Source organism: Pseudorasbora parva, chromosome 5, assembly GCF_024679245.1.
Source record: "Pseudorasbora parva isolate DD20220531a chromosome 5, ASM2467924v1, whole genome shotgun sequence".
Classification (NCBI taxonomy): domain Eukaryota; kingdom Metazoa; phylum Chordata; class Actinopteri; order Cypriniformes; family Gobionidae; genus Pseudorasbora; species Pseudorasbora parva.
Genome location: NC_090176.1, coordinates 43586517 through 43832428, shown reverse-complemented (window position 1 = coordinate 43832428; position 245912 = coordinate 43586517). Strand labels below are relative to the sequence as shown.

The 245912-nt window shown below is 37.8% G+C and overlaps 4 protein-coding genes and 1 long non-coding RNA gene across 7 annotated transcripts; 3 read left to right on the top strand and 2 right to left on the bottom strand.

Moving 5' to 3' along the window:
• Positions 1 to 8100: 8100 nt before the first annotated feature.
• On the bottom strand, positions 8101 to 72880 carry itprid2 (ITPR interacting domain containing 2). Of its 3 annotated transcripts, none has more exons than XM_067444440.1 (19): positions 72761 to 72880; positions 46815 to 47013; positions 45119 to 45161; positions 41289 to 41338; positions 40713 to 40766; positions 38466 to 38508; positions 38288 to 38386; positions 34357 to 34565; positions 22700 to 23379; positions 20621 to 20681; positions 19820 to 19908; positions 17224 to 18774; positions 16630 to 16704; positions 16360 to 16475; positions 14107 to 14254; positions 13267 to 13332; positions 12759 to 13154; positions 10702 to 10830; positions 8101 to 8977 (listed from the first exon to the last, which is right to left on the bottom strand). In XM_067444440.1, exons 2-18 carry the CDS (start codon positions 46969 to 46971, stop codon positions 10723 to 10725), a joined length of 3945 nt encoding a protein of 1314 aa, XP_067300541.1. In that variant the 5' UTR covers positions 46972 to 47013; positions 72761 to 72880; the 3' UTR covers positions 8101 to 8977; positions 10702 to 10722. The 3 variants fall into 3 exon arrangements, with proteins under 3 accessions (XP_067300541.1, XP_067300542.1, XP_067300543.1); XM_067444441.1 differs by having other exon boundaries at positions 10727 to 10830; XM_067444442.1 differs by lacking the exons at positions 45119 to 45161; positions 46815 to 47013; positions 72761 to 72880 and adding an exon at positions 41507 to 41635.
• On the top strand, positions 65480 to 66467 carry LOC137076165 (uncharacterized). The gene is made up of 2 exons (XR_010905218.1): positions 65480 to 65876; positions 66089 to 66467. It is a non-coding gene; the product is annotated as an uncharacterized lncRNA (long non-coding RNA).
• A 4894-nt stretch (positions 72881 to 77774) lies between the features above and the next one.
• Positions 77775 to 80799, top strand: neurod1 (neuronal differentiation 1). The gene is made up of 2 exons (XM_067444439.1): positions 77775 to 77934; positions 78755 to 80799. Exon 2 carries the CDS (start codon positions 78764 to 78766, stop codon positions 79817 to 79819), a length of 1056 nt encoding a protein of 351 aa, XP_067300540.1. The 5' UTR covers positions 77775 to 77934; positions 78755 to 78763; the 3' UTR covers positions 79820 to 80799.
• A 1810-nt stretch (positions 80800 to 82609) lies between these two features.
• cerkl (ceramide kinase-like) lies at positions 82610 to 169379 on the top strand. The gene is made up of 13 exons (XM_067445107.1): positions 82610 to 83010; positions 99092 to 99325; positions 122474 to 122605; positions 127128 to 127191; positions 136791 to 136933; positions 147401 to 147475; positions 160305 to 160482; positions 160710 to 160766; positions 161034 to 161065; positions 163098 to 163206; positions 165474 to 165570; positions 167379 to 167578; positions 169156 to 169379. Exons 1-13 carry the CDS (start codon positions 82674 to 82676, stop codon positions 169235 to 169237), a joined length of 1740 nt encoding a protein of 579 aa, XP_067301208.1. The 5' UTR covers positions 82610 to 82673; the 3' UTR covers positions 169238 to 169379.
• Positions 169380 to 171890: 2511 nt separating this feature from the next.
• On the bottom strand, positions 171891 to 210311 carry itga4 (integrin alpha 4). Its single transcript, XM_067444438.1, has 28 exons — positions 209957 to 210311; positions 209151 to 209263; positions 206216 to 206313; positions 203902 to 204031; positions 203752 to 203819; positions 203542 to 203671; positions 201767 to 201852; positions 201149 to 201211; positions 200927 to 201064; positions 196466 to 196574; positions 195703 to 195797; positions 192290 to 192380; positions 190667 to 190712; positions 188980 to 189134; positions 187600 to 187754; positions 179123 to 179275; positions 178951 to 179027; positions 176482 to 176629; positions 176246 to 176344; positions 176088 to 176164; positions 175481 to 175570; positions 175291 to 175378; positions 175088 to 175195; positions 174489 to 174614; positions 174286 to 174411; positions 173646 to 173744; positions 173426 to 173545; positions 171891 to 172390 (listed from the first exon to the last, which is right to left on the bottom strand). Exons 1-28 carry the CDS (start codon positions 210139 to 210141, stop codon positions 172304 to 172306), a joined length of 3060 nt encoding a protein of 1019 aa, XP_067300539.1. The 5' UTR covers positions 210142 to 210311; the 3' UTR covers positions 171891 to 172303.
• Positions 210312 to 245912: the final 35601 nt, after the last annotated feature.

The following is a 245912-nucleotide window of genomic DNA, read 5'->3' as shown; positions in this document are numbered from 1 at the left end:
AAGTAATGTTTTAAAATACAAAATTAAGATTCCCAAAACTTTCGATCCAAAGGATTTCCGTGCATTTTCAATGCACCTGTGACAAGTATAAGGATTTTAAAAATGAATTAAGAAGAAAAGAGCAATTTCTAGCTGATATATACTATATTTTGTCTTTAGATCTTATGTAATAAAATAGAGAGCTTTGTGACATTAGTTTTGCACATGAAAAAAAAAAATAAAAAAAAAAAAATAAGAAAATGTTGAAATGTAATCATATATTAATATTTTAAAGTTGAGCATAATTAGAAAATGCCTTGACATTAAACCACGGGAACCATCTAAAATTGTTGTTATTGTAAACCAAAACTAAATAGTTTTTGTTAATTTAAGTGAATATGAAAAAATAAATAAATAAACAAACAAATAAATAAATAAATATAGAAAATTGCCATGGAAACTCACTGAAATAACAGTAAGTATAAAGAAAAGTATAATTAAAAAAACGAATTACTCAAATAAGTTCAGTAACTTAATTTACTAAAATGACTAACTAAAATAAATATTTAAAAAAAAATACATTTTAAAATAGATTTTTAAAGAGTAATATAAGCAAAAGCACATGCATGGAAATGGAAAATATACAAATAAAAGATAAAAAATAATGAAATAGAACAATGCTGCCCTGTAAACTTTACACATACACACTTAAAAAAAACACACAATCTTAGTTTTCTCATATTCCTTAAAAAGAAGCAATGGCATTGTTTTTTGAATAATGAAAGTAAAGGCTGCCACATCATTAGTTGTAATGGTTCAAAGTTTGACCATGTATCGATCCTGACCCTAGCGCAGGACAGACACCACCTGTGCTGTTTGTTCGGGCCGCTGGACATCTGCCAATGAGATAACTGCTATTGATCCACCTGCTTTGAAATAGGTCATTAGTCTGCTCTACGGCCTGTCCAAAACACAACCTGAAGTGGCAAAATGGAGATATTTCTGCTAACTATAACTAATAGTCTAAAAATAGTCTAACTTATTTAGCTGCAGTGTGTATTCAGCCATGCAATTAAAAATGCACTGTAAAAGTTTAATTTAATAATAATTAACAATGTATTAGTGTATTGTTAAATTTAAATACAAAGTTCTGTCATTAAACTCTAGATGGCAAAGGCTGATTAGATCCTTTACTCAATCTGATTGCATTCAAATAATTTTCTATAGGGCACAGCTGATTGGCTCCTGCTGTATCAGTAGCCAATGAGCTAGCTGCTCAACCTTCAAATACTTTTTTTTTTTTTCAAAATACTTTTTTACAGCTCACTTTCAGAAACCCTTGCCCATCCCCAGCTCCACCTGTGTAGCTACCGCAATTCCTTGCTCAGGCAGTTTGGCGCCTTACGAAACAAAAATTTATTGCATTATATTAAACAATATCATGTTTGTAATACATTAGGCAATATATTTACATATATGAGATACAATATTTAGATTCGAGAAATTACATCAAAAAAATTAGTTGAATCTTGTAAAACTTATTTTAAAAAGTTAAAAATTGATTAGCTTATTTTCTTAGAAAAAGCTATGTAAAAACATGTCATACATTACTGATTATATTTTTTTTTCTTTACAGTGTACAGTATATTAAACAATGGAAAATCTATCTTCAAATTGAATAAAAATGTTGAAGTATTATTAATCAAATAAATGCAGCCTTGGTGAGCATAAGAGACTTCTTTCAAAACTTTTGTTTATGTCAAAATTATTTATAACTGCATTTTAAAACATGAATAATAAATAATAATATAAATAATTATTTTATTTATTTATTTGCGAATGAATGAATGTATTAATTAATTAATATTTTTCATATATATCATTTATTCTTTCATTTTTAACTGGTACTCAACTCTTCCATAAAAACACCAGAGCCCAAGCTTTTTCCAAAACAAGCTGTTTTCTATTTTTTCCGCTCGTTAGACAAGATTCAACAGACAGAATATTATATTCAGGAGTCAGCTAGTGTAACCTAAGGTAAGTCTGCAGAAAAAAAGAGGGAGTGTAGGAACCCTGAAGAAACAAACTCACACCAGGTCACCGCGTTCGCCTCAGAAACAAACCACACCACCCGACCTGACTCATGTTTACACCCGGTCATCACTGCTGCCCATTTACAGGTTGAGGCCTGACCTTATGACCCTCATGATCGCGGGTGAGGAGCAGGCAATATCAGGGAGGAAATTACTAGAGCTTAATGAACGTCAAAGGGTGGAGAAGGCACAAAACAGGCACTGTGTATTACCCACGTCCCAGTGTGTCTGACATTTCATTGCATAAGCTTTAACAGATATGCTTTTATTTACAGCGAGTGCAATTGATCTAAACAGAATTCTCACAGGCTGTCAAAATCATTGTGCACTGAGGTTTGATGAAAAATAAGATGTCAGGTGATGTCATCGGACCAGGTTGTCCTGTCCAGGAGCCCATTTGTGGACACAAGGACAAAAGTACAACCATGTCCTTGTGCTCACTGATGTTTTTCCTTAAGTTAGAGGCAGTGTGAGGAAGAAAAGTGAGATTGAGTGGTTGGGAAACATTCTGTACCCTCTATTAGACGTGACGGCAACTGGAATCTAATAGCAGCTGCATTTAAGAAAGTAAATTTTCCCAAACTATTTAGTCTGTCTCCTCTGTAGACAAACACAAAACACCTTTATGCTGTTTACCAGACACAGCTGAGCTGCTCAAACAGTTCAAAATGAAAATCCTACTCGTTCGTTGAGTTATTCAACCCATTTCAGTTATATCAGTATCCCGCAGGTCTAATGTAGCCTTTTTATGTTAATGGCCGCCCTCTGAATCTATTCAAGCGTGCCCACAGTATCAAACTCACTCTCACGGCAACCTACTATCTCAGAGACATGTTTCCATGGTAACAGTGGGCCAGATTGAGTTATGTATATAAAAAAAAAACATTCTGACCCACAGGTATTTTCATCGTCATACTTGGCTAAACACAGCAGTGGGAGTCTGCTATTAACACTGTTGCCCGCTTTAAAAGGGACAAACATTTTCAGGAACAAAATAACTTTTCAGTTCAGCTGAAATTATAAGGCCTGTATCAAATCAAGTACAAATAAAATATAGTGCTTAATCATTTAGTGTTTAATATAGTGTTTCATTAAGTGCTTAATATTTGGAAGTGGAATACTTAAAAATGTTTCATATTCAACCAGAGGTGGACCGTAACCAAGTAGATTTTTTGAGTATCTGTACTTTACTTAAGTATTATTATTTTTTGCTGGAAAATTGAGACTTTACCTTCATTTTGAAATAAAAATATCATACTTTTTACTCCACTGCACTTCTAGTAAGGTCTTCAGATGATTTTTTCTTCTTTAAAAGGTGTTTGGGTTTTTGCAGAAAGCCTATCAGGAATCACTCTTGCAGGGTCATGTGAAGTTCAATGATTTCCCAGCATGTTTTGAAAACTGATCTTTAGTTTGCAGCAAAATGGAAGAAGACGGATGTCAAAATGTTCATTTGGTGAGCACACAGAGTTGATTATGTCTTAAAGGGGGGGGGGGGGGGGGGTGAGGGGTTAAACACTCAGTTTCAGTCAATCTCATGTCAATCTTGAGTACCTATAGAGTAGTATTGCATCCTTCATATCTCCGAAAAGTCTTTAGTTTTATTATATTTATAAAAGAAATATGGGCTGTACCGAGTCTTTCCGGAAAAAAAAAACGAGCGGCTGGAGGCGTATCGAGTGGGCGGAGTTAAAGAATGACGAGCGCACACAAAGCGGTGACGTCCTCAAGTGTGGAGAAGAAAACGCTTCCCTAAATAACCCATTGCTTTCAATCAGATTCAACTATTACATATATGATCCAGAATCAGATCCGGAGGCTGAAATAAATTGAACAAGAGAAGCAACAAAAGCAGGACGTTCGTCTCTGTGGTATGTACTGTATTTAGTGGCCTGTCAACATTTGTGTGTGTTTACTCGTGGTTTATGATGACATGATTCGGTTTATGGACTATTGTATGCGACTAAACCTTAGCAGTAGCAAGCAAAACGGTTTTGCACGTCAGACTAGTGTAACGTTATACATAGAACAGCAATGGAGTAACCGTTAGCGCATTTGAATGACGAAGCACGCTTTGTGAGAACGCTAGGTTTATGTTTGGGTGGTTTTACAATAAATAAACTGACCTATAGTGGATCGCATGCTCCATTGATAAATTAACTAACGTTAAACACCATCGTGTTGCTTACTGATGTTTACTTATGCGACGATAGCCAACAGCACAGACATTTGAAGCAGTTTTACTCACCACGCACGACCGTGAACCTTTATCGCTGGGACCACTCCGTCAAAAACACACTTCTTTGGTAACTGTTGATTTCGTGAAGTCCTGTGACAGCAGAGACCATGGAGATCCACTTTTGTGAAACGACTGAAGCGTGATGTGAAGCTTCCCGTCATTTCTGCGTTCAAATCGGTTCAAATGCAGCGCTGCCTTCCCGGAATGCTGTGCTGAAGCGTTGAAGTTGCTTGATGTCACCCATAGGAATAAAGTGGAGCGCGGCGTGACCATAGGGCGCGTCAGAAGTGTTCACGGATGAGTGATCTGCACCTGAGAGAGTGTTTATGGCCGTGCATTTCCTCTCTCGCCTCTGGTCGCGCGCGCACCCTTCTGGGAGAAGAGCCCGTACGGCCCATACAAGGACCTTCCGCTCTATCCCATACTCGAAAAAAACTCTCCGAAACTTGTGAGAAACCGGAAGGAGTATTTTTAACACAGAAATACTCCATCAAACGTCCAACATTAGTTTTTGAAAGTTTGTCTATGTTTAGGATGGGAATCCAAGTCTTAGTGTAAAAAGCTCAGTATACATGAAACAGCATTTCACCCCCCCTTTAAAGGGTTAGTTCACCCAAAAATGAAATTGATGTCATTAATGACTTACCCTAATGTCAGTCCACCCTTAAGACCTCCGTTTATCTTCAGAACACAGTTTAAGATATTTTATATTTAGTCAGAGAGATTCGGTCTCTCCATTGAAAACGTATGCACAGTATACTGTCCCTTTCCAGAAGGACCAGAAAGGAAATAAAAACATCATCAAAGTAGTCCAAATGTTACATCTGTGGGTTAATGGAGATGCAGAATCTTTCGGACTAAATATAAATATCTTAAACTGTGTTCGGAAGATGAACGGAGGTCTTACGGGTGTGGAACGACATTAGGGTGAGTCATTAATTACATACATTTTATTTTTGGGTGAACTAACCCTTTGAGTGAACGTAAACAGTTGGGAGAATATCAGATGTGTATAAATGTTCAGAATTCAGCCTTAAAGTGACAGCAGCTTTGATAAGGGCTTTGCAACTTTTATACTATTGTCTTCTCTCCACCAATCAGCTGGTGTGCGGTGGTCGTTCTGGCGCAAAATGGCTGCCATCACATCATCCAGGTGGATGCTGCACATTGGTGGTGGCTGAGGAGATTCCCCCCTTCTATATGTAAAGCGCTTTGGGTGTCTAGAAAAGCGCTATATAAATGTAATGAATTATTATTATTATTATTATTATTATTATTATCATGCAAGTATTCAAATTACTGTAAGTTAGTCGTATACTAGTATGTCGGATGGAGCATCACTGACTGGGTTAAACCATGATAGTATAGTGTGCATTTATACAACAATAATAAAATAATGCGTTGACATAAAAAGGGAAATTTACTTTTGATTCTTAAGCTCTTTTGAAAACAAACACTTCTGTACTTTTAATTAAGTAAAAATCAGTTTAAAAGTTGTGTACTTTATCCACCTCTGCATTCAACCCCTTTCAAGCTCTCCTAGAGAAAAATGGTTTTCAAATCATGTGACACTGAGTGACACTGAAGACTGGATACATTATGACATATTTGACATCACATGAATAAATTACCACTATTATCTGATATATTAAAACAAAGCTCAAGGGTTACTACATCCTTCTAAAGGAACTACTAAATGGATCAGTATTCTAAAGTGTAGATCATGGTAACCCACTAGTAATGACTCAAGTGTTAAAGGTCAAAGTATTATTTATTGTCTCCCTTAGAGAAATTTGTTTTAGATGAAAGAACTGCTCCAACGTCAACACAACACAACACATATACATACAACATAAACAGCCTTTCTAATCATAACCCTATTATCATACAAAACAATACAAACTGTAAAACTAATTACGCAAAAAGGTAAATAAAATAAAAACAAACACAAAATATTTGAGCTCTCAGTTTAAATATTAAGCATCTGTAAGTGATGAATACTGATGAACTCTTGTGCACACACACTTGACACGTGTGCCATGTAAGCTCACTGTCAATGTGGACCTCCAAATTACCAAATCCATCACAAAGAAATACTTTCTAAAACCTTACAAATCCCTCAAAATCTGATTTCAGTCAGTACAAGAGTTATCATGCTTTACACTTTAGATTACTGATTGAAATGATTAGTAATTCCTTCAGAAGGATTTGGTAATACACTGTAAAAAAATATTTAGAAAAAAAGTCACCTGGTTGCCTTAAAATTGAGTTAAAATTAAAATTGAACAATGAACATGCAATGATCATTTTTTGAGATTCGACAACCTTTATTAAAATATTATCAAAAGATTTTGTAAGCATATTGGATAATTGTGTGTGTTTTATTTCTGATGACGCAGTTAAACATGCCACATTGTGCTATTTTCATAATTTATCAAATTTTGTATGTGGCTCAGATACAATAATATTTTGAGTTTCTATTTATTAAACAAATGTCCTTCATTGTATCAATTCAAATTTTTAATTTCAATAAACTAAAAATTAAGGCAACCAGGTTACTTAATTTTTTAAGTTAAACCAACAATATATTTTTTTACAGTGTACTTGTGTTAGTGAGCTACAGTGACCTTCACTTTAGAATTAATCATAAATTAGTCACATTAATTATGAATCTGAATATACTAGTTGTTAGTTAGCTAGTGAACTACCACATTTGACTAAACACTTACTTACTTATTTGTTAATCAGAGTTTCTTGTTGACTAATTGTAATTACTAGGGTGTTAATGATGCGTTACTAATTTGTTCCCGAGTAATTATTCATTAATGACGGAACAGTATTTTAAAGAGTCTTCATGAAAAAAAAAAAATCTTGCCAAATCCCAAAATTCTGAATGGTTACATATTTTAATGAATTTGTTTTATTGCCAGATTATATCATGGACATAATTTTCTTGGTTTAACAAATATACAGGAGAATAAAGAACACAATAAAACTGCCACTCTGTACTCCTTAATTTGATAAAGATCAAGAAAAGAAGTTTAACATGAGTGCAGATTTACTTTCAGAAAGGCAGTTTACCAGATTAAACTCTTGATCGATCAAACTCGATTTTGATTGGCTGGCTGGAAGGAAGGTGTGCAATAAAACCATTTAATGCACAGCTTGCCTTGGATTCTCTGCCTTGGCAAGATCTTCAGATCACAAATACGCTGCTTATAAAAATAATAAAAGATTAAAAACAACCAGTGAATAAATGCATTTAATTAGGAATACTGGATAACTATTGACAGCACAATAACAACAATAGTTAGTAAACACATTTCTAACTCATTAATTAACCAAACAGGAGAGCATAAAATAAAACGGTAGGCACTGTAAATCCAGCCTTCAGAAGTTTATGAGGCGAGGCATACTAGATGGTTTCAACGCAGAAATGTGCAGCACATACTTTTACTGAAATGCTTATATGAACTCTTCTGAGCGTTATTAGAGCTGTAAAAGTGTCTAAATCATCTGGACTACTTTTCAAGGTGGATGAGCGTATGCATTACTAACGTGGAGCTTGCTGCATGCACACAGTCCCTTTCCTGGCATCCTCGCACATCTCGTTCAGAAGGTTTAACGGTTGGGTGTAATTCTAACGAGACAATATTTATAAGCATTTAATTACGTGGTAACCAGGGACATTCAGTATTTTTGTACAGTAATTTGTTCAGTAAAAACCATACAAAAATACAAACACCATCTCCAACAACCCAAACTAAATGATGACTCTGCAAGCATACGTATAAAATAAATAAATCTTTATTAATGATTTGCATTAAAGATTATCCCTCATGCATCCCAGGCGGAAAGGGAACACATCCCCTTAGTTGCACTAAATCAATTAGTATTACAATTCATTTAATCTTAGATAACAACACACAACTCATTCACACTGAGGGAAACTGAAGTTGAACACTTTAAATCCAGAAGACAGCTGATCTGACAGACTATCCTCTGCTGTCTTTAAGAATAAATCAATATTTTAAGAGTGTGCTAGTGTATATATGTGTATAAAGAGAATTTAGTGCTTTTTCTTCTCACAGGACAAAATGTTTACGAACGTGCTCCGAAGGATTAAGTGTTTTATCTATACAGTATGTGATAGACTATCAACAGGGAATGAAGACAGCTGTGTGCATTTTGAGTAGAACAGTAGTTGTGATTGTTAAGTTCAAGTTTGAGAGAAAAAAGTGAAATGTATTGCACAGTTAGTTCCTCACAGAGGCTGAATTAGAAACAAGTCTGATTACAGTAGACATTTTTTGTCCTTGATAGACAAAGACACACTCGCACAGAAAACTTTAGTCACCCACAAGTCTTTTCAACTGCTGCATACATTCGACAAGACCTGCATCACATACTTAAATACATCCCAAAAGATTTATTACATTTCTGTAATATGTACCAGACGGATGCCCTTTGCGGATTCGGACAGTGGAAGATCTCAACCGCTGCAAATGTGGAATCTGGACTTAGCAGATTTGCTGCAACTCGACAGTCCAGAAGCATTAGAGTCTGGAAGGGCTTCACAGACAGAACCAGAAAGAGGTGCTGGGCCGTTCTCAGTGCAAAGCTTTAACCAGTGTTCGTTGCGACTATTTCACAGGATTTACTTCACCTGTAGAAGGAAACAAAACAGTGATGTTAACTGAGAAGACTGTAACCTGCCTACACTGTAAAAAAAATTGGTTGGTTTTTGTTGGTTTAACTTTAAAAAGTAAGTAACCTGGTTGCCTTAAAATTTTGAGTTTATTGAAAATAAAAATTTGAGTTGATACAATGAAGGAAATGTGTTTAATAAATAGAAACTCAAAATATTTTTGTATCTGAACCACATAAAAAATTTGATAAATCATGAAAATAGCACTATTTGGCATGTTTCACTGCATCATCACAAATAAAACACACAATTACCCAATATGCTTACAAAATCTTTTAATAATATTTTGATAAAGGTTGTCGAATCTCAAAAAACTGTCATTGTATTAACTCAAAATTTTAATTTCAATTAACTCAATTTTAAGGCAACCAGGTAACTTTTTTTCTAAATAATTTTTTACAGTGTACTGCCTTCTAACAGTCAAGTCAACTTTATTTATAAAGCACTTTTTACAATGGCGATTTCTTCCAAGCAGCTTCACCGTGTTAACAGGAAAATAATGCAACAGAATTTGATTCGGCTGTACAGTCGTTCTGGAGAAAACGGTGGTCATCCCACTCATTTCAGTTTTCATATAGTGACAATGTGGGCAGCAATTTAGTTGATTTAGTTAATTTAGTTTAGTAATTACATTTATTTTGATATTTTGTATAAAATGTATTAAATAAATGTAATATACCTTTTAAATTATATTAAACAATCTATCAATACATTTTGGTAGAGATTTAATTCTACATACATTTATAATCCACAATCTCTTGCTCATCACAATGCATGTGACGAATATATTTGCAATGGCAAAAACGTTTATCTTTGAAGACATCTAAAATTTTGGATTGATCGCATTATATATATATATATATATATATATATATAAAATGTGATATAATTTATGTGATCCATCATATTTATAGTCAGGTGTGACCTATTTACCAAAAAAAAAAAAAAGAAAACTAAAAAAAAGTTTATATATAGAAACCAGCCAAACTAATATTATACTTCTGAAAAATATGGTTCCGTTACAAATTTTAGTTACTAGAAAACAAGATAAAACAACCAGATTATTAACTGATTATGTTGTAGTCATTGTATGTTCTCCTGTCAGCTTTTGTTTTCAAATGCATTTTTTTTGCATGGTAAATTAAAACCTATGTAGCCCACCAATAAATAAATAAAAAGAAAAAAGTAATTGCGACTTTTTATCTCAGATTTCTGCCTTTTTTTCCTCACAATTGCGAGTTATAAAGTCAGAATAAATAAATATAAAGTCACGATTCTGAGATAAAAAGTTGCAATTACTCTTTAATTTTTTTTATTTAGTGGCGGAAACAGGCTTCCAAAAAACCTGTAGCTTTGCCAAATATTTTTGTCAGATAAATATCAGTAACATTGTGTTTTCTTCTTTCATGTTTAAAATCTAAAATATCTTTTCTTAAATCAAACTTGTATAGCCATTAAAAATTAAAACTGATTTATCCATTGTTGTAAAAAATATATATTTCAAATAAATGCTTAATCGAATGAATGCAGCTTTGCTGAGCACAAGAAACGTCTCTCAAAAACTTTAATAATCATTTAGCATTCGATTCATTTCTAGGAAACGGAAGTATATCTCTTCCTGTTACCAGTTTTCAAGCACTTAACATATCTGTATAGAGCATAATGTGATCCATCAAACAAACCTCCCTCCTCTGTTATGATGCTTACACAGGGGGCTTCCTGGCTGGAAGAGGAGATCTGTGTGGCGACACAGCAGCCAGAAGCTCGTTCACAATCTCCTGCCGGATTTCATCCGCGATGCTTTCTTTAATCTGCGGGACGATACAAAAGAAATGATGTCAGTCTGCATTAAAGGCAGGAAAATCAAACACTAACTATACAGTAAAAAGACCTAAAATGCTGCATCGAGACACAAATCAGTCAATCATTTGAATTATTTATTTGAATTATTTGATGACGCCAATAATATTTGGTGGGGAAAAAAAGATTTTCCAGAATATAAGTCAATTTTTTATTATCTGAATTGTGCTGCGAGTTATATTTCGAAGTTCAATTAACATCAAGTATGCAAAAATGCACAAATTTGTCCCGGATATGAGAGGCACGCAAGATTACGTTTATTTGTATAGCACATTTTCCACATGCCAGCAGTTTCAGTTTCGCTTTAAATACATTTGTTTAGGCCAGCCATTTATAATGAATGTAGTTTATAATAAATGGCACTATAATTTCTGCTTCACATTTTCAGTCCTGACTGCAGTTCAATTTAAAGGATTTATTGTGGGGTAAGAACTAAAATATGTTTAGTGTTAATAATGTTTGTTAATTTTTTGTTTTATTTAACAGTATTTTACATAATTTCTGAATGTAATAATAAAGTGTGACTTGTACACCAATATTTACCTATTTACTAAATATTTGACCTATTTACCAAAAAATACGGTAGTTTGTTACTAGAAAAGTTAAAAAATTGTATTCAGAAAACAGCCAAACTACTATAATACTGCTGAAAAATATAGTTCAGAGACAACTTTTAGTTACTATAACACGTGTAAATCTGTCATACAGCAAACTATGACAATGATATTAAACTATTTGAACAGTCCCCCCCCTTTCATTTTTCTCCATATATGAAATCCCAAGAACTGGCAGTACTGTGAAGTGTCAAATACACATTGACACGGCGATGAGGAACATCAGGTCTTGCCAGGCTGTTACATCACTCCACAGGCCTTGAATTTACTCAGGTGAATAACAAGGAACCAATTCGGTCCAAGTTTCCCTTAGAAGCCTCGGAATTGCTGGACCATCATGGCATTGGCAGACTTGTAAATCAGCCTAAACTGATGCATGATATTTTATGTGCAAATCTGTCAATCATCACACACACCACCAAAAACCATTACAACAACAAAGAACTCACTCAAACGGTGCCAAAGACAGTCAAATAAGCCTTTTACACTTTCTTTTGAGGTGGAGATGGAAACACATGCTGCTTTTTCTGTCAGATATTTATTCTTATTACACGGCTCTCTGAAATTCTTGATTAGTCAGTCGCAACATTTCAAAGTCAGTTAGCCGATTCCCTGTAAGCAACAGTGTATAGTGACCGCTGATACAGGTATCTGAGGCCAGCACTTGTCATGTCTTGTTATCTCTTGTTTCATTCAAATGCAGCTACTTTAAAGGACTGAGATAATAAACAGGAAAGATTTTCAAATCAATGAAAGAGAACTCAATTTAATACTCATAGGACACGCCGTCTGACAACCAGCTAACTGTGCACATGCTTCAGATGGGTGTGCTCAGAAAACCATACATCAGAAGTTAAACTGATATGGCTTTAAAATGCATGCAAATAAAAACTCTCATGATGATGAAGAACTGCAATGTCAAATGAGCGTGGCCGCAATAGAGATGATAATCAAAACCAAACAGATGTTTTGTTAGTCTTTGTTAGAGTATCCGGACCGAGGCACAAACTGTAAAGCTCCGCCATCTTCTGGAAAGTAAGGAGCTGCAACTCATTTGCATTTAAAGATACACACACAAAAACTGCATGCTTTTACTTCCACTCAAAAATGGGCATTTACAACATGGTATTATAAATGGTCCATGGAGCATGAGCTGAAACTTTAGAGACACATTTAGGGGACACCTGCGATATATTACATCTTATATATTATATTACATAAAAAGGGGCATAACAGGCCCCCTTAAAATATATAAGTTCTTTCACCTCCTGTATAAGATGTTGCAGGTCACCATTTACTCTACTTTTACTCCTCCACTCGGTGGGACTGCAGTCCTCCGTCATCCTGCTCTTGCGACCATCCAGTGACGACTCGTCCTCATCTCTGCTGAACTCCAAAGAAGTATTTGTCAGACTCGGCTCCATTTTTTCTGGTGATACAGGCCGAGGAACTTCCATTCCAGGTCGCGGAGGGACGGTGGGTGTGAGGTTGAGGGTGGCCCGGTAAACACTGCCTCTTTGCAGGGAAGGAGAGCAAGACTCGAGTGTTTGGTTGAATCTGCCAGGGCTGGATGCTCTCGATGAGCGGCCTGAACTGGGTGTGGCAGCCTCATATCCCAGCTCAGATTGAAGGTACAATTGCTCCTTCAGGAGGTCCGTCATCTTTACATTCACATGCAATAATATATACAGGGAAAGAGGAATCCGAGAGTAGAATAAGGCATGGAGATGATATCTGATACAGGACATTGAAACATGAGAATAATCCACTCACCGGCTCCATAGCCCGCAGTGCTGAAGAATTCGACAGGCTTTCCATGCTTTGACCTCTCTGCATGCCCTGTGAGACACACATATGTTACTGAAGGGTCAAAAAAATCAACATGCACTACCTTTCAACATTTTATGGTTGGCCATTTTTTAAATGCTTTTGGTCAACAAAGCTGCATTTATTTGATCACAAGTACATTGAAAATTGTAATATTGTGAACTTTTTACAATTAATTTTCTTAATGTATTCCTTTGATGGCAAAGCTGAATTTTCTGCAATTTTCTTTACTCCAGTTTTCAGTCACATGATTAAATTATTCTAATATGCAGAGTTGGTGCTCAGGAAACATTTCTTATTATGATCTATGTTCAAACAGTTGTGCTGTTTAATATTTTTTAAGGAAACTGGGATATATTTGGTGTTTAGGATTTTTTTGATGAACAGAAAGTAAAAAAAAAAAAAAGTTGATCAATTTAATGCATCCTTACTTAAGTAATAATTATTTAATAATAATTAATCTTACTGACCCCCAGAATTTTAACAGTAGTGTATATAAAACATTTCCACATTTTTGTCATTTTATATCATAATAATGGTATGTAATAGTTATTGAAATTCAACTCAGTGATGTTTTATATATTACATAATCACAATGTAATGTCTGTTTATGTTTATTCTAAATATATCAGGTTAGAATTCACATTTAGATTTCACATCCAATCCTAAGGGGTTATAAAATAAAATGAGAAATTTTATTTTATTACCTGCTAACAGAAACTTTAGGTAGAGAATTTAAAGCAGAATTAGGTCTAAGCTAAGGCAGTTGAGGGTGCATGCACTGACCATGTGGTGGCGGTAGAAGCCGCTGTGTTGGGAGCTGCTGCGCATCTCTTCATTCAGAGAGAGCAGGCGATCTTCCAGCTGCAGCTCCAGGTCCTGCAGCTCCTGCCTGACTGCGGTCCGCAGTGTTTGGAGTTGTTCTGCCTCCCGCCTGGAACAACACAGGGTTCAAGATTTTCACAGTTCAGTTTTTATCAGTTCTGCAGACAGTTTGTAAATGCTTGGTAAATTTCCAGTAGAGGTACAGCGGTTATAATTTATTTTTCATTAATGACAAATTATTAGTATGTATGATTTGTTTAAATATTTAGTTTGACGTTAAGTTTATTGCTACATCTACCCTTTCTCTCAATCAAATTGTACAGCTGTTCAGTGCTACGGGAAATTAACATAACTGTAAAAACAGAAATTTGAAATCATAAAGTTTAAAATAAAGGTGGAAAAATGTATTACATTTTATATTTATACAGGTCCTTCTAAAAAAATTTGCATATGTGATAAAAGTTCATTATTTTCCATAATGTAATGATAAAAATGTAACTTTCATATATTTTAGATTCATTGCACACCAACTGAAATATTTCAGGTATTTTATTGTTTTAATACGGATGATTTTGGCATACAGCTCATGAAAACCCAAAATTCCAAAATCATTCTCAAAAAAGTAACTCAAAGATTCTAAAACAATTAGCATATTTCATCCGACCAATAAAAGAAAAGTGTTTTTAATACAAAAAAAAGTCAACCTTCAAATAATTATGTTCAGTTATGCACTCAATACTTGGTCGGGAATCCTTTTGCAGAAATGACTGCTTCAATGCGGCGTGGCATGGAGGCGATCAGCCTGTGGCAATCCTGAGGTGTTATGGAGGCCCAGGATGCTTCGATAGCGGCCTTAAGCTCATCCAGAGTGTTGGGTCTTGCTTCTCTCAACTTTCTCTTCACAATATCCCACAGATTCTCTATGGGGTTCAGGTCAGGAGAGTTGGCAGGCCAATTGAGCACAGTAATACCATGGTCAGTAAACCATTTACCAGTGGTTTTGGCACTGTGAGCAGGTGCCAGGTCGTGCTGAAAAATGAAATCTTCATCTCCATAAAGCTTTTCAGCAGATGGAAGCATGAAGTGCTCCAAAATCTCCTGATAGCTAGCTGCATTGACCCTGCCCTTGATAAAACACAGTGGACCAACACCAGCAGCTGACATGGCACCCCAGACCATCACTGACTGTGGGTACTTGACACTGGACTTCAGGCATTTTGGCATTTCCTTCTCCCCAGTCTTCCTCCAGACTCTGGCACCTTGATTTCCGAATGACACGCAAAATTAGTAGCAAAAAAAGTACTTTGGACCGCTGAGCAACAGTCCAGTGCTGCTTCTCTGTAGCCCAAAAGTGTCTTGACTGGGTGAATTCGGCACCTGTAGCCCATTTCCTGCACACGCCTGTGCACGGTGGCTCTGGATGTTTCTACTCCAGACTCAGTCCACTGCTTCCGCAGGTCCCCCGAGGTCTGGAATCGGTCCTTCTCCACAATCTTCCTCAGGGTCCGGTCACCTCTTCTCATTGTGCAGCGTTTTTTGCCACACTTTTTCCTTCCCACATACTTCCCACTGAGGTGCCTTGATACAGCACTCTGGGAACAGCCTATTCGTTCAGAAATTTCTTTCTGTGTCTTACCCTCTAGCTTGAGGGTGTCAATGATGGCCTTCTGGACAGCAGTCAGGTCGGCAGACTTACCAATGATTGCGGTTTTGAGTAATGAACCAGGCTGGGAGTTTTTAAAAGCCTCAGGAATCTTTTGCAGGTGTTTAGAGTTAATTAGTTGATTCAGATGATTAGGTTAATAGCTAATTTAGAGAACCTTTTCATGATATGCTCATATTTTTAGATAGGAATTTTGGGTTTTCATGAGCTGTATGCCAAAATCATCAGTATTAAAACAATAAAAGACCTGAAATATTTCAGTTGGTGTGCAATGAATCTAAAATATATGAAAGTTAAATTTGTATCATTACATTATGGAAAATAATAAACTTTTATCACATATGCAAATTTTTTGAGAAGGACCTGTATATTTAAAAAAAAAAACAGACTCCCTTGGCCCCCTGGTGGCCCTCCGGCACAAAACTACTGATACAAAAAAGCAGTTTTTTGGCTTTCAAGACCAGAACATTTCACAGTGTGAGAGATTTGGGCAAAAGGAGCGTGGAGGGTGAAGATCTTTACCCTTTGTGGCTTGTGATTCTGTTTCTCACCTCTCATCTGGACTAAGATGCTGGTAGACCATCGACTGTTGTCTCATGAGAGCTAGTTCCAGATCCATCATTTGAGTCCGGAAGACGTTCAAACTCCTGCGCCGCATCTGGAGCTCCTATTAGGGACATGAATAATGGGTTAAAGACTACTCAAAAACGATTGCACAAGCTATAGGATCGTCTCAATTTCATAACAGGCTTCTACTGATGCAACTCATGTTATGAAAATGAACTATCATGTGACTGCTTCCTCTTTGGGAAATGATGTACCTCATAAAGCAATTGGACAGAGTGTGGTGTACTGATCCTGTCAATGGGTGTGTCCCCTCCATGCACAGATGAGCTCTGCCAACAAAACCACAGACCAGTTATAACTTATGAGTCACGCAGGAAATACATGTCTAAACTGAGCCCAGGATAATGCAGCATGCTGACTCGGCTGATTATTTGCATTTAGGGTGGGATTCATATGAAACCGGAACACACTTCCTTGTTCCACTTTATGTATATATAAAACTTTGGGTTAAACAAAACTCTTATTACAGGTCACAGGCTACATACATTCACACCACGCACGCACGCACGCACGCACGCACGCACGCACGCACGCACACACACAGGCTACCTCTTCACACAGGGGCCTTTAGATATTGATGTTCTTTCTTCTCTAGACTTGTTTGGGACATATCCCATTGTGTTTTTATTACTTGATATTTCCTAATCACTGTCAAGTCCAGCCCATGATAGTGTACACCATAAAACTGTGTATACCTCTGCCTTAGTCACAAACAATAAAAAAAAAAAAAATACATCATGGTAGGTCATGCAATATACAAGTATAAAAATAATTTTGGCTGTTTTCACCTGACCAAGGTTCTGCATTGTCCCACGGATATCATGGAGAACCCTCCTGAGCTGCATCTCTGTGCTGCCCATCACAGGGGTGGGTGCCGGAGGAGTCCCAAAGGAGAAAGGGTAGGGGGGAGAAGGATAATATGGATGACTGTAGGGGGCACCGTGGTGATGAGAGGAGTTTTCGTTGTATCCCAAAGTGTAGGGGGCACTGTGGGACTGCGCAAGAGGGACGTTAGTTTGGTATGGGTTGTTGTGGATGTTCATTGAGGGGCTGTAGGGAGCTCCCTGAGAAACGTTATAAAGTGAACTGAATGGGTTGTATGGTGTGCTGTGTGGATGCGCATAATGTATATTGTAATGGGGTGTAAAGGGCGCCCCATGTGGTGGAGTAAATGTATTGCTCTGAAGAGGCTGAGGACAAGGTGAGCTCTGCGGTTGTGGGAAGGGAGTATGGTGGGGAAGTCTGGTAGGGTATGAGAAGTTGTAGGCCACTCCATGTTGTGGAGAGTAAAAGGACCCATGAGGAGGAGGATGAGGAAGAGGGTGGGCCGGACCTGTATAATAAGAAAGGTTTGGGACACTACATGTGCTCCAGGTTGGACCTTCACCCAGGGGCCTTGGGGGCCAGTCGTTAGGGACGCTATAAAGCGAGCTGGAAGAGCGAGTCAGATGTTGAGGTATATTGAGATGGTGTGGTGGTGGTGTTCCCCTATCCATCTTTGATTTATCTGCTGGAGCAGAATTCTGGAGCATAGGCGCATTATCAACTTCATCTTCTTCCATGATGGAATCCACTTCTTCCCTGTCACTGCGATTCTCCTCGTCGTAGCGGTATGTGTACGAGGGTGGGGTACAGTGTTTGACCGAACCCTTTCCGAGTTGGATGCGCATGGAGGTGACCACTCGAGACGGGCTGAGCGAAGACGTTGGGAGGGAGCTGGATCTCCTTAAAGGATTCCTCTCCAAACTTTCCCTCAGCATGTCCTTGTCCCTTACCCATACTCGGCCAGGACGTTCCTCGTCCATTGAGGATGACATTTGATGGGCTGTGTGGAGGGCCTTCTGCCTCCTTTGAGCCGTGGGGTGGCATTGCTCAAGATCCAAAAACTCTGACCCAAAGGATGAATGTAGATCTTTAGGAGAGTCTGGACCCATGACCAAATCAGGCTGAGAGAGGCTACCTTCATGAGTTACATCCGAGATGGAATCTGTTGTAGCATCTGCAATCACACTTAAATCCACTTTTGGAGAGTCTGTGGTGGGTTCTTGCAGGGTGTTGAAACCAGACTCGACTATGGAAGCCCTATCAGAGTCAGGAGAAAGTAGTGGTCCATTAGTGCTAATATTGTCAGAGTTTGGATTGGGAATCTGGAGGCTGGGGATCTCAGGGATTTCTCGGTTGGCTTCACTCTGGCTACATGTGCCTCTGGGCAGAGAATGGGCTTCCTCGCCCAGCAATCTTTCAAAGTTGGGGTACTCCAACGCTACTGGCGTGCTGACTTCTCCTGCATGCGATGTCACTGTAGTTTCACTGTCACAGCTGTCTGAGCTGTCTTGCACCTAATAAAATAGAAAAGTTCCATTATTCAATGAAGGACTGGCTCTTCGGAGAATTGATGTTGAAATTTAGTCACTTTGTAGTTTTATAGCCTTTAAACACCATTTATGTTTTGTGAATTTCCCTGAGAATGCAAATTTCACAATTTTAAGTTCTGGTGCATCTAAAAGGGGACATTTTCAAGATTTAGAGGGCTTTTCAGTAGAAAGGCAGTGGTTGAAAAAGAAACCTGTTTGGAGCAAAAACTGTCTGGTTCCAATGGATGGCTGGATAGCCGGTACATCTCTACTAAAAAGCCCTTAACATTTTTTGTTAGTTTTATTTTGCCCAATTTCTGTTCCGGACTTGTACACAAAATGCAATCATTTCCCAAAATGTCATTATTTTTTTGTAGAAATATTACATCTATAAACAGGACATTGTCAATGGCTAGAGATAGACATAATGAACACTGATGCAAAGAGAACAGACACACTAGCAAAGGAAATACTGTACAGGCACAACAAACTCACTGCGATGCTTGAAATATTGGAAGCAACATATAAATATTGACTTGAGGGCAGGGGTTTATATGAATGGATCTCTGAAGGGAGCTGTCTTCAGCTGTCTTTTCTAGAGAGTAACAGTATTTATAAGCGGAGTGCTGATTTGTGTACAGCGGTAAACAGGTAAAAATGCTATATCACCAGTGTTTCATAAGCGCCACCTACTGTCACAGAGTGAATTTGCCTTTTATTTAGTACATCTCTGTTTGTTTTGTGAATGGTTGCATGTTTAATGTAGCGTCATTTCACAAAGTTAAAGTCAGACCATTCTGCTTTTGCTTTAAATCTTATTAAACAATCAAAAACTACTCATGCTACATGTGTGTAACACTCACTCACTCACTCACTCACTCACTCACTCACTCACTCACTCACTCACTCCCTCTCTCTCTCTCTCTGTGCAAACATAAACATAGGTCTGACAAACATGGGTCCGAGGAGGATTACACTTGATATTCATAGATTGTTGAGAGCCCAGATGGTTATGCCCACACTCGCGTACCTTCAGGTGATTACCCGAACCGTCTGCGGATGGGTCCTCTGCAAACCCACTGCTGTCAGACTGCTGGCTGACTGTCCTCAATAGCCGCTCTGTAGGAGACACAACATGATTGAGTCATTTCCCAGCAGTAGATTACACAAATTTAAAGCCAATTTATCAATCACACTTTTTTTTTTAGTTTTGAGGCTTAGATCTCATTATTTAAGTTCAGTGTGGTGAACTGTAAATTTGCCACATATTTTTATGTTTTCCTATCACTTTTTCAATAATACTAACAAGTTTGGGGATTCACAATTTTAAGGCATTCACTTAAAACTTGTTTCAATACAAGTTAAGTTTTGGTTGCACAATTTTGCTGAACTTTCCAGAACATTCTTCTGCATACACGAATAGTGCAAATTTATTAAATTCTACCACACGAGGGCAGACTTGCTCCATACTGTGACTAAAAGACATGCTCCTTAGGGCTGGAATATAGGACAGTATGATAACGCATAACAGTTGTGTTGAGTGTTTGAATTGTTTTTTTTTTTTTACTGTTTTCTTCCAGAGAAAGACAACTTGATATGATCACACAGTCGTTGCGTTTTTAGCCGGAATTAGTCTGACAGCATTTTTATGAATTAAATGTTTTGCCTAAGGCAGCAATCTAAATCTTATACATTGCATTGGCATGTTGCAAACAATACCATTGCAAAAGCAACTATTTTGAATGCTTCAAAATTGCATATAGCCTTTGACACGCATACAAATTCAGTTTCCTGGTAGCGTGACTGATAATCACAGCCAGTCCAAACTCACCGCTGCCATCTCGAGACATGCCGCCAGGACCAGGAAGAGCTTCATCCTCATTACTCTGCAACTGCAAAGAAATAGATTATTACCATTCTGGCAGATTACAACACAGCAGTACTCAAATGGTGCTGCTCATGAGCCACTGTTAGAAAATGTGCAATGACCAAGGGCCAGCGTAAAAGTACTGGGTGGTTTTTGACAGACAGATAGTCACACCCCAAACTCACACAATTGGTCAAGCCAGTGTCGCTATACCATACCGTGTCGGGATGCTCAAACAAACAGAGCTATAAGAGACTATTCTATCATCATTTACTCACCCTCATGTTGGTTCAAACCTGTAAGACTTACAACGCTAGCTTCCAAACAACATTGGACCTATTGACTTTCATTGTTTGGACAAACTACAGACATTTTTCAAACTACTATCTTTTGTGTTTCAAAGAAGAAAGAAAGTCATACAGGTTTGGAATGACATGAGTCAGTAAATGAAGACAGAATTTTCACTTTTAGGGGAACTATCCCTTTAAATTGGAAAACACTTCAACAATCTTTTCAAGCATGCAAAATAAAATGCATTTTTAGGTAATATTCAGGTACAGAAACTGCAATCAAATGTAAAATAACAGTGCACTTTATAAATAGAATATACATTACAAATATAGTTACAAAATGTATTCAGTCAAAAACAACAAGTGAATTTTCTCTTTGTCTTTCTTTTATGGATATGTCAGCAGGAAAATTAAGCTGCTGTCTCTTTATCCTGCTTGGATCTAATATACTGTTACACGTGTTTTCTTTGTCAAATGTTTACGTTCACTTAAGACATAACCGACTGTGTTTATGAGAATATTTGACATTTTTTTGTTCAAGTGTTAAAAGGACGCAGACGAGAACTCTAATGTATGAGAGGTGGATTTCTGTGCATGCGTTTTGGATGTGTGCGCAACACAGAAAACCATGCACGGGTCTTCATGCGCTTGAAAGTCATATTAAAACGCACAAAAAAGGACTCGATAAGAGGAATCAAAATCTTAATTTTATAACAAGTATCCGATTCCCGACCTTAAAGGGTTAATTCACCCGAAAATGAAGTTGATGTCATTAACGACTCACCCTAATGTCATTCCACACCCGTAAGACCTCCGTTCATCTTCAGAACACAGTTTAAGATATTTTATATTTAGTCTGAGAGCGTATGCAAGTGTATGCACACTATACTGTCCATGTCCAGAAAGGGAATAAAAACATCATCAAAGTAGTCCATATGTGACATCAGTTAGTTAGTTAGAATCTCTTGAAGCATCAAAAATACATTTTGGTCCAAAAATAACACAACTACTACTTTATTCAGCATTGTCTTCTCTTTCGTGTTTGTTTTCAAACCTCAAATAAAGATTCATACGGTCATGAATCAGCGGGTCAAACTGCTGAAATCATGTGACATGATTGAAAACAAACGCAGAAGAGAAGACAATTCTGAATAAAGTCTTAGTTTTTGCTATTTTTGGACCAAAATGTATTTTCGATGCTTCAAGAGATTCTAACTAACTAACTGATGTCACATATGGACTACTTTGATGATGTTTTTATTCCCTTTCTGGACATGGACAGTATAGTGTGCATACACTTTCGGACTAAATATAAAATATCTTAACCTGTGTTCTGAAGATGAACGGAGGTCTTACGGGTGTGGAACAACATTAGGTTGAGTCATTAATGACATCAATTTCATTTTTGGGTGAACTAACCCTTTAAGTTTTTGATTCCAGAATTGGAATCGATTTTCGATTCCCAACCCTAAGCATCACTGGTGAACATTTTCTGCTATTAGGAATCAGTATCGTGCTCCAACATAATTAAAGGCAAAACCATAATCCCCAGAACATCCTCCAAGCGCTTCATGTTCCCAACTTATTTTTGGCTTGAAGTGTCATGACCCTCTTCTGTTTTTACAACAAAACGCACACACACACACACACAAAAACTTTAGGAGAAGCTTGGAGATGATTGTCAGCGTGAGAACTGGACAAGGGAAAGCAGGGAGGATTGTTTTGGTAAAGTGGAAGCGAGAGGGAACTGTACCTCCTCCATTTCGAAGGAGTCTCTGGGCTGGCTGAGCAGGTGGGCTATGTGTGGGTTGGGCAGCAGGTTGGATGGTTCTTTATCGTGGGTGGAAGTGATGGTGTCCTGGCGTCCATGCTCCTTGAGCTCTGACTCTGTCATATGCTCATTCTCGTCAGACGCCCGAATGATGCTCACCAGGACCGGGGAAAGTGGTGTGTCTTTGTCCAGAGCTGGAGACGAAGTGGAGTGATCCCCATTTGTTAACGTCGAGTCCTTGGCCAGAGGTTCTGGGATGTCTCTGTTGAGTGAGGCCTCCGAGATATTTTGCTGGGCCTCCTCGGTCACTGTTGCCAGAGATGAATCTTTTTTCCTAAAGACTTTCTGCTGTGGCTTGTGCTCGGTATCAGTCAGCCCGTCCCGTCCTTCAGAGTTCACACTCTCTGCGTTGTCAGCATCAGTTGCTGAAGGCTGTTTGGCTGCTCCTTCCGGGCCCGGGGCCATCAGGTTCTGTCTCGTGATGTTCCGTTTTAGAATTTTGGCCGCATTCAGAGCGGAGTTATTCCTTTTTAACGGAGAAGGTGCTTTAACCTCTATGTCGCCGCTGCCGATTTTCTCCATGGGTCTTCCGGACACCTGGGAGTAGATCTCTGTGAAAACGTTTGCCACCGTAGCCAATACTTCTGTTTGACGGAATCGACCTACAGAAAAAGGATAGCAACATTTAAATGATTTACTCAAGAACAAAAGGGAGAAACTTCAGAAATGAAAACAATAGAAAACATTTCCTACACCTGCTATAGTCAAAAAAATAAAAGTTGTACATTAATATAATAATAAATTGTAGTGTATTTTTTAATAGTAAAGTGCAATTAAAAATTGATTGTAATTTATAATATAATAAATAAAATAAAATAAGTATAATAATACATGTAACTTAAGTATTGGATTGATGAAATTAAATTTCAATAATTAAATCAAAATTTAAAAAATGAATTAAAAATAAATGAATAGCTGACAAATTAAGTAATCTCTGAAACAGTCAAAATGCATCGTAAATTAGACTGAATTGACTACAGAAGTCAACATTCTGAATCATGAACAGATTATTGTGTCAGACTCAAAATAAGTAAAAAATTGTTTCCGTCTTAGACTGTTTTTTTATTGTAAGGTTTATTAAACTCAAAGCACTGTAATTACTTATTTGTTCATATGGAGTGTATATTTTCTGAAAAAAAACAAAAAACAAAAAAACAATACAATATAATAATAATAATAATAAAATTAAAAAAAAAGACAGGGCCTCCCAATGCAAAAACAAGATCCATTCAGCTTTTGTTCGACGGTTTTGTGTCTATGTTTTTTAATTTTTTATCAACATCATGCTTGTCATTATGGCTGACATAAAGGAAAAGGATTTGACAATACTGAAGGCATGTAATGGAATGATAACAAGTGATAACAAGCCAGTGATGCATGTTGCTCAGAAATCAATAGTCTTCATTTATCTCATGCGATGCAGCCAGGCAGGCTGAGTCAGCGCTCAGGAACGGCTCGCAGGACATGCGCCAGAAAAAGAAAAGAGGAACAGAGAGTGTGGTTTTCTGTGAAAGAGGGACCAGCACGTCCGATTCGAGATCACTGTCCCCATTGGAGGAGCATTTACAGAGGAAGAAGCAAGTTATGTAAGACATTGGAGAACAAGTCCACAAAACACCCCACAGTAATGTGTCTGCTTGAATAAACATTCATTTCCACTTATTGGTCAAAATGGCCACCGAATGAGGTATTATGAGCATAAACAGTTGATTAATCTAGGTGGCATTAAATAAGAGGAGCGTCACAATACAGAACAGGCCAAAAGTATGGACACAAGAAGAAGTTTCTTCTGCTCATCAAGCCTGCATTTATTTGATCAAAAATAAAAATATATATATTTTTAAATATTGTGATATATTATTACAATTTCAAATATTTGGTTCTTAATTTATTATACTTTAAATTATCATTTATTTCTGTGATGCAAAGCTGAAGTTTCAGGATCATTACTCCAGTCTTCAGTGTCACTTGATTGTTCAGAAATCATTCTAATATGAGGATTCATTATGAGTGTTGGAAACAGTTCTGCTGCCTAATATAGTTGATGAATAAAAAGTTCAAAAGAACTGCTTTTATTCAAAATAAAAACATATTTTCAAAGAATATAAATCTCCTTTACCATATTTTTTTTCAATTGAATACAATTATGGATTTATTTAAAAAAAAAGAAAGAACAAAAATGACTGACCCCAAATTACTGACCAGTAGTGTATACTGTTGTTACAAAAGATTTCTATTTTTAAAACATTTGCTTTTTCTTTATTTTATTTTTTTTTACTTTTCATTCATCAAAAGTATTATAAAAAAGTTTTCTCCAGGAAAAAAAATGGTGTTTGGGGTGTTAAATGTGTGTTATTTTGGCAAGGTTGCCTGCTAAAATTCCCACTCATGGGTCTATATCACATTATAATCGCTTCAACCCGCGAAACATAGAAAACAACCCATGGAAAAATTGTGAATAATAACTTATTATTAAGATAATAACTATGTTTAACAATTACTTATTCAAGTAATCTAAAAATAATAATAATCCAAATGTTTATTTAAAAGAATTTACACAAGTTAGATTCTTTGTTAATATTTATATTAATTTTTATTAGTTAATGTGATTCTTTTTTTTTATATTAGCACCATCAAATGGAATTGATATCTGTTTGAAAGCACATTAATAAATACAACTACCTTCTCAACAAAACAAAAAAACTTTTCAAAAATTATATTAAATATGAATAAAAATATAATATAAAATTAAAGCTGCGAGCAGCGATGACGGGCCCAAGCCGGTGGCACCGCCACCCCGGTGGCATCAGCTTAACTGTGCACAGCAGGCCAATAGGCATTTAATATGGGAAAAAATAAATAAAGGGACTATGTCAAAGTCATTTGAATTCACCTCATTAACTGCAGCAACTGGTGCTGCTATGACCAGGAACCACAACAGTCACATCTCTGAGATCAATTACATTTTATTCATTAATTTTATGTCAGATGATGTCAAATGTCAATTTCAAAATGAGTGCAGAATACTTTTCAAATGCTGAAGTTGTATTATCCTTACACTTCTCTTTATGTGTTTTTGACCTACCGTAAATTGTGATTGTTCACCAGTCTTATGCTACAAAAAGCATGCTTGTTTTTATTTCAATATGTGTGGCATTCAATATTTTTTTTTAAATATAAATAAATAAATTAATTAATTAAGCCAAATCACAGAGACCGCAACAATGATTTTAATATCAGTGTCAGGTAAGAGTAATATGCGTGCATATAATTTAAGGAAGTTTATTATAAACAGCCACTTTTATAAAATCATGTGAAATTTAATTTTTTAATCCATTTGAATTCTATCAATAAATAATTAGTTTAAAGAGGTGTTATACGTGATCTTTGCAAACACAGCACATGAACTTCTTTAAAGCCCATGTTACAGAAAACAATTAAAAGTATTAGGATATCACTTTCAATTATGTGCAAATGTATTTTTTGCAGCTCAAAATATTGTAAGTTCAGAAGACCAGTGTTATATATATATAATACATTTTTTTTTAACTTATTTTTCACAATAAAGTGATAGATATTGCTGATAGCAATTATGATATGAAAGGGTTAAATTATGAAAAAACAAGAGACAAGGTGACACAGACAGAGTGAGAGAGACCCCCTCCACACACACACACACACACACACACACACACACACACACACACACACACACACACAGAGAGTGATCCTGAGAGAGGGAGAGTGAGGGGGAGGGGGAATGACAGACACAAAATCTAAACAGTGAGAGAACATTGTTTTTATTTCACTGTCTGAAAACACTGTTTTAATATATCAACAATATAGTTTTATCTTCAAAACAGTGTTCTCTAGGACATATCCCACCTGGTTACTAAATAATGCTACACTCCAACCTTCTGGTTATTCTATATTTAGTTATTTTATATTTATATTTAAACAAAAGGCATTAATCTTCTCATTTTTTAAGTTACACACACTACTTTTTTTCTTTTTTTTAAAGACAATTAAATGTGTTTTTTTTTCTTTTGTTAGTAGTGTTTTTTTATATTTATATTTTTTTATTAATAATTATTTGTATTAACACAATTATTTAACTAATTATATAAAACAATATTGTCAATGCCCTACAAATAAACTGGTTTTATACATTATTTTTTTTATTCAAACCCAGAATAAAATGTTTTATGCTTTATTGCAGGCCAAAGCACAGCATTGAGAGGTAATCTTTTTAGACAGAAGAGTGGCTCACACACACACACACACACACACACACACACACACACACACACACACACACACACACACACACACACACACACACACACTGTAGAAATCAGTGACACGTGTCCCCATGAGTCTGTGTGCATTCAGGTTGAAGTCCCCACCAGGCTAGAAAAAAGAACACACACACACACACACACACACACACACACAGTAGTAATGCTGAAGTATGCTGCAGGCAACTCTTATCAGTTAAGCCCATCCACCATCCCCCATCCGCAACACACACACACCCACCCACAAACACACACACATACACACACACTCATGTCTGGTTCACTATCTTTCTGGGGACTCATAGACGTAATGGTTTTTATGCTGTACAAACCATATATTCTGTCATCCTACACTGCTCCTGCCCCTAAACCTACCCATCACACAAAACTTTCTTCAAAAGAACTCATTCTATATGATTTATTAGCTTTTGTACCCATTGGGAAGTCCCCATGAGTCTGTGTGCATTCAGGTTTAAGTCCCCACCAGGCTAGAAAACCATTCACACACACACACAGAGGCAAGGTTTTTTGCTTGAAAACTTATACAATATTGCCCTCTACTGGTCATTTAAGGGAGTGCATAAGTGTTGAAAAAACAGGGGGAAAAAAACAGAAAAACAGCCAGTGTGATATAGAGAATAACCAGCAGGTGGGAGTATAGCCTTATTTATGAACCAGGCACTTGTGTTCTTATTTTGTGTTTTTTAGGCTTTTGCTACGGGAACACCGTTTGAGATATCCAATAACCGTTCGCATTTTAGCATCTTCTGTATATTTACTTCATGTTGTCCGAGTTTGGAGAAGATTGAATGAATCGCTTTTGAGGAGAAGGTAAAAACTAAGAGCTCGCTTTCCACTTCTTGTTATCTTCCAACCAAATTATCTGACTTCCTGTTGGTCAGAGCTAATGACTGTAAATTAGAAAGTTGTCCGGCTCGAAATGTACAATATATATACCGAGTTTGGTGACTGCAGATAAAACTAACCCTCCTCTTTGGACAAAAGTGACACTTCCTGCTGCCAGTTGGTGGCGCTATAACTTTGACTCACAAAAGTCATATCCATGTGATCGGCCTCTTACAACGAACACACAGCTGAAGTTTCATCAAAATGAATTAATGAATGCAGAAGTTATAACACACTTCCTGTTTCCCTTTTCTCGCCATAAATTCGTCTCTTTGCCACGGCCAAACCGTTTGAGATATCAAAAATTCGCTTGCAATTTAGCATCTTCAGTGTCTTGACTTCATGCTGACTGAGATTGGTGCTGATCGGGTGAATCGTCTAGGAGGAGTATCGCAAATTCCACAGCATGCGTTTTCCGAACAACCCATAATAGCTCACTTCCTGTTGGGCTGACGCATAACTTAGAGCACGAAAGTTGTTCGGCCCGATGAGGTCTATATGTGTACCGAGTTTCATATATGTACGTGCAAGTGTGTTTGATTTATAGACCACGTTTTCAGAGCCCACTTTAGGGGGCGCTGTCGAGCCCCCCTGCCACGCCCGGGTCCCAGCCTCAGCCCGGCCCTGATGGCCGCGCATTCTGATGCGTGTGCAAAGTTTCAAGAGTTTTCGAGCATGGGAAGGGCCCCAAAAATGCCCAAATAGTCGGGTTAAAATAATAATAATAATAATAATAATAATAATAATAATAATAATAATAATAATAATAATCCTTAGAAGAACAATAGGGCTCTGCGCCCTTTCAGGGCTTGGGCCCTAAATATTATTAAGTGTATAGGCTCCTTCAGCAAATAAACTAATAAAAAAAATGTTTAGTTAAAGTAGGTTATAGATTCTGTGTTACCATCAAATACAATTGCAATCGGTTTGAAAACATACAATAATAAAAGAATAAAAATGGCACGACTTATGAATATAACGATAGATAGAACGACAGACAGAAACACACACACACATATCATTATTTCGTAGTACGGCTGGGTGATAAACAATATCATTTTGAGATTGCCATAAAATTTGCTTTGATAACGATAAACTCTGGATATTTGTACTCGATATGGATTAATTTAACAGCCTATCACACAGCAGAAATAAATGTGGCAACAGCCAGTTACTGCATGTCGCTAAAAAGTGATTTCTGCAGGTCTGAGTGAATAGCTGGGCGGTTTCATCTGACACACACATACGCACACGCAAACACACACACGCAAACACACACTGTTTTCAGCATCTGCTGTCTCGATATATACAGATATGACCACATGAACATCTCCAGAGCTGCTTTGAGAGTTACTTCACAAGCATTTTCAAATTTCCTTTCTAAAGAATTGTGCTCGGTTCTTTAGTGATTTTATATCACTATTTATATTGTGTTTTCCTGCAATAAAAAAGGGGGAAAAATATATGATATGCCGAACGAAAAAAAAACACCCATCCCTATATATTAGTATATAAGACTTAATTGTAAAGTCATATCAGAGCTTTTTGTGAGAAACTAAAAATGAAAGAATTCAATCATTTTAATCATGATTTACTAACCCTCAAGCCATCCTAGCTGTATATGACTTTCTTCTTTCACAATCAGAATTATATGGAAAAAAATACCACCAGACCGTCTTCTGTATATTTAACTTGCGATGAAAGGTGTCCAACGTCATCGTCGCACTAGTTGCACTTTATCCGTTGAATACGGAAGGTGGTCTGATGAATATTTTAATTTATAATGTTGTAAATATGGATATTTTTCTTACAAAACCCATCAATATTGGGTCAAACTTTATTAAGTCTTTCCAGCCACAGAATTTTCCATTATTTCTGAGAAAATGCTTCCTGGCCAAAAACTGAATTTTCCGTATTTCCGTGTTTTCACTGTTAGACGCTAGGGGGTGCTATTACGCATTTTCTGAAGGAGTACTGAATCTCCTGAGCAAAACACATGCATTATGGAAAATAACGTGATCATTAAGATTAAACAGACTATAAATCAAAACTGCCTAATGTTAGTGAATGAAATGTGGACATAGGACGAGCTACAGGACTGTGACATCATTAGGGCTGTTGATGGACTCGATCTACTCCATCTGTGTTTGATCATCGCTCCGAATCTGATCTGGACGTATTCGATCACAAAAACGGGATTTTCTCTGCTTTTTATTCACAATGTAACTTTTTTTTATGACACATACCCAATATTTAAGTGTTGATAAAAATAAAAAATGAAGAATGCATGAAGCTAGAATGGCGGGGAAAGAGTTAACCTCCTGGAGTGGAGGTATTTTTAGGGATGGATGGATGCACTTTTTTGAGCTTCAACTCAATGAGCCCGTCACTGCTATAATAAAGCATAAAAACATCAGGATATTTGTTAATATGACTTTGATTGGGATCATCAGAAAGAAGAAATGTATAATACATAGGATGTCTTGAGGTTGAGTTCATTTTAAAGTGAACTAATCCATCAGACATTATTCACTTTTTAATGCAGTTACCGGCTTTTATGGTTCTTTTCTTGGTTTGGAATGAGTGAGGAAATAACTGGTATTTAACTTTTTTGTTAACACTTTAGTATGTGTAACACATTCACTATTAACTATGACTTTTGCCTCAATAAACTCCTAATTTACTGCTTATTAATAGTTAGTAAGGTCTGTTTTTTTTAGCATTTAAGTTTAGGTATTGGGTAGGATTAAGGAATGCAGAATAAGGCATTAATATGTGCTTTATAAGTACTAATAAACAGCCAATATCCAAGTAATATGCATGCTAATAAGCAACTAGTAAATAGTTAATAACTGAACCTTAAAATAAAGTGTTACCACTTTTTTAAACTACATTTTACCCAAACAGTTCACAGCCAGACTAGCACTTACTAAAACTAAGCAACAAAACAAATCTGAAGCCAAATGCAGTGCACTCACGATCAACAAAACAGGCCTAATTTCAGACTTCACACATCCCTACCCTCACCAAGGTTCTTCCTGTTCCACTGCTTTGTCTTGGCTCAGTGAGAATTATGCAAATGTAGGCCAACACAAAAGCTGGCACAGAGCTGGCACACAGGCCGAATCCTGATGTGAGCGGATGGCAGAATCAGCTCTGCTGTGCCACAGCCTGCTTGTCACTTTCTCTCTCCGTTGCCGTCTGTCTCTGCCTCTCATTTCTGTGCCCACAGAGGACAATGGCTTTGTTGTGCTCTACTTCCACTGAGCGGAGCCTGAACAGCCCTCGTACACACAGTGTTGTTGATCAGCAAATGTTGGAGGGTTAGGAGCTCAGTGTTTGGTTGAAGATATGGAGTTATTGAGAAACACCATGGATTAAACGTTCCGCAATGTGGTCTGAAGTCAAAAGCACTTCTTTTCTAGGCACCACAACTTCCCACAACCCTTCCTTTGGTGTCTTTGTCTTTCTTCTTTGTATGGTTAAATACTTGTAAGTAGTTGTGTAAGCAGTGCTCTTTTTTTCTCAAAGGTGCAGTCTCTCGCATCAGGATCGATAATGCAATCAAGGATGCATTGATAATAAAATTCTGGCTGATAACGATGTCGACCGATATTTTCATCTTATGGTTGATGATTAACATTTAACAATGTTATTAAATTATCATTTTTTAGACTTTACATGAACATGCACAACTAAATAATTAATGCCAAGATTGATAAACAAAAAATTAAGCAAATATTGGTCAAACATGGTATATGATTCATCCTTAAAGGGTTAGTTCACCCAAAAACTAAACATAAAAATTAGTTCATTAATTACTCACCCTCATGTCGTTGGACACCCGTAACATCTTTGTTCATCTTCGGAACACAAATGAAGATATTTTTGTCGAAATCTGATGGCTGAGAAAGGCTTCAGATATTAGGCCTCCATTGGCATTCAGTACATTTCCACTCACAAGACCCATAAAGGCACTAAAGACTTCGTTACAAAGTCCATCTCACTACAGTGGCTGTACAATCATTTTACGAAGGGACAAGAATAGTTTTTGAGCGCAAAAAAATCTAAATAATGACTTTTTCCGCCAAGTTATTGTCTTCCGTGTAGGTCTCAGACTAGAGTGCGGATCGGGCTGCATTTTTCTGTCCGAGCCCGACCCGCGTCCGACAGAGCAGTAACCGAACCCGACCCGAGCCCGACAGGCATTAAAATATTTATGTCCGAGCCCGACCCGAGCCCGACAGTTAAAATAAATTTTTTCCCCTCATATACTAATGACACGCACGTTTGTTTGTGTGGAAATCCCGCTTTTATTAAGCAACTGTCGGAAGGCATTCTGAAATGTTTACAGACGAGCGCATCAGCGCGCACACGGGGCATCAAACGTTACACAGAGCCCAATCAAATAGCCAACTGAAATTAAATGAACAAAGGTCTGCTAAAAATGGCCCAAGCTAACAGAACAAAACATTAACGTAACACAATTGAAATGCTTATTGAAATGAAAGTCATCTTACCAATTTTCTCAAACTGTATGGTTCCTAAACTGCAACATGGGATCTATTTACATAATCTATCCATCAAAGTTTAGGCTAATCGAGGTTTTATGCAGAAAAAGGATTGCATCAACTGCGGATGGCTTCAAGGCTGTCCTGCCGCCAGCAGCGCTGAAGTTGCGCTCACTGGAATGACAAGGATGCCGCGGGCAATATGCAGGCACGTGTTGCGCGTTGTTGTCACGGCGACATAAACAAATTTCCGCGTGCAGGAAGACGGATGTTAGGGTAATATTTTACATTTATTTTAATCACAAAAACAAACCATTGCATCAAGTTAAACAGGCCCATTGGCTGCTTGCATAATAAGCAGTTTTAAATTTAAAAGGTTCAATGCCTTTTCGCGCTGACGTGACCGAGCCCGACCCGAACCCGAACGTCATTTCTAAATATCTGTCCGAACCCGGCCCGACCCGTCGGGTACCGTCGGAACCCGTCAGGCTCGGGTCGGGTATCCATCCTCTATCTCAGACGTGAACTCACGTGATAGCGGCGCTCCTCCTCTTCCGTGTCATGTATTCGAACGGTGGAGCTGCGTCATATTCTCGCGCATGCGTCGAGTTCACGTCAATAACTTGGTGGATAAAGTCGTTATTTAGATTTTTGTGCGCACAATTACTATTTTCGTTGCATTGTAACATTATTGTACAGCCACTGTAGTGAGATGGACTTTGTAACGAAGTCTTTAGTGCCTTTATGGGTCTTGTGAGTGGGAATGTACTGAATGCCAATGGAGGCCTAATATCTGAAGCCTTTCTCACCCATCAGCTTTCAACAAAAATATCTTCATCTGTGTTCCGAAGATGAACGAAGGTGTTACTGGTGTCCAACGACATGAGGGTGAGTAATTAATTAAATAAATTAAATTTTGGGGTGAACTAAACCTTTAAATTCAATTGCATGTCAGAAATATACATTTAATTAAACCGTGTTAATAGACTAAAACGATTTTTAAAATATTATTGAGATTAAGAAAAAAAAAAAGACTAAGAAATATGTAGACATTCTACATACAAAAAAAATATTGAAAGAACTTTTACAGTAGTTACACATTTCGCTTTCACTTAAGAGCAGGGAGTGAGCGAGGACTGGGAATTCAGGAAAACCTGGAGTAGAGTTGCTGGAGAATGCTTTGCATGCGAGCCAAAAAGGGAAGTCAAAATATTTCTAGGACAAACATTTAATAACATGCAATTGTGCAAAATAAGCCATAGAATATGCATTAAGAAGGTAAACAGTCTATTTAGACTTCAAGGGATAGTTCACCCAAAAATTCTGTCATCATTTATTTACCATCACGTTGTTCCAAACCTGTATGAGTTTCTTTGTTCTGCTGAACACAAAAGAAGATATTTGGAAGAATGTTTGTAACTAAGCAGAGAGAGCAACCATTGACTTCCATAGTATTTTTTCCCCTGCTATGGTAGTCAATGGTTGCTCTCTCTGCTTAGTTACAGACATTCTTCCAAAAATCTTCTCTTGTGTTCAGCAGAACAAATAAACTCATACAGGTTTGGAACAACGTGATGGTGAGCTCATTTTAGGGTGAACTATCCCTTTACGTGTTGTTTGGTTGCTAATCTACAATCATATTTCTACGCATCATGGCCCTGCGAAACGAAACAATGATGTAGTGATTTTTTCCCGAATTAAAAAAGAGGAGCGGACAAACGTAGGCATTTCTAAAAAGATCGCTACACTCTGCAGGTAACATTGAATATTTCCCTCCATTCATCTTTCAGATCCGTGTGAACCTCAGGGGCAGAAAGGCTACAGGGATACGTCAGGGATTGTGTAGACAGCTCGATTGACCTACTTGTTAGAGCATAGTTCGGGTTCTCCAACTCCATGCGCTGAATCTGGGCTCCCAGGTAAACTTTGATGTCGATGCCCTTGGCGCCAGAAGATGAGTTGAAGAAACGAGAAGGGATTTTTGAAGCGATGTCGGGCTCCTCCCGTCCAAAGCCGAGGTTGTACAAAATCTCCTCTGGATCCTCCTCATACAGGTCCAGAAGTTCCGAAACACTGCAGGAAAAACCACATCCGTGGAATATCTGCATCAGCCAACCGATATTTGCCAAAACAAAGCATTACGGACACTGCATATAAAGATTTTGGTAAAACTTTACAGTAAGGTGAACATGAGCTAACATGATATAACAATGAACAATAATTCTACAGCATTTATTAATCTTTGTCAAATCTCTGGCATTTACCAATAGATTTTTAATTTTGATAATAAAAAAAATGGTGTCTGTTAACATTAGTTAATGCACTGTGAACTAACATGAACATTAATATATATATATATATATATATATATATATATATATATATATATATATATATATATATATATATATATATATATATATATATATATATATATATATATATATATTAGGGGTGTAACGATACGCGTATTCGTATTGAACCGTTCGGTACGAGGCTTTCGGTTCGGTACGCGGTACGCATTATGTACCGAACGGTTCTTGGACTAATTAATTAGATTTGGAAAATAAAAAAGTTTGTGAAATATAATAATATGCGTTCAACAAGGTAGCCCAATAACCAAAACGACATAACAGGCAATGCCCCTGACACCGCAGAAGTGAAAGAAAAAAAAAAAACACCAAATATGTTTTAGGCTGCTCAGTCAGGTGCTCGCTTACTCAGTAGGCTACGCGCTGAATGCTCGTGGCAAAATGGCAATTGCGTTTAACAAACCAGAAATAGAAGATCCTCCAATAACCAACAGGTCTGGTGTTTGGGTGAACTTTGGATTCTTGGTAAGCTATGATGGTGTTGGCAAGATTGATGGATTAAAAAACAACGGTATGTCGCTGATGGTACAGCAGGAATAATTCATGTCATGTCAATCAAAGCCGACAACAAGACGATAAAAAGGAGAAACAGCCACAAACTATCCCACAAACTATCCCCGCAGCATTTAGACAGACATTTCCAACTTATTCAAATGGCAAAAGACATCACCGCGGCGAGTGGTCCATTTATAGCCGCGGATATGAGACCGTTTCACACATACTCCGTCTGCAGTGCGTGTGCGGTGCGTATTTTTTTCCGTACCCATGTTAACGGATGACAGCTTTCAAACTGCACGCGGGTGCTGTCCGTCAGTCTGTTCCAGGAGCGTTGCGTCTGCAGCAGTGCACGGATCGTTTTTGTACCGAGTCTATTTTTGCTGCGCTGCGTTGCTGCATTAAAGCGACAGAAGATCGTTCGCATTAAAATAAACATGCACTGACGCGAAAATCTAGTAATTTCACCACAGATGCATCTCATTTAAAATATACTCTTGTTTCAAAGTCAACACATGGCTTTTTTTTTTCTCAAGTAAAGCAACAAAACGACACCTTACCTGGCATTTAGGTTTAAAAAAATGTGCCATAATGGAGAGCACTCGTACTTTGGAGGTGAAAAGCAAAGTTCTTTTTGACCTGCAGGATTTCTTTTAAAAGGGTGTAAAAACGAAAGTAAAGACTAGAGTCGGCTGTTTTTGAATAGACTATTGTAAGTTTCTAATTTAAAATGTTTGTGATTTAAGGCTATAAACTATGTTTAAATGTTTTGCCACTTGTGTGAGCTAAATCTAAAGTATAAAAATATGAATAAATGAATTTAATAAAATGTTGTTTAAATGTAGTAGGCTAGGCTAAGTAACCTGACTTCTATTAAAGAGTAAACAAAGAGAATTGGAATTCTGACGAGGCATGTTCAGTAAAAACTTTTGGATTTTAAATAAAAAATAATGAATAAATGCTGTGTTTGTGATATGCAACAGCGGATCAGTTGCGGCCTGCAAACGCAGCATATGTAAAGCACTACAGGGTGTGGGGCTCCTGCAACGCATAGGCAACACAACACGCACCGCACACGCTAATTTAAAGAGCTAATGTCTTATTCCTGTAACTACATAGAAGATGGGTAAAATCATACAACAACAAAAAAATCATACTTTGTTAGTGTTAATAAAATAATAATAAAAAAGGTAATTTCTGCCAATTTTTTCTTTTTGCTGTATCTAAAACATACCGAACCGTACCGAACCGAACCGTGACACCAGTGTATCGTATCGAACCGAACCGAGAATTTTGTGAACCGTTACACCCCTAATATATATATATATATATATATATATATATATATATATATATATATATATATATATATATATATATATATATATATATTTATATATATATATATATATATATATATATATATATTTATATTAACTAACATTAACAAAGGTTAATTAATGCTGTAACAATATATTATTTATTACTATTACAATTATATTATATTATTAATGCATTAACTAACGTTAACAAACAAGAACTTGGCTTATTGTAAAGTGTTTGCAACACGGGTCATTTCAGAAATTTCACATGCAATTTTAAAATCTTAACATAACTTCACTTCAAATTGATTTGAGCAAAACTACAGTAAAAATTGTAATATTGTGAAATATTATTACAATTTAAAATAACAGTTTTCTATTTAAATATACTTTAAAATGTAACATTATTTCTGTGATGCAAAGCTGAATTTTCAGCATCATTCCTCCAGTCATCAGTGTCACATGATCTTTCAGAAATCATTCTAATATGAGGATTTAATTATCAGTTATTATCAATGTTGTCAACAGTTGTGCTGTTTAAATTTTTTTTTTGAACCGGTGATAATTTTTTTCAGGATCCATTGATGAATAAAAATAAATATTTTCTAACAAAATAAATCTTAGCTATCACTTTTTATTAATTGAACACGTCATTTCTGAATAAATAAATAAATAAATAAATAAATAAATAAATAAATAAATAAATAAATAAATAAATACTGACCCCAAACTTTTGAACAGTAGTTCAAAATATTTCTATTTCAAATAAAGGCTTTTTTGTTTTTTGTTTTTACGTTTTATTCATCAAAGAATCCTGAAAAAAATATTAAGCAATAGAATAGTTTCCAAAATTGAAAATAAATCAGCATATTAGTATGATTTCTAAAGGGTCATGTGACACTGAAGACAGGAGGAATGATGAAAAGTCAGCTTCGACAGCACAAAAATAAATATATTTTAAATTATATTAAAATACAAAAAAAAAAAATTGTAATAATATTACAATAATAATATCATTTTATAATAATATTCATATTTTTCTGTATTTTTGATTAAATAAATGAAGCCTCGGTGAGCCCCTTCCAAAAACATAAAACACACACGTTTGTTTTTGTGACATATGGGGACATTCCATAGGCGTAATGGTTTTTATACTGTACGAACCGTATTTTCTATCCCCCTACACTGCCCCTGCTCCTAAACCTACCCATCAGGAAAGGTTTCTGCATTTTTACTTTCTCAAAAAAACTCATCCTGTATGAAAGATGCATTTTGAAAAGTGGGGACATGGCCAATGTCGTCATATTTCACCCTCTCCTTGTAATACCAATGTCATACCTATGTCATTATACACTTTTGTGTCCTCATATGTCACAAAAACATGCCCGCACGCACACACATTTTTTTAATCAAATTTACATATGCATCATATACCTATCAAAAATATATATGGCCAGATTATCATTAACTACAGTAATGCCTACATTAAAATGATTATACATTTATCATATTTAAACTCCTTGCCCAATCACTGGTTGAGATACTTTCAGAAGCACACAGATTGTACGTGTGTTAATGACTTAAGTACGTCTTTGCTGTAAAGTACCTGGACACTGTGGTGCTGCTCTTCGCAGACCCTGTGGAGTTCATACTTCTGCCCTTCTGTTTGAACTGGCTCCTTTTGGCCTTGGCTGGCATCTCATAGCTGAGGAAAGAAGACAGTCACCCACCTGTGACTAGACCAAAACAGAAGGAGATGGGAACATTTTGGAAGTCCTGCTTACCCATTGGCCTCTGTTTTTGTGCTACTGTTCTGGAGGTGATTGGCTGTAGAGATGAGAGAGCAAGAAGAATATAGGCTTAGCTGTGCTGGATTCCTACCTAATTTGATACCAAATTCCTCTGAAACCACCTGTCAACCTTTGACACAAGTGAAATTAACGAAAGCCCTGGCTGCCATTTTAGCATTGTGGGAATTGTCCGAAATTCTTTACGAAGGAGCCTTATTTGATGCTGTGACAATGTTAATTTCCAAATGTGATTTATCCAGCTTAGAACATCCACTCCGGACGACAATCCACTTTGTGGAACATTTTCCTCAGCACTTAGAGCACAATGACAGAATTATATGCGCACACATCCTAAACCTGCCAAATGATTCGTGTTACAAATCACATTAGACACCAGGTTTTGGTTCACTAAGGAGGACAAGATTGAACACAGGGACGCAGAGGACATTAGCCAGAGATTTTCTGGCCTGAGGCATCCTGGTTTTCATGCACTCAAGTGAAAAGGCTCAACCTTAAATTTCCACAGAAATTCCCACAACTGGTGCAGCCTGATTCCTGTGCTTTTGTCAATACGAGCGGATAGGGGCCGAGTCATTCAGTGGAACGAGTCTGGACTCGTTCTTTCACATACAGACACAGTGAAGGGTGAAATCTGGTCGACTGCAGTTGCACAATGGCTTGCGAAGTGTCTGCAGAAAAGTTTCTCCTCAGCTTGTTGTGTTGTTTAAACTTGTCATTCAACAACTGTAAAAATACACCCACACATAAGATAGCAAATTAACCAAGAAAATACAGTACAGTTGAGGGAACATCCCACAAGCAAACAATGCAAGTGCTTTTCATACTATTAATGGCATTTTCAATGTTAATATGTCATAAATATTGTATTATGCTTTTTTCTAAAACATTGTTAAAGTTAAAGGGTTAGTTCACCCCCCAAAAAATGAAAATTTATGTCATTAATGACTCACCCTAATGTCGTTCTAAACCTGTAAGACGTCCGTTCATCTTCGGAACACAGTTTATTCAGCATTGTCTTCTCGTCCGCGTTTGTCGAATCATGAATCAATCCGCTGATTCATAAACGTTTGAATCTTTATTTGAGAATTGAATACAAACGCGGAAGAGAAGACAATGCTGAATAAAGTCGTAGTTTTTGTTATTTTTGGACCAAAATGTATTTTCGATGCTTCAAGAGATTCTAACTAACTAACTGATGTCACATATGGACTACTCTGATGATGTTTTTATTCCCTTTCTGGACATGGACAGTATAGTGTGTATACACTTGCGTACGCTCTCGGACTAAATATAAAATATCTTAAACTGTGTTCCGAAGATGAACGGAGGTCTTACGGGTGAGGAACGACATTAGGGTGAGACATTAATGACATAAATTTCATTTTTGGGCGAACTAACCCTTTAAGTAGCACACACAGGTTCCAAAGTTAACTCTCACCAAGTAGAGACATGTATGAGTCAAAACAAACAATAAAAACAGCCTTCACATTTTTTTTTTTTTTTTACCACAGTCATAAACAAATACCATAAGTTTATCCAGGATGCCTATAAAACTTTACAGATCAGCATAAAAAAATTCCTAGCTAACATAAGAGTTCTGCTACACTTTTGCTGCAGTCACTTTTATTATTTAAGCGTTCCTTTCCCGCTAACACGCGGGCCATCAGGTGCACCATGAAACCAGAGATAAGTTATCTGTTGTGCCAAGACCAATCTTTTAACCTGAATATCACATGCATGTGCCTGCATGTCACAGTGTGTGTTCCTAAAAGCAAATTACATTCAATTAGAGTGTAAACACTTAAAAACTCACAACAGACCCACTACATTGTAAGAAAAAAAAAAAAAAAAAAGTTTCCAATATAAAAAATTCTAATAACTGATCACATCTATATTTTTTCAGATGGCCAAATTAAAATTCTGTGAACTGATGCAATTTAACTCAAAGAAATTCAATTTGGCCAACTGAAAAATTTAGATGTGATCAGACACTAAAAAATGTTCAATTGCAGACCTGATTTTTTTAAAATATAGAGTAGGTTTAAAAAACGATCAACAGCAATGACACAAGGCAGCCAGCCGTCATTCTTGTTTGTCAATCGGTTCATTAACCTCTTAGAACCTACATGGAATTCTTGGAATTTTTCAGAACATTCCTCACAAAGGAGTGCACTTAAGAGCAATTACATCTGATTGAGGGAGAAAGTGGAGAGTACTTACCCTCAGCTCCCAGGGACAGGTCATCTTCAAAGCTACAGCCATTCTTTAATGGCCCTGAAAAGCAAAGAGAACAGCTTTCAGAGAGCAAACACTTTGCACTAACCTATCCTGACGAACAAGTGATCATTTCCCATTCTCTTCAACATAAAAACACTTAAATATATCCAAGTAGCACTTCAGTGCCCGAATGTGGCAATACAGCTTGCACGCACAGAGATAAAAGTAAATATTTACTCTTAAGAGCAACTGCCTTACCTACAAAGTTATCAGAAAGACTGCTGATGCAGTTTCGAATGACCTGATCCATAACACATTATCTGGCTCTTGGCTTCAGTCCCGTTTAGTAATAAACATTCATCTAATCAAGCATTACTTTGCTTGGAGTGTGTGGGGGTCTGCTATTGGCCCCAAATCAGCGTACGTGTGCGCGCTTGTGTGTGCCAATGAATGTGCATGCGCGGTGTAGTGCATTGTGAGGTCTTGCTCCAAAGTTCACAAGGAGTGGTGGAGAACAGAGTCATCCAGCAGTTGAGTAACCTTTTACAGTAAAACCTGGTCTGAAGAAGATGAACTCACCTCTGGACGGACTGGCGCTCTGTTCGTCCAAAGAGGCCCCGAGGGGAGTCCTGTTGAAAGATCAATAACACGTCATATCCTCTCATTCCACTCGCCAAATCTCCCCCTCAAAGTGTCACTCGAGCAGAAACGCACACAAAAACACCCTTCCCTCTTGTGTTAGTTTCTTCGTACACACAGAACTGCAAAACGCTGACACAGATTCTCTTGGCACTTACAAAACGCCGCCTTCGAAATCCCCTGCCACTTTCATCCAGACACCTGGAGATCCTAACGGCGTGAGAAAAAAACCACACCACGTTCAACGAGGCTAAGAATAGCTCACACTCTGCCGAGCGCTGGCCATGTTTCACAACACCAGCAGCACCACCACCAAAGTCTTTCTAGCTCCGGATATCCAGCAAACTCTCGGCGGTGGAGACACTTACATTTCCTGTCAGCCTGTAGGAGGATGTCTGTCTTGTGTGTGTTTAATGATAATGAGCAGGAATTGGGAATAGGACGAGCACGAGGTATTTTTATTGACCTAGTGTGTGGCACTGGGTTCAACGGGGAAATTTACACTAGTTCGGAGCATTTGATTAAATCAACTATGAAGGAACAGATCACCCAAAAATAAAATGCTGGCATCATTTCATCATTAAAGTCTCAATTAAACGCTGTTTTTTTAAACTTTACATTCGTCAACTTTGATAATAATGAGAAATGTTTCTTAAGAACCAAATCAGAATATTAGAATGATTTCTGAAGGATCATGTGTCACTGGAGTAATGATGCTGAAAATTCAGCTTTGATCACAGGACTAAATTTCATTTTTAAATATATTCAAACAGAGTCAAGTTATTTCGAATCATCATAATATTTCACAATATACACTGGAGCAAAAAAGTATTTAGTCATCCATCAATTGTGCAAGTTCTCCCACTTAAAAAGAGACGGAATGAGAGAAAAAATCCAGAAAATCACATTGTCAATTTATTTGCAAATTATAGTGGAAAATAAGTGTTTGGTCAATAACAAAAATTCATCTCAATACTTTGTTTTATACCCTTCGTTGGCAATGATAGGTCAAATGTTTTCTGTAAGTGGCAACAAGGTTTTTACACAATGTTGCTGGTAGTTTGGCCCGTTCCTCCATGCAGTGCTGCGTTCCACTCCACTTTAAGACATGCACTTGCAAACTTCCCTAAGCACTTCCCCTTGGGGGAATCCCCGCCGCCATTTTGAAGTGCGTTCCACTTCATGAAGTGAACAAGGGAAGTTTGTATGGACAGACCCTTGCTCACTCGATTTTGACCGAGTGAGCGAGTCTACTTCATATGTACACTTCAGGCAGCTTCATATACCACAATGCAACGCGATTGTGACGTCACCACATATCGCGTTTAATTTACCCCACCACAAACAACTATAACTATTTTTAAAAACATTTAAAACAACACAAACACATCCATATACATATAGAATGCTGCATTAAACAGTTTCGTAAAGGTAAAAAATAAATAATATATCAACTCCATAGTGGATTCTAAGTGATCAAGGGCTTAGGGCGTTCCAGTTCAGTCCATTTGCAAAGTTTCCGCCAGTAGTGGGCACTCATGCAACGTAGGCATGACGCACATCCGAGTGAACGAGACGGAGGGAAGTTTGCGAGTGAAGGGCATGATAAAAACGAACTGGAACGCAGCCCAGATCTCCTCTAAAGCAGTGTTGTTTTGGGGCTGTCGCTGGCCAACACAGATTTTCAAAGATTTTCTATAGGGTTGAGATCTGGAGGCCACTCTAGGACCTTGAAATGCTCCTTACGAAGCCACCCTTCATTGCCCGGGTGGTGTGTTTAGGATCATTGTCATTCTGAAAGACCCAGCCACGTTTCATCTTTAATGCTTTAAATACTCCTTGCTGATGGTTTTTACTTTAAAATGTTACCCTGATCCCTTTGCAAGAAATACAGCCCCAAAGCATGATGTTTCCACCCCCATGCTTCAAAGAAAGGTATGGTGCAACTCAGCATTCATTCTCCAAACATGTTGAGTTGATGTTTTTTTTTTTTTTTTTTTTAACCAAAAAGTTATATTTTGGTTTCATCTGACCATATAACATTCTGCCAATCCTCTTCTGGATCATCCAAAGGCTCTCTAGCAAACTTCAGACTTAAGCAGGATGACAAGTCTGGCACTGCAGGATTTGAGTCCCTGGTGGCGTAGCGTTATTGATGGTAGCCTTTGTTACTTTGGTCCCAGCTCTCTGCAGGTCATTCTCTAGGTCCCACCAGGTGGTTCTGGAATTTTTGCTCACCGTTCTTGTGATCATTTTTACCACACAGGGTAAGATCTTGCGTGGAGCCCCAGATCAAGGGAGATTATCAGTGGTGTTGTATGTCTTCCATGTTCTAATAATTGCTCCCACAGTTGATTTCTTTACACCAAGCTGCTAACCTGTTGCAGATTCAGTCTTCCCAGACTGGAGCAGGTCTACAATTTAGTTTCTGGTGTCCTTTGACAGCTCCTTGGTCTTGGCTAGACTGGAGTTTGGAGTATGACTACTTGAGGTTGTGGACAGGTGTCTTTTTACTGACAAGGAGTTTAAACAGGTGTCATTAATACAGGTAAAGAGTGGGAGACAGAGGAACCTCTTAAGGAAGAAGTTACAGGTCCGAGAGAGCCAGAAATCTGTTTTTTGTAGGTGACCAAATACTTATTTCCCACCATAATTTGCAAATAAATTATTTAAAAAACTGATTGTGATTTTCTGGATTTCTCATTCTGTCTCTCATAGTTGAAGTGTACCTATAATGAAAATTACAGAAAATTACTCTCATTTTTTTAAGTGGGAGAACTTGCACAATTGGTGGCTGACTAAATACTTTTTTGCCCCACTGTCACCGTTTGTACCATATATTTCATCAAATAAATGTAGAGCATAAGAGGCATTAAAAAAATATATCACTAACCCCAAATTGCATGCATGTCTTTATAATGGTGCATACCAGATTTTTTACTTTATTTTTATTTTTCACTTCGGGACAGCAGCATAACTTTATCAATATGAATAATTCCGAACATGTTGGTGACATCTTCATTGTACCAAAAATGCAAGCAAACAGAACTTTAATTCACTCCGGCTTTTAAACTCAAAGATTCAGAAAAAGACAGCAAATAAATGTTATTGCATCATTGACAACTAATGATTCTCAGATGTTCCACAAAAACAGTTGAGCAAATGGCATTCAGCCACATTTTCTTCAACATTCAAACAAACCTGCATTGCTTCCTTTTAGAGCACAAGATGAAACAGCAGAGAAGGACATGCACCAACAATTCCGGAATTTCTGTGTTTTGTTTTTCACAAGGAAGGTTTATGTTGGTCATGAGGGACGTATATCTACAAAGTAAATCAATGGCCCTTTCCTCCTGCGTTTTAGAGTTAAACAGTCGTACATCTTAAAAAAACAGCCTGGCAGTACAGCGAGAAAGACTTAAAACTCTCAGAGGACAACTTCAGCATTAATGAGCCCCCACATACCCAAACAGACCACCAAAAAAAAAACCTGCACAGCACAAAGGACAATAGTCAGTCCTCACAAGTAACAACTTTTCTGACTCTTGGAAGATCATGGTCTGAACCCACTGAACTATTCACATAATTCTCTTAAATTTACAGCTTGTCAAGCAACACCAGAGAGACAGGGGACAGAACGCTTTTCTCTGCCGGGAACGCATCGGAGCGATTTGTTTACTTACCAATTCACGTCACACTGTGGTGTGTACACATGTCTTTCTCACAGCATTTGCATTTGTATTTTATGAGTGTTTTTTTAGGTAACTCACCTGCAGGTCCTGAGCCAGTTCTCCACTTGATTTGGATTACGACCTGAAGGGAAAAAAAATACAAATAACTGTTCCGTGTAATAGCCAAATTAATTTCCTGAAAAACAACATCAAACAAACAAACAAACAGTAAACAAATATAACCATGATGACAAACACAGGGCATTCTCTGAAGTGTGGTCTGCGATTTCTATTTTTTCAGAATGTTTTCTTTGCTCTTAATTGCTTTATCGTGACTTGCATGGCGAATCAAATGCCAAGCCAAGCAGCCAAACCTCTGTAATCTCTCTCTGTTGTGTTCATAACAGCATTATGACTTCCAGTAAATCCTGCGGAGCTTCAAACCCCCAAAAGCCAATTTAAATGATAAAAACAACAATCGTATGGTTTGCCATATCCTTTGCCTCTGAACATCTACATATCAGCCTAAATTTGCACACATTTGGTGTCCATTTATACGAGTACTTACGGTATATTTGTGTATTGCTGTACGTACAGCCCAATAAATGCTAGCATTCCCCAAAAGCAGACTTATGTTGGCTTAATTCATGTAAAAGTGTGGTTAAAAAACAGCTATGTGATATTTAAAGAGGCAATAAAATCGTTTCAAGTAAACAATGTGTTATAATATTAGTTATCAGTATCAGTCTAAATTAAATTCTGTGTGTGCGCAATTAACACCCTTAAATAGTAATGATGAACTTTGGATGTCGAATATATTCACAGTATATTTGTAATGATTTTCCTGGCATTGTTTTTTTTCCCTCTCACCAGAAAATATGATTATTTTTTAAATTGCATTATAAACATCATATTTGTTGAGGAAGAAAAAACAATGTCAGGAAAAGCAGTTTCTACAGAATCAGAGCAACACCTCTGGCTGTTAGCAAAAATATTGTTAATGATAATTACATTTATTTTCATGAATCAGTCCAAACCGTCCATTTCAACCAAAAGATTTAAAATCAATAACTTATTTGCATAACAAAAAAATCTGCAGTATATGATTTTGTGTGGTATTTTTCACATATCAAAACATTTACACAACAATATAAAATGGTAAATATTGCTGAAATTATACATTTCAGAAAATTCAACCCTAATACTACATAATAATAATAATAATAATAATAATAATAATAATAATAATAATAATAATAATAATAATAATAATAATAATAATAATATTTTATAGGCACCTTACATGACACTGAAGGAGACCTTACAAACACAATAAAACAATCAACAATAAACAGAAATTAATCAATATTACAGCCTGAACAGACTGGATGCAAGCATAAAAGCAATCACATAAAGGCCTGCCTAAAAAGAGGGGTCTTAAGGTGAGATTTAAAAACAAGAAGACAGTTTCAGAGTTTCGCATATCCTGTGACAACAAGTTTCATGAGTAAAGAGCAGAATGACTAAAGGCTCGGGAGCCTATAGAAGTCGTGCAAGGTCAAGAGAGAACAAGAGCGAATGCAGAAGATGATCTTTAAGTACGAGCAGGAGTGTAGATATTAAGAAGGTCAGATAAGTATGAAGGTGAAAGATTATTGAGTGGCTTGTATTTTAAAATCAGTATGATATTTAACCAGGAGTAAATGCAAGCGTTGTAGTGTGCAGTAACTGTAACAACAGAACCGAAACAACCTGAAAAACTGGAACCGTTATACGATTAATAGAAACACTGTACCTGTTTCTGAGGCTGTGGAAGTCTTATCCTCCATAGGCTGGGCAGACAGCGTCTCCTCTGCGCCCTGGTCCTGAGACTCAGAAGCCTGCCAGGAGTCTCGGCTCTGAGCCCAAGCCCTCCTCTTGAAACTGGCAGGGGCGGACTCGCACTCCTCCATGTCCTTGGCTCGGACAGGATACTACAGTGGGGGACGGTTCACCTGCACGAAAGCAAAAAGGGACACACTCAGATCTGAATTGCACAAAAATATCCAGGCCCCCATCTCTCCAGAGGAAATGGTGGCAGGCCCAAAGAAGAGTACTGTGACTGTCTTGTGTCTTATGAAGCAGACTTTTAAGACTTTTCTTCCTCTACTGAACCCAGCCACATAAACCAGATTGTTGCACACATCATATGCTCGTCTGAGCAAGAACAGAAATGCATGAGCCGACATGTCTTTGATGCATTACTTGCACATGAAGTTGGTAAAGGGTGTTAACTGAAAACAGAATGTGTAATAGACCAGGTGTCAGCACATTAAGCAGCACTGTCTCCAATCACACAGACTCTCAAAGGCAAAATTGCATGGGCGGCAATCAAAAACAGACTGAAATGACATATATTATCTTAAATGGATGACTTCCCACTTTCAAGAATAAATACAGCAATTCTATGTAATCACTGCTGAACCCATGAACGCCAATAAATGCAAATCGTTAATCTACAGTTAGTATAATGCATGTGGAAAAAATGTCATAAAAGCGCCTCTTTAAAAAACATTTTTAAATGTTTGAATGAATTCTTCAATGACTCACTCATAAAGACATCCCCTTTTTAAATTACTGGGTGAATCACTTGTATTTTCTAATATTGTAATATATGTACACTGTAATATTTTGAATGAATGATTCAAATGACAAATACTTTTAGCTTGTCGCCACCAAATGGTGTAACAATAAGTTACTTTTAAAAAGGAAATTTACTTCATTTTGCTGCTAGCATAGGCATCAGTGTTTACATCTGAATTATAAACTTTCATCCCAGTACTTTGTGATAATTGGAAAATAATTTGAACTATTGTAACAGAAATAACTAGTAAGTAATGAAGAATAATAAAGAAATAATAAGTAATGTTTATGAAATGGTTTTATACATGACAAATGCTCTCTGTGGCTCAGTGGCAGATTTGACTGTTCGCTGTGATTGTACTTGTCAAAGGTTTATTACTAGGGCTGTAAATTGTTTAAAATATTTAATCGCGATTAATCGCATGATTGTCATGAGTTAACTCGCAGTTAATCGCACATTTTTATCAGTTGTTAATGCATCTTAAATGAATGTGTTGGGTACATGGATATGGGTATGGACAAATATGCATGCTTTATGCAAATGTCCGTTTATTATTAGTGAAACCATACGCAGAGCATGAAGACTAGACATGTATCAAAGGTCAACATTGTTCATATCTCTTAACCCTAAGCTTCAAAATCCAGAATAAGCAGTGATTTCTCTCATTTAAGAATATAAATAAAGGGAGTTTTTACACTGGCAGTTTAGTCCAGAACAGGGCACAGTTCGTATGAAAAATTGATAATGTGAAAGCTGTCATGCGGACCTGGGAGCGCAGCAGAATCACACCATACCCGGAGGAGGTCCATATTCCACGAGTAGTAATATAGTGTGGCCCCTTTAAGAGATGCGCGTTCCCTATTGAACTGCCAGTATTTTATGTGTGTGCCGAACTTCGGCACGATTCACGCGAACAGTGAGAGAAACACGGACTTGGGGGAGCTCTTGTTCAGAAAAATAATTGTTAATGTTAATGATTAATGATTTGTTAGTGTTAATGATTAACCGCTCGGATATGCGAGAGAGTGAGCTTGCATTGTATTCGCACATCACGCTCGGACTTCGAATGCAGACAATATGCTCAGTGTAAAAACACTTTTCTTTTGACTGGAGTCCAATAAAAGTTAAACAGAAAATATGGTAGCTTATAGGCAATAACTGCACTTTTTTCAGAATAGTAATGTTAATGTTAACCCTTTTCTTTCCCTATAAATGTTTGCTGCTGCATCCTTTACGTCTATGGCTGAACACGATTTCTCCAACTACGAGTTAAGCCACGGATCAAACAGAAAAAGCGCGCTGTTTTAATCACGCGTTAATAAAATGAGTGCCGTTAAAATAAATTTTTGTTAACGCGTTTATTTATTCATTTTGAATAAATTTCAGGCCTCTTTATTACATACAGGTGAATCATTGCCATTTAGGAATAAGATATGCGTGTTTGAATCGAGATTGCAATCTTTACAATTAATTGTGCAGCTCTAGTTATTATCGCTATGTTTTTGTCAAATAACAGATGCTAGTTGTGTTAAAAATGACACACTGCGCCTTTAAATGACACAGCCATCTTGAGTCCGTTTAAATATCCCCCCAAAAAATGTCATTTCCTTTTTTGTTACTTACAGTTTTTAATCCATTAGTTTGGCTCATTTCTTCAAAATTCTAAGATCATTTGGCAAAACAGTCTTACAGTTCAGCACAACCCTATAGCTCACTTGCAAAAGCTAATATCTCTCCCAAAACTGTTCACTTATGCTTCAAAACTAAATCCTTTTCCAATTTAAAGAGTCAGTGCCATTAAAATGGCATAGATCCTTCTCAATTGGTATGGCTCATTTCTTGAAACACTTTTGGTGCTTTTGCCAAAATAACGTGAATGGTTCGGCACAACATGGCTCACCTACAAAAGCTCATACCTGTCCCAAAACAGTTCACTCAAGTGACAAAAGTTAAATTTCCTTCTCATTTAAACAGTCAGTGCCCCCAAAATGCTTTGTCTCTTTGGCATTGAGTAAGCACTGCAAGTCAAAATGTTTAGATGTTTTGTCACTATGGCAGAGGACCATTGAAATATCCCTCATAATAGTTAACAGAATACAATGTATACAACTGAAAAAAAAAAAAGATATAGGATTTTAGAGTAAGAGTAGGCTCGAAGGTTTGACATCACACATTGCACTCATACTGCCAAGGGAATTCACACACATAGAATAACTTCCATACACCAGAACAAACAAACAAAAAACAATGAAAATGATATGCACCCTACAGTGCTGTAAATAAAGCTGGAGTTTCACAACTAACAGTTCTTCACTGGTCGCTGTCCTCACCCTCCCTCTCCTAGCCATCCACACACTGCTGTCACCTGACTGTCAATTGCTGTAATACATTTATCAAATGTTCATATCAGTAGGAATTCATATCAGTATTCATGGTATTATGTTCTTGACTCATTTTGACAACAGAACAGACTATTGTGCATGTGATGACTTATACAATGAAAAAACGCTGACATGTTTTGTGTCGAACAACCATTAGACCGAGAATCCACAATCAGTTTAGATCAAGAAGATCCAATCACATGGAAACTGTGCTAAAATTAGGCTACCTGTACTTAATAATTTGCAAAGATGTACTTAGACATTGAGACATGTACTTAGACATTTGCAATTTGATGAAATGAATGAGAAATTCAGTTCTGTCGTGAACAATTGCCAAGCGGTTTGGAGGTTTGTCCGTGTTGTTTAGAGAATGTAATTTCTGTTTGAGAAATGAGCCAAACCAATGGAGAACAACTGTAATGTATCAAAACGTCTTCAAAGAGGAGCTCTAGAAAATTTGATAATCTAAGAACTAAACTGTTACATGGGATGTTTCTGTTCAGGTGGCCCAAGGATCTGTCCAAATGCAACATTATTTGCTTGCCAAGAACAAAACATAGAGGGAACATTGCTTTCAGATATTACTGGAAAATCAAATAGGAGATGAAGGCCATGTGACGGCAGGGACAACACAACCAGCATGAGAAACTAATAACATCTACAGAGATTCTGTCCATACGATGCAAACTGAAGAAAGAGTGAGAGAAGGAGAGGAGAGAGAGAGAGAGGGGGGGGGTCCTTAGTTGTAATAGATGGTAGAAAAAGTCAAAAAACAAGTTGAGCAGGAAATGTCTGTTTAGTTGAAAGATTACAAGCTGGTGCGGAGTCATTTCCTGTTTTGGATCTGGCACTTTATGAAAGAACAGATGAGCCTGACCAAATGGGAAGGATTAATAATTTAGCGGTCTGATCTCTTACAATTCACACACTGCTATTAATAGCATTTGTCTATTTTCAGACCATAAGATCATAAAAACATTACTAAAATGAAATCTTGACCAGCACCACCTCATTTTATTACTAAAGTCTGGTGATTATAAGGACACACAAACAGATCAACATTGAGGAATAAACCTGCCTGAAAAAACCTTCAGAAAGGTTTATACAATCTACAACTAGGCTGCCTAATCAAATAATAGACAAAATAAATATTAAAATAAAGCTAAAAATCTCGGAAAACCTGGATATATGATGTAGTGATTTTTAAAAAAATATTTACTACATTTATGCATGTATGTATGTATGTATGCATGTATGCTTGTATGCATGTATGTATGTATGTATGCATGTATGTATGTATGTATGTATGTATGTATGCATGTATGTATGCATGTATGTATGTACAGGGTATTCTCACAAAAATGCGTATAAATAGTACGAGTGTGCAATGTCGTGCCAAAACTCATTTTGGCGTGTCTATGGCACGCTGTTTTTCACGTGCATATGATACGCATTTTATGGCGTATTATACATACGAACCCCCCACCCCACCACCCTAAACCTACCCAAGCGCGTGTCATATATACGCCCCACCACCCTAAACCTACCCAAACGCGTGTCATATATACGCCATAAAGTGCGTACCATATGCACGCCAAAATGAGTTTTGGCGTATACATTCCATGACATTGCACACTCGTACTATTTATACGCATTTATGTGTGATCGGGTTGGTATGCATGCATGCATGCATGTATGTATGTATGTATGTATGTATGTATGTATGTATGTATGTATGTATGTATGTATGTATGTATGTATGTATGTATGTATGTATGTATGTATGTATGTATGTATGTATGTATGTATATATATATATAAAATACATGTGATTCCTTATTACATAAATACATTACAAAAATAGATAGACATGGACATGAACTGCAGAGACAATATTAGAGGCTTGTCCTAATATTGTAGAATATGAACAAAGTTTTGATAAAATGGTCTAAAGCAAACACAGTCTCAGTTTTAGCTGCGTATCTGTTCAGTGTTCACAGTTTCAAATCTCAGAGGTTTCGTTATTTTTGGACTCCAGTGACAGAATGGATGTCAAGTCTACTTGAACAAAGTTAAAAGGAAGCAAATGGTGTACTCCAGTATGTAGACTCCCTAAAAAAACATGCCAAACACCCCTTTTTCTCATTAAAAACAAATTGTTCAATTGCAACACACAATGATTCATTACATTAGCACACGAATAGGCCCTCTCTAATGTCAGGTTCAACGTCATTTACAAATCACATCAGCAAATGTTGATTTGCCAGAGCGGTCCAAACTGGAACACTTTGAATGTTGTCCATTCGCATCTTTTACTAGTTCATGGGAAATATTCGTCCCGAACTTAAAATAGTACCAAAAAAGTTTGCAAATACTGCAAATATGAGTCCTAATAACAGTTTGTTACCTGGCCACTTTGACAAAAAAGTAGTATCGAAACAACATGCTGATAGATTTAATAAAGAGACGACACAAAAATCTGTGTCAATAACCCATGTAACATCAGCCACATGAGCAACATGGTCTATTCCCTTTCACAAACAGCGCAGTTGTTTAATACAACACAGTAGAACTCATGCTCTCTGCTACAATTTGGACTTGTGATTTGTAAACAGTGCAGATGGAGTTACATACTCTGCTTTAAATGGGTAGAGGCTAGGAGACGAAGGATGGGAAAAGCAGCAACCTAACATAAATAAGCGCTACTCAGCAACATCAAGCATGTCGCGTATCCACCAATCACATCAACTAGGGGGAAACATTTGTAGAAAACCCCACATGCATCAAAGTGTAAACATAACGTTCCAATATTCCCGGCAACCCAGCTGTGTTTTTCTTATGAACCTTGTGTTGTATAAGATATTTGCATTAATTTGGATGTTTACAGACGGCATGAAACAAAAGTTAACTCACCCTATGTTCTAAATGCATCCATGCATAATGGTTCTATTGACGTCACCGTTTGATACAATGTTAGGTTTCTTTTCATTTACTTTGAACAGACAGTACTGCAAATTGCAGTTTGTTCCACTTAGCGGTATTTAGTCCTCTGGTTGGTACAGTACAGCCTCCCTACTGAGCAGTAAACAGAATGCACTCTTGCATAAGCTGATGCGCAAAGGAAAGCCAAGCGATTCCAGACAGCGATTGATGCGTACCCATTTCCAGAACACACAGATTTCATCATTGGACTGTAATAGTGACCAAATGATTTTGTCTAACTATAACAATCGAAACCGCTTTAAATATTTTATTTTATGGCATAAACTATGGTCATACAGATTAAAGCAAGACATAATTCGGAAAAATGAAGTCTTTTTATTTGTGCATGATCTACACTTAAAATAAAAAAAAACATTGTGCTTTTGTAAAATAAAGAAAACAAACAGGATGCCGCGTTCTGCCATCCCGGTTTCCTTTCCGTGACGTTAATGGAGTGCGTCACAAAAATGAATTGAATATCAGTGTATATATTAGACTGGATAAACCCAGCCCGATCTCCCGGCGATTTGATTTTGCCCTACAGCTCAGGCTGGAAACCTGAAACCTATCCTGCTTCTGTTACAAATTTGCGGGGACCAATCACAAACCGGCGTATCCACCTGCCGCGCTATTGCTGGGTTTAACACGATGACGGATAGAGAAGCGATGGATTGTTGGTCTGATTGGTTGAATGACTATCCAGTTGCGTACAGACAGAGTCATTTGAACCATGCTTGTTGATCACAACTCTTGTGGTCTGATTGGTTGAAGGGCTATCCTATTTCATACAGACATACAGCCTGTTTATCACGCCTCTTGAGCTTAGTCTGGTGAAAGCTCAAGCTCTGAACTCTTGGGCTGCATTCAAATTCACCTACTTGTACTACGCCCTAAAAGTAGCCTACATACTGTTTTGTGAAGAAAAAAAAATACTCTATTGCTTAGTTACATGCATTCATCACAGTTTAAACTGCCGTCGATCATCTTGTCACAGTTAATATCCTCCACATTCAATTAAATGTTATTTCTCACCATTTCTGAGAGAAACGTAGTAAAAAGGTGATCTTGGGTCTTTCATGCAGATACTCTCCTCATGTGTTTGCAATTTGAATATTATGATGCATTTAAAAGTTAATGGCCAAACGTATCATTACAAAAGTTCTCAATGCTGTTGCTGGATAACATATAACAATAATTTTTAGTCAAGGTTAGATACTGATAATTAATCACTCAAACCCCTTTATCTAAACCTCTCTACTTAACCGTCAGACTCGCACATCTGCCAAGTTTGTAGTTTTTATAACACTTTTTATCCGTGTTTGTAGCTCCAATCAAATCCTTGTCCAACTCTCAATGGGTTGAGGGCAATATTAGCAATCAAAGCCTGCATGGATCTGGTTCTGATTCTAACCGGGAAAAGTAGACCATCTGGGTAGAAAAACTTTTGAATACTTATTTCAACATACAGTACCATGGTTATGCGAATTGTGACGCAGCATAGTTTTGACTCTGTGCATACTAGAGACCATAACATTTTTAAAAATATGTTCACACTTAACGGCCTTCCACCATAGAAAAGTGAAGCTGCCTATGTCTGAATATGCCGCTGACATCTTGACCAGATTTGGGACAGAGTCTGCAGTAGTGACCTCGGGAATGGAGTCCGCATAGTCGAGAGCAGGAAGTAGAGCCGCGATATCAAAAGCCAGCAGATGCAGAACAATTGCCTTTGCAGGATTTATATAGTTATTAGTGTACGTGATAAAAACCCATATCAAGACTAACCACTCCAAACCATGTAAACCAATAGCTGAATGTCAGAGCTCTGAGGAAAATCAATGACCATCCTCAATTCCACTGAATAAACACACCATCGCTATCATAATTTACTATTCTCAAACCTGTCAAAAAAAAAAGCTTTTCGATAGAAAATTCCTTGAAAAACGATGACTATTTTTAAAATGCTGCATGCACCCCACACATGCTCTCGCTATGACCCCCTTCTGTTGAACTGAGGACGTCCCAGTTCCCACATCTCATTCCAGATCTGACCGGTTGATTGTTGTGTCCGTCCCCATGTCCCAAAGGCCCCGCACAAAAATAGGCCCGGGGCTCCAAGTCAAACAGGCACAAACAACAGCACATCAAAGCGCATCCCAAGAAATATCCCATAATTAATGCATCATGCTTACACAGAGACCTAGTGATTAAGACCACATCCGGTCTAAACAGGCTGATTCTAAATAAGACTGGTTGATTTATTTAATATTCAAGATAACTTCAATGGAAATATAAAATGAAACATGAATATTTATTTTCATATATTATGTTTCCAAAGGACAGCGTCATCAGACTGGTTCCCCAATCCTTCCTTGTCTCACAATATGAAAGCATGTAGTGCTCCTGAAATAAACATGGAGGTGAATTATATAATGTATGCATTACTAACATTATTAAATGGAATTGCAAAAATAATTCATAATAAATTAATGCCATTGGATGGACAAACATGTAGTCACACTCCAAAATCACATTATTGATGGTTGTAGCTATAAAATCTTAAATATAGTGAGGGGGGAAAAATGGTGAAAAGATGGCTTGATTATTTTAAACAACATTTATAATGTATTTTACTTCTTGGATTAAACATTTGAAATCTACTTGGCAATGATATTTGTCTGGTTAAAATTATGGTTCCAGTGCTGCCTTAATATTGAAATATAAACTCACCTAAAAGATTATTAGGAACACCATACTAATACTGTGTTTGACCCCCTTTCGCCTTCAGAACTGCCTTAATTCTACGTGGCATTGATTCAACAAGGTGCTGAAAGCATTTTTTAGAAATGTTGGCCCATATTGATAGGATCGCATCTTGCAGTTGATGGAGATTTTTGGGATGCACATCCAGGGCACGAAGCTCCCGTTCCACCGAATCCCAAAAATGCTCTATTGGGTTGAGATCTGTGGTGACTGTGGGGCCATTTTAATACAGTGAACTCATTGTCATGTTCAAGAAACCAATTTGTAATGATTTAAGCTTTGTGACGTGGTGCATTATCCTGCTGGAAGTAGCCATCAGAGGATGGGTACATGGTGGTCATAAAGGGATGGACATGGTCAGAAACAATGCTCAGGTAGGCCGTGGCATTTAAATGATGCCCAATTGGCACTGAGGGCCCTAAAGTGTGCCAAGAAAACATCCCCCACACCATTACACCACCACCACCAGCCTGCACAGTGGTAACAAGGCATGATGGATCCATGTTCTCATTCTGTTTATGCCAAATTCTGACTCTACCATCTGAATGTCTCAACAGAAACCAAGACGCATCAGACCAGACAACATTTTTCCAGTTTTTCAAATGTCCAATTTTGGTGAGCATGTGCAAATTATAGCCTCTTTTTCCTATTTGGTGGAGATGAGTGGTTCCCGGTGGGGTCTTCTGCTGTTGTAGCCCATCCGCCTCAAGGTTGTGCGTGTTGTGGCTTCACAAATGCTTTGCTGCATACCTTGGTTGTAACGAGTGGTTATTTCAGTCAAAGTTGCTCTTCTATCAGCATGAATCAGTCGGCCCTTTCTCCTCTGACCTCTAGCATCAACAAGGCATTTTCACCCACAGGACTACCACATACTGGATGTTTTTCTCTGTAAACCCTAGAAATTGTTGTGCGTGAAAATCCCAGTAACTGAGCAGATTGTGAAATACTCAGACCGGCCCGTCTGGCACCAACAACCATGCCAAGCTCAAAATTGCTTAAATCCAATTTCTTTCTCATTCTGACATTCAGTTTGAAGTTCAGGAGATTGTCTTGACCAGGACCTTACCGCTAAATGCATTGAATCAACTGCCATGTGATTGGTTTATTAGATAATAGCATTAATGAGAAATTGAACAGGTGTTCCTAATAATCCTTCAGGTGAGTGAATATTAATCATGGTCAAAATGGCTGAACATTTTTGAGATGAGTTATTGTTTTATAGCTAGTTCACACAGGCATAATTCCCAGCTATTTTAACCTTTAAGAGGAGCTTAATCCTTTTTTATAGACATAGATGCTTGTGAGGAAAACACTACTGATTTTAAGAAAGAATGGCCAGTGACCTGAAAGTAAATGTTATCTTGCAACCATGCAGTGATGTCAAGAGCTTCAAAGCAGAACAAGATAAGCCTTACCCAGCAAGCTGCTCTTTTTGAACCACACCTGCAATGTTTTCTTCCCAAAATAGAAACACAATATCCAGTCTGCGCAAGTGCCTTAGGGAATTGCCACCCTCGATGACCTTTGGTATTGGCTCCAAACACAAGCCCAGGGCCTAGTATGTGATATAACATGGCACTCTGACGAAGTCCACCATTGTGATATTGTTTCAGAGACCATGGCATCTAAGAAAAGAAAAGGTTGTTCTGTGACCCTCCCATAAGTCCCTTAGGGGTGAAAAGTGCTGCTGTTGACAATTTTTAGGGCCAAATATAACACCCTACGGTACACTTAAAACAAAACAATTGTGTATTGTTCCAGCTCAGCATTTCCAAACTTGATAATGCTCTATTATCTCCGCAAAGATCACCAGTGAACCATCAGATTTCTCTCTGAGGAATGCAAACATGAACAATGGTCAGTCAAGAGCCACAATTTGAAGGCATGTTACGTGCAAATTGTATTAAAAATAGGGGATTTCATTAAACTGTTCTTTGAACATTTTGCAAATCTTTTTTTCTTATACAAAAATGCACCAATGCATCAGGATCCTTTTTAAATATTTGTATCTTTTATATTCAGTTATATAATTTGACATTTAATGGTGGTGGTCACCTTCAGTGCATCACAGTCGCTTCTATGAGATGCGGTATTGGACGAAAGTGAAGCCAACCGAGTGAGAAATACTGAAAGCGATATCTCTCTCTCCCACGCAGTTGGCACAGTGCCAATCACAATCCAATTATGTCACTGTGATATATCGCAAAACACTATACAATGACGCATGATGTGTATGAGGTAGTTGCTGATCCCCGGACTTAATTTCTAGGATTAGCACACTGCATTGCATTGATGTTTTAATAATTGCATAGACTGTTTCAAGTCTTCCATGTGAAGTGTAAATACCACAACATCCTAATATGGGCACTGCAGACAGGAAATGAAGCACAACCTAAAACTAACTCAATGCTTTTAGCTTCAAAAGAGATCAAGGGCGAAGAAGGGAGAACGATATCATGTATCTTTGTTCCTCAACCAGAAAAGTGTTCACCGGAGGGCTAAAATCTAAACATCAATCTCTTCTGAGAATGTGACGTTCCTTTGTTTTGAACATGTGACAGTGTGCTTATAGTAGTGGCACTTTGGGTAATTCTCCATCTCTGCATACACTCAAGTCTTTTTCCACTTGTCTTCTGACAGTGAGCGAGAAGACGGACTGAGAAAACACATTCAGGCACTATCAAACTCAATGTGTCCTCAAGAGGCACAGCAGCTGGAAGTTTCACTACCAAAAAAATCCACACGTCTTATTCAGCACGTTTGTCTTGTTTTTCAGTAAAAATATTTAAACATCTTTAACCCATTAAACGCATAGCTCGAATGTCATTCATACCTTCCACCTCATTCATTATTTTAAGCTAGGCATAAACCATCTAGTTTTACTCAATTATTTAATTATAAACAATATAACAAGAAAACAATATTTAAATTATAAAAGAAAGCCTGTTTTTCAATTAATTATTTGTAACAACTGTACAGGGTCGCTAATGACCCGAGGTGTGTAACGGTAAGTATATTTTTTTCTAAAAAACAATAAAGGTGAATTGCACTGGTTCAGTCATCAACGATTCAATTATTGAATCTTTGAATACAGTTTTGAGAATACGTTCGCGAATATGAGCCAGATGTTTAAAGGAAGTGTATGTAAGATTGTGGCCAAAACTGGTACTGCAATCACTATCCCCTCTCCCCCACCCCCTGACTCGAGGTTGCCAGATAGGCTGCAGTAGAGCCCTGCACAGGCCTCAAATCTAGGCCCTAGCCTGGACCTGGCCCGAGACGCTAAGGCCTTAGCCCGGCCCGTGTCCGACAGCTTATCAAAATTCTCGGCCCGAGTCCAACTAAAGCCTGTGTTTGTTTGTTTTTTACATTGTTGCAGCCATTAAAATAGTTCATTTTTTTTATTTATGTCAAAGTAGTTATATTTTGTTTCGTTTGTTTATCAAGTTAATTTAGAAAAATATTTAGAGCAATTTTTGTTTGTTAAGTCAAAGTAAAAAAATTTAAGTGATGAACAACCGGCCAACGGCCGACAGCGAGTTAACCGCATGTTTAATCAATTTAGCCTCTCAAATCAACTGGACTTGTCTTGCCTATAATACAATCCATAGATATATAACACCTTAAGCATTACAATGTTAGTTAATTTAGCTTACTATTACCACCACAGTAAAAGGCATTTTTGATGAGCTAAGACAGCAGATAGGCCCACTGCTCGCAATGGTGCTTATAACAAAACGGGCTAAACAATCTAAACAAATAAAAAAATAAAATAACATGCAGGTTGTGTTATACCTTACACCTCCGCAAAATAAATATAAATCCGATCAATCTTCAATTCCCGTGGTATATGCTCATTTAATGCAGTTCACAGTAGGGTTGTCAAAATTGCTCAAAAATGAATATTCGAATATTCCCTCTAAAATAAACACGAATATTCGAACATCTGGTTGCGCATTTTGTCAATGCATTACGTCATTAACAGGGCAAATAATTCGAAGAGACATAACTACTTGTATAGGTAGACTATTTAAGTTTAAACATATTTGACAACGTATTACTTACACCAAAACAAGTAAATCAACTAGATGACGCTGTTCTCTGCGGGTACATGAGCAATGAATGCCGCTGATGGTCTGGAGCTAACATCATAATGACCAAGACCGCAGACCTCACTCTCTCTCGTCCTCTCCCTCACGCTCTCTGTGCATAACGGTTTAAATGTACAAAATTTGAGTGCTGAGCAAGAGTTTTGTGCAAACAATTTAAAGGTCCCATTCTTCGCGTGTTTTCGAAGCTTTGATTATGTTTACAGTGTGCAATATAACACGAGTTCATGTTTCGCGTTTAAAAAAAACAGTATTTTTCACACAATTTACTTATCTGTACAGCGCTGTTTTCTCTGTCCTAAAAACGGCCTGATGATTTCCTTGTTCTATGAAGTCCCTCCTTCAGAAATACGTAACGAGTTCTGATTGGGCCAGCGCTTCCTGTGTTTTGATTGGACAGCAGCTTAGCGCACTTTGCCCGGAAAGGTCCCGCCTCTTACCATAACGGGGAGATGCAAGCGCTGAATGCACGCTCTTCTCCACGTGGGAGAGCAACAAGACCACGCCCCCTATTTTGCGTGTTCTTGTGGGCGGAGGGTTAGTCAACAAACGGTTCTAGTGACGTCATTACATCCCTGCACTTCCTGCTGTAGTCCAAACCGGCCGTTCACTGTAGGCTTTGAAAGGGAACTTCTGTTAAATAAAATATCTCGCTTGGCATTGAACTTTGAGTTTTATAATTTTACAGGTATTATTTATGCTCTAACAGCAACATTACACACTAACTAAAGTTTGAAATAAGGAATCGCGAAGAACGGGACCTTTAAGGTTGCGACTCTTTTCCCAAATAAAGCAGGCTTTATTCAGTGATTGAAAGAAATATTGTTAATATTAGTTTAAGTTTTACAGCATATTGAACGCTCTGAGCGAGCTGTGCTAAACATGGAGCTTCCCCTTGAGATGAAGCGGTGAATAATCATACAAGTGAAAGGAGTGCATTTATCCTTTATTCATGCAATATCTATTCAGTCAGTACAGTATCCTAAACTTTAGTAATGTTTCTGTTTAACGTTAAATAAAATGAGGCATGGTATGCTAACTGTATCTTACTGCATATTAACTTAATATGACTATCTCACGGCTCATCAATTTTACCTCCTACCGATCAAAATCCAAAGTACTTCCAGACATGGCTTTTTAGATTTTGGAGGGTTAAAATCTCTTTCTCTGCCACGGTCGAGTTGGGCTGTGTACTTTCTGCCATCTTCCATGCAAGACGCGCCAACTTCAGCAGTGACTCCTGTGACCTGTCCCTGAACCTTCAGGCGCGACAGCGCTCCCATGCGCGTGCCCACTCGCAAAGCAGACAGCCACACCTTTACTACCGTGGGCGTTTTTCCCCCAATTCATTTTATTTTTTTATAAATTCAAATATTCATTTTTACCTTCGAAATTTGCTTTTTAAAAACTATTTGAATTGATATTCGAATTTGGAATTTTCACACCGTTTGCCAGGAGTAAAATTTACACAACGTGATTTAAACAACCAGATACATTTACATTTGTCCAGTTTCGTCTGAAATGCTTTCATGGCCCTTCTGAATTGGTTTGTTTGAGTGATCGGAATTAAATACGTCTCGAAAAAAAGGCCTACTCCTGGTAATTTCGCAATCAGATAGATACCTGGTCAGAGAAAATGAATGAATGAACCAGTTGTAAGAAGGCCATAACTCTAGAAGGCTGTAGTAAAAAGGCTGCAGGATCAGCAGAAGCGTTTGTATCTGGAGCTGTGGTAACTAGAGCAGATCTGGCAACCCGGATGCAGAAACACTACTGACTTCATGATTGGTCAATAGGTGGAGGGAGGAGCTTCAGGCCAAAACACAACATGTCAACATCAACATCATTTGAGGACTGCAACAACAACTTTTAAATGACAATATCCTGGCCGGACTACTGTCGTCAGTGATAGAAGAATTTGAAATTAACATGATTTCTTAATTTCTAGTGACATATCAGGGCCATTTTATGATTAATTGAAATACATTTCTTACATACAGTTCCTTTAACGTATTGGGGAAATGAGTTCTGACGATGACAGTGACGATGGTATAAAACATCTGCTCAAACTGAGCCCTTCCAAAATCCAAAAGGTAAAATGCTTTATTTTATTCTTCTGTAATCGATACTCTAATATCAGGGGGGTTTTATATTATCGCGACAGGTAGAGATCCATCTGTGCTAGATATAGATCCGGGTCGATAAAGACCCAAATATTATTGGTGAAAATCATTAGTGCAAAGTAAAAAAAAAAAAAACAAAAAAAAAAAAAAACACCGAATTCAATTATTTTATGTTATTAGCCTATTTTTTTTTAATTAAATGCACACATTCATCACAGTTTACTTACAGTGCTAGTAGACAAAAGCAAAATCATATCATGCAGTTATTGCGTATGATAATGTAGCAATCTTTAAATGTTTTTGCTTCAAGATCCATATACTTTCAACATCAAATGGCGACCTAACCAATCACCATAACTGTTTGTGATACACAGCTAAACAAAATGAAAACTGTATAAATATTTATTTTACCTTGTACAGTTTTGTACATTTCCTGAGACAAGGTCAGGCACCTACCCAATTTGTCTAGTTTCTACCATATTAGCACATACAGTTTGATGTTTACATCAAAAGACTACTTCCAAAAAATGATTTTAAGATCATTATTATGCCTATTACCCTTAAATCAAGGCTGATTCCACCTGGACCTGCTCATTTTCTCTGTTAATTTAATGAAAATTGTTTCTAATAGCAAAAGGCAGAAAAAAAACCCTGTCTTTCTGCACACACAGATTAATTGTTTTTTTCCTTTTAAATCCAAGTGTCTGCTTTATGGCACAATTTGTATTCTAGACACTGCGTTTCCACAAGCTTGCAATAGAGCAAGGTACAATGAGAGAGAACAGGGTGCCAGGGTAACGCACAAGGTCAAACAAACAATTTGACGGATCTTGATACTTTATAAGTGGCAAAAGCAACAGGACATTCTGTCACAGTTACTCTACCACCCAAGAAGTGAAACGGGGAGGTGTGGGACGTGAGCAGCGTTTAGAGGGCTAATGATGTAACTTAATTACAGATTCAACACAGTGCATGTACAATACAGTGAAGTTAGTTAGATTATTTTACACCTAAACAATACCTCAGAGTGTGTAAACTAATGTCATCATGCCACTTATGTCAAGAAATAAGCAAAAAAAAACATTACCTGGTACCTTAATGAATTGTTGAGTACTTTAACAACTCTATTCAACTCTACACTATTCTAATGTGTGCAGTCACTAAGATCTTTTTCTCTCTTTATTGTTGAAGAAATTAATAATTTTACTCAGCAAGGATGCATTAAATCGATCAAACGTTACAGTAAAGATGTATAATAGGGCTGTAACGATATGCGATATGAAATCGAAATCGCAATACGCAGGTCCACGAACCTGTATCGCGATCTGAGAAGGCAGAATCGAGACACACCCCTTCCAACTCCCAGAATTATCCTTCCTGTCCAGGTCCAACTTTTAATTCAGAAGTATGGCAACATTTCAGCTACCCGGTGGAGAACAAGGATGGCTATCGTGTAGTTGACAAGACCCACACAATTTGCCGTAAATGTTTCAAGAAGCTTCCCCAAACGGCTGGCAAAGTGGTGTGAGCGTGGCGTTTCTGTTGCGTGTCATCCACGGGGCGGCTGCGTGGCGTTTTCTCTTTCTTTGCACACCAGAAGCGTGTCTGACGCGGCGCTTCTGTTGGTATTGATGTACAGGAGGCCCTATACTTCATGTTAAATATATATTGCCTATTGGTACCGCAAAGAAAACGTCGGCAGTAGCCTATTGACCATACAGATATATGGTATTGACGGCAAAATAGGCTACAGAATACTGTACAGAATAAAACTGTTTTGTCCCCCCCATATCGAGGTTTGTATCGTACCGTGGGTCAAAAATCGTGATACGAACCGAATCGTGGGTTTGGTGTATCGTTACAGCCCTAATGTATAAATATTTCTATTTAAATTGAATGCAATTTTAAACTTTCTATTCATCAAAGAACACTGCAAATCATCATATTAGAATGATTTCTGAAGAATCATGTGACACTGAAGATAATATTATGGTTTATAAAATAAACACAGCATTAAAGGGGTTACTTCAGCGATTAGCAAATGGCTTTCTGTCAGTAGAAACCCTGAAATATATTCGAATGATCGTGCTCCCCCCTCTCATATCTCCCTGAGACAAGAGATTTATGCATTTTGTTTCTGGAAAAATTACTCCGGTGGCGCAAATATCGTCATCGGTAAAATGCTTGGCCAGACGCTAAAGACTACAGCCAGCAGAGGGAGCTATTTCCACATGAGGGAGCTGTTTTCAACTCGCGCGTGGGGGATGGGTTCGCACTCAAAGCTCAGCTCGGCTCAGGCATTCATGGAAACTGTGTGGCCAACGGAGCAAAGTGAGTATTTTATCTTCTCAAGTTAATTCCTATGAAAGTTAATCTTCCAAAGGCATGAACTGAAACACAGGCCAGACTGAACACGCGCTGAGAACTACTGCCGCGAGTGTGGACGCGTTTACCTCAGCTCTCATCACGAGCTCATATTCAGCTCATCACTATGTGTGTAAAACTCCTGCTGCGTTTGTGCTAACACTTCCTCAGCGGCTAAATCACAATATATTGACTGTTCTTTAACTGAACAGATTTTATGAAGATGAACGCGGTGGTGGGAAAGTAAAAGGGATTCAGTAGAGGTGGCTTTGGAACTGGCCTCACAGGGGAGCAAAGCATTCTGGGAATTGTAGTCTTTCATCCCCATGAGACAAAAACACATTTTTTGTCTTTTCTCAGTCTAGAAAGCACCAAATAATTTCACATTTCTACTACATTTATGACCCAGTTTAAATACAGATCCATCTTCCCAGCGCTGAAGTACCCCTTTAATTGGTGAGCATGAAAGACATTTCTTTCCCTTTTTTAATCTTACCGAATCTAGACTATTGAAAGGTAGTGTATATAATGTATCTAACAAATAGGGCTGTGTATTGACAAAAAATTTACAGTTCGATTCGATTTCGATTCGATTCAATATCGATTATTTGGGATATATCAGGTACAATACAAAAAGTAGCAATATGCATTTTTAAGGTACCTATACACACTCTTAAAGTACTGATATGTACCCTTTAAGGCACTAATATGTACCATTTAGTGGTGAGTAAGGTACAAAGATATACTTCTTCACTTTTGTACCTTAGCTTAGGGTATCACCACAGTGATAGCACTATACCTTTTTGTTTCTGACAGTGTATTAATGATACAGTTACATCATTGCCAATTTGTTTCTTTTGTTTAATATTTAAATGGTGGCTGTTATAAAAACTTGCAAGATGTATTCAAATATGCATTAAATATTGAAAAACAAGTCAAGTCAAGTCAAGTCAAAAACCATTGGCTGACTCAGTGAGTCATTAGAGTGATTCATTAAAAAGAATCAGCTCATAAGAGTCAGTTGTTTAAGAGGCAGACTTCAAACAATGTCATTATATAGGATATCCCAATAGAAAGATGAGAAAAACTCACAACTCAAAATAGTGGTGGAGGAAAAAAGTCATGAAATGAATGTTCCAGAGTATTTTTTTTTCTTTCTGTTGTTGAAAAAAAATAGAACCGGATCTTGCTTCACAATCCTAATGGTTTCCTTATTTATGAGTTGCATCAGATCTGAACAACTAGAGGCAGAATAGAACAGCCACATAAACCTTTGAAAAAAGCTTTTTGAAAAAAAAAAAGCTTTGGCCTTCTCATCGGCTGCCTGTTTGTTAAAGATCCAGCCACAGAGACACACCATGTACCAGCATTATGATAAAACCGTTTAATCATTAGCCTGAGCAAGGTCAGCGGTTCCCAGGGTTTCAATTTGCGCAGTGTGAAACAAACATATGGAGCACCCAGGGTGTTACCGCGAGCATGCACCAGAAACTGGGATTCACTCAGGAACAGGTGAGGCTCCGATTTCAAACTCTCTAAATCAGCAGCACCATATAAAGTTTAAGTGAATAATAAAAATAATCTGCTTTATTTTTTTCATAACATTACAAACACACACACACACACACACACACACACACACACACACACACACACACACACACACACACACACACACACACACACACACACACACACACACACACACACACAGTGATAAACAGCACTGACATTGGAGGAGGGCTGGCTGGAATCCCAGGAACTAGGCCTCGGCAAAGGATCTGATTATGGAAGAAATATGGAAAGCAATAGGAAGGAGCTGATGAGACAAACCGATGGAAGATCCATCAGACCGCCATGCTTCCTCAGAGCAGTACTGTAAACATCTCAGCACATGTATTATAAAGTTCAGGAGATTGATTATGAGTGCACTGCTTTTCATTCCAACTACTCTTAGATGCCCTGCTTAATTCAGAGCGCGGAATTGCCTACAGCATTGCCAGAAGTAGTGAATATTTAATGACAGCACTTTCATAAGAATTTCAAGTGGGGATACAAAATGTCAAAAAGCTTAAAATGTAAATACAAAACTCTAAATTATGATTAGATGTGTCATTTTTAAAGTCAATGGAAAAAGTATATAAACTCACATCTGTGAACACTGTTCTTTATTAACATTCAACATTGTGTTATGGTGGGTTGTTTGATCTGCTGCAGAAGAAGCACATGAACTGATCTTTTCTTCGGCCTTAATACCCGTCACAGTACAAAACATACAAGAATAAGCATCAGAAAGTGTGTTAAAAAACAGTCTACAGTTAGGCTAATAAACTATATCTTGGCATTTTTATTATTAATATAGATAACTATTTATTTAACATTGGTGTTTCTTAGATCACATTAATGGGAAAGTTTACCCAAATGAAAATCACCTCATTGGATTTCATTGCATGGACAAAAACAAACACGACAACAACAAAAACAGATATTTTTCAAAACATCTTTCGTGTTTGACAGAAGAAGGAAAGTCATACAGGTTGAGTAAATGAGGACAGAGTTTTCATCTTTGGGTGAACTAGTTCTATAATGTAATCTCATTTTATTAGTAAAAGTAACAAGTTTTAAAGTAACTTGTCATAGTGTCATTATACTCTGATTTTCACACAATAAAGGGGGTATAACATACACCGTTTTGCTTTTTAGCAAGCACCAGCCTTAGGGCTAAATGCTTTTGAGATCAGGTAAACTAGTTCTCATTTTCCAATAATGTCTCATCTATCTGGCACATGCCAGCCTGACGTGGTCATACTCAATTCTAATCAGAATATGAGTCTGAAACTGCTCTATTGGGCTGTGATTATGGGGCGTGTTTCAACCGAACCAGGAAAGACATTAGTTGGATAGACCTACAACCAATCAGAGCGACGCATAACGTTAGTTGTCAAATGTCAAGAGAACTCAACTGCACTGTGTTGCCAAGTCTGCGTTTTTCCCGAGGGTTGTTTTCCATGTGCGAGGGTTGAAGCGATCTCAAATTATGTGATATATAGACCCGTGAGTGCGAATTTTAGCATAAAATAACACACATTTAAGCTCCCGAATGCCATTTTCCCCCCCGGCTGGCATCCAGGCTAGCTCACTGCTATCTAAAATATAAAACTGGAGTGATGAGGCTTTGAGGTCATGTACTACCAAAGACTTTATATATGGAAAGACGATGTACTCCAATTACTTATGGATGGGAGAAAGTGCAACGCTCAATATGACGAATAAGCGCCAACTTCAAAAAATAAATGAGCCAATCGTTGTAAAGTCCTTGCGTCACTGCAGCAAGCTCCAGTTGCTAAAGGAACAGTGTTCTGCTGTGCTTAAAGGCTCCCTGAAAACAAAACTTTAGTTTTTAGCTTTTACTATGTTAGCTTTAAGGTTTTGAATAAGCTGGTGTGTTCCAAAACAATGACGAAATTTGCATTTAGCAGATATAAGCAATCAAAACTTACAGTCTCTCACTTCCGTTCAAATGGATCACAGATTTTATCATCACAGACTTCAGCTTCTCATTACATCTTATATCCAATCAAATGCTCTGGAGTCTGGAGTGTCCCGCCCCATAAATAGACGCTTACAATGCGGCTGAAATTGGACAGTTTTTCACACATTTACTATTTTCTACATGGTGAATGGCATATAGTGCACCATATATGTGATAGGAAATTATCCAGAATGATCCGCAAAAAAAGTCTGGTTTCACGTTAGTTTCAAGCACAACGCCACAAAACACACACACACACACTAACGGCTCTGGTCTAGACTAGAGACACAAGAGCGCAGGAGATCATATGCGCAAGTCAGCGCAGACAACAAAACATATCGGACCCATTTAAATTCTGCACAGAATGCTATATTTCAAATCGATATGGAGGAGTTTATGATGATAAATAGTTAGAGATTAGGAGGACTGTGGCTTTACCGAACAGAAAGGCTCTAGTCAAAGTGTGATGTTAACGGAAACGCTATTGGCCGTTTTAAAAAAAAGGGGGGAGTCATTTCAGGAGAAATTACCCCAACACACTGAATAAAGCGTTTACGAGGCACTTCAATGGCCCTTCTGATTTTCATCAGCTTTGTCCAGGCTGAAAAATTCCGTTTTTTGTCATGATTTGACCATTTAGAAACAAAATTTATGAAACAGCTATTGTCATTGTTTTCATTTTGTAAGCTCTGCGAACAGTTTTGGAGAATTTGATGTTTCCCCATTCAAAGGGAGCTGCACGTGCATGCCCGAGAGGTGTTTCAAAGATGGCCGCCATGTGAAATAACTTGTCTCAAAAGGACTTTGGTAGTACTTAAAAGCTGACATTAACATTTGGCAGATACACTACAGTTCAAGTGTTTTGTGGTCAGTAAGATTTTTTTTGTTTTAAAATGTAATTTATTCCTGTGATGGAAATCTGATTTTTTTCAGCATATTTACAGTGTCACATGATCCTCTAGAAATCATTCTAATATGATGATTGAGTGCAAGAAACTTTCCTTATTAGTATCAATGTTGAAAATTAAAGGTAATATTTTTTTGAAACCATGAATTCCCACATAAAACAATACTATAGTCTATTATAGTAGTATTACAGTAAATTACCATACTATAGTAAAGACACTAAAGTAAATTGTAGTATATAATATTTACTACACTTTGCTACATTTATTATAGTATGGTTCAAAAACACTATAGTATTTACTAGAGTAATTTTACTATAATATACTACAACATTTTTTTGTTCAATAGAACAGCATTCATTTGAAATCTTTTGTAACATTATAAATGTCTTTACTGTCACTTTTGATCGAGTTAGTGCATACTTTGGAATGGTCAAAAATGGACAGCAAAATCGTCCAAAAAATAATGACTGAATACTCATAACCGTGTTAATTTTTTTGCTCAACAGAATATCTCTCTCTCCTCATCTGACTATAGCAATAGCAAATATCAACTCATAGTTCACGGCTATTGGCCATTTTAAAAAAAAAACCTGCAAAACGTCCTATTATTTTAAGAAAACTGCTTGTCACCATATCATTTTGTGGGGTTTATAAAGCATCTGCTAAACCTTATTTTACAATTATTAAAGAGTACTGTAGACTGTACAACATACAGTGTCATTTCCCTCAAGTCTCTTTGAAGCTTTTCTCGAGGTTTCACTAAGCCGTGTCTGTTTCAGGCCCCTAGCTGAATTCATTTCCTGTGGACAAAGCCTCCAATAGCCATTCACATTAGCCACAGAGGACCTTTTCTGGTTTGTTTTTATGCACAAGGAAAATAAAACAACCCATTTAGGACAAACTTCTCCTGTCGTTTATAAGATGCTTCTCATGAGGCAGAAGATTGCTAAAATGCTTCCGGAAACTTTTTGCTTTCGTGTGACAGACTTCCATCAGCAGTTGGCACGTAGCAACTGTTTTGCATGTCTAATATGGGATTATTGTTGCTGATGGCTTATAAAACTGTACTTTGGATCTGAAACAGCAGGCATTAAGCCAAACTAATCAGGATGGCATCTAGACCAGGGAAGGAAACATAATACGCAGTTCCAATGACTTTCAGTAGCATCGATTGAAATGGTTCTCTTTAATATAATCTAACTTCCTATTGTAAATAACTGTTCTTTGCTAAGAAAACAGAGCCACACCTTTTGTTTAGTTAGCGTGACACATTTTCCACGAAAAGCAACTCGAGACTTGTTAACACAAAAACTCGGCTTACTTTTCCAACCAGTACTGATTGATGCTGATTTCTCTTTTTAAAGAGATAGAGCTCCTACATGGAAATTCTACAGATTGCGATGCAGCAAGTTTGAATAAAACAACCGCAAATGAGATCTGAAAGCTCTTACAGTCTATTACAGCTTCAGTTTCAGACTATCCCTACCACAAATCCATCTACAGGTGTGAATAACCTATTTGGGGTGGACTTTTCCTTTAAGAACGTGTTTGCATGGTCTCTCCCTGTGGCAGGAATGCTGTAAATCATGCTACAGCACACGGATTCACCAGTGTTATCTCTGCAAATACACACCAGCGCTCTCATTCGCTCAAACACACTCTTTTACACACACGTCAGCTGTGTTTACACCCGATCAATGTTATCTGAAGACACCCAGAAGACAGTCCACATCCCTGACTTTTATGTTTGCATAGAACACAGCTGCCCTACTTGCAATAAAACTGTAGAAAAGTCATGAACATGAGAGAGTGGAATGAACTTAAGGAGACTTGAGAGCCACTAGACTAAACTAGGAACACTGACAATGGTTAAGAGCAAAAGCTTAAGATATGCGAATCTAAACCAGTGGTTCTCAAACTGATGTCAGTGAAGCACTCATGGTCGTTGAACGATCCCAAGTGGCCTGTGAGATGGGAAATTTAAAAATAATAAGAAAGAAACGGGTTAGTCGTTTTTTTAAATGTTTTTGAAAGAAGTATCTGCTCGCCGAGGTTATATTTGATCAACAGTACAGTAAAAATGTATTACGGTTTTATCCACCTGCTTTGTCTACACCCCTACCAGAAAAAAAATGCACTTTCACTTTCCTTTAATCCCTCCCTATTCTAGTTTATGCTACCCTTAGTAATGTCTAAAAAATTGTATTGAGCGCCTTTTGCATTTATTTGCTTCTTCATGACTTCAAATGATTGCAACCAAAGAGTTGATGGACCCCATTGATTTTTGGGTGAACTATCTCTTTAATATTTTGTGAAAATCGTGATACATTTAATTAAGGATTCTTTGCTGAATAGAAAGTAAAAAAAAACAGTATTTATAACATTAAAAATGTCTTTACTGTCATGTTTGGTTAATTGAATGTATATCCTTGCTGGAAAAAAAAAGTACAGACCCTAAACATTTTAATAGTGTACATTAATCGAATAAATGATAAGACACACCAATAGTTAATTAATCAAGTAATTAATTTAAAACAGAATAACTGATCTTTTAATCTGAATGATAAATTGCTTCATGCAGTTCTCACTTCGAACTGACAGTTACATGTCAGTGTGCGAAAACGTTTGATCCAAATTCCACATTATGGTAAAAGTAATGCCATTAAAAGGATTACTTCGCTTTAAAATGGAAACTACCCCATTATTTACTCACCCTCAAGACGTCCTAGGGGTATTTGGCTTTCTTCTTTCTGATGAACACAATCAGAGTTATATTAACCTGACGCTTCCAAGCTTTATAAAAAAGGCAGTGAATGGGGCTCGCTCAAAAAAGTGCATCCATCCACCCATCCATCCATCATAAACATACTCCACACGGCTCCGGGGGCAGTTAATAAAGGCCTTCTGAAGCATTGCATTTGTGATGCATTTGTGTAAAAACAATATCCATATTTAACACATTATAAAGTAAAAAATCTAGCTAAGATACTGCCTTCTGTATTCAATTAATGGAAAAAGCATCTCTGGCGCTATAATTTCTTAGTAGCCTAAGTTGAATACAGAAGGCGATATGCCGGCAACTAGATATTTTACTTTAGTTTTAAATATGGATATTTTCTTATGTAAAAACAAAATAAACAAAAACTCGATTCACTTCATAATGCCTTTATTAGCTTCCCGGATGGATCAACGTAACAAAACATCAAATCAAACATATTTTCCAGACAAAGTTTTGACGACTGTGTCATTTGGGATGATCGACATAACATAAACATAGGCCTAAATACAGCTGCCACTTTAGGTGAGAGCTTTGGGTGGCCCTAAATGACTTAATACTTTCTTCTATTCATCTGGCTTGATAAAAAAAAAATGCATCAAGAATGCAATGAAGGAGATATGATCAGCTATGAAGAACATTAGCTATCATTCCAATAAACACCACAAACGTTCAAGCAAATCAAGAGTTTCTAATGAGGCTGTAAAATTCACACTTGGACACAAACAGGAGGATGAAGCAGGTGACATGGACATGACATGACCTGACATGGGCATCATAAGCATGATCATCAGCGTCAACCAAAGAAGACATTCCCCTAAAAAATATATATATATAATTTTTTTAAAATGTCATCCAATCAGTCGCAAAACTAAATCTAGAAGCACGTTCATCACAGTGCAAAAGTTCCCTTTCTTTACTTTTCCAAATACGACTACTATACTGTTTCAATCACATGCGCATGCAAAACAACTCCACTAGAATCTGTAAAGAAAATAAGCGCAAGCGTGCTTAGCTACACGCCATATTACGCATTAAACTAGCACGAGCACTTTAAAGTTTGTATTTCAGTGAACATCTGCGCGTTAAACAACCTCAACCCCAGCATGACAGCGCGCAAGATTAAAAACAAACTTTAAAGAATATAACAGCCCTAAAAAAGTAGAAAAACTCATCTTACCATCTCTCAACAGGACGGGATGATGATCGCGCGCTGATAGTTAGAAAGTATCTGCACTGAATCATCTGCCAAAACTATTCCAAAACTTCAAGTAGGCTACAATGCTTCCGCTTCCGGAAAAAAAAGTGAAAAGTAACAACATGGGCGAGACGGAGCCCAAAAAATACGCCTGGCCTGAAACCTGCTGGAAGAAGATATGCAGTGCACCATCCCTACCTGATCCAAACCACATTACTGAATAACAGTTACACTTGACATTAGATAGATAGATAGATAGATAGATAGACAGATAGATAGATAGATAGATAGATAGATAGATAGATAGATAGATAGATAGATAGATAGATAGATAGATAGATAGATAGATAGATAGATAGATAGATAGATAGATAGATAGACAGATAGACAGATAGACAGATAGATAGATAGATAGATAGATAGATAGATAGATAGATAGATAGATAGTGTTGTCAACTCATAAAATACCTGTAAGGTTAAAACAAGTATTGCGAGTATGTAAACTATAAGCCTTTAGTGAGCTACATCTGACAGATGTCTGTAAATCTACAGATCAGCTAGAAAGGAAATTACATTACCGAACACGGCAAGGAAGTGGTTAACCTGCCCCGATCCGTCCAAGATGAAGCACCTGTGATAGACATCTAACCATGAGACCTTAAAACCGCAGTCTGTCCCTGCACAATGGTCAAATCTACTGCTGAAAATGAGGCAGCTGGATTGGTAAGAGCTGTATTTATCAACCAACATACAGTAAAACATCTGTAATGTAATTAATTCACTCTGTGTTAAGTGCTAAAGAATAATATTCACAAAGAATGATTAATAAAAAATAGTTGACTGCTGAAATATGCTTTTGTGACGCATGACTGTTTCAGCAAAATTGAAGTAATTGCTAATTCAATTCAATTGTATTGCCAACATTTCTCAGTGGAATCTTAATTACTGTTCTTTTGCCATAAAACAGATGGGAAGAGGTATTGTGTTCATGCTATTACCCAGTGGATGGTTACAACTTGATTTATGGACCACTGTCAGTATTTCTGAAGCAATTTATCTCAGATGAGCATAACAGTGGTTATCCCTTTGATATCACAAATCCTAAATGTTTCCAAAAATATGATATATAGTGGATATAAGTAGAACGTATATGATCTGCCCCTTAAAAAACACGATATACCAGCCTTATTTGATAAGCTGAATTTACAGTGCTATTTAGCAAGATGAAGTTTCACCATATATGCCAGATCATTTTTGGATTGCCCAAATAATGCCGATGACCTTTTTTTTATTGTGTGTTGTGCACACTATAGTATGTTTTAGCGTATATTTACAGTAAAACTGATGTTCAAGATTATTGAGGTAGGGGAGGACGGGGATAGTTTTGCAGATGCTTGTTTGCAATAGCAGTAGCACTATACCAACCCCTCTTAAATTACAGTAATTTAGTACATTATGCCCTTCAAACTAAATTACAATAATATAATATAATATAATATAATATAATATAATATAATATAATATAATATAATATAATATAATATAATATAATATAATATAATATAATATAATAATAAATTATATAAAAAAATGTTGCCCTACAAAAAAAAATTCAATATTAAGATAAAAATAAAATAAGCTATAGAGGTAGGTTGTAACAAAAAGGTTGAAGTGTGGTCTCAAGAAATGTATTTCATAAATATAATTATTTTTTAGGAAATAATAATAATAATAACAATCTGGTTACAATATATACAATATATATATATATATATATATATATATATATATATATATATATATATATATATATATATATATATATATATATATATATATATATATATATATATATATATATATATATATATATATATATAGTAATTCTATTCTATTCTATTCTATTCTATTCTATTCTATTCTATTCTATTCTATTCTATTCTATTCTATTCAAGCTGTGGACGTTGTGAAAGAGAGTGTAGTTTCTCCATTTGACCAGAAGATGGCGCACGTGACCATCATTAGACGCTTCAGAATTGCAGACCGAAGCTTCGGATCTCAGTCACAGAGTTCCAGTGAACTGAGGATTTAAGTGAATACCACAATTAAACGTAAAATGCCTTGACTATTACGTTTTTTAAACAATATAATATATTTGCAATACAGTAAAATATGATAAAGCGAAATCCAAGGTTATACTGTTGTTGTTGTTTTTTGTCAATAGGTTATATTTTAAGGCATCATAAATCAATTTTAAACATACATGCTTCCTAAATAAACACTTCTAATTCGTTTGTGTAAAAACATTTTTGTTAAAAAAAAATGTACTATATAACTATACTAGCTATATTTAAATATATATATTATAGCATACACAGGCACTTTTTTACAATTAATGACATTAACAGCCACATTTTATTAGATTGCTGAACGTATCATTAGTTAAAATAGATAGATATATGCATATGCTATTAAAGTAGGCCTATATGATCTGTTGCATTTTATTAGCGTACTCTATATAATTTTAACGACTTGGTAATGGAAATCATTTACCCCTGTTAGCCGTATATTTTATTGTTATATGTGTCTGAATTAAAAGAGTCATCCTTCGGAAATCTCGAGGCCGCACTGGCCCCATATGCAGCAGGTGGCCTTACCTGCAACACAAACCAGCCCTTGAAGAGAAACCCCACATCACAGAGCTGCACAGATGGGTCACCAGCCAAAATGAGTGCCTCTGCATGATTTATTGCGCCAAAATACCACAGAACTAATCAGCGGACAAACTAATTAATACAAATCTGCATTTTTGCATAAGTAATTAAGGCAACGAAACTCGCAGTGAAACACAAGATAGGGGTTTATTCAGTCGGGAGAGCCATTCAAGCAGAGAGAGGCTGGTTTGGATTTACTGTTTCAGTCGGAGAAAAGCTCTGTTGGTTTAAGCAGAGGGTGTTAAAGGTCAAATAATTAATAAATATCATTGGTATGACCTCATATCGTGTTGTGCTGGGAGGGAGAGGAACATCTTAATGTTAACGAAAGCTTAGCGGAAGCGACCTACTTCTGTTCCTTTGGTATCGGTAGGCTACTTGAAATTATGATTTAAAAAAAAAAAAAATGTATATAGCATAACCTATGTACAATTACTTCAAGATAGTTTTCTAATTTTGCTAGGGGCTTGAGACGAACTCAATTAAATTACCAACCCTTAAAGTCATAAAAAATGCCTCACATAGCATATATATATATATATATATATATATATATATATATATATATATATATATATATATATATATATATATATATATATATATATATATATATCCAAATGTGATTTAACTGTAGCTCTTTATTTACTTGCTTGTCCCAGTATTAAGCCAAAGAAAATCAGTGTCAATGTCTTCCAATGTAATATGACATCATCATGGGCCTGTATATTTTTATATGCCTGTAATTTATAGACTAATATAACACCACATAAAATAAAGAGTGTGTGGGACGTTGAAGAAATGAGAAATGCAGAAGTATAGCATGAACTAAACGTGACACTGAGTTGCTGTCAGTGGTGCTGAAATCACTCTCCTCACATCTCTGGGTTTGCATGGCAACAGTCAGATACACACACGCAAACAGACGGCTTCCTATCGGACCTTTGACCAGCACAAACTTGTCGATTTTTATGAGAAAGATTAGCAGCTCTCAGAGCCCCTGAGTGTTCGTGGACAATTCACGGTTACCTGGTTATCAAATGTCTGCGGTGGGCCATTAACAGATGTCGGGAGAGATAAGCACAGATAAGCAAACAATGGAAATGAAATATTTTCCACGCATGAACAAACAGCATGCGGGTATAGCCGAGACGCTCAACTCACACTGAAGATAGAACAAAAAAATAATTGAAGAAGCAATCCTGCAAAATCTGCAAAAATATTTAATAGCCTATGCTCTTATTGACCAAACCTATAATTGTGTCTGGCTATATTGGACATCAAAACTATCCTATCCTAAAACAAAAGTTATTATTTATGTAATGCATGATTAGATGGAATTAGATGTCTTCCTGTTGATATTAAAAAATTCCAGAAAAAAAAGCCCAATTTCCTCAGAGCACAAATGCACGCTCCACGTGCGTTTAAATTCCATTGTCTATAGTTATTCCCTCGTTTATATACTCGCCTTTTCAACGGTCATCCCGTTGGTCTATCTTTTTACAGGGGGTTGGAAGGGCGATGATATTAAATTGAATAGAAAACAGCAGATTTCGGACGTTGGATCAGGTTAGTGAGCCGTGAAACAGGCTTTTTGTCAGTGCGCGTGCGACTCGCGTGCCGACCGACCAGCGTTGAAAAGAGGGGGACTCATTACCGGGGTCTCGAGCCAGACTTTGCAATTACTGTTTAATCAATAGCACGAGATATCTGTAAAAGATTAGCGACAAACAAATCCCCCCAACAATCCACAAAACCATCAATAGTATAACTTTTCTTATAATCAGAATACAATTCTATTCTTTTAGGCTATTTTTAAATAGCCTAGGCAGGACTAATGATAACACAATTATAACAATAATAATAACAATTTAGGCTTAGGGTTATTTATCCCATTTTTTTTAGACAGCACTGATAATTAGTGACAAAAACTACTCGGTGATTATGAGCTAATTTATGGACACGCATAAAGAATTGTCCGCGTTAAGACAACGGGATGTGGCTAAAGAAAGAGTCGGTCGTGATTGAATGTGTCCCACGCTTGAAAGGGTTAATCCATCCTGCGGGTACAAACAGGTCCACGGAGTCTCTAACTGGCGACAGATGGCCACTTTCTTTCGGCCACAAAGGGACGGAATACGGAGCTCTGGCGAATACAAATGGAAGAGATCACGTGACGCTTGAGGCCGTTTTCCTGACGTAGTCGGCCATATGGCGCGTGCCGGGGGAAGGGGCGGGGCCAGATGCCAATCACGGGCGCAGGGTGGGACTGTAGAGGCAGCCGCAGACAGACATCCACTCGCATCTTCCAGCATCAGCAGCACCTCTATATAACCAGAGCATCACATCGGCGCAGCCACATTCAACCCACTTCAATCCGCAGGACTTCCCACACCACGAGGGGCATGAAACTATCATAACAAGACATTCAACAAATCCTAGGTATGTGATGTTTCTGTCTTTATTCTATCGTCTGTATTTCACTCACTTGTGATGGACTATTAGCTCGAAATCATTTAGATAATTCTTATGGTGAAGATGTTGTAAACTCGGATATTTAATTATGAAGGGCACACATTGGAGAGAAAAAATGGGGAAATCAATCAGTTATCTGTTAGGCCTACTTTAAATTGGTGAAGAAGTGCCAACCTGCACGGATACGTTCATTACACCTTTTCAGCCACTTTGTAATTAATTACTGTTGGGGGAATTAAAAGGAAAGAATGATGCTGTTACATAAAGTGCATTCATACACAAATATATATTACAGTCTATATTTCTAAACTTCTATCGAATATACGGCTCAATTCTTGTTGTTAGGAAAAAGATTCAAAAGGTTTATCTTGTTCAGTCGTGTTAAGCAGGAAGGCAATAGTAATTTACTTATGATAATGTACTTTCAAACTAATTTACAAGCAAAAAATATTGTTCTTATAAAGAGCCAGCAGTTTTTCCTTAATAACCATATAATAAAAAAATACTTCTTAGTTTTCGGGAGCACAATCCTAAATTCCTTAATTCTTTATTTCAAAGTGTACTACAACAAGGGCTCTATCTGATTAGGAGACACTGTTACATAATAAAGCTGCATAAAGTATAAGCAGCTATGATTCATCTACAGGTGATGTGTTGTTGCATTTTGGAGGTGCGGTGCATTTCACACTTTAAGTGTTGCATGACTCTTTTATGAAAGACAATACTGAGAAAGAAAAAAAAAACACCATATGAATGCATATTTAAAGGGTTTTTGTGTAATTTGCAGAGTTCCAACATGACGAAGTCTTACACCGAGGAAAGCATGATGCTGGAGTCGCAATCCAGCACAAACTGGACCGACAAGTGTCACAGCAGCTCCCAAGACGAGCGAGACGTGGACAAGACCAACGAGCCCATGCACAAGGACATGGAGGACGACGACGACGACGATGTGGGACTCAACCGACTCGAAGATGAGGATGACGAGGAGGAAGAAGAGGAAGAAGAAGACGGAGATGACACCAAACCGAAAAGGCGAGGGCCCAAGAAGAAGAAGATGACCAAGGCACGTCTGCAGAGGTTCAAAATGAGGCGCATGAAGGCGAACGCCCGGGAGAGGAACCGCATGCATGGTCTCAACGATGCGCTCGAGAGCCTGCGCAAAGTTGTGCCGTGCTACTCCAAAACGCAGAAGCTATCCAAGATCGAAACGCTCCGACTGGCCAAAAACTACATTTGGGCTCTCTCGGAAATCCTGAGGTCGGGCAAAAGCCCGGATTTGATGTCTTTCGTGCAGGCCTTGTGCAAGGGCTTGTCCCAGCCGACGACCAATTTAGTCGCAGGATGCCTCCAACTGAACCCCAGAACTTTTCTGCCCGAGCAGAGCCAGGAGATGCCCCCACATATGCAAACAGCAAGTGCTTCCTTTTCCGCTCTTCCCTACTCCTACCAGACGCCCGGTCTTCCCAGCCCTCCGTACGGTACAATGGACAGCTCTCACATCTTTCACGTCAAGCCGCACGCGTACGGGAGCGCACTGGAGCCGTTCTTTGACACCCAGCTCACAGACTGCACCAGTCCCTCGTTTGACGGACCCCTTAGCCCACCTTTGAGCGTCAACGGGAACTTTTCCTTCAAACACGAGGGTTCTTCGGAATTCGAGAAGAACTACGCCTTTACCATGCACTATCAGGCGGCGGGCTTGGCCGGCGCGCAGGGACACGCGTCTCTTTACGCGGGCTCTACGCAGCGCTGTGATATACCGATGGAGAACATTATGTCGTACGACGGGCACTCTCACCACGAGCGGGTCATGAACGCCCAGCTCAACGCGATATTTCACGACTCGTGATTCTAATAGACATTTGTGGGACTGCTCGACACGGTATCCTGTTATGGCTGATGCAAAAAGAGCAACAACATTATATGCTTAATCTTATGTACGTATTTATTGTTGTTACTGCCTTTAGGAGAAAAGAGAATTCGTTTATTCTCGTTCACCTTATGTATTGTATTCTATAGCGCTTCTACGTTGCGGTCACACACACAGGTGGGAATAGGCGTGACCTTCTTCAGAATGTGTTAATTATCCATGCTACAAAATCACAAGCAATAATTTGGAAACTATGCAATTTTTAATCCAATACTGGGCCAATTATAGAAATGAATAGAGATTGATATATTTTTCAACCTATTACATTTTACTACTTATCTATCCCATACTGAATTATTTTGTTGTGATTTTGTATAGAATTGTTAATTTTTATAAAGTCAAATCCTTGCATCATTCCATGCAACCCCCATGTTAATGTTTTATAAAACTGATTTATCTCCTGTGTTTATATAAAACAGTACTCATTCTAGTAATAACCAGCAGGCAAGTGCTTAAAATCTGTAATGTTGCCTTAGCAATGAATTACTGTAAAAATCATGCAGAGTTGCACAAATCCCATCCTCTGAATCCCGTTAATGTTATGTTCAATCAGTGATCCTTTGTGGAATTTCGACTTGCTTAAGTGATGGGAAAACAAAAAATTCGGTGTTAGAGTCTCAGTGTTGTACATAAAAGCTTGACTATCACCTTTTAAACTCACCCTGTGTAAAAGCTGATCGAGAGGCCTGTCTTTCTAAGATGGAAATTAAATCATGGACTGAATTAGTCTGCTCAAACTATTCGGGTATTTTCGACTGGAATTTGTAATGGCTGTGACGAAAGAACAAACATGCAACCAAAAAAAGAGGTTGATTTAAAAGTGATTCTTGAGACTGTTGTATGTGTGTATCGGTTCATGATGGAGGTTTAAGAAATAAAACAGATGGTTTTGAATTTAACATTATTACAGTCATTTACATGCACCACGCCCACCCCTCTAGAATAACGATTTACCTATAATGTTGGGTTTTTTATTTTATTAACACACATATTTGTTCTAATCTGATTACTCAGCAAAAACACAATAAAATCAGTAATAGGTAATCTGCAACTTAGACTTCTGTTAGACATATTTTAGTCTATTAATATGAAAACTCAAAGATATGTGAATTTATACCCTTGAATATTTTAAACACAGTATTCTTCCCTACAGGATGTCGGCGGGCTTTAACATAATCTTAAAATGCTGTATCGATTCGGTCTTTTAGTGCGCATAAGAGTGTTTCTTACCTAAATGCATAGCCTGTAGCCAAAATAAATATTAAACCAGCACGGAGGATGCACAATATAAATCCACCTCCAAAAAATGTGACCTTACCCAGGTTTATTTAAAACCAGAAAGGGGCAAAAGGTCTCCTCGAAAAAAGAGCTCATTTTTACAGGAATGGCATCCCGCGTATAAAGCACCAAGTCTGCGGAGAGTTTAATCATTGCCTTTACGCAGATATTCACATTTGTATCGAAGAGGTTTTCATCTACAAAAATAGTTGACAATTCTACACACTGTAGGCTATCTCTAAATACTTCACATCATCAGTGTAAATGAATTTGAGTTCAAATCCTCGAGCCGTCCACAACTTTTCGCCCCGCCGTGCAAACAAAATCTTCTTAAAATCTTTTGGATATTTGTGTTTTACTTGAAGAACAGAAAGAATTGATCCATTATTAAACAAAGTCCAATCACGCAAAATATCGATTATAGCCTAATGAAGACAAGAAAGTTATTGAAATACCCCCACGCATTTGGGATATCTCATGCTGATGAGGATTAAATTATATATATAAAATCCTATAAAAAAGGCACACGTGCGCTGGGTGAAAGATTTTTGAAGGCTATGGAAATCACGACTAACATCGTTCTTTATTATTTATTTATGTATTGTTTAAGTCATACGACTTTAACATTGAGACTGTTGCATTTAGACAAAACATTTATAAAATCAGCTGGCACAGAAGAAACTTCCACTGGGACTCAGAAGCTTTGGCTATATCCAGGAACTGTCCAAGGTGCTGCTCGAGGAAGACTTTTCCACACCCGTTCACCTTGTATGATGATGGATAATTGTTTAGCACACCAAAATAATCCAGACATAGCCATTAAATATATGAAAATGAATTCAGTGCATGTCTGAGGCAGATTCGTTGACATGAAACAATTTAAGCTACATCTGAGTGCCATGTCTGACAAAATTAAAATATATCTGTTCGATTTTATATTGCAAGCCGTCGTTTATTTTTTTTTAAACTAACTCATATTCATTTGCAGTTTAAAATCACTAAAAACTAACGCAATAAAGACTTTAGACATTTAAGCATGTAGGCCTATGTTCAAATATCAGCTATTAATTTATAGTAGGCTCATGTATTCGACCTCTTTTTACTAACTAGTATATATTTTTTTACTTTTCAAGTTTAACTTTTTCAATAGTGAAGATTATGTTTTTCATTGTCTATTATAGGCTAGGCTACTATTAATTAAATATACATAAAATTTTGTTACTAACATTAAAACTGTTTGAGTTAAAACGGCTTGTCATTATTTTCATAATACTACACATTTTGTAATGATTTCTTGAAATACTAGTAATAATTGACCATATGTGAGTGAGGGCAGCGCGCGTGCTCGGCTAAGAAAGTCCGGCGGGCGGGCGGGCGCGCGCGCTCTTGAGGTGAATGGAGACGAGGAACTTCCTCAGGAGCCTAGCGACCGGGAGCGCGCACGAGCCGGTAAATTAGTACACAAAGGCGAGTTTGCCCCGCACACATTTAAATTATGTTCGAATCCCCGTGTAAATCGATAAACGTCCTCAACGCGTGGTCGGAGAGCCAGGAAGAGTTGCGCGAGACGCAACCGACGTCTCCTCCTCGCGGGACGGGAAAGCGAGTTAAGATAAAAAAGAAAAAGCGAAAAGAGCAGCAAAGCGAGAAACGCTCCGTCTCGGCCCCTCAGTTATGCACCGATGACGACGATCAGGAGCGAAAAGAAACGAAGTATAGGCCGGACGAACCGATTGTGAGAGGAATCTTCCAAATCGGGAAAAAAAGCCACGACGTGGTTCTCACGGCAACGCGGGTAACATGGACGCCCATTCAGCCCGAGACCCCTACAGGTGAGCAGCGCTGAGCGGTGTTTGCCTCCGTTTCCATGGAGATTGTACTCTACTCATGTTTACTTCCTGTGCGTCTCGAGCTTAAAGTCATATTAGCAAACAGTTTATTATTTATCGTGCTTATAGACACGACTACGCCCGTTTACAGTACACAAATGTATTTTCAGCATCGAAAAAGTGCTCGGTGAGAGCACGACACAAAGTAACCATAAGTAAAGACTTTATTCACTTGGTTTTATGAATGTTTTATAATGAATAATTCGCTCGTTCTCTCTCCTATGTTGGTTATTTATAGCTATGTTTCTGTCTTGCACATTAATACAAACACGTGATGCACAATTAGAATGCAATTATCCAAGCTCACACATCAAGAAAGTTATATTTTCAGATATGGATTCTTCAACCAAACACACGTCACTATATGCACACACAACAAAGTGACAATCCACGAGGCCATTGCTTCAAGGACAAAAGTTTGTCTTTGAGGTAATTTGATCTAAGTAAATGTTCCAGATAGCTTATGAGATTCACTCAAATTATCACATATATTTTAGATTTTAAAAGTAATTTATGATTTATACATTTGGCAGACACTTTTATCCTAAACAACTGATGATGTAATTCATAATTGATTTGGCATTATTGTTTGAGCAACCAGAATTGTTTATGATTTATACGATTTTGTTCAAGGCAATTAAATCCATAGTTTTCAGTAACAATCTATCTTCTATTTTACAGACAATGCTTAAGCCTATAGTCCAGGACAAAAATATATGTTTGAGGGGTTTTAACTGAAACCAACATGCTCTGATCTTAAAATATTTCAGTGCCATTGTTTTGTCACCAGTATTGTTTTTTTTTTCTAAGGCACTATTATAAAAGCTACTTAAATGTCCTATTTGAATAAGGTCTAATCCTGGCTTAATCTAAACCTTGTCTGTGAAACCGGGCCTATAAATCAAGGGATAGTATTTGAGGTAAAAAAAAGTCCCCTTGTTGCAATATTATAGTAAAGATCCATTTTAAATGATTTTTTTAACAGAAGCTTTTCACAAACATTGTGCTGCTCCATCAGTATTCAATAAAATAACTTCTAATTTCTGATTTTTGTAAACATCAGAACCCCAGATAAGCATATTGTGGGCGGGCCTTTTGCTCTGTTGTACCCTACTGTAATAATTACACAAACAAATAGGGCTACAACAAAATAGAAGTCCAAATAAAGGGGGGAGAAAGGGGGTAATGTCAGATCTGCCAGAAACTCATGTGTAACAGCTGTGTTGGTAATGGACTCCGGCTGACTGTTGTGACCACCTAAAGTAGGGCATCTGTCAGTCTTGTGGACAGTTAGCAAATGTCCAAGTAAATGATACTCAAAACTACCATCTGCATCATTACACTAAGAAGATAACCGTTTGACTTTTTAGGAGGATTTGATTTTCATATCAGATGTCAGTGAAACCCTAGGCATGTGTAGCTTTTCTCTTTGGGTATTATATTTAAAGGGTTAGTTCACCCAAAAATTAAAATTCTGTCATTAATTACTCACCCTCATGTTGTTCCAACCCCATAAGAGTTTTGTTCAGCAATTTCTGTCCCTCTTTTGTCAGCTACGCAACTGACACTTTGATGCTACAAAAAGTTCATAAAGAGATTGTAAAATAAATACATATGAATTGAGCGATTTAGTCAAAATGTTCTAAAGCGACTCGGCGACTTTATATGATGAACAGATTGAATTTATGCTTTAATTCACATATCGACATTGATATAGACATCAGATTCAGAGAACATAAATAGAAGCTCAACCGAACCTGCTTGATGCGTGAGAACAAACCTCATTGGTTCTTGCAGAAGTTCAAACATTCGTAACACAAGAATGAACCTTGTATGACACAAGAATGAACCAAGCTCAAACGTGTTGTGTAACAGAAGAATGAACTTCATTGGTTCTCAATGAAGATACAACGTGCTGTGTAACACGAGAATGAACCTCATTGGTCCTCACTGAAGCTAAACCGTGCTGTCCAACACTAGAATGAACCTCACCGGTTCTCACTGAAGATCAAACCTGCTCTGTAACAGAAGAATGAACCTCATTGGTTCTCACTGATTCTAAAACGTGTTGTGTAACAGAAGAATGAACCTCATTGGTTCTCACTGAAGATCAAACGTGTTGTGTAACAGAAGAATGAACCTCATTGGTTCTCACTGAAGATCAAACGTGTTGTGTAACAGAAGAGTGAACCTCATTGGTTCTCACTGAAGATCAAACGTGTTGTGTAACAGAAGAATGAACCTCATTGGTTCTCACTGAAGATCAAACGTGTTGTGTAACAGAAGAATGAACCTCATTGGTTCTCAATGAAGATACAAAGTGCTGTGTAACACGAGAATGAACCTCATTGGTCCTCACTGAAGCTAAACTGTGCTGTCCAACACTAGAATGAACCTCATTGGTTCTCACTGATTCTAAAATGTGCTGTGTAACACTAGAATGAACCTCATTGGTCCTCACTGAAGATCAAATGTGCTGTGTAACAGAAGAATGAACCTCATTGGTCCTCACTGAAGCTAAACCGTATTGTGTAACAGAAGAATGAACCTCATTGGTCCTCACTGAAGATCAAACGTGCTGTGTAACAGAAGAATGAACCTCATTGGTCCTCACTGAAGCTAAACCGTATTGTGTAACAGAAGAATGAACCTCATTGGTTCTCACTGAAGATCAAACATGTTGTGTAACAGAAGAATGAACCTCATTGGCCCTCACTGAAGATCAAATGTGATGCTCTCATATTTCATAAAAAATATCTTCATTTGTGTTTCTGAAGATTCTGAAGACATGAGGGTGAGTAATTAATGATAGAATTTTCATTTTGGGGTGAACTAACCTTTTAGGGAACCCATTATTTAATCAAGACATTTTAAGTTACAAGAAATATATGTAGAAATAAACTTCATCAGAGGGGTCATTTATGGTATCAAGCATTAAAGGGTTAGTTTCACCCAAAAATGAAATTGATGTCATTAATGACTCAACCTAATGTCGTTCCACATCCGTAAGACCCCCGTTCATCTTCGGAACACAGTTTAAGATATTTTATATTTTAGTCTCAGAGCATGTGCAGTCAATGCCCACTATACTGTCCATGTCCAGAAAGGGAATAAAAACATCATCAAAGTAGTCCATTTGTGACATCAGTTGGTTGATTAGAGTCTCTTAAAGCATCAAAAATACATTTTGGTCCAAAAATATCAAAAACTACGATTTTATTCAGCATTGTCTTCTCCTCCATGTGCCTCCAAAAAGAATCAAACGGTTAATGAATCAGTGAATCGATCAAAGATTCGGGTCGCCAATGTCACGTGATTTCAGCAGTTTGGCAGTTTGATGCGAACCGAACTGCTGAAATCATTAATGACATCAATTTCATTTTTGGGTGAACTAACCCTTTAAGTGCACAAATGCATGTGATTTTTTTGTTTGCTGTCATCATTGAGGCATTCATTCAAATAAGCCCTCCAAATTTGTTCCTAGAGAGCGGGCTCCTGGTTTGCACTGGTTCATCGATCAGGAAACAAAACCACATGGGGAAAATGAAACTATTTTGAAACACGCCCAGCAGTTTGAAGCTGAGGCATGTACTTCCTGTCTCTGGCTGTTGTTTTGTGCAGGCACTTTAAAGCATGAGCGCTGCCGAGTGCAAGAGAGACTTTCAGTCAGTGTAAGCTTTATAGACAGTACTTTTCATCTGTGATCCAAGCTAATGTTATTAAGCCAGAGCTCTCATTACACAGAAAGCATTCATCTAATAACCCCCTATGGCCTTTACCAAATGTTCCCTTGAAAATGCCAAAAATGACAGCGAGATCCCGATATACTGGGGTTCTCTATATGACGCTCATGTGCTTTTTTTCCACGGAGGGATAACAGATCAGAACATTGCCCCTGATCCCTCAATACAGACGACTGAGAGAGATTGGAGGACATTAACCAGCAGACAAACACAATATCAAATTACATGATTGCAATGTGGCATTTCAGTGCTTGTTTCTATGACAACACCGTGTGTTGGATTTCAGTGTTGATTTGATACCTCTGTTTACTTCTCCCACGGCTTAATTTCTGATTATGCATTTTATTTGTGTTGTCATATGCTTTAGACCTACAAAACAAAAACAATGGTTCAGTTTCCACAAAAATGTTATAAATCAGAAATGATTGTTGAGTAGCAAATCAGCATATTAGAATGATTTCTGAAGGATCTGAAGACTGGAGTAATGATGCTGAAAATGACGCTTTGCAGTCACAGGAATGAATTACACTTGAAAGTATATCAATATATTTATTTATTTTAAATTGTAATAATATTTCACAATAATATGTTTTACTGAGCAAATAAATGCAACCTTGCTGAGCATAATACTTCTTTAAAAAAAAAATAAAAAAAAAATCTAATTCAATTTGACCCTCATTTGTCATTTACTCACTCTGGTGTTTCTTTTTTCTTCTTCCTTAGAAAACAAAATACATTTTTTGAACAATATTTGGACTTTTCCATATAATCAAAGTGAATAAGGACTGGAGATATCAAACTCCAAAATGATCAAAAAACCACCATATATTCTTAAAAATAAAGGTTTTTATCAGTGGCGATAGCCTTGTGGGCAGCACACCGACATTTAGTTTTGCTTTAGGCGACCCAAGTTGGAGTCCTGGCTCAGGGACCTTTCCTGATCCTGTCCCCCTCTGTCCTATCATGATAAAGGTGAAAAAAAGGTTCTTTATTTGCAATGATGGCTCCATGAAGAACCTTTCACATCCATAGAACCTTTCAATTTCACAAACGATTCTTTATAGTGGAAAAAGATTATCATTATGTTCTTCACTCTAAGAAAAAACATGTTTCTTCAGTGAAATGATCACTGAATGGTTTTTTAAGAAACCCAAAATGATCCATGTCCTGATTTTGCCAAGTTAGACCCGAACATATGTTGTTGATGCTGGAACAACACTCCTGTCTGAAGATTCAGTCCTAACCTCTTCCATAGCCCTAAACCTAACCCTACCCATACATTATCTCTAAAATCAGAGGGAAATGATAGGCGAATAACACTAATGTAGATGCACCTAACCCTGCTTGTAATCCTAAATTTGACATAAACTGTAAACTTGACCCTCAAATCTGATGGAATGTTAATCCAGGAACATGTACTTGGCAAAATCAGGTTCTGCCAAAAAGGTTATTCTATGCTGGTATCATTGCAAAAACCTATTTTTGGAACCTTTATTCAAAGTTATTCAAAATAAACATATAAAAGTTGTCCATATGACTCATGTGCTGCAATATATTCCAAGTATTTTGAAGCCTTTGTTTGAAGAAGAACTGAAAATGTAATAATTATTCACTGAAAATCTTGCCCTTCATTTTCACTTCATTTAAAATATGGCATCATTAGTTTTGTCCTTAAGTAGATTTGTGACACGTCATTTATTGGAACAAAATGGGTTTTGGAGCGACACGAGGATGAGTAAATGATGACAGAAGTTTCATTTTTGTGTGAACTATCCCTTTAAGACAGCTCTAGCCAGGGCTGACAACAGGACATACTGTAAATAATATATAAAGAGTTTCTTTTTTTAGAAGTCAGCACTATATATGTAACGTATGTTTTAAAATACAGCTCAAAAGGCATCACCTACAGGGTAACCATGCCAGTCAGCTCACCTTTTAAAAATGAAAGTTGAGCCCGCTAAACTGGCCTCATATTCAGCCGCAATCACAGAAGCGCACAGGAGACTGGAATTGTTTGCCAAAGGGATGTGGGTTTGACTTTTTGAACCCTGAATTTGCTTAGCATTGGCCTTGGCTTTACTTCAGTTTGTCTGTTGAACGTACAACCACCGTGATTTGATGTGGGTGCCAGAGCAGTTCACTCCTCCAGTCCACGCAGTTCATTAAGATCACTCTGGTGGGTTCATGCCATGTGTACGCTAGCTGCTATTACCTCTGGCTCTGTAAACGTATACAAACAAAGCTCGTGGGACAGAGATTGCAATTTATTGCAATTTATTTTTCATTTTTTCACAAAATCGTAAACCTGGATACAGAAGGCAACAGCTTAGGAAAACGATCCATGTTGCTGAAAAGCATCTAAAATATTTGCACTGAACTCCACTGCATAAATGATGGCTTGGAGATGAACCTATTCACCTTGTAGAGAATCAACAGTAGATAATCGAATTACTTTATAGAGTATATCCTCACTTATCTCTGAGTAGAGGGAGTAATACATTAGATGAAAGATGCACAAAGCCATTCTTCTTCTGTGCGTTTTAAAAGGATTTTGCTTCAGTTCATATCCTAACATATTGACTTCTCAGCTTTTGTATCATCGATCACTTGAACTGAACTGAATGAGCTTGTCATTCATGCAAATGCTAGATGGTTTTCCATACACAAGCTGTGGTACTATTAGATCTTTTAAAATGACCTGTTTTTCCCAGAACTCTGAGGACTTTGGTTGACCATTGCGGTCAGCATGGAGCATCTGCCCCAGTGTAGCTCTCTGGAACTGGACTGACTGGCTCAGCCTCAGATTTCTGAGGCTAATTGCACCGCTGAGGTTATCTGATCCCATTTCACAGTACCGAGGGACAGAAGGGGGACATTTTTTAGTCAAGACACATTCTCTGTCCTCTGCATGGAAAAATGCAGTGCAGAAACAAGCGTTGAGCAGTGTCACATCAGTCAACATCAGTGCTAAATAACTGTATACTCTTCGATAAGCATCAATCGACATACAAAAAAGTGTTCTGCAACTCTATACATACAACAAGTAATGTTAGTTAATTTAGTAATTTAGCCACATTAATGAAGTTATGTTACTTATTTAAGCTATCCAGTCTTACAGATCACATTTTCTCCCCTTCATATCCTCAAATTATTTTAGCTGGGAGCATAATGAAAAGTAGGTGACGTTAATTGTTTATTTCTAGAGCCTGTTTAAAAATAATGAGCAGAACATCATTAGCATCAATAATGAGTCATTATGCTGAGACATGCTCAGCTCTTCTACTAACACCTGAGACTCGGAGTAGGAGCCTCTGGTAACAGACCCACAGAAAAAGCAGTACACAATATCAAAACTGTACGGCAGCATAAGAATGGGCATAAGAACAGTTTTGCATTGAATTAAATGCCTCTTGCCATACACCTGAATTAAAAACAAGAATGTTTATTCAAATAAAAGAATGGCAAAACCAAACAAAACAAAACAAAACAAAACAAAACAAAACAAAACAAAACAAAACAAAACAAAACAAAACAAAACAAAACAAAACAAAACAAAACAAAACAAAACAAAACAAAACAAAACAAAATGAGAATATTTTAAAGAATGTTTGAGTCCAAACATCACTGGACCCCATAAACAAAAAAACAAAAAACAAAAAACAAAACAAAACAAAAATATTTTAAAGAATGTTGTCATCCAAACATCACTGGACCCCATAAACGAAACGAAACGAAAAGAAACAAAACAAAACAAAACAAAACAAAACAAAACAAAACAAAACAAAACAAAACAAAACAAAACAAAACAAAACAAAACAAAACAAAACGAGAATGTTTAAAAGAATGTTGGCATCCAAACATCACTGGACCCCATAAATGAAATGAAATGAAATGAAATGAAACGAAACTAAACAAAACGAAACAAAACAAAACAAAACAAAACAAAACAAAACAAAACAAAACAAAACAAAACAAAACAAAACAAAACAAAACAAAACAAAACAAAACAAAACAAAACGAAACAAAAATATTTTAAAGAATGTTGGTGTCCAAACATCACTGAACCCCATAAACAAAACAAAACAAAACAAAACAAAACAAAACAAAACAAAACAAAACAAAACAAAACAAAACAAAACAAAACAAAACAAACAAAACAAAACAAAAATATTTTAAAGAATGTTGGTGTCCAAACATCACTGAACCCCATAAACAAAACAAAACAAAACAAAACAAAACAAAACAAAACAAAACAAAACAAAACAAAACAAAACAAAACAAAACAAAACAAAACAAAACAAAACAAAACAAAACGAGAATGTTTCAAAGAATGTTGGCATCCAAACATCACTGGACCCCATAAACGAAACGAAACAAAACGAAACGAAACGAAACAAAACAAAACAATTTTGTTAGATTGTTGGATACCAAATAACACTGCATCCCATAAACGAGACAAAATTAAACAAAACTAAATTTAAACAACAACAAACAACGCTGGACTCCACTGACAAAACAAATAAAATGATAAAAGTTCTAGTGGTGCGTGCTATACTCTTATTGGTAGCTAAAAGGCATAATTTTGTCAAAAAATATAAAGAGTAATTAACAAACATGCAAGGAGCAAGAGATGTGTACAATTATGAAAATATGCATGCATAGACTATATGTAGGCTGGCCAAAACCAAAAGTTATACAGTAATATTCAGTTTTTGCGTTTTATAGATCCTTTTTAAAATGCAATTGAGCAAGCAGATTGTCTTGTGCACGCCAATCAGCTGGCATGTGTACCGAACACAGTCAAAGTTCAAGTGTGTGACCCCTCTGTATTGCAATAGGGATATACAGTGTCACAGTCTAATTGCACACAGGGAACAAACAGACGCTACCTCCTTTGTTTGCATCCTAGGGGCTTGAAAACGGCAATATAAAAATGTAAATATTGGGTTTTGGTGTGTGGGTCTGGGCACACAGGCTTCCACAGGCACAGGTGGAAAATATGCTCTCGGACGCCATGCTGGGAACCACATGGCCCCACACAACATGGGGGCAAAGAGTGGCTTGCTGACCTGGCACAGGCTTTCCGCAGTTGGACCCCTTTCAAACCACGGTATTAGTTTCATCTGCGAGAGCGCTGCACGCATCAACAACGAGTAGGGAGAAGATGAGACAAAGAGACCCTCTACCAGATGAAACCCTGTGAATGCAGGTGAAGATTTAAAAGAAGACATTCATAAAATTTAGTATATGGAGAAATAACTATATTGATGTGAGTGCTGCTTACCTAAAAAAAACTTGATACTAGGGTGTTTTTAACAAATCTTAATAGTTTATGCAGTGGTGCTATAAGTAAATCTTTAGATATTTTTACTCCAAAAAATCTCTTGTTGACATTTTTACAGTGCAGTTTTTTTTTACAGTACTTCATTGTGAGTCTATGAGATTTTCTTGGCCACGTTATTATCTTGCAACATTTGTTAATCTAATCACTTCTCCTCAACTGGCTGCAGGTTTAATTTATTTCTGAATCACACACAGTACATGATGGGGTGATTTTGACAGTTTACAGTTTTAGTTTAAATCACTAATCTTAAATATGAGCAATGCTAAAGATGATGATGCTTCAAGCACCTCTAATAAAATCAATGCACATGCATCCGATAACATGCATATTGAAATCTCACTGTAACAAAGCCTAGCAGCTCAAATCATTCCTGGTGTAGAACTGATTCTTTCTGTCCATACATTAGTTGCATGATGACATGACGTCGGGACCCCCTGCGTCTCGCCTTTGCCGGAGCGCTGCTGAGAGGAAGCTTGTATCCATCTGGAAGCAATAAAGTTTTCTAGAAGAGTGCACAGTTTTATTTAATCTCCCCGTGTCTTACTGTGCCTCAAATGAAGGGCTGTTCCCATCTTGTCATCTGAAATCAGCCTCATGTGCGCCAGAATATGACACTTGCCATGCTGGGGGCCAGAGACTCGTCGTTCCCTGATTTGTTTTCTGCTCTCTGGATATCCGCCTTGCGAGGTTCAACAGAATTGGTATTTTCAAACTAATTAACAAATTTCCTAGCATTCAAAACAGCAACTTCTAACATAAAGAGCTATTGTACACACAGTGCACAATTTACGTGGACATGAACTTTAATGACATCCCATTCTTAATCCCTAGGGTTTAATATGTTGGCCCACCCTTTGCAGCTATAACAGCTAGGTCTGGCTCGCAGTCTCCGTTCTAATTCATCCCAAAGGTGTTCTATTGGGTTGAGGTCAGGACTCTGTGCAAGTTCTCCACACCGAACTCGCTCATCCATGCCTTTACGGACCATGCTTTGTGCATTGGAGCGCAGTCATGTTGGAACAAGAAGGGGCCATCCCCAAACTGTTCCCACAAATTTGGGAGCATGAAATTGTCCAAACTGACTTATCATGCTTAAGCATCTCCTTTCACTGGAACTAAGGGGCAAGCCCAACCCCTGAAAAACAACCCCACAACATAATCCACCCTCCACCAAACTTTACACTTGGCACAATGTAGTCAGGCAAGTATGGCGGCATGTTTTACACCGTTGCATCCGACACTTTGCATTGCATTTGGTGATGTAAGGCTTGAATGCAGCTTCACGGCCATGGAAACCCATTCCATAAAGCTCTCCATGCAATGTTCTGTAGCTAATCTGAAGGCCACACAAAGTTTGGAGATCTGTTGCTAGAAAGTCGGCAACTTCTGCGCACTAAGTGTGCCTCAGCATGTGCTGACCCCACTCTGTAATTTTTACATGACTTACCACTTCGTGGCTTAGTTTCTTTTGTTCCCAATTGCTTGCACTTTGTTATAATACCACTAACAATTGACCATGGAATATTTATTAGTCAGGAAATTTCATGAATGGATTTATTGCATCCATCACGGTAGTGATCACGGTAGTGCTTGATTTTATACATGTGACCATGGAAGTGTTTGGAACACCTGAATTCAATGATTCGGAGGGGTTTCCCAATGCTTTTGGAAATATAGTGTATATCATATCAATTTGTAACTGACAATATTGACTTTAGCAAACAAATTTTGTTCAGTGATGATAGCATGTGCACGTATGTGTCAGCGTTGGCTGTGAGTGGTGTCTATACACCGAGACGCATGTAATTGTCAATGAGAGCGATGAGCTCTCCGGAGACGACAGATCCATAGTCAGTCTTCAGGAGGATTCCGTGTTATATGACCTCGCGTGTTACCAGACGTGTCATATTGATTTGGCCCTTTGCAGCCCCTTTAGACCAATGACCCTGAACATATGGCCCTTCTTATTTGTGAACTTGTGTGCCCTGCAGCAGAGGCACCAGCAGCAAAAATCTTCTTCAGCCCCCTTCTCTAACCCCAGCTTTGAGTTTTTGTATGGATTACTCTCAAATCCGTTTTAGATCACACAAAAGAGGTGTGACGGCTTTTACAAGAAATCTACATAGTATATGCATCTTAAAGGTGTGCTTTGCCTTTTTAACAGCTGCAAAATGCAATCATTTAGGTTATATACTGTTTGAACTTGTGAGTGTATGCCACAGGTAATGCACTAAATTACATCACATACACCACATTTTCCAATTAAATTAATAGATTAAAGGTTCACCGAAAAGTTAAAATTCTGTCATCATTTACACACTCTCTTATTGTTCAAAACTTGCATTTACTCTGGAACATAAGATGTGAACTTTTGAGGAATATACTTTTGAGCTACCATCTACAGTATGCATACGTGTGTGTGTGTGTGTGTGTGTGTGTGTGTGTGTGTGTGTGTGTGTGTGTGTGTGTGTGTGTGTGTGTGTGTGTGTGTGTGTGTGTGTGTGTGTGTGTGTGTGTGTGTGTGTGTGTGTGTGTGTGTGTGTGTGTGTGAAAATAACTTTTTTTTTCACATGATCCTTCTGAAATTAATCTTTTATGCTGATTTTCTGCTCAAGAAATGTCTTATTATTATCAATGTTCAAAACAGTTATGCTGCTTTACATTTTTTTTGTGAAAACTGCTACATTTTCGTTGATTCTTTGATTAATTGGGAAAAGACAGCATTTATTTGAAATAGAAACATTCCTATTAATACAAGCATTTGACACCTGTCTTATTCAGTGATCTTATAACTATAGTCATATTTTGATTAGGGCAATCAAGTAACCTCCTTCACATGATGCATACATAATTGGAATATGACTAAATACATTTTTAATGGAATGAAACAGTCAGTGGCTTTTATTGCTTAACCTTATGACAATTCCTGTTCTCATCACAAAAAGAAATGGGAACAAAAAGTCATGAGCAAATGACCTAGGTAGTTTATTGTTATTTTTTATTATTTTTTTTTTTCTTTCTAGCATAATTTTAACTTACATCAGCTTTCTGATACTTGCGTTAGCTTTCTAATTGCATCAGCAAAGCCACGTCAAGAGATTAATCTTGCTGCCAATTTTAATGCAGTTGTTAAAGTTGCATCATTATTTCCTTAAAAATAGATTAGCAAGTGTGGACCTGTAAAGTGGCTAAAATACAATAGAGATATAAAAAAAAGTTTGCGTAAGCAAGAATTTATGGGCTCCCAAAAATAGAGAGAGCACAGTATTAGCAAAAAGTAAAGTTCCAATTGTGTGGCCTGTTTTTGAGTAGATCAGCAGGAAACATTAGTCCGACTGGTACTGTACCAGGTGTAGTATCTCAATCTACATCTCATTGCTTCTACTTAGCGGGCAGCTCATTTAAACTCAATTTTCCTGCTCTTAATTGGGGGGACTAATTAGGTCCTATTGCCAAATCCTTAGAACATCAGAGCCTAGACCAACCTGACTAGTGCTGTGCACATGCTGACAACCAAGGCCTGAAAAGGGCAGTTGTATAGCAGCGTTTGGAGCCTCTTTATTATAAAGAGTGGACATGTGCAAAAACTGCAACACAATTAGCATCAAGCAGATAAGTCCTTCTTTAATCCTGTTTACGGTCGGCATCAGGCAGATGTGCCAAGATTGATTCGGACAGGGTGCCGGCTTACTGTAACGTAGCAGGGGAAAGCCCCCCTTTTTGGCCTCGTCCCGTTCACCCCCTATGCCATTCAGGACCCTCCCTCGCTCACTCACTCGGAGGCAGCTTCCTGTACACGGCCGTTAACACGGGCCACTTTGTCATTTGCCCTGGCTCAAGCAAAGCTCTGCCGGGAGAGATTATCTCCCATTCCCACTAATTCAATTGACTCAGGGTTTTGTAGAGTGACCACAATGAAACGAAGCTCCGGAGTTAAATAAATAGAGTGGTGGAGGTATAGAGAGGTTCGAGCAGAAGCCTGAGTGGGAACAGATGGTGGCTGGTGTCTTGCGCAGTAATGTGAGAGGGTAGTTAATGTTCTGAAACGTGGAGGTGCGGCTTGGGGTGCTCCTAATGAAGAAAAGCTTTCACACAAGTGGAGAGACTGTCATTTAGAGAGGCAGCTACAGAACTTGGTCCATCTTAAGGCTCGGCGACAGATTTCAGTGCGGTTTAATTGGAGTTTGCCTGTGGGTAATCATTTACAGCGGGGGGTCAGGGGCGAACAGGAAACTCACAGCTCATCGTAACGCTGGGGTATCAAGTGCAGTGCTGTTAAAATCTGAATTCTCACCCATTAAAACTTCATTTCGTAGTTTGTTTTTAAATCTCATAGAAGATTCTCATAGAAGGAATTAAAGAGACAGTTCCCCCTAAACATTGAAAATTCTCATTTAATCATCATGTTGTTCAAAATGTGCATGCGATTCTTTCTTCTACAAAACACAAAAAGAATTTGTAAACATATTGTTGTCCATACAATGAATATCAAAGGGTATTTTTGTATTTTTATATTATTTTATGTTATTATTGTATGGGGGAAAACATTTCAAAAGTTTGGGGTCATTAGATGTTGTTGTTGAAGGAATTAAAGGGGTGATGAATTGAGAAATCAACTTTCCCTTGAGCTTTTGATATATAAAAGGTCATGGTAATATAAGAATATCCTCTAGGTTTCAGAGCTAAAAACTTCCTTGTTAGTCAAAGAAAAGCTTTTATAGACTCCAGGGCCAGCAAACAATCTTGTGCTTCATACTTACATCATAGCGCTACGAAACACACACCTCTACAGAATCTACAACGTGTCTAATCCAGGAGCCCCGCCCTCTGACTCATGGAGGTGATCGGCTCGTGCTAGCTAGCCAACAACAATAAACATGCAGAGGAAGATTAAGATATTGCGCTATTCCTGGTTGTGGAAGAACACAGTCGCTGCTTAAGCTTCCTTCGGATCCTAATATTAGGAATGAGTGGTTGAACTTTATATTTAATGAACTTCCAGCTCACGTGGTGAAGACATTTGTCACTTTTAAACAAATCTATCATCGGTCGATGCTGGATTTGGATCCGACAGGAATGGTGCAACACACCGATGTGAGTAAAACGTGTTTTTATATGTAATAGTACTGCATTGTTATAGATCGTTTTGCTTATGTGTACGTGTCTAATAGAACACATTTACCACGCTGCACTCAGACACGTATGGGCCAGGGCTCGCAAAGCCCAGCAGGCCGATGAATCTCATAGTATTCCATTCTTGATCTGTGTTGTTGTCTCTCTCGACTTAACATGTGAAGGGTGACGCGTATGTGCGCACGTGTGTGTACGCGGTTCGCGCACATATCGACCGATCGTGCAGGCTATGTGTAATATAAAAATAATAGTCCAATCAATCACGGATGAATGAGAAATAAATCATTGTGTTTGTTTGATAAAGACATTTACGAGCCCTGTGATCGAGATAATCATTCTGGTTGCCGCTTTTCCCTCAATCTTTCCTCTCCCTCATGTGAACTGACAAGGGAAGTTAAGCTCATTAAATATGCAAATCTTATCCAATCCTAGCCGTGGGCGTTTACTTCCAAGTCTCCAGTGTGTCATGCCCACCAAAACCCAGTGTTCAGGAGACAGCCTCAAAACCAGTGTAGAAAATATCCTATTACTTACTGGTTATGATGTTTTTGAATGTAAAAAACACACAAACATAATTAGTTGACCTCAGACAACAGTATAACATTTTAAAAAAAGCCATTTCATGACACCTTTAATACTTTTATTCAGCAAAGACACATTAAAGGGATAGGTCACTCAAAAATGAAGATTTGAGGTTTATCTGCTTACCCTCAGGGCATCCAAGATGAACCTGTGTTTGTTTCTTCAGTAGAACAAAAATAAAGATTTTTAACTCCAACTGTTGCACTCATATAATGCATGTTAATGGTGTGTTTTTCTATGAGTAGCTATGAGAGTAAAAAACACACACACATATGACTCCATATTAAACCCTGCGGCTCGTGACGATACATTGATGTCTTAAAACATGAAACAATTGATTTCTATGAGAAACTGAACAGTATTTATGTTTTTTTTTTACCTCATAGCAGACGAATCTAATCTAATATTCCCAACGCAATTACTACCGCCGGAATAGGTTTTTTAAGCTCTGTTAATCTGTTAATAATAAGTCTGTTCTCTCACAAATGTTTTACATTTAACCAGAAACATTGCGTTCGCTTGCAAACCTTTTGAGTTCTTTCCAAGTGACCTCAACGTTTTTGTGGGGCTCTGTAGGCTTACTAAAGGGTGGGTAAATGATGACATAATTTTCATATTTTGGGAGAACTAGGCTATCCCCTTAAATGTTTGCAGAAAAGCAATTAACCTCAGTTCACACTGGAATTTACATCTAACAATCTTTCAATTAAACAGGACATGTATTACTGCTCTACCTTTAAGTGTCAATTAGGGTGAAATTATAAAAAACGTATATTGACATTAAAGGTAGAGTGGGTCATTTTTCGGCAAACAAACACAAAGCTTCACGAGACGAGATGTTGTTAAACTACCTCATGTCTCAAAGCACACGACAATAGAATAATAATGAACATAAACAATAAAGAGTACTGACCTGTACCACCTGACTGCTGCAGATTCAGCATTAATAGCGTTGCCTTTAAAACACATACATTCAAGTCAAATCTTATGGTCCTATGTCTTCCATATATATATATATATATATATATATATATATATATATATATATATATATATATATATATATATATATATATATATATATATATATATATATACATTTAAACCACTTAGCTTAATGATTGCTCTCAGGATGTAAAGAGATTTTCAACCAGCATTAAAAAAAAAATTGGTGAACAAATTGCCTACCCTGCCTTTAATATCTCTTGTGTGTTTGCTTTAGCTGACCGTGATGTGAAGAATCAGGAGGAGTATATAGAGCTAAAGGATGTGTTTGCTGTGAAGGTAAAGCGGCGACGCTCCGTGGGACAGCAGACGGGCGGGACTCTGCTGGGCATCACACTCTTCCAGTGCAAGAAGAAAGGGCTCAAACTCAAGGACCATCCCATCCACCTCAACAACCTGAGCGTGGACCACTGTGAGACTTGGTTCAAAAGCCTTAAAGAGATCCTCAGCGGTATGTTCACACATCAGAAGTTGAACACCCACCAGACACTGAAAGAATATCACAAATCAATCATTAAGCACTTTAGAATTATTTTATCTTGGAGCCTCAGTGAATTTTATGACGTACATTTATGACGTGCAAACATTAACCTGGTCAACATTTGCTTCATTTTATATTTTATTGTGTTTGCTGACATACATTGAATAACGACTGCCCTACTCTGTAATGAATTAGACACAATTACTCTGTTCCTGAACCTAGTGAGTGTAGCATTTTAAGTGCGCTCTTCAAGATGTAAGCAGAATCTTTTATTAAGCAGCCAAATTATGTGGCATCATGTATCCTTTGCAGAGCAATTTTATTGTGCATTGTAAAAATTTTGGTGAGAAAATATCTATCTAAAATTACTTTTCTATTCTAGTTTAGATGGGTTGAAAAACTTGCAGCTTTGTCCGGTTAAAACAGTGATGTCTCAAACTAAAAATCGCTATCAAAGGTTATCTTATATTGAGCAGTGTTGTCTTACAAACTCAGATCTTAGAGTCCCAACAAACAAATTAGACAGAGCAATAAACTATCCTGTCAGTGGTTTCTTGTTCCAGACTAGCAGCACATCATGCATTATGGTCTAACTCTCCTTTTTAAATGATGTTGGATACTCCTTTTATACAAGGAGTCAATAATGGAATAGACTAAAGTTGACTAATACAGTAGACTAGAAAATCTACCCACAATAGAATTTATTGAATAGAAGTTTACTAATGTATATGCTAGAAAGCTTACTAATACAACAAATATAAACAATTGACTATAACACACAATCCTCTAAAAAAACAAATAAATACAAATAATTTATTAGTAAAATAACTGGCCCTTTTTTACTTACAAGAACTATTTTTTCCCAATATATTGTGTGCTGTTTACATTAGCGTTTAAAAGTTTCGGGTCTGTATGATTTAGACTCACCTAAACGATTATTAGGAACACCTGTTCAATTTGTCATTAATGTAATTATCGAATCAACCAATCAGATGTGGTCCTGGTCAAGACAATCTCCTGAACTCCAAACTGAATGTCAGAATGGGAAAGAAAGGTGATTTAAGCAATTTTGAGCATGACATTTGTGTATTTCACAATCTCTTCAGTTACTGGGATTTTCACGAACAACCATTTCTAGGGTTTACAAAGAATGTTGTGAAAGGGGAAAAACATCCAGTATGCGGCAGTCCTGTGGGCGAAAATGCCTTGATGATGCTAGAGGTCAGAGGAGAATGGGCTGACTGATTTAAGTTGATAGACGAGCAACTTTGACTGAAATAACCACTCATTACAACCGTGGTATGCAGAAAAGCATTTGTGAAGCCACAACACGCACAACCTTGAGGCGGATGGGCTACAACAGCAGAAGACCCCACCGGGTACCACTCATCTCCACTACAAATAGGAAAAAGAGGCTATAATTTGCACAAGCTCACCAAAATTGGACATTTGAAGCCTGGAAAAATGTTGCCTGGTCTGATGCGTCTTGATTTCTGTTGAGACATTCAGATGGTAGAGTCAGAATTTGGCATAAACAGAATGAGAACATGGATCCATCATGCCTTGTTACCACTGTGCAGGCTGCTGGTGGTGGTGGTGTAATGGTGTGGGGGATGTTTTCTTGGCACACTTTAGGCCTATTAGTGTCAATTGGGCATCGTTTAAATGCCACAGCCTACCTGAGCATTGTTTCTGACCATGTCCATTCCTTTATGACCACCATGTACCCATCCTCTGATGGCTACTTCCAGCAGGATAATGCACCATGTCAAAAACTCAAATAATTTCAAATTGGTTTCTTGAACATGACTGAGTTCGCTGTACTAAAATGGCCCCCACAGTCACCACAGATCTCAACCCAATAGAGCATCTTTGGGATGTGGTGGAACGGGAACTTTGTGCCCTGGATGAGCATCCCACAAATCTCCATCAACTGCAAGATGCTATCCTATCAATATGGGCCAAGATTTCTAAAGAATGCTTTCAGCAGCTTGTTGAATCAATGCCATGTAGAATTAAGGCAGTTCTGAGGCAGTTCTTTCACAGTTCAGTGAAAGGGGGTCAAACACAGTATTAGTATAATGTTCCTATTAATCCTTTAGGTGAGTGTATTTATTATTAAATAAAGGATGCATTAAAAGGGTGCATTAAATAGGTCAAACGCTGAGTTAAATCTTTACATTGTTGCAAAACATTTTTTTTTCAAATAAATGCTCTTCTGTCAGGACCACTGTTGTCAAAGTGTCCTGGCCAAATCCCCTCGACTGGCCCTTACCAATCATGGCCTCAATAATCCACATCCACTGAATTGGCTCTATCACCCTCTCTCCTGCACCGGTGTGTGGCGAACGCACTGGCGCCATTGTACTGTGGCTGTCGTCATATCATCCAAGTGGATGCTGCACACTGGTGGTGGTTGATGAGAGATCCCTGACCTGAGTGTAAAGTGCGATAGGGTGTAAAGTAGTACATATCAAAGCACTATATAAATGCCTCATTCATTCATTCATTCATTCATTCATTCATTCATTCATTCATTCATTCATTCATTCATTCATTCATTCATTCATTAATTCATTCATTCATTCATTCATTCATTCATTCATTCATTCATTCATTCATTCATTCATTCAAAGATGACTGACAATTAGCATACAGTTTGGATTGGCAGTGTGGTTCTGTTCTAGAGAAGAACTCCCTAGCATGGGTTGCATGGATAAGAGCAGGGAGAGCAGTATTTATATTACAAAACAATTTGTGAATTTAGTCTGATTCAAAGGGAATCAGAATACCAAATCCTGACTGGACGAGAGGAGGAGCTGGGGATGGAGGAGGCTAAATGAGCTCCGGAGAAACGCAATAGCTGCTGATAGTACTGAAGGAGCTTATAATAGATGTCGTATTCCTACACTGTAAAAAAAATTCAGGTCTCCAATTGAACATTTTCTAGTGACTGATCACATCTAAATTTTTCAGCTGGCCGAATTTAATTTCTGTGATTTAAATTGCATCAATTCACAAAATTTCAATTAGGCCAACTGAAAAATGTAGATGTGATCAGTCACTAGAAAATTTTCAATTGGAGATATATATATTGATTTCTTTTGAAGTTTCTATTCATCAAAGATTCCTGAAAATGTTTTAATATATCAATAAAAACTACTGTTTTGATAATAATAATAAATATGTCTTGAGCAGCAAATCAGCATATTAGAATGATTTCTGAAGGATCATGTGACACTGAAGACTGAATGATGCTGAAGATTCAACTTTTTGCATTACAGGAAAAAATTACATTTCAAAATATATTAAAATAGAAAACAGTCATTTTAAATTTTATAATATTTCACAATATTACTGTTTTTATGTAATTTGGGTTAAAATAATGTAGCCTTTGTGAGCATAATCTGACTGATCCCAGGTTTTAAATGGCAGTGTATTTGTATGCTAAATAGAGTGCTGTCAGCGAACACCAAAATCTATCGGTTTTCAGTCAAGCCGATATAATTATTTACATGAGTTATACAAACAGCTCTATTTCAATCAGAATGCTTACTGAGAAGACAGCAAGGTAGCTCACTAGGTTTTGGAACAGAGCCTTTTTATCATAATTAAATGATTTCTCAAGTATATGCATCAGATCTACAAATATGATGTTTTAGGTGTGTCAACAAAGTCCAGGCTGCACAAAAAAGTCATGAATAAACTCCACGGTCTGGATTATAAGGTACGATTGTTGAGAGAGCCGAGGGGCACCATCTCCTTTGTGTGATGACCATATCATTATGTGGTGTGCCTGATGGTAGGGGGGTCAGAGGGGGTCTTGAAAGAGGTGGTGTTGGCCGCAAGGACCTGCTGGATCAGACTGGAGGAACAGGTTGGTCCTATGGCCTCCCTGGAGTTTGTAATTATCTGTGCTCCTCTCACTAGCGTTCACTGCCAAGACAGGCCAGCGGCCTGCCTAGCGCTTCGCTGTGCTGCACGGGAGACAGGTGTCCTTCCAAATGCGTCAGAACTCTTCATTCTCTGCTTCTCAGAAACCTGGGGGAGGGATGCAAGGAGGAGATTTAATAGTGGGGGACTCAGTCAAAAACCCAGTCTGAGACTCTCCCGAGGACCAACAAAATGATTTCTTCTTTCATAAGCATTACTATAAACTGCCTATGTCAGCTAAATGAGCGCTGAGCATTCAGACGCTGCCTTTGTGAAAATGTGAATGTGTAATCTCTGTTAATCCCGGTCTGCAGAGAATGCAGCACTGCACATTATCGCTAATATAATCTAGCCTCACAATTAAGCTGAAAGTTCAATTTTAGAAATCCTTCTTTGCCCACTGTGCACCGCACACAAATGCTGAACATGATAAAAAGTATATACACTATATTTAAAACTGGATTGGATACGGGATATGAGTTTAGGACTAGATAATGGTGTGGGGGAAATTGCTGGAAAGTGTTTTTGTCCGATGAGGGCCTAGTCATAATGCTGTATTAACACCAGCTAATCCCTGGAATTTTCAGTTACACCACTGAATAAGAGCTGATGTAACAGCAGTGCTCAGAAGGTGCATTACTCACTGGGAATTAGGGAGGGGATTGTCCAGGCCTCACAACTTTATACTATCAAGCCCTTCCCCCATCTCAGTGAATCTTTTGGCCCTATAACTTCTTCACAAGAGTTTCGGAGCTGTAGCCCTTTAAAGATTGAAATGCTGGCTTTTTGCGGGTAATTGTGAGTGAGGACTGCATGTACTTTGGGCAGAACATGAATTAATTAACATAATTAAAGAATATGCCTTGAGGGAGCCTGGAGGAGAGAGGACATGCTTATTTAGTGCCGTGAGGAGAAAAATTAATACACAAAGATGAGACTCATTGTGGCGTCTTACAGTGGAAGACATTCACTAACCATGAAAATAAACCGTTTCAAAAGCATAGCTAGAAGATTTAAACATTACATGTTTGGCATTAAATTACAATCACTTATTGACCTTGTCTGTGTCAAGATCCAGAAGGACCATTCCTCTCAAAGGAATTCTGTCATCAATGCAGACATTCATACACCTAAAACAGCAGCCACACTTTACATACTGCAAAATAATCTTCAAAATGCAATTAGATTTAAGTAAATCTCTAAACAATCATACAAAAAGATAAATGTACCTAAAGTACAATGCATAAGATATTAAAATGTTTTACCACACTAGAAGCTAAAATTAGCTTGAAAACACATTTTCCCTGTTTCATATATATATATTCGCTATATATCAAACTTATATTCTTTATAATGAAAAATCACAATGCTTCTTAAAAATTGCTAATTACGCAATTTCTTATGTAATATATATATATATATATATATATATATATATATATATATATATATATATATCCAAGTTTTTAGTAAAATCTGATTATTTAAATTAGCAATATTTGCTCTTTTTTACAGTGTTTGTTTGTTTGTTTTTTCAGTGTTTGATGAATCAGATTGTCTTATTTCAGAACTTTCTCTCTCCCATAGATGTTATAAAGGATCACTTATTAGGGCCCTTCATTACCTATAGGTTATGATAAACAGCAGCGCAGTTGTCGTGTGCTACATGAGCTTCCGTGCCACTGTTCATGATCACCTGCTATATTTAAACCTTCACAAACTCTTACAGTTGTTAATAAAGCATGACAGTTTGTTTGGCCCTTGTGGAAATGTCCACCCCACCCCCTGCATCGCATGCACATGCTCTCACACGCACACAGACGCATGTTTTCCATAGGTGGATTATCTCTGTTATTTTATCGGCTGCGTTGCCGAATCATCGGCTCGGGGGATGAGAGCGGGCACGCTGGATTACAGGGGTGCTCACCTGTTACAGCAGCCCAGCGGATCCCGGCCTGGTGTTTCCCAGGGAGGTGGCACAATGGAGGGTGTGTCCCAGCTGACACTCAGCACAAAAGGTGAACAGTATGAAAAAAAACCCTCAGACCCTCAATCCCTGATGTGATTTTATTCAAGGTGAGCTCTGAATGCCATACGCAGCATCGGCGTGTTTTTCTGACAAGCCATGTGATGTGCATTGACACATGAGGTGCGGCCGCCCAGCTGACAGATTAAACCCTGTGGTCAGAGAGCAAGCGGTCGGGCCAGGCCACAGACCAAACGTGCGGGGAGACGGCCGGCAACAATAGTAGCACCTGTACTACAGTCTACTTGGGTCCAATGTAGTCGTCGAGTCGAACTGGAATAGACTCCTTGTGTCCTTAAACCCTCTTTTGAAAGATTAGTCTAGGCAGGTCAATCAAAGCCCGGGAAGCCCTCGGCGCTCCACTCCGGACACATAATGTGCTCTTGGTGCTCTTGTCAAAGCATGTGGTCACACTCCTGCGTCAAGCTGGACTTTATTGTTGTAGACCAAAAGGGAGGAGAAAAGACAAACAGAGAGAGGTGCTTGACTCAAGGGTCAAGCACCGGGTCCATCTCATTCCCCCAAAGGCTTTTGTGACCCATCTGAATTCATATGTGCATTTGGCATAAAGCACAACAGTTGCCATTGTGCGAAGTGCATGAAATTGCTTTGAGTTGTTTAACAAGATAATAGGGGAAGCGAAATCTCCCTCGGAACGTGATTTTAAGAATGCGTTCGACATTTGAAGGAAGCTGGGCCTTTGGCTGAGCTTGCGCAGCATTTACATGAGCTGATGTACAATAGCTCGATAGCTGAGTGGATAATGTTACACATTAACAGGTTTTCCATTAAGTCAACCTGCGTATCCATGGTGACTCTTTCCCCTTGGCTCCTTGGAAACGGATCAGTCTGTGTATCTTATTGACTGGAGCGCTCTTACTTTAGCTGGGATGTTTTCTGGGCCAGCCCAAACTCTGTTTATATGCCTGTTAAAGTAGGGTACTTTGATCCTGTTTCATATAAAAGAAAAAAAAAAGATTCATAAAAAGAGTCTAGTGACCGAGTTAAAGGAATAGTTCACCTAAAAATGAAATTTCTGTCATCATTTATTCACCCTCATTTCATTACAAACTCATATGATTTTCTTCCTTCTCTGGAAGTTTTTTCAGGAAGTGTTTCTATTTCTTTAATTAATTAAAATGTAATATTGATAACTTTATTATGAGAAAATTACAAGCTTACCCTTCCATTGTTACTCTTCCATTGCTACCCTATCACTGTTATTTGAGGCATAGGCCCCTATTTTAACTATGCAGGTGCATTTGGCGCATTTCGGAATCCACTTTTGCTAGTTTAACAATGAAAAAACGGTCGGCTCACCAGGCTCATGGTCTCTTAATAGAGTCATGGGTGTGTTTTGGGTTTAACGTTGAATAAACCAATCAGAGTCTTATCTTCCATTCCCTTTAAAAGCCAGTTGTGCTCACACAATGGTGGTTTCTCTATTTACATGGCAGAATTTGCGAGCAGAAAGACTGAACACTTCTCCAGAGAGGAATCCTTTTATTTTTAATATTTAAAGATGTTTGTGTGCTGCCGCGTGTCCCTGTGTGTGTAATAGGCAGTGTACGCACGTATAAGCGCATATTACTTACGCGCCCTTTAAATAACACAAAAAATATTGCGCTATTGAATTTTGTTGATCAATCGTTTTTCACTTGCCTAAACATAGCAACACCAACATTGCGCCTGAACACACCTTGTTTTCAGACCAGCACGCCCATGGGCGAACAGATGGGCATTTGTTATTTGAACAACGTGGCGCTGGATGTGAAAACGATAACTGCGTCAGGCTGAAACTTGCAAAAAAACACTTGTGTTGTGCCTACCGTGCCTACCGTTATTGCACTGGGTATATAATGCAACCGGCCATTTATCCGGTTGTTTAAAAAGACTGCAATTCCATATTGTGCCACTAGTAGCATAAAAAAATTAAAACCCTTCACCTTTAATAATAAATGGCTAATGTACCACATCAGGGTATCTACAAAGGCTTCACTTAAAAGTTGATCACGATCATGCATGACTACAAAAAACAAGATGCTAATTGACAATGCTGCAAAAACCTATCCTCAATATAGGCGGGTTTCCATTACAGATTTGCATGAAACTTTTGCAATATTTTCTTAATGTCAATAAAAAACTATTGCAAAATGACAGCATTTCCATTAACTGATGTTATGCGACTAAAACATATTTTTTTCTTCTTGTGTTAAGTAATTCTAAAAAATCATGGCAGCGGATCGCAGCCAAAGCACTGCATTATTTTTAATGGAAAGAGACGTAGGTGTGTTATCCAAAGAATCAATGGCAAGGAAAGCCCTTTATGCTTGGGAACGACCACGTATGAGGTGTTTCTGGATGTTCTTGATAGATTGTCACATTGCCTTGTTGTTTAGAATCCAGTATTCCCATAATTATTTTGCCTTTTATGAGTTTAACCCCCCTTTATCCTCAAATCTGGTGGAAAAAAGTACACACTGGGGTTCGTTTGAACCCAGCTATTTAAACCTCCAGAATGTGTTCTTTTTTTTCTTCTTTTTTTTAACCAAGGTTTAAATCTCAGGTCATTTATGGCTGATGGCATATCTACTGGGCCCGGGAACAATTTTGATAACATTAGCACCGATATGTCTACCCTGTCATTCAAGTGGGGAGTGGGACCAGAATAATGGGAACTACTAGTGGTTCTCACAATACTATAGGAGTGGTTAGGTTAGGTTAGAGTCCTAAAACAAAGAGATGTTGTTTGAATATTATATTGAATATCAAATATATATATATATATATATATATATATATATATATATATATATATATATATATATATATATATATATTTTTTTTTTAAATATGCCAATTTGACCCCAAAGATAATAGGAGGGTTAAAAAAGAATGGTCTCGTCTTCTGTCCAAACATACCACACCTTCTTTAAAGAATGATGGACTTTCACCAGATGACCTGTAAATGCGCAAAAAGCTGATTCCATTGCAGTTTCACTAAATATTCCTTTTTCAAATTGCCTGAAAAACCACTTCATGTGAGTTTTGCTAAATTAACGTGTTTCCATTGGGCATATTTTCAAATTGCAACTTCAATTTGCGTAATTTGAGAGATAGTGGAAATGCAGCTAATGAGTAAGTATTTTTAACTTAAAATATATATTTAAAAAAAACATAAAAAATATAAATATAAATATTATATTATAATATAATTAATATTAAAATTATAAAGGATATTAAACTTGTTTTCACTTATTGCATCTTGAATAATTCTATCTTATTGGCCACTTGTTAAATTCAATGAATTAAAGTTTTTTCTTTTTTGTAGTGAATGTTTAAGGTTGCTCATAAACTTTTATCTGCTTACTATCGTGCAACGTCAGAAGATTTTTGAAAAAGATTCACCTTTCTGGGGTCCAACAGAACAGCGTGGGACAGTACCTAAATCTATCTTATGTCTTTGCTTTCTTCTGCACTAGAAGCTCCTGTCACCAAGACAAATTCCTTTATAAACTTGGCAATGAAGCTCATTCTGATTCTGATGCTAAAGGTTTGTATTTAAGATTCTTTAAGGGGTAAATAAGGTACAAAGATGTCCCATTATGGGTGCTGCTCAAGTGACAAGTAACTTTGTTGTAAATTTTTCTCTGAGAGAGTCAAAAGCAAATCAAATCTTGTGGTGCCTAAGTATTCCCACCCCTAAACGGCACCGTGAGAGGTATCTGCTGCTCTGTTGGGACATCTCAGGATGGACAGATGCTCCTGTGGACTCTGCTGTAGGTACGACTGCAGTATCACTTTCACCAAGTGCTGCTTGTGGATTTTTTCTGAGTATTCCCAACGGATCTTCCCCATTTCTCTGTCTGTCACACCCGCCCCCGGATAGACGTGTACGCAGACATAATGGAGGCACCTAACACATGGTGCTGTTTTTTCCCCTCTCTGGCTAATATTAGGAAAGGTGTTATTGTCCACCGAGAACTACAATGTCTCTAATTGAACAATATGCATGTGCGTCCCACATTTTAACATGAAATAATTAATAGGATGCATTACACACTTAATTTTAGTCTCTGAGCCTCTACGCGTTTTTTCTCATTATATGGCGCCTGTGTGAATTAATTGCTTCAATGAAAGCAAGTGTATTGATTTGAAGCCCAAACCTCCACCGCAGTTCCCCACCTCGTCTAGCGGTTGGAGCAGCTCCTGCCTGGTGATGCCCCTGCTGGAGGGGACAAATCTGGAGAGGGCTGGGTCTCCCCCACTGCTAATGCGCGCTAATGCCAGTCCCTGACACCATGCCAGATGCTCCGCTCTTGGCAGAGGATCTAAGGAAATGTCGAAGCACTCGTCCCCCGTATGGAGATCTCACGGCCGGTAGGAAAGTGGCACAGGACAGTGACGCTCTTTTTCTCTCACCCGTTCCATCTCCTGTATGGCCCCCAGATCGCTTACCTCCCCTCGGGCCTGCCGGATCCAGCTCCTCTCCGATTCTGACCTTTCCCACTGCAAGGCCCCAATCTAGGCTTATCTGTTGGAGGGCTCACTCCCCTCGCCAGCCAGCCAGGGATTTCAGGGCAAAAATAAGACATCTGTTCTTGAGGATTAGCAAATATTCTGTGCACCCCAGAAAGCCCGTTTGGGTATTGTGGGCTCAGCGAGTGGAACAGTCTATGGGTTACTTAAGTGCAGTTTGATGGCTGTGTTATGTATGTTGTGACTCTCTTGACGTCTATTTGCCTATTTATTTGTATTTTTTTAAATCCCTTACCCGAAACCAAAATGTATCCAATGTAACTCCTCCTAGATCTTTCTGATCTCATTCTGTCTCAGGTTGCTATACATTTTCAATTAAAAAAAAACATTTCTAAACTTCTTTTTTCAAACGGATTTGTCAAGGTAATATTCAGAATTAACATAGATGAACTATACATGCTTTTCTAGTTAAAATCACAGTTAAGTCTTTATTTCAATTTATTTGAATTATATCTGTTATATGAATTATATGATTTATAAGCATTTTGAAAAGTGGGGACATGGCCAATGTCCTCATAAGTCACCCTCTCCTTGTAATACCAATGGCATATCCATGTCATTATACACTTTTTTGTCCTCATATGTCACAAAAGCACGCACGCACGCACGCACGCACACAGAGTATATATACACATGTAAGTGTGTGTTTGTGTGTTAATTTGTCTTAATGACTGTAAAATACTGTACTATAAAATACTGACTACTGTAATATAGCATTACATACAGTAGTACGCCCAGTGTCCACCAAACCATTTTTTCATGCCGCTAGCTGGCATATTCAAATGTTTTCAATGGGAGTGCTGCATTTTTAGAACGCCTTGAGCGTAACGAGGCGCTGAGCGAGTATTTCACGCTCAGCGCTGAACGTTCGGCCGTCATTTTTCACCCAGCAGTCCAATCGCAGTGGAGGAGGGGCGGGACAAATAAACACTGACTAACCGCCACATTCTGCTTGTACGTCAACAGATGAAATCAAGCCGCATTATAACGGAACAAAATAATTTAAAACAAGAGCCAGAGCAAATACCTTACACTTTTATAAAGAAACAATACAGAAACAAACTATCTGTGAAATGAGATACTAATATCACTTCCACGGACATTCCGTATCATAACAAGCAAAGAGTCTCAACTGAAAAAACTGCCAAAACGCTCTTAATCGCTCCTTTTAAGCAATGTGCCTAGCGTTTTCAGCTGCTAAAAACTTTTTAGTGAGTATTGTCTGATTCTGTCTACAAACGTTTGAATCATTGAGGCCACGGTTGCTCTCCCGACATTCAGCTGCACCTTTCAACCCGCCTCTACCATAAGGTCATGTTTGAGAACATGGTCTACCATCATGTCTACCTCTTCCATTGTTTTACCTCCACAACAAATGCTTGACAATAAATATGCTTGACAGTAATGACAACTATTTGGAATTTAATGACTTATGCAAGGAACTAACACCTAGATATTTTGAGGGGTGTTCAATAGGGAACCATTATAAAATATTTTGATCAACATGACATAATCAATTGCCTGAATGTACTAAAGTATTTGCACTTCAAAATAATTAGAAATTGCTTTTTTTAAGATGCACAAGTTGAGAATTTCAATAGTGATCTGAGAAATTCACCAACACGACTAAGAAAAACTGCAAAACTGAATGGGAATTCTGCATCCTTAATTCAAATTGATTTAGAATTTAAAAGGCATCCTCATTCTGAATAGCGCATAACCATGAGAACAGAATGACTTTGCAATCACACAATATCGCTGCACTGTAACATGAAGCACTGAAGCTTTGCAATCATGACTGGACTGCATGGTCAGTCCTCTCATTAGCGCGGTGGGCGAGTGTTTACGGGCAGTCCCGGGGCTTTGTTTGTCTCTGAAATCAATGTGTAACCTGACCCCGCTCTCAGGTAATTTACCCCTGATTATGGGAAAAGTGCTCCCCTGTGCCGAATCATCTTCTCCACAGGGAGACCCTCAGCCACACCATTCAGATGCTCCTCACCTTTCCCATCAGCACCCTCTGTGCCCTGAGATGGGGGCTGGACAGAGACAGATGTAGCCACTGTGTTGTGTGACATTAGCCGGTCTTGATAGCCCTCAGGGGTAAAACAGCCTTAAGCCTCTGAGTCACAGGGCGGCTGCATTGCTGTAGTACGTGCTGACCTCATGGAATGTCCGCAGGTGGCAGGGACATGTGTACGAAATGGGGACGTCACTTCAAAGCTATTGAGAGTGCAAACAGAACCAACTTGTTCACATGAAGGGTTTGTGGTTGAATGTCACACTTATTTCAGCCAGGTCATATTAAAAAACAAAGACTAAAAAATGAATGTGTATATGATACTAAAACTTAGTTTCATATATTGCATTTTGAATACAAGTACTATGTCTTATTGGCTATTTTTTGCACAACTGCATATACACATTTATACAATATAGTGTGTATATGTATGTATATGTATGTGTGTGTATATATATATATATATATATATATATATATATATATATATATATATATATGTTATAAAATGTTTACTTTTTTTTTAAATATGATGCATGTTCTAAACAGGTTTTGTGAAATTCACCCATTTACGCAAAATATATGAATAAATGGCTTCCAGCTTTACTACAAAAGTGATTAACGAAAACATAATATTTAGATGAGTCGTCTGGTATCCCCAATAGGTAATAATTAACGTGTGAACACCGGTTCTCTGAAGTCTGCTAATCACAGTGGCCTTTTGCGGGAACACAAACAGGGCTGGCTCATGGAGGTGAAACCTGAGTGTGGCCCCTTCATCTGGATTGTCTTTCAGTGAGCTCCTGGGAGCCACCGTGCATCGCTCACACAAACATGGGATTATGTGCCATAGTAACACGGTATCGCGCATGCAGGCAGCAGGCAACGTCCCCACTCTCCCCTCTGTGGTGTTTAGATTTATCCTGAACACCAGCTCAGATATGATCATTTAAACAACAGAAACATAGTTTCCCATTTCAGTGTAATGATTTAACGTGATATGAGGACTCTGTTCCAAAAGTCTTGAAGTCTACTGCCTATATACATACTAAGACAGGATCCTAACTGGAAAAGAGCCTCATCATGAGTAACTGATTTGGAATTAAAAATGTTTGGCATTATTGTGTTGCTATGGGAAACCTTGAACTTTGTTTTGTCAGGAAACTTTTTACTGACCCTGTTGCAGTGCATTCTGGGATTGTCTTCGCAAAAGTACAAATTTTGCGTCATAGAAAGCAGTATAGTTATGCTACCTACCTTTTAGCATAGTTATTGCCTCGAAACTATATATAGCACACATGGTTTTGGAACAGAACTAGCTATTTTGGGAAAGCCAGAGACCAAAATGAGATACTCTTGCATCTTTATGAAGCAGTGACGCAAATGTGCACACCAAATCTGATGCAATAGATGAGCGTGGCCTCACAGCGCTGTTTTCATGTGTCGTGCGGTGGGCCTGAAGCCCCCTCGGTGAGGATGAGTGTTGCTGAGCCTCCTGAGCCCCATTCACAGCTATAACAGCAGTGGTGATGCCGCCCCCCTGCACCTGCTCCCCGCGTGTACCCCAGCGTCCCGGCACTGCGGCCCCCAAGAGCCACATAGTGGGAGATTGGATCAGCATCCCCACGCTGAGCGAGACTCGCAATCTTCTTTCAAGATCCCAAATCCCCCCAGCCTCCCCACCTCACATCCTGCATCTACTTGCGTGCACGTTTTGTGTCTATTTGAACTGTGACCTTGGGCACCCCCTGGAACTCTTGCGCTGTGATGTCAGCAGGGGGTACGGCAGAGGGCAAGCCGAGGGTAGCGGCTCGTTAGCAGGTCGAGGGTCGAGAGCTTCAGGGGCCGGATTAGAGTAATGAGGGAGATAGCAGAGGAAGGAGAGAGAGAGTGTTGAGCTTCACCTCAGCTTCCATCGATCTCAGGCACTCCAGGAAGGCTAGAAGAAAAAGCAGCTCCCTAATTTCTGCTAATTATGATCAACTGTTATACTCAATACTAGGTACTCCCTGCAAAGAAGGAAGTATTAAGACAGCCAGATAGAGTGATGGGGAGGAGAGACAACACTCAAGACTGCAAATAAAATGTAATGTAAAATATTAATTTGCAAATTATATTTTTATTGAGATCAATATAAATTTACAGGTTATGATTAATAATTGCATGCCTTTTTACCTGCATGTTCTGAAGAAACCAATCACATCTTTTGTTGTGTTGATGATGAAGTGTAATAAAATGAGATGATGCGCAACAAAGTTGCGGTAGAAAAGATATAACTGAGTTTGAGCGCAAAAACTCGCACGGGGACAGTGAGGATCAGCTTTCTATTGAAGCTCGTTTCTGCCACAGAATTAAAAAAAATGTATAAGATAATTACAACTTTTTATATCACAATTGTAAGTTCACATCTCGCAATTCAGATTGTTTTTTCTTTTAGAATTGCGAGATACAAACTCGCAATTCTGAGTTATAAAGTCAGAATTGTGATTTGTAAGGTCAGAATTGTTATAAACTTGCGTCTCCCGCAATTGCAAGTTTGTAACTCATAATTCTGACTTTATATCATGCAATTCTGACTTTTCCAAGAAATTTTGATATAAACTCCCAATTGCGAATTATAAGGTCAGCATTTTGATATAAACTCCCAATTGCGAGTTATAAGGTCAGAATTGCGAGATATATAGCCAGAATTGTAGGATATACAAATTAAGATATACTGTCAGATATGTGAGATATAAAGCCAGAATTTGGAGATATAAAGAATTGCGTGATATAAGGTCAGATTTGTGAGATATAATGTCATAATTGCTATCTAAAGTTAGGATTGGGAGATATAATCATTTCTCGTGAGATGTAAGAATTGCGTGATACAAGGTCAGATTTGCGATATATAAGAATTGCTTGATATAAAGCCAGAATTGTGAGATATACAGCCAGAATTGCGAGATATAAAGCCAGAATTGCGAGATATAAAGCCAGAATTGCGAGATATAAAGTCAGAATTGCGAGATATTAAGTCAGAATTGCAATATATAAAGTCAGAATTGCTTGATATAAAGCCAGAATTGCTTGATATAAAGCCAGAATTGCTTGATATAAAGCCAGAATTGCTTGATATAAAGCCAGAATTGCATGATATAAAGTCTAAATTGCGAGATATAAAGTCAGAATTGCGAGATATAAAGTCAGATTTGTGAGATATAATGTCATAATTGCTATCTAAAGTTAGGATTGGGAGATATAATCATTTCTCGTGAGATGTAAGAATTGCGTGATACAAGGTCAGATTTGCGATATATAAGAATTGCTTGATATAAAGCCAGAATTGCTTGATATAAAGCCAGAATTGCTTGATATAAAGCCGAAATTGCGAGATATAAAGCCAGAATTGCGAGATATAAAGCCAGAATTGTGAAATATACAGCCAGAATTGCGAGATATAAAGCCAGAATTGCGAGATATAAAGCCAGAATTGCTTGATATAAAGCCAGAATTGCTTGATATAAAGCCGAAATTGCGAGATATAAAGCCAGAATTGCGAGATATAAAGCCAGAATTGTGAGATATACAGCCAGAATTGCGAGATATAAAGCCAGAATTGCGAGATATAAAGCCAGAATTGCTTGATATAAAGCCAGAATTGCTTGATATAAAGCCGAAATTGCGAGATATAAAGCCAGAATTGCGAGATATAAAGCCAGAATTGTGAGATATACAGCCAGAATTGCGAGATATAAAGCCAGAATTGCGAGATATAAAGCCAGAATTGCGAGATATAAAGCCAGAATTGTGAGATATACAGCCAGAATTGCGAGATATAAAGCCAGAATTGCGAGATATAAAGCCAGAATTGTGAGATATAAAGCCAGAATTGCGAGATATAAAGCCAGAATTGCGAGATATAAAGTCAGAATTGCGAGATATAAAGTCAGAATTGCGAGATATAAAGTCAGAATTGCAATATATAAAGTCAGAATTGTGAGATATAAAGCCAGAATTGCTTGATATAAAGCCAGTATTGCTTGATATAAAGCCAGAATTGCTTGATATAAAGCCAGAATTGCGAGATATAAAGCCAGAATTGCGAGATATAAAGCCAGAATTGCGAGATATAAAGCCAGAATTGCGAGATATAAAGCCAGAATTGCGAGATATAAAGCCAGAATTGCGAGATATAAAGCCAGAATTGCTTGATATAAAGCCAGAATTGCATGATATAAAGCCAGAATTGCGAGATATAAAGCCAGAATTGCTTGATATAAAGCCAGAATTGCTTGATATAAAGCCAGAATTGCATGATATAAAGTCTAAATTGCGAGATATAAAGTCAGAATTGCGAGATATAAAGTCAGAATTGCGAGATATAAAGTCAGAATTGCGAGATATAAAGTCAGAATTGCGAGATATAAAGTCAGAATTGCTTGATATAAAGCCAGAATTGCTTGATATAAAGCCAGAATTGCAAGATATAAAGCCAGAATTGCATGATATAAAGTCTAAATTGCGAGATATAAAGTCAGAATTGCGAGATATAAAGTCAGATTTGTGAGATATAATGTCATAATTGCTATCTAAAGTTAGGATTGGGAGATATAATCATTTCTCGTGAGATGTAAGAATTGCGTGATACAAGGTCAGATTTGCGATATATAAGAATTGCTTGATATAAAGCCAGAATTGCTTGATATAAAGCCGAAATTGCGAGATATAAAGCCAGAATTGCGAGATATAAAGCCAGAATTGTGAAATATACAGCCAGAATTGCGAGATATAAAGCCAGAATTTTGAGATATAAAGCCAGAATTGCGAGATATAAAGCCAGAATTGCTTGATATAAAGCCGAAATTGCGAGATATAAAGCCAGAATTGCGAGATATAAAGCCAGAATTGTGAGATATACAGCCAGAATTGCGAGATATAAAGCCAGAATTGCGAGATATAAAGCCAGAATTGCTTGATATAAAGCCAGAATTGCTTGATATAAAGCCGAAATTGCGAGATATAAAGCCAGAATTGCGAGATATAAAGCCAGAATTGTGAGATATACAGCCAGAATTGCGAGATATAAAGCCAGGATTTTGAGATATAAAGCCAGAATTGCGAGATATAAAGCCAGAATTGCTTGATATAAAGCCGAAATTGCGAGATATAAAGCCAGAATTGCGAGATATAAAGCCAGAATTGCGAGATATACAGCCAGAATTGCGAGATATAAAGCCAGAATTGCGAGATATAAAGCCAGAATTGCGAGATATAAAGCCAGAATTGCGAGATATAAAGTCAGAATTGCGAGATATAAAGTCAGAATTGCGAGATATAAAGTCAGAATTGCAATATATAAAGTCAGAATTGTGAGATATAAAGCCAGAATTGCTTGATATAAAGCCAGTATTGCTTGATATAAAGCCAGAATTGCTTGATATAAAGCCAGAATTGCGAGATATAAAGCCAGAATTGCGAGATATAAAGCCAGAATTGCGAGATATAAAGCCAGAATTGCGAGATATAAAGCCAGAATTGCGAGATATAAAGCCAGAATTGCTTGATATAAAGCCAGAATTGCATGATATAAAGCCAGAATTGCTTGATATAAAGCCAGAATTGCTTGATATAAAGCCAGAATTGCATGATATAAAGTCAGAATTGCGAGATATAAAGTCAGAATTGCGAGATATAAAGTCAGAATTGCGAGATATAAAGTCAGAATTGCTTGATATAAAGCCAGAATTGCTTGATATAAAGCCAGAATTGCAAGATATAAAGCCAGAATTGTGAGATATAAAGCCAGAATTGCTTGATATAAAGCCAGAATTGCATGATATAAAGTCTAAATTGCGAGATATAAAGTCAGAATTGCGAGATATAAAGTCAGAATTGCGAGATATAAAGTCAGAATTGCGAGATATAAAGTCAGAATTGCGAGATATAAAGTCAGAATTGCTTGATATAAAGCCAGAATTGCTTGATATAAAGCCAGAATTGCAAGATATAAAGCCAGAATTGTGAGATATAAAGCCAGAATTGCTTGATATAAAGCCAGAATTGCATGATATAAAGCCAGAATTGCTTGATATAAAGCCAGAATTGCATGATATAAAGTCTAAATTGCGAGATATAAAGTCAGAATTGCGAGATTTAAAGTCAGAATTGCGAGATATAAAGCCAGAATTGCTTGATATAAAGCCAGAATTGCATGATATAAAGCCAGATTTGCGAGATATAAAGCCAGAATTGCTTGATATAAAGCCAGAATTGCATGATATAAAGTCTAAATTGCGAGATATAAAGTCAGAATTGCGAGATATAAAGTCAGATTTGTGAGATATAATTTCATAATTGCTATCTAAAGTTAGGATTGGGAGATATAATCATTTCTCCTGAGATGTAAGAATTGCGTGATACAAGGTCAGATTTGCGATATATAAGAATTGCTTGATATAAAGCCAGAATTGCTTGATATAAAGCCAGAATTGCTTGATATAAAGCCGAAATTGCGAGATATAAAGCCAGAATTGCTTGATATAAAGCCAGAATTGTGAGATATAAAGCCAGAATTGCGAGATATACAGCCAGAATTGCGAGATATAAAGCCAGAATTGCGAGATATAAAGCCAGAATTGCGAGATATAAACCAGAATTGCGAGATATAAAGTCAGAATTGCGAGATATAAAGTCAGAATTGCAATATATAAAGTCAGAATTGTGAGATATAAAGTCAGAATTGTGAGATATAAAGCCAGAATTGCTTGATATAAAGCCAGTATTGCTTGATATAAAGCCAGAATTGAGTGATATAAAGCCAGAATTGCTTGATATAAAGCCAGAATTGCGAGATATAAAGCCAGAATTGCGAGATATAAAGCCAGAATTGCGAGATATAAAGCCAGAATTGCGAGATATAAAGCCAGAATTGCTTGATATAAAGCCAGAATTGCTTGATATAAAGCCAGAATTGCTTGATATAAAGCCAGAATTGCTTGATATAAAGCCAGAATTGCTTGATATAAAGCCAGAATTGCATGATATAAAGCCAGAATTGCGAGATATAAAGCCAGAATTGCTTGATATAAAGCCAGAATTGCTTGATATAAAGCCAGAATTGCTTGATATAAAGCCAGAATTGCATGATATAAAGTCTAAATTGCGAGATTTAAAGTCAGAATTGCGAGATATAAAGTCAGAATTGCGAGATATAAAGTCAGAATTGCGAGATATAAAGTCAGAATTGCGAGATATAAAGTCAGAATTGCGAGATATAAAGTCAGAATTGCTTGATATAAAGCCAGAATTGCTTGATATAAAGCCAGAATTGCAAGATATAAAGCCAGAATTGTGAGATATAAAGCCGAAATTGCGAGATATAAAGCCGAAATTGCGAGATATAAAGCCGGAATTGCGAGATATAAAGCCAGAATTGCGAGATATAAAGCCAGAATTGCGAGATATAAAGCCGACATTGCGAGATATAAAGCCAGAATTGCGAGATATAAAGCCAGAATTGCGAGATATAAAGCCAGAATTGTGAGATATAAAGCCAGAATTGTGAGATATAAAGCCAGAATTGTAAGATATAAAGCCAGAATTGCGAGATATAAAGCCAGAATTTTGAGATATAAAGCCAGAATTGTGAGATATAAAGCCAGAATTGCGAGAAATAAAGCCAGAATTGTGAGATATAAAGCCAGAATTGTGAGATATAAAGCCAGAATTGCAAGATATAATGCCAGAATTGTGAGATATAAAGCCAGAATTGCGAGATATATATACAGAATTGTAAGATATAAAGTCAGAATTGTGAGATATAAAGCCAGAATTGCGAGATATATATCCAGAATTGCGAGATATATATACAGAATTGTAAGATATAAAGTCAGAATTGTGAGATATAAAGCCAGAATTGCGAGATATAAAGCCAGAATTGCGAGATATATATCCAGAATTGCGAGATATATATACAGAATTGTGAGATATAAAGCCAGAATTGCGAGATATAAAGCCAGAATTGCGAGATATAAAGCCAGAATTGCGAGATATAAAGCCAGAATTGCGAGATATAAAGCCAGAATTGCTTGATATAAAGCCAGAATTGCAAGATATAAAGCCAGAATTGTAAGATATAAAGCCAGAATTGTGAGATATAAAGCCAGAATTGTGAGATATAAAGCCAGAATTGCGAGATATAAAGCCAGAATTGCGAGATATATATCCAGAATTGTAAGATATAAAGCCAGAATTGTGAGATATAAAGCCAGAATTGTGAGATATAAAGCCAGAATTGCGAGATATAAAGCCAGAATTGTGAGATATAAAGCCAGAATTGCGAGATATAAAGCCAGAATTGTGAGATATAAAGCCAGAATTGCGAGATATATATCCAGAATTGTGAGATATAAAGTCAGAATTGCGAGATATAAAGTCAGAATTGCGAGTTATAAAGCCAGAATTGCGAGATATAAAGCCAGAATTGCGAGATATATATCCAGAATTGTAAAAAAATAAAGCCAGAATTGCGAGATATAAAGCCAGAATTGCGAGATATAAAGCCAGAATTGCGAGATATATATCCAGAATTGTAAAAAAATAAAGCCAGAATTGCGAGATATAAAGCCAGAATTGCGAGATATAAAGCCAGAATTGCGAGATATATATCCAGAATTGTAAAAAAATAAAGCCAGAATTGCGAGATATAAAGCCAGAATTGCGAGATATAAAGCCAGAATTGTGAGATATAAAGCCAGAATTGTAAGATATAAAGCCAGAATTGCGAGATATAAAGCCAGAATTGCGAGATATAAAGCCAGAATTGCGAGATATAAAGCCAGAATTGTGAGAAATATATCCAGAATTGTAAGATATAAAGCCAGAATTGTGAGATATAAAGCCAGAATTGCGAGATATAAAGCCAGAATTGTGAGATATAAAGCCAGAATTGCGAGATATAAAGCCAGAATTGCGAGATATATATCCAGAATTGTAAGATATAAAGCCAGAATTGCGAGATATAAATCCAGAATTGTAAGATATAAAGCCAGAATTGTGAGATATAAAGCCAGAATTGTAAGATATAAAGCCAGAATTGTAAGATATAAAGCCAGAATTGTGAGATATAAAGCCAGAATTGTAAGATATAAAGCCAGAATTGCGAGATATATATCCAGAATTGTAAGATATAAAGCCAGAATTGTGAGATATAAAGCCAGAATTGCGAGATATATATCCAGAATTGTAAGATATAAAGCCAGAATTGCGAGATATATATCCAGAATTGTGAAATATAAAGTCAGAATTGCGAGATATATATCCAGAATTGTGAGATATAAAGCCAGAATTGCGAGATATATATCCAGAGTTGTGAGATATATATCCAGAATTGTGAGATATAAAGCCAGAATTGCGAGATATAAAGCCAGAATTGTGAGATATAAAGTCAGAATTGCAAGATAAAAAGTCAGAATTGTGAGCTATAAAGTTTTATATCTCATTGACTTTATATCACGCAGTTCTGGGGGAAAAAGTCAGAATTGTGAGTCGCAATTCCCTTTTATTTTATTTTTTATTTTTTTTATTCTGTGGCGGAAACAAGACCCCATAGCTTTCTGTGTCATAAATGGGTCAAAATGAAAAATAATGTGTGCAAGACAATATAAGTTTATAGGATGCATAGGCGGAGGCCAAACTATAGTGATGCTGACATTATTATGGTCTGTCAAACATTATGTTCAGATTATGTGTAAAGAACAATTCATTGTGACTTTATGTAGTTCTTAAGTTGGAAAAGCAATTCAGTTCCTACTTTAAGTGAATATTAGTTCCCAGGACATTCACAAGATGGATAAAAATGCTTATGCTGTGAAAGGAGGACAAACGTGACAGCACACGACGAAATTAAAACATGTTTATTCTTTTGTGGCACTTAAATATTTATATATATATATATATATATATATATATATATATATATATATATATAAAATGTTGGCCCTCATTTTTTCCCCTTATAGGAGCCAAAGTCTCCTCAGTCTGTTTTTTTTCTTCTTTTTTTCTGGAGCCCATATATGCTAGTTTGGGGTCAGTGTTTTGTTTTTATTGTTTTTTTTTTTTTTTTTAGAAGAGAATGGAAAGACATTCATGATCATATAAAAGTTTCTATGAACAGTGATACTCTAAAAAGTATCACTGTTTTCCCCCAAACTATAAAGCAACAGAACTGTTTTCAGCATTGATTATAATAAGACAATGTTTCTGGGCAACAAATCAGCATCAGAGAGCCTACATGGTGTATTTATTCAAGCTTTCTTCTCATTCTTGGCAGACATTCAGCCACTGTAAACAACAGACACTGATCTGACCTTTTCAATTTTTGAAGACTGAACTCACGCTGTGTGAGAGCCATTCTGCAGCAAGGGTGGCAGACAAAAGCTGAACTCACGACAAGAAATCATTATTATGAAGGACAGGGGCTTTGGCTCACATTAGCAGATGTGCACTTCTCTAAACTGGATGAGTTTCAAGCACTTAAATGAATGCCCATGGGATTCATGACACAAGGGGATTGATGAAACTTCCCGCTCTTTGTTTCTTTTGTTATTTTGCTCTGCAGGTTTCAAGAATCGTCCGAAATCTCTCAAAGTCTTTGTGAACCCCATCAGCCACAAGAAAGAGGCGTACCAGATTTACCTGGACAAAGTGGCCCCGCTCTTCAAGCTCGCTGACATACAAGCCGATGTCACCAGTAAGTCTCACACATCTGCATTGTACGGGATAACAAACGATTACATTGGTGGCTTTTCCTCTCAGGTTCAGCTTAAAGTCTTCACGTACAGGTGACTGCCGCCCCCTCAGGCCTCACTCGGGGTCGAAGTGCATTAGCGTCTGCCCTCAGGGTCTGTTCGCTCATAGGATTCATCCCTCAGTGCTCAACAATTCCCTATATGCTAACAAGCTGGCGCTTAACGCCATTAGGCATTGGCAATGGATCATAGGAAATCAATATTTTAGGGTGAGGAATGTCAAGGTCCCTATGTTAATGCATAATTTGAATACCCACTTAAAAGCAAAATTTGTCTTTTTTACCATTTTAACTGCCAACTCTCCTTGCATTAAACTAAAAAACAACAGTTAGAGAAAAAACAATTATTAGATGACTAATAATAGGCTATATATCAGAATATCCTATACTGACAACTCTAAAAATCCTTGAAACAAAATAGATTTACTTGAGAAGCTATAATGTGACACTATATGTGAGATATATAAAAAAAACATGTTCTTATAGATTCATAGTATCTTGAATTTAAAGATATTTGGTCTATATTTGGTAGGCCACGTAAAATAACAGGGTCAGCGCATGCTGAGGCGCACGGTGTGCAGAAGGAATGGGTTTCTATGGCCGAGCAGCTACATCCAAGCCTTACATCACTAAGTGGAATGCAAAGCATCGGATGGAGTGGTGTAAAGCACGCCACCACTAGACTCTAGTGCAGGATTGAGAAGGTTGCTTCTCTGTCTGGCAATCCGATGGACTAATCTGGGTTAGGCGGTTCAGATGAGAATGGTACTTGCCTGACTGCATTGAGCCAAGTGTAAAGTTTGGTGGAGGGGGGGGGGTTATGGTGTGGGGTTGTTTTTCAGGGGTTGGACTTGAAAATAATTTTTAATGCTTCATCATACCAAGACATTTTGGACAATTTCATGCTCACAAATTTAGTCGGGAATAGTCTTGAGATGACCCCTTCCTCTTCCAACATAAATGTGCACAAAGCAAGGCCCATAAAGACATGGATGAGCGAGTTTGGTGTGGCCTGCAGAGAGTCCTTACCTCAACCCAACAGAACACCTTTGGGATGAATTAGAGCGGAGACTGTGAGCCAGGCCTTCTCGTCCAACATCAGTGCCTGACCTCACAAATGTGCTTCTAGAAGAATGGTACAAATTTCATAAACATTCATAAACCTTGTGGAAAGTCTTCCCAGAAGAGTTAAAGCTTTTATAGCTGCAAAGGGCAGGCCAACTCCATATTAAACCTTACGGATTAACAATGGCATGTTATTAAAGGTCATGTACATGTAAAGGCAGGCATACCAAAACTTAATAACAAAAAAGTAAATACATTTTAGATATTTTAACAAGAAAATTAGACAAAACGTGTTTAGATTTAGATTTTCAGCAGTGTAGAATCTTAAGAGGGGCTCTTTCAACTTGGGCCAGAAAGCAACTGCCTAACCACATAGTATGAATGTGTGTAATGTAATTGGACATACCATATCCGCCATGTTGCCATTTTCATGTGACCCACTAGCACCAATTTCAAAGACATTGGTTAACAAAGTGAGATTAAATACATAAAGTATGTGCTATTTAACATTACATTTTTGCAGGTTTGTGTAATATTATGAGTTTGCATTTCAATGTTTATATTAATTTTGAGGAATACTGAATCTGTTTTTGAGCAAGTAGAACTACAATAACCATCATTTTTACAGCACACTTCTGCACCTGATGTCTCTCCACATGGGAACAGGAGAGGTGTTAGTCAGTAAATGGGTAAACAAAGTAACTTGCGTTACTTGTTTGAAAAATTAACTCAGATATTTTGATGACAAAATTACAAAAATAATGCATTATACTTTAGATACTTGAAAGAAAAATCTGATTATGTAACTTCTGTTATTTGTAATTTGTTCGCCACTGACCACCACTTCGTAAAATAGTTAGTTTTTTTTTTCTCTCATTAGAACGGGTTGTTAATTTTTCTTTTTTATATTTGAGCTGCTTTATTAGCAGAGCATTGTGAGCAACTCCAGAAACATTGAAAGATAATACACGCTCTTCATAACAAAGCTCTCATTTTCTTTTATTCCTAAATCTCTCAATATCTATTTGTCAGCAGTGTGTTTGTGTGCTTGAGGTTGTGTATGTGTGTGTGCTTATACTGGAAGTAGCAGCTGTACAACACTACTGTGGATGGTTCTAAATGCATCTCACACTCATAATGACAGGAGAAGTGTATCCTCCGTCAGTAACCTGACCCAGGGGGAGGGACTGCACCCATCTGTTCTAACACAGTGCAGGACTCCCCCTTCTCTTCCCCTTTACCCACCTCCTCCCACACACACACACACAGGACCCCGTACTATATGTACTATACAACCACGGACTACTACACACACACCCAAACACGCACCAGGCGCCCCCTGCTTTTGGGAAGGAGACTCCGCAATCTGTGCTCTAATGAATGCGGGTACCTGATTCCAGAAGCCATTTGAACAGTAATAGAATCCGTTTCCTGATGATTTGCTCCCGAGGGCAGAGGCTGAGAGCTCGAGGTGGAGCCATTAAACAACATTTTACCTAATAGAAATTAAATATCTCATTCTGCCTCTCGGAACGCAGAGCTTTGAGAATATATATGATTGAATTAGCTCTATAGACTGTGAGATGCACGGGCAGCATTTGTGAAATGCCATGCTCAAGACACCCAATTACAGTGTATAATTCACAGCTATTTACTGATAACCAACACTTATGTGGAAATGTCGGTTTTGGCATTTACACGGTCATTTAAGAGTCTAATTTAGCATTTTATGTGCTCAGACTGGTGCTCTATAGATTGATTATGTTTTTAAATCTAAGTTTGATTTGTAACTAATGATATTACATAACTCAGGCCAGGATTTTCAGTCAGTGAGATAAGAAAAAATATGCCAGAATTGTTTGACAAGGTCAGGGCCACATGATCCTTTAATTACACTTAGATTTGCAAGTGCTCCCCCTACAGTTCAGCACTAAGAATTGAACTCATGACATATATGGCTACTATTAATGTACTTCTATTTCTGGAGAATATATAAGTAAATAATATCAGTGGAAATCATTTTTACTTACAATATGAGAATTACATGTTCAATTACCAAAAACAAGAGCAGTTAATGATTGCTAATAATAATAATAATAATAATAATAATAATAATAATAATAATAATAATAATACATTTTATTTTTTTATTCAGCAGACACATTACATTTATAAAAAGTTTCCATTTTGTACAAAACAAAATCTATTTCAAATAAATGCTGTTCCTTTTAACTTTTTAATCAAAGAATCCAAAGAATAAATACAAAAATTCTGAAAAATATTGATAATAATAATAAATGTTTTTTTTTGAGCAGCAAATAAGCGTATTACAATTATTTCTGAACGATCATGTGACACTGAAGAGTAATGATGGGTTTTTTTTTTTTGCATCACTATAATATATTACATTTTAAAATATATTCAAATAGAAAACAGGTATTTTAAATTGTAATATTGTTTCACAATATTCATGTTTTTATTAAATAAATGCAGCCCTGAGCATAAGAGATTTCTTAAAAAATGAAAACTTACCAAACACATAAAAACACATTATAACATGTTTCAGAAAAAAAAAAAAAAAAAAAAAAAAAAAAAGTTTGTTAGTGTTATAATCACATGAATTTCTGCCCCCACAATTGTGTACATGTTTCATTGTCCATATGCATCTGTACTAGTTGAGCTGGTACCAGGGATAGCCAGGCATGTGATAATGAGCAGACACACTTGCATCTCTGTGTACATCATAAAACACATTCTTAAACAACAACAACAACAGAAAAAAAAACATCCATCTGCAAGTGTCACATCAGCCACGGTGAGCCCTTTGATGGGTGGTCACAGCTGGGACCCGCTCCGTGGCGGAGGTGCCCCAGAAAATGCTAAGTGGGGCACGGGCGTGCACAATGCCATCTGCGGCGTGCCACCCCTCTTCCCCCGCATTCAGTGGCCTTTTCTTGTACCACACAGGCCAGGGGTTTCTGCCACACTACGCCATACCCGAATCAACAAATATACTGGATCAAGCCTATATCTAAACTCTGCTGGCCACATCTAACCCTCTTTTTCCTGACCCATGACCCTTTGTTTACCTTGTTACCCAAATTACATCACAGTACTGTAATGTAAATAGCACACCAAACAGTGAATGCTGTGAAAAATCTTGTTTTGCGCAGCTTGGGCAAGAGAGGTTGCCTCTTTGTACCACAACTCATATCTTGATTAAAAATGCAAACAGCATGCAAGTATAAATTCTGCTTTACAGCCAGTACCATATGTTCGGCTTAAGCCATTTGCCAATGCCTGGAAAAGGGTACTAAAGGCAGTTTGGAGTGCTTTCCTTAAAAAAAAAAAAAAAAAAAAAAAAAAAAAAAAACACTCATTAACTCTTTCTTTTCCGCAGTCACTAAGCGCAAGGGCCACGCTCTGTCCATTCTGAAAGATTGCAGCTTGGAAGAATATGATGGGTATGTATACTTCATGGTTTGTACTTCTGTTGAGATCTTATTCAGTCTGTGAAGCATTTCGACAGTGGGTTAATACAACTTTCCAAATAAACTAAACTCCAAATTCATTAAATGTGCAGTAAGTGTTTTCTGAAAAATGCTTTTAAAAATAAATCTGTGATCTAGCACCAAAACACAATTGTAGCCAATTAGCAGTAAGAGGCGCATACACTCGTTAGGGGGGAGGTGCCTATGTTTCATAGCATATTTGTGAATATGGGGGCGGAGCAATCAAGATAGGGGTATGGGGCATGTTTGTTTTGGTGATTTCAAATATCAACTGTATCTCAGAAATCTCTCATTGCACCTTTAATTGCAAAATGGCAGTTTCTGGCATGTATACATAAGTTGAATTTTATAAAAAAATAGTATAAATATATATAATATCCCAAAAACACTAGAACGATGTTATATATTTTGTTGAGTTATGTACTTACATTATCCCAAATGTTTCCAAGAATGTTTAAATCCATAGAAGTAAGCACTTTTAAAATTAATTTGACCGTGACCGTGTGTCGCCTATATGATATCATACCCTCATTACCCTCAATTTCCAGTTTGATTTTTGTAGAAACCATGGAAACACCAGAGACGTATTAATGTTTTATTCGACAAGGGAACAACTGTTTGGAGACATCTACTGACAGAAAACAAATCATTGTCATTATTGTAATACAGCACTGTTTACCGTTAAAATGAATTGCATGCAATTTAGTAACACAAGCCATCCAGCATTTATTAATATAATATTCTAGTATCGATCTAGCAGCGTGCAACAAGTGTCTCACACCAGAGCAGGAAAACTTATTGTAAATGTTGTAATTCCACAGAGTAATGTTATGACATATTTTTTTAACACATTCAAATAGACTAAAATGATAAAACAGTGCCGTTGACCCCGCATTCGCTTGACCGGATCAAGCTGAAATGGCGATTGTGGCATAATAAAAGTTCTGCTGCTGTCGAGCTGTGTGACGTGCTCGTCTCTTATTATAGCAATTCCTCCACCGACCTCGTTCAGTTCATACAACACTCGATCCTGCTCTACTTCATACTACAGTAATTTTACAATAATCTCATCCATGAACATGATTTCTGCCCGTATCCCATACCCATCATTGTCCACCAGCTATGAGGTGAATACCACAACTCCTTAGATTCTGTGCTCAATCTCAACATCATCAAGCTACACCAATGTTTTGAATAGGCCACCTCTAGTGGTGAAAAACTACATATTGTGCCTTTAATAAAAACTATAATATAGTACAAATGATACTAATATACCACTGGACTGTCTGAACAAATGCTAAACGTGCTTTAGCAGTTGTCATCAACCTCATATCTTGTGAAGCCAGTGACTTTTAGTCTTTGTGTGGAAAAGAAAAAGAGTCATTTGTAGTAAAACGTCCATGCTGCTCTTTTATACACAATAAAAGTGAATGGTGACCATGGCGGTTAAGCAAGATTTTCGATGAATAATGTATTTATAATATTTTTTGTATGGAAGAGAGCAGTCCTGACATTCTCCCAAGAAAGCAAAGAAGAAAAAAAGTCATTGAACTACAAAAGATGACAACAATCATTTGAAGGCTGAACTATCTCTTTAAAAGGAGGTTTATGATGCGAGCGAAGATGGCATGGATTCAAAGCCAGATGACAGAGTTATCCTGGCTCTCCCTCGCATCCCCATGCTTCTTTTGAGGTGACATTTAGCCTTAATAAATAAAGTAGTGTTTGGGACAGAGGGAGGAGAGATAGAGAGTGAGAGAGAGAACAGCAGAGGTGGACTTTTACAAAATGAGTGATAATACTTTGATTGGAGCGGCGCGCCGTGGGGCCCAGTGCGGAGCTCTCCGGTAGAGCAGGTCTCTCCGGTGCGGCTCGGCAGGTGGCTCCTTAATTACCTGTTCTGGAAGCAGTGATGAAGTACCGCCATCCAGCCGACCGCGGGTGCGGGGCATCGCTCACACCACATCGTACGGTCTCTCTCCACGTGCTCCAGTACTTCTCACAATTAGCTCCTCTTAAATATCTCCGGCCCCGGCTTAACGCTCATCCGTTACTGCCGCCCTACTGTTCCGCTGCATCCTCTGGGCTCGGTGGGAGGGGACGTGCTGGGTCTGGCACAGTGGTCTTTGATTAAAAACACAGCGTGCAGGTTCACGGCGGTGACAAAAGGACAAGGGCAAGCACCGAGCGAAGAACACATTCATGTTGAATAGTGATTAATCTGTGGTGTATGAAGGTGGTAAGAGGGCTTGGTAGCCGGGCCCTTGTGAATCTAGAAATTAAGAGATCAGACACTGTAAGAGGTCGGAGTAGAACTTAAAATCTTTTAAAGGGTGATGAATTGAGAAATCAACTTTCCCTTGAGCTTTTGATATATAAAAGGTCATGGTAATATAAGAATATCCTGTAAGTTTCAGAGCTGAAAACTTCCTTGTTAATCAAAGAAAAGCTTTTATAGACACCAGGCCCAGAAAACGATCAACCTCAGAATGTGCCGCATCTTGACGTCATCGTGTGGCGAAACACGCCTCTACAGAATAATAAGCACGTATAATTCAGTAGCCCCGCCCACCGACTCATGGAGCTGTTCCGATCGCGGTAGCCAGCAGCAATAAACATGCCGAAGAAGATAGCAAGATATTGTGCTATTCCTGCTTGTGGAAGAATACAGTTGCTGCATAAGCTTCATTTGGATCCTAATATTAGGAATGTGTGATATTTCATATATTTTTAAATGAAGTATATGAAGTATATCCCCCCCTCATGTGGGGAAGACATGTATGTGTGTTCTCTTCATTTAACTGCGGAATCAGTTGTAAACAAGTCTCAGGTCGAGCTGGATTTGCAGACACAATGCTGTGGCTTCTATATTGGATCCAACAGGAATGGTGCAACACACTTATGTGAGTAAAACCTCTGTTTTATATGTAATAGTAATGTGTTTTCCAGACGGGCTACCGAAACGTATGCCAGTCAGCAAGCCGGTGAATCTCAAATAGTGAAATAATATTCATTTCTAGATGCGTGTGTTTGCTTGTGGTTCCATTTATATCCTCTGATCAGGCGAGCCAAGTAATACAAAAATAATATTCCAATTAATTATGGTTGGATGATAAATAAATCATTGTGTTTGTTTGATAAAGACGTTTACGAGTCCTGTGATCGAAAGAATCATTCCGCTTGCCACTTTCAAAACAATCCCTCCCTCATGTGAACTGAAATGACAAGGGAGCTGAAGCTCATTAAATATGCAGAGCTTATCCACACAAAGACTAAAAGCTATCGGCTTCACAAGATATGAGGTTGATGACAACTTTTGCTGATCTTATAATTCAGCACATTTAGCATTTGTTCAGACAGTCCAGTGGTATATTAGTATCATTGGTACTATATTATAGTTTTTATTAAAGGCACAATATGTATGTAGGCATTTACTTCCAAGTCTCCAGTGCGGCACGTCCATCAAAACCGAGCGTTCAGAAGAGAGCACCAAAACCAGTGTAGAAAATAGCCTATTACTTATTAGGCATGATGTTTTTCAATGTAAAAAACACAAACGTCATTAGTTGACCTCAGATAACAGTATCATTTTTTTTAAACCAGTTCATGACATCTTTAACATAAAATTACAGGGATCAGGATCACTCGATCTGATAGGACGATTTCAAAGTGTGAAGGTCTACTGTGAGGCCAAGGGCTGGGCAATATTACAATATATTCACTGATGATATGAGTGCAGGACCACTTTACATTATTTATGTGCGAGAGCCATGAAGAAACATGGAGCAATGTGAAAATACAAAGTGGGAATCACACTCATGATACTTTGATGTCATCGGTCTGCAAAGTCAAACACATTTAAGGGCATGTTCACACTTGGCAGGTTTGGTTGAATTAAAACAAACTCGGTTCATTTGAATGAGTGTGAACGATGGCATCTGAACCCTGGTTCAAGATGCTGAAAAGATGGGTCTCGGTCCGCTTTCAAACACACTCTGGTGCGGTTCGACTGAAATATGAACACAAAAAAACAAAAACAGGACATGATGTCACAAGATGCGTCCCTAAAAATGGCACAATTCTCAAGAACACCCGTTTTTTCTCATCCTATCTGTGAATTTGCCCATCACAGATCGTTACAGGCATCAGAACAGTGTCTCCTTGCAGTAGATCTCCATTTGTGTGTGACGGAAGGATTCCTGCCTTTGTTTTGACACCTTTACACATTTTATAAGCGCTTCACGAGTTGTCAGCTTCATCATATGTACGCACATACAGCAAGCGCATTTAGCCCTTGGCAGGTTTCATCACAAAATATGCCATAAAAGCCATTGTTTTATCTTTAGGTAGGGAGTAAAAAAAATATTACAGTGCAAACTTTAAACGAACCAGGACTAAATGTATGATTTTCTTTTTTGGTCTGGACCAAAAGAACTGGACTACAGGTGTGAAAACACCCAGATTCTGCAGTGGTCAGGTGCTACAAGTCGTAGCTCTCAGAAAATGATGAGTTGTAATTACAATTTCTACAAACACGTGAAGGCTTTTTTCCCATTTCAGAATCGTTGCGGTAATTACGGCATGAAAGCACCTTATCAAACAGTTTTACCACATGGATATTTAAAGCATTTTTCAATTTCCCACTACAGTATTACTACAATTTTGGGGTTGTTAAAAAAAAGATTTACTCATAGAACAATGTGCAAGAGTGATGACAACCTAATATTATTAAAAGCACTATAAAACTCTGTAATACTTCTAAAAAGGCATTTTAAGTTTAAGTGTGCAATTGACATGCCTCTATTATCACAAAAATGAATTCATAAATAAAATAAATAAATGAGACATCACTTTTAAATGTGTAGCATTACTGCTTAAGTTGCTCCTCAACACTGCGATGAAAGACCCTGTGGCATCATGCATCATATGTTTGCACTTAAGGTAATACATAGATGTCATTATATATAATAGATTTTTCTAGCTCCTGTACAGCGCAGCAGTGAGACTCAAGACTTAACGCTGAGGATAATATCTGTGTGGAATCTCAGCATCAGTCATGGTCTGTCTGTGCATTCCAATTTTCATAAAGCTGATTCTTTATCGAGGATTATAGAAAAGATGCTCTGATGATTTTGTTGAAATTTAATTTTCTGTCTGCATGACAAATCACTGAGGATATCTAAGCTACTTAACCCGGCGGGTGAAAAAGACACACAAAAAAAAAGACAAAAAAAAAAAAGATCACTTTCTGTTTTACTAAACAGGATAATCTTCAAGCAGGGAATTTGTGTCAGTACTATTGTTACAGCCTCATGGGATACGATTTAAATCGCACAATAGATTCATGGAAAGTGGTCTTCACAGAGATAATTTTGACCCCAAATTTAAATGGTCATTTTTCTCCAAACCATAAGTGAACTATGACTTTTGTCCTGTAGAACACAAAAAAGTTGTATGAACCAAAACATGTAAATAAAAAATAAAAAAACTGTATAAATTTAAATATATTTATAGTATTCACACACACTTGGTAATAATAATGCTACTAATGCTGATTTTATATTAAATAGCTGACAACTTGTCAAGAACAACCCATAGGGTGTTCATAAGAAAATGTTAAAACACACCATCTTTAACACCTCAGCGAAAGCAGAAGAAGAAAGACTTGCATTCAAAATTCTCTTTCTTCTTTTTTTCCTGTTGAGGAAACGTGTTAAAGCGCTCTAAACTCAGTCCTCTGTCCTCATTCCTCTGAACTCGATTAATTAACTTCTGCAGAATTAATTCCGCAAAGGTAATACTAATCACACATTTTTTTCATTAATAGATCATAACTCATTAATTACTTCGGGAACTGATGCTTCCTCAGGTTTAAATGGAACGGTGCTATTTCAGTTACGTCTCACGTGAAGTCACGCGCTGTGCCACACACAATAGACGTTAAAGTGATGGCACATCAGCGATGGATGCAATTATTCCCCTCACACATTTATGTTAATTATCAGCACCCTGAATGGAAAGACCTTATTTGTGCAGTTTTTACTGCCACCACATTGACTGCTGATAGATGGGAAGTGAGATAAGTGCCACACAATGAGACTGACGTGACACATTAGGGAACGTTACATGTATGGAAGTAGTGCGTTACTTTTCCCTCACCGTCAGCTCACAGAGACTCTCTCTCCTTCAGAGTTGTAGAGCTATTTTTGCCTTGCAGGAATTTTAAATTCAAAAGGTTACACTTTTCCTCAAACATGGTTTGCTTGTCTGATATACTATTATATATAGTATATCAGTACTATATATAGTATTTCAGACAATGTCACATTTAGAAAAAATTGTCTTTTTTAACCATAAAGTTTGAGAATTGTTAGCTGAAAGAAAATAGTTGTATAGACTTACATTATACCATCATGGAGAAGAGGTTCAGCATTTATCAGAAAAAAAGTTGTACACAATTTAACGTTAGTAATATTGTCAAATCGCAAAAAAGCAACACATTTAAAAAAGTGCTTTTATCACATTTAATTAATCATGATCGCTGACTAAATTATGGAAGCTTGTTTCTGCCAAAAAATAAGAAATAAAAAAGTAACTCACAATTCAGACTTCTTTTTTTTAAAATCAGTATTCCCGTGCTATAAACTCGGAATTTCAAGTTATAAAGTCAGAACTGATATAAAGTCGCAATTGCATGTATTTAAAGTTTATATCTTGCAAGTCTGACTATAACACGCAATTGTGAGTTATAAAGACAGAAGTGTGAGATATAAACTCTTTTCAGAACTGGACTTTATAAGTTGCGATTCTGACTTTATGACTAGATTTTTATTATAAAATATATAATATAACAAAAATAAAAAGAGAAAGAAAAAAGAAAAAGTGGTCAAGATTAAAAAAATTGCAATTATCTTTTAAAACCGTTTCCATGGTGGAAAAAAGCTTTGATAGTGAATAGCATAAAGAGCTGAATAATAATTGACGCTTTCACTTTTTTAAAGTCAAATATGCAAGTCTAAACATTTTCAAAGTGACTAACTAGTTTTATCTTGACACAGCACCTTAAAACGAGAGACTCTCAACATGACAAAGACACATCCGTGAATAGTCAAATAAGTTAAAGAAATCTCAGAATCAATGCAAAGTCTGCCTTTGACAGAAAAAAAAAAAAAAAAAAAAAGAGATTACTGTTGGCTAATGATGCTCATATGATCAGGGTTGCCAACTCTCACGCATCTGGCGTGATTCTCACGCTTTCAGGCTCTGTCTGTCTCACGCTCTCACTCCGCCCAACTCAATCTCACGCCAAATTGCCAAACCTGCTTTTGATATTAAACAAAGCTATAAGCTTTAATTTTTTTAAATGTGTTTTAATGAAATTCAAACAATAAATAGCGTTTTGGCGCTAATGGGGCATAATGTTAAAGCCAGAGGCGTTGAAAAGTGGAGTTGCATGCTCTCGTCTCCCTGCGGCGTGCGCTGGTCACGTGGCCCATGAGCGCTCAATACTTCTAGCGCTGTGCCAATGAATTTAAATGGCTTAAGCGGATACACAACAGTTTCACCATATAGATGTTTGCTGCAAGTTTTGGTAAACAGTACAGCATAGTGTTAGAGTGTATTGATTATTAAGTCAGCCATATTTACAGGATCGTTTTATTATGGAGAATGATAGAGATGCAACATTGTTAACATTAATGTTATTCTTGTATTTAGCCCTCAGGTATTCCTTACTAATTGGTCACACTCATACTCATTAAATTATATTTATTGAATATTTTGAGGAGATCTTTTGGTACTAAATACTATTTGTGCAACAATTATTGTCAATAAATGACCACTTAAAATATTTTTCTTCGAATATTTGTATATATTTCTTCTAATATTTATATTACAATATGTTTAGTAATTAATGTTAAAATAGAGAATTCCAATTCAAAGAGGACAAATAGTCATTTTGTGGCAAAAAAAATAAAAAAATGTTTATTTGTAATGCCATTAACCAGTAGGTGCCTTATGGCTCTTTAATAAATATCCATGTATCTAATCTAGTTGCTCAAAAAAGTATTGCAGTCTTTGCATTCTAATAAATATTTAGATATGATGATCAAACACTAGATTTCTTTAAATGTGAAATTTCAAAACTTGAATAACTTGCATCCTAATATTTTTAATGAATAATGATACTTATATAAGCACTCACAAGTGAATATTAAGGAATGGCACATATAATTTGACCCAAGAAATGTTTAAATAGTGCTAAAACAAACATATTTTTTTCTTATTATGTATAGTATATATACTAGATATAAACTGATACTGAATCAAGATCAAAAGCATTACGCAACCCCCCCCCCCCCCCCCCCCCCGGCCCCAAAAAAAATCTCACTCCAACGTGAACTTAAAAGTTGGCAACCCTGTATGATATATAAGAAAATAAAACTAAAGCTAGTTTTTCTATATATATTTTTAATCAAAAATATATTTTAATTATCTTCATTTGGGGGCTTCTCTTAAATATTGATATGCCATTAATTTTATTGAATTAATCAGTATATCATGCAATTAATCTGGTTAGCATTTTTAATCAGTTGACTGCCCTACACTCAACATGTTAACTTTAGCACTGAACCTTGGTTAATGTGGAATAGGCCTTGTTCATCTCGACCCCATCCGTCATCCCATAAAGCTCTGCATTGTCTCAGCACACTGTGTTTGGTGAGGCCTCTCCGTTGAAGCTTTAACCTCTACAGATGAAGATAAGGCACAGTCTCTGACACCTGTGAAAAGCATAAACTGCTTTAACACGGTTAGTCCCACCCACCCCTTCATAAAATAACCCACAGGTGAATAGGTGAGCTTTGATGTATCGCTTAATATTTACTCTCCTGATTTGGTAGATTCGCAGCGTCCTTCAAGGCGCAGCATATATGGCAGATCAAAATATTGCTGGCAGATTTATCCCAAACACCTGCGACTGCAAGGTCACAGAACTCATTTTGTGAGTGGCATGACTACTTGCCTATTAGTGCTGGCCGTGTCTGCTAAACAAGTCTATTTGTGAGATTGTACAGTATTGCTAAAGGGCATTTCTGAATTAAATGTAATCAGCTTTACTAGGCTGTGTTCATTTATTAGTAATGTGCTTAAAGCAGATTAGTGGGCTCAGCCATTTTTAATGATTTACTTTGCTGCAGAGATCTGACAGATTTTCCGCTATTCTTGAAAAAAAAGGACATTTCCCAATTAGAATGCCTCCCTCTCGACACTTCCATGGTTTAATCTATTGTTCAATACGACGTAATGGGAATTATGATTTCCATTAATTGAAATGGATTCCTCTAATAAAGACTTAGTAGGAATTTTTAATCATATTTAAGGGATAACTATGCCATGTGTAATCTGTATATTCAATCAAATTCTCTTCCATATGGATTTACATTTATCCACATGAGTGAGCAACAGCCTAATTGTTACATGTGTGTTAGCCAGCCCTTGGCCATGACTTTGTGTCACATGACTCACTGCCCATCCGTTTGCCTTCTCTCTAGTGTGGTATGTGTTGGGGGAGATGGCTCTGTGGCTGAGGTGGCCCACGGGTTGCTTCTCCGAGCCCAGATGGACGCTGGGAGGGACACAGATTCTATCTTCACGCCTGTCCAAGCAGCACTTCCTCTCGGCATAATACCAGCAGGTGAGGATCAGGGGTGGTGTATCTCTTTCTCCTGCAGCTGTCCCCAGTACAGCCCAAAATGTCCGGCTCCTCTCAGGAGAGTATGCGAATGAACGCTCAGTCCTCGCTGAGTCAACATGAATTCAAAATTGACCCAATTTATTTGACCCAATTCACTATCATACATTTTTCTGGTCTTACTGTGCACAATTCATCCCATGCAGATCAATGTAAACTTCTTTTTCCGGATAGTGTCACACATATAACTCTTTAACCCCTCCCATTAAACCACCTGGCTCCATTCTAGAATGCAACACCCACTTCTCACAAAACAATAAATTCATTTCTCAAAGGTTATTCTTGTTGAATATTTTGTTTCACACAGAAGAACAACACATTTTGCAAGTGAAATTGCTTTCAAGCTATTTATGTATTTAAATAAATGTGTTGGTAAATTGGTGTTGCATACTACAATTTTTGCAGATGGTTTGAGGGGAGGGGTTGAAGAGTCATATTTGTGATGACATCATCTGGAAAAAGCCTGAGATATGTTAAGAGAGATCTATACGTTTTAATTACAGATTTGATTATATATCAATTAGATATATTATACTTTACTTTATATTTACCAATCACATGCACTAAAGTTAAGGGGTGTTTAGTTGCATTATAAGGCCTTGCCGGTTAAACATTTCATTCGCGTCCCAATGCACAGTTTGCATTGAGTGCGCACACTAAAAGCCTGTCAAACACACATTATTACTGGACTGAGCCGTCTTACTGCGCTAATACAAATACACACAAGGTTAACATATATAAACACAGTCGGTTAACATATATAAACACAGTCGGTTATGTCTAAAGTGTAAGTAAAATCTGTCTTTCATTGACAGCAGCACACCCTAGTGAACACTTGTCTTTAAAGGGACAGTTCACCTCTGAAATTATGTTAAGGGGGGGTGAAACACTCAGTTTCAGTCAATCTCATGTCATTCTTGAGTACCTATAGAGTAGTATTGCATCCTTCATATCTCCGAAAAGTCTTTAGTTTTATCATATTTATAAAAGAAATATGGGCTGTACCGAGTCTTTCCGGAAAAAACCGAGCGGCTGGAGGCGTATCGTGTGGGCAGAGCTAAAGAATGACGAATGTGCACAAAGCGGTGATGTCCTCAAGCGTAGAGAAACCCATCTATCTCAGCTAATACAGATAATGATCCACAATCAAATCTGAGGCTGAAATAAATTGAACAGGAGAAACGGCAACATCAGGATGTCCGTCTCTGTGGTATGTACTTTATTTAGGGGCCTTTGTGTGTCTTTACGCGCAGTTTATGAGGACATGATTCGGTTTATGGACTATTGTATGTGACTAGAGCTTAGAGGTAGCAAGCAAAACGGTTTTGCACGTCAGAGTCAGACTAGTGTTATACAGAACAACAATGGAGTAACCGTTAGCGCATTTGAATGACGAAGCACGCGATCGTATCGTTTACTGATGTTTACTCATGCGACAGTAGCCAATAGCAGAGACATTTGAAGTTGATTTACTCACCGGCTGCTTCCAAAGCAGGACCGAACCTTTATCGCTGGGACCGCTCTGTCAAAAACACACTTCTTTGGTATGATTTGGTGAAGTCCTGTGACAGCAGTGACCGTGGAAATCCACTTTGCGACGCGACTGAAGCGATGCCTTGAAGCTTCCCGTCATTTCTGCGTTCAAATCGGTTCAAATGCAGCGCTGCCTTCCCGGAATGCTGTGCTGAAGCGTTGAAGTCGCTCGACGTCACCCATAGGAATAAAGTGGAGCGCGGCGCGTCATAAGTGTTCACGGAGGACAGGATCTGCACCTGAGAGACTGTTTACGGCGTGCATTTCCTCTCTCTCCCTCTAGTTACGCGCGCGCGCACCCTTCCGGGAGAAGCACCCGTACGGCCCATACAAGGACCTTCCGCTCTATTTAACGTCAAGTCGACCCATACTCGAAAAAAACTCGCCGAAACTTGTGAGAAACCGGAAGGAGTATTTTTAACACAGAAATACTCCATCAAACGTCCAACATTAGTTTTTGAAACTTTGTCTATGTTTAGGATGGGAATCCAAGTCTTTAAAGGTGTAAAAAGCTCAGTATGCATGAAACAGCATTTCACCCCCCCTTTAATAAAAAACAAGATCTTTAATACAGTAGCTTTTAATCAATGTTGTATATTGAATACTATGTAGTTTTCATTTTAGCCTACATTTATTCATTCAGTTTCATACTTAAATGCTACTGTATATATCTCTGAGCTGCCACTGTAAATCTTTATATTTATTGTATATTATACAATACTCTGGGAATGTCTACAAGGTTTTTTAAAGTAAAGTTAAGTTCAAGTAAGGGTTTCCAAGTCTTTTAAAGTAAAATAAAGAAAGAGTATTGCAATAAAAACATTTTCTCCTTAACCTTAACTAAGAATAGAATAGCAAAAACCAAACCGAACCTAAAACCGTGGTTAAAAACTGAGGTATGTATTGAACCGTGAACTAACTGTATTGTTGCATCCCTAATATAAGACACACAATAGTAAAAATATACATAACATAGTTTTTAAATTTAATATTATATAATAACTTTGAAAGCACATTATATTATATATTAATTATGCAGACGAAGCAGACATGGACTAAAACCCACAAAACAGTTGACTCCATGAGGTATTTAAGTGAAGAAACTGAAATTAAACTTATAATTGATAACCACAGCACGTCAAAACGTGACTAGTAGTAAAATAATGTATAGCAACAGTCATGTGGGTAAACCGTGTGACTTTTTATGTTTCATTCCTGCACTAAAACAATCAGAGGCGGGCTGCCAATTAAAACTCAGACCCTGTAGTAATTTCGGTCTCTAGTTTCTGTGCTGTCAGAATGATTTAGTTTGATTGTGTTTTGAAACTCCTCTAGCGAAAACAAACAGGCAGCTCATAACAGCAGCAAGCGAGTGTATCATTATCAAATTGATTTAATCACAGTCAGGCCTCTGAATGGCCCACTCGCACACTGAGTTAATTGCCTTCAAGAGTGTCTGAAATGGAGCATCCTCGATTTGCCTTTGAAACAGGCTCCATTGGCCTTGGATCCGCGGCCTAGAGCCCTGCGTATTGTCCAGGACTGACTAAGCTCAGATATTTTCCTCTCTTTTTTGCGGGATTGTGGCATGAACCAACCCCAAAGAGCTGCCAAACCTGGGTGGAAAGAGGAGGGGAGGGCAGGGTAGATTGGTTCGGTAGCGGCCCCTACTTTTTCGTCCAAGAGTTTGACCTTCACTTGTCATTTCGGGCACAGCAAAATGGAGTGCTGTTGTTAGGAGCAATGGAAGCCCTCCAACTCCACACCCGCTGCAAACTGACCGTACCGGGGTCATGGTTTCTCTTCATTAGTGCCGAATCCCACGGGAGTATTTGTAAACAGTTTCCTGTCACAAATGTGGAGGGGAAAAGAAACGACCCCCCGCCTTTGCCGTTTTCCTGCACAGGTTTGGATGTGTGACATCAGGCCCAGGTCAATCCTTAGGGACGAAGGGAATGGAGTCAAATCACTCTCTTTGTTACAGCTTTGCAAAAACACTCATGTATTGCATCAACTGCTGTGATTTACTGCAAGTAATTACCAATAAAATATACATGAAATGCATTCGCGACGCAGCTACATTGACGTCTAATTATCTTAGCTGGAAAACAGACTAGTTTCTTTAACGCCGATCCGTCATTTTTATACTTCTTTTCTGTCAATATTCATAGTACACTCAAGTTGAACAAACAGTCAAGTTTTTCCAAAGATAAAGCTAATTACAAAGAGTGTTTCAAATACCTTATTTACATGATGCAGGATAAACATTGCCCTGCCCAATTAAAGGCTTTCTCTATGCACCAAAGTATATACACCTCGGTACGTATAGCATATAAATTGCAGGCTTCTAATTAATTTGCCTGCTTTTAAGGGTTTCAGGGGGACTGTTAATTTCTTTGATATTCCAGGCAAAGAACCAAAATGTTGGTGCAGCTTCCACGAGACTCTTAGACATGCTTGACTAGCGACTCATTGCATCACATTCATCTGCCTGGATGAGGGAGACATTAACTGCCTTATGAATATTCATGCTGTCTGCTTAATTAAGTTAATTGTTCTGCAGAAGTGCTCGCACTTCCAAGGACAATTTTTTTTCTCCCTCTCTCGCTCTTTCAGAGCCCCCTTCCTTCCTATTCGCCCCCCACTCTAATATCTGGGCGCTAGCACCATTCGTCACCAGGTTCTGGAATGGAGATGGGTAATATATGGAAGTCCCGATGATGTTGGCACAGGCTGTTGCTCTGAGCCTTGCGGGAAAGGCAGATGCACGCTTGAAATATAGAGTTACCGCACTATACAGACACCGCCGAACAACAAAAGAACAAAACGACTAATGTGAGAAATTTTGCCATTGTCTGACGTGCGTACAACGTTGAACGGCAACACTTCAGAACCTCAAGTGGGCTTTACCAGATCTGTGCAATAAATGGTAATTTTAGCATTCAGATAATGAGATTTTAATATCACACTCACTGAGACTGTTAAGTAAACGCATTCATTATATTTCTTTTAATTGGCGGTACACCAAGCACTCCTTATATTACAGTTTCTCACAAGGCTTGCACCAGAATCTATCCCTGTAGGACTCACTTTGCTATAACACAGCAAAGCCACAGCTTGCCGTTAACGACAGGGAGCGAGTCGGCTCCTTTCCAAAATCTAGCAAGCTGCCTACGTAGACAGTATTTTAAGGCATCAAATGCACACTCCTGACAAGTTTCAAAAGGAAAGATACTGTAAGTTCTTTAGCCCAAATTCTAAAGCATCATCACATACATACTTTGCTGAGAAGGCAAACCCATAATGCATTGCAATAAACTGAAAAAAGATGGCGAACAGGGTGAGAGAAATCTCTCAGAAATGTTATTAAAATCCATTCAAGCGCAAAATAATTACCATAATGTAATGTTCATTACCGTGCTTTTTTTTCTTATTTACACAGCATATAGTAAATTAAGAATAACAAATATACAATATTATATATATAACATTTACATAATTTAAAATATATATATATTTGGGGGTGGATTGTATTTCAAATTAAAATCCAAATTAATATACCCAAAATCATCATTACCACAATACAATAAATATGATCTCAATATTATTACTGCAATGGGGAAAGTCTAGTTCTTACTTTTATTATTACAGATGCTGTAATAAAATGATTGACACATTTTATTTTAAATTAGAGGCAGCAAAAATTTGCTTAACCATCATGAAAATGACATGGAACATGTAACTCGATTATAAGAACTTCATTCATTTAATATTGGATAATATATTTGTAATATATCTCAGGTTTACTTGCTTTCTGAGCAGTTTTACTGAGTTTTCCAATGAGTCTCCATAATAAAACATGGTTTGACTTTAGCTTTTAACAGGACATGTCAAGATGCGGTCACCGTGATTTTGCCAGCCATATTTTGTTGATCCTGGAACATCCCTGTCCAAAAATTCAGTCCTAACCCCATCCTATTCCAGCCCTAAACCTAACCTTACCCATAACTTATCCCTAAAACCAGAGGGAAATGATAGATGAATAACACAGATGTAGACGCACCTAACCCTGCTTTTAACCCTAAACGTGTTCCTCAAATCCGATTGGTTGATTGGAATGTTGTTCAAGGAACAGGTTGCACTTGGTAAAATAACATTCACCATCAAGATGCAATGGCAGAAAAGAAAAGTATGTACTCATCTGAATAATCTGTCAAGTACTCGAGTAAACAAAATAATTAAAATGGTCATAGGAGCTACAGTAAGGCAGATCTCTGGGTTTTGGAACTCAGTCCACCAGACGCTGTTACCTTTACTGAGCTTTTGTGTTGAAATCATCACAACATATGGAAACTCCCAGAGAGGCCAGGAAGCATCATGGATGTGTGTGTGTGTGTGTGTGAGGGAGGGCTACGTTACCAGTGACCTGGTAGGTGGGAAGAGGCACATTTACTTGCAGCCAAATTCAGTTGGAGTGTGAGTGCGTGTCCAGCACTGTAGGCCTGGCCGTCTCCATCATCAGAAAGGGAGGGAAGGTTTCATCCAACACCTCCGTCCTGTTCTCATTTACAGATATTTGCTTTCATACCCTGTTGATCTGAGCAAACACACTGGCCAGATAACTGCATGAAAGGAAATGCCTACTCACCCGACAAGGACAAGCCTCTCTCTGCTGTTTGTCTCTGGTAGTAATCAGTACAAATACACACACCTGTTCTCCCTTCGCAAGCTGCCAGCAAGGTAAACCGCCTTAATTGGCACAAGGCGATATTAACTTAAATTAATGCCCTTTAACAAAGTCCTCATCCTGTAATGATTAACTTCACCTCACTCATTAGATGGGCAAAGCTGCTGCTGTTTTTAAATCAACGCTGCATCACAACTCACATACTAGTCCTAAACGGTGTGCAAGACAAGAGCTAGAGTGTTCTAAAGCAGAGTACATTGAAAATAGTGTTCCAAAGGTGCCTGATATGTTTTGATGTGTGAATCTTTAGAAAATAATTCTATTTTGAATAAACAAAATAAAAAATCACATGCCACAGCATTCAGATGGTCTTATAGCATCTGCATGTCTAATGAGAAAAAGCTTTATAACAAAATCACCTGTGCAGAAAATATAATTGATCCAAATAGAAAGGCTGCTTGTTTATGAAATGCACAAATCTATTTAAAGGGATAGTTCACCCAAAAATGAAAATGCTGTCATCATTTACTCACCCTCAAGATGTTCCTGCTGAACACGAGAAGATATTTGGAACAATATGGGTAACCAAATATGTTTCCCACACTATTTAAGTCAACAGGGACCACCAACTGTTTGGTTACTTATATACTTCAAAAATATCTTCTCTCATGTTCAGCAGAAGAAAGATATTCATACACGTTTGGAACAACTTGAATGCGTAAATGACAGAATTTTAATTTTTGGCGAACCATCACTTTAAAGCAGGGGTGTCCAATCCTGCTATTGGAGTGACTGTTTTGCACAGTTTAGCTCCAAACCCAATCTGAACCAGCTAATCATGGTCTTACTAGGCATTAGAAACTTCCAGTCAGGTGTGTTGAGAGGAGATGGAGCTAAACTCTGCAGGACAGTGGCCACCCAGGACCGAGTTTGGACACCCCTGTTTAACCCCATGCCAGTGATACCACTTCGGGTTTTGTTTTATTTTTTATTTTTTTATCAGTGCAAGAGAGACTCAACATACTTCTTCAATTTTGGCCATACAGACAAGTGTTATACTTCATTATAATCTGTGAAGTGTCTACTTTTATTAGCCTGACAAGCCAGACCCACATCAAGATGTTTGGTCTGGAAACTCACCATTGACAGGGCTCAATCCGAGGGGCGGGATAAACGGCTGTCTTTCAAACTCTCTCTGCACACCGTGCATTCAACTGGATAGCGCTACAACCAACCAGAGACATGAAGGTGAAGCAGAGCTCGTTGATAGATTAAACATTCAACGTATCCGGTTGGCAAAACTCCGAACACATCTTCCCTTTTTAAGAATGACTTCAGTGCCGTTCTTTGTTCTTTTCTCAGAGAAAAGCTTAACTCCAAGTCTTCCAGAGTCGCGGTCAAAGCTGATTTGAAAGACCGGCGTTTGCCAGTTTCTGTGTTTACTAGAAGCACGCGCACGCGCAACTCGGCCATCATTATATTAAGCCCCGCCCACCGACTCTACACGATGTGATTGGCGCGACTAGAGTTTGGCGTTTACAGCTCAGAAGGGTATTGAGAGTTGCTAGACGACACTCGCGGCAAATTAGATTTGCTGCCGCCAGGGTGCGTCTAGATTTCTAGGCTATACTTTTATGTGTGTATACTCACAATAAAAACTAAATATTGTGCTTTTTGCAAAATAAAGAAAGCAAACATGATGCCTCTCTCTCAATGAAGTCCATTCTGATACTTGTCAGATAATGAACTGTAACTTAGTAAATACTTGTCACACAAACATGAGACATATGTCTAAATAAACATTGAATTGTCAGTTTTTAAATAATGTAAATCAAATAGAAAAAAAATTATGCTTATGCTCCCACAAAGAGCATGTTCTATGTAAAATCAAATTCTGATACGGTCCATGCAAGTTTCCCCTCCTCACATAAAAATTTAAATTCAGAAATTTGTTTTCAACCATTGGACCATTCCTTGACAGTTTTGTAAGAATGTTTTCCACAACTTTGTTCTATTAAGTTTGTCTACAAAAATGCTTTGCAGTATGTCACAACAGTAGCATATTGTTTCACTACACACTCATAAGTATGCACTTTCCTGAAGTACATAGTTTTAGTGTAGTATAGACACTCATTTAATAGAAAAAAATGAAATCCATGTTTTAATATTGTTAGGCACTGAAAAGAAACATTCTAACGAAAGACAAATTTTGCATAATTAGAGCATATAAAGTGCATTGATTATTGAGGACTTTAAGTGAGCCGTGATTGGTCAAATATAAATTGAATGGAAAGGTTCCCATTCTGTCCTCTGCAGCAGGTGCTTGAGAACATTGATATGCAGGGGAGAGAATCTGCTATAATAAAGCAAAGCTAAATTTTTTCACGTTTCTGTAGCCTTTCTTAATGGAATCTCATCACTCACTGAGAGTAAACAGTGTCTGTGCAGGGATACACACTATAGCAAACATCATGGGACCATATGCCACCGCATTCAGATGGTCTCATAGCATCAGCATCAGCGTGTGTCTAACGAGAAAAAGCTTTATCACAAAATCACCTGTGCGGAGAACAGAACTGATCCAAATAGAAAAGCTGTTAGTTTATGAAATACACAAGTCCATTTAAAACAACAATTCACCCAAAATGCAAATCTACTGCAATCTACAAATCTACAAAAATTCTGCGGAAAAGTGGGCTAGTACACTGTAAAATAATTGTTTTGGTTTTTGTTGGTTTAACTTAAAAAAGTAAGTAACCTGGTTGCCTTAAAATGTTGAGTATATTGAAATAAAAAAAAATGAGTTGATACAATGAAGGAAATTTGTTTAATAAATAGAAACTCAAAATATTTTTGTATCTGAACAAAATAAAAAATTTGATAAATCATGAAAATAGCACAATTTGGTTTCACTGCATCATCAGAAATAAAACACACACAATTACCCAATATGCTTACAAAATCTTTTAATATTATTTTAATAAAGGTTGTCCAATCTCAAAAAAGGTTCATTGTATTAACTCACAATTTTAATTTCAATGAACTCAAAATTTTAGGGCAACCAGGTAACTTTTTTTCTAAATAATTTTTTACAGTGTATTTCTTACCATGTCTCAAGCTCATGAGGCTCATTATTGTCATGTAAATATTATTAATATTGTCTCAATGTTTCTAAAAATGCAACATAAAAGGTCATCTGAAGTCATATGATAACTTATCAAGACTTATCAATAACAGACCAAAATTGATGTTATTATTCACTGATAATCACACAAAGCTATCACATGAATTCAGAAGACTTGGAATATAGCAGATTTTATGTTGCATTTTAAGAAACATTAAGACAATTATGCAGAAATACCTCATTCAGTATAATATAATACATATTTATATAATATTATTATTTAGTAGTGGCCAAAAGTGATCTCAGGAGTTTATTTGTTTTAATGACCCCACAAGTTACATCAAAATATGAGGAAAATGTTTTATATTTTTTAATATTTTAAATATGAGAGAAGAACAAAACACTAAACTTGGTTTAGGCAATAATCAAAGTTATTTAGCTAAAAAAGGCAATCCGCAGCTACAGGGTAATATAGAAATGCATAAGAAAACAAAAAGCGGACAGGAAAAAGCACTCTAACATAATCATATTTAATTGGTTCTCTCTAGTTTCTCTCACAATTTCTTTGTATGACATATATATATATATATATATGTCCGCACTTATCTCTTTTCATTGCATTATGATAAAACAATTGACTCCAAACAACAACTGAAGAGAAGAGAAAGGGTACATTTTCATAGACCAGACATCACTTTCAGGCATTTCTGTATATAAGATAATATTTGTTTATAATATAACATTCTTTTATTTTGATTTCGGGGGGAAATATAACCATTTCTTGACAGTTTTTGTAAAATTCACCCTAATATTGCCCACAACTCCTTGTGCTATAAAGTTTATCTCATGTGTTTGATTCTGGAACTTCATGTGACAAACAAAATGTATGTCATTGCTACGTATCGGGCTTTAGACTTGGAATATAGGATGTTTTGTGTCACATTTTTAGGACCATTAAGTTCATAAGTCATATGAACAAAACTTTAGGTTGTTTTATTGTGTTTTTGTAGCTTGATCACTAAGTATTCCTTAAAAATGGTTAAAATGCGTAATTATCCTTCCATAGGTTCTACTGACGTGGTGCCGTGCTCTGTGCATGGAATAAGACACGCCGTGACTGCAGCCTTGCACATCATCATGGGTATTTATCTCTGTTTCTTTCTCTCCTTCATGCATGAGCTTCTAGTGATTCTCTACCCTGTACGCTAACTGTAAGGCCTTGAGGAACCACGGGACTTAACGGAGCACAAATATACATGATAATAACATGTAAATGGAATTCATATTTACTTTTCAATTCCACTGAGTTATGTGTGCAGGGGCAATGGTTTCATTTTTTCACCCTTTGGAAGTCTCTCTCTCTCTTTTCCGTGCATCCCAATGGCGGAGTGTGCGGTGGTTCTCTGTAATCTGTTGTTTAATTAGAGTGCACAGGCTGTTGTTATGGGGGCCGAGAGAAGACAAACCCCCCACGCGGGCTCTGCCTCTCCAGCTTTGGAGATCATGGTTAACAGGTCCCATGGAACGAGAGACAGTCCCTGGAGAGGTGGAGATACGTCTGTCGTCAATCACCCGTACGGTCCCGCCACGTACGCAGAGCTTCTTTGACGTGGCTGTGGGCCGTCATTGGAAGTGTTACTTCTGGCTGGCAGTGTTCGCTTTGGCTTTAGTATTGCATGTTCCTATCTGTCTGTCTGTCTGTGAGGCGTTTTTGAAGTTAGCACCAATATGTCTGGGCCATTGTGTCGACTGTGCAAGCTCTCCTGGGCTTAGCTTAACAGACAAGCGGATTTGGCTTGTGTCAGGGGATTACACGCACAAACTAAGCTCACATCCTCAAAAAAAAAGAGAGAGAACACATACTGGCAAAAATTTAGCTTTATATCTGAATTACAATTGGGATGAACACAATCAGAACCGCACAATAGAATTACAGAATCAGTTGTGTTCGAGTTAATGAGGTTCTTTGTATATGTGGATTACTGAAAATGTTTTATTTGGTGATATTTTGTTTCCCAGTCTCCCTGTAGTCAATCATTTTATACTTTAAAACTCATCGTTGATCACCAAAAATGACATTTAAATCTCAACACGATCTCATGGTAATGCGTATCAATAGTACGAGTGTGAAATCTCGTGGAATGAATACGGCAAAATGAGTTTTGGCGTGAAAATTATGTGCAGTTTTTCGCGTACATATGATACACACTTTATGGCTTGCATATGACATGCTCTTGGGTAGGATTAGGGTGGTGGGGTGGGGAGTTCGTACGTGTAATACGCCACAAAGTGCCACAAAGTTATACGCACGCGAAAAAACGTGTATGCACGCCAAAACTCATTTTGGCGTATACATTCCAAGAGATTGCACACTCGTACTATTTATATGCATTATTGTGAGATCGGGCTCTTAAATCTTCATGCCTTAAATGTAACTTGCTTTATGTACACTGTCCAATTGAAAATTTTCTAGCGACTGATCACATCTAAATTTTTCAGTTGGCCGAATTTATATTCAGTGAATTGATGCAGTTTAATTCACAGAAATTCAATTCGGCCAACTGAAAAATGTAGAAGTGATCAGTCACTTGAATATGTTCAATTGTAGACCAGAATTTTTTTACAGTGTAGTATATGCGGATACATGAATATGCAAATTACCCTGCCTCCACTCCCAACTTTACTGTAGTTAACACTACACAAGGACAAGTGGATATACTGGTTTAATTCAGCCATATATGTTTGAGACAGAAATGGATCCAGAAGAAGAAGTAGAAGAGTGAATTATACAAATACAGGCTCGTCTACAGGTCAATGTATTAGAATGGTAATGCGTTTTATGCATCCCTCTCTACAACGTCGGACACATAAGAGTAATTAATATGATTAGCCTTTTGCTTGACTACGTTATTTAACAGCTAATAACGTGTTGCTAATGTTACACAAATCATATTTCTGTTTGAAACTTTGCTTTCTAAAAATCAGCATCCTTAGAAATGCTTTGAACAACTTAAGTTCGTCATAACATCGGAATATACATCACATACTTAATTCACACGCTATTGCTTAATGTAACACATTTTTTCATATCAACAGGAAAATATACTGCGTTAACCTGGCTTCTCTTGAGACTCCCCTGCTTCAGAGAATAGTTAATGATATGCTAAAGTCCGCCCGCACATTGACGGGATTGATTATAACAAATTTGTGAGAGAACAAGGGGGATTTCAATCCACATTTTTTGAGACTATCTTTGGTGAATGGTAAATGGCAATGGCTTTGACTTATAAATGTAAACATGATTTGTATTTAAAATAATATTTAAAATACAAATCATGTTCATTTTATATTAAAAGCACCACATAGACATAGACAACATTAAAAACTTGATTTTCACTACTTTACTTCTTTAAATCAATAGTTCACTCAAAAACTACGTGAAAATTGAAAATCCTGTCCTGATTTACTCACCCTCATGTTTTTCCAGAATGTGGTACACTTTTATTTACTTCTGTTTAGAAGACATAATACATATTTTAAGGATGTTTTAGAGAATCTTCATATTTTCCATTTTACAATCAGGCTTTAAAATGTACAAAAACAGCTTAAAAGGTACAATAAACACTGTAAAAAAAATGTGTTGGTTTTTGTTGGTTTAACTTAAAAAAGTAAGTAACCTGGTTGCCTTCAAATTTTGAGTTTATTGAAAATAAAAATTTGAGTTGATACAATGAAGGAAATTTGTTTAATAAATAGAAACGTCTCGGGTTACTATTGTAACCCTTGTTCCCTGAGAGGGAACGAGACACTGCGTCGTCGAGTGACGACACTCTGGGAACGCCCCCAGCGTGACGGCTCTGAAGTATGAATGAAATCAGCCACCAATCTGATTGGTGCAACGTCGTGACGTAACCGGCGACGGCGTACGCGGAAGCTATAAGAAGGCGCCGCCCCAAACAACAGACAGCCTTTGCGATGAAGCGAGCGCTCTACGTGTAGGTGTGGCGACGAGACGCAGTGTCTCGTTCCCTCTCAGGGAACAAGGGTTACAATAGTAACCCGAGATGTTCCCTATATCGAGGGAACTCAACACTGCGTCGTCGAGTGACGACACTCTGGGAACGTCAATACCCACTATGCCACACCGAGACACGCCCATCCTGGTGTGAAGCTGGAGCCCAGGCACACTCAGGACGCAAGCACTCTAGCACCCGGCGTAGCCGGGAGGTCCAGCTTATAAAATCTTATAAAGGTGTGTGGATTAGCCCAACCCGCCGCCTCACAAATCTCAATAAGTGAGGCTCCCGAAAGGAGGGCCACCGAGGAGGCCAAGCCCCTCGTAGAGTGAGCCCTCACGGCCATGGGTGAAGGCATATTGCGCACCCAATAAGCCGTGGCTATCGCCTGCACGATCCAGTTACTAATAGTCTGTCTCGCCGCAGGCAACCCTTTCTTAAGGGGGCCAAAGTACACCAGAAGCTGGTCCGATTTCCTCCATTGAGCTGACCTGTCTAGATAGATCCTCAATGCCCTAACCGGGCAGAGCAGGTGCAGCCTAGCTTCCTCTGCCGTCGCGTGAGGCGGAGGATGAAAAGCCTGAAGAAACACCGACCCCATCCCTGAAGATGGGACCTTGGGCACGTAGCCCGGTCTGGGATGCAAGATAGCTTTCACCCCGCCCGGGGCAAACTCCAAGCAAGTAGGCGTGACCGCCAATGCCTGGAGGTCCCCCACTCTCCTCAGAGAAGTGATGGCGAGGAGAAATGCTACCTTCAGGGTCAGATTTCTCGCCTCAGCCGACTCCAATGGTTCGAAGGGGGCCTCAGCCAACCCTTCCAGAACCACTGCCAGGTCCCAAGCCGGGACTCTGGGATGAGCCGCAGGCCTCAATCTCCTAGCCCCACGGAGAAAACGCACAACCAAGTGGTGTCTACCCAAAGGGCCCCCTTCCAAAGGCGAGTGGAAAGCCCCTATGGCTGCCACATACACCTTCAGAGTGGATGGGGTCAAACCGGCGGAGAAACGGTCTTGGAGGAACTCCAGTACTGAAGCGACTGCGCAGTCAACTGGGTCCACCCCCCTTTCTCTACACCAGCTAGTGAAGACATTCCACTTTAGGCTATACAGTTTCCTCGTAGAGGGAGCCCTAGAGCTGAGAATGGTCTCAACGACCTCTTGTGGCAGACCCTCCTCTAGGTACTGTGCCCCCTCAGAGGCCAGACCCAGAGGTTCCACAACTCTGGCCTGGGGTGGAAAATCACACCCCCTGCCTGAGACAGCAAATCCCTCCTCAGAGGGACCTGCCACGGGGTTCCGTCTAGAAGTGCCACAATGTCGGAGAACCAAGCTCGGGACGGCCACCGGGGTGCCACTAATAGGAGGCTGATGCCCTCCCGGCGGACTCGCTGTAGAACTCCCGGGAGCAGAATGATCGGGGGAAATGCGTACAGACGCTGCCTCGGCCACGTCTGTGTCATGGCTTCCAGCCCCAACGGGGCCGGAGGCCTGAGGCTGAACCACAGTGGGCAGTGGGTCGTTTCTACGGAAGCAAACAGATCCACTTCCACTGGGCCAAACCTCTCGCACATGGCCTCCACCACCTCTGGGTGGAGCCGCCACTCCCCGGGCCTCAGCCCCTGCCTCGACAGGACATCCGCTCCCTGGTTCTGGTCCCCTGGGACATACATCGCTCTGAGAGACGACAGTTTCCCCTGGGACCACAGGAGGATCTGAAGCGCCAACTTGCATAGTGGGCGTGACCTCAGACCCCCCTGGTGATTGAGATACGATACCACCGACGTATTGTCGGATCGTATCAGGACATGGTGGCCGTGAAGGTCTGGGAGAAAGCTCCTCAAAGCTTTGTAAACCGCCAACATTTCCAAGCAATTTATGTGCCAGGAGGAATGTTGGGGTCCCCACGAACCCCTCATGAACCGGCCTTCCATGACCGCGCCCCAGCCCGTGAGGGAGGCGTCTGTTGAAAGGATCTTCCTGCAACATAACGCTCCTAACACAGGCCCTTGGGACAGGAACCTCGGATCCTTCCATATAACGAGGGAACGAAGGCATCTGCGCGTTACCCTGATCATACGGAAAGGTTTTCCCCTCGAGGAAAACCCCTTGGTTCCTAGCCACCACTGGAGGGGCCTCATGTATAGCAGACCCAACGGAATTACGTTGGATGCTGCTGCCATGAGTCCCAGCAGTCTCTGAAACTGCTTCACAGTGCGGCTGTGGCCTAGCTTCACCCCTGAGACCTCCGCCAGTATAGAACCCACCCGTGCGGGAGACATGCTCGCTCGCATCGAGGTTGAGTCCCATACCACCCCGAGGAACGTGGTCCTCTGGGCGGGTATCAACACGCTCTTGGCCGTGTTCAGTCTCAGCCCCAAGCACCTGAGATGGGCTAAAACGACATCTCGATGCCGAATCGCCATCTCGCGCGACTTTGCCATAATGAGCCAGTCGTCGATGTAATTCAGCACACGGATGCCCTGCAGCCTCATAGGGGCCAGAGCTGCATCCATGCACTTCCTGAAGGTGCGAGGGGAAAGAGCTAGACCGAAAGGAAGCACCCGATATTGGTACGCTTCGCCCCCGAAAGCGAACCTCAGGAACTTCATGTGGGCAGGAAGGATGGAGACATGAAAATATGCGTCCTTTAGATCTATCGTGACGAACCAGTCCTCGAACTGGATCAGATTCACGATCATTTGAATTGTGAGCATCTTGAACCTGAATCTCCTCAGAGACCGATTCAAGTACCTCAGATCTAATATTGGACCTAAGCCTCCACCTTTTTTGGGAACAATGAAATAACGGCTGTAAAAGCCCGACTCCCTGTCTGGTGGAGGGATCTTTTCTATCGCCCCCTTGACCAGCAGAGACTGTACTTCTTGTTCCATAACCTGCCTCTGGGCCGGGGGGACCACAGTCCAGACCACCCCGCTGAACTTCGGTGGTGGAACTCTGAACTGCAATCTGTACCCCCTTCCCACTGTACTCAGGACCCACGCAGAAATATTCGGGAGGCACATCCATGCTCCGATATATTCTACTAGGGGAACCAGCCTCTCGAGGCTGGTCTCTGGTACCCACCGAACCCCCTGCCCGACCCCCTGAAGCGGCCACCCGGCAGAGCTTAGTCGGGGAGGATTTTCGGTGTGCGCACGCATTCGCTGCCCCGCCGCAGGTCGATTTCGAGGCGGCTGGGACGGCGCACGTCCGCGGGAAAACGATGAGGCCCGAAGCGTTGTTAACGGCGGGAACACAACATCGATTTCCCCAGAGCTGCGGGCTCGGAACGACCTCGGTCGTCCGCCCCCGGGAGGGCCAGCTCTGAGTGATCCCGCCGCAGCTAGGACCGCTTGCCAGAAGCCTTCTTCGCCTGAAGGACTTCCCTCAAGTCGCCCTTCGGCTTAGAAGACTTCTGGCGAGAACGTCGCCTCCTTTGCCAGGCTCCCTCGGGAGGGGCGCGGGAAGCGACGCTCTCCTTTTTCGCCTGTCTGTGGGCGCTGGTGGAGGGCCGGGACTGGCCACCAGAGACCTCCCTGCTGGCTACAGGAGGCCCCTGGCGGCGAGGGAGATACTGCCGGAAAGCCGCCGACTGTTTCCTCACCTCCTGGAATCTCTCGACAACGCTATTGACTGCGTCGCCGAAGAGACCCATAGGAGCTATCGGGGAATCCAGAAGGAAGGATTTCTCCTTCTCCTTCATCCCCGATAGGTTTAACCAAAGGTGCCTCTCCACGCACACCATGCCAGCCATAGAGCGGCCGATAGCACGGGCCGTCTCTTTGGTGACGCGGAGAGACAAGTCGGTAGCTTTCCGCAGCTCTGTAATATCGTCCGGAGACGGACCCTCTCCCTCATCGAGCTCTTTGAGGAGCTCAGCTTGGTATGCCTGCAGTACCGCCATGGTGTGCAGGCAACTACCAGCTCTACCGGCCGCTCGATACGCCCTGCCCACCAGGGACGACATGTCCCTGCATGGCTTGGTGGGCAGGACAGGGGCTTTCAGGGACGCTGCTGCCTCGGGAGACAGATAGCTCGCTAACGCCTCCTCGACGCGAGGCAGCGTCCCATAACCAGCCTCAGCCGCGCCCACGACACACCCGAAGTCGAGAACTGGGGGTGTCGATAGGCGCGACGAGTATGGTTTTCCCCATGATTTGCACAACTCGTTATGCAAATCCGGGAAAAACGGCAAGCCCCTGCGTGGCGGCTGAGCACGCTTTTTGAAGAAGCGTCCATCCAACCTGCTCACAGGCTGGACTTCCACCTCTTCCTGTGGCCAGTCGATACTGAGTTTGGCCACAGCACGTGTCAGCACGTCCACCAGCTCTTCTTGAGCGGGAGAGTGAAGAGGTGAATTCACCTGCACTCCGCCCGCCTCCAGGCTGAACTGATCTGATCCCTCGGAATCAGACAGCATCAGCACTGGGTTATCGACCTCGTGGGAAGAAGCCGCAGCGCGGGCTTCCTCACGAGGCGGAAGAGCGTCTGAATCATCGGACGAGGATTGGGAAGATGCCTCAGCATGCCCGCCTCCCGTCGCGAGATCCAGTTGTGAGCCCCAGGATCTACGCCGCCGCGCTGCCTCAACAGACGCGGGACCAGACCCACGGGGCTCGCGAGCCTGACCGCCTTCGGTGAAGACGGCCAGCCGTGAGCGCAGCACCCGGAGCGGCAGCCTCTCACACTCGCTGCAGGCGGCACCCTCAAGCGCCGCCTGAGCGTGCTGCGCTCCGAGACACTGCACACACAGCTGGTGTGTGTCCGAGCCCGTAATGGCTGATTTCATTCATACTTCAGAGCCGTCACGCTGGGGGCGTTCCCAGAGTGTCGTCACTCGACGACGCAGTGTTGAGTTCCCTCGATATAGGGAACTCAAAATATTATTGTATCTGAACCACATAAAAAATGTGATAAATCATGAAAATAGCACTATTTGGCTCCATCATCACAAATAAAACACATTTACCCAATATACTTACAAAATCTTTTAATAATATTTTAAAGGTTGTCGAATCTCAAAAAATGTTCATTGTATTAACTCAAAATTTTAATTTCAATGAACTCAAAATTTTAAGGCAACCAGTTAACTTTTTTTCTAAATATTTTTTTACAGTGAGTTAAAATCTTATGAAGTCATACTATAGCTTTGCGTGAAGAAAAAAAAAAATATATAATTCACCTAATAAAAAACCTCTGTCATAATTTACTCAGCCTAATGTCATTCCAGAACACTGCTGTTTTGTTGTTGTTGTTGTTGTTGTTTTTACTGTATAAGACAAAATAGGAATTTGGATGGAATCGTCACATAGTTGCTCTCCATACAATTACAATTAAAATACAGCACACAATTAGTCCATATAACTTGTGCACTATATTCTTCTGAAGTCATATGATAGCTTAGTGTGAATAACAGACTGAAATTTAAAAGAATAGTTTACTCACCCTCATGTCATTCCAGAATGCTGTATGCTGTTGTTTGCTTCTATAGAAGACAAAAATTGATGTTCACTTAGTTATTTTCGATACATTGACCACCAGGCTTCAAAATGTACACAAACAGCACAAAGATAACATAAAATGCATCCATATGACTCATGCACTATGTCGTGAATTAGCTTTGTGTGAAGACATGATACAACCTATACCAACACAAATATATTAAAGAATGGCTCAGTGTTTTTTCCATGCAATCAAAGTTAGTTAATGAAGTCCAATGTTGTTTGTCCTCATTCATTTTCATTGTATGGACGAACACATACATTCTGAAAAGTTTAATCTTTTGTGTTTCACAGAAGAAAGTTAGTCATACGGGTTTGGAACAACATGAGGGTTAGTAAGTGACACAGAATGTACATTTTTGAGTGAACTATCCCTTTAAAATAACATAACTGGATTGTGTGACAATATCAGATGACAAACCCTCAAAACTGGTGTGCTTAAAACTCTCCGGCCCAGTTCTGTTCTCGCTTGGCTGCAGACTCGGATGATTAACCCCGATGTGACCTCCACGTGTGAGAGAATGCGTCTCATCATGAAGTCCTCAGAATTGAGCCATATGGTAGTGTAACTCATAGCTTTTGACTAAAGGGAGGTGTGAGATTTAAGAACGAGTGAATTTCTTTTGTTCGCCTGAGATTGGCACCTTTTCTGTGCACCGCGGTACACTTGCTATCTCAGCAGGAACGTTGAGAAACATCCTCGTACCGTCGTGATTAATTGCTCCATCAAAACATTGTGGCTCTCTGTACGAACCGCTGAGCTAAGTGTAGGCACTCGCTCAGCATAAGACAGCTTTTCCTTAGAAGACATTCCTACATGCAGGCATTAGGCGTCTTGTGTTAAGCGAATTGAATAAAAAACAAAACAAGTTTTCCCTTTTCTTTACTACACAAAGTGTCTGGCTTTTGTTGCTGCAAGGCAAAAGAGAAACATCAACGGCACATAAGACACCTGACACGAATGAGAGCGTAATGCCTATTTAGGAAGGCCAATATAGGGCTTGTTCATTTCTAATTAAGCAATATTTACGCATGTGAATAAGGCCAACTGGCGGGATTTGGAAGGATCTAATGAATAATGCATGAGCAGAGAGAGCGTATGCACGGGGAGACAGAAGGAGGTCAGGAATGTGCCGGGCTACGGGGACTGGACTCAACCAATGGGCCACCAGATCCAGTCATTCCTGCTCACTCCGACGTATGTAATGAATTAACTCAAGAGATGTCACAATGACACTTGATAGATGACTCTATTGTTTCTAATGGACTTGAATTACATTTGTTGATTAGCTTTTATGATGCACATATACATGCATACACAGATGTATATACATATTGATTATGTATTGCTGTTTAAAAGTTTGGTCAGTAAAATTATTTTTTGATAGAAATGTATTCTTTTATTCAGCAAACATGGACTCACTTGATTAAAGTGCAGTAAAGTAATCAATAAATGCAGCTCGTTCATTTCAACCCCAAAATTGTATAATATACACCGATCAGGCATAACATTATAACAGCCTTCTTAATATTGTGTTGGTCCCCATTTTTCTGCCAAAACAACCCTGCCCCGTCGAGGCATGGACTACACTAGGCCCCTGAAGGTGTGCGCTGTGATATCTGGCACCAATATGTTAGCAGCAGATCCTTTAAAGCTACACTGTGTAACTTTTTTAGTTTATTCTTAGCTAAAAACACTTAGATCTTTCAAAAATATATTAATGTATATTTACTTCTTTCAAGTAATAAAGTATTCTCATAAGTTTATAATATGCCATTGAAAATACATACGGGTGAGGGGTTCGAATGCCGGTCACCATGTTGCTCCTCCATCTTGAAAGTACATTAGCCAAAGAGGGACATACCCATAAATTCAAGCTTCACCTTTCGCATTATAACACTCGATGGCACCGTGTCGAATGTGAAGAGGGGGATTGCCATGTTTAACTTTAGGAGTTAAAACGAAATCGGAATTGAGAGGAACAGAAACTAATATTCCCTGGATGGTCATATACCTTTTCACCGCTAGATGGGGGAAAATATCACACAGTGTAGCTTTAAGTCCTGTAAGTTGTGAGGTGAGGCCTCCAAGGATCAGACTTGTTTGTTCAGTGCATCCCACAGATGCTCGATTGGATTGAGATCTGGGGAATTAGGAGGCCAAGTCAAAACCTCAAACTCATTTTTGTGCTCCTCAAACCATTCCTGAACCGTTTTTGCTTTGGGACAGGACGCATTATTAGAGCCACCAGGGAATAACGTGTCCATGAACTGGTGTACAGGGTCTGCAACAATACTTAGGTAGGTGGTACTTGTCAAAGTAACATCCACATGGATGGCAAGACCCAAGGTTTCCCAGTAGAACATTGCCCAAAGCATCACACTGCCTCCGCTGGCTTGCCTTCTTCCCATAGTGTATCCTTGTGCCATGTGTTCTTCAGGTAAGTGACGCACACACACCCAACCATCCACGTGATGTAAAAGAAAACATGATTCATCAGACCAGACCACCTTCTTCCATCGCTCCGTGGTCCAGTTCTGATGCTAACATGCCCACTGTCGCCGCTTTCAGAGGTGGACAGAGGTCAGCATGTGCACTTGACTGGTCTTCACCTATGCAGCCCCATCTACAAACTGCGATGCACTGTGTATTCTGACACTTTTATATCAGAGCATCATTGACCATCATTGCCAGCATTGACTTCATGAGCAATTTGAGCTACAGTAGCTCGTCTGGCCAGCCTTTGCTCCCCACGTGCATCAATGAGCCTTGGCCGCACATGACCCTGTCACCGGATGTTTCTTCCTTGGACAACTTCTAATAGATACTTACCACTGCAGACCGGGAACACCCCACAAGAGCTGCATTCAAATTCTGCCTAGTCAAACTCTCTCAAATCCTTGGCCCTTTTTCCTGCTTCTAACACATCAATTTTGAGGACAAAATGTTCACTTGCTGCCTAATATATCCCACCCACTAACAGGTGCTGTGATGAAGAGATAATCAGTGTTATTCTCTTCACCTGTCAGTGGCATTATTGTTTGCATCTGTTATTATTGTGCTCTCAATGGCTGTTTAAAAAATAAATAAATAAACAGTCTACTACCTACATAGGCAGCTACCTTTTGAGACACTCTGAAATAACACTTCATAAATGATCAATTTATTTATAAGCAACTTCAAATTTGCATAATGTGCACGAGACATTCGACTAACAATTTCAATAGAGCATATGTTGGGGTAAAATAGTCAAAAGTCATCAAGAAAATTTTTTTTGGTAACGAATGCAATATATTTATATATTCTTGTGGTACTTTTGTGCACAGATGCTGCCTGCAAAGTCTCAAGGCAGTGAGGCCTCAAGTCAACTGCCAGTGTCTAAAAAATGCAGGCCATAGTGTTTTCGAGTTTGGTCTTTTTTAAACTCTTTCTCTACCAGTGATTTCTTTTTAAAGTTGCCAGCCACAGCCAGCATTTTTGATCATTTTCAGATTAAGCATTATTTTTCAAATAAATACTTGAATATGGTTAAGTTGGTTAAAAGTAACATTTTGAGCAAAAAGATGCGAAAATCTAGCCTGACAAGCCAGACCCACATCAAGATGTTGCAAAACTCCAAACACATCTTCCCTTTTTAAGAATGACTTCAGTGCCGTTCTTTGTTCTTTTCTCAAAGAAAAGCTTAACTCCAAGTCTTCCAGAGTCGCAGCCAAAGCCGATGTGAAAGACTGCCGTTCGCCAGCTTCTTTGTTTATAAGGAGCACACGGAACCTCCACAACTCGGCCGTCATTATGTTAAGCCCCGCCCACCGACTCTATACACGTTGTGATTGGCCTGACTAGAGTTTGTTTTTTCCAGCTCAGAAGTCTATTTAGAGTTGCTAGAATACAGTTGTGGCAAAATAGATTTGCTTCCACTGGGATGCGTCCAGATTTTTAGGCTAGAGAAAATCCCTTTTTTGTGTCAAAGACTACATCCAGACCGTAGTCCATCAACACTCCCAAAGCTTGCACACTCCCATCATTCATCCTGAGTTAACATTTTTCATTTGTTAACATTAGTTTTGATTTATATGCTGTTTAATGTCGATGATTGTGTTATCTGCTAATCACTTGTTTCTGCTTCTTTTTCACCTCTATTTTGATCTGGAGATTTTGTGCTCTTTCAGAAGATGCATAATAGCAATCCCTACTATATAACAATGAAAACACGGAAAGCTGGAAATTTCCATCAATTGCATGGAAGCGTTGTCTCATAAATGACATCGACTTCTGTCAATGGCGGGGAAAGATTGAACGGAGCTATAATCTACATTTGAATGGATCTTACCACCCCTTGTGTTTAAACCTAGCTGTAGTGTCCTCTGTTCCTAGTGGTTTTGTACTCTTTCTATAGCAGTGTCATCTTGTAACTAATGCCTCACACTGACATTGTTACGTTGTTGTTCTAGGTAATCATCAGCCTGTGGACATGTGCAGCTTTAGCTGTATGGGTCGTCTAGTGAGGTTCGGCTTCTCTGCCATGTTTGGTTTCGGTGGGCGGACGCTCGCACTGGCAGAGAGACACCGCTGGATGCCACCCAGCCAGCGTCGCGAGTTCGCTCTCATTAAAACACTGGCAAACCTCAAGTAAGCGGTCTCTCTTTCTCAGTTGTGTTGTCAGCTGTAGCTGTCTCTCATCTGGTGGGCTCCAAGGGACTGGCTGGTGCTCTATCAAATCTGGGATTAGTGTCAGACCAACCTGGCATGGCACACATGGGCACTGTCTCTTAGAAATCCTTATCATAGCACTTCATCTAACGTGTTTGTTCTCTCTCCTCTTGTCCCTCCCCAACTGACCGATGGTGCCTGTGAAGACCTGAAGACTGTGAACTGTCCTTTATAACCAGCAGAGGAGCCGAGGATCAGACAAAGTGTGTTAAAGCACCTTTTTTAAGGTTTTCTTATCCCTCATCCGCATCCAACTCTCAGCATAATTATTTGAAAGTTATTTTAAATAAACCACCCCCTGTTTAATTGGCCATTGGAAAGAAATCAAAATGCTGAAAAATGCTGAAGGTCACCCAGCTAATGCTAATAAGGCAGGCTGCCCCACACTCTGAGGAACCCATACAACTCTATTATTACTCAAATGCTGTTAATGGTTTTGCACTAAAAAAACATCTCTTTTTTTTACACAGAGCTGAGCGAAACAGAGACGGAGGAGCCATTTGTGAGTACAGCTAAATTAGAGAAAATTTTGAAGATATTGCACCGCTATAGTCTGCGTATATCTGCTTCATTGAGCAAATCAGCTCTCGGCTAATAAGTGTTTCCTATGAGAAACAAAGGGGCTGTTCCTCAAGGGGGTGTTTACCGCACAAATTAAAAGCTTAATTCTCCATTGGGCTGCATTCTTATTGGAGATTGGACTTTTAAACACAATACTATGGAAGCTTGTTTCCTCTGCTGAATAAAAAATAAAAAAGCTTATGGTGACTTTTTATCTCACAATTATGTCACAACCTCAGCCGTCACGCTGTCGGCTGAACGTCTGATGCATATGGCACACTTATCTACAAACACTTCAGAAGTTTCAAAGTCGTCATCTGATTGGTTGAATTCTACTGGATGTCGCATTCTTTAACAGTCTGCTGGGAATTAAATGCTGTGACTCCAAACTTCCTCGTGGAAGAGGAACGCCGTTGTGACAATGAGTGCTTACCAGGATCAACTAAAGGGTCCTGCACACTGTGTGATTTTTCTAAATCCTTTGCGAATGTTGCTTGTCAGACTGTACGAACATGATCCCCGATGTAAGCCATGTCACACTGTAAGATCTCAGTTGGCATTAATGTCAGACTGTACAATAGTCAAGGTGCGCTAAAAATGGACACACGCAAAAAAACTCGTCCGGAGTTTTATATCATCAATGAATGACACGTTCGGTGACAGTGAGCTGCATTACACGCGGGACTGAAATGGAGGCCACAAAGAAATCTCTAGCTCTCGTTTTGGTCATAGTTTGTCTTGAAAAACCGAGATATTTGACAATTGTCGTAGGAGAAGTTACACTGCAGGATTGTGTGCCAAATCTTCTGACACCGCCAGAATTTCGTCTGAGGTAAAATTTGATCGCAGCGGTCATTAATCGGCTGCCGGTGAACATGTCAAACTAACGACCAAAGACGTCAGATTTTAGCCTAGGATCAGAGGAACCTTTTAGGATTTGCTAAATTTGTCTCAGATGGCCAAAACGTGGCCAAAATCGCACAGTGTGCGAAACCTTAAACCGGTTTTCCGAAAGTATGTGAAGTTCGTGGCTCCATTGTTGCAGTAAACTTGCACAATGTTCTTGAATTAATAACTTATATATGCACGGCGGTCTATTATTGCAGAGACAGTAATACATTAGACGCGATTGCAAGTTATAAAGTCAGAATTGTGAGATATAAACTCCCAATTATTTTTCCCTCTCTGAATTGGACTTTATAACTCACAAATGTGAGTTTATAATTCTGAGAAAATCACAAAAAGTCAGAATTGTGAGATAAAAAGTCACAATTATCTAATTTATTAATTTTATCTTTTTTTATTCCATGGTGAAAAAAAAAATAATAATAATAAAATAAAAAAGAATGTTATCATACTATGATTACCATATATTGCATCTCCATCAGCACTGAGAAAAGTTACATTTTCCACTGCTTCTACATATCAGTTCAGCTGAGATTTTTTTTTTAGGAATATAATGTAATGGTAATAATGTATTACGGTAACACTTTTGTTACATTTGTTACATTATTTCTAAATCGTTGTTAATATTATTTACAACTGTTCAGTGTTAGCTTAGTATATGTTAGCTCAGAGCCATTACCTCATATTAACAGATACAACTTTTGGTTTTAATAATTTATTATGTAATGTTGAAAAGGGCATTAACCGATATGAATAAAAGCTTTAGAGGTATTTTACATTGTTAGTTCATGTAGTTAACTAATATTAACAAATGGAACCCAATTATTATATAATGTTACCCGTTGTATTGGATAAAAAAAGCATAATTAAAAAAGAATTGGCATATAACATAATAGTACAAATGAAGAACAAACATATATATATATATATAGGCATAATAGTCCAAAGGGAATCATCATTAAAAGTATGCCAAACTGCCAATCTACATTCTGCTTTCACATTAACAACAATCAAGCGCACCTGCAGTATGAGTACTGTACACATGGACAAACTTTCTCTGTTCATAGGTGAGGGCGGCTCCTGGCAGACCAGACATGGCCTGTACCTGAATATCAGCATCATGGCTATTCCCTGCCTGTGCTCAATGGCCCTCAGGGGCCTGGCTCCAAACACCAGGTCAGAACCTCTTTCACACTACCTCAATCCACTCATTAACATTTTATTTTATTTTATAAAAATAAAAAAAATGATATATTATATATACATATATACTGTGATGTCAAAGCTGAATTTTCAGCATCATTACTCCAGTCTTCTGTGCCACACGACAATAGCCAAGTTAAAGCTTTGAAAGAAAAGTTTTGACTTGGCTATTGTTTCATCAATAACTTGCATGAATAATTTGAGAATCCATCTCACGTTATAAAAATCTTCCCTTTTAGCAAAGAATCTGATTTACACTTCCATTTGCTGTAAAAGTCATTAGGAAACTCCCCAGCACTGTTCAATGTTCAATGTTTAATGTTCAATTTATTTATAATGCACATATAATACAACAAAAGTTGACCATAGTGTTATACAAGTACTCAAGACAAAATAATTATAAAATCACATTCAAATCAAATGTTTGAGCTTCAGCAAGAACCAATGAGTCTTGTTTTTGCGGTTGAGCTTCTGTTTCTGTTCGCTGATCAATGTTTAATGTGAATGAAAGCCTATGTTCAGTCTGTTCATTATATACAGATAGCGTGTCTCTTCTAAAAATTTGGACTAATCCACTCTATTCATTTGGATTTGTTTTAAAGGGTTAGTTCACCAAAAAATTCAAATTCTGTTATCATTTACTCACCCTCAAGTTGTTTCAAACCTGTATGAGTTTCTTTGTTCTGCTGAACACAACATTTTGGAAGATTTTTGGAAGAATGTTTGTAACTAAGCAGAGAGATCAACCATTGACTACCATAGTATTCCCCCCCCTACTATAGTCAATGGTTGATCTCTCTGCTTGGTTACAAACATTCTTCCAAAAATCTTCCAAAATGTTGTGTTCAGCAGAACAAAGAAACTAACTGAGAGTGAGTAATTCATATTTAAATAAAAACATTATTTATGGGTGAACTAACCGTTTAATACAGTAGGAGGAACAGTAGTTCTTGTCATGGCGCTCTCAGTGGCGATAAACCCAGTTTATGTTCTATGATCACCCAAATCTGTCACCAAATCTTGTTCTGAGACCTCATAATGTACAAACTAAGCACTGCCCTCAATCCTTCAGACTATATGCCCTAAAAGCAAGTAAGACGGGCTCAGTAGCTGATGTCTGTGTAAAACCTTGAGACCAGGTCAGTGTGTCAGCAACATGCAAGGCCAAAGGAGTCTCCTGACTGTTTTCTGGCCCGTGTCGTGGGCGTTTTGTGTGTGAAGCCGGGTAGAGTAGGCCAGTGTAATCCTGAAGATTGGAATCAGTGGTTGGATCAGACTTCTAAGGTCAAAGCCACCTAACTGGACTAATCAGCACATAATTACTCTGATTAAAGGGAGTGGCTGGGTAGACTTAAGGACCGAGCATCTGTCCACGGGCCTCAACAGCCCCCTCTCCTTCCGCTCTTTAGAGAGCGACACAAGTTAAGCTCAGCTTCTCGTAAGCACTATCTTTAGTGGGGTCACATGGTTCTCATTGCAAGTAATCATTTGATTGTACAGCATATATAGACTTTCTGGTTACGCTTTATTTTAAGGTGACAACATTAATGTACTTACTGTAGAGTTTCGGTTAGGGTTTGGTTTAGGGTTAATAATTATAGTAAGTAGTAATGATGAGTAACTACGTCACCTTAAAATAAAGAATAGAATTTAAGAATATATTTTGAAATAAATGGATAGTTCACCCAAAAATGATCACCCAAAAACACCTCAAGATGTTGCAAGTTTAATTTTTTTTGTTCTGTAGATACTTCAATGAATGTTTGTAATCATATATGGAAGTCAATGGTGCCATACAAACGTAATAAAAATAATAAATAATAAAATATTAAAAAAGTATTTTGTGTTCAGCAGAACAAGGAAATTTATATAGGTTTGGAGCAATGAGTAAATAATGACAGAATTTTCATTTTTGGGTGAACTATCCCATTGGTACATTTCTTTGTGTCTTGTTTGTGTGTGTGTGTGTGTGTGTGTGTGTGTGTGTGTGTGTGTGTGTGTGTGTGTGTGTGTGTGTGTGTGTGTGTGTGTGTGTGTAAAATAGAATAGAAAGAATTCTCATTAGCTCTGTGGAAAAAGTATGGGCTTATTATAATGCTGAATTGGCTCTCTAATCATGATGTTTGCCACGTACTTAGTGTGATCTCCATATATGACAGGCACATACAGTAAGTAATAGTTTGTATTAACAAATGTTACAACTAAGCACTATAAATGTGAAGCTTTTCTGTCTACCACAGGCTGAACAATGGCAGTATGGCACTGATAGTTGTTGACAACACGTCCAGGTCAGAGTTCATCAAGCACTTGAAGAGATACAGCAGCACAAACAATCAGGTGAGGTCACCTGTGCCTAGAGAACTTACTTAACTTACTTCAGCCTGATACACAGGAAATCCAGCCCACGCAAATAGAGTTAACAACCTCCACAGCTTAAGCAGAATTAGCATACTGTCAAGTCAAATTAGTCGCTGATTGTCAGCTTCCCACAAAACACTTTTCAGGCTAATACAGATTAGCCCATTTCAGAGCCTGCCTCTTCTTTTTTCTTAAGCAGTCCAATCTAGAGCTGTTTGTTAACCCACATTCTATAAATAATCAGTGTAGGTTGACCTACTGCTACTTCACTCTCGTGTCATTGTGCCGCGGAGAAAAGCTGTGTCAATTTCAGGGTCTCTGTACTGTACTATTGGGCCTTTATTGCCTATTTTGAAAGAGCTTGTGTGTGCTCACTACATTTACATAAAGAAAGCAATGTAGAAAGTCAAGTGCATTTTAACTGTGGTTGAATCTCACAAAAAATATCAATATCCTCAATAGCTTCAATACCAAAAGAAAGATGTAAGAAATCTTGCTTAAGAAAATAGGCTATTTCTAGTCCATTAAGAAGAAAAAAAATCATTACTGTAATGTGAAAAAATATATACTATATTATTTCAAAGGTAAACTATTTATGTATACATCATAGTAAAATCAATGACAATCAGCATTGTGTAAAATGGGAATTCATCTAAAAATGGGGAAAAAAACGTAAAAGAATTTGAATTAAAAATAGGCTAAATTATGTATAAAAACGTAAGAGAAATATCAGACATATGTATAACATATATGGCATATATGGCATATATATATATATATATATATATATATATATATATATATATATATATATATATATATATATATATATATATATATATATATATTACATCATAGTAGTGCAACTTTGCTGTACGGCATTTAAATAATGGGAATACAGCAAAAAAGTACTGTAGGTCAGTAATTAGGATGTAATGAAAATCATCTTTGATAATAATGGGATTCAAAAAATACTGAAATGTTTTCTGATCATCTGTATGTGTCACGACTCACAAAAATCTGAATTTAGGGGAGATTTTGATTAACTGTCATTAAAATAATTTCTCGACAGATTAGATAGATTTTTTGAGTAAAGGCTCAACTTCGATAAAAATGCAATTTCTTATTTATACGGGTGAAATTTGACCTGAACATGTGAACACAAAGACAGAAGAAGAAGAAGAAAAAAACATTAAGGCAGTTGATGCACATTCTCTGGGCCAAGCTTTACATCAGGACTGCTGGTTCAGAGCCATTATTACTTACAAAAGTACAAAGGTAAAACATAGGTAAAAAAATAAATACCTACATGGTGCTTACATAAGATGTTTGCAGTGAGGAATTATAATGACTGCTATAAGCAAGATTTTGACAGACATACCTGGTTATTCTTAATAAAAGGATATGCGATGTGATGGGTTGAAAGTCCATTCCTGGCCTGGTTCTGTATCCAGGTTCACTCCAGGTCACTCACACACTCACACTCTCACACACACACACTCTCTCTCACGTACACACATACACACGCACGCACACACAGCTGAACCGGCTGATGAGGATCAGTTGTTCATCACTGCCTCCTTGTGGACCTCCATTAAACTACAAACTCAAATGAAATATTGGAAACAGCTGCACAACACAAAACACAGGATAAAAGCTCAGACAGAAGAATATATATATATATATATATATATATATATATATATATATATATATATATATATATATATATATATATCACATACACATACAGATGACTTCTATAATGCTTCTTTATCCTTCTGCAGTTTGGCTTCTCTTTTATTGAGACACACACTGTAAAGGCTGTGAGGCTGCGGCCACGCTCTCAGGCAAGCTGGGCTGACGACGTCTTGGAGGAGAACGAGGAGTGTGACTCAAAAACGACACCCATCATCTCCTCTGAGGGAACATACCCCTGGAACATTGACGGAGATCTCGTGGAGGTCTCATCTGAACTCCTGATCAGGCGAGACACTCAAGACAATCATCAAGACCAATTTACAGCAGCGATCCATTAATATATATATAGAGAGAGGTTTAGGATGAGAGGTGTTGTAGCAACTCATAATGTAATAACTGCACATGATGTAAATGTTTTACAATATTTTTAATGTAAATTTTCATAGTATTACAACAATTTTCAAATCAAATCTTGAGCTCATAATGTAATAAAAAAATTACATTATGAGAAAATGATTACATTGTAAACTCACTATTTTCCTTATTGTAATAGCTTTAAAAACATAAAAATATTAGTATTCCCTTACAGTACATTTTGAAAAATCTATAGCCAGTCTTAAACTACCTGTGAAATGCAACATTTAAATATTTATGGAATTAATATTATTATCAAACATAAAGCATTTGTATTCTTTTCTAGTACATTTTAAAAATCTAAATACAAATAAATAAAATCAGAACGTTTGCACCTTTAAACGACTACTAATACTACTACTAGTAGTTATAGTAATCTGGTGGATTTTGCAAGTTAAACTGGATTTTGATTTTTAAAATGTAAAGGAATACCAATGCTTTGTTTAATAATAATAGCATGAATATTTAAATGTTGCATTTCACTGGTAGTTTAAGACTAGATTTAGATTTTAAAAATGTACTGTAAGGGAAAACTCATGTTTTTTATGTTTTAAAAGCTATTGCAATAAGGAAAATGTGTTTTTGGTGAGTTTATAATGTAATACATTTATCATAATGTAATAATTATTATATTATGAGCTCAAGATATTAAGTTTTGAGAAAATTATTACATTGTGAACCTTTTATTACAATAATAATGTAATATTTACTACATTATGTGCAGTTTTTACATTAAGTGCAGAAACTGACTCAACCATTGTAAATTCACAAATATGCTTTTTTAGGTTGCACGTACTGCAATATCATACAAAGATACAAATATTCAAAAACCCAAAAGGGCAAAAGCACCATAAATATAGTAATATAAAAGTAGCGCCCATTGTGTCCGTTCTTCCGGTTTGTATTTCCACCTCATGAAGGTAAGATCTTACGGATTTATGAATGAAGCGTTCATTTTTAAATTTTCCCTGACATTTATTAAAACATCCGCTTCAAGCATTACAATGTTCAGTGTTCACTGTTGTCATCAGATAATTACTCTTTGACAGCGATGTCATAGAAATACGCAGAACTACAGCAAAAGTGGACGTTCAATCTAAATCCTTAGGATGGCTGCACGCTTGTTTCCCTGCCGCATTAGGTCTATAACACTCAATAAGTCACATCCCTATTTATTTGCAAAACAGTAGTCAAGATAGCCTCTGTATACGTGTTGAACTTCACATGACCTGTGTAAGCGCAGGCTGTGTTGTTTTAAGGCACTACAAACATTATATGAGCAGCACTTGATAAGGAAATTCCTAATTCATCTTCTTAAAGCCGTAGAAAAGAGTGTCAGAAGAATAAACAGAACAGTGTGAGCTTCTAAGAAAAAGGGAGGGATGTGTGCGTATTTCAGATAAATCCTTGTAATGTTTAAATGTACTGACAGCCCTGTTTATTTTCCAGGGTTCACCCGCAGCTCCTCACACTCTTTGGAGCCGACGTGGAGGAGGCGGAGGAGGCGCCAGTTAAATGCAGCTGTATCTGAACACACACCCGCTTTCACGAGATGGAAGTGCTAAGAGAAACTGAACGCACAAATTCGACAAAGCAAAGCTTAACATGTATATATAGAACATTTTATGTTACAGCAAAAACATATGACACACAGTACATTCCAGTGCATAAGAATTTAAGTCCATTTAAAAATATTTTTAAAAAGTAAGGGGAAGAAAAAAGAGCACTTATAAATATTGGTAAAACTTCACAATAAGGTCTCATAAGTTAGCATGAACTAATAATTAACAATAATTCTACTGAATTTATATGAACAGCTTCATAACATTAACAAATACTATAAATTGCTCATTGTTAGTTCATGCGAGTTAATACATTAACTAATGTTAACAAATGAGACGCTATTGTAAGGCGTTACCAAAATACTGAGTAAAAAAGCAATGTGCTATTCCCTGAACAGTATTTTATTTTTTTATTTTTTTATCTTTTATGTCAAAAAGCACCGACAATCAACCCATCCGATATGGTTTTCCAAATCTAAATTCTATTTTTAGATTTTTCCTATCCTTTCAGTTATCTGTCGTACACACTTATGAGCAAAATCGTCTGACTTTTCCATATTTTATGCACAGATTTTGAGAAAAATACATGAATGACTATTTTTATTGAATTAATAATTTTTTGTATCTTTCAAAAACATTTTTATTCATACAATTTCAGTAAGACTTCCTTTGCGATCCTTATAACACAGCACCAAAAATCTGACCATCAAACTTTGACGGAAAATGTAAAAACTTTTCTTTGTAATTTTATAACATTTTTCAGTGCACATTTATAGCTTAGTTTTAGTTGTTCTGCAAACTCCCATTTTTTAAATCAAATTACTGAATGAATAATTTTTCAATGCTATTTTTGTAAACATTTTCATTAACACACTTAGTTAAAACATTTCCTAATTGAACAGACAAAGGGCAGGGGATGAGTTGATCTTTGAATGACAGGCGCAGGAAGAGTCCATAGGCCTGTGTGTGAACGAGAGGTGTAGTGCTGTGTGTATTTGTGCCATGGTGAATGAACACACACACACACTTAAGCAATGGCTGAAGGCCACACACATGCCAATCTCATCACTCTTCTGTAGCGCAGTACAGACGCACAACAGCAGCCTCCTTTGCTCCGTTTCCATGGCACCCAGCCAGAGCACGCGGCAAACACTCACTCCTTCCATCTGGCGTCTCCGTTCAAACTTCTAACTATTGAACTCGGCAACGAGGGTTTGGGAGGAGAGAGAATGCGTGTCATTTCCTCCTTTTTTTTGCAAGGAGAACCGATACCGCAGTGATGCAAAGGTGTGAAAACCCCTATCGCAGCAATGTTCTGCTTCGGGAAGGGTGACGGAAAGTGCCAGAAGATCCCGTGTCACCTCTGTGGAGGGTATACTAACTTGCGGGTGTAAAAAAGCTAATTTTCTTCGTATATGTACACAGGCAAAACCTTAGCAAGAAAAGCTACAGCAGTGCAGTTTCTTCTTTACAGCAGGCCAACAGCCAATCTGTTCAGTGATCGTAGGCAAACCTGCGATGAAACAATTGGGCTCTGGTCCAAAACCTAGCACGCTGCCTTGCCATCTATACATAGGCAGCTGTTTTTTAAGACCGCATCAAACCTCATAAATCACAGACGACCGCCACAGTTGAGACTCGCCTCACAATTGATTTCAATTGGATTTTTAAAGTTAGCAAGTCCAACAAGCATAAAAATACAGACCTTTGGAGGTTGGAGTCTGTAAGATATTATATATATATATATATATATATATATATATATATATATATATATATATATATATATATATATATATATATATATATATATATATATATATATAGATAGATAGATAGATAGATAGATATATAAGCAGCACAACTGTTTTCAACATTGATGATAATAAAAATCATTGCTGTCAAAAGATGATTCGTGTTTAATCACATCAAAAGTTGGTTTGCACAATATATGTTTACTGTGTATAATAATTTTTTTTTATTATATAATTATGTCTATATACATAATTATTATGTATATATAAATACACACATATGCATGTATATATTTAAGAAATATTTGTTTTATATATATATATATATATATATATATATAGTATATGCATGCAAATATTTCTTACATTTATACATGTGTATGTCTTCAAAAATACATAATTATACACAGTACACACATACATTATGTAAAGACAAACTTTTGATGCAATTACTCACGATTAATCGCTTGACACTAAAAAAATAGAGCATCAAATCAACATATTAAAATGATTTGTGAAGGACCACGTGACTGAAGACTGGAGTAATGATGCTCAAAACTCAGTGCTGTATCACATTAATAAATGGCATTTGATAAATTCTCATTTTAAATTGTAATAATATTTCACAATATTACTGCTTTATTTGATTAAATAAATGCAGCATTGGTGAGCATAAGAGTATTCTTTTCAAAACATTAAAAATCTTCTTGCACTCCACTACAATATATGTAGTGGTACATATATTAATTATATATATATATATATATATATATATATATATATATATATATATATATATATATATATATATATATATATATATATATATATATATATATATATATATATATATATATATATATTGATACGTTTGGTGTTAAATAAATTAGATTCATAATTAACATTCTATCATATTGCCTTTGAATTTGTCCTACCTTCTTCCTATCTTTAAGTACAAGCTGCACACTTTAAAAATTCTGCCTACATAGGCTGCTCACTGGGTTTTGGAACAGAGCCGTAATGTTCTATAGCGACAGTACATTCTGAAGTCCTTTTCTCCCTCGGCACGACAGCCCGGGAGTGTTTCAGTTAGCACATGAGTATTATCCATACTCTAAAGTGCAGTGGCTTCATCCTGCTGACAGAAAATGCTGATTCTTTTGACAGAATTGTCTTCATCGCGTTGTGATGAATCTTTTCAGTCATTACAGTAAATGCCCGTAGGTTCATCATCGTAGTCCTTCCATTCTGATTGGTTTTGTGTGTGTTGTAAATCCCATATTATGACGTGCTCTCTTTCTTTGGTACATAGTCCCAACTGTCCCGTTTAAAATTCTCCTCCTTCAACTTCCGCTCGAAGAATCCACACTAATAAAAGAAAGAGGATGTATTATTATTGTCAGTAAGCAAAAGCACATCTCAATTTCAAGCTTAACAAGCCTTGTTTTGAAGATTTGTTTTCTTTTTGTTGATGTATTTTCTTTGCAGGGAAACATTGTCTGAATGACTATTTTGGCTTAGTTGAGCTTGTTTACAGCTGGTTCATGTCCACCAGAAACCCATCAGGTTTCTTAACTCTTTCCTCTCCAAAAAAGAGTTGACAGTCAGCGGCAGTATTTTTGATAATTTTCAAAAAAGTTTCATGGCCCCCCCCAGAATATTTTGTTGAATGAATATCTGAACAGGCAATATATCAAAAGAAAGAAACAAAAAAAAAAACTGTTTTATTCTAGCTTTATGCATTTTTTTTTTAAATCAACACTGGGCAAGTGAGTACATTTCATAAAAAGGCAACATTTTGAGCAAAAAGCTGAGAAAAGCATTGCATTTTTCTCAGAACAATAATCAAAACATATATGGAGTAGATCGAGTCCATCAACACCCCTAATGCTTGCACAGTTCTATAGCTCGTCCTGGGTCGACATTTCATTCAGTAATATTAGGCATTTCTAAATTAAATGCTCTTTAATGTTGCATCTATTGCTTGTTTCTGCTTTTTTTCCTGTGTTTTGATCCAGAGATTCTGTACTCCCTTTAGAAGAAGTTTCATATTGCATCTTAGCTTATAATAGTGAAAACACAGAGCTGGAAATTTCCGTCAATGCTGGGGAAAGAGTTAAAGCACTGCTTTTTTTTTTTTTTTTTTTTTTTTTTACTACACTAACATACTATTTGATACAATTGGAAACTATTAGAATATTTAGATATGGGATACTATTTAGATACTGGATACTATTAGAAAACAGTTACACTGCAGATTTACCACAGTACAGCCCAGCATGATATTGCAGGTCTAGCTTTTGTAAAATAAATTAATCATATGCTCTTAGTGCTTAATTCCTGTAAGATGAAGAGAATATATCATTATGTCATACTGGAGAACATATGTCATGTGATACATACCTTCCAGAGGAGGAGGATAAGCAGTGATAAAATGATTAGTCCGACAATCAGACTGGATACTATTATAAAAATTTGCACAGCCATCACAGGCTTAAGGCTGTACAGAGCCTCCAAGAATACCTGTAACATGGCAAACATTCAAGTTAATAACAAGCAGCAAAAGGTTGTAAATTCAGCATCTTGTAATGCATCACTGGTGTTAGAGGTTCAGAATACTTACTCTAGCAGAAATGTCATCCTGTAGTAGGATGGTGTTTGCATCCTTTACTGGTGAAATGAGTTCAATCATGCCTCGTATCATCATGACACCGTGTCTGCCCTATAGAAAACAAACATGCATCAAGGTCAGGTGTTTTAGTTGCTCTTTTGGGTAAACAGTTCAGGTAATCCATCTGTCAATGTTTGCCTTACTAATTTATTGCATCTGGTAGTCTATGAGGAACATTTATTGGCTATAATTGGAAGAGGCCCCACCAAGCCAAGATTAAAGTCGAGATGGTTAATTTTTTGTCAGTGCAATAAAAAATAAAAAAACCTGTTGGCCAAATGTAATTTTATTCTATGTATACTGTGCTGCTTAATATTTATGTGGAAACCATGTTAAAACAGAAACTCTTTTGGGACATTATAAAAATGTCTTTAATGTCACTTTTGATCAATTTAACGCATCATAGATGAATAAACGCAGTTCCTTCCTGATCCCAAGCTTTTGAATGGATTATTTCACTTTTTAGATCCATGTGTATGCACACTCTAGAATTCAAATGGATCCCAGAGTTTTGAGAGAAATTGCAATTTCTTCCAATTTATTTTTGTACAAGTGGTCATTCTCCTTCTCCATGTCTCTAACCAACACTCACTGGACTCATCTGGAGAACCCTGGGGTTAAGCTCCACCTCCATATTGATGATAACTTCTTTTCCAACCTCCATGTCACCAAAGTGACACTCCACAATCCTACAGGTCCTATCTTCAGGAGCACAGAACTGTAGAAAAACAGAACATGAGGACTTTCAATAACATTTACCCTAAACATACAAGAACTCATTACTATGAATATTACCATTATGCGCTTGCTTTTTGGGGCGAAAAAGAATACAAGTTCCTGAATAAAGGAAGCTTCCGGGATGTCACAGTCATCAATAATCTGAACTGAATTGTTCCTCTGGAAGCAATGCCCAAGGGTTGTCTGCAACACACAAAAAAAGAAAGATGTGTACTTATAGATGTATAGCATGAATTAGTTAGAGTTAATTATGTTAATGGTTATTAAGACGACTATTAGGAATAGTTAATCTATATATTCTGAGAAACATAAAAGAACAAGTTCTGTTTTCCAAACAAGAATAGTGGATTGGATGGATGGATGGATGGATGGATGGATGGATGGATGGATGGATGGATGGGGATTTTTTTTTTTTTTTTTTTACATTTGAAAATGTAATTTATTTCTATGATACAAAACTGAATTTTCAGCATCATTACTCCAGTCTCCAGTGTCACATGATCCTTCAGAAATCATTCTAATGCTGATTTGGTGCTCAAGAATTATTTAATATTATTATCAATGTTGAAACAGTTGATAAAAAAATATTTTTGTGGACATTTTTCAGGATTTTAAATAGTTTAAAACAACAGCATTTTTTCATTTGCAAATCTCACCTGTAAATCGGTAATCCTGATTAACTGATAGTTGTATGGGACCAGCATCAGAGGCAATCCAATCTTTACTCTCGCATCAAGAGCTTTACTAGGACCTATATTCATCACCTGTAAGTTAATAGACATTTTAAGCAAACTAATCATGTTAAATGATTCATTAGTGCTTAATGACATTGTTATCTGTCTGATGAGCACTAAAATACCTTGTATGTATAATTGAACTTCTCAGGATAGCAGTCGACCGGGACAGACTCTTGTTCTCCAATCATAAATGAAGACGGAGAGACAATTCTGCAGAGGAAGGGAATACAGAAGCATCTTGTAATTTGGCCTATTATTCTTCCGACATCCACTTATGGCATCACAGATTCATAAGCAAGCCGGATAACTTACCCTTGAACATTGATATCAACTGCATATCTTAAGGGCAAAGTGAGAATGGCCATGTTGTCGTGACAAAGATCTGCGTTCTCAAAGCTCTCACTGGAAAAACACACATTAGATTGGTTAATATTCACTATTGAAGGAATGTACACTGACTCCAAAAACTGGACAAATCAGTTAAAATGCGTAAAAGCAAGAAAACGGCTGAAATTAGCATTTGTTTGCAGACAGCACTTGGTTTGATATCGTCCTATCTAATAAAATGCCATGTTAAGTGCAGTTTAAGTGTCCAAATGCTTTTTGGGGTCATTGTATATCAGAGAAAATGTTTAATGGCTTTAATTATTGGAGGACAACCCTAATATACCCTGAGATTTCATTACAGGAACTCATTACATATAGGCTATGTAGACATTCATCTTTAGATCCAATCCAGTTTTTCTTGTTTCTAATAGTAACACTGAAAGCACACAAAACCTTTGAACGTGCTGTTCAATTCCTTTGTTTGTCTTCTAAGCAGTTCCAAGATGTTCTATACAAATGTTTACATTTGGCTCAGATGCATTTGTATAAACTATCCACTGTAATGAATTCCTGAGATCTCTGGATCTCTTACCTCGTAGCATTAATTTTAATACTAAGGTCTCCCGCGCTGCTGTTCTGCATAACATCCAGTAAAAAGGTGATGTTGAGCTGGAAGAAATAAATAAAAAGTTTATATTCCAACATGGCAACAAACAAACTCATTTAACTTCAATTACTAAAGATATTTACCCTTGAGAAAGGGGCGATGTATAAATTTCCAACATTGCAGTCCAGACCAATGGACAGTTTATTCTCCTCTGTAATTTCACAGCTGATGTATTTATCTTCCTGAAATAATGTCACAATATTAAAGCATGTCAAAAGCAAGAGTCCATTAAACTGCATAAATCAGCAACACAAAGAGCTAAAAGCTGGCTTTTAGAGCTAAAATTTGAACAAGAATTACTGTGACAAAATGAAAATACCTCTACTACTTTGATGAAATGCAGGTTGCTGGGAAACCTCAGATGAAGTCTGGGTAGAAAAGCGTCATCTCCAGTGTTGACTATTGTGGTGTTTAACATGATGCTTTTTCCGTTACCCAGAGCAAAATATGGCATTTTCCTGTAGGATCTGTTGGGAAAACAGTTGTTTTAAAGTTTAGATTTTAATCCATAATAAATCAATTCTTTAGCCCATCAAATTTATTGAGGTGAAGATGAATGGATGAACGAAGGGATGGATGGATGGATGGATGGATGGATGGATGGATGGATGGATGTATTGGGTGGGGGTGGGTGAATGGATGAATGGATTGGGTGGGTGGGTGTATTAGATGGATGGACAGACGGATTGGGTTGGTGGGTGGATGGATGTATTGTGTGGGGGTGGGTGAATGGATGAATGGATTGGGTGGGTGGGTGTATTAGATGGATGGACCGACGGATTGGGTTGGTGGGTGGATGGATGTATTGGGTGGGGGTGGGTGAATGGATGAATGGATTGGGTGGGTGGGTGTATTAGATGGATGGACCGACGGATTGGGTTGGTGGGTGGATGGATGTATTGGGTGGGGGTGGGTGAATGGATGAATGGATTGGGTGGGTGGGTGGATTGGATGGATGGACGGATTGGGTTGGTGGGTGGATGGATGCATTGGGTGGGGGTAGGTGAATGGATGAATGGATTTTGGATGGATGGACGGATGGATTGGGTGGGGATGGGTGATTGGATCTGTTGGAAAAACAGTTGTTTTAAAGTTTAGATTTTAATCCATAATAAATCCATTCTTCAGCCCATCAAATTTAGTGAGGTGAAGATGAATGGATGAATGTAGGGATGGATGGATGGATGGATGGATGTATTGTGTAGGGATGGGTGAATGGATGAATGGATTGGGTGGGTGGGTGTATTAGGTGGATGGACGGACGGATTGGGTGGACGGATTTTTGGATGTATTGGGTGGGGGTGGGTGAATGGATGAATGGATTTGGTGGGTGGGTGGATTGGATGGATGGACGGATTGGGTGAGGAAAGGTGAATGGATGAATGGATTGGGTGGGTGGGTGGATTGGATGGATGGACGGATTGGGTGGGGAAAGGTGAATGGATGAATGGATTGGGTGGGTGGGTGGATTGGATGGATTGGATGGATGGACGGATTGGGTGGGGAAAGGTGAATGGATGAATGGATTGGGTGGGTGGGTGGATTGGATGGATGGATGGACGGATTGAATGGATGGACGGATTGGAATGGATGAATGGATTGGGTGGGTGGGTGGATTGGATGGATGGATGGACGGATTGGGTGGGTGGGTGTATGGATGTTTTGGGTGGGGGTGGGTGAATGGATGAATGGATTGGGTGGATTGGATGGGTGGATGGATGGATTGGGTGGGGGGTGGGGTTGGGTGGGGTGGTTGGATGGATGGATGATAAAATAAATTAAAATATTTGTTGTAGCATTAAAGCACAAAACAAATCAATCAGTCAATTAAATAAAATGTCACTTTTAATAGTTGAAGTTCATTTTAGAATATCTGCAAGATCTTTTTAGAATTTAATGGAAAAGGTTGTGTTTTCCAGCCAGCGTTTTTGTGTTTCTGTTTGTGTGGCTTGTGCGCTGAGGGCTCAAGCCTGATGTTTCTCATCTAAAGGCACCAGGTGCATCTGGGAGAGTGACAAGCCCCCTTACTCTCTTTCCCTCCCTGACACACACACACATACACGCACACACATGCACACACACACACCTTATGAATAATCAGATCGTGTATTATCACCAATGGGTGAGGGGGGTCCATAAATTAGTTTGCATACGGCTGCAAACATGATCCAAAATGCTAATGTGCACATTCACGCTTTCGCCTCAACTGGGTGAGTCCAAGAAATGTGATGCATAAAATGCCTCAATATAAAGCTTTGGCTACTGTGCATGTTGCTTTAATGGGTGTATTCATGAGGAGAAAAGATAGTCTTAAAAACCCTCTTGATGGTTAAAAAGCACATCTAGAATATTTAGTAGTATTCTTGAAATGTTTAACAACATACAAATACAACAATGATATCAGTCATTGACAAAAATGACACTTATTATTTATACCATTATTTTTGATGGATTTGATGGATTATTTATAATGGTAAACCATAAATAAATATCCTGATCAGAATACAGCAATACAAATAATCTTGCCCTGACGCATACATTTAATTTTGTAAAATTCTGTCATAATGTATTAAAAATACTATTTTATTTATAATTTACACAAAAAACACTATTATTTCACAGTAAAATATTTTTTTCTTCTGCAATGCAGAAAGACAAATACATATTTGGGAGGGAAAAGTGAATTTGCCAGAAAAATGTGATAATGCACAAAATATAATTAGTCATAAAACCACCTTCATTTTCTTTACACATTTCAGTTAGCATAAGTTACATGGCGATAACTTACTGGGGTAAAACCAGATGAGCAGAAACCTGAAGGTTGGTTGAGCAGTTTTCCAAGGCGCAATATCTGGCAAAGATGGTCTACAAAAAGAAAGATTTCAGATCAGGACACATTGTGACCTACGCTGAGGTTAATAAAGTGGCGTCAGAAATGAACCACAATGACAAAAACTGACCTTGTTTTTTACAACATTGGCCTGTTGATCCTTCTGTTGCAGAATGGGTTTGAGAGAAGGCATGCCGCTTGAGTCCTTCTGGGCCACACGGTGCTCTGCAAGTTCATATTTCACCTCAAAATGGATGGGTGTGAAAATATCACGGACATCTTTCTGCATACAAGAGAAATAAAAAAAATTGGTCACACTTTAGTTTAGGGTTTAGTTCTCCTTAAGTTAACTAACTATTAACTATGACGTTTGACCTCTATGACCTCTATAAACCCCCAATTAATGCTTATTAGTAGTTAGTGCGGTAGTTGTTAAGTTTAGGTATTGGGTAGTATTAAGGGATGTTGAATATGATCATGCAGAATAAGGAATTAATATGTGCTTTATAAATACTAATAAACAGTCAATATACTACTAATATTCATGCTAATAAGCAACTAGTTAATAGCGAGAATTGGACGCTAAAGTGTTACCATTAAATTATTTCTTTTATTTAGCAAGAATGCATTTAATTGGTATTACACTACAGGGCTGATGAATGCTTGAAACTGATTGGTTGGAAAAAGTTTGGAGGTGAAATTTTCACGAAAATGGACAGTTAAAATAGTTGCAGGCAGGTCTTGACCACATTACAGTTCCATATCACTGAAATGATTTCAGTTTTTTCAAAAGTCTTTACAGCCTACAACAGCAAAAGAACCAAAACTCACAGCGACAGAAATAATAACAGGATAAACTTAAAGGGTTACTTCAGCGATTAGCATATGGCTTTGTTTCAGTAGAAACCCTGGAGTATAATCAAATGATTGTGCGTCCCCCCCTCATATCCCCCTGAGAGGAGAGATTTATGCATTTTATTTTTGGAAAAATTCCTCCTGTGACGCAAATTGACAATATCTGCGTCATCTTTAGAATGTTTGTGCAGAGGCTAAAGACTACAGCCAGCAGAGGGAGCTATTTCCACATGTTTTCAATTCACACATGGGGAATTGGAGATTACACTCAGCAGGCATTCATTTAAACGGATTAACATCTCAAATTAATTTCTATGAAAGTTAAGCTTCCAAAGGCATGAAGTGAAAACGCGCCAGAATGAACTTGCGTTGTGAATGTATGCCGCGAGTGTGGTCGCGATTACCTCAGCTCTCATCACGAGAGCTCATCAGCTCATTTATGACGTTAAATGTAATCTGACTCCTAATCTGAGTTAGTGCTGTGAGACTCACGCGGCGACTCGATCGTTATATTGAACAGACACGTTCAGTATTTAATTGTAATGTCTGTTCTCTAACTCAAACTCAGTCACTGTAATCCAGTAGCGGTGGCTTTGGGAGTGGCCTCGTAGGGCAGCAAAGCATTCTGGGAATTGTAGTCTATCATCCCCATGAGACAAAAATACATTTTCGGTCTTTTCTCAGTCTAGAAGGCACCAAATTCAAAAATAATTTCACATTTCTACTACATTAATGAACCAGTTTAAATACAGATTCATCTTTCCAGCGCTGAAGTACCCCTTTTAAAACACACTCTCTCTCTCTCTCTCACTTAAAAACACATACAGTATGGAAACACACTTCTCTCTCTCTCCCTCTCTCTCTCTCTCTCTCTCTCTTTCTCTCTGCATTAATTACTGCACTAGCACTAGTCTGCTATTAGCGCCTCAAGTCTCAGTTACTAACTCTAATATGACATTTTTGAATTTTTGAACAGAGGCTTGGGATGAGATGCGTAATAAATAAGTCTTAAATGCACACACAAGAGCATTTAAGGGACAAAAACCAAACATCTGAACAATGTTTTAAGGTGTGGTAAAAAGAAGAATAATTGACTCCAGCCCATTGAATTATTGAAAAATAATGCACACCCAAGGAGGCTGCTATATTGCCACCTCGGGTGTGCAGTATTTTTTTCAAATAATTCAACAGCCTGCTATCAATTGTACCTTACAGAAGTGACAGTAAAATACATTTATAATGTTGCAAATGATTTTTTAAGTGTTCTTGTGAACTTTCTATTCATTACGGAATCCTGAAAAAAAAAAAAAAACCATTACGTTTTTTTTTTTTTTTAACAAAAAAAGTAGGCCTAAACAGCACATCTGTTTTGAACATTGATAATAATCAAATCAGAATATTAGAACAATATATGGAGGATCATCTGACACTGGAGACTGAGGTAATGATGCTGAAAATTCAGTTTTTCCATCACAGTAATAAATTACATTTTCAAATATATTAACATAGAAAACGTTCACAATATGGCAGTTTTTACAATATTTATGATTAAATAAATGCAGCCTTGGTGAGACGTTGAAAAACATTACAAAATCTTGCCGACCCCAAATTTGTGAACGTCTGTGTGTGTTTGATTTTGGCTCGACTTTTTTATATATCTCCCATCTTAATTTTCCTCACCTCAGTGCAGATAATTACTGCAGGTAAGGTTTGCTCTGTCAGCGGTGATGGCTGTCTCTAATTGGGGACTCAGTGGTTGGGAGTGTTCCTGTGGGGTCTCTGGGGCCTGTATTTAGCTGCAGGGGAGATGTGTGACCGGGGTTTTGGAAGCCTCTTCCATGGCCGGTGTAAATGAGCTGGACTCCAGCCACAACAACAGCCTCAGAGAGACGCTAATTTCTGCAGCAAAGGCTAAACTCAAAGTCAACGCTGTGAACTTGTGCCCTTTGCTCAGAATAGTCACTGAATTCGGTCACACACGAATGTGCACACACACACAGTTTGTCACTGGTGTGTCTAACCTCATAGGCAGACAACTGACATTTCAAAGAACATGTAGATGACTTAATAATGAGCATGAGAAAGACTGGGTGTTTACTTCACACCTTTATCCAGCAAGATATTTTTTCTCAAAGCAAGAACTGAAAGTTGCACTCCTTTTTATAATTCAGGCCTGTCACATTTGCATCTCTTAACGCCACATGTCAAAACAAATGTTAAGAAAGAACTTTAAGAAGTGGAGAGGGGTTAAATGCAACTTAAGCTTGATTACCACAGCAAATAATATGAACCCGTCCCTTATTTTGTGAAAACGTTTGCATTCTCAGCAATGGAAATCTAGCAGGATAATGTGCCACAGGATTTCCAACAAGAAAAAGAGAAATTAATGTTTGCCAAATGGTACTTATATGAATAGTTGGAAGGATGGATGGATGGATGGATGGATGGAAGGATGGATGGATAGATGGATAGATGGATAGATGGATAGATGGATAGATGGATAGATGGATAGATAGATAGATAGATAGATAGATAGATAGATAGATAGATAGATAGATAGATAGATAGATAGATAGATAGATAGATAGATTGATAGATAGATTATCTATATATATACATATTATAATAATAATATAATATATATGCTATAATAATACAATTGTATTTTATCGACAAAATATTTTAGTTTGTCTTGTGTGTGATTTTTGGCATTTTTTATTAATTAAACATTTTTGAGATAACAAACACTGCACTTAAAACTTTGCACTAAAGCAGCACTTTACAGGTTGCCATATGGGCCTTGTGTGCACATTAATGAGAAAAAAAAGAACTTAAATGATGTTAGCAATATATATATATATATATATATATATATATATATACACACACACACACACACACACACACACACTCCTCATTAATGTGTTCCAATCACTTATGCAGATGCTTCTACAAACATTTGTGATAGAATGGATCGCTGGAGCTCAGTGAATTCAAGCGTGGTACCGTGATAGGTTGTCATCTGTGCAATAAGTCTATTCATGAGAAATGTCCTCACTATTAAATATTCCATGGTCAACTGTTAGTGGTATTATAACAAAGTGGAAGCAATATAAATAAATATAAATAAAGTTGACTTGACAATGATTATAATACAAAACATGTATATTAAAATAGAAAATCACCTGTCACTGACTAGCTTCTGTGTAAACAAAGAATATGTCAGGAAAAAAGGAACAAGCCATTCGATATGTCTCACTCAAACTTCCTGTTTCAATAGGAAATACATCAAAACTAACTCATAGAGATGATACGTTTTTTTTAAGGGAATAACTCAGACAAAGCACTTACACAGACTTCACAAGAGATAAGCAGGGGCCACACAGAATCTGTGGATTTTATTTTGTAATTTCTGATTCTGAATTTTTTTTACAAATCTGCTGAATTATGCAGAATGGTTTTAAATGTGTTAAAAAGATCTCAAAATATTGGAACTCAAAGCATTACAAATAAATTATAAAATATTCACTTCTTAACTTTAATTTAAGGTTTACAGTACAAATCCAAATAGAAGCTCTCATTGCAGACTACATCCATTAAAAGACAGAGCATACTGCTTTATCAAATTTATTGTAGACAAATCATGAAATAAACAATTTATTATCATCAGAGGTGGTAAAAGTACTCAAAAGTTATACTCAAGTGAAAGTATATATACCTAAATAAAAAAATACTCCAGTAAAAGTAGAAAGTCCTCCATTCAAACATCACTTGAGTAAAAGTACAAAAGTATCAGATTTAAAACGTACTCAAGTACCGAAAGTAAAAAGTAAATATTCAAATTAACTGTAAATATCAATAATTAAGCAGATACAATCTTTTGGGACTGATATGCAATGCTTTAATTGAACAAATGATAAGATTAGATACTGCAATTAAGAATTTGTTAGATTTGCAATTAATAGGAGACAATGAAGCACCTTAACGCAGTATAGGGGTTAAACTTAAAATAGACATGTTCCATAACATTAGCTCCATAAAACAGATGAGGAGCAAGATACTATTAACTAATTCAAAATTAATTCAAAAGCCATAACCACAATGACATATTACATAACAATTAGTTAATAGTCATGTGCCTCAACAAAGCCCCTTTCACACTGCACGTCGGACACACAGTATTCCCGGAGCATTGCCGGGTCGCCTTCTGTGTGAAAGCAACCACGTCCCGGGATTGATTACCGAATTCGACCCGGGTCGGGGACCTAGTAATATTGCGGTATTCGACCCGGGACGAGCGGTGTGTGAACAAAAGCCGAAACTAATGCCGCAACCTGTACGTAGTTATCGTGCGACTCCTAGAGCTTGTTTTTTCAATAACACAACCCTGCAGTGCCAGAAGAGCTCGTCGGTGTTTTAAACGCAGAGAGTGTTCGTATACAAAAGAAACTAAAATTAAACAAGCAGAAATGTGGGCAAACTGGACACAAGTCGAGACCACGGAGCTCCTTACTATCCGCGCTGAAGCTGAGATCGCTCGCCGTTATACATCACATCAGGATGTCACGTGTCAACTCGACCCGGGACCGTTAAGCATTGTGTGTGAAAGCGCACATATTACGGTATTTCGCTGGCAGTGTGAATGGACCAAATCTAGCGGCCCGGGAACAAATGCCGGGTCACATTATCCGTGTATTTGCCGGAATCGCAGTGTGAAAGGGGCTTAAGTAAAGTCATACTATAATTTTGCCAATTGTTATGATTAATGATTAATTAAACAGACAACCGAGAGTCGGAATGCATGGCTTTGAATACATGAATTTACATTATTAGTTAATGTAATATGTTATTAGGGAATTATTGATGTCATATTTAATTAATAGCAATTCATATATTACTTAATCTATTAATCATAGAGAATGTTCATTAGTTGCTGATGCAGTAATCATTAATAAATGGATTAGTTCTTCATTAGTAATACATTAACTCATGATTATCTGTGCATTAGTTAGGCATGAATTATAATAGTGCACCTGTATTGTAAAATGTTACCGATGTTTTCATAGTAAATAGTGTGCCGCAAAATAAAAAAGTTGGGGAAACACTGAGCTAACGTTAGTGTGGCAAACCTGACTTGTCAGCTTTTCCAAGTCTATACCCGACTGGATCATCCATGAATGACCAGACCGGTTTGGAAATCAAGTGTAATAAATACTTAATACTTGGAGCGGGCATGGGGAAATGTATTGGAGTAAAAAGTAAACTTTGCCTTTAATATTGTAGTGGAGTAAGAGTAAAAGTAGATGCAAATAAAATATACTCAAGTAAAGTACAGATCCCCGAAAAAAATACTTAAGTAAAGTATCAAAGTATTTTTACTTGATTACTTACCACCCCTGATTATCATTCAACAATAGAGCAAAATAAATAAATACACATCAAAGGAAATAAATTAACAATTTTAATAGCTAAAAATAAAAATTTTAGACAAGTAACGTTTTCTTAACTCTTCCGTGGTCAATTTTATGAGGCATTTTAAAATTTCAAACTCAAATTATTATTATTTTTTACATCAATAAGCACAACCTACCACCCATCACAATCACACACGAGATTGTGTTTGTCTCTCAAATGACGGGCACTACAATCTGTGGAAATCATTAGAGTTTTCTGCAGAATTCTGCGCACGCAGATTTCCGTGTGGAACTGGAGATAAGGGGCCGACAAGCACCTCTGTCACCTTCCTAAAACACAGCACAAGATGTCCGCCACATCTGCTACATGTTCCATTCGTTACTCTTATTGCCCATTAATTAAGCCCTAAAAAAGCCCTCATATATAGAAGCCTCCGTGTTTGGGTTTGCCTCTGACAGATAATCACACTTGTTTATGGCCATCGTCTCCATCAGCGGCCATTAATAACAGCGCAGTCATACACGCGCCTCCATTAATTACTGTGTAAAACATGAGCTGGATCAGATGGCCCTGATTACAGCAAAAGACAGAGGGAGAGTCATCCAGAGGGGCCTACCAAACACCTGGAACATTCACTCATACTCATGGAGCCATCTATCCACACTTTATCAACTGTCTAGGTCTCTTTCTATCTGTACCATCCTCCCCCATGCCGTCCTGCCTGGCTCTTCCTCTTGTTCTCCAGCAGAGACAACCTGCTATCGACTCCAACAAACTATGTATATGAGCCTCTTTATCATCCCGGCCTCCTGCGCGGAGTCACGCTGTAAACCTAGAGAGAGTCACACCACCTGGGCCTTTTGAAAAGGCTGATTAACTCGAGCATGAAGAGCAGAGTGATGTGGGCAAGTCACAGCTGTGAAGTCCACAGGCCTGACTCTGAGTCAGCGTTTTCATATCGAGTGTTCAAGTCTATAAACCACATACGGGGTGATCAAAGAAAATGTCCCAAACCATATTTCAGAGCTGAGAAGAGCTTTCTGCAGCATCTAATTGATTTTCTGTACTGTAGGCCTACTTTCATACTCAAAAAATACCAGTAAAAACACTTGCCATTGTTGCAAGTCAAAAACACACGAGTCTAGCCTGACGTGGTCATACTCAATTCTAGTCAGAATATGAGTCTGAAACTGCTCCATTGGGCTGTGATTATGTATATATTAAATATATATACATAATCTAATATATATATACATAATCTAATATATATATATATATATATATATATATATATATATATATATTATATATATTTGTAAGCATAGTCTTAAACTTGTTAAAAAGTCTTAAAAGATCATAAAGAGTTATCAGAACATCGAATGTGTGTCAGGTCTTAAAGTGACAGCAGCTTAATATAGCTGCCATCTTAACATTAACGTTAATCAAATAACAAAAGACAAAAATAAAATAATTCACAGCTTTTGACTGAATAACTTTAGTAGTTTTAACAAGGATTAATCCATTTATAGTTAAAAAAAAAATCAGAACCGGCCTGACAGGGCATGTAGAAAAAACATATTTAGCATTGACCCTCAATATATTACAGGCACAGCTAAATGTGACATTTATTATAACAGGTTTATGTGAAGTTAAGTTAAATTAAAAGTTATTATATATTTTTAAAAGCCTATTCAATGTTAAAGATTACTGTAATGTTGAATGGCTATAGTTAAATTCAATCGATTTATCCATTTACAGTCTGTGAAAAAAATCCATTTACATCAGTAGCAGTATTCATAGTAGATGCTAAATATTTAAAATATTTACTTTATGTTGTTTCTACATTTCAATGTGACATTATACAATAAAAAAATTATAATTAAAATGTTAATGTTATGTGCAATTAATCAATTATTATATTTAATTTACAGTACTAAATATAATTTAAATAATAAATAAAAATATTTAAAGTTAAGTTCTTAATTACTTTAAGTACTAAAATGACAAACTAAAACTGAAATAAAAATAAATTAGAACTAATAATAAATAAATGATAATAAAAATGAATTTTTTTTTTGAAAAAAAATGAAATGAAATGAAATGAAATATAATTGAAATGAAAACAGAATATCTAAAAATATAAACGTAGTTTCTGAAATAGTGTCAATGTCAGATGTAATGCATAAACTTTTAATATGAAAAAGTGAAGTATATAGACCACTGCCTTTCAACCTTTTTCGTAAAAGGTAATGATGTACAGTAAAGCAATGATGTGATACTCTAATCTGTGGTAAAGGTACCATCCACCAACAAAGATAATAAACATAAGTCTCGCACCTTCATGAAAGCCTGGTGGGTGTTGCAGGTGAGCTGCTCATGCTTGGCCTTCACTCTGCCCGCTGTGACATTGGATGTTCCGTTTCCACTGAAATAAAACCGAGAAGGAAAGCCCTCTTTGTGGTGAATGTCAGCTGTTAGGTTGTATTTCAGTTCTGCACACAAAAAAGTATGATGTTCAGAGACAAAGTTAGCATTAGACAACATGTTACAATCACTACCATTTAACAGTCTTCAGAACAATTCAGAATCTTGTTGCAATCTTGCAGGGAAACTCCTAGGGGTTTATGATGCAACTGCAGTGGGTTTGTACGATTCTGAAAAATAAATTAAAGAGTATACACTACCATTCAATCCATTTGTGGTTGGTAAGATTTTGAAAACTCATAATATTCTGATTTATTTGAAATATAAAACGTTTTTAACAAAATGTCTTCACTGTTTTAATCAAACTAATGCAGCAGTACTGAATAAAAGAAAGTATTAATTTATTTCACTAACATATCTTACCGACCCTAATCTTTTCACCAGCAGTGTATCTGTATATCACAATACATCACAAAATAGTTATTTTTGCTACAAAATCAACAAAAATGAACATTAGTTAACACCTACTTTGGAAAATCCAGTCAAATAAATCCTTTAGAAATAAAAGGTATGTGATTTAATGATTTTAAATCAAAAGGTTAATTATAAGTAAATTATAAGGTGGCTTTAGGGTAAAAACAGAGCTAATTTTTTTATTCATGCGATTAATTGATTTATTGACTATAGCGACAGGCCTAAACACAGAGCAGTTATGTATCGATCTACAGCTGTATAAACAGTATAGCAAAACCTCTGGGTGGCAGATTTCTACCATCGCTACTTCATATCAGTTTTAAGATCATTCATATTTGTCAACACGTGTAGCTCTGTTGTTTAGTATGTGTGCAGTTTGTCTGGCTCTATCAGTGAAGGCAGGCCTTGACACACACCCTGAGCCCTCTAACTGCCACAAAAGAGGGGATGTGTGGCAGAGATAAAGAGCTGGGAAAGAGGTCTGAAACACAGAACTGCCACTGCATTCAGCACGTGCTGATAAGACGAGCTAACACACAGCCGCTTGCAAACAAAGAACTCGAGCCCAAAACATTTCTCCTTGAACTTTGTGTACTCAATTCTAAGAACACGTGTGGGGAGCTCAAAATATCAGAGGACATTTTCGCAACTAAAAAAGTCAGAAAGCACTGCAGGAAGCTGCAAAGGATCTTGCATAAGTCTTTTACACAAATCTCACTGCATGTGGATTTTGGATGGAAGTCATGAGTACAGTCTTCAAAACACTTTTAAAATTAAGATTATCATAAGAGTGTATCTGATGGAATATTGTGCTCTTACCTATTTTTCCTGGGATTTGTTTCCCTCCGACTATAAAGCACACCATAACATTGATGCACACGGCTGACAGACCGTTGTCAGCACACTGGGCGATGGATCGATTAAAGCTGTCAGGCAACACCATCATGGCATCCACTTTCACTACTGGACGTGTTCTGAAACAACCAGAGTTACTGGGTTATTCGTCAGGTCAACAAATTAACATAAAGCTTGCATATACAATATATAGGGATGGTCGGTGCTAGTTGTCAGATGAGGACTTTGGCATATATATCAAGTATATAGACAGACAGGCAGATGGACAGACTGGCAGGCAGACAATCAGATTGGATGGATGGATAGATGGATGGATGGATGGATGGATGGATGGATGGATGAATAGATGGATAGATGGCACTTCCCATAACACCTGATGTACTCGTTACATCATAAGAAGAATGGCATCTACACTAATGTTAGTCCCTCTGCTTATCCTGAGGTTTACTGCAGTCAGCCGGATCCGTGCCGTATACAGATCAGATGGTGGACCTGCGCCCAAACATGACCAGTGCATCCTGGAGTGTCTGCTGAGACCGTGTCAGTTAGGCCGGAGACACACTGTAAGCGTGGCGTTTCTGTTGCGTGTCAGTCACGGTGCGGCTGCCAGACGTTTTTTCAGTCTTTGCACACCAGAAGCGTGTCTGACGCGATGCTGCTGCTGCTATTGATGTACAGGGAAGGCCTATACTTCATGTTAAATATAAATATATTGCCTATTGATACAGCAAAGACAACATCAGCAGGTGCCTATTGACAACATATCTATGGTATTGACGGCAAAATAGGCTACAGAAATACTGCATTGATAGGTTTAATATTTCAAAATTGATAATTATGTTGTTTTTTATTATTACAATTAGGCCTATATCTGCATTTATGTTAACCTACAGCCTTTCAAACATGAAAATGTAATTTATTAATATGTATTTGTATCAAAATGACATATAAACATCTTTTCCTATTCTATTTTGCCTGGAAACACTTCCAACACGGTTTGCTTGTCACATGAAAAATAGGCGTCTTTCTCTCCTGTCACGCAGGCAGTGTGCAAGCTCTAACCGGTTAACATGGGAGCCGAAATAAAAACAGACATGCCATGCAGCCGAGACGCTCACGGCATGCTTGCAGTGTGACCCCGGCCTTAGTCTCCCCACTGAAATTGTCTCACCGACACGGCATCCTTAATAAACCCGTCTCCAGGGTTTATTTTTCTTCATTATGCCACCTGATGGAGTTTTTGTCACCTTTAGCTCTGCTTGCTCAGTTGGGGACACTCAAATTTCAACTAAATATCCAAAGAAATTTAACTACTAAACTAAATTAACTATATCAACTAAATTATTGATCTGCCCACATTGTCGCTATATGACAACTGAAGTAAACTAGATAACGCCACCGTTTTCTTCAGAGCGTCTGTACAGCCAAATCAAAATCTGTTGCATTATTTTCCTGTTTACACACTGAAACTGCTTTAAAACAATCAACATTGTAAAAAAAAAAAAAAAAAAAAGTATAAATAAAGTTGACTTGACTTATCAACTGAAAATATAATACATTTATAGCTTAAACAAATTTCCATAGCAAATGCCAACTCTTAAAGCCTTAAAGTTATCAAAGCAAGTGTGAGTGAAAATTCTGCTGTTTTTACCTGAACACCACAGCTGAGTCTGACAGGAAAGCTCCCACTGCAACATCTGGGTGAGAACATAAAATTCCCATAAACCACACATGACCTGGTTATTCTTTCACACTCGCCTAACTCATAAGCAAGATCTCAGTCACCAAACACTACATTTAACACAGGGAGGAATGTCCAGTTATAAATAAATTAGGTTATTTTGCATTTTTAATCCAATTTTGTGAACAAGATGCCTTAACTTTTGCTACTTTAATCAAATAAGTGAAGAAATAGGTTGCAGTTTGTCCTTTAGACTGAAATGGAATGGCAAACCGACCAATGTATTGTGGGATACAGTACAGTAACATTCCTCACACTGTGCTCTGGTTGCATACTGCACGCTTCAGAAACTGTAGTAGGTAATCATGGTATTTCACTCATACAGAAAATTTGGTTGCACTTTATTTTACAGTACGTGCACTTACATGTACATACTGCATTCTTATATAAGCAAGCACTGGGTAACATAAGGCACCTACATGGGCTAAGGTTAGGTTTAAGGGTAGGTTCAGGGATAGTACCTAGTTATTACACAGTTATTCTAAGTATAACGTATATGTGGAACAAGACTCTAAAATATAAAGTGCTACCAAATATTTGCATACTGTGCACAGTATACATCCTACTTTTTTTCAAAACAGTATGCAGTACTTGGCCATTCTGGTACTTTGCATATTGTTTTCTGCCTTCTCAAAATGACATCAATTTCAAGACAGGAAATAACAGTCTGAGAACAAGAAGTTCAGACACACCTGACTTAATCTTGACCTTTCAAACAAAAAAACAAAAAAAACAAAGAGAAAAAGAATAATATGTTTGCATCTGTTTTTTTCCCCCTTTTGATTTTCAAGAAGCACATCTTATTTGACACCCACAACATACATATATAAATGGGATGGGTGTTAAAACATGAGGTGTTAAGATTTTGGCCATGTGTGTACACACAGCAGCAACTAAAAGTACATTTCCAGCTCTTCATGTGTGCATGCAGTTTGGATCTTTACAAAAAGTTGCAACCACATTCGACAACTGAATTCACTCCCACAAATTCAGGGAGTGACAACTGCATTTGCATTAAGTGTGAGAACAAAACTGAACAACAATATGTTAAGGCAGTGACACCATTCTCTTTTACACACTAATGGCCTGTTAAAAAATAGCTAACACCAGAAGTAAGATTTTTTTTTTTATGTTTTTGAAAAGTTTCTTATGCTCAGCATTTATAAACAGTAGAAACTGAAATATTATGCAACATTATTACAATTTAAAATAACGGTTTGAATTGTAATTTATTTAGTCATGTGATGCAATGCTGAATTTTTCTAGTCTTCAGTGTCACGCGATCCTTCAGAAATCATGCTGATATGCTGATTTTTTTCTCAAGAAACATTTCTTATTTTTCAGGATTCTTTGATTAACTTTTATAACATTTTGAACAATTGAATGCATCCTTGCTGAATAAAAGCATTCATTTATTCAAAAAACAATCTTACTGACTTTTGAGTGTATAGTGTAGGTTGAACTGTTGCCAACCATTCACCCTATTAACAAAGGGATCATATCATATTCATGTGTTTGAGCTAAAAGCGTTACCTGGGTAATTGTTGCTATCAATATCAACTCCTCCAGACACTGATTGGCCAAACATCCTGAGGTTGTTGCCTAACAAAGAACCCGTTATTCTCTGCAATGAGGAAAGCACAAAGACAGCATTCAGAATATACTGTTATTCAGGATTTGACATCATATATGCCAATAGAGTTGTACTGTACTCCAAGAGACATGCTAATGATCCTATTTATGGCCCATTTTACATTCATTTCATGAGATCATGTTAAAGGTGGGGTAAGTGTTATTTCAAATTCGTTTTAGAAAAAGGACTCAGGCTGAGTGGAATAAAAAACTTGTAGCCAATCAGCAGGTAACGGGTGTGTCTACTATTGATGGTTAGAAGAGCGCTTGCTCTCGCTCTGTGCAGGTCATTATTCAACACACACGAGTCACACATGACGGACATTAATCGAGAACTAGCCTAATATATGCTGGCTTTTGCTTGAATATGCTCGTGTGTCATGTTCGCTTGTTTGTCCATTTGCGATCGTATTGTCGCTCACTTCAGCGATGATAAAGACCCGTTCATTTCCACAACGCATGGAGCATCTAAATGTCCTCACTGTGTGCTTCAAGCATCAGCTCACACAATGTCTCCGACAAGTAAGATACTGTACTCCTAATATATGTTTGTTTACTATTTTCATGATCTATATAACCCTTATCCAGTCATAATTGTATATGTCGTTAGCTGGACTGTCGTGCTTGTGTACTATCAAGTTATTCATGAGAACAGTTTGTATTTTTGTGATCGCTATAACTCTAATCTTGTCATAACTGTAATATGTTGTTAGTTAGACTGTTGTGCTCGTGTACTATCGAGTTGTTCATGAGAACGGTTTGTGTTTTTGTGATGGAAGGGATGGCTTTTTCATTGAATATTTGACCTGATTAGTTACACAGAGATTCTGCCATAGTCGTTGCCTGGGTTACGTATGTGTGGGGCAGAGCTATCAAAATAGGGCCGAGACCCTTTGTGGGGGTAGGGGCGTGTTTGTTTTGGTGATTTGAAATATCAACAACGGTTACCAGATAGCACTTACCCCACCTTTAATTCAAAAATAGGATGAAACTAAACTTATTTGGCAATTCACAATAGACAGCTGCACAAATCTAGTAAAGACGTACTGTAAATAAAGTGGGGCTCGACCAAAGAATGGTAACATGATTGATGTAAAGTCTCTTACAAATCTTTGCATTGTGGGTTAGCACATTTACATGCCTTTCATTTACATTTAATACAGAGTTCTCTGAAGTACTTGTTTATTCTTGGATTATCGGATGACTTTATATCATGTCTTACTTTTTCACTTTTCGGACACACAAATTGACAGTGGATTCAATGTATGTATTTGATCAGTTTGTGTTACATCGGAATCAAGCTCACGACCTTTGACACAGCTTGTGCCATGCTCTACAATAACTGGAAAACCATTTATTGTTACAAGCTAATCACTAAACACATCCTCTATGTAATCATTTTGGCTTGAAGTTAATATAATTAGATGAAGTTCTTCTTCGTCATAAACATTCATTTATAACTGGACTCTAATGATTTGGATTTGTCAAGTCATGATCTCTTCTTGAAACTATATGAGAGAGAGAAGGATTTCAGGAAATTAAAGCAATTACACGGGATGCTTTCCTGTTAGTTAGTATCATTATTTTTGTACTTGCAAACTACTGTTTGAGGAAAAACAATGCAGCAAATGGTGACAGTCAGCAGTCACATGTCTTAAGCCTTAGGGTGCGTTCACACTTGTAGTTCGGTTCGTTTGGTTAGTTTGGTCCGGACCAAAAAACAAAAACAAACATAATAGTCCTGGTCCGCTTAGCGTTCACACGGGCATTTTTAACAGCGAACCTAAAGTTACCGAACCAAAGGCACAGGGAGACGCTCACAACCTGATTGGTCGGCTTATATGACGTAGGAGCTCGTTTACCGAACATGCAAAACAATGCTGTGTGCGGATTACACGCGCGGGCATTTTATGCGTGTACATATGGCATTATTTTTTACCAGAGAACTCATGAAGAGCTCATGAAATGTTCACAACATTCAAAACAACGCTGTGTGCTGGATTAAACGCGGTCATTTTATGCGTGTACATGTGGCATTATTTTTACCCGCTGAGAACTCATGAAGAGCTCATAAAATGTTCAAAACATTCAAAACAGCAGCAGGATTTCCTCCGTTGTGCAAAAGAGACGGCCGTATGTCGTCTGTACCTGCTAATAATGGGCAACACAGGAACTTTGATGAGAAGAGCCAGGTATGCTTTTTGTGTGTTTTTTCTAGCATTTTCGAAACATGCTTCGTCAGACCAAATATTGATGAGGCTCTTCCTCGTTGCTCTACGTTTGCCCTCTAACGTTAAAGTTACTCATTTTGGATAACGTACACCGATCTTTCCGCGTCGTCAAATCAGCTGCATTATGCGTGGCATCTTGTGACATTATACGTCTGGTTTTTGGTCCGTTTACATGTCTTTGGTCCGTGTTGCGTTCATATATCAATCGAACCGCACCAGAGTTCGTTTGGAAGCGGACCGAGACCCATCTTTTTAGCGGTCTCGGTCCGCTTGTTTGGTGCGCACCAGAGTTCGGGTGGCAGCGTTCACATATGTTCAAATGAACCGCACTAACCGAGCAACCGCACCAGGGTTCGTTTTAATCGAACCAAACATGACAAGTGTGAACGCACCCTTAAAAGCATGGTGCTTTTTGGTGTATAAGTGGCTAATTTTTGACATTAAGGGAAAAGGTAACCTATTGTTCTTTTGTTATGGCCTTAATGGTCACGATCAAAGCCAGAATACATCCTTTATATAAGATGTGTCATTTTTTACATTTGAAAAAATTCAAGTGACTGATCACATCTAAATTTTTCAGTTGGCCGAATTGAATTTCTGTAAATTAAATTGCATCAATTCACAGAACTTCAATTTGGCCAACTGAAAAATGTATCAATTCACAGAATTTCCATTTAGATGTGATCAGTCACTAGAAAATGTTCAATTGGAGACATTTTTTTAACAGTGTATTGTTACAAGCTAATCACCAAAACATATGTAATCAGTCTTGCCTAATATAATTAGATGAAGTTCTTCCTAAATATTAGTTTATACCTGGACTCTCATGATTTGGATTTGTAAAGTCCTAATCACTCCTTGAAACTAGAAACTTCTTGAGCGAGGGAGATTTCAGGAAATTACAGCAATAAGACTGGACGCTTTGCTCTTAGTACTCAAGTGTAGACAGAGAGAACAAGAAAGACTCAAACAATAGGGAAGTTCACACAGGATGGGGACAAATGCTCAGGTCTGGCCTTTCCCGCCTGTGTTTCATTATTCTCTGCCTGTAGTATCAGTATAAACAGCAGATGCAGAACGTACTTGAGAGAAAGTACGTGCTATACCGCTTCTCCTCCCATTGTAGATATATATAGCACCTTGCAGATCGTCCTCGTGAGGGGCTCCAATGGCCACATCTAAAACACAGGTATTATTGCATTAGCTTTATTTTAAAACCTAGAGAAAAATCTAATACATCAAATGTACTTAAAACTCATGTCAGTACTAATAGTATTGTAGTGTAATTTAGTTAATTAAAAAGGCCCAATATTTTGTATGCTATATATTTTTAGGTTCATTAGAATATCAGCTGCCTTTGAAGGTAATAGGTTTTAAAACAAGAGCAAATGGTGTTAAGAGTTTCTACCCATGAAAACATTATTTATATAAATAATTAAATAATAAATAATTTATGCTGATGCACTTGCAGACAAGATGCTAGTTTAAGTGTATGTTGCAAGGGCGTTACCGTGATGTTTTATTGTAAATGCATCATCATGTTTCTTAACCATGTTCCATTTCTAAACCACAGCCACCACGCAGAAGTCAAATTTGAGTCAGAGATGAACTGATATCTCGCCATGAAACCACTAATGCCAAAAGCCAATGTAAGATGGCATGAGGAAGTGAAATAAATTTGGTTTACCATCAAACCTTGCTTGAGTAACAAACAAATGCCCAATTTTAAAATACAGAAAAACATAATATATTATATTTTTAGGACACTTGGCTAGTCATAAAAAACTGTAAAGGTAAACGTATAAAGGTTCCATACTCAAACACTGATGTATTAGATATACTATACCTGGATATCCATCATCATCAATATCACCAAGGTTTGTGATGGTTTCTCCAAATCGTGCTGCATAAGAGTCGCTGCCGACTAACTCAAAGTCCGCCTCTTTCAGTTTAGCCTGGGAAAGAGACACAATGATACTAAAGATATTTTCAAGAAAATTATCAAAGTCCACTTGCCACAGATGAGAGACTAGCTACTTTTAGAGGGAAAATCTGCCCATTACTGCTGGCCTAGGATTATAATAGCATATTGGTGGCACAGATTTGGCAAGCAATCCAGTGTGTATCTGCATTTGCTCTCTTGAGAACGTCAAAGGTTTCTATTTACAATGTGTTCTTAAAGCATTTATCAATGGAGCAAATCACAAACATATCTGTGGATTTCTTGAAAGCAATGGCCAATCAGAGGGGCACTGAAATCTGAATAAAATCTGTTCTGAGTTCTGTATGCTCATAAATCCTTTCATTATAACAAACTTTGTGAGATCACGATAAACTAAGGTGGAGTGACAGCTTTTTAGCGATTTTAAAGGGAGCGCTCTTTACACGCTTTCTGCCATGTCAAATCCTGCATACAGCATGCATTGCAACTAACAGTGGTTTGTGAATGTAGACAAGTAATATATTGGGAGCATTTATGCTGCGATGTGTCAGTTGTGCATTGACTTAACTTTACACTATTTCAAGGAAATTTAAAAGTGTTTTTAAAGGGGAAGCACATCTTCTTTAGCCTTAACCCTGAAATTGGTTCACCCCTCCGTGTATATGATATTAGCTGTCATAGGGCGTTTTCACACCTGAAAGTCCGCACTAAGGTCCGAACCAAAGTTCGTGTTTGGACATTTGGTTCGTTTTGGTTTGCTTTCACATTGCAGTTATGTCAGCGCACCAAAGAACTTTACATGACGCACTGGCGTCCTGTCGTCATCATCTATGTGGGCTGCATCTTAACATTGATTGGTTTGTTAGCGGACGTGCGTCTGACGTCAGTGTGTTGTCAATTCAGCGGCTAACTTTTGACAAGAATGAACAGCAGACGCATCGTTGCCAATACTGTATATATTATGGCATTACTATCTGCAGCACCAACTATACTCGAGGCAAATTCACCAAATGAACGTCCTCGTTGTGCAAACATTTTATCGGCGCCGACAGGAAAGGAGGAGCTCCTAGAAGATAGGCTTTTTAGCCAAACAATGTATTTTATTTTATAGTTATGTTTAAATATCATAATGTTATTTTTAAATTTCATCTAGGCTAAATTGATTATGAAACGTGCACAGATGTGCAATATATGTCAAAGACATTAAGATTTGTTTTGTAGAAAGCTTTATTTTGTATCTTAATTTTAATAAATGTTTCATCGTTTGCCTGAATTTAATAAATAAGCTTAAATAAAAAATATAGCAGACATCCCGTGACGGAGTGATCATTTGCGTTGCACATGAACTGGAGCGGTCTCATAAATAAACCGAAACTCATATAGTCAAGCAGAGCACGCTGTTCACGCGAGCTGACATAAGTACACAAGCGGTTCTGGTTAAAATGCTGCGCGCTCCATCACTGCTGCTTACATGTGCTGTGAGTTTAATCTGTGTTTTTTCACTAATCCTACACCAGAACTTCCTGTAAATGGTCTGAAAGTCCGAACTATACAGAAAATGCTTTCACACAAGAAACGAACGAACCTTTGTTCTGTTTGGTCCGGACCGAGACTACCTCTTTTCGTCGGACCAAATTTCGTCTGTTTGGTCCGGACCATGGTCCGGGGGAGGTTTCACACTTGTAATTTTGGTTCGTACCAAACTGAAAAGTCTGAAAATCCGGACCAAACAAGGTAGGTGTGAAAGCACCCTTAGACAAATCTAAAAATAGTAAAATCTAAAAATGTTGTAAGTATATCATTGTTTGGATTGTAATTCATCATAAATAAAGTATCTCATCTTTGTACACTCCACCTGTGGTTCTCAAACCTGTCCTGGAGTACCACCAGCCCTGCACATTTTGTATGTCCCCCTCATCTATCACACCTGATTCAACTCATGAGCTCATTTGTGGAGACTGCAAAACCTCAAATGGGTGTGTCAGATGAGACACAATAGTTTGTGTCTCATTATATCGGACACACCCATTTCAGGTATTGCAGTCTCCACGAATAGATTTGCAGGGCTGGTGGTAGATTTGCAGGGCTGGTGGTACTCCAGGATGGGTTTTAAAACCACTGCACTACATTAGGTTTGCTGTTCATGTTTAAGAAATAAGCCCGTTGACCAAACTGTTTTTGTGCAAAGCATTATTTTTGTACTTGCAAACTACTGTTTGAGGTCTTAAGTATTACAGAAAAACAATGCAGCAAATGGTGACAGTCAGCAGTCACCTGTTAAGTCTTATAAGCATGGTGCTTTTTGGTGTAAAGGTGGCTAATTTTTGACATTATGGGAAAAATCAAACCTGTTCTATTGGTATGGCCTTGGTGGTCACAATCAAAGCCAGAATACATCCTTTACCCAGAACTCAATAAGATAAGACAGCTCAAATTAAGTAGGTGTGACATTTTTTTCACGTGCATTACAACAGAGCTCAAAGACTGTTGATATCTTTAAATTACAAATATAGTTAAGAATATATGTGTGAATCTCATAAAACCTAGGGAAAAAACACATCCCAGTCATTTATCATCCACCCTCAATTGATAGCAATATTATTTCTATATTACATGGCCCGCACGATTGGTCGATATACTCGCGAACACACACACACACATGCGCACCCAGATCAAGAAAGAATTTCTGCCGACGGGCGTACGTTTTGGTAGCCCGTCTAGAAACCACACAGCCCCAGAACTACTATAAGGCCTACATATAAAAAAGACATTTTACTCATATAAGTTTGTTGCACCATTCCTGTCGGATCCAATATAGAAGGCACAGCATTGTGTCTGCAAATCCAGCACTTGAGACTTGATTACAAATGATTCCAAAGTAAAATGAGCGAACACACATACAGTATTCCCCATGTAAGCTGGAATATCATTAAAAATAAATGAAGTATCACACATTCCTAATATTAGAAGCTTATCACTGCGACTGTGTTCTTCTACAATATCTTGCTATCTTTTTCCACATTTCTATTGCTGCTGGCACAGCTCCATGATGGGCGGTGATACTGAATTACACGTTTTGTAGAGGTGTGTTCCGTCGTGTGATGACGTAAGGATGAAGCACACGATCGTTTTCTGGGTCTGGTGTTTATAAAAGCTTTTCTTTGACTAAAAAGGTTTTCAGCTCTGAAACTTACAGGATATTCTTATTTTACCATGCCATTTTATATATCAAAAACTCAAGGGAAAGTTGATTTCTCAATTAATCACCCCTTTAAAGAAAATGAAGCCAATATTTAAGACTATTACAATATTATTTTCATTTAGGGACATTTTCTCATTAAAATTGCTAAATACTATACTGAACACATTTCTTCCTCATTACTTTTTATCTTTGTTTTATTCCAGTACAAATATCTAAACATTCTTAAAATCAAGATACAACTACTTGAGAGGCAAAATGACATAAGATATTAAGTCTTCATCGAAATTAAGTGAATTTAAACTCAAAACAGAAAAAAAAATATGCTGATATAAAGTTAGAAAATGATTTTTTTGATATTAGTAAATATCAACTTTTTTCCCTTTAAATTAAGTTTATTTTTCCTACCCCACAGATATTTTTTTCTGTGTTTAAACATAGTCCCTTACGGTGTGTTCACACGGGGCGTAGGCGGTAACGCTTGACGGAGGGCGTGGCTGAAGCTTGGTGCTGACGCGATCGTCATAGTGACAACAGCCAATCACATTAAAACTTACTTGCTGCTTGGACCACAACACAACACAAAAAAAACGCCTTTTTTGACAGCTAGTCTGTGAGACAAAATGGATGCCGATTTGGTGTTATGTGTAAATGCGATTGCCCCTGTAGTTGTTGTCAGTGCACTACACAGGTGCTCGAAGCTGTTGGGCATATTAAATCCTAAAAAAACGTTGACAGCGGGGAGAATATCACATACTGGTCTGGATGGTTCACGGAGCAGTAATGAACGCAATTGGCTAGCGCCTGCTCAAGGATATTTGCATACAGCGATCTGATTGGATGACGCCTGCGCTGGTGCTTGAAAAGTTGAGAAATCTTCAACTTCTGCCGCTTGCAACGCGAGCGACGCGATGCAACGGAATCCACAATTCAGTTCGGCAACGGATGATGTCACCCATTCAAAGTAAATGGGAAGCGTTAACGCTTACGCGCCGTGTGAATGCGGCGTTATAGTTGTGGTCCTTTTTTCAGTAATTTAGCTTATCATATAAATGCATCTTGATCTAAGGATATGTAAATATTTGCACTGAAATATAAGACAGAGAAAGAAAAATAGTTTGCACTGCCCGTAAATATTTAGATATATTTACATATCGCAGCCTTACCTCTCCCTGGTTTATGTAGACATGCACACGCCCCTCCTCCCTCACTGAGCTGAACATAGGAGCCCCCACCAACAGATCGGACAGTCCGTCTGCGTTCAGGTCGATAGCACATACACTAGCTCCATAATAAGAGCCGAGCTGTGAACAGGAACAAACATCACCATTGTGAAAATTCATCAGGAACATCCCTTAGGAGCACTTAAAATTCTTTACATTTCTTACCTTCTTGCCCTTGGTTATGTTAACAATTTTCAAAGTGTTGCCTTCAGTCCTGAATATGTAGGCCTGGGGTAAAAGAAAACACAGCAATATGGGAAATGGGAACTATAACAACAACAGCCTAACAATGGATTTGTAAATACACTGGCATGTGTTACATTTACATTTAGTTTTATCCTAAACATACATGGTCGCTCTCTGATAACTCCTTTTCCAGTCTCAGTGTCTTTGGTAAAATCATTAGACACCAGACCGTTACATACAAAACTCATAAACACTGCAAACTCAGCACATCTGAAAATAAAAACCTACTTCCTCTTCCGCACAGATGGAAGAAGAGTTTAGTTCAACCGATTTACCGTTTACAACTGCCACACAGAGCAGATGTCAAAAGGGTTTCATACCTAAAACCATTTTATACACAACCACCTGGAATTGTTGATATTCAGTATGGGGTATTCAGAACATTGTTATTAAGCTACAAAGTGTACAGAAGCATGCATGTCAAAATTGTTTCAGGGCTTTCCTTGCACTGTCAATCTAACCACAACACTAAACTACAACAAAACAATGGGTCTGTGCTAATAATCAGATGATGGTGGTGGTGAGCTTAACCCTTACTTTACCAATCTGTTCATACTGGGGAGCACCACCCACTATCTCAGTACTCTGAGGATCTAGAAAGTGTCCAGCACCAACAGCATAACCTGATGGGAAGAAAACCATACATGGTGGTGAAATATTCAAACTGTCTGCAGAAACACTGGAAAAACTGTAAAAAAATAAAATGGTAATACCGGGTATCTTCCTAAATAAAACCCAACAAGTTACTTGCTAGTAGCTTGAATCAGTGATATTAAATAATATTTGTGTGACTTGAATAAAACATTTTTAGTTATTACAATGCTTGTGATCACTAGATAATGATTTTTAAAACATCATTTTGCATTCACAAAAAGCAATTTCTAGCAGATGAAGTATAAATATATCAAACTCATTTCTTTTCAGGCTTGGAAATTTAAATTCACTGATACCAAATTTTTTTTTTTTTTTTAATGACAGCAGTGACCCTGCACAAAGTGCAACTATAAGGTATTATCAGGGCCATAACCACCTTAGACATTGAGGTCATGTCCCCCTGAATAATTAGAAATGGCCAAATTGTCCCCCACCCGACACGTTTGATATTCTTGATGGTGTTTGTCACTGTCAGAATGAGTGAGATGGCCAATCAAATCAAAGAAGGCGGGGCTAACTGTTGAATTCCAACGCGACGCTAGTTATAGCAGTGAAAGATTGCGTCACAAGATTCATGTAGCTAAACATTTAACTTTTTTTACGATAAAAACATTCAACGACCAACAGTAATGGGAAATGATACAAACTATGTGAAATTTCACAATTTTGAACTGAAAACTTGACATTATTTATATAAATAATAACTGAATTTGACGTGACGAAACATTTTGCACTTTTACATATTACGAAGATGAAAATAAGAGTGAATGTGTGCATATTTAAAAAAATATATTATTTGAAAATAGTTTACTTCATAACTACATTACAACTGGAACGTTACCATTTTTATTTTTCTTTATTTCCTTTAATCCCTTTTAATCATTTAATAATTGAATTCCTTAAAATAAAATAATAAGACCAATACCCCAACCCCCACCACGCAACAAATGGTTGCGGCCTTGGGTATTATAAAGAATGTATTACTTATAATAACAAAAATAACATCATGATTTCCTGTGAAGCTGAAAAGCAAAAATAATAACTAAAATTAGGCATTGCTGTGTAAGTTTGTTTACAAAGTATGGAAAGGTTGCCAAGAGATGAAAACAGTGACACGTTAGACTAGTAACCGTATTATGTTTAGCAACAATTTCATGCTTGTTTTGTGCAACAGTGTCTGTTTCCTGTTCATAAAGAAAAATGTTTCCTGCTAAGTTGGAAACATTATGACACCGATGATCCTGATGTTGAACTTTCATTTTACACATTTTATCAAAATTAGATAACTGTATCCCTTAACCCCCATAATAGAACTTATTACAAATATATCTTAGCAATGTTATACATAAATAATTATTTATATAAAAAAGGCCATAGCTCTGTTTTAAAACCTAGTAAGTTGGCTTGCTGTGTATTGCCTACATAGGCAGCTGCCATTTAAGGAAGCTCCCTAGCCATCATAAAAAAAAAACGATGTGAGATTGTTCCAATGCATTCTAGGATGAGCTTCTCCGTAAAAGATACATGCTGCCTTAGATTTTGAAAAAAATCGGCACAATTAAGTTGCCTACAGTCTTTTGGTTTTATGATGCCTCACAATGTTGCCTATACTAGGATTTGTAAAAAAATCCAATAATATTAGCAGCTTGAGAACTCACCTAAATAACTTCCATAGAGAACTGCACTGTCTTCATCCACATAAGCAGCTGATGTGTTGCTCGTGGTGTTGTAGACAAGAACGGATCCTGTCCAGTATGAGGTACCAGGAGCTCCCATGACTATCAGGTCCTACAAACACAACACATCATTACCAAATCAATCTGAATTAAATCACAGCTCAATCAAAATGCCATAGGAGCTCTGAATACCTCTGTGAATAAGTTTGATATTCCTGCTTGGCATGATCCGTAGCCTTCACCAAACTTTCTTTGATGGTCTAAAGAGAGAAAGAAAAACCTTCAGAAAACTTATTGTAAGAACCACAGTACAACCAACTCAGCAGTAAATTAAATGTGTACCTTTATAGCAGGGGATAATACGACTGACGTGTTTCAAATCTGGGCTGAATCTGAAGCAAATACCATGGGGCAGCTTATTCTGATTGTCCTTAATGGAGTAGTAGATATTCTTCCACCGATGTCCACATGCCTAGAATTTAAACCAGCATAGTGTTACTCATCATACATATGCCATGTATTCCACCAATAATGGTATCGTTCACTACAAAACAATCATAATTTATAGGGATGCACCCATATGACAATTTTAGTATCGATGCCGATAACCGATAATTCTTAAAAGCTGATAACCAATATATTGACGGATAAACATAAATCCAAAGCCTGGTTACAAAAACATAATTTTATGTCACCTAAATGACCAACTTGTGCAGCACATGTTGCACTTTTTTTAAGTGATTCCAATCATATTCAAAGCAATTCAAAACCATCTTGTATGGCCAAGTGTCTCAACAAAATGAAATAATCCATTATTTATCTGCTTTAATAGGGGTGGGCGATATCTCGATATTTAAAATATATCGAGATATTTTTTAAACTCGATATGGATTTTGACATATCGTATATATCGATATATTGTTTATATTGCATGCTGATTCCGCCACTTTGCTTGTTTTGCCTTCTCTGTGCTGTGCTCGCGCGCCTCCCGCCTCTTGCTTTTATTCCCCCTCCCCTCGAGTGTTGTCTCATTGAACGCGGCGGCGTTCGCAACCAGGTGAGGATTATTTATCAAGTTGACAAGTGCGCGCGTTATTTAATAATCAGTTAAGAGACCATGATTTTCCTTCTAACACAACTGCTTGCTAAAATTCATAAAGAAATATTAATGTTCATCATATTTCAAATCACATGTTTCACCCACAGTCACAGGTGTTTGACACTATTGTTGCGAGACGCACTCGCAGTCGCAATCATGTCATTTTATGATTTGTTTCTAACTGATCGCATAGTTTTCTGTTAAAATGTCAAAATGATCGCATATTATTCGAAAACATTTAGAAATGATTGCAATATCGTTATTTTTATTTTGTCAGCTTTATCATGGGATTATGATGAATAGGTCTATTCATGTTTTAACCAAGAGTTAAATACGAGACATCCCGGATGTCCTACACTGTAAAAAATGTTTGTTGGTTTTTGTTGGTTTAACTTAAAAAAGTAAGTAACCTGATTGCCTTAAAATTATGAGTTTATTGAAATTAAAAATTTGAGTTGATACAATGAAGGACATTTGTTTAATAAATAGAAACTCAAAATATTATTGTATCTTAAACACAAAAAAAATGATAAATCATGAAAATAGCACTATTTGGCATGTTTCACTGCGTCATCAGAAATAAAACACACACAAAATCTTTAAATAATATTTTAATAAAAGTGGTCGAATCTCAAAAAATGTTCAATGTATTAACTCAAAATTTTAATTTCAATGAACTCAAAATTAAGACAACCAGGTAACCTTTTTTCTAAATCATTTTTCCCGTGTATAAGATACAGTGCTCTTCTGTAAGTTGTACTGTAGCCATCATATTATAGCCTACCTTCTGACATTCATATTTCGTTCTGTAACTGAAAAAAGCCTACATGATACGCATCAGTCACGCTTTGGTAAAGAGCGCGACATCTAGCCTACTGTTTGAATTTTGGTACAAATTTAACAGGAAGTGGTGTTATGACAATCAGTTTATTAACCAGTCATTCCACCATCTTTCTGCAAAATGCTTACTGTTTAAGTGTAAAAAAGGGTTTTAATTCGTCTTTTGAAAGCATGAAATGAATGAAAAGATGGCTATAGGCATATTATTTCTTTTATTTTACAGTTAAATTATTGTTATTTATGTTATCAGGGAGTTTTTGGTTTTTTTATGTCACAAAAGCACTTTGTTCGTTCATGAACTGACTACCTCTTTGCACTTCAAAAAAAAAAAAAAAAAAAAATTGTGCTATTTGGCATATTTGTTTTTGCTGTAGTTTTTGGGGGTTATTTTTCCTGTAAAGATATCTAGATATATACCGTATATCGAGATATAGCAAAATATATCGAGATATATTTTTTTGCCTATGCTTTAATATATCAGCCAAATTGTCTAATCGAGCCGATAATGATAACATTATAAATGGACATATATCGGCTGATAGCGATATGGTGGCCAATATATTGTGCATCCCTAATCATTTCGTTTTTTTATGAACATTTTCCACCTTCTCTCTGAACCTTATAAGTAAATAGGGGGTTTTTCCATTTAAAATGAATAATTATAGTTTAGCATTTCCTCAAAAGGTAGCTCAATTAAGAACAGACTAAAAGACATACCAAAACATGGCCTTTTGAGGGCTGCCGGGACAGACTTACACCCAGCCACTGGTTATCATTCTCTGCCAAACAGTGTCTTCCACAATTCCGTACATCTCCTGAAATCATTCAATAAAATGCGCACACAAAAAATATGCAATCAATCAAGAGTCTAAACAATTTACTTTGAGGAAATTGTGCAAAATGTTACAGATGCAGAGATGTTGGACATGCAAATGTTTTTACCCTCAAACAAACTCACACCTCTGGCTCACATACAGAACAACACAGGATGAGAAGCTTGTGGTGAGGTGTACAAAACACAAGGCGATGAGTATTTCTGAAAGTATCATGCTGTAATGTAAAACCTTAAATCATTGTGCTTTCTGAGACAGTGTCAAGTGAGCTGGAGATGAAGCATCAGCTATGCCCTTTTGAACTCTTGTTACATTTTTTCAGGAAAATGTGAGTGGTTGTCATTTGACGAAAATGAGGGTTGCACACTAAACTTTACAATGTGGTCTTGTAGATGGTTTCCAGGGTATTTGCATGTGGTTGCAAATGTATTTTGAGTGTTTTTAGCCTGTGGTTGCAAGGTGGTTCAGGGCTCGACATTAACACTTGTCCGCTTGTCCGGGACAAGTGGATTTTTTGAAGGGACAAGTGAAAAAGAAGAGCCTGAAAACAAAAAATAACTAGCAAATAACCAAAATGCATGAATGATTGTGCATTCATTTAGTGTAAGTGGCGATCGATAGTGGTGGATAATAATATATGATGAACTGACGATAATAAGGTCGTGCTGTTGACGCTCGTGCAGCCTCTCGAGGAGAAATTACAACTCTAGAGCGTTTAAGCTGTTTCTTGAATACCATCACGACAGAAAATGACACTGCTTTCATATGACAGTTTCATAAACAATTAATTAACATACACTTGCATTTACTTACACTTAACCCTTGTGTGATGTTCATATTTTTGTTACTCAGCCAATGTCCGTGGGTCTGGTGGACCCGCTGCATTTTGGGGTTTTTAATTCAACACAATCAAAAAATATATATATTTAAATACTCAACAGATGTTACGGTACGCAGGACCTACGATTTCTACACTTTTATTAGCCCCGGGTCGAGTGGACCCGAACATCCTGTGTGTAATATAAATGTGTAGGGGGGTGTACAGTGTGTGGACATCAAAAATGTGTTCTGATATATATTCCTCACAGAAAATGAGGCCAATGAGTCTCAGTTTGAAAAAATAATTAATCGTATCATTTTTCTTTTGATAAAAAATGAAAACGGGTCCAACAGACCCGAACACCATACAAGGGTTAAAGTCACTTACAATTTAGATGCAATATTGAGTGCTTTTTTTAGATTTCAGAAGCGAAAATTCGATTTCACACACAGCAGAACCGTAACGCACCTCACAGCAAAAAGTGTGTTACTGAACGATTCAGTGTTTGAATGAATGGTTTGAATGAATGACTCAATGGCTCACTCATTAAGACGGCCACCTGCTGCCACCTACTTGAGGTTTGGTTTCATGTTTAAACATACTTTCCAACATTTCCTATGTGTCTATTCAAAACTACAAATCTCAAAACATTATTTAATGCAGTTGTAATTTTTCAGTGTAAATTATTTAATTTTATTGTTAACAGCCTGTATAGTGTCTTTTTTTTTAATTCAATATTTAATTTAATGTATTAATCAAATTTAACAATATAAAATTAAACCTGAAGCATAGCCTATATTTAATAAGATTAGGGGGGAAATGCCCTTTATAAAAGGTAAAAATATCGCAAATTTGAAATGATTCAATAAATTTTTAAATAAAATTCACAAATATGCAGATTTAAATATGTCAAAGCTGATTGAACACTGGTGAGAATATTGCTTCAGAATAAATTATAATTATAACACACACACACACGCAAAATAAAAAAAATATAGAACTTTTTTCCAGACAAGCTCATTTTTTACTCGGACAAGTGAATGAACGATTTACTTGTCTGAAGGACAAGCACATGAACATGCTTAATGTCAAGCCCTGTGGTTGTATACTGGCCCAAGTGAAGAGTCAAATCCGGTCCGTAAATATGGCTCTCAATGCAAGTCTTTCTCTCTCTCTCTCTCTCTCTCTCTCTCTGATTCTTGTTAAAAACGCAAAAAGTGCAATAGGTATTGCATGCAAACATTTTATGGTTAAGTGTTTTTCATACTTTAAGTATGAGCAATCATAATAATAGTGATACTTGCATTAGCAAATGCCACTAATAATGAAACCTTTTCAGGCACATCAACGGCGTGCCATACAGGGTGCAATTGGTTGCACTCTAGCCTAGCATGGCTTGGAAATAATTTGTTTAATGACATTTTATTTGCCTATATATATCCTGTAGCTTGACCTACAAAGAAGACTATCCCCCATCCCTTGTTTCGGGCAGGGAGTATAAGCATCCTCTTCCTGACAGGAGGTAACTCTCCACAGTCTGGCTGACCCCGCATGGGAAATTCATTCACAGGACATTTTCACAGCCAGGGGTCTAGAAAGCACACGAGTACAGTCAGAGCTAATTCAGAAGTGTGAAGTCTAAACGGTATAACGTGGTCAAATGGAAATGATCAACTGTCTACAGCAAACAGAAGGGCAAAGAGAGAGAAACCCCCATGAGTTGAAGTGCTTATATGTGCATGTTTTAATTATAGTATGAGTATACTAAAATCAGTGAAAAGTTAAATCATGTTCTCTAGCACACTTTGAGAATGATTCAAATAGATTTGTGTGCTTCAATTAAAGCAAAAACCTCAATTGAAAAAAAAAGTTTAAATTAAGCTTTGGTGAACTTTTGGACCCTGCATGAACTTCAACAAGAACTTTATTTAAAATAAAGCTCTGCCATTCACAAAAAGACACATCAAGAAAAGCTGAAGGTAAGAGAGGGAAGACCTACCAACATGGAGCTGCTCACATTGGGAGTTCAACACACTGCAGTTGTAGATGGCTCCAGGATTTTTGGTATGAGGATAAAAGCTGGAATCAGCCACAGGCGCTCCAACTATCAGCCTTAACAATAAATATGCCAATAAATACAGTCTGCCATTTGTAGCTTGGTAGTTTAAGCATAAAGTGTCTCTCGTGACAATTGGTAATCAAGATTTTAGAAGGACTGATTCATTATAAATGTGAAAAAATGAATGTACGTGCAAATATTTTATATAAATTCTGAATTATTATTGGTCATAAAAGTAGAGCACATAATAAGCACACAGAATTAGCATTCTGCAATTCAGGGTCAGAAATGAACCAGGGCTCAGGGCAAAAGAAACTCCTCGTGTGAGATATACAGTTCTTTTGCAACAACATGTGATACATTTCACAATATTCCACAAGGAATATCTTGGTTGGTTCAGGATTTCAGAATGACTTTGAATAAAAACTATCAATAATGTGAAGAACCACTCTCAACAGCTCTTGAAATATGCTGTGTCAGTAGTAGACAGTGACTGGACAAATGTATTAAATATACGCTAGCCAAAGTCTAATGTTGATTGTAAAGGTGAATTCTATAATTATTCACTATCCTACTTGATTCAACTTAAGTACTTGACATTTCATAGAAAACATACTAACAAAACTCCTCAAAAAATGTATAAAATGCAACTGAAAATCAATATTAGGGGCAAATATGATTTCATTTCTCAAACTGGCTCACTCGCCCTTGACTCAAAACTTCTCATGCATGTTTAAATCACTTACCATGTGTCCTTAGCATGCTGGTGGAGCAGAACAGAGTATCCGAATAATGATCCATTGGGTCCATTAAAAACTAAAGGATGCTCCACATCCAGATTGTAGCAGTCACACAGATTCAACAGGTACCACAGGATCCAAACTACAGGTCTCCACCTCAGCAAATCTCTAGTGAGTTGTGAGGAAATCATCTCACCGTCAGTCACAGCACCACACAGAATACAGAGAAGAGCAAATGCTGCCTTAAAACAAAAGTGCAAAGAGTTCGAAGAAACTTTTCGTTAATACATCAGGAAGTTGTCATTGTAGTTGTGAGCTCGAGATGTGAGCTCGAGATGTGCGCTCGCCTGTTGCGCTCCCTCATCTCATCTGCTCGAGCGCGCTTCGTGACGTCACGCCGCTCTGAGTAAAGGGAAGCCTTTGAAGTGAGAGCGGGCGCGCCGCAGGGGCGTGACCGCGCTGAGAGCGGCGGACAGCGGACACTTCTTGGCGCGCCATAATGGTCTCTAGGCACTGGATAAAGGAAACCATGAGGAACACATGCATTAACCGTCATATTTTCTGTTTGACGCCCCAAACCACATCGAATACCTCCACACACACACATATACACACAAAAAAGTATAACTGATGAATGGAGAACTGATGATACGGTGTAACTTAACCCAGATTTTTTACTTATTTAATGTTACTTTTATTGCTATAATGTATTGTATTCGAATTCCTATACAAACAAATAAAACAATTTAATACAATTAATCATTCATATATTAGCTGATACATTTGAAATCACATTAATCTAAATGAACAAATCAGTTTAATTCATTTAATTTTGTTGGCCCTAAAGAGAGAAAAAAGGATACAATAATGAACAACAATAACTTTTTGTGGTAAAACGTAAACTTCTTTTCTGTAAACTATTGAAATTTTTATTTTGGCATAGGCTATGGAATATTTTCGGAAACAACGAGGAAGTCATTTCAACAGCACTTGAAGGGTAGCAATAAAAATATTTTTCAACAAGATTTTTCAAGTTTTATGGTTGACTTCACGCAAAGTGCTTACATTTGTTCATACATAAACTTTAGATTTATAGGTCATGGAAGCAATTATGGAGGAATGCAATGGGTGTATGGACAGTTGGTAATGTAGGCTAATATAGCACAAACGATGTACACAAATAAAGCAGTGATTTTTAAAAGCTTTGTGGCAGCTCACAGTGTGTGAAGGCTATCTGTCCGTCTGACAATCTTTCAGCCTGTCTTTTCTATGACAAATCCTTTTTCACTTTTGCAAGAGCCTTATGACCATGACAAGGCAGATTATTACGCACACACACGCACGTACGCACACGCGCGCACACACACTTATTAAATGTGTGAGTCTCAGGACGTCTCAAACACAATTCCCCTCTGAGTGATAATACCAGCGCACATGTGCTGTGGATAAGGAGCACAGTGTGAGGCCTGGGACATCATCATGTCTCTTTAACTACATTTGTGTGTCACTTTTTTTGTTGTCTGGTGTTGTTGCTCTGAGACTCACAGTTTGTGTGTGTGTTTCATTCAGTACCTATCAATAGTTACAACCGTTCTCTCCTTCCTCCATAGGGAAGAATCCACAGAGACCCTTTAATAAGTGTGAATGAGAGACTTGTCTCTCTCCCTTACTCTGTTTTTGAGAACTAGAGGCGATGAATGACCAGCCAGCTGCATCACTCGCTTGGTTATACAGGGTTTCCTATTTTTATTCTTAAAGGTGATGTTGCCTGCATATTGATGTATACTGCAATTTAAAAGTTTGTGGATTGTATGATTAAATATACAATCAAAACAGTATTCAATATTGTCAAATTGACATTTTCAAATGTCATTTATTCCTGTGATGGCACATTATCCTTCAGAAATCATGCTGAATTGGAGCTAAAGAATCCGTTCTTAATATCAATAACAATTTAGCTTTTTAATGTTTTTGTGATACACATTTTTTTCAGGTTTCTTTGATTAAAAGAAACTTCAAAAGAACAGCATTTATTTTAAATGTAACTATTTTGTAACATTGTTACTCTATATGTCATTACCGTAACGTTTGATCAATTTAATGCGCCCTTCAAATTAAAAGTATTAATTTCTTTCCAAATTAATTTATCTTTCATTGGGACTTGACCAATCATCTTTATCGGCATTGGCTGTTTGTCAAATAGCGTGAGTATTTGGGAAACCTTATTTAAAAACAATCATTATTTTTGTATTTATAAACTATGTATTTATAACTATATATTGTATTTATAAAAGTGTATTTCATTATTATGTTATTATTTACAGTCGAGCACAGCAGTTACACACTTCACCTTTATCATTGCTGACAGCTAAAAGCTTGAAAAAACATCTGTTCTGGGAGAGTGTCGCTGATATTTTCACCCTTGCTGAAAGTTTATGAAATATGTTTTTGGATAAACAAACAATTCTTACAGCTTATTGGGGGACATAAGAATACTTGTTTTTGATTTGTGGAAACTTCTGGGAGGTCCTGAAAAAGAAGAGAAATGGAATGAACTGAATTTTTAGAGGGGCAATAGTTGTTAAATTCCCTAACATGTGCAAGAGAAGAAAAAAGAGCAAAGGTCAAAGAGGGGATGACTAACTCTTCATGGGTATTTTGCATGGTCAGTGTGGTGCTTATTGCTGATGTTTGCACAAGACACCACGTGCAAAGCATGGAAAAATCATGCACATATAGGTGTGTACATACATATACATACAAACATGCATACATACACACACAGTTTATTGTTCCCACATTCAGCTAAATGCATTTCACAACTTCACTTTTGAAGTTCCCCTTAATAACCAGACAATTTACGTCGCAACTCACAAATATCCAAGAACAAGTAAGTTATTCATATAAGTGACCCTGTAGTGCCTTTAAAAACATTGCTCTGTTTGTTGTTATTATTCACTAAGTAACACTTTAGTTTCAGGAGTTTACTTCTCACTATTAACTAACTTAAATATGACGTTTGCCTCAATAAACTGAACATTTCTGCTTATTAGTAGTTAGTAAGGTAGTTGTTAAGTTAAGGTATTGGGTATTAAGGGATGCAGAATATGATCATGCAGAATAAGGAATTAATATGTGCTTTATAAGTACTAATAAACAGCCAATATACTAGTAATATGTATACTAATAAGCAACTAGTTAATAGTGAAAATTGGACCCTAAGCTAAAGTATTAATATAAAAATATTAAACAGGGTTTAAGGTACTTGGAAAAAAAAGATGAAAGAAAACAAATATTAGATGGAAAACTATAACCTTAAAAAATTAAATGAATGTTTCCTTGACAGCTAATGTAAGTTGAAGTACTAATATTAATAAATATGAAATATCTTAAAGCCATAAATACATATATATACTTAAGCACATCACATTACTAAAATGTAGCCTACAATAAAACATTTTTTTTTAAATTGAATACTGAATATGTATAAATAAAGTAAATTAAACTCATTATTAAATATGATAATAATAAGCAGGCTTAAAATAACATCCCAACCAGCCCAGTGGCTGAAAATAATTACAGGACTATAGCTGTTTGTCCAACTAATACACGGGAATGGCGTTAATGGAGCAGAAATTCTCATTTGGTAATGCCGCAAATATAAATGATGTACTCCCATTTCACACATTTTTAAAGGTGCCCTAGAACGAAAAATTGAATGAACCTTCAAATTAATATAATGCACAAGCGCGAATCTCTCTGCTTGCACACAGAATGTAATGCGCGAGCGTATTGGGTGCTTCTACATCGGTGTTATTCACTCATTCACTCAAGCTTATCCCTCTTAAGGATAATTTAAGGATAAGGTTAGGTTTAGAGGTAGGGAATTGGTTAAGGCTGAATTGTTGGACATATAGGTTGTTCCAGGATCAACAAAATATGTTGACCCAGGAACATACAAAATCATGGTGACCATAAAGGGCGGGAGATGCACTTAAAGGCCCACTGAAGAGCATTGAAATGGACAGCATTATTCACGTAATTTCCCCTGAAACCGGACAACATATCAAGCAGCTCTTCCTCTTTTTTAAAACAGCCAACAACGTTCTGTTTATATCACAGTTTGACTAGAGCATTTCAGCTCAGTAAAACAGTTTCCTCCTAATCTCTAACGCATCATAATCTCCTCCATATCGCTTTGAAATACAGCATTCTGCTGTAATCTGAGAATCTGATATGTTTTCTGGTCTGCGCCAACACATATGTTTGTACAGAAAATCTGATGAGAAGCTAAAGTCCGTGGTGATAAAAATCTGTGATCGATTTTAACGGAAGTGAGAGACTGTACGTTTTAAATGCTTAAATCTCCTAAATGCAAATTTTGTCAATGTTTTGGAGCACACCATCTTATTCATAACCTTAAGGCTAACATATGTCTTACTAAAAGCTAAAAAACTGATTTTTTTTTATTGAAGGGAGCCTTTAAGGTGCATTTATCAACATACATATTATGAACAAGTTCATGCAGGTTGTTTTAAACATTAAATTAAAAAGCTTTCCTGTCCCTCTTCCAAGTCTCTAACCCTGCCCAGATGTGTTTCTATAGTCGTGCTTATTCAAACTATCACATATTGAGAATAAAAGCCATACGTAATTAGATAAAGGGTTATTACAGCATCAGAAGATTATTTTGAATCTGCAGATTAGAGTAGCACATGAGTGGAGTTATTATAAAATGTGACCCAAATTCCTTTTGGAAAGCTCCCGTTTGGAACACATCGAGGGCATGATCGGATCCTACAAATAAAGGGGAAGGAGAATGGATCCGTTCAGATAGAATGAGGATTACATTGTACAATCCTGATATGGGTTCTGAAAAATAGTCATTTTTCTCTCTTTCCTCTGCTGTTATGGCCTCTGGGAGCAGAAGAAATGCTTGATGAATTGCCTTTAACATCTAAACGTCCTTGTTATGTGAAACACGTCATGACCCTGCATGGTGAAGTCTCTGGAGCTGTGATAGAAAAGCAGTTTTGCTAATAAGCAGGTCCACACGGACACTGCTCCGGCAAAACTATACAGAAAGGTAAAAAGAAAGAAAGAAAGAAAGAAAGAAAGAAAGAAAGAAAGAAAGAAAGAAAGAAAGAAAGAAAGAAAGAAAGAAAGAAAGAAAGAAAGAAAGAAAGAAAGAAAGAAAGAAAGAAAGAAAGAAAGAAAGAAAGAATTACAAAAATTAACGCCCACTTATAAGGTGTATGAAAGGCTGCTTTGCTGTATTAGGAATGTTACATTAATGTAGTTATGAATATGACATTTAAATAATAATAATAATAATAATAATAATAATAATAATAATAATAATAATAATAATAATAATAATAATAATAATAATAATAATATATTTTGCATTTTTTTGTTAATTGACAGCAACAGATAAAAAAAAAAATACTATTAATAAATGTATTGCTCATTGTTAGTTAATGTGGACTAATGGGACATTAATAGTGATATGTTGTCCTTGCTAGACATTGGCATTGATGTTTCCATGTAGAACCTTTAACATCCTTGGAACTTTTAACTAGCCCGAAAAAGTCTTTATAGTTGTAAAAAGTTCCTAATATTATTAAAATGTTCTTCACACTAACCAATCAGCATTAAGAACCATTATATATAAGGTACCTATAGGTATTTTTGTTATAAATATTGTATTTTCAGTTGTATTTAACCAATTTTAGCGTGTTTAAATCCATTCCAGACTTTAAAATCAGTGCAGACAGTACTAATAAAGTGTACAGATTTCACGCTGGCCTGCTAATCAGTCAACAATGAGGCTTAAAGTCTCTCAAACCATCAGAGATTGAGCAGGAGGCGGTTCTTGGCAGATATTCTTATCAGCAGAAATGCTAATGGGATTCACCTCGTACCTGCAGTGCTAAGAATGTGGCCTCACAGTGGGACAGAGACCTTCTCCCCTTCCCCCGCTACTGTTCCACTAACTCTTCCCCCATGACATCACCACTTTCATCACCTCGCAATTACTGACGGCAAAATTTAAGGAGACATAAAAACAGTTTAGAGGATGTCGGCATTAAGACCACTCAGACTCGCTGCCTGTTTGCTCTTTTACACTGCGTGCCCTAGTTATTTCACGGTTACGTTAAGACAAATGCGAATGTTCCTGAGGTCCATAAACCAACAAAAAAAATGACGAGAAGCTTGTTTTAATAATTCTTTTTTACTATCATAAAAAGAATGTAGAACCTATAAAGAAGATTTAAATCAAACTTTTACAATGTTTGTTTTACAACAGATGGAAAATCCGCTCTATGTTATTATTAAGGAATCATTTCAAGGTATAAAAATAAATAATACATTTAAGTAAACAAAAAAATAAATAAAAAATAATTTGAGCCAAAATATGGACTAGATATATGGTAAATATATGTAACTAAAATTATCAAACTAAAAATATATTTTTAAATTTAATATTAACATTCAAATGACAACTTGTTACATAATGTATGATATATATATATATATATATATATATATATATAGAGAGAGAGAGAGAGAGAGAGAGAGAGAGAGAGAGAGAGAGAGAGAGAGAGAGAATTGAAAATACATAAATTCGAAAATCTAAGTAACTAAAACTTATCAAAAATTGTGTGTGTGTGTGTGTGTGTGTGTGTGTGTGTGTGTGTGTGTGTGTGTGTGTGTGTGTGTGTGTGTGTGTGTGTGTGTGTGTGTGTGTGTGTGTGTGTGTGTGTGTGTGTGTGTGTTTTCGTGAAATATGAGGATAATGACATGGGTATGACATAGGTATTACAAGGAGAGGGTGAAATATGAAGACATTGGCCATGTCCCCATTTTTCAAAATGCTTATAAAACATACCGAATTTTTTTTTTTTTTCCAGCAAATAAAAATGCAGAATGTTTCCTGTGATGGGTAGGTTTAGGGGTAGGGCCAGTATAAGGGGATAGAACATACGGTTTGTAAAACCATTACGCCTATGGAATGTCCCCACATTTCACAAAAACAAATGTGTGTGTGTGTGTGTGTGTGTGTGTGTGTGTGTGTGTGTGTGTGTGTGTGTGTGTGTGTGTGTGTGTGTGTGTGTGTGTGTGTGTGTGTGTGTGTGTGTGCAAATAAGGGTTTATTCAGGAAAATTGGGACATTTTTTCCATTTGATACTAGTTGTAAACTGTCTCCCAATTTATTGAATTCAACCTATATTTTCCTCGCCCGACAATATATTTTTGGCCATTTATCATTGTGAAATATTTAAAAATGCCAAGACACTAGCCTGCAATCAACAGTTAGATTTTAAGATTTCAACCAAACTTTATAGTTAAAAACACAAACTTCTCATTTTTCTGAACCCCTTATTCTTTCAACCCTTACTAGGTCAACAATTGCCTCATTTGTGTCTATTTATATTCCTCCAAATGACAAAGTTAATACTTAAATTATTCTGATACATAACTCTTACACTAATATGTCAATGACATAAAAACCTCAGAGCAATAGTTGCACTTAGGGAACCCTGGCCTGGGAGTGCAGTCTGGGAGGCTTGGGGGGCTCAGGAGAGATATGATAAGAGGAAACATCAGTGAGGGCACCCAGAGCTATCACTAAAGATGAACCCCAGCTGTGGCCATGCGTGTCCCAGGAGGTTTCAAATCTCGAAATCTTTCTCCTCTACCCTCTGTTTGAGGAAGCAATTTAGAAGACAGAGAACAACAGTGTTCTAAAACAGTCACCTATGAACCCAAACTCAATACTTCTTAACTGGACCCAGATTTTATACTGGAACACACATCCAGCAAATGTACCACCAAATGTCCAAAATCACAAATAATTTTTTTAATATTTTTTTAAAATTGTATAGTAATGTTGGATATCTGTTCCTGTGTGTGCGTGCGCATATGTATGATTGAATGCACATTGTTTGATGCCAACAGCAAAATATATGGGATACTTTTTCACCTCCCATTTCCAGTTTTAAATGTTTTATAGTTAGATTTTTAAGAACTTAGCATAGATTTTTTTTTTGTCTCCAACCATTTTGGGGGGGAAAAGGAAACATGAGGTCATTTCTGAGAAACTGATTCTATGTAAAAATATAGCAATTCCGAAAAGAAAAAAAAGTCAGCAACAATCTAATCAAGCTAAATAAAACTGGATGTACAAATCCAGGCAACTCCAGGCCCTTTAGGCAAACAAACGGTCACTAAATCGTCCACAGGCGCTTATACAGCCCAGCTAATTGAATCCATCAGCACATGAGCACAGCCGTGGAGAATGTGAACCACAGCCATGGGAATAAGATCTATTTCAATCTTATGACGTTACACTGCCGGGGAGCCGTGCAGATCTCTCACGTGGGATCGTAATTAGTCATCATTACTTTTCAATCACTGGCTGTCGTTTTGAATTGACGCAAGGGATTTTTTTATGGTCATAACTGTATCATTCGTCCCTCTTACACCTGGCATTAACTTTATCATTATATCATATAACCGTTACCTCAAAGGTTGCTGTAACTGAAAATGGTCAAATATATTAAAAAAAATTCTAAATGATTCAAAATGTTTCTACATTTTTGAAAAAAACCCTAAGGATGCTATTAAAGATGCTATAAATGGAGATAAAATAAAGTATTAAAGGTTCCATAAACAGTAAACAATTATATAAAAAATAATTTACCTGGTTGCTGTAAAATGTTTAGTTAATTGAAATTGAAAATTTGAGTAAATACAATGAAAAAGTCTTCATGGATTAGCATATGGCTTTGTATCAGTAGAAACCCTGGAGTATATTCGAATGATTCCTCCCATGACGCAAATATCGTCAATTTGCGTCATCGGAGGAATTGTTGGCCAGAGGCTAAAGACTACAGCCAGCAGAGGGAGACATTTCCATGTTTTCAACTCGCGCGTGGGGGATGGGGGATCACATTCACAGCACTCAGCTCACAGCTGCAGGCATTCATGGAAACGGTGCAGCCAGCAGAGCAAAGTAAGCCTTTCAACTTCTCAAACTATTTCCTATGAAAGTTAAAGGAACACTCCACTTTTTTTTGAAAATAGGCTCATTTTCCAAGTCCCTTAGAGTTTAACAGTTGAGTTTTACCATTTTTGAATCCATTCAGCCGATCTCTGTATCTGGCAGTAGTACTTTTAGGATAGCTTAGCATACATCATTGAATCATTGGGTGCGTCTTTCAATGGGTGCGTAGTTCAGTAGTCAGGGCACTGATCAGGGAGTCAGCCCATTGACTTATGTCCTGAACAGTGCCCTGACTAGTGAACTAGGGATCTGATTGAGACGCACCCATTGAGACCATTAGCATCGCTCTCAAAAATGACCAAAGACTTTTTTTCAAAGATAATATTTTTCCTAATTAAAACTTGACTAGGACCAACGGAAAATTAAAAGTTTAGATTTTTATACCGATATAGATTGGACCTATTTTCTCATTCCTGCGTGAGAATTATGGAACTTTGCGGTCGTATTTGCTTTATAAAGTATATAACGTTAGTAGTTTTATTTTTAGCATTCTGGTGAGGTAGTGTATAGTTTGAATAATAGAATGTTTAATTGCCGGTATTGTTTATCTACAGTTTCTATGGTACAAAATACTATGTTAGTGATGTTACGTTCTGTTCAAAGGCTTCGGAGTGTGTCTCATGCATTGAAAATTATTTGGTGGCCACCAAAAAAAATGTTTGTCCCGTCAAAGCCTTATTTTATCTATTTTTTTGTGATTTATGAGTGAAATGGCTGGGCGCATGTTAACTGAGTGACAGAGAGAAACAACGGAGAGCGTGCACTCTCTCTGTCTTCATAATAAGCAGTCTTAGCATATTTCATTCACATATTACGTTAGTCAAAATCAAAAGGTCGGCAGACCGAAACCATTTTTCCTTGAATTTTGACTCTTCTCTGACTCACCAGTTTGAATCTGCTCTCCTCGTCCCTTCTGCCCCAGTCTGTTCAGCCTGACTTTCTCTTTCACATTTCAAAAGCTCGTCTTCAGTGTAACTGTTATTCTGGTTCAAATAGATACGGTTAGGGATCTGCACCAAAGTAAATATCTTCTGAATCATCTCTCACAAACGTCACTGATGCTAATGGACCTATATGATTCAATGATGTATGATAAGCTATGCTAAAAGTACTACCGCCAGATACAGAGATCGGCTGAATGGATTCAAAAAGGGTAAACCTCAACTGTTTAACTCTAAGGGACATGGAAAAGTGAGCCTATTTTTAAAAAAAGTGGAGTGTCCCTTTAAGCTTTCAAAGGCATGGACTGAAAACGCGCCAGACTGAACATGCGCTGTGAATCTATGCCACGGATGCGTTTATCAACGTAATCGGACTCCTGCAGCGTTTTGGGCTGTGAGACTCCCTCAGCGGCTAAATCACCTATTGAACAGACACGTTCAGTTTTTAATTGTAGTGTCTGTTCTCTAACTGAACTGATTTTATGATGATGATCGCGGTCGCGGTGGGAAAGTGATCAGTGATTACCAGCGCTGAAGTTCTCCTTTAAGTAGAAATTTTGGGTTTCTATACTTTACTGGAGTAATGATTTCTCAGCCTACTTTTTACTTCTACTCCTTACATTTACACGCAATTATCTGTACTTTATACTCCTTACTTTTTAAAAATAGCCCCGTTACAACTCTTTCATTTCATCTTGTTTAAAAAAAAACTATGCAGATAAATCACGTCATCCGGATAGTGTGAATTTGATTGTGGCTGGATGAGAAGTGTAAACACATACACCATTCCAACACCCTATTGGTTACTACGCGATCCATTGCACTTGCACATGATTCAAAGCACAAATCACACGGTGTTGCCAGATGGCGGGTTCCAGTAGCCTAGAAATCTAGACGCACCCTAGCGGCAGCAAATTTAATTTGCCCGCAAGTGTGGTCTAGCAACTCTCAATTCCTATCTGAGCTGTGTTCCTCAGAAACTGGACGGCCCAATCACATCGTGTAGGCTACAGAGTCGGCGGGCGGGGCCATAATGACGACGGCCGAGTTGCGTTTGCGTGCTTCTAGTAACACAGAAACTGGCGAACGGCGGCGGTCTTTCGAATCATCTCTGCTCGCGCCTCCGGAAGACTTGGAGTTAAGCTTTCCTCTGAGAAAAGAACAAAGAGCGGCACTGAAGTCATTCTTAAAAAGGGAAGATGTGTTCGGAGTTTAGCCGACCGGATACGGCGAATGTTTAATCAGTCAGCGAGCTCCCCTTCACCGTCGTTGCTCCGGTTGTTGTAGCGCTATCCTATCGTGTGCAGAGGGAGTTTGAAAGACAACCGTTTATCCCGCCCCTCGGATTGAGCCCTGTCTATGGTGAGATTCCAGACCAAACATCTTGATGTGGGTCAGGCTTGTCAGGCTAGGGTTCCAGCAGACGAGGATGCACTTTCAGTCAATCAGCAGGCAGACGTGCTCATTCATGAAAGCCAGGTCTTTAGCGTGATAACTCTTCGTAGCTGTATATTCAAGTGATCGCCATGCTAAAGTAAAGTAGTACCATGTAAGCACAGTAATACCATGGTCAGTAAACCATTTACCAGTGGTTTTGGCAATGTGAGCAAGTGCCAGGTCGTGCTGAAAAACAAAATCTTCATGCTTCCATCTGCTGAAAAGCTTTATGGAGATGAAGTGCTCCAAAATCTCCTGATAGCTAGCTGCATTGACCCTGCCCTTGATAAAACACAGTGGACCAACACCAGCAGCTGACATGGCACCTCAGACCATCACTGACTGTTGGTACTTGACACTGGACTTCAGGCATTTTGGCATTTCCTTCTCCCCAGTCTTCCTCCAGACTCTGGCACCTTGATTTCCGAATGACATGCAAAATTTGCTGCAAAAAAAGTACTTTGGACCACTGAGCAACAGTCCAGTGCTGCTTCTCTGTAGCCCAAAAGTGTCTTGACCTGGGGAATGCGGCACCTGTAGCCCATTTCCTGCACACGCCTGTGCACGGTGGCTCTGGATGTTTCTACTCCAGACTCAGCCCACTGCTTCCGCAGGTCCCCCAAGGTCTGGAATCGGTCCTTCTCCACAATCTTCCTCAGGGTCCGGTCACCTCTTCTTGTTGTGCAGCGTTTTTTGCCACACTTTTTCCTTTCCATAGACTTCCCACTGAGGTGCCTTGATACAGCACTCTGGGAACAGCCTATTCGTTCAGAAATTTCTTTCTGTGTCTTACCCTCTAGCTTGAGGGTGTCAATGATGGCCTTCTGGACAGGGTCGGGTCGGCAGTCTTACCCATGATTGCGGTTTTGAGTAATGAACCAGGCTGGGAGTTTTTAAAAGCCTCAGGAATCTTTTGCAGGTGTTTAGAGTTAATTAGTTGATTCAAATGATTAGGTTAATAGCTTGTTTAGAAAACCTTTTCATGATATGCTAATTTTTTGAGATGTGTTCTATGAATTTCAAAAGGGTACTGTAGTTTTGTCAGAGCAAAGCTAAGCGCATTGTTATTTTTTTTGTCGGCAGATTATTGTACAGATACAATACAATACTGCAATTCAGAAGATATAATATATATATATATATCAAGCGGCAACCTCCCGCGATCTCTCTTGAAGCCAATACGGAAGTAATGTAAACTGCAATTCCTCAACTGGCCACTAGGGACAGGCTCCAGAAGGGAGCAGAATCTCATTGAGCCCCATGTTAAAATTCTCAACTTTAAAGCAGAAAAAAACATGTTTACAGCCTGGTACAAATTGTGGTTTTGGCTTATAAGGCTAATTTTGATCTTCATGACAACTCTGAGGGGGGTGAATTTTTTTATAACTCATTCGTTTCCGTTATATAAAGCCTTAAGGTTCTGCATAATTAAGGGCGTGGTTACAAGTGGATAGCCATTTATCCGCCGTCTATAGTTATTGCGTCACCTCAGCTCCGTGCACATCCCGCCTTTTTGCCCATTTTCTGTTATCCGGGAGTGACACGCAATGACTCGCTCACAAGATGGCAACGCCCAGCTCGTCCATACTTTAAGCTTCAGAACGGCTTATCAGAATCCTATGGGTGACATCACGGACACTACGTCCATATTTTTTTACAGTCTATGATATATATATATATATATATATATATAATATATAATATATTATATATATATATATATATATATATATATATATATAGATATATATATATATATATATATATATATATATATAATATATAATATATATAATAATTCAGTTATTATATAAAATATAACTATTTATAACTAAAATGAAAACTATTAGAGATATTTTTTTAATGGACATGAGATTAAGTTTAAGTTGAAGAACTACACTGACTAAAACTGAAGTAAAAAACAAAAAAAAGCTACAAAATATAAAAAAGTTAACACAATTTTTTTATTTTGGCAACAAAAAGCTTAAATTAATACTTTATTGATAGCTGTAATATGTCTTATAAAGCAGACTGTTCACTTTCAGATGCTAGTGATGAATGATAAAATAATTAAAGACATTTAAAAAAACAATATCAGTCGATCTCTGATGTGGTTTCAAAGATCTGACCACAATATATTGACACCACAATAAACGGCAGATTTAAATGTAATCCAGATGTAAACCGATCACAGAAAACACGTTAATGTTGATGTCAAAATGTCATATTCAACCCTTCAGTTGTTTTTTTCCGCTCTCCAACTTCTTAGATTTAGCTTCCTCCCCTTCCCTCTTTCTCGTTTCACCTCAGCTGGGATGTACCCAGCTGAAGGTGTGCAGCGGGCTGCTTCATCATCCGATCCTCTCGTCTGATCTCCAGGCTGTGGAGACATTGGCACACGGCTCGGGTCCCTCTCCCTGACATCTTCATCAGGGGGGCCGAGCTGAAACGGGAACTCCGAGCCTACTCTCGTTTCAGTACGGGGCGTCACCGCCAGCACACCGCTTGCCCTTTTTGGAAGGTTACCATGCCCCAGTAAGCTCCGCCACGAAGAGGGAGGCAGCGGTAGCCAGCCAGAGGAGCTCAGCTGCGGCAGAGCATTGGCACCGACCACTCGCCGTATACCTGCACCATCCTGTGAATCTAATTGGCATTCAGTGGGTTGATAAATGAATTGGTATAATGGGACAATATACTTGACATATGTGGGGCTCTCTTGAGAAATAGGATTCATCTTTTGTACTTCACACGTCGACATGCTGCAGATACCGACACAGGCTCTTCCAAAACAGCTGCGGCCCTCACACTGACAGCCCCCTACCCATCACCTCAGCAGCCAATCAGCTCGCAGCCAGGTTCACGGCCCAATGCTTCCCTCCACGGGGGATGAGATTAGAGAAGAGAGGAGCCAAAGCTCTACCTCTCGCTTTCTCTCGCGCGCTCACAGCTGCTTCGAGGCGACTCTCGAAAAATCCACTGCCGTTGCACGGCATTCGTTTTCAGCCCTGTTGAAGCATCCAGCAAGCTGTGTCGCGCCACACTCACGTTCTCCTTCCCAAGACTAAAAGCGTACAGCAAATACACAAACAGCACCAACCTTATTTGTCTCAGGGGCAGTGAATAACAATGAGCATTGGATCAACACATTTGCATATCCAATGAATACAAACCGGTCACATCTGTGAGTGGGACGCATCAAGGCTCTCTCGCAGGTCGCCATGGTGATGAATAACAGACGTGATGTCGCAATAAATGAGGCGGTTTGCGAGCTCTGCATTCCCCTTTTGTTTTTATTTATGTCTATTTTCCAGAAAATCGTACCGATTGCAATTAATTGTAAGCAGGCAAAACATTTCGAATCAAGTGCAAACAGATTTTGATGCTTTTCAGAGAATGCAGAGCACACTTGTCAGAAGGCGACCTCTGAGTGTTCCCGGGGTCAAAGATCGCAGCAGGTATTCGGTTTGGGTGATCTGTTGCCTTATCAACGGTTTAGTACCAAGGCCCCAGCGGATGGCGGCCCGAGAACAGGCGCATCACCAGAAGAGCTGACCGGAATAATGACATCATATGTGTCAGTAGATCTTATGAAGGCAACACACACACACACACACACACACACACACACACACACACACACACACACGTGTTTGTTCATATATATGTGCACGTGTGTGTGTGTGTGTGTGTGTGTGTGTGTGTGTGCGCGAAAGCATAGAACGGATTCTAATTACTGTGTAAAAACAACATATGGAAACTTCATTGTCCATTTCATCCTTCAATGTGTGCCATCAAGTCGTATTTTTCCTGCTCAATCATCTTCAGCTGTGGGAGGGGCTTATCTTGCGATGGGCTGATGATCCTATTTACTGCGGCTACCATTACACTTCATTGATTCAACATCTCTTACAGGTTTATTCTCTCTTTCTGTATGGGCATTAAACACCTGATAACATGCCTATCTATCTATCTATCTATCTATCTATCTATCTATCTATCTATCTATCTATCTATCTATCTATCTATCTATCTATCTATCTATCTATCTATCTATCTATCTATCTATCTATCTATCTATCTATCTATCTATCTATCTATCTATCTATCTATCTATCTATCTATCTATCTATCTATCTATCTATCTAATCTATCAGTTTTAATAAAGTGACTATTTAATAAACAAACAAACAGAGAATTATGTTTTTTACGTAATATTTACGTAACATGGTATTTAGATCTTGTTGATATTCTTTTAAAACAGTGTGGTTTTCTAATGTACATATCTTGCATATTTATATACTGTGAGATTAAAAACTAAAAACAACTTTTGGTGAAAACTGACATTATTGCAAATCCGGAACAATCTGATAGATCTTAATCCTTTAAGAATTGATCTCTCTTAAATAGGTGTCATGTCTTTGGTGTTTACAGAACAAACACACAGGGAGAGAGAGAGAGGAGGAGAGAGAGGAGGAGAGAGAGGAGGAGAGAGAGGTGGAGAGAGAGGTGGAGAGAGAGAGAGAGAGAGAGAGAGAGAGAGAGAGAGAGAGAGAGAGAGAGAGAGAGAGAGAGAGAGAGAGAGAGAGAGAGAGAGAGAGAGAGAGAGAGAGAGAGAGAGAGAGAGAGAGAGAGAGAGAGAGAGAGAGAGAGAGCATAACCCAGGCAGCACACTGCAGCACAGCACATATACACCCGTCTCTCCTGGTTTACCCCTCCCCTCTCCAGCGCCATAACCTCCCCTCAAATATCTACCGTAAACCCCTCTGGCCACTGCAACTACGTCAGTTAATGAATCAGAAAAGAAGCTGGTTACCAGATGTCCCAGCTTATTAACACACACTGTGTCTCCAGCAAAGAATGTAATGGCATTCAGAGTTTAGAAAGAGAGACTGAGAAAGAAGTCCAAACAGAAAAAATCCTAGAGAGAAGAAGAAATGGGCAAAGACATTATCTCTTTACCAAAAACTAGTGAGCTGTCTACATAGAGCTCACACCTATTGCCTGCATTGCCAGCATAAGAATGATACTGATATGAGGGCTGTTTAAAAAAAAGATACACTCTTTGAGCCAAATTCCTAGACAATGCATGTCACAGACCTGGTAAAGGCAATTCACACAATGTGTAATGTATGCAAAATGGCGGACGAAGATGGCAGAAGATGGCAAACAAAGCACGATAAATGATTATCATAAATGTACTTATGTAACCGGTCCTACCTGACCCGCTCCGAGTGGGATTCAAACCAGGGTCTCTGGCATGGGAGGCGGGCGGGCTAACAAGGACACCAATAGTCTCAGCCTCAGTCACCCCCACGGACCGTCGGCTGAACGTCTGATGCATATGGCACACTTATCTGCAAACACTCCATGAGTTTTGAAGTTGTCACCTGATTGATTAAATTCTTAGGATGTCAATGAGACGTGTGTTGAGACAACAGTGACAATGAGTGCTTACCAAGATCAACTAAAAGTAAGTGAAGTTCACAGCTCCATCGTTGCAGAAAACTTGCAGAATTTGCAAAATTTTCATGCCCCCAAACATGATTTGAAACAAAACAAACTGTGATTGGTAATTGTCAGTTAAACCTCATTTTGGTTGGTCCTTGACCAAAGAAAGCTGCGACAGAGTCCAGAGTCTGAAGGTCTGACTACGTGAGACTAGGACATTAAAGACCGCAGATGCTAGCCTCAGTTGCTAGTGCACCTCTTGAGGCCACCAAAGTGAGGTTTACATACACAGCTCTTCCTGGCCTATGCCGTTACACTCGCCACCCTAAAACTCACTCTCATCCAGGTCACGACATCAAATGTAACCGGTCCTACTCGACCAGATGATTTGAACCAGGGGCTCCGGCGTGGGAAGCGGACCCGTTAGTAAGAACGCTAAAAATAACAGCCATTAGCGTCATTCACTAGCATGCCTCTTGAGGCTAGCGGAGTGAGGTTTATTCACAGCTCTTACAGGCCTGCATCTTATGAAATTTACCAATTTTATTCACCAAAAAAAAACTATTATTTTTTCATCCTCACGTTGTTCAAAACCTGTATGACATTCTTTCTTCAGTGAAAAACAACTCTGGGCCCCATTGACTTTAAATGTATGGAGAAAAAAACAACCACTAAGACCTTTTTCTTTTGCTTCTCAGAAGAAAGTCAACAATACAAGTCTGGAACAACATGAGGACAGATTATTCACATTCGAGAGAACCATCCCGTTTAAGTTTCATGATAAATTAAAGAGACACATTTCTGAAATGTAACAATTCATTAAATAAAGTTTGCATAACTAGAAGTTCTTATGTTTCAGCCTCAGAAGACAACTGACAGTATGCCTGGTCATCCTACATCCTGCTTCACCTCTCATCGTGTAGTAAAACTGTCAAACAATATCTTCACGAGGTTATTAAGACCTTTTTTAGAAAAGTCCCCTTGTTTAGTTGATTTTGAATTTGGTCCAGTGGGTCAAAATCATGGAGATTCAACTGGGAGGTAGAAATTAATTAGACCACGAGACATACATCAGGAAAGAATTGTGGTTAGCTGATGACTGTTTTCCTAGTGCAAGATGAACGGCACGATATTACTCAACTGCATTTGCAACACTGTCCATAAAAAAACAAAAAGTCAGTTTAACAAGTTCAATGGCATGGAGTTACTCAACATTGTCCATTACAAGGAATGCACCATAACCATTGGTCTTTTAAGTATGTTATTTTAAACCACCCTAAAAGACTTACAGTAGACCATCTTCGATTAACAGTTTACATTAAATTATGTGTCTAAATAAACAGGATGGGAATCTGACCTTGCTTTGGTTTCATTTGAGTGTGCTCACTCAAGCACACACTGAAACCGCTAAGGTCTGAAATTTTCTAGGTCTGTACACACAAAGTCAAGGATGTGAGGCGAACACTAATTAGTGATATATCAATGACCTACTTGTATCTCGTCTAAATAAACCGGCAGTCAGCAGGATCTGAATGCCGTTTAACCCCCCCACCAGCCCCAATATTCCCCAAAGATTAAAGCTTCCTTCCTGACCACTGCACTAGATATGATATGAAATCCTTTGCAAAAACTCTAGAAACTTGAGCTATATTAACCACAGCTTAAGCACAGCGTTTACGAGATCTGTCTTGTATTATATGATTTTGCCGAGTTAGACACGTTCCTGGGTCAACATATTTTGTTGGTCCTGGAACAACATTCCAATCCAAAATTTAATCCTAACCATATCCCTAAACAAAACTTACCAATAAATTCTCTCTAAAATCAGAGGGAAATGATAGCTGATGCATAAACATCTAACCCCGGATGTAGTCCTAATATTTTTACTTCAGATCTGATTGGTTGATTGGAATGTTGTCCCAGGATCAACAGAGATGTTGATCCAGGAACATGTTGCACTTGGTGAATTTTTTTTGTGTCTGCTATACATATAATGTTTTATTTGAATGTGCATTAAGTACTTTGTCATACAAAGTGTTTCAGAAAAGAACAATATCATTATGGTTCAAGATTTGAAACCATGTCCAGTATATAAAAAGCCACATAACAACTGCAGTAATGACGGTGAATGTGATTTATGAGCAAATCTGCAGGGAAACCAATTCTAATATAATTCAATGCCGCAGGTTAATAAAATTGCAGCGAGTAAATCCCCAGAAAGAATGTAATATGAATGCTGTGAAAGATTAAAGTCAAGTAAAAGCAAATGTAATCCCAGACTCACTGACTTTAAAAAAGCGGGGGGATTGTGGGATACGGCAATTTAATTTGAGAAATGATTCTTCCGTTTTTTGTCTCAGTAGGGCAGAAAGCAATAATATTACAACATAGATTTTTGATGCTGCTGTGTAAATGTGAGTTAAAGGAATAGCTTGTTCCATTATTTACTCATGTCTCTTTTTTGGGGGGGGGGGGGGGGGTCTAATGCTATTTCATGAATTTAGATCATTTAGATCGTGACTTATGTACACAGTTAAAGAGTTAGATTATCATACTAAAAGTGCAAACACACATCAACCAGAGTGAAAGCACGTCCATCATGGGCATTTTGTTTTTAGATGAAAACAACATCCCTAAAGTAGTGTGTTTTTGGTTTGGTTTTTGGTTTTCAGCTTCCCAAATAACCCAATGCTAAGGAAACAGTGGATGCAGCTTTTTGTTCTGAAGCAGTTCTACAAGTGTGTTTGTTTGTTTCTGATCCTGATCATGAGTCGAAACCACATGCGGTGAGTGAAACTGCATCAAATGCCGAAATATATATATATGAATACACTCACCTAAAAGATTATTAGGAAAGCCATACTAATACTGTGTTTGACCCACTTTCGCCTTCAGAACTGTCTTAATTCTACGTGGCATTGATTCAACAAGCTGCTGAAAGCATTCTTTAGAAATGTTGGCCTAATATTGATAGGATAGCATCTTGCAGTTGATGGAGATTTGTGGGATACACATCCTGGACATGAAGCTCCCGTTCAAGCACATCCCAAAGATGCTCTATTGGGTTGAGATCTGGTGACTGTGGGGCCATTTTAATACAGTGAACTCATTGTCATGTTCAAGAAACCAATTTGAAATGATTCGAGCTTTGTGACATGGTGCATGGCCATCAGTGGATGGGTACATGGTGGTCATAAAGGGACATGGTCAATGCTCAGGTAGGCCGTGGCATTTAAACGAAGCCCAATTGGCACTAAGGTGCCTAAAGTGTGCCAAGACAACATCCCCCACACCATTACACCACCACCACCAGCCTGCACAGTGGTAACAAGGCATGATGGATCCATGTTCTCATTCTGTTTATGCCAAATTCTGACTCTACCATCTGAATGTCTCAACAGAAATCGAGACTCATCAGACCAGGCAACACTTTTCCAGACTTAAACTGTCCAATTTTGGTGAGCTTATGCAAATTATAGCCTCTTTTTCCTATTTGTAGTGGAGATGAGTGGTTCCCGGTGGGGTCTTCTGCTGTTGTAGCCCATCCGTCTCAAGGTTGTGCGTGTTGTGGCTTCACAAATGCTTTGCTGCATACCTCTGTTGTAACAAGTGGTTATTTCAGTCAAAGTTGCTCTTCTATCAGCTTGAATCAGTCGGCCATTCTCCTCTGACCTCTAGCATCATTAAGGCATTTTCGCCTACAGGACTGCCGCATACTGGATGTTTTTCCCTTTTCAAATTCTTCTTAAACACTAGAAATGGTTGTGCGTGAAAATCCCAATAACTGAGCAGTTTGTGAAATACTCAGACCGGCCCGTCTGGCACCAACAACCATGCCACGCTCAAAATTGCTTAAATCACCTTTCTTTCTCATTCTGACATTCTCCTTAGAGTTCAGGAGATTGTCTTGATCAGGACCACACCCCTAAATGCATTGAAGCAACTGCCATGTGATTGGTTGATTAGATAATAGCATTAATGAGAAAAAATGTAACAGGTGTTCCTAATAATCCTTTAGGTAAGTGTATATCAATATAGTGAATTGAAAGTTATCCTGGGATAATGTCATTATGTCACATTGCATTTTCTTCTTTGAGGTTGAGTCAATTGTATTGAGTACAATATTCACGTTTATGTTAATACTAATTTAATTCTACAAAGGAAGAGATCAACTTTCTCTTTTTGTGATGTCATGTTAAGGAAATTTGTCTTATATGGACACTGACCTTTTAGAAGTACAAAATTACAGAAAAGAGGAAAATAACTGGTGCTAACTCAGTAGCTTCTGATTCTGCAATTGTGGCTAAATTTGCATGATCACATGATATCATTAAGCATCTTACTGTCAACCACAACTGCAGTTTCTGAAGGAAATTAATTACTGCCAGTAAATAATTAAGAACGTTTAGATTTGAACAATCTTGTTTAGATTCTTTTTGAGAAAGAGTCATAAAGCACACAGCAAACATCCGCTCAGCAGTTAATCAGAATAGAGAAAGAAACTATTTTAAAAAAATGTCTTCTTGTAATTAGTTTTCTCTTTTGTTCATATTTACTGCTGTCTTACAAAAATGAGCACATTCCAGACATTAAGGAGGGCATATTATGCCTTTTTACAAAGTTTTGAATTTAAATTTTGGGGTTTGCAAGAATGTTCAAAACATATTTTCACATATTTTACATTGTTTACATTGCAGCAGGACTTCTTTTCAGAGTCTGTCAGTATTGCTCTGTTAATGTCCACTCTCTGCCCTCCTTCCAAAAAGTGCTATGTGCCCTAAATGTGGTTGTGATTGGTCAAACGCTTCTAGCATTTGCCAAGCCCTTCACCATAACCGCAAGTAACAACACACTACTAATGCAACTTAATCATGCCCCTTTTTTCACGTCTTTGGCGTGAATTATTTAAATGAGGAATATCGGGACGTGTATTGCCAGAAGTAACCTCAAGTTAAGCCGTGTTCACACTGTACGATTTTGGTCACTATTTGGTCATCTGAGACAAATTCTGAAAGTTTGAACAGTCTTTGAGTCTTTGATCGTTAGTTAAACATGTTTAATAACAGCTCATTAATAACAATTGCGATCAAAATCAAAATTATGTCAGTGTCGGCAGCGTCACTGCAATTATCTTTGTTTTTCAAGACAAACCATAATCAAAATTAACATTAGTGTTTTCACCATTTCAGTCCGAGTGTAATGCAGCTCACTGTAACCGGATGTGAATGGGTTGCTGTAAAACTCCAGAGAAGTTTTCATGCACTTATCTGTTTAACTGTGAGACAGTCTGACATTAATGACTGAGATCCCACAGTATCACATGAGAATCATGGTCCCAAAGTCTGACAAGCAACAATCGTGCAGACTAATATAAATTGAACAGTGTATGTCTGACTTTACACGTTACTACATGTCCTTAATATAGGCTACTAATAAAAGTAAATTATCTATAATTACAAGTAACTAACCCTAAACCAAACCGTAACCCTAACTCTACAGTAAGTACATGTAGATAATTACTCACTACTTATGTATGTATCGACGTCAATAGTGTAGCCCAAGACTATAATCAAGGTTTCAATGAGGTCAGAAAGACCCTTTTAATGTTCAAACAACAGCATTTCACACTGAAGAATGTTGAAATGCAAAAAAGTGTAATAGCTCTTAAATGCCTTCTATATGTTTGGTTCATGCTGTATATCGAATAGCATGTACAACCTCTTTAAATGACCCATTATGAATGGATTTTGTTGCCCGCGTTCTTTTTAAATGACTTTGCATTTACAATACTCTTTCAAAACGCTCTTCTAAGCAAGATAAGACATCATTTGGAAATCACACAGACTATCAGTTTGAAAATGGATAGGGTATATAAAATGGTTAAGGTGCCTGTTCTTCTAGCCATAGGACAAAAATCGCGCACTAGTGTAATTCTATAACCAAGTCAGCAACAAGGTTACGAAAGCATCTTGACAGACCCTCTGTGTCGTTTTCTTATTATAAATTGCCATCATAACTTTTCCCCATGACAATCAGTCTTTTTTTATTACAGAGTCAGATACCCACAGAGACCATACGGGATATTGCATGCTGTCATTATGACAGGCTAAAATCTAGCTTTAAGTAATGTGTACAAATGACCATACATACATATTTCTCCCATGTTCTGATTTTATTATACATCCCTCACCCGCTTATTATTTCATGCAGTTCAGTGGGATTTTACACAATGGTCTCAGCCTGTCGTTTATAATTTATTTCATGACAGCGCAGCACAAATTCGCTAAAGCATTATTCATTTGAGTGTTCATTAATTATGCAAATGAGTTGCAATTAACTAATCTCTTCATAAGACGCCATTTGCATGTTAATGAACTGCATGGTTGTGACATTATTTAATTGGGTAGATAGATACATTAAATGCACAGTGTGAGTCTCCAACTGATTTTATAGCCAAAGCATTAAAACAAGTTCAAATTAATAATGTGTGTCACCAAAATTTGGTCAGAAAAACAGTTTATCAGAGTCATTTAAAAAGGGTATTCTTAACACCAGAACATTCATTTTAAACGGTATACTGTAAAATAAAAACATACATGATTTATGTACTACTGTTGAATTATACAGGGCAGTAAAGTCACACTTGGCTTGGGAGGTTCGGTTACAGGGCAGAGAGATACAGACAGACTAAACACAGAGTCAGGAGTCTACTGTATGTCTCTGAATGAAGCGGGATATCTCTACGTTATCAGAGGTCTTTTGAAAAACATCTGTGTTAGGAGTGTTTGTGTGGATTTCAGCCAGACTGCTATCTCTCTGCCCTGATCTGAAGCGGTGGAGCTGCTCTCTTATTATCTCCAAAGACCTCCGCCCACTAACGGACAATTCCGTTCATCTCCTCAGCAAACTTCCCTCAGAAACCTCCCTCCCCCTGACCTATGCACCCCTCAGCCTTGTAGTGTTCCTGTCAGTTGGGAAGTGATCTGTTTCCTCAGGAAAATTAGCAGATATTATGGATCTGTAAATTGAGGGAAGGTCTAAAGAACCGACAATGTCTGCTGCCTGGAGAAACTATTTTAATATCTCAACTGCAATTGCAGTTTCTGACCCAATCAGCTAACTCTTTGCAACTTCTTACAGCATACATGGAAAACCACCAATTCATTTACACTTTTAAAGGGATTGTTCACCCAAAAATGTACTTCATGTCATCATTTACTCATCCTCATTTTGTTCCAAACCTGTATGCAGTTCACAAAAGAAACAAAATAATGTTGAAGATTGCAGTTAACTGAGGAACTTTGTGGTTCAAAGAGCATTAGACCACTGACCTTAATTGCATAGACAAAGATATTGTTCAAAAGTTTATTGCTCACCAGCCACTGTGGCTAGTGGTTTTTCAAAGTTATTAGCCAACCAGCATTTTTAGTGGCCTAAATGTTGACATTGATACTGTGGGAAAAAACTGCCATATAATTTTTGTTTTATATATCATCTCATAATTTTGGCAGCATGTATATTAGGATACTGTCACTTTAGGATATTTTGTGTGTATATGTGTCTGTTCAAGCAACGAAAAAGTACTCAATTTAGTACTAAGAAGAACTTTATACACTGTAAAAAATTATTTAGAAAAAAAGTTACCTGGTTACCTTAAATGTTTGAGTTCATTGAAATTAAAATTTTGAGTTAATACAATTAATTTTTTTTGAGTTTTGAGATTCGACAACCTTTATTAAAACATTATTAAAAGATTGAGTAAGCTTATTGAGTAATTGTGTTTTATTTCTGATGATGCAGTGAAACATGCCAAATAGTGCTATTTTCATGATTTATCCATTTTTTTATGTGGTTCAGATACAATAATATTGAGTTCCTATTTATTTAACAAGTTTCCTTCATTGTATCAACTCAAATTTTTAAATTCAATAAACTCAAAATTTTAAGGCAACCAGGTTACTTTCTTTTTTAAGTTAAACCAACAAAAACCAACAAACATTTTTTACAGTGTGTGCATGCACATTGGGTGTTAGCACAAATTCTGTGGGAATGAGTAAAATTATGTGCGATACGCACAAGCCCTGTCACACCAACAATATTCCAAATCAAGCGAGTTAGCGACGGGAGGCGGGCTTGTGTGTCAACTCGCAGACGGAGAGATGAGAGAGCGAGAAAGAAAGAAATGCTGGTATCGTATATATCTATTTTGTTTTAAATGTGCAATCCAGATATTTCAGTAACGATATGTATTAAAAAATCTATATTTTTGACAACACATTGCACTTAGTTTATTATTTCAGATGTATTTTTTAAAAGACTACAATTGAAAAATCTATATATTACATATAAAATTCTATTTGAAATTTGAAAGTGGCTAGTAGGAGTGACCGCGTTACACTTCTGAAATCCACCCGCATTGTTAATTTCAAGCCCTGTGTATATGTATATAAAATGATAAAACTGTCTGAAAACATGATTACTCTCAAATAGCCGAAAAAATGGAGAAATATGTTTTTCACATAATTATGGCATGTGCCTAGACTGGGTAAACCTAGCCTGATCTGCCAGTGATTTGATTTCGCCTGGAAACTCAGTCTGGAATCATGTACATTCATTTTCACTGCTTCTGTTTCACTTTTGCGGGAACCAATCACAGACTGGATTATTCACTTTGCGCGCTATTAGTGGGTTTAACCCGATGACGGATAGAGAAGAAGGGTCGGTGCCCATTGATCACCCATTGAGCCTCTTGTGGTCTGAGTGGTTGAAGGACTATCCAATTGCCATCAGTCATTTGAATTACGCTCGATTATTGCACCTCTTGTGGTCTGATTGGTTGAAGGACTATCCAATGGCGTATACGGAGTCATTTTTGAATAATGCTGATTTATCAGGCTGCTTATGCAGTAGAAAATACTGAGCAGACTCCCCAGACCAATGTTTCATCTTAAATTGAGCTGGGTCCGGTGATAGCCAGACAAGCATGTGCCAGCTACCCTTTGACCTGAACTGTTAGTTAAATGTGATCATCGATCGGCACATTTTGTACTGGCTAATATTAATTTAACTCTTGTTGTGAATAGACCATTTGTCAGTGAACTTTCTCACTATACTCGAAACATACTGTACAACTAAAAATGCAACTTCAGAAAGTAAAAAATGCAGAAAGTAAAAAAGCCCTTTCCCCTCGTTTCGCATTCAACTGAAGTGTTGGAAATGACTTGCCAAATGAACCCCGACTTCCTTGGGGTTTGGAAAACCTGGCTGAAATCCCCTCTCTCCAGATATCAACGAGGTCTGCGCTGTGACGTGTGGATGCATAATTAGCAGCAGCATGAGAGCGAAGTGGTATTAATTATTACGATTAAAACATTAGCCATGCAGCTCATGCGTTCATTGTGATGAAATGGGCCCACGTCCCCCTGACCTACAAACCACTGCGCAAAGGCACCAGAAGGAAGATGCGTAATTGTGTTTCCAGTTCTCCTTAAGACGCTGGCATAATTAGTGTGCTTCTCGCCCGAAAGAATAGAGGTGATTTGGAAAGTGTCCAAATTGCAAGCCTTAATGAAAACGCGCCGTCGGTGAAGGGTAGTCTGTCAAAGGAAGAAAACTTCTCTAGGGCGAATGCGTTCGTGTGACTTGGCTGTGTTTAAATGGGATCTAGCGGTCCCGTGAGACTTGGGAGACAGGGTGGTTTTTTGGGGGGATGGGGTGTCGGATTTGGGGCTAAACTAAACAGATTTTGAGCCAGAAGGGCTCTGCAGTTAAAGTTTAATGAAACCGTCCACACAATGAGGCATGCGTGTATGCACATAGTCCATGTAAAGTGCTTCCTCACACCCACTAAACAAAACCAAAATGTTCTGTCAGAACAAATGGCTTTTATCTCCGCTGATGTCCCTTTCGATCGAAAGACGCTTTCTGAAATCTGGAGTTTATTTAGGCAATAACCCACTAAAGGCTGTTACACTTAAAGTCAATTTGCTTACTGCTTTTAGAAAAAAGGTAGCAATGGTGATATAATGAAAGTTACCAATGTTTTATAAACTGTAAATGCATTATAGACCCTCATGTTTGAGGTCTCATTGATTCATAATTTGGAGACATTGAGACATAATTTAGTGACTGAAGTATATATGTTATATAAAATATGTTTTAATTGTAATAATTATATATATGTTTTACAAAAGACATTTTTACAGCAAAAATATTAACAAATGCCTATATACAGTAACCTTTGAAAATTTTAGGTCTGTAAGATATTACATTTTTTGGTAAAGTCTTCTATGTGTTCGCCAAGGTTACAGTATGTAATCAAAATACAGAAAAAAATTAATATTGTGAAATGTTATTGCAATTTAAAATAACCATTTAAAATTTTCAGATATAATGTATTCTATCCTGTGATGCAAAGCTGAATTTTCAGAATTGTTTTTGGAACATTATAGACAATGCCAAATAAGAGTATTAATATTTTTAATATGATTTTAATCCGATTTTTTTTTTAAATCTCACTGACCCAAATGTTTGATACAATTACAATATAATTAAAACACAAACAATATTAAATATATTTATTTGTTATAATTAAAAATAAACAACAAAAATATGGTGCACCTATTCAGTTATTGATGGTCAATTTCAAAGGACAGTGAGACCATTAATTCTGGCTGTGTGAATTATCCAGAGACATTGAGCGAGGATAAATCTGTAATGGCTTTAAATGAAATAATCGGCTTTTGAAAATAAAGATGTGAACTGAATTAATCACCACAGAAATCAAGAAAGTCCCTATGAGTGCAGCTGCGCCCAATGAAAGAGAGTTTCACTTAAATGCTAAAAAATGTACATAATTTATCCTCCTTCTGAAAGGGCCTCAGCTTGGAGACCAGCTTGAAATGGAGCACCGTGTTTGCAACAGCATGATAAAAAGCGTGTGCTTGTATACGCATACGTGCACGCAGGCAGTGACGAGTTTCACTTAAGGAGCTAAGCGCTAATGAAGATGCTCTAAACATAACCTGCAACTCTCTAGCTCTGACACCTACCAATTAACACTCCTCAGTATGAAGCCTTCCATTACCAATAAACTGAGCAGGCAAAACACTGCTGTGGCTCCCCTGTAATGGAAAATAATTGAAGAGTTAAGTGGGTCTTATTACTTATCCACCAAAACTCTGCAGGCTAATACACACTACCTAATATCAGAGTTCATCGCCCAAAATGCCTTTGAAGATCATGTAATTGGCCCCCAACCGATGACGATTCATTAGCGAACCATTCGGAGGTCAAAATTCAACTTCAGCGTTCTTTTCTGAAATTAACGGAGAACCTGCAAAGTAACAGTTCGCTGCATGGAAGCTCGTTTTACACAAATCTGCCAAACAGGTCGTTGACATCATGGAACTGACATAGAAGGGACTGTGGTGATCAAATTTTACAAGTAAAGCTTGAAAAAATAAAAAATATGACCGCTCAAGCAGACATTTATGGTACACGTCTGAGCTGTAATAGGTTCAGAACTGCATTCAAAGGGTTAGTTCATAAGTTTCAAAATGAAAATTCTGTCATTCATTACTCACCCTCATGTCGTTTCAAAACCATATGACTTTTGTTCATCCTCGGAATACAAATGAAGATATTTCCAATATTTCTAAATCTGAGAGCCTCCATAGACAGCAACATAATTAACACTTTCAAGGCCAAGACAGGTAGCAAAGACATCGCTAATATAGTCCATGTGACTCCAGTGGTTCAATCTTAATTTTATGAAGCAACGAGAATACTTTTTGTGTGCTAGAATGACAAACTACCAGCTACAGGAAAATAAAGTAAATATGTAAGGCAGCATTGTAGACAAACTAGTTTATGATTATCAGGCAGTTTAACAACCCTAAACATGAATTTTACCACCAAACACAAAAATATGGCATGAAAGCTGAGGGTGGAGCCCCCAAACTGCAGTAGTCATTGAGAGCTCAATTCATTAGTAGTCATCTAGGGATTTTCATATGGCTACTTGCCAATTCCCAGAACACATGCTTGCCTAACTTATACTAGCCGTCTGTGGTATCATATGCTCTTTTGCATAAAACATAGGATACACATAAAAGTTCTGACCAATATCTACACAATGCCAGCTTTTTATTCATTATTATTTATTTTACTCACATCAATGTCATTATTACAACATACAGTAAGTACGGAAAGTATTCAGACCACATTAAATTTCTCACTCTTTGTTATATTTCAGCCATTTGCTAAAATTTAGGTAAATTTTTTTTCTCATTAAAGGGTTAGTTCACCCAAAAATGAAATTTCTTTCATTAATGACTCAAATAAGCCCTTGGACTAAATCTAAAATATCTTAAACTGTGTTCCGAGGATGAACGGAGGTCTTACGACTGTAAACAACATTGGGGTGAGTCTTTGATGAAATAAATTTCATTTTTGGGTGAACTAACCCTTTATTGTACACACAGCTCACCCTATATTGACAGAAAAAACACAGAATTGTTGACATTTTTGCAGATTTATTAAAAAAGAAAAACTGAAATATCACATGGTCCCAAGTATTCAGACCCTTTGCTGTGACACTCATATATTTAACTCAGATGCTGTCCATTTCTTCTGATCATCTTTGAGATGGTTGTACACCTTCATTTGAGTCCAGCTGTGTTTGATTATACTGACTGGACTTGATTAGGAAAGCCACACACCTATCTATATAAGTCCTTACACCTAACAGTGCATGTCAGAGCAAATCAGAAGACAAAGTAACTGCCTGAAGAGCTCAGAGACAGAATTGTGGCAAGGAACAGATCTGGCGAAGGTTACAAGAACATTTCTGCTGCACTTAAGGTTCCTATAATCCTTAAATGGAAGACTTTTAGGACGACTAGAACCCTTCTTAGAGCTGGCCGTCCAGGCAAACTGAGCTATCGGGGGAGAAAACCCTTGGTGAGAGAGGTAAAGAAGAACCCAAAGATCACTGTGAATGAGCTCCACAGATGCAGTCGGGAGATTGGAGAAAGTTGTAGAAAGTCAACCATGACGGCAGCCCTCCACCAGTCTGGACTTTATAGCAGAGTGGCCCAATGGAAGCCTTTCCTCGGTGCAAGACACATGAAAGTTTGCTAAAAACAAAACAGCTGAAACTTCAAGATGGTGAGAAATAAGATTCTCTGATCTGATGAGACCAAGATAGAACTTTTTGGCCTTAATTCTAAGTGGTATGTGTGGAGAAAAATATCAGTGACACATGGTGGTGGCAGCATCATGCTATGGGGGTGTTTTTCAGCTGCAGAGACAGAACGACTGGTTGCAATCGAGGTAAAGATGAATGCGTCCAAGTACAGGGATATCCTGGATGAAAACCTTCTCGAGAGTGCTCAAGACCTCAGACTGGGCTCACCCTTCAACAAGACAATGACCCTGTAAGCACACAGCTAAAGTAATGAAGGAGTGACTTCACAACAACTCTGTGATTGTTCTTGAATGGCCCATCCAGAGCCCTGATTTAAACCCAATTGAGCATCTCTGGAGAGACCTGAAAATGGCTGTCCAACAGCGTTTATCATCCAACCTGACAGAACTGGAGAGGATCTGCAAGGAGGAATGGATCCCCCAATCCAGGTGTGAAAAACTTTATTGCATCTTTACCCAAAAAACTATTAGAGATTTGTTTTCAATGAGATCGTTGAAAACAAACAGATCCAGCATATACAGCTCTGGAAAAAAATAAGAGACCACTATATATACTGGATCTGTTTGTTTTCAAAGATCTCAGTGCTCAGTAGGAATTACTCTTTGTATTTTTTTCATTTTTAAATAAAAATCATGAAGTAAAGTCATAAATTCATGTAAAATGAGACTATAACTAGATGTCATGTTCCTGGCAGAGAACAGCCGCGAGAGTCACTTCCCCTCTCTCGTTGAGGCCGACATGCTTTTTCCACACTAGGGATGTCAGTTTTAACCGGTTAAAATAAAAAAGTTGGTTACTGAATTTCAGCACACAAAAAATGTGTGCCATTGAAAAAATAAAGCAGGCTCAAAATAAACAGGTGTTCCATAAGTGGTATAAAGCAGAACTGCAGAAAAAAATGACCACTTTCTTGGGTTTCCCTGCCAATCCAAGTTTATTTAGATTTTTTAATCCATCTTTTGACATTGCGACATTAACAAACTGATATCTGCCATTTTATCTAACAGGATGCGATGTTTAAGAATGGCATAAACTAACTAATAACCATAAAACAAGACAAAATCCATCAAATACTCACTGATGTTTGTGCTATTGGTTTCCCTCCAACATGATGTCAATTCCAGGTTGAAGTGTCTTGTATTATATTAGAAAAGACTAACAGGACAGAATAAAATAAGTGAGGGACAAAGAAACCTAAATCATTTGCAAGATTATTTAAAAAAATAAATATTAAAAGTAAATATTCCCTATAAATATTCAAAAGACTTCTAAAAATATTCAAAATTGTTATATAGTTACACAAAAATGCTGCACAACCCAGTAAGAATCCATTTATTGTAAATAATAAATTCAAATAAAATTGTATTATATATTATATATTATAAAATATTATATATATTTTTTCAAAAGCAAGTTAAACAATCATATTAAACTACATTTTACATTTATAATAATAATAAATAAACAATTAAATATTAAACACATATAATAATAAAAATGAATTATAAATTATAATAATATTAAATGTATTTTTAAATGACCAATAAATAATATTAAAGGAAAAACACCGACTTTTTGGGACATTCACTTATTCACTGTATCCCCCAGAGTTAGATAAGTCCATACATACCATTCTTAATTCCATGCGTGCCATAACTCTCTCTGATGCACCCACCGCTAGACTATAGCTTAGCACAAAGACTGGAGGTAAACAGCTCCATATAATATTCTGCTCAATAAGTGACAAAATAACGGCAACATTTTCCTACTGACATGTTGTGACGTGTATAGTTACATTGTGTGCCAAATTAAAGTTGTGATTTTCTAGATCGGTATGGCTAGGAACTAGCCTGATGTGGTCATACTCAATTCTAGTCAGAATATGAGTCTGAAACTGCTCCATTGGGCTGTGTTTATGGAGTGTGTTTCAACCGAACCAGGAAAGACCTCAATTGGATAGACCTACAACCAATCAGAGCAACAAAGAGACGCATTGTCAGATGTCAACATAGTTCAAATGCACTGTGTTGCCAAGTCCGCGTTTTTTTTTCTCCGCAGGTTGTTTTCTATGTCCGCAGGATGAAGCGACTATGTGATATATAGACCCATGAGTGCGAATTTTAGCAGACAACCTTGCCAAAATAACACACATTTTTCCCCCCAAACGCCATTTTTCCCTTTGGAGAACCCCCAGAGAAGCTATTGTTTAGGGCTAGTAGATGGCGGGTTTTGTTGTAAAAACTTGGCAACCCTGTCTGCACGCGTGCTGAAATCAGGCTGGAATACACAGAGTACTTACCCAACATGATCATAATTTCTGAGAGAAATTGTGAAGGTGAATGCATATACAAACAAGCTCTCTGTTTAGGATTTGTACAAATATAATCCAAGCCCCTTTGATGACGTGCATGATTACGTTACTGTTGGCCATCTGTCCGTCATCGTCTTAAGCCCGCCCTGATGATTTCATTGGTACGAACAGTTTCTGTTCGGGGATAATTACTCCTCTATGGAGCAAGGCCAGACCGAACTGCCCGACCCAAAAAATGTGTGGGCGGGGCTGAGTTCGGCTGGCATCCAGGCTAGCTAAGAACTATACTCTTATTCCAACGTCATAATAAAGGAAGTTTGCTGCAGCAGGTGTAATGATATTACACAGTGCCTGAAAAATAGGCCAACTTCAACATAATCAACGTGACAACCTGCTTGCACCACAGACCACAAAGAAATAGGCTTGCACAGAGAGCGTGCATTCCCTTCAAATAGACTAATTAAATGACATATAGGTTACAACTAAGCTATATATAACTTTGACCTGATGCAGCTCTCACAGGTGCATACATTTTTTCACAATATTTTCATTTGAGTTTGACAGTGATTTTCATCTGTGCTTGGTTGTGGTTACCGTGGCTTGCCCTGGTGCTCCGGCAACAGATGTTTGCTGCTGACTCAGTTTCCTCCGCTCCGTGTTTCCCTCTCTCCTCTCCTTCATCAAGCGGTCTGTCACGGCCTCTGTCAGGCTTCTAATGGATAGAGAGGTATGTGCTGTCAGCGCTCTTGATGGGCCGTCAGATCTATAACACAATACCTCCTAAGACACCACACGCTGTCAAACACAACAGATATTTCACACTGACTGAGGATAATTCACAGCCATGAAACAGGCTTTCTGCTCGGATCAGCAGCGCTGTACAGTCACGGCCACCCTGTCACCCTATCATTTCCCTCTGAAGTGTGTTCAGCGTTCATGTCACACTTTGAAAGCGCTGCTGTCGTGTTGACACTTCTCTACAAAACCGAATAAAGCAATAATCAAAGAGAGGGGGGACCTTTGTACCACAGGTAAGCGGTGTTCTTAAATACATAGCGTGAAGCATTGTTGTACAAATCACTGTAACACTCAAGCCTTGCATGGGTTGTAGCCTACATATGGTCTACTAATATTTTTATTCAGCAATAGCCTACAAGTAAAAAGGGAAAGTAAAGACATTTATAATGTAACAAGATTTTAGAATGCGGATGTATATATATATATATATATATATATATATATATATATATATATATATATATATATATATATATATATATATATATATATTAAAGAGAGGATATTTATCAAACAAATAAAATAAATCATTTGTGAGCATTATTGTTGTATTTTTAATCGCCATATTATAGCTATGAAAATAATTTACAGTTTACAGATTTACAGTTTTATAAATTATAGTATAGGAATGATGTGCACTTTTTGGGTTATTCATGTAATTCCATTTTTATATTAAAAAAACTTTGTTATACTATTTGAAACTCTCTTCACATCCTGATAGCAATCAATGGAGGTGGTGTAAATATTAAAGTACATACATATTCAGAGGAAGTTGCGGCCAAAAAATGTTTGCCCATTTTTTAAAATATGGCTCCACTTCCTCCTGAACTGAAACAACCAGCTTACACTGCGTTCACACCATGTCAAAACCATAATTACAAGATGGCAACCCGTGTCGGAAGCTGTTCACTTCCTCAGACTAGGATTTTTGCGTTTCTATGTCAAGCTTTGAGACATGAGGTATTTTAACTGTCTCTTGTGACTTTTTGCAGACTCTTTTGGAAGTGGCTTTGGAAACACTGTGAAGACAGTGAAAGCAAGATTGCTATTGCTAGCCCATCCAAAATTGCCTAACAATGTTAAGAAACAAAATCCTTTTCAAATTCCAGTGCATCCATATCTATAATATCATGATGCAATCAACTTTTGGCATTTTATTTAATTCCTGTATGTTTTATAATATACTTTAGCGTAAGCTAGTTTACTGTTTACAGTCACTGTTACAGACAAACAGGCAAATATAGATAACAAATCCTCCATTCATTCTTTAAGGCTGCAAGAAATTATGCAATTTGTCATGTGGTATATCTACGTGACACCTAAATGATCATTAATGATGTGCTTTTCCTCATTGTTTCTTGCATCTTTTGTCAATTATATCCAGCAATTTCTTCCTGTGTGCACAGCCCTTGATTTCTGTTCATTTCATTATATCATTCTATCAATATTTACTGATCTCATTTCCGTTTCATTCGGCCCTGCATTTTCTTCATGTCTGCGTAGTCCAGTTATGTCCTCACCGTTGCTCTGCTAAATAAAGCAGCTAAAGGTTGGTCTTTAGCATAACTAAAGGTGTTGTTGGGCACACTGGGTAAGACACGCGACACTGTGAGCCTATTGAGCTGAGGGTGAGCGAGAGCTCTGTACATGAATGGAACCGGAGCACGCTTTAGAAAAAGTGCATTTTTTTTCTCTGGCGGGGTCCTGTCTGAAGGGGATTAGGCACAACAATAAGAGCCTTGAGAAGGTTTCCTCTCAGTCCTCTCAGCTGGAACTGGCTGGAGGAAAAGCTGGCCCAAACAAAAAAAAAAAAAAACACATCAGTTCAGAACTGAGACCTACATTTGTGCAATAATGAATAAAGCTCAATGTTTGTGTAAAACACTTAATTTTCAGAGACGGTGGCTATTGTTTGAGACCGGTTTTGTCTGTTTCTAGTCTCACTTGTCTTAATAATTTCCTTTTCAGTGCATCTGGAAATTTTTCACAGCCCTTCACTTTTTCCACATTTTGTTGTTACAGCATTATTCCAAAATGGATTACATTCATTATTTTCCTCAAAATTCTACAAAAATACCCCAAATTGACCATGTGAAAGAAGTTTGCAAGATTTTAAACAATCTTGTAAATGTTAAAAAAAAAAAACGGAAAAAAAGGGGGGGGGAAGAATGAAAAAATTCACATGCACATAAGTATTCATAGCCTTTGCTAGATACTTTGTTGAAGCACCTATGGCACCAATTACTGCTTCAAGTCTTTTTGAGATTATGCTACAAGCTTGGCACACCCATTTTTGTGCAGTTTATCCCATTTTTCTTTGCAGGACCTCTCAAGCTCCATCAGGTTGGATGGGGAGTGTGGCACAGCCATTTTCAGATCACTCCAGAGATGTTCAACTGGGTTCAAGTCTGGTCTCTGGCTGGGCCACTCAAGGACATTCACAGAGTTGTCCCATAGCCACTCCTTTGTTGTCTTGGCTGTGTGATTAGGGTCGTTGTCATGTTGGAAGAGGAACATTCGTCCCAGTCTTGTGCCTTTTGGCAAATTTCAGGCGGCATTCTACAGAGAAGTGCTTTATTCTGGCCACGCTACCATACAGGTCTGATTGGTGGAGTGCTGCAGAGATGGTTGTTCTTCTGGAAGGTTTTCCCTTCTCCACAGAGAAAAGCTGGAGCTCTGTCAGAGTGACCATTGGGTTCTTAGTCACCTCCCTGACTAAGGCCCTTCTCCCCCAACTGCTCAGTTTG

Bases quoted from the DNA above. Each gene is read 5' to 3' on its own strand.
- itprid2 (XM_067444440.1), bottom strand. From the start codon at position 46,971: ATGGAGGAGTGCGAGTCCGCCCCTGCCAGTTTCAAGAGGAGGGCTTGG. The intron at 34,566-38,287 runs GTACTTTACAGC...TTTTTCCTGCAG, and splicing joins AGCAGCACCACAGTGTCCAG to TGTTTCGGAACTTCTGGACC. The intron at 16,705-17,223 runs GTGAAAACAGCC...TTTTGTTGGCAG, and splicing joins CAATGCAGAACCTTGGTCAG to AGCTCATCTGTGCATGGAGG.
- neurod1 (XM_067444439.1), top strand. From the start codon at position 78,764: ATGACGAAGTCTTACACCGAGGAAAGCATGATGCTGGAGTCGCAATCC.
- cerkl (XM_067445107.1), top strand. From the start codon at position 82,674: ATGTTCGAATCCCCGTGTAAATCGATAAACGTCCTCAACGCGTGGTCG. The intron at 127,192-136,790 runs GTATGTATACTT...CCTTCTCTCTAG, and splicing joins AGCTTGGAAGAATATGATGG to TGTGGTATGTGTTGGGGGAG. The intron at 163,207-165,473 runs GTCAGAACCTCT...TGTCTACCACAG, and splicing joins GGCCTGGCTCCAAACACCAG to GCTGAACAATGGCAGTATGG.
- itga4 (XM_067444438.1), bottom strand. From the start codon at position 210,141: ATGATTTCCTCACAACTCACTAGAGATTTGCTGAGGTGGAGACCTGTA. The intron at 204,032-206,215 runs GTATGTCTTTTA...TTTAAATTCTAG, and splicing joins CCTCAAAAGGCCATGTTTTG to GCATGTGGACATCGGTGGAA. The intron at 173,745-174,285 runs GTGAGTGTTGGT...TGTTTTCTATAG, and splicing joins GGGTTCTCCAGATGAGTCCA to GGCAGACACGGTGTCATGAT.